Raw genomic sequence first — 288,358 nt, 5'->3', positions numbered from 1 at the left:
ACCACCGAAATAATGCATGTGTAACACTATGCAATCACGCTCACAATGCTTAAACACCCGAAAATAATGCAGTGCACAAACACTCAGTGCACGTTAAAAAACGCAACGTATCAGCAACTCGAATCCTGTTTCTACTGGATAGAAAGCCTAAGTTCCATGTGTTAACATGGAAACTAGCGAGATGCGGGAGAGGAATGTTAGGTTAGTGTCGTTTATTTTTTTTGGTCGGGAAACTGACGCAAATATCGATCCTACTTATGTAATTAATCACAAAGATCGGGCCTAATTACATAACTATATGCATAGCGCTATACAAGGACAGCAAAGTAGCACAATCCGCCGTAAAAACTGACGATACCATAGAACTGGCCTTATCCTGCTGGGAAAAAATTTCGCAACACCACTCGAAACCAGCGACAGGAACACTCAAACTCTACCCTGCACCTACAAGCTAGAGGGAAAAAAATTGAGGTGTAAGCTACTATCTTTATTCTTTTCGGCGGGAAATATGTTCAACTGACTAGATGCTGGTGTTGGACAGAGAGAAGTTTAAAAAGTATATGTGTGAGCATACAGCATCTATCGCAGTTTGATTTCAGAGTTCACTACACACACTACTAAAAATCACTCTGCAGCCCAGCTAACTGAAGCCAATACACACTATCGCAGCTGATGTAAAAAATGCGTTCTAGTTCTAACTACACATCGAAATTGTCGTGAAAAACAAGCACTCGTACTGAACGGCTCATAGTGCATCACATGTACTGGAGAAAATCATGGTCCTAAAAGACTATAGAGGAAGCGGTAGTTGAACGTGCGTTCTCCTCGATGTACACTCACAAAGTGCCGAAAATCGAGGTCATCCAACCACCTACGGGATGGATGGTCCGAGAGAGCTACTTCACCACCAAACTCGGGACAAATGCTGGCCGCTGGCCGCCTTGAGTGGTGGTGTTTCGTCAACACAAAAGCAGGTATAGTTAACTAAACAATAGGAGATAAAAGAACGGCTTCCCCAAATGCATCTTGGTCATCTAAGGTATAGTTTCGCGGCCGTCCCTAATGGTTAGGGTACGCAGCTGTGGCGACGAGACTAGACAGAATGCCTCCAATAGGCCTCACGTTCTGGGATGCAAAACACGCTTGTTTAATGTCACTTAGGATGCTCGAGCTGACACCGGGCAAGAGCTATGGTCTTGTAGAGAAGGCGACTGCTGGTCTGCTCTGGATTATTTAACATGAACTTGACTCTTATAATAAAGCAACTATTTAAAAAAAAAGAAAAATAGGGTAATAAATGTCCTCTTTCCACGAAAATAGATAAAATCCATTTTCATTTACTTTTATGAGCAAAATCGGTATGGTTTTTTACGTCTGATTGCACTCGCATCTTATAATTTTGTGATGTCCAGCAAAGTGAACTGCCATCGATCACAAATGATCAGCAGAGACATACCGACCCTGCGTAAAATCAGGAAAAAGAAATTTCGACTATTTTGATGCGAAAACTACCAATCACAACAGAATGTCTTCGTTATTTCGAAATTAAATTTATCGTGAGAGTCACATTGCAAAATAAGTAATTTTTGTTCTTGGTTTTTCTGTAGTCGGATTACATTCGCCAGGAAGGTAAAATGGGAATCCGAGGAGGGAACACGATGAACTTTTCGAGGAACACTATTGACAAATTACATCTGAAGCTTACCGCAGAGGGATTCTACAGCCCACAACATACATTTGGCGTAAGGATCGTGCTATGAAAAACACGATCGTCGTGACTACATTACCGTCGCCATGTGTAAAACAAAAACAGCCGTGAATCTACAGGTACACACACAAGCCGCTGATAGTGTTACGATTTCTGGTAGAAATACTGTCAGCGATTTGGAATCAAGTCTATTCGTTCAACCCGTTACTTGCGTTGGATCCTGTAGAGGCATCTTTTAATGATTACAGCCACTGGTGAATCATATTCGTGGCACTCTTATATATCCAAGTGATCATCCCAATTTAACTTTGGCCTGTACAGAATTCGGAGTGTGTTATATATAAGACTTTCGGCATCCTATAGGGAAACAGGACGAGCTGAGTTAATGCGAGAGGAGCGCGTTTTGACCGCTCGGTGGAAATGGGGACATGGTGTCATATGTCAGCCGGCCGTGTACAGTGCGTAACACCAGCGCCAAACGAAGCCTTCCCATGCCACACGAGGTAGTAGGAGAGATAGTACGAGCTATTATCATGGTGTTTCTTGTTAGGAAAATTGGGAGGACCACACATCATAAACGGCATGGAGGAAGGACGAGGATTTTACGACGCACCTCCAAACTACATACAGCTAGTCCATAGGAGATCTGTGTCTCTCAGTGTGCATTCATGTCTATCACCCAAACATACGTGGCGAACCTATTAAATATACAGGTATTGATTCATTGGAGCAGCTGATTTGTGATCGAAGTCGCTTCCACAGATCTATGTAAAGTTTTATCACCTGCACTGTAGAATGACCATATACTACACGCTATCAATCACATGAGAGGGTTTCTGTATTGTTCCTTCATAAGCAGTTTAAAACATTGTTTTTTCGGTTGTAACACACCCAATTAGTGTACACTGCCGTACACATTGTTTTTTCCTACCATGACTTATAGACCCGTGTTAGCTGCTGCTAAGCCGGCATTAACTCATTTCATTCCTTGGGCTCTCTCAGAAAACTGAATGTTGCATGGTATAAACTATACAGCTACCACACCACAGGCCGATAGAAACAAAACTCAGACACGATGTTTCTCGCTGACAAAAATGTGGAATACAGCGCAGTGGTTCCAACAGCTATGACCTATACAGTTAATTTCATCTTCCCATCGAAAGGGTCGCAGATCTCTCCGTGCTGTTTCTAAAAGCATTGGTCCCTCATTTTGAAGTCGTGTACATGATTACTGTTCCGGTGTTGGCCATCACGAGAAGGTGGTGTTCACAACACGCATGAGGTAGCACAAATAAAAAGAGGTACTGTTGTCTTATTGGTGAAAATAAATAAATAAAAGAAACACATCTGTAGGTTATCACAGAAGATGGAAATAGGATGGGTCTGCAGCAATGAGGAGCGCTTCCAAACAAATGTATTAAGGTGATGACCTTTATAATTAATTCCCTGTTCCACAACGACAAGTAGCAGACATCCAGCGTTCCGTCAAGATTCCATCCATCTCAACCGAGTGGTGTCAGTCAATCATTATGTGGTAATCAACAGCTTACCGAGTGGATGATAGGAATTGGAAAGGCGCCATTGATATGAAGCGATGTATTGTAATACACACTTAAGTTGATAGCGAGATCAATTTTAGCAAATTTACCCTGAAGTCAGAGAGAGCAATATCCACCACATTCTGCAACCTGTGTAGAAACAGTGAGCTGAGTTAATGCTATAGGAGCGTGTTTTGACCACTCGGTGGAAATGGGAACATGCTATTGTCTCTCAGGATTTATCACTCGAACATTCTATCATCGTTATTATGTACCATCCAGCACAAAAAAATTACGAACTGTAAAAGCACAGACAATTTCATCCTATAGGTTTTTAACGCATCTCTCTCTTCGGTTATATCGAAAATGGATACCGTGTACGTGCCAGTGTTGAGCATATGCTGCGATCCTATTAAATATACAGGTATTTATCCATTGGAGCAGGTGGCCAGTGATCGATGTCCCTTGCACAGACCGGTGCAAAGTTTCATCGACTGTACTGTACGTGAACCTTCTCCCACATGTTATCAGTCGCAGGAGGTGGACCCTGTTTCGTTGTTTGATAAACAGTTTTTTTTTCTGCTGTAACACACTCTGTAGACTGCCATACATTTGTTTTCCACCACGGCTTTGACGTCTGTGTCAGATTCTAAACTGACATTAACACGTTTCATCCATTGACTCCCCCACGAAACTAAACATAGCACAGCGTAAATCACATTATGTGGTAATCAACAGCATAAGTGGACTGTTGGGATGGAAAAGATAGCGTCGATATACAGTAATAATAAGTATCATAGTTGATAGTGCGAACAATTTTAGCAATTTTATCATAATTTCAACACCGACGAATGATGCAGCAGCATACTTACCTATTTCTGAATCATAGCTGAACAGCCCCTCCACTACTTTGTGAGTACCATCGTGAATGTAAGCAGATGACTGTGCAGTATGTTCATTCGTTGTTAATACTCGAACATATACACCAAAGTATACCAGGCAGCGACCTACTTATCTGTAACACTTCGATCATAGTGCATAACTTATGATTTTTCTCTATGTAGATGGGAGTCACAGGGCATTCTCGCATGCTTAGGATTAAATTAGAGACCGGAAGACCACCTCACATTGTCTTTGACCAACGCACCCTACAGCTGACCAGAAGTAGACTGCTACATTCCACGTTTCGTGTAGGAAGAGTGCGAACCGAGGCTGTAACCACTGTCCATCCAAGAGCACAAGAGTAGAGGAGGTTAGCTCTCCTTATCGGTGTAGAGTAGATATGAAACCGTTGTGATGGTATAACAGACGGTTAAGAACAAGAAACGGGCGGTTTTCATGCCTGATGGAGCTCCATACGGACGGAATTTGTCGCGTTTTACGGAAATCAACTGAGCTAGCAATTCTAAAGTATAGTTCTAGTGTCTGGAGTCATTACCAAGAAGGTATTGGTAAGTGTGAACATGAGCACAGGCACTCCTAACGCTACAACTTTCTGCACTTAAAACTCGCTATACTGTTAGATTGTTGAGGTTTTAGCCGTATGTAATGCAACACTGTTACTATGTAACACCCATCTACCCATCTAATCTCCAGCATTCTTCTGTAGCACCACATTTCGAAAGCTTCTATTCTCTTCTTGTCCAAACTAGTTATCGTCCATGTTTCACTTCCATACATGGCTATACTCCATACAAATACTTTCAGAAATGACTTCCTGACAGTTAAATCTATACTCGATGTTAACAAATTTCTCTTATTCAGAAACGCTTTCCTTGCCATTGCCAGTCTACATTTTATATCCTTTCTACTTCGACCATCATCAGTTATTTTGCTCCCCAAATAGCAAAACTCCTTTACTACTTTAAGTGTCTCATTTCCTAATCTAATTCCCTCACCATCAGCCGACTTAATTCGACTACATTCCATTATCCTCGTTTTGCTTTTGTTGATATTCATCTTATATCCTCCTTTCAAGACACTGTCCATTCCATTCAACTGCTCTTCCAAGTCCTTTGCTGTCTCTGACAGAATTACAATGTCATCGGCGAACCTCAAAGTTTTTATTTCTTCTCCATGGATTTTAATACCTACTCCGAATTTTTGTTTTGTTTCTTTTACTGCTTGCTCAATATACAGATTGAATAACATCGGGGAGAGGCTACAACCCTGGCTTACTCCCTTCCCAACCACTGCTTCCCTTTCATGTCCCTCGAGTCTTATAACTGCCATCTGGTTTCTGTACAAATTGTAAATTGCCTTTTGCTCCCTGTATTTTACCCCTGCCACCTTTAGAATTTGAAAGAGAGTATTCCAGTAAAACATTGTCAAAAGCTTTCTCTAATTCTACAAATGCTAGAAACGTAGGTTTGCCTTTCCTTAATATTTCTTCTAAGATAAATCGTAAGTTCAGTATTGCCTCACGTGTTCCAGCATTTCTACGGAATCCAAACTGATCTTCTCCGAGATCGGCTTCTACTAGTTTTTCCATTCGTCTGTGAAGAATTCGTGTTAGTATTTTGCAGCTGTGGCTTATTAAACTGATAGTTCGGTAATTTTCACATCTTTCAACACCTGCTTTCTTTGGGATTGGAATTATTATATTCTTCTTGAAGTCTGAGGGTATTTCGCATGTTTCATAAGCCTCTACATCCTTACATTTGTCCTCTAGCCGTCCCTGCTTAGCCATTTTGCACTTCCTGTCGATCTCATTTTTGAGACGTTTGTATTCCTCGTTGCCTTCTTCATTTACTGTATTTTTATATTTTCTCCTTTCATCAATTAAATTCAATATTTCTTATGTTACCCAAGGATTTCTACTAGCCCTCGTCTTTTTACCTAGTTGATCCTCTGCTGCCTTCACTACTTCATCCCTCAAAGCTACCCATTCTTCTTCTACTATATTTGTTTCCCCCATTCCTGTCATTTGTTCCCTTATGCTCTCCCTGAAACTCTGTACAACCTCTGGTTCTTTCAGTTTATCCAGGTCCCATCTTCTTAAATTCCCACCTTTTTGCAGTTTCTTCAGTTTTAATCTACAGGTCATAACCAATAGATTGTGGTCAGAGTCCACATCTGCCCCTGGAAATGTCTTACAATTTAAAACCTGGTTCCTAAATCTCTGTCTTACCATTATATAATCTATCTGATACCTTTTAGTATCTCCAGGGTTCATCCATGTATACAACCTTCTTTCATGATTCTTAAACCAAGTGTTAGCTATGATTAAGTTGTGCTCTGTGCAAAATTATACCAGGCAGCTTCCTCTCTCATTTCTTAGCCCCAATCCATATTCAACTACTACGTTTCCTTCTCTCCCTTTTCCTACACTCGAATTCCAGTCACCCATGGCTATTAAATTTTCGTCTCCCTTCACTATCTGAATATTTCTTTTATTTCATCATACATTTCTTCAATTTCTTCCTCATCTGCAGAACTAGTTGGCATATAACTTGTACTACTGTAGTAGGTGTGGGCTTCGTATCTATCTTGGTCACAATAATGCGTTCACTATGCTGTTTGTAGTAGCTTACCCGCATTCCTATTTTCCTATTCATTATTAAACCTACTCCTGCATTACCCCTGTTTGATTTTGTGTTTTTAGTCATACAGTAAAGCTGCATGCCCTCGGGAAAAATTACGGCTGTAGTTTCCCCTTGCTTTCAACCGTTTGCAGTACCAGGACAGCAAAGCCGTTTTGGTTATTGTTACAAGGCCAGATCAGTCAATCATCGAGACTGTTGCCCTTGCAACTACTGAAAAGGCTGCTGCCCCTCTTCATGAACCACACGTTTGTCTGGCCTCTCAACAGATACCCCTCCGTTGTGGTTGTACCTACGGTACGGCTATCTGTATTGCTGAGTCACGCAAGCCTCCGCACCACCGGCAAGGCCCATGGTTCATGGGGGGGGGGGGTGACCCATAGAAGCACATAATTCATATTTCCCTCCAAAATTCAATTTTCCTGCCCAGGTTGGGGGGGGGGGAGCATGGCACTTTCCTGCCAAATACCGTTATCTTGGATAATGGTACTCGCATCATCAGATGACGTGATGGCCGCCATCTTAGATACATCTGGCAACACTGGAGAGTGGGGTGGCGCCACTACTGAATACTGAATCCACTACTGACAGGAGTCTACATCTATATAGGTATTCCGGAAACCACTGCAAGGTGTGGGCTAGGTCCTCACAGCATTATCGATTTCTTCGTTACTTCTCCAATCACATTAGTAATGATCGATTTGAAATGAATGTCTGTGTACCTCTGTATATACCGTAAGCTCCTAAATAATTGCTGCGCCAGATATAGGTTGTTCAATGGCCAAGAAAGCCTTGCTGCTGCACCTCTACTGTACGAGCACTGCAGAAAGAAGATCTGATACATCTGCAATTAATTTGTATCTTATAGTTGTCTGTTAATATCCCCTGTACATGTCCCAATCTCCTTTGTTGTATTCTTATGGTTACTACACCAAGAAGTACAGGCGAGTCCAAATCAATGTCAGTGTTTCCTCCAGCAACATCAGTCATCCAAGTACCTCTTACACATGGATCCGAATTGTAGTGCAACAGTGTCTAGATGACATACCGACAGGATTTGCGGTCATTCCCCTCCCAAACAGTCACTTGCTAGTGGGCAGATCACACTCTCTTGAAAAATCTATGCAAATTGATTTGAGCATGACATATTCTTCTACTTTAGCTCTCCGACTTGTCAGTTCTTAGTGTTTCGAATGCGTCCCTTAAGATGCCTGTTAATGAATCCGAACCTGACAGCTCGCCCCAGATGGTTACTGCTGGGAAATTTACGGCAGTTAACACTTCCGATGATAATGTATGGGATTTCTGCTCCTATTAATGTGTAGTAGATTTAGCTACGTTCAGGTCTGCTTCCAGCTTCATCACAGGTCTTCCCATCTGCTTGCAGACAACTCCATCACCTATGAACATCTCACATCTAAAGCTAATACACTGCAAGCGGCTGCAAAGTGCATGACGAGGACACATCGCACCAGTATTATCGATTACCCTTCTATCCCTGTGTCACATGCGGATCCAGTAAAAAATTGTCTATATACTTCCATATATACCCCAGTGCACCCCTTCGTTTCTGGGAGAAATACATCGTCTTTCCCAGAGATTTTTTTCCTCTGTCACATATTCGAAAGGATTATGCGAACTAATATGATTCTAGCAGAATTCGCATGGTGCTTTTGCTTCACAAATCAATCACGTAACATGAACAGATTTGGGCTCACAGGATTGGTAGACAGAGACTATGCAGAGCCGAGCTGTAGAATCGATGTTACTCTTCACCAGTACATATCATGTTACCACAGACAGGTCTCTACGTATTGATGGTGGGATAGCAGTTGACAATGATCTTAAAGTTACAATGGACACTGAGAATGTATAATGAGATACGAAGGTGAGGTTCGTTCAAATAGAGTGGAGGAAGTTATGTGGCAAACTGACAGCTGACGGCTATGTCCAACACATTCTATCTCAGCGTTCACGTCTTAGTTTTCACCTTTCTTAGATCTCCTAAACGAGTTCGTATATCACAGTATTTAACTGGGGCGTAGATACAGGGGGGGCGGGGGCGGGGGAGGTCCAACCCTCCCCTCCCCCCAAGAGCCATGAAGTTTTCTTTTTCCTTTTTTTACGTGTCTTTACAATCGCGCACGTTAAAATGCGGCAATTATTACTTGTAATGAACATGAGATTAAATTTTGCCTGTTGAACGCTTACAGTGACTTCAATGATTGTTAGACTGCAAAGTTTGGCTACAGCGAGAAGTGCTACGATGTCTATGATGTCTATGTCTATGAAGAAGCTTCGGCTTTATACTTGTTGATACAGTTCGTGGCGACCGTCTGTTCCGACTGCCGCCAACTCTAGTGATCTAACAGTCAGTGACAGCACCTTACTAGTGTGGCGAACTCGTGTTGTGTGTCAACTGAAAAACAAATAGCACAACGCGTGTACTTGAAACGAACATCTCTGTTATGTGCTTTCATATAACTTTGTTACTTCCATGTGTAATTTATACAATAGCTGCTTATTAGCTGTGAAGAAGCATGCCTAAAGCAGCATCATTGTATCGCAGATAAACAACATTTCCCCCTCTTACTCCCCTCCTCAACATGGGGAAAATATTCTCCTTCCTGCTTTGTCCGCACTTCTTTCCATTGACGTCGAAGCTTAATTTAGCACTGACAACTTTTATCGACTTCTATCGCTATCTACAGAGCGGAATATGGCATCTGAGATCACTTGAAATAAAAAAAAAACTTGAAAAAAGAACATGATTTAAATATCATAACGACTACCATAAACTTGAATGTTTTTAATACTTTAGTGCATCTCTGAGTTTAAACTGTAGTGATGTAGTAACAGTATACCCATATGTTTACGAAAGGGGGGAGGGGGGGGGCAATATTGGGCACTTGTCCCCACCGCTTCTCCTGGAAAATGAGGTACAGAGTTTTTGTTCATATATTGAATGGATAACCATCAATGCTCTTTGATATAATATGTTTATTGTGCCACCTATTCAATTTAGCTATTATGGCATGATATGTCTCGAAACTGCCAACTCTTTTATATAAAAAATGAGGATTCTAGGTCTTTCCCCCATCTCACATGGAAAAATTTCTGTGAACACCCATGGATACACCTAATACATAACTTGGATCTATTTCCAGTGGTATAACAAGATATGGTGGCTGTGTCCTAGGGTCACTGACCAATCACTGCGTGTGTGTGTGTGTGTGTGAGTGTGTGTGTGTTTACTTGAGGGTTAAACGACAAATACGTGTATAATCTATGGAACTTTTAAAACATTTCGTCACAAGGATAACAAGAAGGAAGTTGCAGTACTTAGCATGACAGATGGTATTGTTTGGCCATTTCACATGAGGTGACGTTTCAAGGTCATTTTTTAATTTATTGCTTGGAAGAGTGAAGTGTTGTTAAATAATTGTGTTAATTTAATCATGATAACCTTACATGACAATACTTATAACTTCCGTATCACCTGGTCAGTATTAAAGTTAGGGGTTCCCACTTAAATAAACCATAAATAGTCTGTGTCAAGTGTCCTTTGAAGTGCATTATAAATAACGCTAATGTACCAGAAGATCCTTTGAAGAACCATACTTTAAGGGTGGAAATGTGACTTTATACGTACTGTAATGTATAGAATTATGTTCGTAAACGAATGGAAAATGTTTCATTACTCAGTTATAGGGATGTAATGACCATGCCTACAAGGCCTGCTGTTTGGACGAAGAGGGAAGCCACAAAAAAGCTATCATACCGTTAGGTATGCCTAAATATATAATTTTGCTTTTAATACATATTTCATTTCGGCAATACTTCTAAAGCACTGTCGATCCTTCATTGACATGTCACACATACAATTTATGCCTTAAAATACGCAATTTTTAGAGTATTCTCAAACTGTGTTCATCAGGAAAACAGCAAAAACTGATAACATCGTAATGGAAACTGAAAACTGTTGAATACTGTGAAATCACGTAAATCCAGCATAACAGGCCTGTATTTCTGTCATAAGCCACTAGCAGCATAGCTTGTCCAATGGAATGTTATGTGGTGAAATTTCCCACAATGTTGACATTTTAAGCTCACGTTTTGATCTGACCACTTAGTATGATGGAATGATACAAGGAAGTAACAAGATTTTGTGATAGCGTCTTAGGGCTATGTTCATGTTCCCACCTGGTACTTATTTGTAGTTATGAATTTGAAATTAAATTAAATTAATGAAACAGCCTAAGGTCAAGTAGTTCACTGCGGAATGGCTAGTGCAGTGCCACTTGCAATTATTGTCTGCAAGCACGGCGGCAAGTGTCACGAAAACTTTCGAATTCTATCGATGAATTCTTAGCTGTACTAGAGGACATGCGTCGAGATAAGTTGCACAAGCTGTATGGTAAGGTCACATTACACAAATGCAGTTGCCTTAGCATACAAAGTAAGAAGCTGCAAGGTTACTTGATGCTAACATTTAGGTACGATGCCTGTCAGTTGTTCGGATCGCTGGTATACGAGTGTGAAGGGAATGGGAATGGTGTGTTATACATCCACTATTTTCCCTTAGATAGAGAAGCTATTTGATTTTAAATGAAAAAAAAAACAACAGCTAATTACATGCGAACAGTGGCACAGCATTCACAGTTTTTCATTTAAAGCCAAAAAACTTTAAAATAGAAGTGTAAGTCATAGAAACAATACTCGCTACACCCCAATCACATTCTTCAATTTACACGATGGAGGTAACCAGTCAATGAAAAAATAATCTACTGACTGGCTGGCATACTAAAACGGTTTACGTTAATACTTTTCTCGTAATGAATATAATATTGGAGTGCTGTGTTTTTTTCAGCGAGTTTATCTTCTGGAGCAAGAGTTCCCAGACGATGGTATGCATACCACTGGTTATGTGCAGGGACATTTCAATGGTCCGTGAACAAGTAAACAAAACATATACTGCTATAAATAAAACTATTCCCTTATGTAAGTAGTATCTGTATAAAGTTAAAGAAAATGGATTTACTGTAGAATGTTTGTTTCAGACAGTACACAAAACACAGGAAGGTCGGACTGTACCCTCCTCGAGTAGTCGTCGCTATCTTGGCCGGGAATGCTTCATCTTGTTTTGACGTTGGCAATATTTTGATTGATCCTGGTTGGTGTAAGTACGAAAGTTTTTGTGCGCTTTGCAACTGTTGCCAACTTATGTGATGAACCAATATGTGGCGCTGCAGTATTCATTACACAGTTAGCAGTTTATTATTCTTATTTCGCTATTGTGGGGTCCTGCCCACTCGTCTCATATAGGGTGCCTAAGGGATGCTGCATTCTCGGGAAGCTATACAACAGTTCAAGCAAATCGCATTAATAATTTTTATTAAGATAAAGAAGACAGACAATACTTAAATTTGTATTACAAGAACGCGTCGCAAGCGATGGGCGACAGGCAAACAGTGTCTTTCTCCATATACACTCCTGGAAATGGAAAAAAGAACACATTGACACCGGTGTGTCAGACCCACCATACTTGCTCCGGACACTGCGAGAGGGCTGTACAAGCAATGATCACACGCACGGCACAGCGAACACACCAGGAACCGCGGTGGTGGCCGTCGAATGGCGCTAGCTGCGCAGCATTTGTGCACCGCCGCCGTCAGTGCCAGCCAGTTTGCCGTGGCATACGGAGCTCCATCGCAGTCTTTAACACTGGTAGCATGCCGCGACAGCGTGGACGTGAACCGTATGTGCAGTTGACGGACTTTGAGCGAGGGCGTATAGTGGGCATGCGGGAGGCCGGGTGGACGTACCGCCGAATTGCTCAACACGTGGGGCGTGAGGTCTCCACAGTACATCGATGTTGTCGCCAGTGGTCGGCGGAAGGTGCACGTGCCCGTCGACCTGGGACCGGACCGCAGCGACGCACGGATGCACGCCAAGACCGTAGGATCCTACGCAGTGCCGTAGGAGACCGCACCGCCACTTCCCAGCAAATTAGGGACACTGTTGCTCCTGGGGTATCGGCGAGGACCATTCGCAACCGTCTCCATGAAGCTGGGCTACGGTCCCGCACACCATTAGGCCGTCTTCCGCTCACGCCCCAACATCGTGCAGCCCGCCTCCAGTGGTGTCGCGACAGGCGTGAATGGAGGGACGAATGGAGACGTGTCGTCTTCAGCGATGAGAGTGGTTCTGCCTTGGTGCCAATGATGGTCGTATGCGTGTTTGGCGCCGTGTAGGTGAGCGCCACAATCAGGACTGCATACGACCGAGGCACACAGGGCCAACACCCGGCATCATGGTGTGGGGAGCGATCTCCTACACTGGCCGTACACCTCTGGTGATCGTCGAGGGGACACTGAATAGTGCACGGTACATCCAAACCGTCATCGAACCCATCGTTCTACCATTCCTAGACCGACAAGGGAACTTGCTGTTCCAACAGGACAATGCACGTCCGCATGTATCCCGTGCCACCCAACGTGCTCTAGAAGGTGTAAGTCAACTACCCTGGCCAGCAAGATCTCCGGATCTGTCCCCCATTGAGCATGTTTGGGACTGGATGAAGCGTCGTCTCACGCGGTCTGCACGTCCAGCACGAACGCTGGTCCAACTGAGGCGCCAGGTGGAAATGGCATGGCAAGCCGTTCCACAGGACTACATCCAGCATCTCTACGATCGTCTCCATGGGAGAATAGCAGCCCGCATTGCTGCGAAAGGTGGATATACACTGTACTAGTGCCGACATTGTGCATGCTCTGTTGCCTGTGTCTATGTGCCTGTGGTTCTGTCAGTGTGATCATGTGATGCATCTGACCCCAGGAATGTGTCAATAAAGTTTCCCCTTCGTGGGACAATGAATTCACGGTGTTCTTATTTCAATTTCCAGGAGTGTATTTACAATTTGGCATTACAGTAAAGGCTGGTACAGAAACCAGTCGTAACCCAATTCGACAGTGCATTGTACGCTTAGGGGCGCTTTCAAATCAAAGCATGATGCCTTCTTTATTAATTTTGAAAAATTAAGAAACTACAGGACAGCTGCTTAATCCACAATATTTTATAGTGTACATGACTAGTTTCTGAAGACTTTAAGTTCCATCATCTGGTGGAAAAAATAAAATCTCACCCCAGTGTCGTCATGGAACCAAAGATTTTTTTTTCTATTGGTGTTCCTGGTTGCACAGTACAGGCAGTGGTTGTTATACATTTTTATCCCTTTTAACCTTTTGATAGGGAAACTTTAGTTTTTAAGGGTCTATAGACTGAGCGCAGCAGTGCTGTACGTTAGCACGCGCTCACTAGCCGACCTGTCTGGAATGCTGACAATATGCTTGGTCAGTAGACGCGCGTCCGGCCGCACTGCGGCTGGGAGTACGCGACTCTCCAGCATCCGCAGTGGGCAGTATAAACTAGCGCGGCCTTGGGCGCGAATATGTCTCTTTTCTTAGCTCACTGTGGAGCCTTTCGATACCACCATAATTAGCTGGTGTTAGGATGTCAGTCACAGTGATGATGGGTGCGAGTAGCGTCCGTGTTTTATAATCCGCCTTTGTTAATAAAACTCTTTAAATTTACTTCTCGTGTTTGCATATTGCCGTACCGCTTACAAATCCTGACAAAATATTCATGTAATCATCATCCGGGGCAACAACACAAACTACCCCCTTATAGAAGAGGTGTCAGAAGTGGGATAATTATGGAAAATCTACGGTTCTGAAGAGGCGCAGTACAACGTGAACTTCGAGTAGCAGCAGTGTGAACACCTTCCGACTACGTGGGGACATCCAACGCTGGAATTCAGGTTGGTCTGCTCCAACGAAAGGCAGTGATGGATTTTTATTTTACATTTGAGTGACTCATTGGCGTTAAATTAGACAAAATATTGCTGTCCAGTCAGAGTAACGTTGTCGGTCTACAAACTGTTACTAATGAACTGCAAGCAGAAATTCGGCAGTTAAAAGCAGAAAGAAGCGAGAGACTTGTCAAATGATAGTTCATGCAGTACAGGTACAACTACAATAAAGAATTTTTCATTATTGCCATCAGTACCAGTGCTTATCGGGAAAACTGAAGATGATGTGAAAGTGTTTTTTTCGTAAACTTGAAGGTGCCGCCCTGCAAGGATCATGGACAGATTCCGATAACATAGTGGTTGCCAAATTAAGAATTCAGGGAGCAGCACAAGATTTCATTATACGGAGCCTACTTGCGTGAAAACAGAAGATTACAATGAGTTTAGAACGTTTGTTGTCCAGAGGTTTAAACGTAAAAACGAGATCAGATTTTACAGAGAGCAGCTTCACAGTTTGCGAATGCGACGAGACGAATCTATCAAGCAGTTTGCCGACAGAATTCGAAACTTCAACGCTCAAACGTACAGTGAGTAGAAGATGAATATGAAAATGCATTCAGATGTTCGAAGCCGACCAGAGAGTCTTGGACACATTAATTCATGGGTTGCATGGAGAGGAAGTAAGCAAAGCTGTTTGATTGGCACCCTGTAAAAAGTTTCAGGAAGCAGTAGAATCAGCCGTTGGTTTCCTTGAAGCACTAAGACGACCGAATGAGATGCAAAAACAAGAACGCAGAGTTTTCACAGCAGTACAATGCTACAGATGCAATTAGCTGGGTCACAAGTGTAAGGATTGTAAAGAGAATCGAATCTGCTATCATTGCGGGATGCAGGTTCATGTTTTGAGAAATTGTCGCAACAAGAAGAAAGGTAATACGAACAACAGACAATCTTCCAGATCTTTAAACGAGTATAGGGACATACGGCCACCACTCTGTCCACCCCTTGCCAGGGACAGTGATTCCTGTCAGAGACAGTGATTTCTGTTAGTTCCATCGAAAATCAGACCGAAAATGACCTCGTGGTAGGTGCTGTATATCATGGGAGAAACATCAAACTACTTATTGACACAGGAGCACAGACCTCATTAATGTGGTGTTGCATAGATAAACGGGATAAATTGAAACCGCCGCTATTAAAAGTGCAAGGGTTAAACGGAGGAAAGCTACATAACTATCGAGAAGTTGACGTAGAATTAATTCTTGGGCAAGGCCAAGATGAAGGTGAAAATAAAGATAAACACACAGCAAGGGTGCAAGTAGTTTCAAATAACGAAATGCGTTATTACGGTGTACTTGGATTTTATTTCTTGTCCGATAATGAGGCAAAGATATTTGTCGCAGAAAGAGAGATCAGACTAGGCCATAGTAAATACAATGTAGGAAATCGTTTTTCAGTTCGTACTCATAGGTGCAGCAATACTGATGTCATGGGAATGGGCTGCCCCAACGATGCATCAGTTCAAACTGCCTGAGTCGATGTTCAAATTGATCAGCCTCAGCAAATTCCGAGGGGAGCAAGAAAGACAATCTACGTTCAAGTTAAGTCACCCTGGTCCAAGGAAGGAACTTTGTTATTAATTCAGTGACCCGAGAAAAGCTGACGGATTACCTCAAAACTCATAACATCCATGACGAATATCAGTCAGGCTTTCGAAAGCACCATAGTACAGCAACTGCATTAATCAAAGTAACTGATGACATTAAACATGCTATGGACAGACGTGAAGCTACTATCCTAACACTGCTTTACTTTAGCAAGGCTTTTGACACAGTTGACTTCGATATATTACTAATTAAAATGAAACAGCTGAATTTCTCAATCAGCGCAATACACTGGTTCGACAGCTACTTCAAAAACAGAAGTCAACAAGTCGTTTGTGGGTCGGAAAAGTCATCATGGAAAAGCGTGCACTCTGGAGTTCCCCAAGGCTCCGTTCTTGGTCCACTACTCTTCTCACTGTACATTAATGATATTTCTTCAGTGATTCACTCCTGCAGATATCATCTATATGCTGACGACATCCAACTGTATATAAGTGCAAGCCCCAAAAACATTGCTGGCGCAGTAGCGAGTATGAACGCAGATCTTTGCTCTCTTTCTCGATGGGCACAGAACCTAGGTCTGAAACTAAACCCCAAGAAATCCCAGGTCACACTTATATCTCATCCAAAGTTAATCAGCCGGTACTTTCGCGAAACGGTCCCTAAAATACTCCTCAATGGTACCCAGCTACCATACCAAAAAACAGTAAAAGACCTTGGAATAATCTTGGATGAACACCTAAACTGAGAAGAACAAACAGTCACAGCTTGCCAGAAATCGCTCTCCTCCCTACATGCAATTCAAAAATTTAGAAAAATATTTCCAACCCATGTTAAACAAAAGTTAGTCCAAGCACTAGTCTTGCCTAATCTTTACTACTGCGATGTAGTTCAACACGGCACAAACAGTGAAAATTCTAGATGCCTCGAGCTAGTGATGAATGCTTGCGTTAGATGCGTGTGCAATATTCGGTTGTATGATCATATCAGTCCTTCATACTCCCAGCTAGGTTGGATACGCCCACATAAGGCACGCGATCTCCACACGATGTGCTTACTTCATCGATTTCTTAGCCACTGGTGCCCCCAATACTTATCTTCTCACATTAAACACCTATCATCATTCCACAATCGCAATACCAGATCGGATACGTCTGTCATCTTGGCTGTACCTTCACATAACACAAAATCTTTCTCCGTGTCATTCTCCACCTCAGCTATACGACTATGGAATGCACTCCCCTGTGATCTGCGTCTTATCCAGAACTACTCAACATTCAAGAGGGAACTCAAAACTTACATATTAGGGACGGTATAGCCACCATTGTTGTGCCCCTCCTATCTCATTCTTTCTCCTCTCCATCACAGCTTCGAATTTTACCAATCTTTTTCTCTTCCTCTAACCTATCTACCTCTTATATATCTCTTTTACCCCATTCTATCGTCTTATGCCTCTGCTCGATGAGAATAACTCACAAGCTGCAAGAATATAACGAGAAAATTCCCAACTAACAATGGGACTGACAGTCACAACAGAAAAGTATGTTTACTTTCATATACATAGTCACTATTATTATTATTATAATTTTTGTTATCATTATTATTATCATTATCATTCTTGATTGTTATAATTATTTTTATTGTTATAATTATCATTGTACTACTGTTATAATCTCAATTTTTTTGTTTAACATCAATACTGCATAATACGTTAAATGTCCTTAATGTTATTTAGAAACTGTAACTTGTTCAATCTGAGTATGCCTGGTTAGGTGTAAGAGAGGGCCTGAAGGCCCTAATCTTGCCAGGTAAAATAAATGCATAAATAAATAAATAAATAAATAAATAAAAGTGAGTTACTGGATACAATGCATTTTTATGTTGCTAGAAGTGTAAGTGTTGCTACAATGGTGAGACAGAATGTCACAAAAATCCTGGTTTCAATAACGAATATGAGCAATGAGGAAGTTGTTTTGCCATGAGGAACAAAAGTTGCTAAGTGTCGAACGTAAGTAAAAGTGACGTAATACAGCTTCCAGATGAGGTAACAAATGCTGCAATTATAAACACAGATTTTTGTAACAGTACCGCAAAATTGCAATGTGGAGAAGAAGTTAATAATGAACTGAATTAAAAGATTTGAAAGAAGATAGAACATTTGACAGCTGATGAACAGACGATTTTAGCGTCTGTTTTGTTAGAGTATGCAGATTTATACCGAGATCGTGCAAATTTACCTGTCACTCATTTAGTTCAGCATCGTATTCATACAGGGAATGCAGCCCCAATCACACACAAATCTTACCGAATACCATTTAGTCAAAGACAGTTGGTAGAAGACATGGTTAAAGCACAATTAGAAGCCGGAATTATAAAGCCAAGAGATCCTTCAGACCCACTGTGGTGTTCGCCTGTTGCAATTGCAAAGAAGAAATCAATTTCTAGAGAACCACAGTTCCGTTTTTGTGTTGACTACCGATCTTTGAACGCTGTGACCACACCCGAAATTTACCCCGTACCAAATTTAGTGGAAACCTAGAATTATTTGGGCAGATGTTTACTTTTTTTAGTATGTGATTTAACAAGTAATTATCACCAGTTAACAGTTCATCCAGATGATCAAGCAAAAGCTTTATTTGCAACAGCAACAGGAGTATACAAGTATCTTCGTACGCCAATTGGACTTCGTAATGCTCCAGCTACATTTCAACGCCTGATGGATTCAGTTTTATGAGCACTCACCCCAACACAAGCACTTGTTTACCATGATGATGTAATTTTTGGTGAAAACATGAAGCAGCATACTAAAAGACTACAAGCTATTTTTGGGTGTGTAAGAAGCACAAACCTGTCTTTATCAATAGATAAGTGTCATTTTGTACAAAGTAAAGTTAACTATCTTGGTCATGTTATAACCAGTGAAGGTGTTCAACCTGATCCAAAATTAATTGAAGATGTAAAGAATTTCCCCTAACCACAGAATTTAAAAGAACTACAATCACTCTTGGGATTGTCAAATTTCTACAGACTATTTATAGCTGGTTATGGGAATATAGCACGTCCATTGACACAGCTACTGAAGAAAGGAGCCACATTTAATTAGTCAGAAAAAGGCAAAAAGGCAATGGAGGAACTTAAAACTGCTCTAACCACAGCCCCAGTGTTAGCCTATCTAGATATCAGTAAACCTTTTATTCTTTCAACAGATACATCCAATTTTGCCATAGGTGCAATCTTGTCTCAAGACGTTGATGGTCATGAACATCCAATCTCATTTGCTTCCAGACAATTAAACAAAGTAGAATGCAATTATACTACTACTGAGAAGAAGCTTTGTGCTTTGGTTTTTCATATAACAGAGGTTTCTTAACGGGAAGATAATTTACGGTTATTACAGATCATGCCGCACTTAAATGGTTATTGATCTTAAAGGATCCAAGTTCCAGATTAACAAGATGGGCATTAAGACTGAGTGAGTACCAATTTAAGGCTATTCACTGACTTTGTAAACAACATATGAATGCTGATGCAATGAGTTAGAAAGTCAATGTTTGTGTTACTATAAGTCGAGAAGAAGAGTTAAAGGCAGCTCAAGAAGAAGATCCACAATGCAAACTATGGGAAAATGATCAACATTTTGTCGAAATAAATGGATTATTGTACAAAATCACTAGCATAAAAGCAGAAAGCATGAAAGAGCAAATCATGAGAGATCAACATGATGCTTTATTATCAGGACATTGCTGTAAAAAAGCAACAAACATTAAAATCGCTCAAATGTTTTCGAGTTTGTTTCACAAATTAATTCCTCTAACAGACAGAGTAAAGTCGGAAAAAGTAGGGCACCATTGCAAGAACTTAAAGAAACAAGTGAACCATTTGAACAAGTAGGACTAGATGTCATAGGACCGTTGCCTAAGACTAAATATGGAAACAAATACATATTGACAATGTTAGATCATTTTTCTAGATGCCTTCTCATGATACCAATACCTGATCAGAGTGTTGAGACTATAGCGAAAGTTTTTGTAAAACTTTTTTGGGTCACCATTAAGTATAATTAGTGATCAAGCAACGAATTTCATAAGTGAATTACTAAAACAGACTTGTAAGCTGATGCAAGTAACTCAGTTAAGGACTACACCAGCACACCCTGAAGGAAATTGAAGAGCTGAGTGAGTCCACAGAACAATTATTAAATTGGTTAGCCATTATGTGAACGGCAAACACAACAATTGGCATGTCTGTTCACCATACTTGGTAAGTTGTTACAATGCCAAAAAGCACAGCTCAACTGGCCTAAGTCCATATGAGATCGTCTACAGAAGAACAATGCATGCACCCTTGGACTTTGCATGATCGACTGCTGGAATCAGCAATGAACACGTAAAGGATCTAGCACTCAAGCTAAAGGAAGCACGGAGGGGAATGAAACAGCAGAATCATCAATCCTTTCTTCAGCAAGCAAGACAACACGACCGCCAAGCAGCAGTGCCACAGTATCGAGCTGGAGATCTTGTGTATCTGAGCAACATGATGTTAAAGAAGAGTCAAGTCAAAAAGTTTAAGAAGCTTTGGAAAGGATCATATCCAATCTTGGAAGTGTTGTCGCCAGTCACTCTTAAGCTACAACTGCCCTTTCATTCGATTGTCGTTCATGTCAGTCATGTAAAGCCATTTCTGGGTAGATTTCCTGTAGTATCGCAAGACGACGAGGACTGACCGAGGGGCAAACCTGCTGTTCTCAAACCCAGGAAGCGAGTATCGCGAGGTCGCAGTCCAGACTTTGATGCCAAGGCATCACCACGTTCCGAGCGATCCTGTTCCAGACACCCCTACAATCTGCGTAAGCGTGTGTAGTAGGTGAGAGTGCAATGTGTGTGTTTATTTCAGCCATGTGGTTATGTGAATGTGTTGTGAACAGTTAGTATTGAAGCTATTGCACAAGTGCACAAGTGAAACTAAACCTTTTATTCCACAGGTTACCACAAGAAACTCATTTATTTTATGTTCATTGTTAAGTCTAGTATTTAGAACTAATTAATGAGGTTCATTTTTATTCTAATGCTTGCTATGATAGCGTATTCTACTAATGCTGCAGTAATAGTACCACAGAGTACAGGTGTTTTGTTTGAACTATGATCAGACATGGTAGTTTCAACAAGTAATACAAAACTTGTCCTCAAGTACAATCTGAGTGAAATCCAGAAACAGTGGTATTCTGTAAAGAAGCAAATTGACCTAATTCGTTGTGTTAAGGGCAGTGATACAATTTTGGAAATGGTTACATCTTGGTATAATAACTGGATCACAGCCAAAATGCAGGTAGAGTCTACATTTGCTAATTATGAACAAGAGATTTATTGTTTCTTAAATCTTTTGTAACATAAAACTTTTATTAGGCATAAACGTGGCTGGTTTGATTTTGGAGGGAGTATTCTTCATACTGTATTTGGAACTTTAACTAGTCGAGATCTACTGGAAGTTAAAGGCAAAATATTAACTCTTGAACAACAGTCCTGTACAGATTCTACTAACCTCTTTAATGAAATTATTGTATTAAAGAATATGCAAAGAACCATTACTAACCACACAATTTCATTAAACACATTATGGAGCAATTTATCTCACATTTCCACGTAATTCGTAATGAAATGAACACAAATATCCAAGAACTATTCCAAGGATTTAATGCTGTGAGTGCACACTTAGATTTAAACACTCTTTTGTTAAGGATTACAGTTAGTTTGTCAAATGCTAGAATTGATGCCCTTAACTTAAGAACAGCCTTAGAAATTAGTTCAAATGATTGTTTGAGCAGTATTCTACTACATCCAGAACATTGTTTACAGATCCTACTATCAATTGAACGAAAGCTAGATGCAACATATAGTATGATTCACCCTGTTAACCCTTAAAATTTATATGCTTACTATAAGTTAACCACCACACACTCCTTAATGACTGAAGATGAATTAACTGTTATTGTTTCCTTTCCCATTGATAGATCAAAGCATAATTTTGAAATGTATAAGATTTATACTTACCCTGTGAAATAGAGACAGGCAGGTATTCATGTAAAGTACGTACTGAATGATTATCTACTGATCAGCAAGGATCGAATATATTTTGTGTCCCTAAATGAAAATGATTTGCATGTGTGTAAACGTAGTCATAAGTTAATTTGCCCTGAATGGACAGTATTCTAAGACAGCAGAGTGTACAGCTGTAAGAAAGAATTGTTTATGAATTATCCCCCAAGAGATAATTGCCCTACAATTTTAATGCATCTTTATCATCCATTTCGTAAACGATATTCTGAAGGTATAATTTTCTTATTTAAATCCACCCTTGATGTCACATTTACATGTAAAAACTATGATACACCTGAGCTACCCTTTACACTAAAATTGAACAACAGTGGATTAATCTTGAATGCCACACATTGTGATTTATCATGTGAACTATTTGATATGCCTAGTGTGTTGCCAACTACATTTCACGCAACTGGACATTTGCCATTAACTAGAATGTTATCTGTTTATTACAATGATTCATACATACTAACATATGGAAAGCATTCCTTATCAAGTTTTTCTGAAGACAACAATTTAATTAAGGACATTCATTGAAGCAGCAAATAGTACGAAGTCCTTCGATTCCTCCAGCAATGTTAATGCATACTTGATTGTCAGTATTGTGTTTTTATTGCTTTTGTTAATTTTTCTTTTGTCACCAGCAATTGTCATGTATGAAATTGTCGTCTTGAAGGCACGCTTCTCTGTACCGGACGTTACTGTGTCTGCAAATGAAATACATGTTTCAATCCCTTCTGATGCCACAAATGGCGAAATAGATTCATAACGCCCAGGAGGTCGTTTTGAGCCACCTATGGTTGCTCTTTTTCTCTGGGGAGAGTGATGTAAGGGTCTACGGATTGTGCGCAGCCGTGCGGTACGTTGACATGTGCTCGCCAGCCGACCTGTCTGGAATTCTGACAATTTGCTTGGTCAGTAGACGTGCGTCTGGCCGCACTGCAGCGGGGACTAGGTGACTGGCCGCCGTCCGCAGCAGGCAGTATTAACTAGCGTGGCCTCAGGCGCGAATATGTCTCTTTTCTTAGCTCACCGTGGAGTCTTTCGATACGACCATAATTAGCTGGTGTTTTAATGACACACACTGTGATGATGGGTGCGCGTAGCGTGCATGTTTTATAATCCGCCTTTGTTAATAAAACTGTTTAAACTTATTTCTCGTGTTCGCGTATTGCCATACCTCAAGGACCCACTGCTTACAAATCCTGACCAAATATTCGTGTAATCATCATCTGGGGCAACAGCACAAACTACCCCCTTACACGTTCTATGACAGCACTGGGGTGAGGATGATCTCAGATAATTATGTCTTTTTTTTTACACCAGGTGATGGAACTTTAAGTGTTCTGAAACCGATCATGTACACAATAAAAGATTATGGATTAAGCAGCTGTCCTGAGGTTTCTTCATTTTTCAAAATGGACTTGTACAGTTGCAGCTGCCCACAAGAAGAACTCTTCTTTCTTAAAATGTCTTCAGTTTCTAAGCACTCTGAGTTAATTGGTAAATCTATTGACTTTTAAAAAAAGAGAGATCTGAGTTTTATAAAAAAAAAAGGTTCAAAATGCATGGCAAACGTCATAAACACTGAGACTAAGTTGATAAAAACCTCATACCTAGGTAGTTTTGGAATTGAAAAGGAAGGAAAACTTCACACAGTTCGTGAGTGCCTCTTACTGCCCACGACTAGAGACATGCTCCAAGCATTTTTGGGGGAAAAAGCTGTCAAATAAATAAAAAAATCCGTTATCTAACAGTAAGGTAAAGTGAAGACTTGTCTTCCAGTATTGAATAAACGTTGTTATGACAACTGCAAGAGTGCACTTATTTCGCCCTTCAAATATACTATAGTACAAATGTCACAAATATGGCGCAGTTACTAGTTTTTGTACGTTTTGACCACCATGAAGATACAAGAGAAAAGTTTTATTTTCAAACTGCCTAAGGCAAATGTTAAACCAGTAACTAGTTTCAATGTGACTGACATTTATTTGTTTAAGATAAGTATTCCTTGGCGAAAATGTTTTTATATTTGTACAGAGGGGTCCAAGACAATGTATAGCCACTTAAAGAGAGCTGGCAGCAAAAGTGAAGAAATTTGTACCTGATTGTCAAGCACAGACTGTATAATAAGCCGAAAAGTATTATCTTCTAAGAATACCCGAAGCTCCAAAACTCTTTATATTGTTTTGACAGACGCTGTAAAGGTTACAAACTTCATCAAGGCAAGACTCTAAACTCAGGGCTATTCACACTTTTGTGCAAAAATATGGAAGAGAAATGTAAAAGTTTGCTTCTTCATAAGATGGCTCTCTCGAGGAAAGATTTCAACAGAATATTTGAACGAGGTCCGAGTTTTCTGTATTTCTTAGTGACAGAAACACTGGTATATTATATGAAGAATTTTTTATCTATATCTGCCTATTTTAATTATATCATCGACAGGCTTCATATTTTGAATATTGGTCTACAAGGAGGATGCACAATAGCTTTCTTAGAAGATAACAGAATATCATCCTTCAAAAGAAAGTTAACTCTTTTTAGTTCACAAGAGTTGAACAATAACTTCTTCACATTACCTAGTCTTACATTGTTTTTGAAGACAATGAACAAACTCTCATACACGATTCAGTTCGGGACATTATTACACATTTAGAGGTCCTTCAAAAAGTTATGAGAAGTTTTTTCCTGAAGTTTACACAAATTATGACAGGATATGAAATCCATTTTCAGGAAAAGTACCAGAAGAAATAATCATGAAAGACATTTTCATCGACGTGACTAACGACATTCCAATGGAAGATGCTTTCAAAAAGAAAACGCCGCTTTATTTTTGGATAGGTTCAAAAAGGGGTACGGTACCTTTCTTGATCACACATAATTCGATTTTTGGTACTGTTTCTCATCACCTACATGGGGGAAAGTGGGTTTTCCGTGCTGTACATTAAAATAAGATACAGAAACAGTGATAGTGCTGAAGAAAACTTAGGAATGAAGCTGAGCTCAGTCGAACCAGATTTTCAAGGATGCTTTCAACAAACATCTCGATGTATTTTCGTCAGAATCTAAATTTGAAGACTGTTCAGTTACTAATTTTGAAGTCTGACTCAGCGTCGAAGTTTGATTTAATCCTGAATTTTTTACTTTTTGGATTCTAATTAGTATTCTCGATGTTTAGTTTATTACTCTCTTCCACAACTGGTTTATATAATTTGTGATGTAAAAGTTTAATATATACTTTAAATGACATTCCTCTCTTACTCATTGAATATTTGTATCCGAGCCAGGCATGTGTTGACAGCACTAAGCAAGATGGCGAAAATTATTACCTCCCCCCTATCATTTCTCACCCCTGCAGCAACTGTCGCTCAATCTTTTGCATGGACCCTCCTACTTTCTCCACCAAGGGTTTGGTACAAAGTGAACAAGCTGTAATGATGCACCCAAATTTTTCAAAATGTCATTTGGTACACTGTGGTAAAAAGTCTGGGAACCCATGTTCTGGAGGATTACCGAAGTCAGTCTGTGGAATTTTTAAACAGTTCACTCTATATGATTTCTCACGTTTCAGATTATGCATTAGAAAACATGTGTTCTAGAAAATCACCTTATGTAGACTATTTTCATTCTTTTTCTTTAACACACAGCATTTACGATTCTTTTAGCCCTACAGTGCCACAACATTTCAACACTGAACATTTCATATGTTTATTGCCTCTTTTTAGGAAGTATCGTGGAACCAACTGCTTGGAATGAATCTTTGCAAGCACAAATGAAATCATTTTTACAAAGCAAAATAACAAAAGTGGTATCACCCAACAAAGACCTTAAAGAAAGTGGTGAAGACGTTCAAAATACAGGAAAATAATTCTACTTCTTTTACTCCATCCAATGTAGTCGGTTCAGAAGGCAGGTGCGATTGTGTTAATGTTTCTACATTTCCAACTCCACCTGCAAAAACTGACTGTTCTTTGTTTGTTGACAAAGGTAACTTATGCAGTATTCGCAGTTTTGAAATATTAACAATATATGTGTAACTATACTGAGAAAGAAATCGCTTGAATTTTCAGTAGATCCAACTTATATTCCAATTCTAAATGTCGAAATAGTTTATGACAGTTCAGCTGCAAATAGTTTTCGATATTGACCTGAATCAACATTTTGTGCTTGAAAAGTACTGAGACCTCCCTCACCCCCTACCCCCACCCTTACTTTCCAGAGGAAAAAATTATCTATACCTCTGGTATAGTATGCTAATGTGTGCTTCAACTTTATTTCTGTATGTTTTTGGCCTACCTGGAAGGTGTAGCTGGTTGAAGAACGTGTCGGCACCATCTTATTCCTCATGATGATTGTCCGTGAAATGTTCATAACCCTGGGAAGCGAATTCAATTTTTCCATGACACGATCTTATTACACCCTGTGACATCCACCTTTCACTCCCCACAATACACACAATTGTAATTCTGTATTGCTTCCTGCAAGCCGCATATTACAGCCACGTGTAATTCACAGTTCACTTCCTGCAAAATTTTAAACTTCAAAAAATTGCCACACTATTCATATTGTTTATCTGTAGCACAAGTATTCCAAAACTGGACCTCCTATCCAAAACACATATTTTTTTACAAATTATCCTCAGCATATAAATGCCATAGTGCAAGATGCCGCCGTGGTACTTCTAACAGCTTCCCTTGGATCGACTATTACGCTGAAGAACGAAAGAAACTGGTACACCTGCCTAATATCGTGAAGGGCCCCCGCGAGCACGCACAAGTGCCGCAACACGACGTGACATCGACTCGACTAATGTCTGAAGTAGTGCTGGAGGGAATTGACACCATAAATCCTCCAGGACTGCCCATAAATCCTCAAGAGTACGAGGAGGTGGAGATCTCTTCTGAACAGAACGTTACAAGACAGCCCAGATATGTTCAGTAATGTTCATGTCGGAGGAGTTTGGTGGCCAGCGGAAGTGTTTTAACTCAGAAGAGTGCTCCTGGAGCCACTCTATCGCAATTTTGGACGTGTGGGATATTGCACTGTCCTGATGAAATGGGGCAAGTCCGTCGGATGCACAATGGGCATGAATGGATGCAAGTGATCAGACAGGCTGCTTACGTACGTCGTCATCAAGGGTCGACGAGTGGACTCTCGGCTCCAAAAGCCCATATTGATTGTGCTTTGTTGAATGGTTCGCTCGCTGTCACTTTCTGATGGCCCAGCATTGAAATCTGCAGCAATTTTCGGAAGGGTTGCACTTCTGTCACGTTGAACGATTCTCTTCAGTCGTCGTTGGTCCCTCTTTTGCAGGATCTTTTCCGGCCACAGCGATGTCGGAATTTGATGTTTTACCGAATTCCTGATATTCACTATACACTCGTGAAATGGTAGTATGGGAAAATCCGCACTTCATCGCTACCTCGGAGATGCTGTGTCCCATCGCTCGTGCGCCGACTGTTAAGATCACTTAAATCTTGATAACCTGTCACTGTAGCAGCAGTAACCGAGCTAAGAACAGCGCCGGACACTTGTTGTCTTTTATACACGTTGCCGACGGCAGCGCCATATTCTGTCTGTTTACATATCTCTGCATTTGAAAACACATACCTATGCCAGTTTCTGTGGCGATTCAGCGTGTGTCAGACATGCATTTCTATTTTACAAAGAAACATGTTATATAGGTACTTATTTTGATTTTGTCATTAGAGTCTAGGTGATGGCATCCAAAAAACTCTCGACTATAATGCATTTCATCTGGGTATTGGGTTGTCTAAGGCTGAAGCATGTAGTTGACTTCTAGCTTTAACATTCTGTGTTTCGACGGTTTATCATCATGAGATTGTTAACTAGCAACGTGATCACATAGCAAATCAATCGTACAGTTTTAGAACAAGAGAGAAACATTTAGACACACAATTTCTCATAGAAACAAAGGACATTATGCATATTATATAAGTTGTTAGAGATAGCTGCGTGATTGACTCGCACTGTGTGCTAACTAGAAGTGTCTGAACTGAAGTGAATGCATTGGCGAGTATTTCGATGTACGCACATCAGAGAAAGTTTTGCATCACCCCAGTTCCCAGAACTCCTGAAGATAGAGGTTGACTGTGAATATTGTACCACAGACATAGTCTCTTTGTATGTTCAAAGGTATCACTAAACCCGCCCAAAGATGTAAACAACCATGCATGAGCAGCTCCTATTAGATGGAGGGGGTCCGACAGCCGATTAGTTCCAGTCATTCCAGCAGGAAAGAGGTACACGGCCCGTGTTGTATGTAGTTCAACCACGCCTAGCCGGTCAATACCTCGGTTCGATCACGTCCACATTGTTACTTTGTGCCAGGAGGGTCTCTCAACAAGGGAAGTGGCCAGGCGTCTCGGAGTAAACCAAAGCAATGTTGTTCGGACATGGAGGAGATGCAGAGAGACAGGAACTGTCGATGACATGCCTCGCTTTGGCCTCCCAAGGGCTACTACTACAGTGGATGACCGTTAACTACGGATTATGGCTTGGAGGAACCCTGACAGCAACACCACCATGTTTAATAATGCTCTTCGTGCAGCCACAGGACGTCGTGTTACGACTCAAACTGTGTGCAATAGGCTGCACAATGCGCAACTTCACTCCTGACATCCATGGCGAGGTCCATCTTTCCAACCACGACACCATGCAGTGTGGTACAGATGGGCCCAACAACATGACGAATGGACTGTTCAGGATTGGCATCACGTTCTCTTCACCGATGAGTGTCGCATATGCCTTCCACCAGACAATCGTCGGAGACGTGTTAGGAGGCAACCGGGTCAGGCTGAACGTCTTAGACACACTGTCCAGCGAGTGCAGCAAGGTGGAGGTTCCCTGCTATTTTGGGGTGGCATTATGTGGGGCCGACGTACGCCGCTGGTGGTCATGAAAGGCGCCATAACGGCTGTACGATACGTGAATGCCATCCTACGACCAGTAGTGCAACCATATCGGCAGCATATTGGCGAGGCATTCGTCTTCATGGACGACAATTCGCGCCCCCATCGTGCACATCTTGTGAATGCCTTCCTTCAGGATAACGACATCGCTCGAATAGAGTGTCCAACATCTTTCGGCATCATGCACCCATTTTCTGTCAAACGCAAGCAACTGATCTTCCATATTAGAGCCACACTGTATGCCTAAATTTCTCATTACTTCCAACCTTCTAATCACTTCATCATTGAAACATATAACTGTATCTAGTACACCTACTTTTAATGTATTTAGTCGTACAAACACATTCTTGGGTAGTCTTTCCCATATGCAACGGTTGAAAGTTTCATTTTATTGTGAGTGCCCCATGAAGGCATGTATTAATCATAATAGGGTCACTCAGGTCTCTAAAAATTGATTTTATTTCATTCATAACAGGCCCAGAAAGAGAATGCTTATTATGATATATTTGACCACTCTCTTTTGCATTTTGGTAACTACACCAAGAACCAGTTCCTTTAGGACAAAGTCTGTGAAGAGGGTGGTCATGTGTGGGCAACTTATAAAAGTGGGTTGCCCATACAGCTTTTCTCATTGCTGTAACATCATTCAGAGGTGCAGTTCGTCTAATGGCCAGTCCATAATAATTCTGAAGAAAGTCTGTTTCAATTCGTGTCAATCTGCCTCCGCCAGACAGAGATTTTCCATCAGATAGCAACTTTCTAGCTTCCTAAATCTAGCACCCATCCTCTTTTGCACATGTCCACAACACTCTAGTTTTGTTATCAAGGTATGACCATAAACATTGAACTCATTAATTTTATTGAAAGCTTTAGAGTGCCCATCGCCTAGGTACTTCGTATATCTAACGTTATAAATGGGCACCGACCTCTGAAATATTTGTAGAGCTCCATCACACTTCATACCTCCACCGTAACCATCATAATTCTTAGAACACTGATGTTCAATATGTCCTTCAGTGTTACCATGGCAGGTGTGACAGTACTTAGATAAGCACTCATCATCAACAACTTTTCCATTCTCCAGAGAAGTAGTACTTACAACACCATTCGAGGAACGATGTCCTCGACATTGTCATGTCCTATCAAGTGCAACAGCAATGTCCCTGGTTCCACTAATATTTACAGTTTCTTGTATTGCAAGTTTCATAGATGCTTTAGACACAACCGTCAAGGCAGCTAAAAGTATTTTTATGTACTTGCTGAAACTACTGGAAGGAGGAGGGAGGTCCATCAAACCACAAAACGTTTCAGCAGCCTTTTTTCCTTTTCCTATAGCATGCACTGCATATACTAAGTTCAAATTCACATCATATGAATTATGCACAATGTTCGAAGATATTTTACAGGTAGATTTATAGCAGGATCTACACAGAACAACTAATTTTGACGCTAAGCCCTTCCTGCTACTTTGGTGTTCAGTTATTTCCAGACAGCCTACACCATCACATTGTTTACATTCTGCCACTTCGTTTATCAAAGAAGATAAGATGCTCACGTCAACAACAACAAATCCACTACAAACAGCGTCGTTGTTAATGCAAAAATTTGAATCACCAGGAGGTGTACCATGTGGGAGTTTCTTCCCTGAAGAACTGATGCATAGGTTACTTTCAACAGTGTGGCTTGCTTTGTTTGTGAACTGGTTGCCAGGGAATTTCCTTTCATTGAATTTCTAGGTGCGTGGCATTGTTCGTATTTATTGCACACTAAAGTATATGTACTTCCACAAATATTGGTAGCACTTGGGCAGCAATCATTCAGTAACACATGAACAAACTGCTTCAACGAAACAAAAGTAAATACTAGCAAAGATAGTCATTTACAGGCACTAGGAACCTGCGCTGTTCCCAGCATATACTATGTATCATATGTATAATAGCAGGAAACAGAAAGTTCATAGTTCTTTTCGAAATAATACTGGTTTATATAGAGGAAATAAATGGGGCGAGGCACAATACATAACTTTAAAATTTGGTATATATAGGTCGTTTCTCATTTGAAACCCTATAATGTATTTATCAATGTAATCAGGAAATACTATAGAATTTAATAAAGTCATAAAAAATCGATTTTTCCACCAGTTATAAGTATCCTGTACCCTTAATCACTATTACCATTCCACTACGACGTTTAAATCATTAATACTTGTCTATTACAAGAACAGGGTGCTAGTCTTACCTTCTTTCACTTGCTTTGTGAATTCGTGCAATAACACACCACTAAGAAGGCGAATATTTTTTGCAACATGCAGTACACTGAATGACCTTTGGAATGTGCCTATGGTCAATATACAAAGAGAAATCGAACAAGGCCATCGATAGAGCTGGCTCATCAATAGCAACCTTACCCTACCTGCGACACATGGTTCTGTCATTGGCATTTCTTACAATGGCTCACATAGTGTCTAACGAATCAGTACAGACCTGGTGAGTGATACCTGCATCTGACCTGATGCTGTCTAGAGTTTTCACAACGCGCAGGTGTATCTAGAAAATACTTCAGGATAGTTGGCTGTAGATGAAGTGGGATGACGAACTACCATTTACACCACATCAGATCATAGTTATTCCTATACAATGTTCTGTTTATTAAGTAGAAATCTCCTTTGGCCGATTCCTCGTTGTTCAACGCTTCTATAATTCTCACCAGTGCTGGATCTTCCGTATATTCAGTAGAAATGTTATTTAGTTCTGCAATGACTAGGATTTCATTCACAATGCTGTACTCCACCAAATAATCCCTTGAAAGGCAGTCGTCATCCTTGTGTTTGCATCCATTTCTGTATACCACTGTGATGCACTCCGGCAGCCTTGGAGTTCATCTTGCCAGTCAATCCAACGAATCCTTCAGGCTAGTCAGCCAGTATAGAAAATGATGGTCCATCATAAGAGTGAATGATTTGCGCAACAAATATGGCCAAACCTTATTGATGGCCCAAACAACTTCAAGACACAGTTTCTCAGTTATAGATTAGTTCAGTTCGGACTTTGAGAGTACGCTGGAAGCATAAGCTATCACCTTTTCAGCAACTTCCTGAATTTTTACTAGAACGGAACGTGTCCCCTACCTACTGGTGTTGGTCTGAGGTTCTCTCTCGGCACTTCTGTTGTAAAATGCTACAACTGGAGAAGATGTTAGTGCTAAGGGCAAGGAAAGATCTTTCTTGCACCTCGTTTGGAGAAAATGTGGCGTCTCCTTGCAGTCGTTCTTGCAAGTGATGTTCCTTGCTGCAGAAGTGTTTTATGAATTGATTGCAGAATGAGCATATTTCGAGATTACTTCTCACATTATAAGGATGCCAAGAAGTTGGAAAATCTGTGGTTGCTCTTATTTTCTGTTGATTGGGATGTACTCCATCGCCAGTCACTAGATGCCCCAACATTTTTATTTCTTGGGGGCGAAGAGGCGTTTTCTCAGATTCAGATGGATGCCAGCAGTCTGAACACACTTCAACACAGTTGTCTGGTAGCTTAGATGTTCTTCAAATGTCTTTGAAAAGTCGACAGTGTCACCCAGATAGAGAAGACAAATAATTCTTTTAGGGGTCAAAACAGGTTGCCATCACGACTCTGCAGATGGTTGGAGCGTTGCACAATCCAAACAGCATAACTTTAATGGCATAGGGGCCATCAGGAATTATGAAGGCAGTCATTCCCCTGTCAGCCTCATCAATCTTGATTTGCCAGTAGCCTGTCTACATGTCCATAGTTGAGAAATACTTTGCTCCTTTGAAACATTCTAGGGTATCACGAATTCGTAGTAATTGATAGACATCTTTCTTTTTGCTTTTGTTCAGTCGTCAATAATCAATGCAAAAACGCCATGTGACATTCTTCTTCTTCACAAGGACGACAGGATAGGACCAAGGACTCCCCTAAGATTCAATGATGTCATCTTGCAGCATCTTCCCCACTTCCTCTCAGATTATCCATCACTCATCTTGCAAGACGTTAACAAATGTGAATATAAAATCTTACCATAAGCCAATTCGTCTGTGTTTTTCCACACCATATTTGCAATCATTTGAAAATTGCCTCAGAACCGTTATCAATTGCTGACATTGTCATTCAGTCACACCAGAAGATCCTGTTGTCAGTTTTATTTTATTTTCTTTTATTAATTTATTTCATCCAATGATCATCTTACAATGATATAAGAGTTTTTATGGTATCACTGTGATATTTAATAGCTCTAAACATACACTGATCAGTCAGAACATTGTGACATTATTGGCATTGGCACGGATAGCAGCAGCAATGCATCGTGTCTGGATGCAATGAGGCCTTGGTAGGTCGCTGGAGGGAGTTGGCACCACACATGCACACATGAGTATCCTAATTCCCGTACATTCCGGGAAGTTGGGCTATGAGCTCTGACACCACGTTCAATCACATCCCAGATGTGTTCACTTGGGTTAAAATCTAGCAAGTTTGGGGGCCAGCACATCAAGTGGAACTCGTCACTGTATTACTTGAACCACTCCATTACACTCCTGGCCTTGTGACATGGCGTATTATGTTGCTGAAAAATGCAACTACCATCAGGAAACGTGATAGTCATAGAGGTGTGTAAGTGGTCTGCCAAAAAGTGTACGAAACTCGTTGGTCGTAAAGCTGCCTTCAACGTGCTCCACTGGACTCATGGATGCTCATGTGAATGTTCCCCAACATCGAATGCAGCCGCCACCAGCGTGTCTCCACCCTGCAGTACAGATGTCAACGAGCTGTTCCTCTGGAAGACGACGGATTCGCGCCATACCATTGGCATGACGAAGAAGTTATTGGGATGCATGAGACTATTCAACACTCTGACACTGCGCCAACATCCAGTGTCCATAGTCACATGTCCATTTCAGTCGTAGTTGCTTATGTCGTGATGTTTACATGGGCTCATGCATGGGTCGTTGCCTGCAGAGGCCCATCCTTAGGAGTATTTGGTCCATTGACTGTTCAGACACACTTGTACTCTTTCCGTAATTAAAGTCAGATGTTAGTTCTGCCAAAGTTCCTGATTTGCCAGTCTCCCAACCTGTGACATCAGACATCCATTATGAGGGGTGGTTGTCCAACCCTGTGATGTCTGGACATGATTTCACCTTGGTTTCGTCATGTGTTGAAGACACTCATCAGTGCGCTCCTAGAACACATGACAAATCGTTCAGTTCCCTAAAAGCTCGTGCCCAGCCCCTGAGCCATCAGAATCTACCCTTGGTCAAACTCAGATAGATTGCTCACCTTCCCCATTCTACACGCAGACAGCATGTTCACCGATGTTACATGCACTGTGTGAGTGTCTGTCTAGCAGTCATTCCTCGCCAGGTGACGTTGCTATCGCCTGGACAGGTTTATATCGCTAGCAGGCCGGTGGTTATAATGTTCCTGCTGATCAGTTTAGACATACTTAAGTATGCTCTATAAGGATAGGACAGGTGGTTGGCTACGGCCTTGACGAAGGAATTACTGTGGCATTTGCGTGAAGTGATCTAGGAAAACCATGGAAACCCAAATCAGGATGGCTAGCTTGAGCAAACCCCATTTTCCTGGATAAGAAGTCAGTGCCCTAACAGCTGCACCATCTCATTCGGCCAGTCCTATTATACAATGTTCTTTGGGTTACTCACAAATAACTAAGTTTTGCTCTTCATCGCTGCACACACGAACGACACCTGCCGACGACTTCTAGGCCATGAAGAAACTGCTATGCCTAGCAGTAACTCCAGATCGCTTGGACAACTAGTTTCTGAGCTATCAATACTAAAATATGCTTCATGTTTCCTTCTTGGCTTCCCTCTCTCCACCTGAAAAAACTAAGTTAAAAACTAAGTTAGCAAGACGTTACTACCATGCAGCTTGGATCCTGAGCCATGACTTTCTACAAGCAGTAAACAATGATGATATATTAAAATGCGACAAGGTGTTGTAGTTACCCCTTTTTATTATTACCCATTGCTCTGAGTCCTCTGGGTAATCTTTAATTGTGTAGTATGCATTGGTTATGAAGAACGTTTTAGGTGCCTTTTTGAACAGAAGTGTTTCAGTAATGTTTTTTTTTTTTTCCTTGTACAGTCTACTATACAGTTTTATTCCCTCATAGGAAATACTGTTTTGAACTTTCTGTTTGTTTTTCCTTGGTAAAGGTAAGACCATACTGGCTCATGTTCCATGATTATGCATAGAACTGTCAGTTGTTTACTTAGCAGTGTTGATGGTGTTAGGACAGCAACCAGCCACAAATTTACTTTCAGTTCCTTTATTCAAAGGGTACCGTTACCGGTTTCGAATCGTTGTGATCCAAACTCTGAGGGTTTACACGCTTTCTTTATGACATGTGGTGCGTTTTTTATAGATTAATTGTCCTAAAATATAAATAATACATAATTATAAACACGCCACACACATATGGTTGCGTTACACATTTTCGTTGTATGTGACTTACGTGAAACGTCGGTTTGGAGTGTTTGTTTCCATCACATTCGTCCAACACATGTAAATGCATTCCCACTGCATTCTGATTGTTGCACACGTAAATTGTTCTCACTGAACACCTTAGATTTGTCACTGAGGAGATTTGTACCATGCACCACTTGTTTTGATACATACAAAGAACTTAAACATATTACTATCACAGATGCTGTGATATATCATAACATTTGACTATGATGTCCTATGTTTGGAAAGTATCATATGCTCATTTACGAAACTTTAATTAGAGATCGGGTAACTCGTTCATCCTTGGGAACTAGTTCACTGCTGATCGTTGTTTTTTGGGAACCGTTGATTTTTACTCGTTCACCGTTCATTTGTGCTTGGTATATGGCTCTCTCCACCTTCTATTGCCTGTTCTCCTTTTCCATCTCCTCCCCTCTCTCTTTGTCGATCTTCTCTGCTCACTCTGTGTCCATCTCCTTCTCCCTGTTCTCTCTGTCCAACGCCTCCAATCCCACTCTCTGTCCATCTCCTCCTGCCACTCACTCTGTCCATCTGCTACTGCCTGCTCTCTCTGTCCATCTCCTACTCTCTCTCTCTCTGTCCATTTTCTCCCGCCCTTCTCCATGTCCACATGCTACTGCCTGCTCTCTCTTTCCATCACCTCCTCTCAGTCTCTCTCCATCTTCTTTGCCCCCTCTCTGTCCATCTTCGTCTCTCTGTTGTCTCTGTCCACCTCTTCTAACCCCACTCTCTGTCCACTCTCTCTCTTTCTGTCCACCTTCTCTTTCCTTTCTATGAGAGACGTTTAATAAGTAATGCAACACATTTTCCTCTGAGAGCAGGCTGATTGTATTCAAGATTCCAATAAGCCATATTATTGCCCATTAATTTGTCTACAAAACCCTGTTTTTTAACATAATCTCCGTTCAATGTAATGACTTTACGACACCTTACTGGGAGGGCTTGTATGCCGACATTTTACCACTCCACTGCTCAACGTCGCAGCCAAGATCTTGCTGCATCAGTAACCTCCCAATCTTCCATGTATTGCTTCCCCTGGAGTGCATCCTTCGTTGGACCAGACAGATGGAAGTAGGAAGGCATGAGGTCTGTACAGGGCGGTAACCAGTCATGGAATATTTTAGGGAATTGGTTTAAAACATATATTTTAAAGGGCCCCTGCAGATCTTTACAAGTTTTGTCCCAGAGCAACTTCAGTTGTGCCTACGTGACACAAGTTGCCTGCCTTTCAGAACCGAGGCAGTTCTATCCAGTTAAAGCTGCTGACAAGAGACGCCTCGAACCATATACTGAAACTGCTAGCGAATTCATGCCATCGATTTTAGCCAACAGTGTGCGTGGGAAACACGTCACGTGTGTGGACTCTGGAGGATTCTGCAGTGCAGAACACAGTTACTTCACTCTCTTGTGATCCAGACCTCGAGAAAAACAGAAGTTCTTTTGGGAGGCACAGCCTCTGGCTCTGTGCACTGTGGCGGGCCACTGATATCAATTAATATGAACCGCCTCCCCTTCCGTTGCCCATTTCTATTAGTTGTTCGACCTCCTAGACTGGCCTAAACCTTTAACTTCCGACCCAAGGCGCGCCCTTTGTATTCCGCATACTGAAATATATTTTCCTTATTATACCTAATCTTCTGTACTGTCATTTAACGGCAGTCCTGGATGCCTACCCATAAGATCTGACCGCTCGACCTCCTGTATATTGTCGTCATAAGCAAAATCCAACAAACTTTTTCCCCTTCCCTGACCATGTTCAGGTCCGAGCTGTAGGGTGGGTGAGGAAGAAAAGTCCAATCAAGTATTGTAAACTCCTCTTGGGTGCGCAGACTTGTGTGAAGCCTTGCTTCGTCATGGAGAAGGAGAAATTCGTTTGCATTTTTGTGGCGACGAACATGCTGAAGTCGTTTCTTCTGTTTCCTGTAGGTAGCACAATGTGCTTCAGAGTTGATCGTAGCACTGTGGAAGAGGATATCAAACAGAATGTACCCCTTCAGAGACCCAGACGACCATCGCCGCTACTTTACTGGCTGAGGATGCGGCTTTGAAAATGTCCTATGGAGGAGAGATGTTGTCGCCACTTTATGGATTGCTGTTTTGTTTCCGGTTCGAAGCGATGAACCCATGTTTCATCGCCTGTGATGCGGTTCGACAAAAAATTGTGACCGTCAGCCTCGTAACACGCAAGCAATTCGGGACACATGATGCTTCGTTACTCTTTACGGTCTTCTGTTAGGTGACGAGGAACCCAGTGGACAAACACCTTTGAGTGCCCCAACTGGTAAACGAGTGTGTCAGCACTACCATCAGTGACGTCCAGTTAAGCACCGAGGTAAATGGAAATGAGCGTTTGGCGTAATTAGCCAGGAGGCCCCTTACGGAGCAGGTCCGGCCGTCTTGGTGCAGGTCTTATTACATTCGACGCAACGTCGGGCGACCTGCAAGCCGGATGGGGATGAAATGATGATGAAGACAACACAAAACCCAGTCCCTGAGAGGAGAAAATCCCCTACACAGCCGGAAATCGAATCTGGGCCCGTAGGACGGCAATCCGTCACGCTGACCACTCGGCTATCGAGGTGAACGACAGCAGCGAGGTGTTTGATTGTGATCCGTCGATCACCTCGAATGAGAATGTCTGCAAATCCCAGCACTGCAGCAGGCACAGCTGTGTGCGGCTGACCGGCACTCGGGAGATCCGACAGGTTTGCTCGACCTTGTTGCGATCATGATAGATGCATCCCCAACGACTCGCCGTGCCTTTCCAGTGCCATGTCTCCTTAGGCAGTCTGCAAGCGCCTATGAATATCTGCGATGCTCTGGTAGTCCGCCAAAAGAGATTAGTAACATCTTTGTGCTTGGAACATACGTCTTTTACAGACGCCTTTTTGAGGGTTATGTACGGAGTCACCACCTACTGAAACTTCATGAAACTATAAGGACTGAAGCGGGAATATTTCACAGTTTACCACAACAAATTCCGCTTTTTTTCAACCGAAATTGGCCGAGAAAAAAGTGTTGCATTACTTATTGAACGCCCCTCTTACGTTCATCTCCGACTCCCCCTCTCTCTGTGTGGTGCAATAATATAAACTTGTAGGTACATTCAGCGACATGTGTGGATACTGCCTGCTAAATACGTTGCGAATAGAGATAGTAGCAAACACAGAAGTTATAAATTTAAACGCCATGACGTCATGCCTGATGTGGTAGTTTTGCTGCATGAACAGCGAAGATGTAGTAAGTGATAAACTTTCTTCTTTTCATCGTTTTGTGGGAGTTATGAGAGAGAAACAGTTTCGTAAAGGTTTCAAATAATGTGTTAATTGTGTTGCAAACCACTAAGTACTCTCGCTCTCAAATAATGGATTAATCAAGTCTGGGTATTCGTATGTCCAGGCCTAAACTTCTTTTTCACACCCACTCCTTTTGACAGGTAGGTGGCTCTTACCCCCACAACGATTCATTCCAGACAATAAGTAGCACATATACCAAGTTTAGCTGAAATCAATCCAGTGGTTTTGGAGGAGGTGTGGAACATACGTATGCAAATTATTAGTACGTGTGGATATCTTTCTTCCTTACCCGATTTTGATGAAATAAAACCTACATGGTGCCCAAGGTGATATTCAGGTTGCCTTGCAAAAAAGTCATCAAAATTTGTCTAGCAGTTTTGCAGATTATCGTGTTCAAACAGATAGACAGACAAGGAAATTATAGTAAAACTTTAAATTAAGACATTTTTTCTGTAATCAGATTTTGATGAAATAGGTAGCAGGGCAAGGGCAGTGTGGCAACATGTTGCATTGTTGCCAAATTTATTCAAGATGGTGGTGATAGATGTGGCAATGTAGCACTGACATCATGGTGAATAGTTCAATTTTCGGCAGGAAAATCCAATAACCTAAGAAAATGGCAAGATAATTTTTGTAAGTATAAATGGCGAGAGAAAAGGTCACTTGGGCTGTCTCCACTCACCTCTCCCTTCTCTCAATCTGGAAATTGGCGGGAAAAGGACTCACTCTGTCCGGAGCTGCTGGATAGGACAGAGGTAAGTCTTTATTTTGCATGCATTGTTTATTTAAACAATTTGAGTTGTCACAGCCAAAGGCTCTATCCAGTATGTTCACTGTGAGGTCAGGAGTTCAACTGACCTAGTAGACAGTACTGCCACCAGAGGGCGCTGTCATCCCTCCCCTCTCCCCTCACATGACATAGTCCAAGATGGCGTCCCACAAAGGAAAGGGTGGCAACCAATAGGAACCCTGAATCTGGTGATGTGTTAGACTTCAGCCAGTATCAGGTAATGACATTGGAGGGGTATAGCGCAGACTCAGCAGCTCTGTGACCTCAGTCTCGCTCAGTCAGCCAGTAGCAGCAGAAGAAGGGAAACGAGAAGGAGGATTAGAAGAAGAAGAAGAAGAAGAAGAACAACCATGAAGTGTCAGCATCAGTTGTGATCCAGCACAAACCTGCAGAACAGGAAGAAATGGAAAGTAAGTATCCCATATGACATCTTTGTCTGCGGTTAGCATTATTATTATTTATTGTTTTCGAGTCTTGGACCATATGTAATGCTTCCTCCTCTTTGGTCAGCAGTAGCCCTTGACGTGTCCAAGCCTGCAGGGGCGAGCGTCAACACGACCTCTGCCACACCCAGAGCTGCAGAAACCTCACCGGCCATATTATCAAGACCTGAACTGACCTGTGAACCTGCAACAGCAACAACCTCCAGCTTGCCTGAACCTGTAGCGACTACATGGGATCCTGTAGCACACATAGCCGACTTTTGCTAGAACAGGACATGGATCTGTTGTTGTCTGTCCCACTCATCGATTTGTGTGATGAGAACATGTGGTCTGTTCCCAATGCATAGAAAGCTGATGGTGGTCCTAAACATCAGCAAGATGGAGGCCAGTACTGGTCACCAACATACTAGATTAGATTAGATTACATTAGTTTTCGTTCCATAGATCCGTATTGAGGAGATCCTGGTGGATGTGTAACATGTCACCTTTTTTTATTTTTTATTTTTTTAAGCTGAAATAACAATACTAATAGTATAAATATATACAACGCATCATTTGTTTCAATTAAAAAATTCGTCAATGGAGTAGAAGGAGTTGGCTACTAGTAAGTCTTTCAGGCTCCTTTTAAACTGATCTCTATTTGTAACTAAATTTTTTATGTTTGCTGGCAAATTATTGAAGATGAGTGTTCCTGAGTAGTGGACCCCTTTTTGAACGAAAGTAAGTGCTTTTAAGTCCTTGTGCAGATCATTTTTGTTCCTGGTATTGTATGTATGAACTGAGCTGTTTGTTGGAAAAAGAGATATATTATTTAGGACAAATTTCATTAAGGAGTAAATATACTGAGAGGCAGTAGTTAGTATACCCAGTTCTTTGAAGAGGTTTCTACAAGACGTCCGTGAGTTTACTCCACAAATAATACGTATTACACGCTTTTGGACTCTGAAAACGTTTGTTTGACTTGAAGAGTTACCCCAAAATATTATACCATATGATATTATGGAATGAAAGTAGGCAAAGTATGCAAGCTTTTTCGGTTTATGTCGCCTATGTCTGCTAACACTCAAATTGAAAATATAGATTTGTTAAGGCGTTTCTGCAGTTCTGTGGTGTGCTCCTCCCAGCTGAATTTATTATCAAGTTGTAATCCCAGGAATTTAAGACTGTCAACCTCTTCTATCTGCTCTTCTTCGTACTTTATGCATATTCTGGGTGGAAAGCTCTTACAGGTTCTGAATTGCATATAGTGAGTCTTTTCGAAGTTTAATTTCAGTGAGTTGGCTTTAAACCATTTATTAATACGAATTATCCCAACAGAACACCCTCGTGTTAGTGCAGGCACAGAGTGCAGATGCTGTGGATAAGAAGGTATCAAGAGTACCCATGTTTTTTTTCCACTTGTACATACAATTTAACACCCAGTGGAACAAAATGTGTAAACGTGGGTATAGAAGCACATCATGACTGTGGCTTCCATGTGAGAATAGAAACTGAAAATCTATCGAAGGTTGTAAAAGTACCTAATTCTGAGTTAGACTGAGGTGAAACATGTCTTGCAGAGCGCTACATTAATCAGCAGATGACATCAATTCGTCCCTACCTGGACAATCACCTTACTGGTGTGACACCATTACAACAGTGTGTGAGGACTCTGCACTGTGTGTGAAATCGGCTGACAAGTGTGTTTATCTATGGCACACCTCAGTTATGAACTTATACAGTCCGGATACTGCACTACAACTTACACTGGAGAGACTAAGTTGTTGGTTGCCGAACATAGACTCCGCATACAGTGATGTTGTAAACTTCCTAAATGTGCATAATGCACATGTTGATGACTTGGAGTAGTACCTTTGTTTTCACATGAACGCAGAACCAAAAGAAAAACAGGTTAAATGTGCATCTGAAAACGCTGAGTATTGTGGGATACCCATTGGCTTGAAGGAGATATGCACAGAATTTACTGCAAGTTAAAAAGCTTTGTTTAGGAAATACTGTACAGGTGCGAAGAAGAAGAAACAGAAAGGTTTTGACGCTTTTTTTTTAAACACTGCATCCGATGTGTGATATTTAAATAAATAATGTATGTATATATAATCTCAAACTGTGTTCGTGTTTTATTCCATACCTCTCTCATTATAGTATAAGTATTACACTTATTAATATTGTCACGTAGACGATGGTGTAATTAGATGAATGACGAACACTAACTGCACTTAACGAATGTTTATTCAGCACTTGCACATACAAGAGCACGGAGCAAACTGCCTCCGGCCAGAACACATACAGTATATATAAAGCTACAGAACATTCCAGTATAATGATGCTTGACATTTGTGGATACTTCTAGAATGTACTCGAACCGAATATAGAAATTAAAATTGTACAATCTAGTTGAGTTTTGAACTCACAATGGTCTATGTAACAGTTTAGTATCATAACCACTACACCACAGTGCTACTCAGCTTCTGCTGCAATACTGCTCAATCCGTAAGAGATCAGCATCTCGGTGTTACGTCCTCCCAGTCAGGGAACGAGTCATCAGTGGTGCATAGTCCAATTCCTGATGACTGATGCTCACTGCTGCCATGATCTTCTTAGATCTTCTTTTGCCGCTACGTTCTTCGTTACCTTTCCGCTTGTTGCCTGTCGCTAGAGCTTCGAATTTCCCTGGGTTGCAGGGTCCTTGTAGGGATTCATTCGAGGGACGTGGACCACATCTCTGATGTTTCATCATCTTATGTCAGGGTCGAAATCTTCAACTTCATAAGTAACATCAGAAAACTGTCTTACAACCTTATAAGGTCCAAAGTAGCGCCTGAGGAGCTTCTTAGAGAGACCAACCTTCCGAACAGGAGTGAAGATCTAGACCAGGTAACCAGGCTGGTAGACAACAAGGCGGTGGCTCGCGTCATATCTTCGGCGATCGTTTTCTTGAGCATGAAGTGTGCGGAGTCGAGCTAACTGCCAAGCTTCCGCAGCTCTAGTTAACACCTGGCCGATGTAGTCTTCATCCACGTCATCAGAATGTAAATGAAACAATCTGTCCATCGTCATAGTCGCTTCACGTCCATGCACCAGGAAAAAGGGCGCAAATCCCATTGTTTGGCGGTGTTGTCGCTATTTCCTGGAAGGGCTTGATGTGACCATTGGCTCTCTTTCCAAACAACAAGAATGCTTTTATGATTAATGATGTTTTCACAAGCATGCACACACATTATGAAGGTTTACCAGTGACAGCTAAAGCAACCATTTCCGACACATTTGTTGAAAGCAGGACGTCACGATTTCTGAGAAGGGTAACATGTGATGGATGGAGTGCCTCGTTAGGGCCATCAGGAAGAATGCATTCGGTCTTATGGGATACATTCGTAAACAGTTTCTGAAAGTAGTGCAAAGACTTCTATAGTATGCGTCTGTCCAAAGGGAGATTTGACTGTCAGCTACATTGACATGAGTCGTCTACATAACACTGACAACCTCTTAGCTGTGCCATGCTTTTGTTGGGTTGGGTTGTTTTGGGGAAGGAGACCAGACAGCGAGGTCGTCGGTCTCATCGGTTTAGGGAAGGATGGGGAAGGAAGTCGGCCGTGCCCTTTGAAAGAAATCATCCCAGCATTTGCCTGGAGTGATTTAAGGAAATCACGGAAAACCTAAATCAGGATGGCTGGACGCGGGATTGATCCGTCGTCCTCCCGAATGCGAGTCCAGTGTTTAACCACTGCGCCACCTCGCTCGGTCATGCTTTTGTTCCTCGAAGGCAGGTCGCTACAGACGTTAACTGTGTGTGCTGACCCATGTTTTGTACAGTCTATTCTGTTAGGACAAGAATTTACATGCAGACAAGCTGAGATATCACGAAAGCTCCTACAACAAAAGCGCTTATTAACTATCACTGTGGCACTTTACAGTTTCCGGGAAGGGGTGATACGTAATGCATGGACTGTCTCGTTAGGATCGCTAGGAAGAATGCATCCTGTGTTATTCTGGGATGTTTTCATAAACAGTTTCTGAAAGCAGCGCATAAGATTTCTATAGTGTGTCCAGAGTGACACTTGGCTGCCATTTACATAGATATGAGATGTCAGTATAACAGTGATAACGTTTTATCTCCGCCTGCGAGGGTGGGTCGCTAGGAAAACATCGCACTCAAAAATTAGGCCATGTCATGCAGCTGTCACATCTAGACGGTCTCTAAGAGTAGTCTTTCACATCATGGGCGCCAGTCAGACGTGTCTCGCCTGTGGGATAGGTTGGCATACGTAGCAATTTGAGAAGCGTGTCTCATAGTGTTAATGCTAATCCATACGGGACCCACAGGTGCAAAGGTGACATCAGCACGCCAGCCATGGTGGCCAGGTAAACACATTACCACCCTCTCCAAGCGTGCACGCCCAGATGCGTCTTGTCTATGGGACATGCTGGACTTGCGTCATTCTGCCTTGGACCTCTGTAGGGAACAGATCACTGATACGTCACAGTCGAATTTCTTAACGATAGTTTGAAAGCGTTTTTACATGCAATCATTGTTTGTGCCCTGCATTATTTCGCCTGTTTAAGCATTGTGAACGTGTTTGTAGAGCGTTTTACGTGTAATATTTTGACAATTTACGAGTTGTTTGCGTGTCCGTACATCAGTGTACTGCATTATTTCGACAATTTACAAGTAGTTTGCAGCTCTGTAGGCTACGTATTGTGACCCCAAGAACGTCAGGCCGCGTGTTTTGCATCAGTGTAATAAATAAAGTTAAATCAACCAAATAAATTGTTGCAGCTCCCTAACTGAAAGTAAATGAAGTGCACTTCTTCCTATCCTGCATCTGGGTCTGTAGGCTAAGTACTGTGATCCCGACACGTCAATGCGAGCGTTTTGTATTTGCATAGTAAATTATTTGAAATCCATCACTAAATCAATTATTGCAGCTTCTCACTGAAAATAAACACATTCCTTCCTCTCCAGCAGCTGGTTGGAGACTGACCATTGCCTGCCAATCCCAAGGAAGAGGTGGTGATTAGATGACTTAGGTTTGTGGAGGTAGCCAAGTCACCTTTCTTCCCCACCGTTTTTCCTTCCAAAATTTGAACTTCACGCAATGACATCATTGCGACATTGGCACATATCGCCGCCATCTTGGATCCACCATCTTGAATAAATTTGGCAACCCTTCTATGTGGGGCCACACTGCTCCTGCCCTGCTACTGAAATAAAGCCCGTATGTTGCCTTAAGCTACACAGAAATTACCAGTGAAAATCTCACAGAAATCTGTGTAGTAGTTTTGGAGATTAAGATGTTCAAAGAGGAACAGCCAGACACAGCAGTTTTATTGTTCTATTATAAGTATAGATTAGGCACTTATTTTTGTCTTTACTTTCCACCTGCGATGGTATACTTACAATGTCTGTGTTCTTGAATGCCTGCACTGTCCTGTAGTCGTCTACATAATCACTGCTGTAAGTCAAGTGAAAGTTTGTGGTGGCGAAGAAAATACGCCCCCAATATTGCCACTGACAGGTGCCTCATTCTACAATGATAAATAAGTGTGTAATTAATAGCACATAAACTCCTTGTCAGTTTGTTGTTTGAATGAGATTGTTGGCACAGTACAGTGCTACCTGCTGACTCTGGGTCTACTACGAAGCAGTGGCCTGATACCCGATCCATTATGAAATATCTGGGGTGCGTAGGCTAATAGAGTATCAGCTTGTTTCGGCAATCTGGACCTTGTAGCCTGCCCACATCTTTTCTTACTCCGTCCAGCTCTTCTGTAGTAAGCTGCTGTTACTGCTATTTGAAATTGGAAGGTCACATACAATTTCACGCCGTTGCGCCAAACTTCTGACGATACTTGCATATTTGTAGAAGAGGCGAGTCGCCGGTATGCGGTGTGTTGTCTCCCTTTGTGAGGCTGACGAACACAGGACAGCGTCCTTCAGTAGCGAGGGATCGGTTATGGGATAGAAGCGACTGACACCGTGCAACATCTGGATACGCGGCACTGCAGTTATAAGTAGCAGCATGGGTGATACTCTCGGGTGTCCCGCCTGCAAAAAATGAACTCAAGCTACCAGAGCGAGACATGTTTGTATATTGTTGTAGCTCAAAGGAAGTGCAACAAAATTATTTTATCTTAACCCTGTGCATGAAGTTTACAAAGGGAGGAATCTTCACAAAAAATTCTGTAATACATATGGTTGGTTGGTTGGTTGTTTGAGGAAGGAGACCAGACAGCGTGCTCATCGGTCTCATAGGTGTACGGAAGGATGGGGAAGGAAGTCGGCCGTGCCCTTTCAGAGGAACCATCCCGGCATTTGCCTGCAGTGATTTAGGGAAATCACGGAAAATCTAAATCAGGACGGCCGGACGCGGGACTGAACCGTCGTCCTCCCGAATGCGAGTCCAGTGCCTTACCACTGCGCCACCTCGCTCGTCTGTAATACATATGATGAACGGCAAAGATCACTGGACAAATTCTTCGAACTTATGGTGATGAGCAGGGATACATTCGACTATCTTATCAATGAATTAAAAATGGCTGTTTCTTATATGACCGCGAACTTTCAACAGCTGAGTCCTTGTGGCGTCTGTGGTGTTGTGGTAGCGTATTAGGTTAGTAATCTGAATTATCATGGGTCCTGGGTTTGACCAAAACAACTACTTGCCTTTTAACTGACTCATCTACACTGCTATAACTTGTTCTGTGTACCAAGTTTTATATACAACCTTTCCACTGCATTGCAGAGAGTATTTTTAAGGGCCTGGCAAAGCACCTGGTCTTTAAGTGTGTATGTACTTATTTCAGTATACTGGGTGTCTCAAACCGTTTGGGTCAAATTGAAACCTGTGGTAATTGGTCCAAAACCAATTATATTGAGATAGGGAACCAATGGTCATAAATACATATTTAACGTATTATGGACATACACAACATAGCAACATAAAGCTTATAGTAATTGTTCAAAGTGCTGATGCCAGTCTCCATGCACAAATTGCAATGGTACATGTAGTTGTGCTACAAACTCACAAAGATCCCTGATGTCTGTTGCATACTAGAACAGGCAGCAGGTGATAAACAGCGTACTTCCCTGACCTCCAAACAGACAGTGTTCACAACTTAGCTCTTAGTTCATGTGTAATGTGATGACTGCATGCATTATAATGGCACATTAATCCGTGTCTCAGGCACACCACTATCCCTGGTGTCAGTTGTCCATGCATTGGACAGCTTGTTATGTGTCCATGGTGAGATGTGATACTGTGTACAGTACACACCTGCCACCCATAGGCGAAGACAGAACATTACTTGTCATGAGAGTTGTCAGACATGCATGTAATGTGTGGTGTGGCAGGATGTAGTGCCACTGAAGCAGCACAAATGCACAGAGAAGGCTTTTCCAGCAAATGTCATCCTAACTGGAAGGAGTTTATCTCCATAGAGACCAGCTTACGTTAATGGGGTCGTTTATGCCATAGTGAGCTGGCCAAGGTTCCTGCCAAAGGCATGTCTGAACATTGTGTTGGATCATGTGCACTACCCAGCAATAAACACCTGCCAAATCGCTCACGAATCACACACTTCAAAGAGTGCAGTGTGCAGAGTACTGGTGGGACAGGTATTAAACCAATATCATAAAGACTGTGTGCAAGCATTGAGGCCAACGAATAAGACCCACAGTCATTTCTGTCAATGGATTATCTGGCACAGTGCTGTTGTGCCAAGCTTCACAGAATTTGTATTATTCACAGATGGCGCCTCGTTCACTCCATGATGGTGTTTCAACAGCTGCAATAGCCATGTCTGGAGTGAGGGCAAGCCCCAAACCACTCATATCGGTGGCCACCAGAAACGATTCTCTCTCCACGTATTTTCCGTCATTGTTCAATATCACTTAACAGGACAGTATTTGCTGCCTACTTATTTGACTGATCCAAATTATCTGGTGTTCCCGAGACGTGTTGCGAAAGTTAAGAGACAGTACCCCTTGTTGTCCGCAAAAGGATGTGGTTTCAACACTATCGTGCACCAGCTGATTATGTTAATGTCTACAAGCACCCGAATAACATGTACCCTCACCATTGGATTGAAAGGGGAGGCCCTATCCCGTGGTCAGTGTGATTTTCAGGTCTCACACCCTCAGCTTTTTCTCCTGGAGTTACATTGCAGCGGTACTTAATGCTTCTCTACTGCTTAGTTGTTTTCTAAACAGTAACCCATATGAGAAACCAACTGCGTCTATCTGTGTTACTGTACTTAATGCTTCTCTACTGCTTAGTTGTTTTCTAAACAGTAACCCATATGAGAAACCAACTGCGTCTATCTGTGTTACTCACACTTTTGGCTCGTGGGATATGCACGGTTTTCTTTAAAAATAACTATGAAGTCGTAGGGTTGAGCCATGCATGTCTGCTTTCATGTTCTGCAGCTAAATCTTAACAAATAATCTGTAGCCGTGATGCTGCAGTCAAATAGTCTATGCCTTGGCTAGAATTGCGAGTTAACAAAATACACATAAATACAAAAAAAATTAAATGAATAGTTCAAAAACAAGGTTTCGGTCTAACATTTGCAAGTTATGTAGAAGGCAGAGAATTATGTTGCATAATGTTTATTCAAGAAATAACACAAAAAAGGGAGCGGTCCTACGATGTTCAGTAAAATACAGAAAGGAAGTACCCCCACCTCACATCAAATGCGATAAAGTTACGATGAGAGAGTTAACAGGATGGCAGCAAAATCCCCATACTAAATAGTAATCAAAGATATGCGGAAAGTAAGTCCATTTTATAAACAATACAGGAAACATTATGATACGGGTTCAACTTGATTTACAGATTATTACATGCGATACGAAGATAGTAACTCATACTCTGGCTTACCTCAAATCCAGAATAAAAGTGGAAAAGTTAGACTCCTAAACCAGAGCACGATCAGACCTCTCGAATTAAAAGTCCCATCAGAGGGGAATGTATGGTAGCAGCCATTCACCGCCCAGAATCAATCACCTACATGATCGAATATCACTTGTTACCACAGACAGGTCTTCCTCCTTCCAGAACGAGCATCCTAGTGTCCAGAATCACGCCCTTAAGCTCTTCACTCGAAAAAATCTCTGTCTTTACTTGACTCCCGTAAGTGTTCTGTTCCTTTCTTCTTTTCCATTAAGGTGAAGACCGTATCCTCCCCAAAAATAAATTGTTCTTACATTCTACAAACATGTGGCTCAACCTGAACACTTCCCAACCAAACAAAAATGTTGCAACAATATTTAAATAAAGAATGGTACAAACATTCAGTCGCACTTAGATCATTCACACCAAGTGTAAATAAAGCATTGTCCATAAACAACTAAGCTAGTATTCTTGCTCAAGTACGCTCATGATGAATGACAATAGAGTGTCATTAAATATCGCTTAAATAATTATTTAAGCCTGCTTGTCACATGCATTATTTGTCACTCTTAAAAATATGATGTCAAACACATGCGACTGATCATTTCTTAAATTACTCTTATTGTAAGCTGTAGGTAATATTTAAATAAGATTACTGGAAAAAATAATAGTAAAGTGTTCATTAAATAAATACAAAAGTGTGACAAAATGTGAGGTATTGATGTTGTATTCATTTTCTGCGCAATTGTGGGGGATACAATGTTCTGATAGATTTTCTCTAGTGGAAATACATTAAAAAGGTAATAAATCAATAAATAAAATAGATTCAAGTATGTAGCTTTTCGAGATGATAGCTATAATGTAATGTTATCTTCCGAGACATTATATACAGAAATCACATGAAGCATTTAAAATTTGTTCATTCAGAGGTATAGTGGGAACTTATCTGCTGTGAAATATTAACTTAACTTTGTTCAAGTAGTACCATTACCCATTTCGAATTATTCCATTTCATCGCCAGGCAGCTGTCATGCTTTTAGTAGAACATGTACGTTTTTTGATTAGTTGTCCTAAAATATAAATACTTAATTGTAAGCATTGGACACAGATGGTTGTGTTACAGATTTGAATTGGGATGTGACTTACTTGGAATGTCGTCTATAGTTTTTGTTTTCATGGTTTTCATTCAACAAATTGTGTTTGTAGTTTTCAATATATTCTTATCGTTGCACACGTAAATTTTTATCTTTGAGCACTTTCGATTTGTCACAATAAATTTCTACTGTGCATAACATGTTTTGATGGATACAAAGTGTCTGAAAAGTACATGTGTGTTAAATATGCTATGATATATCGTCACAAATATGTCCCATGTCTGGAAAGGGACCATATATTCATTTATGCAACTGTAATGCATTTTACAATAGTACAGAGTGACAATGATCTTGTGAATTTTAGAGTGAATACTGTTATATTACAAAAATGTTCCAGGTCAAAGGTTTTTTATATATGAATAAGACAGTATATTATTTACATTTAGCATCATGAGCACTGTAGTAACAAATTTGCTACTTGATCTGCAGATAGGTGTAGGAATATTATTTGTTTTGCAGGATGTAAAATAATGTTTGGAAATTTTTCAGGAAAAGCTAACAGTTTGTTCATTAAGGATTGTGGGTGGGTGTTCCTTTTTCTGCTAGATGTAAACTTTTTATGTTCTTAATGTTTCTCAATGAATGGTTTTCTTCAGCAATATGAGCTACAAATGCAGATTGTTTTAAGTTGCCAAGCCTTAAAGCATCAGTGTGTTCTTTGTTTTTAACTTGAAAACTTCTGCTTGTCTGACCAATGTAGAATTTTGACCATGTATCACATTTGAGCTTTTATATTCCTGATTAACCATAGGGACTGAGGTATGTTCAGCATGGATTACATTTTGTTGTAATTTATTATTTGTGCAAACACTGATTGTGATATTTCTCTTTTTAAATAAGTTTTCTACTTGGTATGATAGCGGGAAGCATATTTAGGTTTGGCTTCTGTGGAACACAGATTTGTTTTTGAGTGCATGTTGTGTGGATCACTATTAAGTGGATCCGCGTTTCTTTTGTTTACATTTTGTTGAGTTTATATTATCACAGGTTTTAATCCATTATGAGCAACTGTCTTAATTATATTGATTTTGTTGGTCTGTGTCACGCATTGTTAAATTTCAGTGTACCATGGCTCTGAAATATATCATCATTTTTTGTTGTGTGTGTGTGTGGGGGGGGGGGGGGGTGACGGCGGTGGCAGTAAGCTGAGTTGCCAATACTGACGTCTGTTGTGGTAGGTTTTCTGTAAATATTACATTGTTGTTGGTAGTTATTATTAAAAATCGTCAGGTCAAGAAAGTTTATGTTCTTATTAGTTTCATGTTCAACTATGAATTTAATATTTTTGTACATGTTTGTAATTTAACAATATTCACTCTAAATTTCACAAAATCTTTGTCTCTCTGTACCAGTGTAAAATGCGTTTCAGTTGCATAAATGAATATATGATCCATTTCCAGACATGGGACATCTTTATAATCTTACAATACATCATAGCATCTTTAACACTTGCTTACTTGTGAAGACTTTGCGTCCATCAATATGTGATGCGTGTCAGGAGTGCATTCTGTGACATTTAAAGTGCTCACTGATACAAATTTGTGTGTGCAACGATAAGAATGTGTTGAAAACTACGAACATCATTTGTTGGACGAAAACCATGAAAAACTCCAGACCGACATTTCAGTTCATGTTAAGTCACATCCCAATGGAAATCTGTAATGCACCCTATGTTCTAATGAAAACATGGAAGCCGGCTGACAAATTATGTTGATTTGAAACAGGTAATGGTACCATTTGAATAAAGGAACTTAAATTGGTGACTGGTTGCTATCTCAGCATCACAAACATTTGTTTCCAAATAACAGCCACGTTCTGCAATCATGTTATCATATGACAAAATTGCATATTGAAATATTGTGTCATTGGATGTTCCTCTTTTTTCGGAGATCGCGGATGTATTCAGATTTGCTTTAATACTTTACTCGCTTCTTGAAGAGCTATAAGAAGCGATCTTTCAGCTTTTCTGACACTCCACCATGCTAGCAACAGCTGTAAAAATCCCGTTTTTTTTTTAACTTTGAACTCGCCCAAACTGGTCACCTAGCTGGAATTCCTGTGACGCGCCTTGACCCCTCAGCACGCTATTATTCTGGCATACAACGATTTCATTTTACGTCGTAACAGTACTGGTCGGCTGATTAGCTCGCATACACACATGATATTACACACCTCTACTTTATGTAACACATAAAGTCACTAACTTGAGTCGCACCAAATTTGACAGACTTAGGTGACAAAGAAATACATAACATTTATAAACAGAATACCCTACATGTGTGTAGACAATAGTGTAGTATCTTAGTGGTAGTGTGTGAAACAGCATGAAAGTCATGGGAAACGTCATAACATCATAATTTTACTAAGTCTGACACTAAAAATTCACGACATGTTACGTAAATGACCTAATAAACGTAACTTATAAATTTACCGAAAAGTTTGAGGCAACTCGCCTTTTTTTTTTTGCTCAAGTGACGTCACATTTTGATTTGAGCACTCATAACACAAACACAGCACATGATCGGTTTTCAGGCTCAAAATTCAGGTCGTTTGCGGTCCAGCCAGCTTTGCAGAATTTCATGGTCTCCTTAGCCACGTACTGCGCCGAATATAGCGTCAATCCGCTATCACCATCAGTGCTGAAGGACGATAACTGTGAAATATGATTGTGGTGTAGCTAGCCATAGTTGTTCTGCTTCCTAAATCCCCCCAGATGAGGCACTGAATGCCTTCCCCAGTGAAATCAATATATTCAGAAACAGGACAGCAAGCACAAATTTATTTATAGCTTAGGCAAAAGACATTTGAGGCAGCTCGATATTTTAAATACACTGCCCTTCTTCCCACTAGGAAACAAGTCTTTTCTGCTATGAAATTTGTTCGACACCATAAATCAAACATTTCTCTACAATTTTCCACCATCTAATTATAACTTAAAACCAATACTCCCTGTAAGGAAATTGCCCATTTAACTCTTTCTTATCAGCTGAACTGCACTATAAATTCAACTCCCTGCTTTCATAATAAAATGGTCGTCCTTTGAATTGTTTTCTTAAACATATTACGAAATTGTTCCCAACATTTTACCTAGAGATAAGACACATAGAATTAATCTACACAATATACCCCAAAAATTTAGCTCATACTTTGCACTACATGTTTTACTTCCACAAGCAATTAAATTTTAATGAGATCTGATATCTATTTAACGAAATTGTCAGAATAATAATTACGAAAAGCCGGCCAGTGTGGCCGAGCGGTTCTAGGCGCTTCAGTCTGGAACCGCGCCATCGCTAAGGTCGCAGGTTCGAATCCTGTTTTGGGCATGGATGTGTGTGATGTCCTTAGGTTAGTTAGGTTTAAGTAGTTCTAATTTCTCGGGGACTGATGACCTCAGATGTTAAGTCCCATAGTGCTCAGAGCCATTTTTAATTACAAATAAATTACACATACTACACGAGAAACGCCTCCAAAATACAGTTACACAACATTCTTTTCTTACATAAATAACGAAATTAATTTTGTTCTGCCGACTTTCTCGTAATCAAGATTTATGTAGCTAATTTTAGCCCACTTCTTGCATTGACTTGTGCCTCCAGACATTTTACAAACGTCTTCAATTCACCATTTTTACGTTGTACACAAACAATATAATCCCCAAAATTCTTGGGTCTCACACATGAAATTACAATTTGGGAGGAAAAAAAAAAGTGGTAAGGTCTTATGGGACCAAACTGCTGAAGTCATTGATCCCTAAGCTTACACACTATTTAATCTTAAACTAACTTACGCTAAATGCGAACACACACCCATGCCAGAGGGAGGACTCGACTCGAACCTCTGACGTGTGGGGAGGGGGGGAGCTGCTGCACTAACTGTGACAAGACGCCTAAGACCACACGACTACCCCACGTGGCCGAAATTACTGTTATGTAAACAGTTATACAGTCTCTGTTGTTCATTCACAAAGTGCAACGCTACCACCATTGCCTCTTATACCACTTTTTTCGCCAGTGGGAGAATCTTTTGAATCTCCTTTTTCCTCCACTTTTTCCACCTCTCTCACCAACAGACTCTTCTGTTTCCAGACAAAACTTATGACTACTGCTGGACTATCACTTTGTTTTGAAGGACAAACTCTTACTTCATTAACATAGATCATTTCACTTATATGAAGCACCCCTCACTCAATATTGCCCTCTCAGTGAATGAGTTTCAATGTCCCTTCCTTCTTCCCCATGTTTATGTGGTACGCATTACAAGACCAGACCAATTCCCAATCTCATCACCAAACAATTCATTAAACATTTCCTTTGCCGCAGTTTTGTCTTTCCTTCCTTAAAGACCTCTTTCTACTTTATACATCTGTGCTTACTAGTGAGGAAGTAGTGGCTCCAGTATTTTTCCAGTCACTTATAGATTAGTCACTTTCTTCCTCGCTGTATTATTCCGTATTAACATGATTTCTTAAATACTTCCCTTATTATCCACTTCTACATTCATTAAGTCCACTTCTAAATCATTGAAAGGCTTTATATCACCCTCATCCTTCATTTCATCATTCCCGTAAGCATTAAATATACTGTTCCTTTTCCTCTGAATTAATGCTATCAGTAGCTGCAACATTCTCATAATTAAGAAGACAACTTAAATCTTCGTCTCTCTTAAACAAATCCCCACTCGTTATCGCCAAAACATTATAAACCTTATCACAGTTAAGTCCATTAACATCCGCTGACAACTCACACTTCAATACTTAAAACATTCATTGCAGCTGTCAATACACACTAGAATTCATCATCAATAACTATCACTTTTTGCCTATACACAATATAAATTAGGAGTTTAGACAATATGATTATGGAGTAACAACGATTAGTATAAATTAACATTGTATTACGAGAACAGTCTTCATCGCATTTTTTATTTAATTAGTACTGACTAGTTTCAGCCCATCGCAGGGGCCATCTTCAGGGCAAGCATACTATAAAACTGCAATATATATCTTAGACAAGAATAGTAATAACTATCTTCAAAGAGTGGATTACGTAAATATGTTTTACCGACAGGTCGACTGCTGGTGGCGTCACATCTACCAAGGTGTGGTAGGAGATTGTAAGGAATTTACCATATGTCTGGGTTTATATAGCAAGCTATGAGCATGTGAGCATATGCAATGTCTCCAGCAGTGACCAATGGTAGACATCTAGGCTTAAAGATTGAAGTATAAATGCAATTTGTGTTAAAATTACAATGTAAAGAAACCATGTTCATTTAAAAAAACTCTGTTAGATAGATAAACATAAAAAATTATGAGGAAAAACTTTTCAACGTCAAACTTACAAAAGAACATTAATAAGTTACCTTATCTTCATTCTTAATGTATTATGGGAGAAGGATAACAATTTCCTGTCTGTATTCTATTTACTTTTTGCTTATTTATATGCTATTTATATTATTTAATAACGTAACAAGTTTATGTGTGCCTATCTGTAATTGTATATACAGAGCCCTCTAGTCCAGGTACTATGGACGCCGTTGCCATGGTGGCGGTGCAATGTGGCTGCCCCCTTTGCCACACTGCTGTCCGTCGTCTAGGCAACGACAGGATCGATACATACTTCGGAGGGAATCTATCGTCATAGTGCAAAGTATATTGGCAGCCTATACTGTGTATAAAGGCATCCGCCAAAAATACGAACATTTTTGCCTTAATATTTAGTATGATTGTATGAATGATATTTAGGGAGTGACGATGTATTGATTTTTATTTTAACAGATGTCAGTTGTCGTATTGCTGTTAGCTGCATAATAGAAAATATTTTCTAAGTAGTTTTGTAGTTGCCAAACTGTCCATTACTGATTTATGGTATTGACATCACCATTAGAGCATATTCGCGCTACATGTCACATAGGATTATCATAAAACTATGTAAAATTTAAAGTAAATGTCTTAAGGTCATAGTTAGATGTCATGTAATTAGAAAACTTATAGGCGTCAGTTACAAAGGAATACATAATGGTAATTGTCGTATATATAGGCTGCTTTTTTTAAGTAATTAAAATCACATTTACAAGAAAGGAAAAGTATCTTCCTTATATGCAAATAATACTTTAGAAAAGCTCAAAAAATGTTCTATCGTAAAACTCCACTTGCTCATTCAGTAGAGCTGTAGGTTCCTGTTTATGATGTATGATTATCTCCAAATTTTCTGAAATATCTATCATAGGCACTTTTTGGACTACATGTAGTATCTTTAAATCTTCATCAATATTTATTTCAGCGTGTTTTTCTGTATCTAGGTGCTGTCCAAAAACTGATTTACTGCGTGATAATCCTAAAGTATGTTCCTTAAACCTTGTCTTGAAGTTTCTGCCTGTCTGCCCGATATAAAGTTTCTTGCAATCCTTACATGTCAATTTGTAGACTCCAGATTTGATAAGTATCCTACTTTTGGAATCTTCTATACTATGACTTAAACTATTGCCGAGGGTGTTGCAGGAGAAGACTATTGTGATGTATGAGTTTCTATAAAGTCTATTCACTTTATCAGAAATCTTACCCATATATTGCATTTTCAATCTTCTTGGGTCGCTGAGGTTGACTTGCCTGTAGTAGTGATTCATATCCATTAGTTATCGCTATTTGCTTCAATATATTAATTTATTTCTGTCTTTGATCTGGTGCTAGCGGTATCCTGTTCAGTCTATTTCTACATCTACATTTACATCTACGTGATTACTGTGCTATTCACAATAAAGTGCCTGGCAGAGGGTTCAATGAATCACCTTCAAGCTGTCTCTCTACCGTTCCACTCTCGAAAGGCACGCGGGAAAACAAGCAATTAAATTTTTCTGTGTGAGCCCTGATTTCTCTCAATTTAACGTGATGGTCATTTCTCCCTATGTAGGTGGGTGGCAACAGAATGTTTCCGCAATCGGAGGAGAAAACTGGTGATTGAAATTTCATGAGAAGATCCCGTCGCAACCAAAAGCGACTTTGTTTTAATGACTGCCACTCTAATTCTCGTATCATGTCTGTGACACTATCTCCCCTATTTCACGATAATACAAAACGAGCTGCCCTTCTTTGTACTTTTTCAATGTCATCCGTCAGTCCCACTTGATGCGGATCCCACACTTCACAGCAGTACTCCAGAATAGAGCGGACGAGCGTGGTGTAAGCAGTCTCTTAAGTAGACCTGTTGCACCTTCTAAGTGTTCTACCAATGAGTCGCAGTCTTTGGTTTGCTCCACCCACAATGTTACCTATGTGATCGTTCCAATTTAGGTGAATTGTAATTGCAGTCCCTAAGTATTTAATTGAATTTACAGTCTTCAGATTTGTGTGACTTATCGCATAATCTAAATTTAGCTGATTTCTTTTAGTACTCCTGTGAAAATCTTCACACTTTTCTTTATTCAGGGTCAACTGCCACTTTTCGCACCATACAGATATCTTATCTAAAGCATTTTGCAAGTCGTTTTGATCATCTAATGGCTTTACAGGACGGTAAATGACAGCATCATCTGCAAACAATCTAAGATGGCTACTCAGATTGTCTCCTATGTCGTTAATATAGATCAGGAACAATAGAGGGCCTATAACACTTCTACGGGGGACGCCGGATATTACTTCTGTTTTACTCGATGACTTTCCGTCTATTTAAGATGGAAAGAAGAAAGCTCTTTTATATCTGTTAGGATGGAATGATCTAGAATGAATAATAGCATCCGTTGTGGTACGGTTTTGATAAATACTAAACATATGTTGCCTGTTAACATTGGAAATGGTAAGGTCCAAATTGCCGCTGCTGCATCGTTCTACCTTAGAATTCACAGTATACTCAAATTGCGCCAAACTCGGATCTACCTTTGACTCTGTTACATTTTCTCTACTCTCAGAGTGTTCTGACACTCTGCATTCTGATCTACTACCTAACACATTGGTTTCACATTCATCCTTCCACATCCACTCATAATTCATGCTTCCACAATGAGGGTTTGGTTCTGTTCCATAAAAAGAAATAACTGCACAAGTAATTCCCTAGCAAATATCTAGATTATTCTCTTCAACCTTCGAACTTCAGCACCTAAAGCATCTCCCTGTAACAGTAAATCACCATATCTACCGAAATATAACAAAATCAATCACCAGCTGATGAGACTATTGCTATGTCACCTTCACAAATACCTTCACATCCTTCTCAAAATTCTTCTCCAGCTGACTATACTAAAGTATAGCCGCTACATAGACAGCTTCATGTACTCCCTGCGATACAGAATCATCAACACTGCTTTTATCTAAATTACTATAATTGTTACAACAGACTAGTGCCTCATGAGAATTCATCATATAATCTACCTCCACCAAATTCCGATCCACCTCAGCCTTTCTTCTGATCACAGAATCATTAAAAAAAAACATTGATTCATTCCATCGTTTACTTGTGTTCCACAAAATAAGTATTTCAGCCACATATCCTCATCAAATATCTTTACACATTTCACAACCTTTCTTGTTCCCTCTCTATGGTTGCACTGCTTAAAATTAATTCTTCATTTTATTCTTGCTTCTCATAACTTCCATCTCCAACATTTGTTGTTTCTTTGCAGAATTTTTGACACCCACAGAATTTTTAAAATAAGGTGTCTTTTTCAACGGCGGTTTATTCCACCGCCTCTGGACCTCAGATGCAGCAATCTCTAATTTTCCCACCTCGTATACTGATGTAGCATTTCGTGAGGCTCCTGCCCCTCATATCTTCGTTCCTGGTTTTGATTTCCATTGTGAGAATTCCAATTTCCGTTTCCCCTTTGAAAATTACTATTATGGCGATAATTATTTTTGTTATTATTGTTATATTTATTGTCGATATTACTATTCTTCCCATTCTGGTAACCATTTGCCTGCCTACTGTTCCAATTACATAGTTTAAATTTTAGTGTCTGTTCAAGTTTCTCAGTAAAATCTAAATCCTTGTCAATGGAATTTGTCCGACAGTGGACAAGATCCCATTATTAAAATTCTAGTAGTCGTCTCTTGAGAGTAGTAATCTCCGTCAACACTTCCAGCAGACATTTTATGTGTGTCAAGTTTGGCCAGTTTACACACACAGAAATCCGAATCGACCTACTACCTTGTCTGAAACTTGGGCCATTGGGAACTCATTCTGAAGTCGCATTTGCTTCGCTTCACTCCAGCATTTGTTCAGGAAAAAGCTCTCAAACACTTCATATGCAGTAAATGAAGCTCTCATTGTATTTGCCCATGATTGTGCATTGCACTCAACGTGCTTTTAGCAAATTTAATTTTTGCCTCTTCCGACATTCCTCTCACAAACCATCTCTATATGCACCAATAAAATCAACTAGATGGTATTTTTCATTGTCTGCAACATATTTTGTCGGTCCTGAATTACCCCATAGAAAACCTGTCACAGTAGTAGCCTGATTTGCGGCAAAGGAATTTAATTCTGCCCTCTAGTCTTTGCACGACTTCTTCATGTCAAAAAGTGGTCTATTCTTACGCACCTTTTTCTCACATTCTACTACTCTTCCTGATAAATTGTTAACCAAGTTAGTGGTCACTTCCTCAAGCGTATTTTGCCTCAGCATACAATGCCTAATATCGTTACCCAGCTCTTCCTATAACTTTTCCAACTTTTCTCCGAAATCTGTTTCCACTGTATCGATTCTGATGTTTACTAGGCCAACATCCAGAGAAATAATGCCCACATTTGCCCTTATGCCTTTTAATTTTGAATTAATCATCCCTTCTACGCCAGATTTAGTTTTTTCCACCTCAGCTTTTACATTTTATGCTGCACTTGGCCCTATATTTTCAATCTTTGTGCCTATTTTTGTTTTCACAGTTTGTATCTCAGATTTTACAGAACCTACCTCAGTACACAACCCCCACATTCTAGATTACATTGCGCTCATACTAGATTGCATTTCTAGCAAAATTTGCATTAATTGTGAAGCTGTACTGTCTGAAAACTTGCTACCCATCTTTGATTTTGGATTATTTACCCCATCAGTAAGTTCCCTTTTGGAACACCCACATTCAGACTTAGGACTAAATGGTCCAATGATATTATCTGAACCACTCAGACTTGGTGTTTGCTCATTCATTAAAGGTTCAATTACAGAAAATGACTGTGAAGTTTCATGTGTCTTAATGCTATCAGCGCAAGTACTTAACTTATTGGTCATGCTGACTGCTACTGCTGTGCTGCTGCTGAAAGTGTAGATGCTGCCAATGCTGATGCTGATGACTTGAAGTCGCCTCTGGTAGCCTGTGTTGCCATGGCTGCCATCAGTCCCCGTCACTGCTGACTCGAACTGTGCATGCCTCTGCATAGCCTCCTTCTTCTTTCTTGAAGTTCTGTGTCTAACTTCCCACACTAACTCTTGCTACCAATCCTCACACTCGCAACTGCTGCAATATCTTATGCTCAGAGCCTTCATGAAAACTGCCTATCATGTGGTAGTCTGCATCACATGGTATTGTGAAATGTTAGAATTACAGTTGAAATTCTAAATGAATTAGATTCATATCCCACACGAGATAACACCAACTGCGATGGTACCTAATGGTTTCCTGCTAGTGTAGGTGCTCACCCAAACAGCATCTCACATGTGTAAACCAGTTGGCTATTTAGCTGTGTTACTCAAGTAGTAGGGCAAAGTTGGTTCTGGGACAATTTGTTTGTGTGGGTTGCATATATTCATCAGCAAATGTGATTGATTTATTACTCCCTGGGGATGGTCAGTCCTACTGAGAAACACTTACCTCTCTCCATGACCTTAACCTGTTGTTATATTAACTGGTTTATAATCCCAGGGGTGTAATCACTCCTTCTCAGAAACCCCAGCCTTCCCCCTCCCCCTCCCATCAACCTGTTGTTATGCTAATTGATTTATCACTTCCTGGGGATAATCTATCCTTCTGAGATACCACACACTGCATCCCCCTCTTCCTCCTCCTTCCCCCCTCTGTGAAATCCCCAAACCCTCTCCCCTCACCTCACTAATAACGAATTACTTGACTAATTAAATCGACAAATTAATCAAATGCTCTCCCTCTAGGAAATCCCTCAGCGTTCCTCTCCCTTCCTTAATTTTTCCCCCTCCCCTCCTCCACATGGGAATTGGCAGAGAATAGACTCTATACGTGCTGGAGATGAAGGATCTCACAACATGAAGTTCAAATCAGTGTCAATAAATTTTGATTTATATTCTTTATTTAAACCTTTGCAACTTTTTATAATGTACCATTTGTTGTATTCTTTTATATTGTGCTTTGTACCCCTTTTATCCTGCTGTAGGCCTTAAAGGACTGTAAATACAACAGATGATGATGATGATGATGATGATGACTATTTATTTAAACAGTTTGTGGGAGACAGACTTGAGTAGAGCTTAATCTGCCCCAACCTCTCATGACTGTAAGCACCGAGGAATGGAATGAAGTGTAGTATAGTAGCCACCATTTGAGGTTACCCATGCACCTTCTGTCATTCAGGGATGAAGCACAAACATCTGTATGCCACAGATGCCAGCAGGGGCTGGTATCACCAGATGCTGAGTCGAACACCGAGCTCTGATAGATCCGTTTTGCTGTGGCACCTGTTGGGTGCAGCACAGCCTGCTGCAAGTAAGTTATTGTCAGACGCCTCACAGCTAGCCTCCACATTCACTGCTACTAGTCTGACTTGATGCATATGCATCGCCCCCTCTCAAGTGGCTGCCTCCTGTCGAACAAAGGCAGTGGCGGCATTCCTTTATGGAATTTGGTACCACGGAAAACCATCTCCACTTTCCCTTAAGGGGCTACTTCTTGTTTGTGCATGAGCAAGCATTCCTATTATCTAATGATGAAGCCTACCCCCTCCTCTCTCGCCCTCATTCTGCTGTTGTCCACTATTGCATTAGTTTGATTGTCAGTTTGCCTGTGTCATTATTAATTTTCCTACAAGATGAAACATTTTCAAGCAACACCAGCAGCAGACCAGTGGCAGTGCCACATGCCCGAGGCACAGAGAATTACCAGCTCAGCACACATTTAATTTCATAGCACGAGAACAGATTTCATAGTGCATATTTTCGTAAAAAAGATTTGCAGTATCAAATCACATTGTGTTCAGATTTCAAAGTATATATTCAGAATAAAAATTTCGTAGTATCAGTTCACTGTGTTCAGATCTCGAAGAATATCCGCTGTTAGACATATTCTTTTTAAAAAATTTCGTTGTTTACATAATATGTTGCATATTCTTTGTTGTTGTAGATGATTTCGAGTAGCAGGAGCAGGATGGGATAGAGCTTGTGATGCCATCTACATCACAGCTATTGGGTAAGTAGATATTTGTTCACCAGTTTTTTCCTTAGTTTTGTGTGTATAACGGTTTTGGTTTTTTAATCAATACATTGCTGTTGGAGGTGATTTTGGAAGTCTTAATCGACTGCTATGTGGTGGTTTGGAGGAGGAGATGCCTGAATGGGTGAAGGAGATTGAGAGGAAGCTGCTCCTCTGTGAGGAGATGCTGGTTGGCCTCACAGATATGTTACAGAGACAAGTGATATACATAATTTATATATGTACTGATTCTGCTTGCAATTAACCAGTATTCTTTCTTTTGTTGCAGCAGCAGATGACGTCTAGAATGTTATACTTATTTGTCATTATTTTTCTTCCAAACTTGCACCTGTGGTACAACAGCTATACCCACAGTCCACTGTAGTGTGGGTACCGAGGACAGTGAAGGAAACACCAACAAGATGTGGTACTATGTGGTATGCTCCACGAATTAGGATGGACCCCTTTGTTGAATGGGAAGCCACTTCAGTGCAAGTAGCCACAGCAGTGGCCAGCCCACCTCTGCCCTCACACCAGCTCCACTCTGTAACCAAGATTAACTCTCCCTCAGGCAACTGAGGGTTGTGGCAAAAAGCATCTCTGCAACCTCAGCCACAGCCAGGTTGCTTACACATTGGCAATGCATGTTCTCCTTCTCCTCTACTTTCTTTCCCAAACCACAAGGTATGAGCAACCTCCCTGCTCCACACAGCAAGCAGCAGCATCATCGTCAACTAGTTGTAGTTATAGTATTAATAGTAGTAATCTTTTGGCTAGTGGCAGTTATCTCTCTCATCTTTTTAATGAAGGATATCGGATCAGTCACACCACACCGCAGTTAGAATACTTGCTGATTGCAGACGCCTTTGAGAAGCCAACCTCATTCACTAAAACTGTTTGGTATTATTACAATTAAAAAGGAAACAATAATTTGTCTAGAATAGAATATTCATTTATTTCTTCATAAGTTCTTGTTTGACTAAATTCGTATTTATCAAATGAATTAACTATGGAACATCATATTCTCCACAATAGTAAAATTGAAAACAAGCAAAATGAAGTACTTCATCTGTTAGAATTACTGGGCAAATTTTTTTAAAGATGTTCAAGAAATAATCTGAGAACTTGGAGTTCAAGTTCTTTAGATTCTGGTCTTAGATGGACAAGTAGTAATGATAATAGTACACTAGGAAGGTAAAATTGTTGTTAAAAGTATGGAAACATAGTTCCAGTTGTTAAATATGAATTAGAATATTCACATGAATTAGGACAAGAAAGAATCCGAAAATTCCATTTTTTTCTTTCAGCCACAAACTGTAGTGTTTGCAGGACTGAATGGAAATAGAAATTTTGAACTAGACATTACTAATTATTATAATTATGCAGAACTTGATATGCCTTACTTCAAACGAAAAAATAATCAGTTAATTGATTCTATTCAAACATGTTAAATTACAGAATATCTATATAACTAATGGAAGAAATGAAATGTTTCCTCAAGAATTATGGAATGAAATTAGTCAAATAACTTATTAAAAGCTTACGGCACTTTCAGGGATTTTAAAAGAATAACACGGTTAAATAATGATATTAATGTAAGACCATTCAATTTTATTCAACATTACTCTACCTATGTCATAATGTGACTAGACAAATGAATATTTTAACCACACAAAAAACAACACTGAAATTATGTGCAACTTTTAATGAAAAGTACCAAATGATACAACTGCATATGTAATTTTGTATGGTAAAGAGAATCTGACTTACGATTCACAACATAGAATTTTAACTGAAAATTTTTAAGCTGGGAAATTTAAATTTAAAAAATTTAGAATCTTAATTTTTTGTATGTAAATAAAAGCAAACAAAATGAACATGAAGGATAGCATTGAAAATGCAGGAATATTTCAAAAGTTGAAATTCTGGAAACTAAATATGCTAAGCAGTTTTATTACTTTTATATGATAAATTTAAAATTACTCATTTTAATTAAATGATAATTTCGTTCATGGGTAGAGATAAATTTTTTAAATGGTGGATATAGTAAAACTAAAATCGTAGTTTCATATCGAGGATTTTTTTAAAAAATGTGCTCTTTGGTCCAGAACTCTCATACATATACTACTGACATCTTTATCCCCCATTCCATGTCATATGTACCGTGGTGGGTTCTATTGCTTATTTTTGCCAGATCACTACTGGCGACTGACACATGTACTACTGTGTCCAATAATATCACCTCTGCATAGAATTTCGTAGGATCAAATCTCACTAGGAACGACTGTAGGTGGACCCAGGGTTGCCACTGACATTTAACACCTTATTCTTTCCCCGTCCTCTGTTTCTATGAGTGTTAGATGCTATTACTTTATTCACATCACTCTGAGGCTTGTAACACTGCCTGCTTACATGCCCTGTTCGTCCACACCTGAAAATCTGTATACTAACTGCAAACACTATCCATTTACCCTGCATTCTAGCCGACAAATCGATTTCCTCACACTTTATAGCCAAACACACTACTATGTGCAAATCCGTCAGGCACTCTGTCCTTACATCTTTTGACATTTCGACATGGAACCCTTTTAAAAAAAAAAGCATCAAGCGCCCTCTACTCATATTCTTGCAAAATAATTTGATTGACTACAGCATCCTGTCCTGATTCATAGGTACATCCATTAATTTTCCTCATTCTATCAGCAAATTGTTTTTCAGTTTCCGTATTTTTCTTAGTTATTGCCCCTAATTGTGTCCTATAGTGTCTAACATAATTTCATTGTATATACCTCTGAAATTTCTTGTCTTTAAATTTTCTGAATTTTGTGTATCACATAAGAGATTTTTTATACCATACATAAGTTTTAGCTTTCCCTGTAAGTCTCAGTTTGGCAACACTCAATAATTCGTTATCGGACCAACCTTCCATCTCGGCCAGAAAGCTCGCCTTTCTCTGATGGCAGATGCGACGTAAAAATAATGTTTGTTTTTAATTCGTTTTGTACGTAATTTAGAAAATAGTTAGTATATTTTTGCATCACAAGTGTTAGGAGAACAGCGAGAGACATAAATGACCGTGAAATATAAGTAAACAGAGCACAAACTATTGAATGAAGTGACATAAGCTGCAACATATTCTTGAAGAAATAAGTAAGAAGTAGCATACAATAGGACTTACTCCACTGAAAGTAAGATAATACACACTGTATATCCCACACATTAAGTATATAGATGTTTTTCGTTGTGTAAAAATGAAGCGACACATCACTTTTCATTACGTTCTGTTTTGCAGGAAGCCTGCTTCCAAAAATACATTTTCCATCTTATTCTTTGTGGTATCAGGTTTTCTCAATAAAAAGGGTGACTGTTTTAAGACATTATTATATCCCATTAATACATTTACCGAAAATAAAATTAAATAAATAAGTCAGTCCTAACACTTTAGCAACCCAAATGAGCCAAAGTCATCACTTTTTTATTTCTTCTCTTGCTCCTACAGACTACATCTTGATTCCTGAATTTAATAATGTCAAAGAGCCTCACTTTCACAGTCTTATTAACATCAGCTTGGTTTCAGGACAGCACCCAGGTGGAAAACTGGGGATGTCCATCAACATGTCCACAAACAAAGCACCACAGTTACTTATGTGAGCATATTCATCAAAAGTAGAAGTGATCTTAGTCTCGCAATGAGTTAAAAATTCTTTGACATCTTCTGTGCCGGCCGGAGTGGCAGAGCGGTTCTAGGTGCTACAGTCTGGAACCACGCAACCGCTACAGTCGCAGGTTCGAATCCTGCCTCGGGCATGGATGTGTGTGATGTCCTTAGGTTAGTTAGGTTTAAGTAGTTCTAAGCTCTAGGAGACTGATGACCTCAGAAGTTAAGTCCCATAGTACTCAGAGCCATTTGAACCATTTGAACATCTTCTGTACAAATAAATAGGCTTCCATAGTTGCCTTCATAACTTTTCAAATGACAGTAAACTTTGTCATTTGCATTTAAGTCTTGGCTGCCATCTACAAGTACTGTCCTGCATTTATAGCATTTATGAATTGTAAGCAGTTTCTTTAATACATACCCAAACACGTATCTCACGCTGTTTGCCTCTCCAAGGTATGTCTGGACTTCCACATTTGGTAGTCTGATAACTGAACTTGTGTCACTGATGTCCAACAATGGTGAAACAAGTAATTTGGGCGTTGCTTTCATATCCACTATTGTCTGAGCTCAGTTCATCCCCTCACAACTGGAGGTAGCTACACCATGTGTGTTCATTAATTTGCTTAAAGCACAATTATTGAATGCAGCACAAAACTGTTGTGGTGATCGGTTGCTACAAAAACCATCTTTATGCCTTATCAGTGAGAAAAAGTTTTGCAGTGGATCTTGATTAATTTTGCGTGTTAATAAATACATGGTTCCATCCAAAACATCATCAACAAACATGTTCAAAGAGCTTATTTTACCCATAAGTCCTATAACACACTTAATCCTAGATGAAAAACCTTTCCCATCAACATCTACAAATTTCCATGACTGTATTCGTTTCAGTGTCTTTAATGACTCAACACACGAACTGTAGTACTTACCTTCATTTTTGAAAATGCTGGCAGTTGGACAACTCTTTTAGTGAGCTTGGGGGCCAACTTGTGCTTTCTTTCACAACCACTTGCGTACAACTGACAAATGTCCTTCCATGAAGCAGTGCCAATCCATCCTTCATCTGTTGTGTGGATAATGTTATACCAGAATAAATTATTACGTAAACTTTTTATCAAGTATGGGGCGTAATAAAAAAGTAGATCTTACTCCCTTCGTGTACTAAGCATGGATTAACTGGTGTGATACCCAGTCTGTGCCTCCACTCCACAAAATTCGAGCCTTGGTCAGTCACACATGTTTTTTTCAACCAAACAAATCTCTGTGAGGTTTTTGACAACTTCAAAAAATATACACACCAGATGGTTGGCTCCTACTGGTCCTTTGTAGAAATAATATGCTAATGGCTGTTTAAAATTTGAGAATATGCCGTTAATCAGTATAACTAATGCACTATTGGCAACCACAGATGCACATACGAAACATCCAATAACACGATCCCTAGAGCTGTCACATATCAAAATTTCCATTAGTGACATCTCATCCACAGACAAATTAACAATTATATCAGTTTCTGGTAACTGCTGTACTTTCTGCTTTAAAATATGAATTATATTATTATTTATCCTACAATTTAATTGTATATCTTCCACATACCTTTGTAAGGTACATACTGATGGAAGGCTAAAACAGTGTGATAAAAAACTGTATACCTGAGTACTATAATACAACAAATTAAGTGCAAATAATTTAGTTTCATCTTTCCATCTTGCACCACGTTTTCCATTCATTGGTATACTGATTTGGCTTATCAATAAATCAAGAGCATATTTTTTCAAGTACTTGAACCAAAACTTTTTAGAATGAGTTTGTCCTTTTGTACTTGTGTCCTGTGACGTTGTGGTTGCAGTTTATTCTTACGATGGACACTTTCCTTGTCACGTAGTAATTTTGTACGAAGTCTAATGATTTGCACGTTTTCACATTAACACGATTTACCAACACGCGAATAATTACACGTAATCTAAGCATTTCATCTTCAAAAGATGTCTGTGTTGCAGATTCCGTTGTTAGTGATGTTATATATGTCTCTCGTGTAGGAATACTTATGGTAGCTGTTTCTTCTGTGTCACGTTTGTATGGCAACTTTCTCTCCGTCGTCACTAGTTGTGGCTTATTCGGCACGTCAAGTAACGTAGGAACTGCATTCCAATGTCTTCTTTTCCGCCTTCATGAACTGGTTTGACTCGAAATGTAACGCACAAAACTTTACGTTGTTGTGCAAATAAAGGACATGTTTTTGCAGCAGGCCCTGTCTTCTGCTATTTATTAACCATTTCTTGCTCCTAAAAAAGAAAAACAAATTCAGTAATTCAATACAGTATAGGAAAAAAATCGTAAATAAAGAGAGTTCTAATGTGATGTTTCATATCTCTCAGGGTGCTTAGGAAACCTGAAGAATGACAAATGTGGTGTCTTCTTCCTATTATTACTGCAATTGATTGCGCTACATGCGCTGCCTTTCGTAAAAACCAAGTTAAAAATTAATATAAACGATACTGTTTACATTTACTGAGTACCGTATTCAGCAGCATAGCTTCTTCACCGCTTGGGGCGCTATTGTCGAGGTGTATAACAAAAATCAGCGAGAGTGTCGCGACTGTATATATTAGACTGCGTTGCAACTGACAAATCAACACTCCGTTGTGACGATTCTGATTCTACCAACCTATGCAGTCCTGTATTATCCACTGCTAATTGTGCTACCTTTTCTAACAATATGCCTACAGCTTCCAGCTCTAACCAGTGGCGGATACAGAAAAACCTCAAGGAGGGACGCGCTAAAGATATCTTGAGTTACCTTTACTTTTACCATAATAAAAAATAATCCAATCACATGCAAAGTTTAGAAAAGTTTTATTTAAACTGATTATACACATTTACAAGACAATGACATCTTATGGTATAAAAAGGTTACTATTGTGATTCTCTTCCTTAAATGATGATTTGTATCCGCCTATTCTTCCTGGAAAAAAATGGTTAAATACGTCGTCAATAGGACAATCAATGTCAGGGTGAGTGTTCAACAGAGGTAAGCCATTAAGTCGATTCTCCTTCAATGTCGACCTCACCCATGTCTTTGCACGCCGCAGTGTTGAAAAACTTCTTTCTACTGTAGCAATAGATGTAAGTAGACAAGCAAATATTTTGTACAGCGTGTGCAAAGTAGGATAGTCAGATCTAGGACAAACAGACAACGCTTGTATAACAGAATCACGGTCATTAAGGGCGTTTATGCTCGTTGCTTGTATTGAAGAATCTCTCCCATTAGTCCCTTTTTAATCACAAAGTGTGATTCTTCTTTGAAGAACGGTCGTTCGGTTAAGCACTGATTCAATTTATGTGCCAGATCATTACCATCGTGTTTCAGTAGTTGTGAGAGGAAAAGTATGTTGCATTGTAAATGATAAATATTTTCTTCAGACAAACATTCTTTCATGTCAGTCGTAACATGGTCCAGTGTTGGAATAAAACAGTTCTTTTCCAATCTGTCATAACTACATAGGAAAGCAAAACTACTCTATAACTCGATACAGTCGAGTCGACTGACGAAAGAAACGAGTGAACAGCGGGTGGGGTGACGGGCGAGGGCGTCGTGTATGGTAATGTGGGTGGCCCCGCAAGGGACGCAGGGGAGGCGCCCCGCGTTCCCTCCATGTGTATCCGCCACTGGCTGTGACACATCTTGCATCTCAGGTTCTGTCGAAGCTCATTTTGAGAACTAACATTCACAAGACAAAAGAAAACAAAATACATTAACTTAACTGTCACGTGTAATTCTGAGCCTTCTCGACCCCCTGGATTGCCTAACCGTATGGCCCTAACGATTACATGTACCACATTTTACTGAAACTGACTCTGTACAAGGTGCTGAGTGATCCTCATGGTTACAGTGGTCACATCTAACAGGCACTAACCAATTGTGACTTCCATTACCTCTAAAACAAGATAAATCCACTGGTTCTCTACTAACAACAATACTACCCGATAAAATGCACGACTGTCAAACCTTTTCTCGATGAGTAATATATAATCAAAATTTTTGGACTCACCATACCACAGGCTGTAGGTTCATACATTGCTTTTAGAAGGTAATGTCAGTGTTGGGTCTTGCCCGCTCGTCTCGTATAGGGTGCCTAAGGGATGCTGTGTCCTCGGAATGCTATACAACAATTCAAGCAAATAAAATTATTAACTTTATTTCTATAAAGCAGATTGACAATCTTAATTGTAGTGTACAAAGGTTTCGCAAGCGATAGGCGACATGCAACATAAATCCGAGTCCTGGCTATACACTATGTTCAAACAAGCAATGGATATGGATCACTACAATCTGATATCGTAGCACTGTCTGCTGGGCCGCGCTAATACTATCTACAATGTCCGGCCGAGGCTGACAGGAGCGGAGCTTATATTCACTTCTTGCAGGCGTCGCTACTAATCACAAGCTTGCGGTCGTACCCTGCCATCTGGCCTGCGCTCTGGAGAAAACGTCCCCTGGGAAACGACCAGAAGGCTACGCGTCCACCTCCTGCTGCTGTGAACCGGGTAAAGAAGGTCGCGACTGCTGCGGTGTGGGTGGGTCCAGTTCCATCGGTAGGACGTGAGGAGGCGAAGGCTCCGTCTATATGAGGTCGTCCTGCTGTGTCGTGATGGCACCGTCTGGCGGCTGCTTTGACCGTGCTGTCTGCTGGACCCGTGAATCTGGGGGAAGAGAGATTGAGAGATCATCGTGGACATGGCAGAGACAAAATTGAATTTGATGGCGGCGCTGCAAGCCATCTGGACCTGAAAGAAGACACACGCAAGCGCCAAGTCGGCGGACGATCTCGCCTCGCACCCACCGTCTGCTGCCGCTAAAAACCCTGTAATAGACAATGTCATGCAGCGTGAAGTTATACTTGCCGCCTTCCTTTGGCACTGGATGCTGAGGAAGGTGGAGCAGTGTCCGATGGCGGCGACCGTGAAGAAATTCCGCCAGCGATGGGTCATCTCGTGGGTGCAAACGATATGGGGCTTGATCCCTGGTGTGTGAAAATCATAGTTTAGCCATCTGCTGCTTGAAGGTTCTGACAGAATGTTACGCTTTGTCGTTTGACTGTGGATGAAACGGTGCACTATTTAGATGCTGTATACCATTGCGTTCACAGAATGTATCAAATTCATTTGACGTGAACTGAGATCCATTGTCTGACACTATTACTTCAGGTAAACCTTCTAGGCAAAAAATCAGTGACAACACCTGAACTGTCCTACAAGAGGTCGTCTAGCTCATTAGCACAGCAAAAGGAAACTTGCTATTCTACTGATTTGTCAGGGTCAAAGTGAACTAAGCATCGATCACTGAGCAATGCATCTTTAAGATGCACTCATCTGTTCAAACAAAGCGTTGCAATGGAGCCACGATTCGCGCAGGCTTCGCTATGAACCGAATATAATCGTTCATTTTCCCTAAAACTGACTGCAATTCTGTGATATCGCGAGGAACTGGGATATATCGTATGGTTAACAAATGCGACTGCAAAGGATGTACACTTTGACTATTTATGAAATGACCAAGATACTGCAGCGCAGGATTAAAAAAATTGCACTTCTTGAGAATCTTCATCGAGCGGTATTTGAAGATATGTGTTGTGCCAGTCAATTTTTGAAAAATAGCGTCCAGCGCCTAATTTGTCCAAGAGATCCTCTTTGTTGGTTGACTGTAGACTTTAAGTCAACACAGAGGCGAATCTGACCAGAAGGTTCGGGGAGCCAGACCAGTGGACTTGCCCACTGACTAGCTGGCATGGGCGCAAAACTGTTATCTTGCAATTCTTCAAGTTCAGCCAGGACTTTGTCCTGTAATACAATGGCAACAGTTGCGGCCCAGCAAAATTTCTGCTGAGCGGCGACTTTCAATGTAATATGTGCAACAAAATTGTTAGCTGTGCCTAAACCTTCAGAAAAGAGTTCCGGGAATTCTTTTAGCAAGCTAATTACACTGTCTTTGGCATTGAAGGCTGACACCAATAACACATTGTCCTGAATGTTAAAGCAAACAAATCAAAAGAAGAAAGACCAAATACGTATGTTCCCACTTATAGCACTGTAAATGGCTCTGAGCACTATGCGACTTAACTTCTGAGGTCATCAGTCGCCTAGAACTTAGAACTAATTAAACCTAACTAACATAAGGACATCACACACATCCATGACCGAGGCAGGATTCGAACCTGCGACCGTAGTGGTCGCTCGGCTCCAGACTGTAGCGCCTAGAACCGCATGGCCACTCCGCCCGGCAGATATCAATTCTTTAATTGCAAAAAATGGCCAGAACACACTTATCCCGAGTGACCAACAGATTTGCAGGGTATGACAAAGAAACCTAAATTCAAATATGTCAGTGGTCCTTTATATTCAGATATTATGTTGTGTGATGCGACCGTGTACGATGTACCTGATGTCAAACTCAGAGAACAAACTTTGAAACTGTAAGAACAATCAGTTCAGCAGGTAGTGCCAATACTACACTACTGGACATTAAAATTGCTACGAAGATGACGTGCTACAGACCCGAAATTTAACCGACAGGAAGAAGATGCTGTGATATGCAAATGATTAGCTTTTCAGAGCATCCACACAAGTTTGGCGCCGGTGGTGACACCTACAACGTGCCGACATGAGGAAAGTTTCCAATCGATTTCCCATACACAAACAGCAGTTGACCGGCGTTGCCTGGTGAAACGTTGTTGTGATGCCTCGTGTAAGGAGGAGAAATGCGTACCGTCACGTTTCCGACTTCGATAAAGGCCGGATTGTAGCCTATCGCGATTGCGGTTTATAGTATCGCGACGTTTCTGCTCGCGTTGATATAGATCCAATGACTGTTAGCAGAATATGGCACCGGTGGGTTCAGGAGCGTAATACGGAACGCCAACGGCCTCGTATCACTAGCAGTCGAGATGACAGGCATCTTATCCGCATGACTGTAACGGATCGTGCAGCAACGTCTCGATTCCTGAGTCAGCAGATGGGGACGTTTGCAAGACAACAACCATCTGCACGAACAGTTCGACGACGTTTGCAGCAGCATGGACTATCATCTCGGAGACCGTGTCTGCTGTTACCCTTGACGCTGCGTCACAGACAGGAGCGCCTACGATGGTGTACTCAACGACGAACCTGGGTGCACGAATGGCAAAACGTCATTTTTTGGGATGAATCCAGGTTCTGTTTACAGCATCATGATGGTCGCATCCGTTTTTGGCGACATCGCGGTGAACGCACACTGGAAGCGTATATTCGTCATCGCCATACTCACGTATCACCCGGCGTGATGGTTTGGGGTGCCATTTGTTATGCGTCTCCGTCAGCTCTTGCTCGCATTGAGGGCACTTTGAACAGTGGACGTTACATTTCAGATGTGTTACGACCCGGGGCTCTACCCTTCATTCGATCCCTGTGAAACCCTACATTTCAGCAGGATAAAGCACGACCGTATGTTGTAGGTCCTGTACGGGTCTTTCTGCATACAGAAAATGTTCGACTGCTGCCCTGGTCAGCACATTCTCCAGATCTCTCACCAACTGACAACGTCTGCTCAATGGTGGCCGAGCAACTGGTTCGTCACAATACGCTACTCACTACTCTTGATGAACTGTGGTATCGTGCTGAAGATGCATGGGCAGCTGTACTTGACTCAATGCCCAGGCGTATCAGGGCCGTTATTACGGCCAGAGGTGGTTGTTCTGGGTATTGATTTCTCAGGATCTATGCATCCAAATTGCGTGAAAATGTAATCACATGTCAGTTCTAGTATAATATATTTGTCCAATGAATACCCGTTTATCATCTGCATTTCTTCTTGGTGTAGCAATTTTAATGGCCAGTAGTATATTTCTATAAAGCAGATTGACAGTACTTAACTCTAATGTACAAAGGTTTCGCAAGCGATGGGCGACATGCAACATAAATCCGAGTCCTGGCTATACACTATGTTCCAACAAGCAATGGATATGAATCACTACAGTTTGATATGGTAGCACACTCTCGGGTAGGCCGCGCTAATACTGTCCACCAATGTCCGGCCGAGGCTGGCAGGAGCGGCGCTAATATTTACTTCTTGCAGCCGTCGCTCCTGTCATGGCGCGGTCCAAATCAGCACACCTTTGGCCGACATCGTTTCACCACCTCTTGTCTAGCTTTCTTCGTCTTCCTTCCGGCGCTTGTGCTTACGCCAGAACAGTCAATGATCTGACACCAGTATTAGATGACCCATCGATTGTCACCCATGGAGAGTGAAATGAGACGTCAGGAGAGCACTCCTTTATTCCGGCCCTCAGCCACAGTACATCAGGAAAAGCACGGTGAAGGCGTCCAGTTGCCTCTCATGAGAAAAAATAGATGTCCTGCATCGTTGAAAGCGAAAAAATCAGGGCGGTGTGTGTCTTCGCTTGGCTGCCGCTGTCAGTTACGTCTCCAACTGTGAACCTGATGACAGCACAGCAGCGCAACTGACGATACTGCTTAGGTGGCTGAGCTCTCTCCAGCGAGCTGGAGGCTCTGTGCTCTGGCAGTAGCTTTCTCGTGTCTCAGGGCAGACTGCCCTATCCCACGGTCGAAGAGTGGACCCAGTACTGCATTCCAGGATCTCTCTCCAGGTGTCGCAGTTTCGTGTCGTAGGCTGTCATACTGAGACAAGAATATTTTAGTACACGAGCGGCTGAGTACTTACATGCTCCAGACTGTATTCGTTTAGGGCTTAAGGCACATACTCTAAACACATCTGTGGTGCCCAATGAGGAAAGGCTTCTGTCTTTCCACTAGCGTACTGCAGTGTATAACACTGTTTATGGGTCATCAGGAGCTTTATAATTTTTTTTTTGCTTTAAAATTTTCACAATTTGGTGTTATATTTTCTGTATATGTGAAGTAAAGTGTGCTATATCCGAGGTTGAAATTCTTTGCATTGTACTTGAGTAATGTACGTAAAATACTATGTAAATTGTTTATTACGTTAATTAATTTTCTGATGATTTTTTGTATTTAAAATTATTTGTGGGTATAAACTGTTCATGTTGATGTAAATTTGACAATTGTGAGAAACGGTTACGCCTAGAAACGATGTAAGAAATACACGTTATGTAAATGCCAGTGTGCTTTTGTTTGAAACGAAAGTGGAGATGGTGGCAAGGGCGAATTGGCGCGCTACCTAGGGAAAGCGCGGGAAGTAAAAAAAATATGGTTCAAATGGCTCTAAGTACTATGGGACTTAACATCTGAGGTCATCAGTCCCCTACACTTAGAACTACTTAAACCTAACTAACCTAAGGACACCACACACATCCATGCCCGAGACAGGATTCTAACCTGCGGCCGCACCAGCAGCGCGGTTCCCGACTGAAGCGCCTAGAACCGCTCGGACACAAAGGCTGGCGCGGGAAGTAAGTCACACAGTCTGTAGACAGCAGTGACTGAGGAAAAAAACCTTTGTGGAGCAGGAGAAGCTTTACCTGCTAATTGGCACAAAAATGCCTCGGATGAAGGCTGCAAACGGCTTATGGCATAGCTGCGAGTTGTTGGGCTACTGTACGTAAAACTCAACAACGGTAAGAAGAGAAATTGAGCTCAAACAACAAGAGTTGGCAGCCCTGCAGCCAGGCGACTAGCGCGAGTTTTGGTGTTCTCGTAAAAATAAGTCATTTTAGATTATAAAAACATATAGTTTATTTAGTACTGATTACGCGGTAAATAGGTGTATTACTGTGATTTATAAGCGTACCATTAAAAGTTTCATCTTTCTTTACGTAATATAGCAGAACACGCGAAAAAATCGTACAGTCGTATTTTCTGTTTACGTTTTGCCACAGCAAACCTATAAAATTTCGTTTAGTTTTTCGTTGCTCTCTCCAGAAATTTAACTGTAACGTACCTCTTTAACTCGCATTTCCGGAATGTAAGCGTAAAGTTTAAGTTGTTGTTTCAGAAAGTTCGCACTGTTGTTTTTGTTCACACACAGGTTCGTATAGGCCAAATTTGTGGAACCATATTTTCGTGTTTATCTGTAATTTAACTGACGTATTCTTAATATACTATTACGTTTGTCATGAGTGAAAAGTGCTTGACTTGCCGTAGAATTGTTAGGTCGGGGCTTTGGTGTGACGGGTGCTTTAGTTTTTTTCCATGTGGGTGACTGTAGTGGTGTGGGAATAGGGGAAGTAAATGGGACTCATCAATGGTTTTGTAGGATATGTAGTAGAGATAGGAAGATACCAAAACAGGAGGGTAAAATAGCCGCCCTTCAGGCTGAGTTAGACAAGGCCAGGCAAGATCTTGACAGGTTAAGGAGGGAGAAGGGTAAAGAGAGGTGGGAAGTGGCAACAGGCAACGGGAGGAACAGGCCTAGAACTTTATCTGACAGCTTCGTGGTGAATGTGGAAAATAGATTTGACCTGTTGCTTCAGTCAGAAGCTGGCGAGCCTCAAGCAGCTGCAGGTGTAGACAGTGAACAACAAACTTTCAGCAGCAAATTGAAAACTAAGAATGTAGGGAAATCAGTAAAGAGAAAGAAAATGTCGTTGTTAGGTAGTTCCCATGGAAGAGTTGTTGGGCACCTTTTGCAGGGTGAACTCGTATCAGAATATCAGGTCACCATTTTTTTAAACCCAGTGCTGGTCTGGAGCTTGTGACAGAGGATTTAGGATCACTTTGCAAAGGTTTCACTAAGGAAGACACCGTGGTTATAGTGGGTGGGCCAGGTAAAAGTATTGACAGAGATCCTGGGTACAGTGTAGAGTGTGACCTGGCAAAGATTGCATCAGCAATGAAGCATACTAGTATTGAGTTTATATCTCTTCTTGGGCGCCATGACCGATCTCATTTGAACTCTTCTGTCAAGAGAGTTAATTTGGAGTTGGAACTGCTGCTTATGTCGGGTGCAGCGTCGCACATTGGTGTGGTTCCTGTTAGTTCTCTCGACAGGAGGGACTATACCAGGCATGGCCTTCACCTCAACAGGAAAGGGAAGAGCAAACTGGCTGGGAAAATAGCAAGAAAGTTATAGAGGGGAGGCACTGTCATGAGTGATCAACTAGCAGTGGTTATAGGGTTAAGAAAAGACCCTTTTTTAAAGGTAGGGAGGACAGAAAGAAACCAAATTTTAAGAGAAAGAAACTAAGAAACATAATTCTACCTTATTACATCAGAATAAACAGCTACTGCTTAAGAATTTTCAACAATCAACAGATATTTCAACTCTACCCTATTTTAACTCAGTCAATGTGAAATGTCAGCATTCTTCATTGCATCAAAATATTCGAGGACTGAGAAATAAAATTAATGAATTAATTATCTGCATAGATGAATTAGAGTCCTCAAACCCAACTGACATAATCTGCCTCTCTGAACATCGTGTGACCACTGGTATAGAACTTTTAAGTGTTACAGTGTTAAGGTTAGTATCTTACTTTTGTAGAGCATAAATGGAGAAAGGAGGAGTTGCCACATTCATCAGGAACTGTCATTAGTTTAAGAACATAGACATTCCTGAATTTTGCCTAGATCAGCATATGGAAGCATGTGCAACAGAAGTAGAATTTCACAAAAATATCCTTCATAATATTAAGTGTATATCGTGCACCTGCAGGCAATCTTAATCTTTTCATAAACCACTTTGAAGCTGCACTGGTCCATTTAACAACCAAAAACAAAGTAATAGTGGTTGCTGGTGATTTCAATGTAGACTTCCTTAAAGACTCTTCCAAGAATAACTTATTTGAGTTAGTAACACTATCATTCAACTTAATTCCCACTGTAAAGTTCCCCACTAGGGTAGCCAATTGCTCACAAAAAGCCATTGATAATATCTTTATAGCAAAATCCAATGAAAAAAAAAATTATATTACAAAACCAACAGTCAATTACCTCTCAGATCATGACATGCAGTTACTTCTGTTAAATGTTAATACTGAACAGGATATAAAATCAGTTAAATCTGAGCTCAAGAGGGTAATCAATAAGCCAAAAATTGATTATTTTAGGACACTCCTCAGGGACATTCACTGGACTGATGTTTACAGTGGTCATGGCAAGTATGAACAATATAACACTTTTGATAATAGAGTGTTTACCTTATTTGTGCACTGTTTTCCCCCAAAACTAACCAAGGTTAGAGCAAAGTCTACAAAGAAATCATGGATTACTCAAGGAATAGGGATATTTGTAAAACAATAAAAAAACTGTATCTGTCAATCCGAAACAGTTCTGATTTTGGTGCTATAGCACATTACAAGAAATACTGCAAAATATTAAAGACTGTAATATGAACATCAAAGCAAATATATTGCAAGGAAAAGATAGTCATATCAGATAACAAAATAAAGACAATATCGAATATAGTGAAGGAGATCAGTAGAACCAGACATGAAGAGGGACAAATAACATTAAGAGTAAATGATACATTGGTGACAGATGTGTATGGTGTGGCAGAACATTTTAACAAACATTTTATAACTGTTACTGAAAGGATGGGGTTGTCAGGTTCTGTAGATGCTGCTATGGAATCCCTCATACCAGACACTTCAAGTAACTTCCATAATATGAATTTGACCCTCATTACCCCAGCAGAAATAATTTCCATCATAAAATCTTTAAAATCAAAAACATCCAGTCGGTATGATGAAATATGAACAAAGTTAATTAAAGAATGTGATTCTGAGCTAAGTAACATATTGAGCTATCTGAGTAAGCAGTCATTTATCAGTGGACTATTTCCTGAATGGTTGAAATATGCTGAAGTTAAGCCACTGTTTAAGAAGGGAGATAAAGAAATAGCAACAAATTTCCATCCAATCTCACTGTTGCCAGCATTCTCAAAAATTTTAGATAAAGTAATGTACAATCACCCTTATAACCGTCTTATCTGAAATAACATAATGTCAGAGTCACAGTTTGGATTTCTAGGGGGTTCTGATATTGAGAAGGTTATCTGCACTTACAGTAAAAATGTGCTTAATTTATTAGACAAAAAATTTTAGGCAACTGGTATATTTTATGACCTGTCAAAGGCATTGTACTGTGTAAATCACAATATCCTTTTAAGTAAATTAGAATATTATGGTGCAACAGGAAATGCTGCACAATGGTTCAAATGTTATATATCTGGCAGGAAACAAAGGGTGTTATCAGGAAAGATACATTATTAAGCTATTAGGTATCATGCAACTGGGAAATAATTACATGTGGGGTCCCACAAGGTTCCATTTTAGGCCCCTTACTTTTTTTTGTGTATTTCAATGACCTTCCATCAGTAACATTACCAGATGCCAAGTTCAGTTTGTTTGAGAATGATACAAACATTGCAATAAATAGCAAATCAAGTGTAGTCTTAGAAAGATCAGCTAATAAAATATTTGTGGGCATTAATCACTGGATCCTAGCCAATTCTTCGTCATGACATTTTGAAAAAACACACACTACATGCAGTTCAGAAATTGCAATGGGTGTCCCACGAGTATATGCCTAACATACGATGGCAAGCAGTTAGAAGAAGTGGACACTGTTAAATTCTTGGGATTACAGCTTGATAATAAATTCGACTGGGAGGAGCACACCATAGAACTGCTGAAGCGTCTTAACAAATCTCTATTTGTAATGCGAATTGTGTCAGACAAAGGGGACATAAAAATGAAAAAGCTGGCGTACTATGCTTACTTTCATTCCATAATGTCATATGGAATTTTTTTGGGGTAATTCATCAAGCCAATCTAAAGTTTTCTGGGCACAAAAACGTGCACTAAGAGTTATATGTGGTGTGAACTCAAGAACATCCTGCAGAAGCCTTTTTAGGGAACTAGGGATGCTGACTACTGCTTCCCAATATATTTATTCCTTAATGAATTTTGTCATTAAAAATATATCACTTTTTCAAACCAACAGCTCAATTCATGGAATCAATACTAGAAATAAGAATAATCTTCACAAGGATTTAAAGACACTTACTCTTGTACAAAAAGGTGAGCATTATTCAGGGACACCCATTTTCAATAACTTCCCACCAGCCATAAAAAGCTTAACAACCAATGAAATTTAGTTTCAGAGAAGCCTAAGGGATTTATTGGTGGCCAAATCCTTCTCCTCCATGGATGAATTTCTCAGTAGAACCAACTGATTGTGTGTGTGTGTGTGTGTGTGTGTGTGTGTGTGTGTGTGTGTGTGTGTGTGTGTGTGTGTGTGTGTAAGTACAATCTAACTTCTGTACCATTTCAGTGCAGTAATGTGTTCACTGTAAATAAGTATTGTAGTAGTTCTATTACATGTTTATTACCTCATACATAAATAAAAAATTATTTTAAATTCAGTGCATTAAATGTTTGTAAAATGATTCTTTCATATAGTGTTCATTAAAAAAAAAGGCGATCATTCCACTTGGGACCTGTGGAAGGTACATTAGCTTATTTGTTTCAGTTGTAAATATTTGTCATGTATTATTGTTTTTCTGACATGTTCTGCATCCTGGAGGACCTCCTCATTACAGATCAATTGGAATGAAAGTAAATCTAATCTCTAATCTAATACTTGCAGGCCACTCTGTGGGAGTGTAGCTGCTATAATTGTTCGCCATTCCCAAGCCTACGGCCACCAGATAAGATTTTTTTGTATAGCGTATAACATTAACTGAAACTGTGCATAATCATTCTTAAACTTTAAAGAAATTGGTTCACACTGTTATTTCATCCTAATCATACACCTACATATGGCTCCTTCCTGGTGTTTGATTAATCCGAGTATCCTGTTTTACAGACTTATGAAGTGCCAAATTAATATTAAGAGGCACCATTTAAATTGTTTTTGTGTAAATAGTAAGAAAGTTTTCTTAAGTACTGCAAAGTCTGCTTACATAAAATTCAATCAGAGTGAAGCCAAGTTACTAGAATGTGTTAAATGGCTATACAGAGTTAGTTCAAAGAATAATATGTTTTGAGAATAAATTCCAGTAAGAAAGCGGCTTTCTTGAAGTGAAATGTTCAGTATAAAAAGTGTGTGCTTTAGTACCTAAGTATTTTAGTATTTAAGTTTGTTGATTATGGAAAATGTTTTTCTAAAGGTCCCCCCTGGCCAAATTTGTTTAGCTTCCTTAAAGTTATCTACTGGGCTTTTCATCATTTAAAAATGTGATGTATAAGGGTGTAGTCCAACATTGGTTAAGTGGAATGATATTTATTTGAAGAACCAACTTAAACAGTTGCAAGAAAGTAGGCAAAATTCATACTTTACTGTTTCATTGCCTGGATAGTACACATTTTAAACCACTAAATGAACTTAGAATTTAGTTCTCCTAGCTTCAGTATAATACTGTTCATACTGCATTTCTTTCTAACAGCTGGGTAAGATCTTAGGAAAAAATTTGAATAATCTGATTTACCTATCCATTAGAAACAACACACGGTCAAATCCTATAAAAGGGGTAACTCTATTGATTAGCATTTTCTATTAACAGCAGTATCCTCCCATTTGGAAACTATACTAAATTTAGTAAGAGGTTTATATGTACCAACAAGGAGACAGGGTTTTATGTTCTTTAGGTAAAAGCATACTAAATTACAGTAGTCGTGGTAGCTGTTGCTGTACTGCATGCAACTGGCTCTGTTTCGCAATGCTTTTCGGCCTTGTCTTACTTCACAATGCATAACACACTAGCCTGCCTGTAGCTGTCTCTGTTGCCACTCACATCCCCTCTAGCGCTCTTTCAGACCAAATATGGTCGATATGCTACAGTAAAATACAGTTGATAATTTAATAGAAATAGCAGATTAATTATTAACATTACATTTTTATGTTACTGTTGATAAATATTTTATATCATAGAATGGGTTGTCTACTAACCAGTCATGCAGTGTTTTTTTGAATGCTTGTTATGGTACATCTTGTTCAATTTGTGGTAGCTCATTAAATAATCTGCGCCCCGTGAGTTCATAGCTGTTAAGTGATATTGACATTCTGTGGTATGAAGTATAAATACATCTATTGCTTCATGTGTTGTAACAATATGTATTTTCTCTGTGTTATGCTTCTGGTGCATTACTGTCAAGGCATTTTGTTCATAAAACAAAGGTTTACAGTGTGCTTTATATGAAGAACCAGTAATTACCCTAACAGCTTTCTACTTCAGTATTAAGATGTCATGCACAACACTACAGTTATCCCATAAGATAATACCATATGATATTATGTTTTGGAAACGAAAACTATATTGTTATGATGTATATTTCAGGTACTCAATCCCTAAGTCATCTTGAAAAATAAATTGCTCTTGTAAACTTACCACTAAAATACCATACATGTAGATGCCAAGACAATTTGTCATCTACATATATCCCCCAAAAATTAACATAACTTGTCTAGGGTAATGGAAGCTAGTCTTTTAGACTAAAAACTATGTGCTATGTTCTGCTTTATTCAGTAAGAATCCATTTACTTTAAACCAGTACGATGCTTGATCAATCAATTTTAAGACTTCATTACATTCAAATTCTTCACACATGTCTAGAACTATAGAAATTCGCTTGTAACTTGAAGATGAGTCTGTATTTCCATTTTTGTGTACTGGAATCAGCCTAGACACTTTAAGCTCATCAGGAAAATATCTACACTTGTTTATACAATATCTTATGGGGTACACAATACAATCAATTACTTTCTTTAGCCCATTACAAGATTTGTCATATACATCTACACTGTCTGATTTTTTCAACTGTTTTACTACTCTTAGAGAGAAATGAGGTGAGACCTTGGAGAAGGTAAATATATTTGTATTTGTTTATGACCTACAGTTTTTTTAAATTAGTCCTGATGGATTGATAACAGGTTTGGTAATAGCATTTCTTACTTCTTCAACTGATTTAATAAAAATATCTTTCGATTTTTGGGGACTGATATAAATTTATTTTGTTTTTTGCATTTTTGGCAACACTGTCTATTAGTTTCCATGCAGCCTTCCATTAACAGGGGGAATTCTCAATGCAATTCTGTGTTTTTTGGCTTCTACAACAGCTTTTTTATACTTATTCCTACATGCAACATAGGCTAATCTGGTACGCTCAGTCTTCAGAGTATGAAATCTATTTTGCAACAACAGAACTTTATTTTTCAAATTTGTAAGTTGATCAGTATATCATGGATTTTTTTCCTTGGGATCTTGATTTTACAGCCTTTGCCTGTTGAAACTTCCTGGCAGATTAAAACTGTGTGCCAGATCGAGACTCAAACTCTGGACTTTTGCCTGGCCGAACTAAAGTTGTGAGGACAGGCCGTGACTCATGCTTGAGTAGCTCAGTTGGTAGAGCACTTGCCCACAAAAGGCAAAAGTCCTGAATTCAAGTCTCGTCTGACACGCAGGTTTAATCTGCCAGCACACACTCCTCTGCAGTGTGAAAATTTCATTCTGCCTTTGTCAGTTACTTTGCATTTATTTATGGAGATGTTGTCATCAAACTGTATCAAATATGCTTTAAAACTTATCAAATGTTGTCACTGCTCACAAATCATTACTTGAAGTGTATTGTCTGCCACCATAACAATGGCCAAACCAGTCTCTCTCAGCAAGAGTCCCACAAAGCCTGATAATTTTTCGATCAATAATAGGTCTGATGATGACAACTTTTGGGGCAAGGCCTACTCATATTACTCTTTTCAAGAGGGAACCTATTTACATAAAGATACAGAATTATGATAAGGAAATACTATCATATCACATGATTCTTCAGTAATTTTAAAATTGACAAAAATATTGTCAAGGCAGGTTCGATCTCTTCTGGGTGCATTATTGATATAGTGTAAATTGTACTTGTAGACTTTTCAGTTCTGTGACACTAAGTTTATGTGCCGTTGCATCAAAAATCGGCATTCAGATCTCCACCTATTGTTGTTGTTTGTTGTTGTCTTCAGTCCTGAGACTAGTTTGACGCAGCTCTCCATGCTACTCTATCCTGTGCAAGCTGCTTTATCTCCCAGTACCTACTGCAACCCACATCCTTCTGAATCTGCTTAGTGTACTCATCTCTCGGTCTCCCTCTACAATTTTTACCCTCCACGCTGCCCTCCAATGCTAAATTTGTGATCCCTTGATGCCTCAAAACATGTCCTACCAACCGATCCCTTCTTCTAGTCAAGTTGTGCCACAAACTTCTCTTCTCTCCACTCCTATTCAATACCTCCTCATTAGTTATGTGATCTACCCATCTAATCTTCAGCATTCTTCTGTAGCACCACATTTCAAAAGCTTCTATTCTCTTCTTGTCCAAACTAGTTATCGTCCACGTTTCACTTCCATACATGGCTACACTCCATACAAATACTTTCAGATACGACTTCCTGATACATAAATCTATATTCGATGTTAACAAATTTCTCTTCTTCAGAAACGCTTTCCTTGCCGTTGCCAGTCTACATTTTATATCCTTCCTACTTCGACCATCATCAGTTATTTTACTTCCTAAATAGCAAAACTCCTTCACTACTTTAAGTGTCTCATTTCCTAATCTAATTCCCTCACCATCACCCGATTTAATTTGACTACATTCCATTATCCTAGTTTTGCTTTTGTTGATGTTCATCTTATATCCTCTTTTCAAGACACTGTCCATTCCGTTCAACTGGTCTTCCAAATCCTTTGCCGTCTCTGACAGAATTACAATGTCATCGGCGAACCTCAAAGTTTTTACTTCTTCTCCATGGATTTTAATACCTCCTCCAAATTTTTCTTTTGTTTCCTTTACTGCTTGCTCAATATACAGATTGAATAACATCGGGGAGAGGCTACAACCCTGTCTCACTCCTTTCCCAATCACTGCTTCCCTTTCATGCCCCTGCCATCTGGTTTCTGTACAAATTGTAAATAGCCTTTCGCTCCCTGTATTTTACCCCTGCCACCTTTAGAATTTGAAAAAGAGTATTCCAGTCAACATTGTCAAAAGCTTTCTCTAAGTCTACAAATGCTAGAAGCGTAGGTTTGTCTTTCCTTAATCTTTCTTCTAAGATAAGTCGTAGGGTCAGTATTGCCTCATGTGTTACAACATTTCTGCGGAATCCAAATTGATCTTCCCTGAGGTTGGCTTCTATCAGTTTTTCCATTTGTCTGTAAAGAATTCGCATTAGTATTTTGCAGCTGGGACTTATTAAACTGATAGTTCGGTAATTTTCACATCTGTCAACACCTGCTTTCTTTGGGATTGGAATTATTATATTCTTCTGGAAGTCTGAGGGTATTTCGCCTGTCTCATGCATCTTGCTCATCAGATGGTAGAGTTTTGTCAGGACTGGCTCTCCCAAGGCTATCAGTAGTTCTAATGGAATATTGTCTACTCCGGGGGCCTTGTTTCGACTCAGGTCTTTTAGTGCTCTGTCAAACTCTTCACGCAGTATCGTATCTCCCATTTCATCTTCATCTACATCTTCTTCCATTTCCATAATCTTGTCCTCAAGTACATCGCCCTTGTATAAACCTTCTATATACTCCTTCCACCTTTCTGCCTTCCTTCTTTGCTTAGAACTGGGCTGCCATTTGAGCTCTTGATATTCATACACATGGTTCTCTCCTCTCCAAAGGTCTCTTTAATTTTCCTGTAGGCAGTATCTATCTTACCCCTATTGAGATAAGCTTCTACATCCTTACATTTGTCCTCTAGCCATCCCTGTTTAGCCATTTTGCACTTCCTGTCGATCTCATTTTTGAGACGTTTGTATTCCTTTTTGCCTGCTTCATTTATTGCATTTTTATATTTTCTCCTTTCATCGATTAAATTCAATATTTCTTCTGTTACCCAAGGATTTCTAGCAGCCCTCGTCTTTGTACCTACTTTATCCTCTGCTGCCTTCACTACTTCATCCCTCAGAGCTTCCCATTCTTCTTCTACTGTATTTCTTTCCCCTATTCCTGTCAATTGTTCCCTTATGCTTTCCCTAAAACTCTGTACAACCTCTGGTTCTTTCAGTTTATCCAGGTCCCATCTCCTTAATTTCCCACATTTTTGCAGTTTCTTCAGTTTTAATCTACAGGTCATAACCAATAGATTGTGGTCAGAGTCCACATCTGCCCCTGGAAATGTCTTACAACTTAAAACCTGGTTCCTAAATCACTGTCTTACCATTATATAATCTATATGATACCTTTTAGTATCTCCAGGGTTCATCCATGTATACAACCTTCTTTCATGATTCTTAAACCAAGTGTTAGCTATGATTAAGTTGTGCTCTGTGCAAAATTCTACTAGGCAGCTTCCTCTTTCATTTCTTAGCCCCAATCCATACTCACCTACTATGTTTCCCTCTCCCTTTTCCTACACTCGAATTCCAGTCACCCATTACTATTAAATTTTCGTCTCCCTTCACTATATGAATAATTTCTTTTATTTCATCGTACATTTCTTCAATTTCTTCATCATCTGCAGAGCTAGTTGGCATATAAACTTGTACTACTGTAGTAGGTGTGGGCTTCGTATCTATCTTGGCCACAACAGTGCGTTCACTGTGCTGTTTGTAGTAGCTTACCCGCATTCCTATTTTCCTATTCATTATTAAACCTACTCCTGCATTACCCCTATTTGATCTTGTGTTTATAACCCTGCAGTCACCTGACCAGAAGTCCTGTTCCTCCTGCCACCAAACTTCACTAATTCCCACTATATCTAACTTTAACCTATCCATTTCCCTTTTTAAATTTTCTAACCACCTGCCCGATTAAGGGATCTGACATTCCACGCTCCGATCCATAGAATGCCAGTTTTCTTTCTCCTCCACATATTAGAATGTCATAATGCATCCATCTTGTCTCTCTAAATACATATAACAGCATGTCCAATTTTTCTAAAACTCTACTGATAATGCCCTTGGATGATCTGTACAAGGATATTATTACTAATTTAAAACTGTCAACAACTATATCAGAGCTTCAAAGTTCTCTTCTTCACACACAAAATTTAGATCCAGTTTAATGACAGAGCAACGACAGAGCAACGCAGTGATTGGTTAACACAGATTGTGAAATCACCTCTTACATGCACAGATTGTGAAATCACCTCTTAAATGCGTTTTTGCAGCAACTGTTTGCCATTTTATATTTGTGAAATTGAACAACTGTAAGTTCATTCTCAGTAGCCCCATATTCGCACAAACAAGAAACTCAAACTTATTCTCGAATCCAAAAGCATTTACAATAAACTGTTTATCATTTGCTCTTTGAATGTTCAGATAGCAAATTTTTACATCAAAACTGTGATTTCTTTTAAACCGAACGTTTTGTCAAGGGGCTATAAAATCGTTTACACTTACTGTTACTTATCTTATGGGTTTTTCCTCCCGCTGGCTTCGACTAAAAAATCATTTCAACAGAGAGGAGGCACGTATCCCACTTACCCACAACACTGGACAATATTTCTTCTATATTATCTTTCTTCCATCCTTTTGACAGTACTGTTGTTGCTGCTACTATTGGTGCACATCTGCTGTTGCTGGTGCTGCTTCTGTCACTGCTGTTTGTGCTGCCAATTTTGTTGATGTTTTTACTACAGTTGGCACAGATGCTCCCAGTTTTGTCAGTGTTGCAATTGTTTTTCATACAGATGTTGGTGTTGTAGCAACTAGTCTCTGTTGAATCCTCAGATGATTGCCCATATGTTCCTAATGTAGATGGCAATGTATCAGCTGCCAGATTATGAAAGTGATGTTTGTCATTTGGATCCAATGGTGAATCTTTTGCTGCTACAGGGGATTGTGATGTTGGTGATATAGTTGCTGCCATTAGTGTCCTTGGTACAACTGCTTTTACTGTTGTTGCAACAATATTGACCATTTGCTTGGCTATCCGTTGCATACCGAATCTGTTAAGATGCAAAACGTGTGCAGTATGAAACTTATGACCACTGGGGCTGGATGTTTCTAAAATGACTAACAATGCCTGAGCAACTTTTATTAGCCACTGAGATTTCTTGGTTTATAAAGGACCATTGTGTTAACTCATATCTGTGTGGTATGTTGCAGGAAACGACATTTTTGCATGTGAGTTGACTCATTCATTTTTTCAAATATCGTATGGCCACTTTAGAGTGATTTTTATATATGTCATTCGACCCTCCCTATGTAAACAACAAAATCATTTTGGTTTAGAGTGGCACAATCTGCAGATTTTAATGGCTACCCTATTTCAGATAATAGGGAACTCAGTTTCACAACACCGCCAGCTTTCCGCTGTGTTGTTTGATTACTAATTACAGCAAGTCCTCGCCTATGGCTGTCTCATAACATCAATATTTTACTTACATTATTGGCAATTTTAATCCAGCGTTGTATTGAAGTTTCTTAACGTTGCTTAACTAACAGATGTTTGTCACTGTGCACTTAGGTTCTTTTGAGGGGTGAAACTGAAAGAGTTTCCACATTATTTTGTTATGACTCTATGATTCACTGTTACAGTCACTGTTTGGGTGCTTTTGTTGGTAGTATTTATATTTCAAAATATATATCTCTTCCAAAGCACTGTAATAATTACTTCTTTATGATCTTTCTCCTCCAGTTTTTGGCCCCCTCATCACATTTAGTGCAATATCACACTTTTCCTTTTATATGTATATTAACACAGTTGAAGCGATATACTGTTCTACAATTTAAGCACATTATGCCCTTGATAGCATGCTTCTTACACAAGGAGGAATCTGTATTCAGAGTTTTCAGCAGTTCCTTGCAAAATGATGCACTGGATGTAGTTTGTGGGGCGGCGAAGAAGTTGTCGAATGAGTTGTTTGAATGTTCATTTCACGTAACAGACTATTGCCGATGCAACATATGTGGGACGGCGAAGAAGTCGTTGTTTAATGTTGAATGAAAGTTGAACATTGCCACCTTAAATCACGCGAGCCTGGCAACTAATTTGGTGGCCAGTCAGAAAGCGAAGGGAAACTTACTGACCTTAGTTCCCAGTCTGCACGGCCACATTCCTGTACAGCCCAGCTAAAATTAAAATATCCATAGTTCTTCACGGGATTAGGGCTGCTTCAATAAAATTTAAAGTTCCAAACAAGATTTTATTATCTTAAAGGCTCACACAAATTACTCGAAACTTCTGAAAATGCTAAAGACATTAAATATTGTTAATTCAGCCAATCGTTTAATAGTTCAGAGGCGACTTCTACAGCAAGTTCCTCCCGAATAGTTCATTACTCTAACTAACGGTGCTCTATTAATAGTTCGCAATAATGTTAAAAAAAAAAGATTAATGCTCGCCTTAAAAGTGGAGTTAGTCACCACTTGCCACGCGGAATTATACTTCACACGGACGGCACAATAACAGTTTGTTACCGAAGTCTAAACGATCCAGGACGGTGTACAGTCCTCGCGATTTTCAATGTCCGTTTACATTGCTAAGTACGCGCATGTCACAGCCCGCTATGACGTCACCCGAGGCGAGGCGCGATCGGACGTTAAGCTCGCGTGGACTAGGCGTTGGTCTAATGCGGAGTGAGCTTCCTACTGCCTCTGCCGCTCTTTTTATATAGCTCCGGCGCGTACCGCCAAGAGAGCATCTGTTCTTTCCGTTCCTATGCAGATGCCTGCAGTCTCCAAATGATCGCTATCTCAGGCACATAATCTTAAATATCACATTTAATAATAGCTTTACAAACTTCTCAATTTTTGTATACATACATCTGAGCAGTACAGAAGCACGTAGAAAATCTCAGCCCGCTAAAATTAAAACTTTACTCTCTAGAATTTTTACAATGGAACTAACGGTAGATTGTTACCTCTGAACCATAGCTTTATCAAGACTTGTATCAGCTGTTAATTATGCTACAAGACTAAAACTTGGTGTAGCTTTGTTAATTGTCCTATCTGATCATTGGTCTTAAAGAATTTGTTTTATCATTAAAATTTAAAGTACTTAATCTATAATGCTTATGTACATTTTACTCACAAAAGTAGTTTTTACTAAATTACTAAAAAACTAGAAGAGGTAACTGATTGTGGTATTTCCATTATTATTATTAGGGTGAACTGAAGCATCCTACCAATTTTCAATATTGTAGCTCTATTATTTCGCGCCTCTGATTTTTCCGAAAAACGCGGATTCTGGAGTCAATTTTAGTTTTATGGTTTTGGAAACCAGCACCACTCATTAATGACTTCTTACTGCACCTTCTCACCAAATTTTGGCTTCCTAGCGTCATTATTTAGCGCCTCCTATTTTTCTTTCAAAACGTGAATTTTACGTAAACTACTAATTTTATAACATTAAGATTTGTTACCTGAAACATTATTACATAGAACTATACTTTAACAAAGTTTTACACACAAATCTTAATTTTTACTTTTATGTTAAATGTGGTGCAATACTATATGCAGGCGCGTTACGATGACGTGACGCTACTAGCAGTGAACTAGGGTAAGTCCCGTGCACTCGCTCGCCTCTGTATCTTATACATGATACAGCGCTTGCTTTGCTTCATCACCCCCTTTTTAATTTTCGTGAAAATCTATTTTTGAACAAAATTAAATTTCTAAAAGAACAAACAAGCGATGGATTACTTTAGTATACCTCTTTCAACTTAAGTTGCTTCTTCTTAGGAAATTCCTTATTACTACATACACAAAATAACCATACTCATATACACATAGAAAACCTAGTACAGAAGACATTCACAAATTATTTACATACATTTACATGGAAATATAAATTTTTCAATGGTTACAAAATAGTTATTTTTTTTTTCTTTAAAATCAGTCTCTTCCTGAAAAAGAAAATACACACGACTTTTATCACTGCAACGCACTCACATTTTTCTTTTACTATAATACTCGGCACTGTGGTGGGTGTCCTATTGTAACACTCATTTAATTTCACTGATTGACAAAATTGTGGGAGGAAATTGTATTCACTGTGGTTTGCGTCTCTACTTCCAATCTCCCTACCGCTTGTTGTCAGTCATTCATGCAGCCTGCATGTCCCTGAGAAACAGACAATACAGTCTAAGTTTCTGTTTTCAACTTATATCTAAGGTAGGACAAAGTACATTTTATAGTTTATATTCTGGCACTATTTTACTAATTGTGAAGTTGTCAGAAAGACATTTAGCACTAAGTCGTATCTGATACAATAGCTCCTACTTTCTTCTTTCATAAATAATCTTTTAGGTTCCTAAATAGTGAAAATTCTTTTAGCAAATTAATATATTAAGATCTTGCTTCAACTTAGAAAATTGAGTAACCTTTTAGTTTTAATGTACTCTGGCTTAATTATCGTATGGATTAGTTCATCAAAGAAGTCATTTGCTGACCAGCACTTTGCTTTATTGTATGAATTACTAAAGAAATTAGTTATTTTCAGTATACCGATTCCAAATTTCTGCATTTTCCAATATTTGTGTGTTTCTGTTGTCTGTTTAACTATTTATTTGCCTCAAGCAAGATTTAGCGTTTTTCACCATTTCACGAGACGTGAGGGAATTATTCTTTAATCCTACATCATTTACTTCAATTTACTCACTTCACTTCTTCACCTTATTCATTTTCTCCCTTTTCTTCCAGATTCAAAATACTTCATTTCTCCACTTCTTTCTCCCTTTTCCTTTTGTCAGCCTATTGACGTCCTGTTTCTATATATTTGGTGCGATCCTCACACCACTTCCACACATCTCCATTTATTTAATTCTAAAACGCCATTGCTTGCCTCTATGAGCATTACCTTCTTACGCTGTTTTCCTTCAGACAACCTTATTTCTAGCAACATACTACCTTCTGCATAATCTCATGGATTATTCATATTCATACCGTACTTCGTATACTGCAAAGTGTCTCTCTTAGTTGTAGTTTCTAACCCTTTACAATTACATGAAATATTTTAATTTATTTATTTTAGCCATGTTTGCCTCTTATTGGTACTCAGACTTTTGTTTTGCCATTCACTAGGTAGATCCTTACTAAGAATACTTAAAACCTAATAGCATATATACAACATGAAGACATATGTGATTCTTACCTGTTATGATAGACCAGAAGAAGGGAATGAAACTTGAAAAGGAAATAAAGTTTCACCCAGCTGGGACTGCACGGTACGCCAAACCGTGTATCCGCCAAAGAGTGGCAGACTCCCTACAGTAATTAATTACTGTTAATTTTAAATTCCTTTAGATCCACAATATTTCTTAGACCTAGTTCTCTCTTACTCTTTGGATATTCCAAACGATAGGCATTTGCATGAGGTTTACTTACTATTCTAAATGGTCCATGATATACATGCATAAACTTTTTAGTTTCTGCAGAAATTTTCTTTGATTTTTCTTTTGTTTTGACCAGCACTAGCTCACCAATTTTAAAACTAGTGGGGGAAGCCCTTGCATCATGCCTCTTTTTCCTATCTAAAGCTCTTTTGCGTATATTTGCCCTGGCCTGTGCTTTCTTCTCATCCAATACTAATCTAACACTTCCATCACGCTTAGGCACTACAACAAGAGGACTATTGTATTCACTAATTGCTTGCTCTATGACACCCCATGCCAACATACGTTTAATTTCATTTCGCACTGCTTGTTTCCTTGCAACATGTATTGGATAAGGCTTCTTAAAAAATACCTTCCCAGGCTTGATATTCAAATGGCATTCATAACCTTTAACTTCACCAGGTGCGTTTGAGAATACATTACTATGCTTAGTTAACACACTATTTAACTCTGATCTTTGTTCGTCAGCAATTTGCTTTGTTGATTGTACCTTTTCCTCTATTTCCTTTAGGATGTGTCTCTCTTCAACCTTAGCACTTTCCTCATTCTCACTGAAAACCAAATTTTCCTGCAAGTATCCTTTATTCTTTATTACTCTAATAGGCAGTTCCCAAGTTTCATTACTACCGCCTATATGACTTCCTATAAAAGACTCTCTTATCACTTTAGAGTCAGGTAAAGTTAAAATTAAGTTGTTCTGATCAAAATTGATCTTTCCCTGGTACTTTGATAAGAAATCAGTACCAATCAACATATCAACACTTAAGCCTAGCACAATCAAACAAGGATGATCTATTACTACGTCATTTATACCAATGGGTATCAAAGCTTCGTGTTGAACTGGTCTAGAGACTTTTCCAGTAGCACCTATAATCTTTAAGCCACTTACTTTCATAACTGTTAACTTCTCTTTATTGGGTATGGTGTCAAAAAATGTTTGTGATAAAGCACTTGCTTCACTGCCACTGTCAAGCAGACAACGCACAGTGACTCCTGATATGTTTACTTTGATAACACGGTGAGTTATTTTACATTGAACAGGTTGCTCACACACCTCGTCTAATAAATCTCGTTCTATGTTCTTCCAGCTAAAGTAATTCTGATCAGTTGCAATTACATTTACATTTACATCCTGGGGCTCATCATGCTCTATAATCTTAGCTGCTTTCTCTAATCTGTCCACTAACTTTAAATCGAAGCATCTGACGACTTTTTCTACTTTTGTTTGCTGCACATCAGCCAAACTATCCTCTACCTCTGAGCAACTGCGTCCCTGCGCAATATTGCTGTTCATAAGAATGTCGTCACCTTCAACCATTTGTGGCACGTTTACACAGCTACTAGATTCTTTCACCTCGTTACTATTTCTACCCCCTTCATTCATCATTTCCTCCTCTCTAAAGTTTTGCAGTACTGATTCTACTTCTGCTACTTCTACTTCAGCTTTTAGATTGCCATTTTCATCGAAGATGTAAGCTTTTACTTCATCATTATTCCCATCAGACTCAAACCCATTATCTATTTCTTCCCCATTATCTACCTTGAGTTCCTGTTCTTCCTTGACCCATTTTTCTAGTGTATCCAAAATACTATCCACTATGTTGTGAGAGTGGCTTAACACATCACTGGTATTATCTGTATTTATTTCGTCATCCATGTTGTCTGTCTGTGTATGTTGGCTGATTGTCTGTGTTTCCGTTACTGGCTGTGTTACTGTTACCGCCTGGTGAGCGCCAGTTTCCTCATAGACGGGATTTAGTTTCCCACACGCGGCCTGTTGTGTTCATCTGTGACACCACTAGATATAGTAGCATCATGACTCCCTTCTTGTCTTAATGGCATAGTATTTACTTCTCCACTTTCGTCATAGTAGTTGTTACGAAAGCGTGGTGAGTATCTACCCCCTCTTCCTCTGCCACGGCTTTGGTTTCGATAGTTTGTTTTGGTGTGCCTAACTTCCATATTTCTAACGTTCACGTTTCCATTATTTTGTACGTGATTGTTAGAAGATTTGTTATTCTGCTGCACCTGCTCCTCAGCAGCAGCTACTCTTTCCACTCTTTCCAGATATTCAATAAATTTGTCTATATTATCTCTAGGGGCGGAAATGATCCTCTTCTGCCAGTACCACGGCAGCTTACCTTCTAAACCCATAATGATCATATCTGGCTTCATCTTTTCTGTCAAATGTGACAGTCTTGAAACCCACTTCCTAGCGAAATCCTTTACTGATTCACGCCCTGGGAAAAACTTCTTACCACTCCAGAATTCCCTTAACACATCATTTTGTTTGTTATGTGACCAGTATTCGTTGAGAAATGCAGACTTAAATTCAGATAAAGTTTTACATTTGATCATTACATCCGCTGACCATCGCAAAGCATCACCTGACAAATGACTTCTTATAAATGAAATTTTTTCTCTTTCTGACCAAGTGTTGGGGAGAACATCCTCAAAGTCATTCCAAAATTCAAGAGGGTGAATGTACTTATCAGGATCAAAGCGCAAAAACTGTCGACACCCTATAAAAGCGGCGTCAACTGAAGTCACATGCTGTACAGTAGAATGACTAGAATTAACAGAGGTTACTCTATTTTCTAGGTTAGCAATGTTAGTATTTAATTCCTCTACTTGTGACTCTACTGCTTTTATCCTGGCAGAACATCTTTGTTCCACTGCACCACGAATTTCGGTACAGGTTTCTTTTACTTTCTCAATGTTTTTCTGACAAGTATCTACTTTAATTTGTACCTCTTTAACTTTGTCAGAGCAAAGTTTGGACTCGTTGCTCAATCTTTCGGACAACCTCACTTCCAAAAGTTCATCTGCCTCTTGATAATTTTTTTGAATTTGATCTATTTCACATTTGAAAGTACTATGCATTTTAGTTAACTGTTGCCCTACTTTTACTTGAATGTCATGATGAATAGCATCTATCTTATAATTCAAACTATTCCATTTTGATTGCAGTTCTTTTTTTAGTTCTTTATTACTATCCTCAATTTTAGCCTCAATTTTATTTTCCAACTCTTTATTACTATTTTCAATTTTAGCCTCAATTTTATTTTGATTTGATTCGAGTTTGGCAAACAGTATTTGCATCCAATCCGGAGCTTCTACCTTGATACTTTGTATCTCTTGACTTGACTGAGTTGGAGATATATTGAGCTCAGTTTCACTACCTGACAAAGTTAGCAACTCTACTGGCTCCCTTTTGACTTCTATTTCACTTATTGATTGCATCCCTGCACTCTCACTTAAATTAAAGTCATAATTTACTGGTGACAAATTACGTTCTAGTTCAATATTTGAGGGATTAATGGAACCATCCTCATTAAACTCAATTCCTGATCCTGAGGATTCTTGGTCAGAGACCGGTTCCCTTCTGAAATGTACACTACTTTCCATATCTTTTAGTTTGTTAGCAGCAGTTAATAAATATTTTAAAAGTCTTTGACTTAACTTAAATGCTTGATTTCGACGAATGATGTCGTCGCGGTGTACCAGCAATCGTGATGCGACGCGTCGCGACGTATTGAAGGCAGCAGCAGCAGCTGTAGCGTCGAGTACCGCCACAGGAATCGCCTACTGCAATAGCTCCAGGGGGGGGGCAGCAAGGCACCGTTGACCGCTCGGCGCAGCCGGCAGCTGTCTCGCAGATCAGCGCAGCTCCGCGATGACGCACCGTCTTCCTTTAGTCTCAGCGCCGTCGGCAGCCGCGATCCAGCATCGTCGCCTTCCTCACCATCGTCACTAACCAACGTACAGCGGTAGACACTTATTGTTTATACACTACACCCGCCTTTACTGGTAACACTGTTCCCACACTAGTTCAATTCAGTGTCCTGTTATTGCCTACCGAGTTCGTTAATTTATACCAATCGCTTTCACACATCGAGCACTTTTATTTGCTTTTAATTCAGTTTTCCCGGCCGATAAGCACCATATGTGGGGCGGCGAAGAAGTTGTCGAATGAGTTGTTTGAATGTTCATTTCACGTAACAGACTATTGCCGATGCAACATATGTGGGACGGCGAAGAAGTCGTTGTTTAATGTTGAATGAAAGTTGAACATTGCCACCTTAAATCACGCGAGCCTGGCAACTAATTTGGTGGCCAGTCAGAAAGCGAAGGGAAACTTACTGACCTTAGTTCCCAGTCTGCACGGCCACATTCCTGTACAGCCCAGCTAAAATTAAAATATCCATAGTTCTTCACGGGATTAGGGCTGCTTCAATAAAATTTAAAGTTCCAAACAAGATTTTATTATCTTAAAGGCTCACACAAATTACTCGAAACTTCTGAAAATGCTAAAGACATTAAATATTGTTAATTCAGCCAATCGTTTAATAGTTCAGAGGCGACTTCTACAGCAAGTTCCTCCCGAATAGTTCATTACTCTAACTAACGGTGCTCTATTAATAGTTCGCAATAATGTTAAAAAAAAAAGATTAATGCTCGCCTTAAAAGTGGAGTTAGTCACCACTTGCCACGCGGAATTATACTTCACACGGACGGCACAATAACAGTTTGTTACCGAAGTCTAAACGATCCAGGACGGTGTACAGTCCTCGCGATTTTCAATGTCCGTTTACATTGCTAAGTACGCGCATGTCACAGCCCGCTATGACGTCACCCGAGGCGAGGCGCGATCGGACGTTAAGCTCGCGTGGACTAGGCGTTGGTCTAATGCGGAGTGAGCTTCCTACTGCCTCTGCCGCTCTTTTTATATAGCTCCGGCGCGTACCGCCAAGAGAGCATCTGTTCTTTCCGTTCCTATGCAGATGCCTGCAGCCTCCAAATGATCGCTATCTCAGGCACATAATCTTAAATATCACATTTAATAATAGCTTTACAAACTTCTCAATTTTTGTATACATACATCTGAGCAGTACAGAAGCACGTAGAAAATCTCAGCCCGCTAAAATTAAAACTTTACTCTCTAGAATTTTTACAATGGAACTAACGGTAGATTGTTACCTCTGAACCATAGCTTTATCAAGACTTGTATCAGCTGTTAATTATGCTACAAGACTAAAACTTGGTGTAGCTTTGTTAATTGTCCTATCTGATCATTGGTCTTAAAGAATTTGTTTTATCATTAAAATTTAAAGTACTTAATCTATAATGCTTATGTACATTTTACTCACAAAAGTAGTTTTTACTAAATTACTAAAAAACTAGAAGAGGTAACTGATTGTGGTATTTCCATTATTATTATTAGGGTGAACTGAAGCATCCTACCAATTTTCAATATTGTAGCTCTATTATTTCGCGCCTCTGATTTTTCCGAAAAACGCGGATTCTGGAGTCAATTTTAGTTTTATGGTTTTGGAAACCAGCACCACTCATTAATGACTTCTTACTGCACCTTCTCACCAAATTTTGGCTTCCTAGCGTCATTATTTAGCGCCTCCTATTTTTCTTTCAAAACGTGAATTTTACGTAAACTACTAATTTTATAACATTAAGATTTGTTACCTGAAACATTATTACATAGAACTATACTTTAACAAAGTTTTACACACAAATCTTAATTTTTACTTTTATGTTAAATGTGGTGCAATACTATATGCAGGCGCGTTACGATGACGTGACGCTACTAGCAGTGAACTAGGGTAAGTCCCGTGCACTCGCTCGCCTCTGTATCTTATACATGATACAGCGCTTGCTTTGCTTCAAGTTGTGTTTCTTTCTTCATCATTTCCAAGTGTACTACTGTTGCTGTCAGCTACTTTTTGATAATATAACATGTCATACAAACATTTTCACGTTACATGTCGTTGTTTTTGCAAGACGAACGCTTTTGCCTGTTTATCATACATTTATTTTCAGGACTTATGCAGTCCTGAACCACGGTTGGTACTCTGTTCAGTTTTTGGTTGAGCTATTTCCGAAGTAATACCATTTTTTCTGTTTCGTTGCGTTGCAGGATACAGATTATGCTGTTTTGAGCACCACATTCACACAGTTCTTTCTGCAGTTTGCTTATTTCATCACAAAACGTAGCTGTGATATATTGCAAACACAAAATATCTTCAATGATTTCTTCCTTTCTGTTTATTATAAGCTCATCACTGGATTTCATCAGTGAAACATCGCCCATATCTGCACTCGAAACTGCGGAATTTAATTGTTCAAGCCTTTCTCTCATTTTATGCTGTACTTTGCACTTAAGTCACAAAGAACACCGTATTTTGCGCCTTTTACACGAATGTTTTCACATATCAGCACATTTCTTTATCTTTATCATGTTTACATACATCACTTGAATAACTATTAACACAACCAGCCACCGTCTTGTCAACGTTTGTGCTGCCTACTAAGTTTGTTTGTGGCACGCAGACCTTTCCTCTCATTTAAGTTGACTAACTTAACAAAATATTGCCCTTTTATTTTATTTTCATTGTCTGAAGTGTTACCACCTAACAGAGAATTCTTTTGTGCAAGTAAATTACGTGCCAGCTTTAGGATGTGAGCTGTGTTAGGTATGTAAAATACTTTCATGTCATTATCTGAAGGGTAGGAAAACAAACACTGTGTTCCTGTTCATCACATTTGATCCCTAATTATGCCATTAAAACACCATTTACGACAGTACCATCACAAACCACAGCTTCCATAGCAATTCCAGTGTCTTCAGGTTTTCTGAGATATTTTTGAACCAAATTTACTTTCTACACTTCTTCAGTAGCACATTCTCTGCTTGAAATCTGTGATATTGTGCTTTCAACTTTTTAGGACTTGGAAGACAGTAACTGTGGTCATCATAAAGATATGTTGGTCCTCTAGGCAATGAAAGAATGCAATTAGTAAGATTATGACAGTTATCTTACTGTATAAAAATAGAAATTACCTAATTCAAAGCAATAAGATCATGAAGTTGAAAATGAGTGAGAATGAAACAAAATTTACTAATAACATTTATTTTATTAAACCAGACATAAATTACGCTAAACAAGTTGTTGATTGAATACTGTAAAAAACTAACAGGTGGTTTGAGTACACTGGACAAGAATACTGGGTGGCACAAGTGAGTCAAGTACTCTGACCCTAAAAAATGTGGATAACGCAATCTAAATTGATCTGACACTGAGCAGACTTTGATCAAATCTAATGTAGTTTCACGACATAGGTGCAGCTGAGAGCAAGCTGCGATTGAGATCTGTACACCATGACGATACCAGAGCGGCAGTACGTTACCCTGTTTGCTCCGTGCGGCAATGTAACTTGCAGCTGGCAGATGTGTGTGTTGGACGTGAGACGTGAGGCGGCACCTGTGAATCGATCGCGGCCATGAAAGAAATGCCGACAGGCAGACGGATCGCAATTTACCCTCTACCAGAGCCCTGAAATCATGGTAGATTGCAGTGTGTGACACACCCGTTCGCTTGTCGTACCAAGGACCAATTTGGCTCACTTATACGACAGAGCACGCAAGGATACAAAACGTCAAGACCAAAAATGAATATGTGTGCCCTCTGCAAACGAGTAGTGGATGACGTTTGAAGTCACACTGTCGGTACAGTATGAACTTCACTTCAGGCTCCCCAGTCTAAACTACTCGCAAGTCAAGTCAGTCTCAGGACAAGCCAGAGCATCGACCAGAAGTCCTTCCAGACTGAAGTCCCACACCTGAGTGCTTCGCACCTATTCAGAAAAAAAATTCCGTTTTCCCAGAAAGTACATGAACGACGGCAGATGCAGATGATTTTCTCCAAAATCGTGTTGCTTCCCACTGCAACACTCGAACAGATGCAATTTTAAAGATCTGTATCTAAGTACCCTGTGCCTTGGAGTTTGTTAATCCTAGGTATGAGGTGTAATAAAGGTTCTATCTCTAAATGTTTCTCAGACGCTGGAGTTTCTTATACAACCTAGGTGGGCGATGGAAGTGGTTCACAGGCCTAGTTTCAGTATCGGCAAACACGAAAACTTGTGAATTTTTATTACACGCGGCTCTGCACACAATGCCCACTGTGTAGATGCATTCCTTCAGTGCACTGCCCCCAGCCGAGGCTTCCCCTGACGCCCCGGCAGGTAGTATGACATTGTTCTGCTGGAGACCTGTCTTGATGAGCAGCTGCCCTGTACAGCTGTTTGGCTGTTTGTCAAGATTTACTGAGGGATGTGCTCACCATCAATTGCTTTCAACTCCCAATATGCCGTTTCTATGAACTATGAACCATAAAAATAGCTCAAGCTTTTAATGCCCTACCAGGCTCCATCAACGTCTGCTCAGACTGTTAACTTTACATGAAAACTTTACTGTGAGTAGTATGAATTAGATTAGACCCAGGGGTCATTGCTACATCACAGAGTTCCATTAAACATTTGATAGGCAATTAAATGCCTTGTAGCAAAGAAATATATGCATTCACACCATGTCATGAGGTCAGAGATATGTAATGTTGCTAATCATTTACAATGTTCTGGAGTAAGAACTGTTCTCTGCTCATTAATTTACCCTGCTCTGTCACTCACTTGGTCTCAATCATCAAGCACATAATTCTCAAATTCTCAGTGAACAAGGAAATCACATGTGCAATCTGTTTGTCTTAGTACCTAAGTTGTGTAAATTTGTATATTATTCTTTATGACATGAAAACAAATACAGGCACATAATCAGAGCATTAATAAATATGCAGAAAAATATATATCTCACGATCAAGAAAGTTCAATTGATACATACAAGAACACAAAAGGTATTACATAATAATATTAGAGAAAGATATCCTATCGCTCCCTCCACAAGGGCCCCTTGGGAGACAAATTTTTACAATTGAAAATGTCACAAGAATTGAGAACATTCCACTTATGCAGACGCATAAACCATGACTGGTAGGACTGAAGAACAGCAATTTGCGCCAGAGTGGAATGGCCTCTCAATCAGCGCATGACGTGGTGAAGCAAAGCAAGCGCTGTATCGTGTGTGAGATGCAGAGGCGAGCGAGTGCACCGGGACTTACCCCAGTACACTGCTAGTAGCGCCACGTCACCGAAACGCGTCTGTATATAGCGCACAAGTATTGCACCACAATTTAGTATGAAATTAAAAATCGAAATTTATGTTTAAAACTTTGTTAAATTATAGTTTAGTGTAATAATGTTCCAAATACCAAGGCATGATGTTCTAAACTTAATAGTTTACGGAAAAATGCCAATTTAAGAGAAAAATCAGAGGCGCTAAATAATGACGCTAGGAAGCCAGAATTTGGTCAGAAGGTCCAGTTAGAAGTTATAAATAAGTGATGCTGGTTTCCAAAACCATAAAACAAAAATTAACGACAAAATCCACGGTTTTGGAAAAATCAGAGGCGCTAAATAATGGACTTAGAAACGTGAAAATTTGTTTTATGCTTCAGTGCACCCCAAAAATAATAACAGCGAGTCCACGTTAATCTACCTTTTATAGTTTTTGAGTAATTAAATAAAAACTAATTTTGTAACTAAAATGTACCTAAGTGTTGTAGATTAAGTACTTGAAATTTTAATGACAGAGGATTTTGGTTAAACCAGATGATCAAATATATCAAATGATAGTGCTACACCAAGTTTAAGACTTGTAACATAAATAGCAACTGATATAAGTCTTAGCAAAGGTGTGGTGCAGGGGTAACAATCTACCATTAGTTCCACTAAATAAATTATATTAAGCAAAATTTTCATTCTAGCAAGCTAAAACTTTCTACGTGCTTTCAAAATGCTTGTCAGCATACCAGCAAAGGTTAAGAAGTTTCTGAAGTAATTGGTAACTATATTATTAAAGATTATGAGCCCGAGATAGCGGTCGTTTGTACACTGCCGCCATATGCAGATAGACAGAGACAACAGATGTTTTCTCGGCAGTCCGTACTGGCCCCTTATAAATACAGCCCCTGAAGCAGTAGAAAGGTTCACTTCGCTCTCAGACACTATGAGGTCCACGCCAGTTAAACGTCTGGTCGCGCTCTGCCTTGGATGACGTTAGAGACGAGCTGTGACAAGCGCGTATTTGGCAGTGAAAACGGATGGTGAACTGCGCATGGACAAGGATGATCCAACAAGAGCTATACTTTGGAAATGGGAACTGCACACTCATCTTTTGATTATGGCCATTTCAAAGCATGAGCAGGACCATAAGGTGTCATAAAGAAGATAGTTATATCTTGCAACTCATGACAGGCACTTACTACCAGTCCCACCTACCACTGACTGTCATACACACAAGAAATGAAGTGTCTCACTACAAAGTCACCTAATGTATACTGGGGTCTCTGCATTTCACACACAGTAACAGGCTGTATTTAGTGGAGAACCGTTCTTGCAATGTATGTGCCACTTTTGGATGCAACCCAGTAGTGACCTGATTTAATTCCTAGCACATGCTTCATAGCAGACCACTCTTCTGTCTTCTTTTTAAACAAAGTTTCCTTAATGTGCTTTCTTTTAGAACAAATAGTTTTTTATTTGTTACTAATGTTGATATGGTGTGTACAAATCCAATAGCACATCTTAAATCATCGACAGCCTCATGATGGAGATTAAATGTTGTTGCAAGATATTATGGAGACCTCCTACTTCATCGCATGCACTTTTTCCATTATGTGTTGCTGAAAATATCCATTTTTTGTCTTAATTCCTGCACTACAGTATTGACCAAGCTCATAAAACTGAAATTGGTTTTTAAAATGAGATGCTACACCATCTGTCACATACTCATGTTTAGGAAATGCATGGCCCCTAGATGTTATGTCATAAATTTTCATGCTGACAGTGTAGCATATATATGCATTATCATGAATGAAATCATCACTGACAATAGAAAAACAGTGTGATGTTGCAAGGAAGTGAACAACACATGTGAATATTGATACCTGTGGTGTGCCTTCTGCAACTTTGAATATAGTTCTGCAGTGTAACAGACCAGTTCTCAGCAAAGTTGCAATGAAGAACTAATGTGTGAGTATTCTGGGATGTGGCTGATTTTACTTCTCTATGGTCTGTCTCTGAATCTTCTGGCTATGGTGGTGAGCTATTCCTTTCATGACCCAATGCCTAACCTCTGTAGCAAACTTCTCTGGCTTTACTGTCTTCTTCACCAACTCTCTTCCCTCCCACTATGCATAGGTTACACCATTTTCAGTATCCTGAAGGTACCACTTCAGCATCAAGACACATTACACACTTCTGCAACCAACATTTATCTTGCGGCTATTGACATACACACAAAAACATCAGGCCCATCTCTGTGTACTTCTTTCTTGAGACACTGCTTATGGCGAAACAATCAAGTTTTAAATTGGAGCAGTAAATACATGTGCATATTTCTTTGCTGGCTGGCATTTTACCCATTTTGGTCGTAAGAAGTAGAATTTTGTGAAACCAGTTTTTAAATTCAGGTTCTGCTTTTTCATTAGGAGATACGCTTCTCATATATTTTTTAACCTTTTTAACTTTTTCACCATTTTCACTAACAGGGATAACATGAGCGTGGTTAGGACTTTGTCTGCTGCAGTCTTTGTTATCACTTAGGCCATATTCCACAGTAACAGTAAGCATATCATCTTGTACTGGATGTCTACAGTGAGAATCAAATAACTTTCTCATTCTTTGTTTTACAATTTCTTGAATTCAAATAATGTGGAGAAGTGGGTATTCATTTCTGTACCTGCTGCTTAAAGTAGCTATCTGAAATCATTGTCAGTAACTGTACCTTCCGAGTATAGGTGGATACTGAGATAGTAGTATTTTGTTTTTGAAACCACACATCATATTTTGTGCACATATCACTATCTTCAGGTTCTGCGCCATGTACATCTACATTAAACACTTAAAAAGTTTTGAAGATGTTGCTTGTATAAAACTAGTTCGAATTTCTTCCACATTTCTTTTTATGTACTGTTTTATACTTGTGCTTCTTACCTTTCCTGGCGTTGAAGGGGGATATAGTAGGGGCTACAGCAGAAATGCTGACATTCAGTGCATCAACAATTTCACACCCAGGAATATAAACATCTGTACTTTCATCTTCAGTTTCACATTTGTGTGATGGTGAACATTCAGGTGGGTTGTCACTAAATTTTTTCTTGTAGTGAGTGTAGCAATGCCTGCACAATGGATGTGATGCTAATACTGTTACTTGAGGACCAAGCTATTTCTGCAATACCCCTGAAATTTTCCAACAACTTTGATGTGTTTTTTACTTTTTTAAGCACCACCTTCTTGTGTCTTTTTTCATAGTCCACACACCTCACTCTTTCACTACTGTATTTCCTCACTGACATTGTATCTAACAAAAAGTTCAAACTAAATACAAAACTCGTTGTAGAATGGCTTATGTGCAAGTTCTCATTCATTTGTTATAAACAGAAAAGCGCTGTAAACAGTGTTACCAACATGCATGTTTTACACTAGAAAATCAATGATCGAAATATGCAGAATGTTGAAAAATTGTTAACACTTTACTCAGAAAAATACTCCTTGCTATGTTTTCACTGACTACTAAAATATTAACCATCAGAAGTTAGTGAGGCATTACTATTGTGGTCATATAGAGTTTAAAGGGAAAGTAGGGGAAGGAGCTTTTGTGCAGAACCCCAATGCCACCTTAAAAAGGGAGGCAGATTACACCAGTAAATTGGATCTGCAGTCTCTCTGTCCCTTTGAGATCTTGCAGAAATTAAGTCCTGTTAATCTTCTTTTGCACACTTTCCACAGGGGTAGATTGTTGCAGGCTCACATGAGCCAAGCAAGGAGAATTAGTTTGTTCTATCAAAGGAAAAAAAAGGGGGAGGGAGAGGGCCCTTCCGTTTTCTAGTTTCGGTGGGGCAGGTTGAGTCTTTTACAAATTGCCTGCACATGAGTTTGGTGTCACAGATAGAGTGCACTGTGACCTGGGGGCGTGGTGGTGGTGCTGTGATCGAGGAAGTGTGATGTTTCAGTGGCGAGTAGTAAGCTGGGACCAGTGGTGCTTGGGGCAGCGATGACCACTACTCTCAGTGTCAAGGGGGTTACATGGCTCGAATTTGTGGTGAGGCACACTGACTTTGGGCATGTTGACGTGTATGCACATGGAATATGTCACGTTACAAGACACAACGCGATCATGGAACTGGTTTTCGTCGTCTTGCATTCGCAAGCGGCAGTTGTCGGCTTATTTGGCTCTCAAACCATACAGTTGCCCGCCCAGTTAGCCATGTGGTCTAACACACTGCTTTCTGAGTGGGAAGGCTTACCAGTCCCTGGCACGAATCCTCCCGGTGGATTAGTGTCGAGGTCTAGTGTGCCGCTCAGTCTGGTTTTAAGGCGATTTTCCATCTGCCCCGGCGAATGTGGGCTGGTTCCCCTTATTCCGCCTCAGTTACACTATGTCGGCGATTGCTGCACAAACACTGTCTCCATGTATGCATACACAATAATTACTCTACCACGCAAGCATTTGGGCTTACCATTGTGTGGGTTCGGTGTGTGGTGGCAGTGGAGTGAGTGGACTGCTGTAGCCTGTTGTGGGGTTGTGAACCACTGAGGGCTATGGTGGAGAGGAAGCCTCTCCATCTTTTATAGGTCCCCAGTTCAATATAATACAATACAACCATACAGTTTGTTCACGAAAATGGATGCATGTAGAATTCCTATGTTAGCTCTATTAAAATGCACGTTTCCTTTCTTGACCAAATGTTAGTCATCCTGTTCTGTCTGTTGTATTCATTAATACAAACTTCAATATCTGTGAATATGTACATGTCCGCTCAGGAAGAACATCAGCTTAAAGTTCAAAAAATCGAACAAACTCATGCGTGACAGAGAGTGCGGTTGTATTTGAAATGACAGCTTTCAAGGGTGTGGCTTAACCAAAATCAAACATGTGGAAGGACTGGGTCAGGGTTTTAAGTACACATTATTCACCATTTGACAAACTGTATTACCATAAAAAACACTATATATCCGAACAGAAAAAAATCTGAGATCAGCAGCACTTACAATAAACAACAATTATAGAGTGAAAAACAGTTTGGATATGACACTGGTTATAAAATTAAATAAGACCTTTTATCAAATTATAATTCTTCATAGACAAACTCACAAACTGGAAAGTTTTAATTTCAAATCATGATGAAATGTTATCATCATTTAAGCCATAAGCTGTATATATTTTAACAAAGGACACAGTTGGGAGAACAGTAATGGGTACAAATAAGTTAAATTCAATTTTCCGTTGCCTTTGGCAAGAACATTACAAACTTTCCCCACTGGGTTGACTCAACATTTAAACAACCATGAAAGTAGGGTGACACAACCTGCACTTTAGAATTACAAAAAATAAGAAATATGAAATACCAGCACTAGGTGCTGCCTCTGTACCCCATGCAAGAGGTAGAGAGGTCACAGTTAACAATGCACAACCAGAATGTGTGGCAGGGATAAATCCCTTAAGCATGAGGTTTAAGCCATGCAGCACAAATTATATTCTTTTCCTCTTGCAAGATTTGACTGATAACACCAAACACAACAAAAAGACACAACATGGCGATGACCTGACAAAACAATGAATAACTAAAAACAATCTGTTGGTATATAGGTTCCTTGCATATGAAGTACAGTCAACTGTGGGCAAACCAAGTGCTAGATACACAAAGCTAGTGCCGTTACAGCCCCCAACATTAAAAAAGGGGAACTGCCACATTAAATTAACTACTAAACAAAATGAATGAGCAGTTTACAATGGGAGCAGCTTCCCATAGTAATTTAAAAAACCTTCGCCAGTTTAAAAACAAATGGTACCAAACTGACATAGAATAACTAAGAATGAGAAAAACATCAGTTACATAAAAGGGTTACTAAATTACGTTTACGTAAGTTAGCGAGTGCCGACCTCCACTGACTGCTTAGGACTTTAGAATGCAGTAAACAGCAGTTACATGAAACAGTTAACAGATTACAGGTACATAAATTGACGAGATGCGACTTCCTTAGTAAAGGTGGTATAAGCCGTGTGGCGCGTAGAAGCACAGCTGCAAAGGCACTATGGCCAAGAGTCCCATAAGATGGCATACCACGCTGTCCCTGACGCTGTAACAGACTAAAGGCGTGTCTAAGTCGCGACCACCACTACACACCAACACTCCCACAGTTATGACTCTCAGCGAGAAGACTAAAGACGAATAATCATTACAGTACAGACAAACTGTGGGTGTTACAAAAGATGATAGAATAGAAAAATAATCGCAGAAGTACTACCGAGAATGGACTACCAAGCCTAAACAGCAAGAAATTTTCTACTCAGTTCGACTCCTCTCCGATTTACAAAAGCGAGAAGGGTGCGTCAGTGAGTCTCTTACACGGCCGAAACAATCACGCTCACTGTTAAAGAGAAATGTATCCTTTCAGACAAGAAGTAGGTTTCTCAGAGCCAAAATTCACATTAGGTGGACAAGCAATGAGGGAGCTTAATTCCATGGACAGGAAACAGCTACCACGCACGACCAGATTACCACACGGCAAATTACTCAATTTCGGAAGACCTGAGTGGGCTCTACACTAAGAAAGCCACTGTACAATTCCCCTTAAGCAGGCGGCACACGGGACGATGATGGTTTTACGCGATCGACTTTCTAGTCTTAATTGACTCTTGAGACAGGCGTATATACTGGAGTGCCCCTGGTGTTTAATTCATGTACTTGATCTCGTCTGCTTACGAGTGGCCACTTTAGTTTACACATCAGCGCCAAAACTGAGTGTGTTGTGATAACTGTCTGCTATGCAGCTGAGCGTCTGAATGGTGAAAGTTTTTATGAAAAAAATCGAAATATAGTAACAAAATGCAGGAACAGGCAATGATAATAGTGTTTATTAATGACCAAAGCAGAACTGACAGTGGAAGTTCCTCTCAAAGGTCGTGTGGTAAATGCTTTACACGTCTAAGAACTGACAGAATAGGAAAAGTGACATCCTAATATATATACATATATGCTCGCGAAAATATGTACTTGCAAACACATTAATCAGTATCAATAACGCCGTAAATAGAGCCTTTTTGGTTATTCCTTTGTATTTTGTTTTCTTCCTAAATACCCAATAACATCGAACATTATTTTTCTCGTCAAATAATTCTGACTTTATCACTGTTGAAATAGTAGTAGTAGTAGTAGTAGTAGTAGTTTTATTCATCCGTAGATCTCTTTTTACAAGGATATAGGACGTGTCAAAGTATTTACAAGCTTCGATCAATTTACAATAAGCTAATTCGTATACACATATATTTACAGATTTCTAGTTAGAGACAATCATTAGATTTTACTCCTGGTATACAATAATTTATTTACAATTAACTCATTAAATAATGTAATGCCACACTATTCACTCATATTTCACTATCAGTCACTGCACACACTATACACACATTGTTTCATAACACTTCACTCACTACACACACACACACACACACACACACACACACACACACACACACACACACACACAGGTGATCCTTGGGCCATTTTCTGTACTGCAAGTTCCCATTTGCTATCCTGAAAAACTGAGTCAGCATTCCTTCATAATGAGTGAGATGTTGAGCTCAGAAAGAGGAAGAGGTGTTAGTATTGTGCTATGCATAGCTTGACGGGAGAGTGTCTCTAGAAAGGAAAAAAGAAGAAAAATAATAAAGTGAAGGTGTTATGTGGAATATTGGATGTTTCATAATCATCATTATTATTATTATTTGTTTGTATAACATTTTTTTATCAAACCCCTACTCTGCTTTATCTAAGTAATCCTTCAATGTATAAAATGTATTGCATAACAGGTACTTTTTAGCTGCCTTCTTAAATAAGTGTATTTTTGAAATTTCTTTAATCTCTTTTGGTAATTTATTGTACAGTTTTATTCCTTGGTAGAAAATGCTGTTTTGAGTTTTATGTTTATTTTTTCTTGGTAAATGTAAGTTGAGTCTATCTCTTGTTGCATGGTCATGGACAGAGCTGTTTGTGCAGTAATTGCCAATGTTACTTTTGATGTGTACAACTGACTGGTAAATGTGTTCACATGGAGCAGTTAAAATTCCCAGTGTTTTGAACAGATCTTTACAATGAGCTCGACTACTATTTCTGGTTATTATTCTTATGGCTCTTTTCTGGAGTTTGAAAATTGTGTTCATATTTTGTGGATTTGTTCCCCAAAAAAGAATGCCATAGCTAAGAATTGAGTGTACATATGAATAATATGTAACTAAAAGACACTGCATGTTACACACAGATGATAGAATTCTAAGGGCATAACATGCTGATGACATTCTGTTTGCAAGTACCTTTGTGTGTTCGCACCACTTCAGCTGAGAGTCAATATTCATTCCTAGAAATTTTGCATTTGTTACGCAGTCTATAGAGGTGCCATCTACATTTAATTTAACATTGTCATTTTTCCTCTTCAAACTGAAGTTCATGGCATTAGTTTTCTTTATGTTTAATGTCAATTTGTTGCTTATTGACCAATCGTAAACTTCCTTGAGAGTTTCATTTGCTTTCTCGGTAAGGAGTTCTCTTGTTCTCTCAGTGACTATAATATTGCTGTCATCAGCGAAGAGAATTTTCTCACCATGAGTAACACTACTGGGAAAGTCATTGATGTATATCAGGAATAGTATTGGTCCTAATATGCTACCTTGTGGAACCCCTATATTAATATGTTTTGGTTCTGATAAGTATTTTACTAAATGTTTAGATCTATTTGAAGTATGTGTTATCTCTACTCTTTGTACCCTATCTGTTAGGTATGATCGAAACCAGTCATTAGCTACCCCTCTTATTCCTAATGCTTCTAATTTATTTAATAGAATCTTGTGGTCGACTGTATCAAAAGCCTTAGAAAGATCCAAAAATATGCCTGTGACACACTCATCTTTATCAAGAGCATTAAGTACAACTTTTGTGAATTCTACTATGGCTGACTCCGTATTTTTGCCACTTCGAAAACCAAACTGTGATTTGCTTAAAAGATTGTATTTATTCAGATAATTCATTAATCTGTCTTTCATAATTGCTTCTATTATTTTTGAGAATGCTGACAGCAGGGAAATGGGCCGGTAATTTTCTATGTCTTCTGCATTACCTTTCTTAAGCAAAGGTACAACTCTTGCCTGTTTTAGCTGCTCTGGAAATGTCCCTGATGTGAAGGTTTCATTTATTATATTTGTTAATGGGCCTTGTATAATCCCTATGCATTGTTTCAGTACACACATTGGTACATCATCTAAGCCTTCTGACTTTTTATTTTTTAGCTTTTGAACAGTTTTATTGACTTCATTCTCTGTGGTTGGAAGTAACATCATTATATCTAGTGCAACAATTTTTGCAGGTGTTACATTTGTTTTGGGGAATTTTTGCTGTAACTTCTCTGCAATACTTGAAAAATGCTCGTTTACATAGTTTGCTAAGTGTTGTGGATCATTTATTACCTTATCCCCCTCCCTTAGCAGTATGTTATTCTGCGTTTGTTTGCCTCTCCCCGTTTCCTTTTTTATAACATCCCAGACTGCTTTGCTTTTATTCTCTGCATTATATATTATTTTGTCATTAAATGACTTTTTTGCAGCAATCAGCACCTTCCTATAAATTTTTTGTATCTATGATAGAAATTTAAGAATTCTGGATCATTGTGAATCTTTTTCATGGAACTGAGGTGTTTAAGTGTTTGGGAGGACTTCTTAATACCTGCTGTTATCCATCTGTTTTTGTGAGATGTTGATACAGTCATGCATACTTTTGGAAATGCTGTTTCAAAGTTCAATTTAAACAATGTGGAGAATTTGGAGAATTTCATATTCACATTGGTTTCCTTATACACTTCATCCCAGCTTTGTTTTTCTAGTTCTTTTGAAAAATCTTTTATTTTGATTTCTGATAGATGTCGTTTATAGGCTTGTAGTTTAGGGAATGATTCGATGCCTGATTTTACTGTTGTTATTTGACAGAGATGGTCTGATAGTCCGAGATCTTTTACAGCTACATCACATTTTTCCCTGTCTATATTTGTGGCCACATGGTCAATTACTGATGCAGTCATTGTAGTAACCCTTGTTGCACTATTGACCAATAGGGACATGCCAAAACTTTGAAGGATATTTATGAAGGTGCTGCTGGATTCATTTATGATATTAGTGTTGATGTTTATGCCCCCACACAGAATTATGTTGACCTTTGTACTTGAGACTTTATCTAGAACTTCTGTTAATTTATTGAAAAAAGTGTCCACACTACCACTGGGAGATCTATACACACACAAAATGATTAATTTCTTGGTGATATCGAGCCCTGATAATTCAATAGCTGATATTTCAATGTGTTTGTCTTCACTTACTGTACTCAGGTCATGTCTAGATTTGAACTGTGTTCCTTTTCTGATATAAATGCATGATCCTCCACCCCTTGAAGTAGTTCTGCAGTAAGAGTTTGCCCTTTCATACAATGATAATACTACATGTTGGATTTCTGTGCCTCTACACCAGTGCTCAGTAATACAAACTACTGTGCAGTTCAAAGATTGGAGCTCAACTTCTAATGCTTGTATTTTATTTTTTATTGATTGCATGTTTTGATGGAGGATTGTTAAGTCTGTGAAATGCCCCATGTTACTCTTTCCGATGATTTGTTTTTCTTTGTGACATCTGGTATGTGTGATTTTTGAAGTGTTATAATCTGTCTTGTGAGTGATTGTTTCAGTATTTTTTGAACTGCTAGAGATACTCTTTAGGCAGGGGAACCTGTTGTCTGGATTTATCCTAAAAAAGACCTACTTTTCCTACCTATGACAACAGGTATTTGACCATGTGTGGCCCGAGATCCACCCCCTATACTTTCATGAATCAGCTGTACCAATCTTCCCTTCCCAGTCCTGTTTAGGTGTAGGCCATGCCTAGTGAAACCCCATCTGTTGATAGTCCCGACGGGCACCAGAGAAACATGAGCAAAGTTGGCCGTCCTCAGAGCCATCCCCAGCCCCACATTGATTCGCCTCACAGCTCCATCAAGGCGTGGCTGATCATGACGCCGGAACAGCTCAACAAAGTGTACATTGGTGCCATGAGTCAGGGAAGCTATCTTGTCCAGGTCACCACCTATTTCATATGCCCCATCCCTGTCCAAACTGTTTCCCGCCCCACCCACTATCACTACATGGTCCTCTTTTGTAAAATCCTTACATAAAGACCCTAGGTCCTCTATCACATGACTTAGCCCTGCATTTGGTTTGAAGATACTGGTGGCCTGGTACGCTGCCCCTAAACTTTCCTGTAACTGAGGGCCTACACCTCGCCCATGGCTACTACCTAGCAGCAGCACTTTCTTCTTCCTAACACTTTGTACATTCCTAGGCTTCTTGGCCTCGGTTGAAGTGTGCTGCACATTTCCTGCTCCTCGTTCTACCTGAGGCTCTTCTCCACTTAACTCTGGCAGTGGCAGATACCTGTTTTTGGTGTTGATGATAAAACTATCAGATCGCGTTCTCTTTCTTCCTATCCTCCTACCAGCTGCCAGTTCCCAACCACCCTCCTCCCCCCTATTTCCCTTGATCCTTATCAGTTCCTTCCTTGCTTCCTCCAACTGTGCCTGAAGGGCACAGATTTTCCTTTCCTGCTCCCCAATCAAAATGTTCCTACTGCATACTCTGCAGTTCCAGGAGAGAGCCTCTTCTGTTCTCCCAACATTCTCCCCACTGCATCCCCCCCAGTGAAAATATTTCCTACAAGATTGGCAACAAATCCCTCTACTCACTACCCTATAACAGCTCCCACATTTCTCACTCATGGTCAGTTTCGAAAGAATAGTTAAGTTTAAAGAATGTTTTAAATTTGTCAAGGTCGCGAGATTGTATGTCTGCAAGCAAAAAAAAAAAAAAAACGACACAAAGATCTTATGTGCGGTGGTTGTTGTTTTTCTACTGATTTAGAGATGCAAAAACAGAAGAATGAATTTGTAATTACTTTGCTTTTAGAGAATTTAAGTTATCAGGCGTGTTTGGTCAGGTTTTTAAAGTTTATAACTCGGAAAATTTAGACCTAGATCGCGTCTATCTAACTAGTAAACAATACGAAATGTGTTAGTTAAATACGATTTAGAAATGTTTAATTACACTTTTATTGCGGCAATAGACACTGATGAAACTAGTAGCTGTCTTTTTTAAACGATTTTTGCACTATCAGGAAAACTTGAATAGAATTTGTTGTGTTTATGTCACGCAAAATTACGGGTTATTTCGCGATTATCGGGACCTCAGCTAAAGAACAAGTTTTTTCAAGAACAAGCTCTGCTTGGACGCTAATATTCAGTTGTGTGACAAGAACGGACACTACAGCAAGTAATAAAAACAAAGAATATTTAAACTTGGCACTATTTCCTCTTAAATAAGTTATTTTAGCGGACGAAGAAAATACCTGTGATCTCACTCGGCGGCCATCTTGAAATTTCCATTAAAATTTCCATTAAAGCACGTTTATCAATTTACGGTCTTATTTATGCGTGGTGTAGGCTTTCTCCCTGTAAAAAGAAAATACCTTTTTTGGTTTCAGATATTTCGTATGTCAAGAAGGAGAAGGAAGGAAATACCAGGAGCTTATTAACTTTGAAATGTGCCACAAAACAAAGCAAACAACGAAATAAGAATTAAGAAGACACGAAAGAACAAGATCAATTTCTATAACAGGAACCAGATGGACTACGATTGGTTAACTTCCGAGCTGAAGGCGCGTGTTGCCGTACGTACAGTCGTACTGTGGCGCCATTGAAGCTATCACATGCCGCACACTAAATCAATGAACGGAAGAGAGCTCGCTTAACACTTTAATAATAAGAAGAACGTCATGCCATATATTCAAGAGCGTTTTATAAAATAAAAAATGCTAATTTAAATGAAAGTAGGTAACTGCGTAACTCGCGTAAAAGATATTATACCACCATCTGGCGGCTTCTCTGTGTATATACTATGGAAGAGGGAATTTTGTCGTGTGCTACGGTTGTTACTTTGTTGTCAAATGTTGTATGTCAACAGTAATGTGACTGGGTGGCCTCGCGTTAGGTTATTTCTTGCAGGTTATTGCGTGTGAGGTGTGGTAACGTTGGTGTATTCCCGTTATTATATCATAACGGGACTGTGTCGTGTTGTAGCGTAGTGTTTGTCGCTTTGGTGTTAAACGAAATACTACGAGAGTACGTTATTTCTTTGATATGAATTGGGTTTTCATGCTGTATCTGCTATTTACCGCCCTTCATGTTGTTTCACTGGATAAAAATGGCTACTGTTCGTCTGACAGATTTGACGAGGATGACAAATGCACGAAATTACCATCCTCCAAGGTTAAAGGTACGGTATTTTAGTACTTTAAGGCTCTTTATTTTGAGCTGTTTGCCAGGATATGAGCATTATTGTAGAAGTTGTATGCTTCCAGTTCCACGCATTTTTAAGACATGTGTAGTAAATTTCGTCCGTAACATAAATTGATAAACCGCTTCAAAAGTTTCGGCGTTTTATTTAATCTTGGGTTGTTGCTGTGAGAGGGACGTCTCGGTACTTAACTTTGTACGTTTTAATAACTTTTGCGACGATAATAACAAGAAAATGCAATTTGTACACTTTTCTATCTTTATACCTCATTTTGTGCCTTAAATAAAAAAAAATGTTATTTGATCCAAATTGAGAAGAAAAAAAAGCGACTGCCGTTCAGGAGAAAAAGTATATTTATGTTCTCACTGTAAACCGTCGAAATATTTGTGATAATTCCGTTGTATATTCACTAGCAATGTTGTTGTCAACATGACTGCCAGTTTAGCCTTGCGACACACTCTTTTGTACTAGTGAGAAACTATAGCTACAACATCATAATATCTCAACTGTATTTTTACATTATTCTCAGTTAACCATAACGATACAAAGTACCTTTTACTTGCATCATTTCAACACATGTGTATTGTACTGTCATTTCACAAACAAGAGGAACAATTTTCTGCATTCGTCAATAAGTACCATAATTTTTCTTGTTTTGTATTCGAGGGAAAGCGGCAATGTGTAAGTTATGGAAGTGCACAAAATTGTGATCCTAGTGTTCACACTGAAGTTGTGCCACCTGTTTTGGTGTACCTCTACTTGATTCGCTTTAATACTCTTTTGCCAATTAGTCAAATCTTCCATTAATTGTAAAGTTGACATTCAGACCTCAGTCTCCTGCCCATATACGGTGGACATGTATTACTCAGATATAAGTGGCTCTTAAAAATAAACTACACAAAAATTTTTGTGTAATCTCCATCACAGGTTCAACATTATATCTGCTTTCCTCTACAAACAAACAAGTGCTGCATAGTGGAGGACACGTGGGGCTATTATACCTCATCACCATTTGTGCCATATTCCCTAAATTTTAATGGTACATAGTTCCTTTCTTTTAGTGTCTTGGAATTTGTTGCATTTCTATAATCCTGTGGAACTGACAAACTAAACCACCCATAGATTTTTGTCTAGTAAAAGACCTTGGTTAAATTCATGGTACTCCATGGGTATTTTCATTGATAGGTCTGTAAGGGTAGTGCACACAGTCTCGTAAGGCCTCTTAATGAACTACTTAGGCCTGAATAAGTAGGGGTAGCTCCATTGTTTGAAAAGCTGACATCTACATGTTGCCATTAGCACAGGATCCCCTTTTTCTGTTGAAACTCTACAGGTGCCTTTCCTTTGCTCATACTTGAATGGCATTAATAACAACATGTTTTTGTGATTCATTGTGAAATATACACGCTTTTTAAAGAAATATCTCAGTGCTTGTGCAGTTCTCTTTTTTAATGTAAAGACAGATCACCACAGGTTTTTATTTGTTTTTATTATTATGGGGGGATCTTCAGATATTCATGCAATAAAAAGCAGTATTACTTGTTTCGCTCTGCCAGCAAAAGAATGGCTTCAAAAGTTCTCCATCTGATTGTACCACACCACCAGGCTATGAGTATCTAAAGATGGTATTGTTGACAGATCAAAACTGGTAATAAAAAACAGACAATAAGCAATCTGTGGTGGTTTGCCTCTCCAATAATTCCTGACTCTTGCTGTGTTTCTTGCGGTTGGTGCTTCTGTTTGCTAAATTTCCTTATTATTGTTAGTTACTGTGTCATCTTCATTTTCAATGAAATGTGATGTGTATCAAACAAAAGTTTGTTTTGGCTTCATATTTATTTCTCACTTGTTTGAAAGACATTTCTGTAGGCTATAGTTTTGTCCATTTAAATATATATATTATCACTTTCTGGTTATCATTTGTTTTAAACACACATTTTTTTCTATAATACTTATATGAATATCATCATTTTAAGGGCTGGTAGCCTTTACTGCATTCAACTTAAAATTATCAATAACACACCAAATGAAAGAGTAACTGAAACAGTTTTCATTACCAGTGTTCAATGTGAGTACCATTCACCATACAGCACACATTTATTCACTAGCCAAGTTCTTCACTAACACTGATCAGTGTTGCAATAACTGCTTCAGTCCCGTTTGTTTAATTGGGTAGATCAGCAGGTAGTGGAAGCACATATGCATGATCCTTTATGAACAACCAAAGGTATCGCAGGATGTCAGATTGAATGAATGTGGAGGCCATGCAAAACAGACTGTGTCATCCAGCCCATTGCAGCCAATCCGGTGGTCGGGTACTATGCCATTTAACCAGTCGTGTACTCAGTTATGTGAATCAGGTGTGCACACCATCTTGCTGCCAAATAAGGTTCTGTGGTTCAGCTTCTACCAATTGAGAAAAGAGCCACCAACCACAGTTGCTTCAACCTTAAACTTTCTGTCAAGATATGGCACAAATAACATTCAATTTAGGGGTGTCTCGTTGCAACTGTACCATGTCCTTAGGCCCGACAAGACGCCTCCTGAGACGCGGCAAGGTAGGAGTAGGCAAAATGCAACAGGGAATAACAATATTAATCTGCTAATAGTAAAATTCAGGAGTGTATATAAAAAGGTCCCAGAACTTCTCTCATTAATAAACGGTACAGTGCCCACATAGTACTAGGGACAGAAAGTTAGCTGAAACCAGATGTGAACAGTAATGAAATTCTAAACTCAGATTGGAATGTATACCTCAGAGACAGGCTGGACATTGAAGGGGGAGGCGTGTATATAGCGATAAGAAGTGCAGTAGTATTGAAGGAAATTGATGAAGATCTGAAATGTGAAATAATTTGGGAGAAGGTTTTGGAAAATATTTTGAGTAGATTTCCCCACCATGTAATAGTTCTGGGTGGAGATTTTAATTTGCCAGATATAGACTGGGACACTGAAACGTTCATAATGGGTGACAGGGACAAAGAATCCAGTGAATTTTTTTTAAGTGCTTTATCTGAAAACTACCTTGAGCAGTTAAACAGAGAACCGACTCGTGGCGATAACACATTAGATCTTCTGGTGACAAACAGACCTGAACTATTTGAAACAGTTAACGCAGAACAGGGAATCAGCGATCATAAAGCAGTTACTGCATCAATGATTTCAGTTGTAAATAGGAATATTAAAAAAGGTAGGAAGATTTTTCTGTTCAGCAAAAGTGACAAAAAGCAGATTTTAGAGTACCTGATGGTTCAACACAAAATGTGCTGCGAATACATAGAGAGAAAGATCCCTTATCATTTAGCTACAATATAGCAGGTCAGCAACTGGAAGCAGTTAATTCCATAAATAATCTGGGAGTGCGCATTAGGAGTGATTTAAAATGGAATGATCATATAAAGTTTATCGTCGGTAAAGCAGATGCCAGACTGAGATTCATTGGAAAAAACCTAAGAAAATGCAATCCGAAAACAAAGGAAGTAGGTTACTGTACACTTGTCCGGCCACTGCTTGAATACTGCTCAGCAGTGTGGGATCCGTACCTGATAGGGTTGATAGAAGAGATAGAGAAGATCCAACGGAGAGCAGCGTGTTTCGTTACAGGATCATTTAGTAATCGCAAAAGCGTTACGGAGATGATAGATAAACTCCAGTGGAAGACTCTGCAGGAGAGACGCCCAATAGCTCGGTACGGGCTTTTGTTGAAGTTTCAAGAACGTACCTTCACCGAGGAGTCAAGCAGTATATTGCTCCCTCCTATATATATCTCGCGAAGAGACCATGAGGATAAAATCAGAGAGATTAGAGCCCACACAGAGGCATACCGACAATCCTTCTTTCCACGAACAATACGAGACTGGAATAGAAGGGAGAACCGATAAAGGTACTCGAGGTACCCTCCGCCACACACCGTCAGGTGGCTTGCGGCGTATGGATGTAGATGTAGATTTGTATTATGTGTGTTTACATTTCCACTTAGGTGAAGTGTCAATCACTGAAGATGACATGATTCAGATAATCTTCATCATCGTGTAGCAACATTTCATTTGCAAAATTGGCACACTAACCATAGTTAGAGCTTTAACAACTGTAAACAATAAGGTCATAGTTATAAGCGTCTCCATAAGTTTCCACACTCATGTCACCGGAATTGCAAATTCAGGACTAGCTTTCGTAACTGATTTCATAAGACTGACTCACTTGTTCAGCATGTCCTTTGGCCACTCTTGGTCATCCCACACTGTTTCCTTTGCAGAGGCAGTAGGTCTCTTCAAGCTCCGCTGTGCGGGTCTGAGGGTTAGAATAGGCCCGAGGTATTCCTGCCTGTCGTAAGAGGCAACTAAAAGGAGTTTCCCACTTTTGGGCCCGTAACGCTTTTTGGGACAGGTATTCAGTGCCCACTTAACTTGGCTTCCCCATCTTTGTAACCTTAAGGACAAGCAGTGGCGGCACCTTAATATTATTTGATGCCTGAGCCACACCAACTGGGGTGCTGATCTTCTTACACTACTGCAGCTGTACAATGCCCTCGTACAGTCTCATATTGACTGTGGGTCAGCATTGCCCTCCACACTGTGCTTGCTGGACCTTATCCACCACTGTGGAATTTGGCTCGCGACAGGAGCCTTCCGAATGAGCCTCGTGAATAACAGCCTTTTGGAAGCTGGCTTTCTTCCGTTGCGGCTCCGGTGGCAACTATTGCTTGCAAAGTATACCGCCGACATTCATAGTTTGCCCCGACATCTGAATTACCATTTCCTTTTTTCTGACACGGCAATCCGTCAACCGCAACAGTGGCCCAGAACTAGGAATCCCCTTGCCGTCCATGTATGTTTGCTTCTTAATGAACTTGACATTTTCCCCCTACCACCTTTCCTGTGTGTCCATTTCCGTACAGCTCCATGGTCCATACCTTGGCCATGACTTCAGCTAGACCTATCGCAAGGCCCAAAACACTCCGTTCCACGTTAGGCCCTCCACCGGCCATTACTCTCTCTTCTTGGCGAGTGCCAGGACTCAGAAATAGTCTACAATGAGGGATCAATGGTCGACAGTCTTGCTGGCTTTACTTATGATCACATTGTACGTACTGAACAGTGCTCCTTGCCAGATGGTTGCAGTGCTTTCACTACAGAGTTGATAGCCCTCTATCGTGCCCTTGAGCATATCCGCTCTTGCGCCAGTGAGTCCTTTTTCATCTGTAGTGACTCCTTTAGCAGCCTACAAGCTCTCAACCAGTGGTTCCCTCAACATACTTTGGTAATGACTATCCAGGAGTATCTTTATGCCCTCAGGGACAGTGGACATTCAGTGACCTGTATTTGGATCCCAGGAATCTCAACATACCAAGCAGTGAACTTGCTGACAGCCTGCCAAAAAAAGACTACCGATAAACCAACTCTGGAGATCGGCCTGCTGGAGACTCATCTCTGATTGGTCTTCTGCTGCAAAGTTTTTGCGATCTGGGATACTGAATGGCACACCCTCAGTACCCCAAACTAACTCCATGTTATCAAGGAGACAACAAATGTGTGACAGTCATCCATGCAATCCACTTTCCATGGACTTTGTTGTCCTTTGCCAGCTCCGCATCAGCCATACTTGGCTAACACATGGTCATCTCCTCCATCGCAAGGACCCACATTGCTGTCATCGTGACTCCTGTATAACTTTTCTCTGCCTCTTGTTGGATTGCCCAATTTTAGCCACTCTGCGGCGGACTTTTAACCTTCCCAGCACTCTACCTACAGTGTGTGCAACAATGCCTCAACAACTGATTTTGTTTTATGTTTTATTCATGAGGAGGGGTTTTTATCGTACCATGTAAGATTGGGTGCCTGGCCTACTCTCCGAGGCCTCCACCCTCCCTTCCTTTTATGTCTTTGTTGCTCTTATTTTGCATTTTGTTTGCCTTGTTGTTTGTCCTTTCCCTATGTGTGTTCTTCTTGCATTGTCTTTTATGCCGGTGATTTTAGTGTGTTGCAGAGTGACTGGCTCTTCGTTTTTTATCCTTGTGATCAGCCAGCCCAAGCCATCTTCTATGTCATTTTACTGCCTTCCTCTACCTTTCCTTTTAGTGTATGTTTCCCCCTTTTGTTTCGCTTCTTTCATTTTCTCTTTTGGTGTGGTTCCCTGTTGGTTTTACCTCCTTTTACTTCCCTCAACTCCTTTGGTTTTAATTGTTTTACCTTGAGACTTGTTTTCTTGAGGAACAAGGGACTGATGACCCTGTAGTTTGGTCCGCTTATACCCCAAACCAATCAATCTCTTCAAGCTGATGATATCATCTACAGATGTTATCACTTGGTGGATTACAGTGGAATGTAAAATGGAATGCATGTTGCACCATAACTACAGATTCAGACCTTACAAACTGTAAAACACAAAAAGCTTTCTTTTGACAAGTATCTGTTTTTGCTACTAGCACTTGCTAACAGAATACACAGGAAACAGTGCACACACTCCGGGACGATGATACAAACAAAACTATTTTAGTTGTTTTTTCATTTGAGCTCCCTGCCGCCATTGGATAAGCAACAGCCAGCAGCGAGTCATACTCTTAGCGCACTTATTTGTTTCATAGTTTATTTCTTAATTTCTTTGTGTGTTTTTGGGTACTTGTATAGTTTAATTCGCAAATTTCGGACGTATTATAGTAGTTGAGAGTTTTAATACCCGTATAGTGTAAATTTGCATAGTCATCAGTCATCTATTTGTTTTGAACGGCTTTTGAGATAAAAGAGAGGGAAAAAAATGTTAGGTATGGCTAGGGACTGTGCCTGTTGTGTACGGATTCAGGGGGAATTGGCCACTGTAAACAGCTGGAAGCTGTGTTGCTCATGGTCGACAGGCTCCAGGCTGTTGCCCTGGGCGGCGGTGACATTGGGACACCTGAGGCAAGCATTTTGGTGCCTCTCGAACCTGTAGCATCACCTGGGATCTCTGTTGCCAGTGCACCCTCGGATTCGGACGTCCCTGCCACTCGACACGTGGCGGAGTTGCAAATCCCTGGGCGGAAGGTGAAAGTTGGTGTTGGCTGCAGGGCTGTACCTTTACACCTCTGTAACAAGTTTGAGGTACTGCCCACTGCTGGAAGTACTTCTGAACCAGCAATAGTGGCAGTGGCCGGTCTTCCTGAGTAGTCCGGACAAGCACAGAGGGTGGGATTGCTTATCATTGGGAGCTCCAATGTTAGGAGGGTGATGGAGCCCCTTAGGGATATGGGAGCTAAGGGTGGGAAGAAAGCCAACGTGCATACCAGGGGAGTCATCCAAGATGTGGAAAGGATCCTTCTGGATGCCATGAAGGGTACAGGGTGCAGCCAACTGCAGGCGGCGCCTCATGTTGGCACTAATAACATGTGTTGCTACGGATCAGAAGAGATTCTCTCTGGTTTCCGGTGGCTATCTGAGTTGGTTAAGACTGGCAGTGTTGCTAGGAAGATGAAGGCAGAGCTCACCATCTGCAGCATCGTCGACAGGACCGACTGTAGACATGTGGTACAGAGCCAAGTGGAGAGCCTCAGAACTTCTGCGACCATGTAGGCTGCAGATTCCTCGACTTATGTCATAGGGTGGTGGGGTTTCGGATTCCGCAAAATTGGTCAAGTGTCCACTACACACAGGAGGTGGCTACATGGGTAGCAGGGGCTGTGTGGCGTGGACTGGGTGGTTTTTTAGGTTAGACAGTCTCGGGAAAGATCAAAAAGGGCTCCAGTCCAGATGGTATACCAATCAGGTTCCTTTCAGAGTATGCAGACACAATAGTGCCTTTCTTAGCAATCATATACAATCGCTCACTTGACAAAAGGTCTGTTCCTAAAGACTGAAAAGTAGCACAGGTCACACCAATATTCATGAAAGGAAATAGAAGTAACCATCTGAATTTCGGACCCATATCACTTACCTCAAGTTGCTGCAGGATTTTGGAGCATATACTGTACTCAAACATTATGAATCACCTTGAAGAAAATTACTTATTGATACATAACCAACATGGATTCAGAAAATATCATTCTTGTGCAACACAGTGAGCTCTTTATTCCCACGAAGTAATGAGTTCTGTTGACAAGGGATCTCAGATTGATTCCATATTCCTAGATTTCCAGAAGGCTTTTGATACTGTTCCCTCAAGCTACTATTAATCAAACTGTGTGCATATGGAGTATCGGCTCAGTTGTGTGACTGGATTCGTGATTTCCTCTCAGAGAGGTCACAGTTCGTAGTGATAGACGGTAAATCATCGAGTAGAACAGATGTGATATCTGGTGTTCCGCAAGGTAGTGTTATAGGCCATTTGCTGTTCCTGATATACATAAATGATCTAGGTGATAATCTGAGGAGCCCCCTTAGATTGTTTGCAGATGACACTGTAATTTACCGTCTAGTAAAATCATCAGACAATCTATTGCAATTACAAAATGATCTAGTGAGAATTTCTGTTTGGTGTGAAAAGTGGCCATTGACACTAAACAAAGAAAAGTGCGAGGCCATCCACATGGGTACTAAAAGAAATCTGATAAATTTTGGGTATACGATAAATTGCACAAATCTAAGGGCTGTCAATTTGACTAAATACTTAGGAATTACAATTACAAGCAACTTAAATTGGAAAGACCACATAGAAAATATTGTGGGGAAGGTGAAACAAAGACTGTGCCTTGGTGGCCGCACACTTAGAAGATGCGACAAATCCACTAAAGAGACAGCCTACATTACACTTTTCCATCCTCTGTCGGAATATTGCTGTGCAGTGTGGGATCCTTACCAGGTAGGATTGACTGAGGACATCAAAAAAGTGCAAACAAGGGCAGCTTGTTTCATGTTATCGCACAATAGAGGTGAGAGTGTCGCTGATATGATATGGGAGTTGGGGTGGCAGTCACTGAAACAAAGGCGGTTTTCTGTGCGGTGATATTTGTTTACGAAATTTCAATCAATAACTTTCTCTTCCGAATGTTAAAATATTTTGTTGACACCCACTTACCTAGGGAGAAATGATCATCATAATAGAAATCAGAGCTCGAACAGAAAGATTTAGGTGTTCCTTTTCCCCCCACACGCCATTCGAGAGCGGAATGGTAGAGTAGTAGTATGAAAATGGTTTGATGAACCCTCTGCCAGGCACTTAAGTGTGGATTGCAGAGTAACCATGTAGATGTAGATTATTTCTAATTTTAAGCTGAATGTAATAAGTGCTGCAAATCCTCCACACCCTGATAGTCATTTTGAAATGCCTGATATGTGTGGCCTATTTGTGTGCAACTGTATAATCCTCATTTTCTAAGCTGCTGAATTGATACCTTAATTAACCTTCATATTATTCCATATTCTTCCAACGTTTGATCTTACCAGTTCCTTTTCCTATTGCTCTTTTGTGGAAGAATGTGTGAAGGACAAACATTTTGCTCTTCATGGCAGTTGTACAGATATCTAATCTGTCATGTCCAGCATCATAGCTAAAGTTTTCCACTGAAGACTAGACCTTTAGCTTTATCTTACTTCTGTATTAAAACCTCCACTGACCAGGTAAGAACAGGATAGAAACTTCAAAAATGTGATGCCACAGAACAGTACTGAAAGGTAAGTGAATTATCTTATAGCTGAAGAACAGTTATTGAATCAAATCAAGGAGTAAAGAAATTAATCTTGCTATTTGGATTTATATAGTCTTGCTACCCAAATTTATGCCTCTTGATCTCTTTCCTCAGTTATGTCTATAGTTCCCTTATACTACAGCTACACAACCTGTGCACTTTAAGATCGTGTGTGTTCATTTTGTACTGATTTGCTACTATGTGGGGGACTTCAAAAGGTAAGTTACACAGGTCGCTCCACACTAAGACCAATGCGCAACATGAGTGGCACAGTTTTTTATTTTTTTTATTTACTTGTCAAGTTCCGTAGGACCAAATTGAGGAGAAAATCTCCAAGGTCGTGGAACGTGTCAGCACATGAAATTACAGCATAAACGTAATAACAGCTAAAAGTAAATGTTCATGAACCTTAAAAAAGTCAGTCCATAAGTTTAAGTAAACGCTATCAGCAATACAATAAAAATCAGCTTAATTTTTCAAGGAACTCCTCGACAGAATAGGAGGAGTGACCCATGAGGAAACTCTTCAATTTTGATTTGAAAACGTGTGGATTACTGCTAAGATTTTTGAATTCAAGTGGCAGCTTATTGAAAATGGATGTAACAGTATACTGCACACCTTCTTGCACAAGAGTTAAGGAAGTCTGATCCAAATGCAGGTTTGATTTCTGCGGAGTATTAACCGAATGAAAGCTGCTTATTCTTGGGAATAAACTAATATTGGTAACAAGAAACAGCAATAAGGAATATATGTATTGAGATGCCAATGTCAAAATACCCAGACTCGTGAACAGAGGTCGACAAGAGGTTCGTGAACTAACACCACTTATTGCCTGAGCCACCTGTTTCTGAGCCAAAAATATTCTTTTAGAATGAGAAGAGTTACCCCAAAATGTAATACCATTTGACAGTAGTGAATGAAAATAAGCAAAGTAGACTAATTTTCGTGTCGAACGATCACTCACTTTTGATACCGTTCGAATAGTAAAAATAGCAGTATTAAGTCCTTGAATAAGATCCTGAACGTTGGCTTTCCACAACAGCTTACTATCTATCTGAACACCTAGAAATTTGAACTGTTTAGTTTCACTAATCATATGCCCTTTCTGTGAAATTAAAATGTCAGGTTTTGTTGAATTGTGTGTTAGAAACTGTAAAAACTGAGTCTTACTGTAATTTAGTGTTAGTTTATTTTCTACAAGCGATGAACTGAGGTCATGTACTGCACTATTTGAATCCGAGCCAGTGTTGCACACAACATCCTTTACTACCAAGCCAGTGTCATCAGCAAACAGAAATATTTTAGAGTTGCCTGTAATAGTAGAGGGCATATCATTTATATAAATAAGGAACAGGAGTGGCCCCAACACTGATCCCTGGGGCACCCCCACTTGACAGTACCCCACTCAGACCCCACATCACAGCCATTATCAACATTGTGAATAATGACCTTTTGCTGTCTGTTGATAAAGTAAGAGGTGAACCAATTATGAGCTACTCCCCGTATTCTGTAATGGTCCAACTTCTGGAGCAATATTTTGTGATCAACACAATCAAATGCCTTAGTTAAATCAAAAAATATGCCGGCATTCGAAACCTTTTGTTTAACCCATCCATTACCTCACAGAGAAAAGAGAATATAGCATTTTCAGTTGTTAAATGACTTCTAAAGCCGAACTGTACATTTGATAGCAAATCGTGTGATATAAAATGATCAATTATCCATACATACATAGCCTTCTCAATAACTTTTGCAAATACTGATGGCATAGAAATAGGTATAAAATTATCCCTTTTTATATAGCGGCTTTACTATTGGGTACTTTAATTGCTCAGGAAACTGACCATTCCTAAAGGAAAAATTACAAATATGGCTAAATACAGGGCTAACATGTGCAGCACAGTACTTTAATATTCTACTAGACACTCCATCATAACCATGAGAGTCCTTAGTCTTCAGTGATTTAATTATTGACTCAATCTCCCTCTTGTCTGTATCACAGAGTATGTCAGACATAAATCTCGGAAAGGCCTTTGCCAAGAGAGTTATATGATTTCCTGTAGAAACTAAATTTTTATTTAATTCGCCAGCAATGCTCAGAAAATGATTGTTAAATACTGTACATATATCTGATTTATCAGTAACAGAAATATTTTTACTGCGAACTGACTTTATATTGTCGACCTTGTGGTGCTGACCAGACACTTCCTTCACAACTGAACATATGGTTTTAATTTTAGCCTGTGAATTAGCTATTCTATTTGCATACCACATACTCTTTGCCTTCATGATAACATTTTGAAGCTCTTACAATACTGCTTGTAATGGGCTACTGTAGCTTGATTGTGACTACTTCTAACATTTTGATGTAATTCCCTCTTTGTTCTACATGATATCCTTACCCCACTAGTCAGCCACCTGGGCTGCCCATTGCTGCTAGTACCCTGTTTAGAATGTTCTAATGGAAAGCAACTCTCAAAGAGCATGAGAAATGTGTTAAGGAAAGCATTGTATTTATCATCTATGTTATCGTCACTATAAACATCCTGCCATTCTTGTTCCTTGACAACGTTTAAAAAACTCTCTGTTGCTGTCGGATTAACTTTCCTACATAGTTTGTAATTAAATATGACATTGGTTTGAGTACGAAAGCCTTTTAGTGTTAAAATTTGTGCATTGTGGTCTGAAAGGCCATTCACGCTTTTATTAACAGAATGCCCATCTAGTAATGAAGAATGAATAAAAATATTGTCTGTGGCTGTGCTACTGTTCCCCTGCACCCTAGTTGGAAAAAAAAAAAGTTTGCATCAGATCATATGAATTTAAGAGATCTACAAACTTCTTTTTTTTTTTTTTTTTTTTTTTTGCACCATCATATACAAAATTTATATCGAAGTCACCAGATATAACTAGTTTCTGGTGCTTCCTACAAAGTGAATCAAGAACCCTCTGTAGCTTGAGCAGAAATGCTCTGAAGTCAGAGTTAGGGGACCTATAAACAACAACAATTAGAAGTTTAGTTTCACTAAATTCAACTACCACTGAACAACATTCAAATATCTGCTCGGTGCAGTGTCATGATACGTCTATGGACTCAAATGGAATACTGTTTTTTACGTACAGAGCCACTCCCCCACCCCACAAGGAACTCCTTGAGAAACAGCCAGCTAATCTGTAGCCTGGTAAAGGAAGCCTCTGAATTGTCAGATTATTTAAGTGGTGCTCTGATATACCAATAATTTCATGGTCAACATCTATAAGCAGTTCACTAACTTTATCTCTAATACCTCTTATATTTTGATGAAACATGCTAATTCCTTCTCTACTTGCAAACATTACATCCTCGGAAGGTGAGCCCTTAGAGGACGTTCCTTTTAGCAGGTATATCTATCAGCTGACTTCAATCTAAAAAAGGTGCACCTTTAACACCAACTACTACAGGAATTTTTCCATGAGTGACACCACCACCACCATCACCCACTACACTGTCACCTATAAGCTTAGCCAGCATCCCCTTCCTATACCTATTGAGGCGCAGGCCATGCCTAGGGAAACCCGATCTACTGATAGACCCAATTGACACCACTGAGATGTGCTGTCAGTGCCCTTCCCAGCCCCACGTTAATGCGCCTAACAGCTGCATTGAGGTGAGGTTGATCACGACGCTGAAACAGTTGCACAAAGTGCACATTAGTGCCACCAGTTTGAGTAGCTATCTTTACCAGGTCACCACCTACATCATATTCCCTGTCCCTATCGAGACTGTTCCCTGCTCCACCCACTATCACTACCTGATCCTTCTTTCTTAAAATTATTACATAACTCCCCTATGCTGTCAGTCACTTGAGCCAACCCTACACTAGGCTTCACAATGCTGGTGACCTGGTACTCACTCCCCAACACTTGCTGCAACTGCTGACCCACACCTCTACTGTGAGAACTACCTAGCAGCAGAACCTTCTTCTTTCTGCTACACTTTGCGACTAACCTAGGCCTCCTAATTGCTGAGGAGTGCTGCATGTTCCCTACATCTACAGCTACAGGAGGCTCATGTCCATTCAACTCTGACAGTTGGTCATACCTATTGCATGTACGCAAAGTAAAACTGTCTGAATACCTCCTCTTCCTAGCTGCCTTCTTGCCAACTGCCAGTTCCCATTCCTCACCACCCTTGCCCCTCCTCAACCTATCTAGTTCCTCCTTTGCGCATTGTAACTGCACCTGAAGGGCACAGATCTCATGCTCCTGCTCCTCTGTCAACTTATTTCTACTACAGATTCTGCATTCCCAGGAGAGGATCTCAGTAAAATGACCACTGGCTTCCCCACTACATTCCCCCCAATGAAAATACTTTGAACAAATCCCACACTGTAACCCGCTACTCACAAACCTATGACAGAGCCCACACTTCTCACTCATGGTAAAATTTTACAGTTACTGAAAAAACTATACGTCTACGTTACCAAAGTTCATTTACACCAGTAGAACTATTTAAGAACTAACAATAATGTTCTCGAAATTCTCTGCCTATTAAGAAAGCAACTACTCGTATTAATACTACTACACCACAGCTAATACCAGTACCAACAAAATTTCACAAAATTATTAGCTGAAACTAGCTACACAGTGTTAGTATAGAGTACATGTTTTGGGTTTCCTGCACACACAGGTCTGTTGCGATGCAGTTAACAGGTGCTTCACAGTGCGGGCTGAAATGGCACGGGAACTGGAAATGTACTCCAAAGTTGTAGTAGGTGGGACAGTGCAGTTCTTGTGGCACAAGTCTAAATTGTACACACATGCATCAGTGATGAGTATTTTCACGCAGTGATTCTCGAATGACTCCATGACCAAGGAGCAGATTTCTATCATCAAGGAACTGAATGCTCTCCAGAACTATGTGACTGTTGGTCACAGAGACTTGGTGGTGATGTTGAAAAATAGTGTCATATATTTGTGTCACTTTGAAATGTAGTGCAGCATTCAATAACAGTTGTATCATTTGTCATAATAATGTGCAAGTTACCTTTTGGAGTCCCCTCATATTTATGTAAACTGTTATTTAACACTTCATCTTTGTGCTGTCATTAGGTTACCATTGTCTTATGTAACACAGTGTTAGTATTATTAATTTATTTATCGAAGGATCAGTTTACAGCTACCATTGCTGCACGAGAGACATTCGCTAACGATATAGTGCTCAGGATTGATGACGGCGATACGCATGTGGGCAGCATTTGGTTTACTGACGAAGCTTATTTTTACCTGGATGGCTTCGTCAATAAACAGAGCTGGCGCATATGGGGAACCGAAAAGCCCCATGTTGCAGTCCCATCGTATCTGCATCCTCAAAAAGTACTGGTCTGGGCCGCCATTTCTTCCAAAGGAATTATTGGCCCATTTTTCAGATCCGAAACGATTACTGCATCACGCTATCTGGACATTCTTCGTGAATTTGTGGCGGTACAAACTGCCTTAGATGACACTGCGAACACCTTGTGGTTTATGCAAGATGGTGCCCGGCCACATCGCACGGCCGACGTCTTTCATTTCCTGAATGAATATTTTGATGATCGTGTGATTGCTTTGGGCTATCCGAAACATACAGGAGGTGGCGTAGATTGGCCTCTCTATTTGCCAGACATGAACCCCTGTGACTTCTTTCTGTGGGGACACTTGAAAGACCAGGTGTACCGCCAGAATCCAGAAACAATTGAACAGCTGAAGCAGTACATCTCATCTGCATGTGAAGCCATTCCGCCAGACACGTTGTCAAAGGTTTCGGGTAATTTCATTCAGAGACTACGCCATATTATTGCTACGCATGGTGGATATGTGGAAAATATCGTACTATAGAGTTTCCCAGACCGCAGCGCCATCTGTTGTTGACAATTGTAACTACTGTAATTTCGAAAGTTTGTCTGCCTGAAAATGTACTGTTGTCCCAAGCATATTGCAACAAATGGCGTATTTCTATCACTGCTCGTTTAGTTTGTATTGCCGTTTCAAATATACCAGTCATTTTTGAAACACCCTGTATCATCTTTAAACCAGACAGTAGAGCTGCATATTTCAGGAAGTCAGCATCTGTAGTTTCCTCTTGCTTTCAACTGTTTTGCAGTACTGGTAGAATAAAACCATGTTGTACAATATTATGGTGTGAAATCAGTTAATCATCCAGACTGTTGCTCTTATAGCAAATGAAAAGTCCACTGTCCCACTTCAGAAACCATAAAAAATAAGTGTGTTCTCTCCATACACAGTACAGCTATCTGTGTTGTTGAGGCATGCAAGCCAACACATGTTGAAATATTCGTGGTTCATGTGAGTATATATAACCTACACAATATTTCTGGGCTGAGACAAAAAGTCGAGAAAGAAAGTTATCTTTTTGCTATCCATATTTCAGAGTTATTATGTTAGTTCCACACAATTTTCTGTTTTGAGGATGGGAACCAGGTGATACGAATTTATTGTTTCAGAAATCACATAATGTTGGACACACTATCCAGTTTGATTCTTTGTCATGGCTATGACTCTATCCTATTGATATTATAGTAGAGGAAACTTCACATTGGAAACAACAAATAATTATGTTAATGTTCTCAATCCCGCTCTTTAGGCATAGCATCTACCTTGTAAATGTCAAAATATGAGATATGCTACAATGAAGTATTCCATCAAAACTAAAGAAATGTCTTCTTTGCTTTCAGATAACAGTGAAAGTTTCAGTCACTATAAGACACTGATAAGTGATGCAATAAAGAACTATGTTCCTTGTAAACAGGAAAACTGCAGTTGCTATTTAACAGTCATTGATGGTGATTTGAAGAATTTTGCTGGAGGTATTTCAAAGCAGATGATTGATTCTGTTGCAGATCGGTGAGTATTATTAACCACTTTCTGTTCTTTATGTGCAGGATTTTGCGTGTTACAGGTTTTTATGTTTGACAGCCACACTACCATTTTTCCATCAGACTTTGTCTCATATTTGGTGTATGAATTGGGTTACCACATTGTCTATCATTCTTGCACTGTGATGTGTCTAGTTACTTATAAGCTGCTGAGATAAGTTTGGCACCACTTGCATGTGTGCAAACATGTCTGAATTTAGGTTTGTGGAGAGCAACTAATGAAAGAATAAGCCCCATAAAACTAAAAAATAACTTTACTGTGAAATAAAAAGAAAACAGTAACTAAAATGAAGGCTATCTGTTTGAAAGAACACGTGTGAAATCAAAGCCTGATGCTTGGTAACAGCCCATTCTCTGTTTTTCTACTACACAGTTTCTAACGTGCTTTTAATTCTCCTCGTGTGCTGTCCAGAAGACACTGTTGCTCCAGCCCGACTTGCTATTTGATGGTAGCACTTTTGAGGTCATCCACTGTGTGGCGACTCTTGAATTCTGCAGGCGCTGTTCATACAATGCGTGTGGTGTGCACTCGAACAAGTGTCTCAAAAGACAAACAAATTAACTGAAATGTTGACTGTAAGGGTGAACAATAATTTGGAGGATCCTGTATTTATGTTCAACAGCCCTCAGTGTACCCTCAAGAGCGATGAGAAGCATTCAGCATCTATGCATATTACCGATCCAAAATGTGACTGACACACCGCTCTGTTGAACCAGTTAGACTGCATGCCTGAGATATGCATTAGTACTTTGCTGGCTCTTCTACCTTCAGTGGTGATCATGAAGCATCAGACAAGTCTTTCATTTGTCAGTGAAGAGAACCAAATGCTGAAGAACCAGGTTAAGTTACAGATACACCCTTGCCCAACTTTTTCCTACACTACAGTCCTTAGGGGGAGGAGGGGTGGCTTGTAATGGACATCTAAAGATCAAACTGATCATGCGGGAATGGCTGCATATTTTTTGGGCTGTTATAGCCCTCTCAGTTGCCTCCATACTGGTAGTGCACAATTGTGTTGCATGCTGTATTGCCCCATTCACAGTTAGAGTCTCAGCACAGTCTGGTGAATTACTCTGAGAATAGGTACGTAGTGATTTCTTGTGGCCAGATGACTACTGAAAAAGAGATTTCTGAGGCTGGGTTACTTTGTTTACTTCTGTGCCCTATGATCTCTAGCTAGTCACTCTCCTTAATAACTTCATAGTGGTAGTTCTAATAACATGTTCACATTTCCTAATGTTGCTGCCCCAGTCTAGTTGCCATGTATAAGTTTTGTTATTATTGACATCAGTTGCTGTTCAGAGTTATATATATGACCCACTGATGTAACTGAATGATTGTGGATTCTTTAAATTTATTCTTATTTTTTTAATTATGAGAAGCACTCATTAAGTAATGTGACAATTTTTTTCTGAAAGCGTTTTTTTTTTTTTTTTAAAGATACCAATATACCACATTTTTTCTCCATCTTTTGGCTACAAAATCGTAATTTTTCAGTGAAATCTCCATTCGATGCGATGGCCTTACACCACCTTACTAAGATGGCCTGTATGTCCACACAGTACCCTGTACGCCCACATAGTAGTCTGTATGCACGCACAGTACCCTGTATGCCTGCATAGTACCACTCTACTGGTCAACATTGGAGCTGACGTCTTGCTGCGTAAGTAACCTCCCCGTCGTCCACGTACTGCTCCCCGTGGAGTGCATCCTTTATTAGGCCAAACAGATGGCAGTCGGGAGGCGCACTTTTGTGGCGATGAACATGTTGAAGTTGTTCTGATATTGCAGGAGTCACAGCTGTGTGTGGCATGTAGGAGATTTGACAGGTTTGCACGACCTAGTTGTGATGATGACAGATACCTTGCCCAGTGATTCACCGTGTTTTCGTTCACTGCTAGGTCTCCGTAAACATTCTGGGAGGATCTACGAATATCTGTGATGCTGTAGATTTCTGCCAAAAGAAACTTGATGATAGCTCTCTGCTTGGAATGCACCTCCATGGAGTATTCCACAATGCCCCACAGCATATTATGCATTTTTTCAGCCAAAATTGGCTGAGAAAAAAATTTATTACATTACTTATTGAACACCCTTTGTATAATGTGACATAAATATTAGTACAAAACAGGAAACAGTTTAGAGTTTCTGTTGTATTATGTGTGCCAGTGTTCTTCATGCAGTTGAAATATTAAGATAATAGTGTATGCGACACCTATAGGCTACATGTAGAGTGTTTTAAAAGCTTACTAGCTATAAATAATTCTGTATACTTGAGGCACTGATGCTATGCATGAAGTGTGACACATTATTTGTTTAAGCACTGAATTAGTGTGTTTCAAGGGTGACTTTTAAAATTTGGAGAATTATTGGGTTCTGATCCATTGTTACACTGAAAGGAGAAGTATTTTCTGTAGTAAATTTGATTCTTTTTGGAATCGCATGCAATATTAAAATGGAAGGCGGGCCTCCATAGTCCAGCTTTGCAAGGTATTCATTTACTATCAGCTGAAGAGTTGAAAAGAGCATTTTTGCTTTGTGGCTTTTAAAGATTTCAGTGAGGAATTATTTGTGTGTGTGTTTTGGGCAGTTGCGTTATCCCCCCAAAACCTTGTGCACAATTTATTTGAAGAAACACACAGGTTTATCTGAGTGCCCAGTGACAGTTGAAGTAAATCTGTCCTGTGCTTGGAGTCTGATTGCGTTTTAGCCCCATTGTCATATATCAGTGCACTCCTTGGAGTCTATTGGAAGTGTCTAAGATCTTAAACAAGTTTTTGAGTCACTTGGGTCTTTTAACAGATGACTGCTATACAATCTAATTAATAGAAGACTTTTGGTTCAAGTTTTTGTCAATGACTCCTTGATACATTTAATATGGTATCGTCAAAACTAATATTCAACATCGTTACACGTGGCTATACAATTTGTCTCTTATGTGAAGTGGTCTGGTCTGGAATTTTTTTCCCCTGATGATGCTCATCCAATAAAACTGGTGAGCATTTGGGGGGGGGGGGGGGGGCTTGGGTGTGTCTCCCTAAGTGGTTTGGAAGAGTAGGGAAGTGGCCAAAGACTGGGCTCCATAGAATTTTGTTGTACCATGACATGTGTTAGCACAAAACAACCTAGTCACAAGCATTTCAGCAACCACCTCACAATCCATCTGGTTTTCCTCACTCCCCCTGCGGGTTCGGGGGCTAGAATAGGCTCGAGGCATTCTTGCCTGTCGTAAGAGGCGACTAAAAGGAGTCTCTCACTTTTCAGCCTTTGTGTGATGGTGCCTTGTAGGGTTTGACCTCCATTTTTCAAAATTTTCCTGAAGAGTGAGTCAATTGGGGAAGGACACCTTACATGGTGCATAGTGTCCATCATGCGCTAAGACAGCTCGCATCGTTCGTTGACGTGGATCTGCACTTCCGCTCATTCTCTAGCTGTTGGGTGAGATCACCCTCCTGGGTGTGTTTTTTTCATGTACCCTGTTGGTTGTAGCCCCGTGACCACACAGTGATCACTCTGCTGATGCCTGTGCAGTTAACTCCCCATGTATGCCAAGGAGTAGACGCCTCTCACCCTGGGGCATCGGGACTCCCAGCAATGGCCCTCCTGCTAGGTGGCCTTTACTGCGGCTGGTTGGCACCCGTGGGGACGGCGCCTAGTCAGAGTGGGTGGCATCAGGTGGATGACACGCCTTGAAGCGTAGTACGTCGTCTCCTGCTGGTGGTCAAACACCAGCAGTCTCTAAGCAGTCTCTAAGCAGTCAAGGCCTAACTACAGTGCTCAGAAATATGATGCCAGCCAAATCATCAACCTCCTCCCCCCGCACACCAGCCAAACCGTGGGAGGAACACCAGGCTGAGGACGGCAGCAAAGCTTATTCACCCCGGTACCTCGTATGTACGAGAGTTGATGGGAAATCTTTCTTGTCAATGAAACCTCAGTTTTTTTGTGGAACATTTAGAGGTCAAGTTTGGGGAGGTGAAGGACTTGTCCAAAATGCGGTCCGGGTTGGTCTTGATCAAAACAGCATCCTCTGCCCAGTCATGGGCACTACTTGCCTGTGACAAGCTGGGGGATGTTTCTGTTTCCATCATGCCCCATAAGAGCTTAAATATGGTCCAGTGTATTATATTTCATAGGGACCTTCGTTTGCAGTCTGCCGATGAGCTGCACTCCAATTTAGAGCAGCGAGGTGTCCATTTTATCCAGTGCATACACCGGGGTCCGAGGGATAATCAGGTTGCCATTGGTGCTTTCATCTTGGCCTTCGAGGGTGACACATTACCCGAGAAGGTCAAGGTGATGGTCTACCGCTGTGGCATAAAGCCATATATCCCTCCCCCGATGCGGTGCTTTAAGTGCTGGAAGTTCGACCATATGTCTTCCTGCTGAACTTCCAGCGTCACCTGTCAGGATTGTGGATGTCCTTCACATCCCAATAAACCATGTGCCCCACCTTCCATCTGTGTCAATTGTGGGGAGCACCACTTGCCTTGCTCGCCAGACTGCAAGATTCTCCAGAAAGAAAGAAAAATAATGGAATACAAGACCCTGGACTGACTGAGCTACACCGAGGCTAAGAGAAAATATGGGAGGCTTCATCTTGTGTATATGACGTAAACCTACACCACCATTACGACAATAGTTCTACCACCTCCCGTTCCGCCGATTACAGTTGGCTCTCAGAACCATCAGACTCCACCTGCCCCCTTGATGATGATGCTGGTGGGGGGGGGGGGGGGGGGGGGCACTTCCCTCCCTGTTGCTCCTGCACAACCTAATTCATGAGCAACTCCCCCCCCCCCCCCCCCCCTAACCATCTCAGTTGGAGAAGCTTAAGTCTTCTTTAGCTCCACTCACCAGGAAGGGATCCTGTGGGTCACTCCCTTCCCAGGTTCCTACCAGTGACAAAGCTGATACCCGCCAGTGGCTGAAGCAACCACAGTAGGGCTTCAGGTCCTCCTTAGTCCCTGAGACTGAATCAGTGAAGCCCTCCCAGCGGGACAAACCTAAGGAGCAGCAAGAGAAACCTAAAAAGAAAGACCCCCAAGAACAAAAGCATTGCGGTGGCACCCACACCACCCTTACAAGCTCTGTATCTGAGGATGAGGTGGAGATTCTGCCATCCAATGAGAACCTAGATCTTGCTGGGCCCTCAGAGATAATGGCTGTCGATCATACAGGTACTCATCCGGTGGCAGCAAGTGACCCCGAGATGTGGACTGCCTCATTGAGTGTTTCATGCCTTCCCAGTCTCATGATCATGTAATCCTCCAGTGGAATTGCGACAGTTTTTTCCACCACCTGGCTGAGCTACTGCAACTGTTAAGCTTTACACCTGCTTTCTGCATTGCCCTCTAGGAAACCTAGTTCCCGGCAGTGTGGACCCCTGCTCTCTGTGGCTATAAGAGATATTACAGGAACTGTAGCGACTATAATAAAGTGTCAGGTGGAGTTTGTGTCTATGTCCTGAACTCCGTATGTAGTGAACCTGTGCCCCTTCTCTCTTGAAGCTGTGGCTGTCAGGATCAGGACGACACAGGAAATCACTGTCTGCAATGTATATATTCCTCCAGATGGTGCAGTACCCCTGAACATATTGGCTGCACTGATTGATCAAGTCCCTTAACCTTTCCTACTTTTGGGAGATTTTAACGCGCGTAACCCCTTGTGGGGTGGCGTCATGCTTACTGACCGAGGTAGGGAGGTCGAAAATTTACTGTCACAACTCAACATCTGCCTCTTAAATACAGGTGCCCCCACACATTTCAGTGTGGGACATGGCACATATTCAGACATTGATCTCTTGATTTGCAGTCCTGGTCTTCTCCCATCTATCCACTGGAGAGCATATGATGACCTGTGTGGTAGTGACCACTTCCCCATCTTCCTGTTACTCCCCCGACGTCATGCCTACGGACGCCTACCCAGATGGGCTTTAAACAAGGCAGACTGGGTAGCCTTCACCTCTGCTGTCACCGCTGAATCCCCCCCACATGATGCAGGTCACTACAATGATTGTTTCTGCAGCGGAAAATACGATCCCTCATTCTTTATAGGGTGCCCCAGCAAAAGATAGTTCCTCGGTGGTCATCAGAAGTTGGTGAGGCAATTAAAGAGCATTGGCAGGCTCTACAGCGACATAAGTGACACCCTTTCCTAGAGCACCTAATAGCCTTTATGTGGCTCTGTGCTCGCTTTCGTCAGCTTATAAAACAACAGAAACAGGAGTGATGGGAGAGGTACGTGTCGACCATTGGGTGCGATACATCACCTTCCCAAGTCTGGACGAAGATCAGACATTTTTTGGGTACGAGATCCCAACAGGTGTCCCTGGAATTAACATCAATGGCATGTTATCTACTGACGCAATCGCAATTGCCGAGAACTTTGCTGAGCACTATGCTCCAGCCTCTGCATTGGAGAACTACTCCCCAGCCTTTCGCACCCTCAAAGGGTGGATGGAAAGGAAAGTCCTCTTGTTCACTACAGGCCACAGTGAACCCTATAACTCTCCATTTACAGAGTGGGAGCTCGTCCCGGTCAAAACCCACTTGACGCGGATAGCTATCGGCTCATAAGCCTCACCAACTTCCTTTGTGAGCTGCTGGGGCGTATGGTGTTGGTGGTTGGGTTGGGTCGTGGCATCGCATGGCCTACTGGCTCTATGTCAGGGCAGCTTCCGCCAGGGTTGCTGTACCACCGATAATCTTGTGTCCCTCGAGTCTTCCATCTGAACAGCATTTTCCAGATGCCAACATCTGGTTACCATCTTTTTTGACTTACATAAAGCATATGACACGACCTGGCAACACCATATCCTTGCCACATTGTATGAGTGGAGTCTCCAGGACGTGCTTCCAATTTTTATCCAAAACTTCCTGTCACTCTGTACTTTCTTTGTCCAAGTCAGTGCCTCCCCCCCCGTATTAAGGAGAATGGCATTCCGTAGGACTCCGTGCTGAGTGTGTCTTTATTTTTAGTGGCTATTAACTGTCTAGCAGCAGCTGTAGGGCCGGCAGTCTCACCTTCTCTGAATGCAGATGACTTCTGCATTTCGTACTGCTCCTTCAGTACTGGTGTTGCTGAGTGGTGCCTACAGTGAGCCATTCACCAGGCGCAGTCATGGGTTTTCTCCCAAGGCTTCCAGTTTTCAGCCGCAAAGTTGTGCGTCATGCATTTTTGTCGGTGTGGCGCCATTCATCCAGAACCAGAACTTTACCTTAATGACAATCCAGCCACTGTAGTGGAGACATATTGATTCTTAGGACTGGTTTTCGACGCCCAATTGACTTGGCTACCTCACCTTCGTCAGCTTAAGCGGAAGTGCTGGCAGCACCTCAACACCCTCCACTGCCTGAGTAACACCAACTGGGGTGCAGATCACTCTACGCTGCTGCAGCTTTACAGAGCCCTTGTTCAGCCCACCTTGACTACGGAAGTCTGGTTTATGGTTCGGCGACGCCTTCAGCATTGCATTTACTCGACCCAGTGTACCATTGTGGCATTCGCCTAGAGACGGGAGCTTTTATAACTAGTTCAGTGACCAGTGTGTTGGTGGAGGCCGGTGTCCCTCCATTGAACATTAGGCATGCACAACTGCTTGCCAGTTATATTGCACATGTTCGTTGTTCTCCTGCGCATTCGAATTAGTCTCCTTTTCCCAACCATGGCGGTTCATCTCGCGCATCGGCGGCCCAGGTCAGGGCTTATGACCAGTTCGAATCCTGTCCCTTCTGTCTGAACTGGAGTCCTTCCTGTTACCACCTCTCCTCGATATCCATTCACATACACCTCCATGGTGTACACCTAGGCCGCAAATTCTTGTGGACCTTTTGCATGGCCCTATGGATGCCGTTAACCCTGCAGCTCTCCGCCACCACTTCCTCTCGATTCTCAACTTGTACCGGTGCCATGAAGTGGTTTACACCGATGGCTCGATGGATGACGGTCACGTAGGCTTTGCGTATGTTCTTGGAGGACATATTGAACAGCACTCTTTGCCAGATGAGTGTAGTGTTTTGACTGCAGAGCTGGTGGCCATATCTCATGCTCTTGAGCACATCTGCTCATGCCCTGGGAAGTCATTTCTTCTGTGTACTGGCTCGTTGAGCAGCGTACAAGCTATTGACCAGTGCTACCCTCGTCATCCTTTGGTAGCAACCATTCAGGATTCCATATATGCCCTGGAATGGTCCCATCGTTCAGTGGTGTTACTGTGGACCCCAGAACATGTCGGAATCTCAGGCAATGAACTTGCTGACAGGCTGGCCAAATGGGCTACACAGAAACTGCTGTTGGAGATGGACATATTCAAAACTGACCTGTGTTCTGTCTTACTCCACAGGATTCTTCAACTTGGGGAGATGGAGTGGCTTAACAGTACGCACAACAAACTGCATGTCATTAAGGAGATTGCAAATGTGTGGAAGTCTCCCATGCAGTCCTCTCGCAGGGAATTAATTGTCCTCTGCCGGCTCTGCATTGGGCATATGTGGCTAACGCATGATTACCTCCTCTATCATGAGGTTCCACCTCGATGCCGCTGTGGTTCACAAATGACGGTCATCCATCTCTTACTGGACTGCTCACTTTTAGCCGCTCTGCGGCAGTCTTTTAACTTTCCCAGCACCCTACCTTCAATGTTGGGCGACAATGCCTCGACAGCAGCTTAAGCTTTGTTTTATTTGTGAGGGTGGGTTTTACGACATGATATAAGTTTTAACACTTGTCCTTTGTCCCTCTGTGTCCTCCACCCTATTGCTTTTAGGGTGGACAATTTAATGTGTTGCAGAATGGCTGGCTTCTCCTTTTTATTCTCATGGTCAGCCAGCCTTGCGTATCTCTGTGGTTTTCTTATCTGATTTTGTCAATTTTTGTGTTTGTTGCCCTTCTGTCATTCTTGTGGTTTTCTCCTTTCTTCCAGCTGTGTTTTGTACGTCTCGATAATTTTACTCCCATCCTTGTGGACTTATTTTAATCGGAATGAGGGATCGATGACCTAGCAGTTTGGTCCCTTCCCCCCTCTTTTAAACAAACCAACCAACCATTTTTCTCTATTCCCAAAATCAAAAGAAACAGTCAGTAACAGTCTGAACTCTTGGAAGCAACCACAATTTCACACAGAGCATTTATTAATATACCTCCCTCGGAGATGCATTGAGGGACTATTCACTTAGTGGTTTCAGAAAAGTAACATCTGCACAGAACTTCAAGCAAACTGTATTTGAAAATATCAAGGCAAGCACTCTGAAAAGCATTAATTTAGTCAGCTTTCAGGATTGGCTGTTGTTGATAGTACCTAAGCATTCACTTAATATGTTGACTGATATTTTGGACTAGATTATCCCCAGAAAAATAAAGTAAGTTATGTACTCTACCATATTGGCCAACTTTTGTAATTATAGTATACATGGTAATCGCTTTGATTTTTGGGAGAGTTTCTGAGATTGCGCTTTAAACATTCACTCAACAAATTTTATGAGCATGAAACAGAAACATAGCACCAGTTGCTATTTTTTCCTAGCTATACTAGGCCTTTCACTACATTTTCCTATCAAAATTGAGGTCTATGAACCTAATGCTGTAGTTAATAAATGATCAATGCCATACTAAATTAAAATAAGGTGTAGGCTCTCTCCCTGTCTGGTAGAAGTCATAAATGAACTCTACAAGGTTCAGTTCTCGTATATATATTAATGAGAATTTAAATAAAAAGAAAGCATCTTATTAAACTACACAGTTCAGCACTTTCTGCCACTGGTGCCATTAAACGTCTCAGAGAAATAAATTGGTAAAATAAATTATTTGCATTCAGTAATTCCCACTGTAATTATATTCTAGTGAAAACTCATCTCAAAAACAGAACATATTCTTTGCATAGAACTATGCAGAACTATATTATTGAGTGTCATTTTGTAGACAGTTTTTAAGTAGACCTTTTTGCTACTACTTCACATTTTTATACAGTAGAGAGAGAGAGGGAGGGGGGGGGGGGGGTCTGATGATTACAGTGGTAATGATGAAAACTACTGGATTTAAGTGTTCCGTTGACCAACTACATAAATATGTTGTGAAGCAACTGTCTTTTCATACCGTGAACCATACGATCAAGTAAAAACTCAATGGAAACTTTTTTGTCTCTTGTACCAATGACTTCCAACGACAGCAAAGAAACAATGAGAGAGTTTATTTTGCCTGTGGGGTTCCATACTAACAGGGATTGTAATATGCAAGTTGTGGAGTGCAGGGCATAATTGCCAGTGTAGACTTTTGCAACAAAGCAAAACAGCACAGTCAAAACAGTCAATAGTTTATACAAGGGGCACTCAATAATTAATGCAACACTTTTTTTTTCCGTCAGCCAATTTCTATTGAAAAAATGCAGAATTTACTGTAGGACCTCATGGAATATTCCCACTTCAGCCCCTATAATGTCATGAAGTTGTGGAAAGTGGTGACACTGTACATAGTCTTCAAAATTTCGTCTGTAATGGGGGTGTATTCCAGACAGAGAATTATAATTGAGTTTCTTTTGGCAGGAAACCAGAGCCTTGCAGATATTCATAGTCACATGCAGAATGTCTACAGAGACCTGGCAGTGAACAAAAGCATGGTGAGTCATTGGCCAAAGAGCCTGTCATTGTCACAACAAGGTTGTGCAAACTTGTCCGATCTCCCACGTGCTGGTCAGCTGCACACAGCTGTGACACCTGCAGTGTAGAAACCTGTGAACACTCTTATTCGAGGTGATCAACATATCACAATCCATCAACTTGCTGCACAACTGGATGTCTCTGTTGGTATTGCTGACATGCTCGTCCACCAGTTTGGGTACTGAAAGGTGTGTGCCCACTAAGTTCCTTGCCATCTAACAGCAGACCATAAAGAGCAACAAAGGACCATCTGTGGGGAAGTGCTTGCATGTTATGAGACCGATCGTGACAATTTTTTGTGAAACATTGTTGCTAGTGATGAAACGGGTTCATCACTTTGAACCGGAAACAAAACGGCAATTAATGGAGTGGTGCCTCACCACCACTCCTCTGAAGAAAAAGTTCAAATTCACACCCTCAGCTGGTAAAATAATGGTGACGGTCATCTGGAACTTTGAAGGGGTTATTCTCTTTGATGTATGGTGCAATGATCAACTCTGATGTATGTTGTGCTACACTGAGGGAATTGAAGAAATGACTTCAGCGTGTTCATCACCATCAAAATGAAAATGGACATCTCCTCCATGACAACACAAGGCCTCACACAAGTCTGCACATCCAATGTACTAAGTCCAAGGCTGCCCTTCATTGAGAGTGTCTCCCAAACTTCGTTGAGCCATCAGAACACTAATATACTCCCACACCTAGTTGGAACACCATCTGTTGTTCTGAATGTTACACCGTAAAATGAACTGAGGGTGATTGACTTTCCATCTTCTACAGACTGGAAAGTTTTATATTTATTTTTATACTGCCTAATCTTTAACCATTTACTCTTAATGCACATTTTATTTAATTTCGACTGAAGATGTTTCATATCCATGAATTACTTTGGAAGTTTCAGGGCATATATACCAGGTGTACCGGTATGAAATGATCGTTAAGATACAAATGTGTCGATAGGGAATATTTGTTGTGAATGAGCCTTAATTTTTTTTGTTTGGTTGGCATGACTTCTGTCAAAGATATTTAGTATACATCAAGTCATGGAACAAACAACATCATATGTTTTCATCGTGTTAACAATGTCGAATTTTGTACCAGAAAGTGATGATTTGCGGAAAGCATCAATTTTTTGTTTCCATTTGAAAAAAAAGTGCTGCAGAGTCGCATCGAATGATTGTTGAGGCATATGGTGATCATGCTCTATCAGAAGCAACATGCAAAAGATGGTTTCAACGGTTCAGAAATAATGATTTTTATGTAAGAAATGAGGAATGTGGAAGACCACCAAAAAAAGTTTGAAGATGCCGATTTGCAAGCAATATTGGATGAAGATGATACTTTGAGTCAGAAGCAAATGGCAGCAATGCTAGATCTTGCACAACAAACAATTTCTGACAATTTGAAAGCTATGGGAAAGATCCAAAAGTGTGGAAATGGGTGCCACATGAATTGAATGAAAGACAGATGGAAAACCAAAAACCATTTGTCAAATTTTGCTTCAAAGACATGAAAGAAAATCAATTTTGCATCAAATTGTTACTGGCGATGAAAAATGGATTTATTTTAAGAATCCTAAATGGGAAAAATCATGGGTTAATCCGGGACAACCATCAACATCGACTGCAAAACCAGATTGATTCGGCAAGAAGACAATGCTCTGTGTTTAGTGGGATCAGAAAGGTGTGGTGTATCATGAGCTTCTAAAACCCAGTGAAACTGTGAGTACTAATCGCCACAGACAACAAATGATCAATTTGAACTATGCATTGATAAAAAAAAAGACCAGAATGGGCCAGAAGACATGGCAAAGTAATTTTCCTTGCATGACAATGCACCTGCACACAAAGCAAAACTTGTTCAGGATACAATCAAAACACTTGGCTGGGAGCTGCTACCCCACCCGCCGTATTCACCAGAGTACCATTTGTTTTCATCAATGGGACACGCATTGGCTGAGGAACACTTTGATTCCTAAGAAGAAGTCGAAAATTGGGTGTCTGATTGGTTTGCTTCAAAAGACAAACATTTCTATTGGCATGGTGTCCACAAATTGCCAGAAAGGTGGTCAAAATGTGGTAAATCTAAACTCCAGAGTACGGTTATTGGTATTAATTTATGAGCAGCCTTGAAAATCCGTATAATTTCCAAACTCTTCAATATTAGCATTCGGCAGTTAGTGAAAAGAGGATGGAAATGTTGCAAGTTAGAGAAATGTATTAAAAATAAATCTAATGGAATGAATGATACAGAGGGTAATTCAACCTGCTGTGGCATGTTTTGGATGGACTGCTGCAAAGTTTTATTGCTCCATGTTAGTCTTCCCACTGTAGTTCACAGTGATCTTGTATCAGTTCATTTCTTTAGAATTCCTTGCAGTGAACTGAAATGAAATGTCTGGTCCAGATTTCATTTTCCGTTGTTTCCAAGCAACACTCACTATTAAATCACTTTAAGGAATTTAACATGTACTAATGAAGCACTCTTCCTCTTAGAGGAGGAGGAGGAGATTACTGTTTAACGTCGACAACGAGGTCATTAGAGACGGAGCACAAGCTCGGATTAGGGAAGGATGGGGAAGGAAATCGGCCGTGCCCTTTCTAAGGAACCATCCCGGCATTTGCCTAAAGCGATCTAGGGAAATCACGGAAAACCTAAATCAGGATGGCCGGATGCGGGATTGAACCGTCGTCCTCCCGAATGCGAGTCCAGTGCGCTAACCACTGCGCCACCTCGCTCGGTCCCTCTTAAAGCTTTTGTTGTTTATGGATTTGTATTTCAAAAGTCTGGAGTACCATTTGAGAAGAGCAGGGTTTAAATCCATGACCAGCCACACATATTTAGTTTTTTAGTAGTTTCATTAAATAGCATAAGGAAAATGTTGAGGATGTTTCCTCACTATCCTTTCATATACTCATGTTTTTCATCTCTAATGATCTTACTACAAAAGGGATATTACAATCTGTATGTCTTCTTTTTTCCCCCCTAAGCAGGCATAAAATGTCATCAGATCATCTGCTAGTGATTTGTCTGTATACACACACATTTAAAATTTAAAATAAGAGTATGAGGTAGAGTATCATCTTGTTTTGTCAAATCTGAATGATTAACTAAAGTCTTGTGTTCTTATTTAGTTTTCTTAATTATCTTAGGATTAGCATAGTTTTCTTAATTGTATTAGGGTTAGCAGCTCACCAGGAATGGGGATTCCTTATCTTGTGGGTACTTCTGAAGAATGTTGGCTCTATAACTATTACAAAAGTCCCATTGTCCTACTGATTCTCTCCCTTTCCTACATCATCAAATTTTTATTGCATCCATATTTCAATGCCCTTTAATCTATGCCACAAATTTAGCATATAAATGAGTTATTATTTCATCCTAATTTTTATAATTTTGCTTTTCAGGGGCACAAGGTACCAAGTGATAAACCATCATTTGTATCGTGAGGAAACGTGCATGTTTCCAGCTCGCTGTGCAGGTGTGGAACATTTTCTTCTGGAGCTACTTCCAAAAATCCCAGATGTTGAATTTGTTCTGAACACCCGAGATTGGCCACAAATAAGCAAGAATTTTGGTGTGCCGAAGCCAGTGTTTTCTTTTAGCAAGGTTTATTTATATTTAAAATTATAGTGGTTGATGGGAGTAAATGTGAAAAAGTTTATATTGGGTGTACTAATTGTAAGTAGAGTGCTCATATCTGTGCTCTTGACCCAGTATACTGAAATTTATTTATGAGTTTTCACAAAAAAATTACCTCTATTTTTACAACACTTTTGCTATGGTACACAATTTTGTTACTTTTTATTTTGGATATATCATAGTTCCTGAATATGAGCGTGTGAGTGTTTGTTGCAGTACTAGGAACAGTCATCACGGAGACCTCTTTTTCTCTCAGCTTTTTGTGTGGAGTTCTTCAGAATTCTACATCTATGTGACTACTCCGCAGTTCACACTTAAGTGCCTGGCAGAGGGTTCATTCAACCATTTTCACATTACTGCTCTACTGTTCCATTCTTGAACAGCACACAGAAAAAAATAGACACTTAAATCTTTCTGTCCAAGCTCTGATTTTTCTTATTTAATTAAAGTGATAATTTTCCCTATGGGGGGGGGGGATAAGCAAAATATTTTCACATTCAGAGGAGAAAGTTGTAGATTGAAATTTTGTGAATAGATCTTGCTGCAACAAAAACGCCTTTGTTTTAATGATTGCTATCCCAATTCACATATTGTACCCATGACACACTCTCCCCTATTTCGTGATAATGCAAAACTAGCAGCCTTCTAGTAAGAATCCCATACCACACAGTAGCACTCTATCAGAAGTCTACTCAGTGGATTTGTTACAGCTTCTAACTGTTCTGCCAATGAAATAGTCTTTGGTTCGCCTCCTCACAACATTATCTATGTGATCATTCCAGTTTCAGTTGTTCATAATCGTTATCCTTGGGTATTTAGTTGAATTAACAGCCTTTACATTTATGTGATTTATCATGTAACTGAAATTTAATGGATTCCTTCTAGTACTCACACATTTCAGTATTTAGGGTCAATTGACACTTTTTGCACCATACATATATTTTGTGTAAATCATTTTATGATTAGCTTTGCTCTTCTGATGACTTTACTCAATGGTAACTGACAGCATCACCACAAACACTCTAATAACTTGGCTACTCAATTTGTCTCCTGTCACTTATATAGCTTAGGAATATCAGAGGGCATAGAACACTTGGGGGAACACCAGATATCATTTATGTTTTAATTGATGACTTTACATCAGTTACTATGAACTGTGACCTATTTGACAGGAAATCACTAATCCAGTCGCACAATTAAGTTGATACTCCTTAGGCACACAATTTGATTGGAAGCTGCTTGTGAGGAACAGTATCAAAAGCGTTCGAAAATATAGAAATATCGAATTAATAAGAGATCCCCTCTCAATAGCACTCATTTCACTAGAATAAAGAACTAGCTGTGTTGCAAAAAAACAAAATTTTCTGAATCTGTGCTGACTATTTATCAATAGATAGTTTTCTTTGAGATATTTTTTTGTGGCTCTGAACACAATAAGAGACACGGTATTAAGAAATCCACTGTTCATTCAGTCATCGTGTGAAAGCGTAAACATAAGTAGACAATACAGATACTGGACACACATCATTACCAGTACACAGCAATATAAAGAGCATTTGCCCACCAGGGGCCACTAGCTATCAGCTGCAGGCAGTTAAAGTGCCAGACTGCATCAGCAGCCTCTGGTGGGGCTCTGGAGTGGCTGAATCCCACAGTGCTCAAATTGTGTGGCGTGCACTGTGATAGTGGCACTGAGGGTGTAGTAATGTGCAGGTTACTACACGCCCTCCTTCCTTGGGGTGCGGGAGGAGGGAAGAGCAACTAAATGCCTGTGCCTCCACAATGTGCTGATAGTTGACACATCCATAATGTCTGAAGCAGTTTTCCTGGGCTTGCACAGTTCTGGGTCCATGTTAACCAGTGAGCAATGACGGAAGTGGAGGTAGCATGAACCTGCACCTTCCTTCCCCTCCAGAAAAGCAGGCACACTACCCCAGCACCCTGTAGGCAGAGGCAGAACAGTTGCATACTCATCTCCAGGTGCCATGAGCTGGGGAGTCTCAGTGTCTGGAGGAAGGACAGGTGGTGCCGGCAGGAAGGCGGCAAGTAACAGCATCAGTGTGGATGGTGGCTGCATCAGTGTGGCAGCATTTGTGTTGATTCAGAAGATGCCTGTCAAGGTGGGAGGTGCTGCATTAGTGCAGAAGGTGCCTGGAGGTCCCTGTATCGGTGCAGGAGGTGCCTAAATTGGGATGGGAGATGCCTGTGTCAGCACAGGAGGCTCCTAGGTCTGGGTAGGAAGTGCCTGCATTGTTGCAGGAGCTACCTACGTCGGTGCAGGAGGTGCCTACACAGGTGTGTGTGTGTGTGTGTGTGTGTGTGTGTGTGTGTGTGTGTGTGTGTGTGTGCGCGCGCACCGTGACAATCACTTCTGCTGCTGTAGATCAGCAACAAACAACGTAGAAAACTTGAAAAAAGTGTCAACAACCAAAAAATGCCTAAGAAAGTTCCAGCAAAGTCAATATGGATTCTGTTCCACAGTAGTATGGATGTCAGCCATGGGGAAAAAACAGTGTGCATAAACACTTGTTGATTTGAACACTTGCAGAAGGCTGCAACAAGGCATTCCACGTCGCAGTCAGGTGTTTAAGTGCTGAGTCTGCAGCTACTGGAGATGCAGCTCTAGAGCTGGTGAACATCAGTATTCTGTTTTTCTTTTGCATCAAGGTGAAAACACAGTATTTTATCATGAGCAAACCACAGATCGGACAGCCTGGGTAGCCAAGACAATACGTTCGTTTTAGTGTGCCACAGTGTAGGGCAGAGAGACAAAGAATATGTTGCAATAACAGAAAATCTGAAAGTAATGGAAGTGTTAACCAAAACAAATTCTCACTATGAGGATCATTAACATCCAAACAAGTGCTAGGACATATAGGATAGGCTACAGTGTTGGAAGCCGTGGTGGCTCTTAAATTACCAAGAATAAGAATATGTTGTTTAGTGTAGCTTGTCAGGCAGTGTTGACAGGAGCCGACATTTGGGAGCACAGCCATGCATACAACTGAGAGTAGAGGGGCAGAATAGCTGCTGCATATACACAAGGACCTCTCTCGTGCTGCACAAAGCCAGTGGGGCATGACAGAAGTGCCGCACAGTGCCCTCGTTGCTGTTGACTGGGTTGTCCGTTGCGGCAAGGTTTTCTGGTGTGAACGGCAGCAACTTCCTCTTCAGCTGGCGGGCTTGTTGTTATGCGCTGACGTGGTTCATGATGACAACTGTGGCATTCCCTCCCACTTCGATTCGATGTCGAGCTCCATGGAAAATGGCATTGTAGGACAGATCCCGACAGTAAAGGGTGCGCTGATAAAATACTTCATAAAATGTGAGGCAGGGGATTGCATCCATGACCACAGAGTCTGCATAGAAGTCAGTGGAAACTGTAGGTAGAAAATGACACAGAGACTGATGTGGCTGCTTGTGGCACGGGCAAAAATTACAGTTGAGCAGCGGTGACATGCGTGCACACGCAATGATAAGAAGATGACAAACTACACATGACAACAAAGGAAAGTGAAGATTGTCCCTGCAAAGGGGCTAATCGACACAACAACAACGAGAGGGGTCCTGTTCCATTTCAGAAAAGGGGGCCGATTGGCACAAAAGCTAAGAAGGAAGGCTAGCTCATGAAAAGGGGACAAAACGACACATCTGCTAGTACATGCGAGGAGGAATCTATGATAGAAACAAAGCCTTAATCATATTTGTGACTGTTTCCTGAAATGCGAAGTGCTAGTGGAGCCATTAGTCAGAAGCTTGCCAATCTCCAGCAGAGTTGTCAGATGGCAGAAAACTGGAGATACACCAAGAGACGGTGGTGCCTGTGCTGTCAATATAGCCACGAGGTGGTCCAAGATGGCTGCAAGATGGCGCCATTGCTGTGGAAGTGATGGGAGTACAGCATCCGTAGAGAAGCACAAGAAAAAACATCACTGAAGTTGTGGACACAAAAGTTCTTCTTATCACCATGTTTGGTTCTGAACACAATAAAATACACAATTATAAAACATCCATTCTTTATTAGGTCACATTGTGAGAGCCGAAACATAAGTAGTATAATACAATGTAAGGACAAGTATTGGACAGGTATAGAATGTGAACATGCTGGGCTCGATCAGGATGGGAAAAGGAGTTGGACATGGGGCATCTGGTGGTGTTAGGAGAGTGAAAAGACTGTTTCCAGTCATCAGTGGAGGTTTTATTTCGCCAAAAGCATCTGCCTAAGGGGTACAGTAAACTCGAACTGAATACAGCAACAGGAGGCTGCCGCTGTTAAATTGAGAGGCATTACGCCTCCAAAGGGAGGAACTAGTGGACACATCCCGTCAGGGACCCAGCTGGCAGATGAGAGAGCATTCTCACCAACCCATCCAATGTGCCCCTCATGATCGGCCCCCAGTCCTCCTATGGGTGGGCAGAGAGTGTTTCAGTGGGCGCCCCTCTGTCAGCGGTACTCGACACAGTGTCCATAGTGGTGCTACTGTGGGTCGATGTTCGTGTGGACCGAATGTGGGTGTTACACTAAACATTCAATACTGTGTTGGCTCAGCCTCAGCCACTGTCTACCAGAGATGCAGTCCCTTATGTCACACGAAAGACAATTAAAATGAAAAATTTGAAAAACCAGTTTTCCTCTGAATAAAACTGCTCACCATGCACGTTTCTTCCTCCTTCTGAGAGAGCCATTTTATGGATTCAAAAAACAATTTACAAATTATAAAACTGAATGCAAATTTAAATGGCTCCCACAGAATGTCCTGCCTACATTTACGGTAAAATGGACCCTTAGAAATATGGGGAGGGGGGGGGGGGGGGGGGGGACGGGATTGAAGTATAGCAAATCGTTTAAAAGGGACATAGTTTACAAATCGTATAATTCATTAAACTGATTTGGTTTTGATATTTGTGAAAGTCATGTATAGAATGGCCACATAAACTTGTTACAAAATTTTAAAAAATTATAGAGAAATGCCCTTGAATTGGGTCTTGAAGTGGGCTCGATGGTGTGATGCAATCATTGTGAGGGTGGTGTCAGGAGGTCGACTATTGTCAGAGCCGGTGGATGGCATGAGAGCGTGGTCGAGGTGGTGAATGGGATAGTGGCTGAGCAGCACACGACAGGGTTCTGGGGCTGTGATGTAGGGCTGCAGTAGAAACCGGCAGGGCTTGTGCTGCTGCAGGGGGTCGGCAGGCTCTGTGAGTAGGCCTCAGATTATTTGCAATTGTAACACTCGAGGACAGGGCTCACTCAGTGAAAAGCCCACAGAAGAATTCATGGTACAGGGCCATTTAAAAAGTAACATTAGCATAGTTATTATTAACATAAATTCCATGGAATGATCTTTGTTCGACATAGGCAGACCATGTCTGTGACTTCAGTTTACAAAAATGTATAATCATCTACATTTCTTAACAAAAGTTGTCAGATAACCCTTGTGCCTGATATACATGACTTTTAATGTTCAAATACAAAATTCTTTGATACACAGTTATTCACTATAGTGACTCTGCATGACCCTGTGCCAAGACACAAAATTTTACCATTTAAAGTGACCGTCAGTATAATAACACAAACCACTATTTTGTAAATCCTAACATAAAGGAGGTCCATGCCTGATGTGTGCCAAAGGAGGGCCGTGCCTGAAGCGTGCGTAGGTATTAACCATGATATTCGCATGATGGCTACTGCTCGGGTACTGGTTGAGGTCATGGCATAAAACATTCATGATAGCCAGGTGTATATGAGATCTGTACAATGAGTCAAATAAGGATTAGAGGTAGAGAGACAGTTGTAGCACTGGGAATAATCCCTCGGTGTGTGTAATCTTTGTCGTTCCGTTCTGTGACGTGCACTATTACACGATCGAGAGTGATTTGTCCATGTTCTTTAGCTAATAATTTGTAACTGAATCTAAAAATCATGTCTTAGAATTGCTGGGTAACCCCGGCAAACTTTCTGGCCATGTTAACACAGTAGGTACTTCAGCTAGCAATACATAAACAGTTTATGACTAGCGTTGTGGGAGTAAGTTAAATGAGCAGAAAGCTTAACATTGGGCATAACTGCGCCACAAGAAGAAATGTTAAACATCCACTGTTAGCTATAGCAACCCGATAAGTCTCAGACATGAGACTAATACCAGATCTAAACTACTGAGATAGCCTGTGGCACAAAGTTCAAAAAACTATTTCAGACAGGGCGAACCAATGTTCGAGTAGTGTAAGGACAGTAAAATGGCAAATAGGGGTTTTAGTCTCTTCTAGTAATAGAGCGATTTCACAATTCCTTACCCCAGTAATTATGTCATATCATAGAACACGTGATAATTAGTGGTGTTACAAGACTGAAAGACATTAAGAGATATCACTGCATGTGTTTGATCATCTTTACTAATGACTAGGACATCCTGGGTTTGCCGGAGGATGTGTTTGCAAGAATACGAGGGCTATTCAGAAAGTAGGGAACTTATCCATCTGACGCCGCTAGGCGCACGACGATCGTATATATTTTGGTATATGCATGCTCGGCAGCTCAGTCGGCATCCATCCATGCCATTAATCAATTGGTAATTTGTTGTAGTGCTACTTCTTCATTTTTTTAAAACAGCCTAGTCCAAGCCAGCCTATATACTGACTTGGTGGGGGGTGTACAGCACATTATCCAACCACTCAAACATAAACCCGATGACAGTGGGTGGTTGTGGAAAGGTGAGGCACCCGCAATACTGTTAAGTAGGCCAAACATAATACAGCACCTCAGGGCAAGGATCAGCAGCAGTTGGCAATAGTGCGATGATATTGATCTGTCTCGGTGAATGTGGTTGTCAATTGCTTATAAGGCTTTAGTAGCAGCACTATCTGATACTAGCCCGGATGCCTACACTAATAAACACAGTGTTACATTAGAGCAAGTAAGTTCTGGCACTGTTTCAGTTAATCAGCTTATAACGCCAAAGATTTATTTTATGTAAGTGAACTGGCAGCAGGGGGAATGTTGGTAAGTAGTTACCTGTACGTCATTGAACGAAATGGTGAAGTATACTATGTGGAAAGTGACAGTGTGAAACACCTAATGTGTGCAACAGATCACGTGAGTTGCTCTTCATGTAGAAACAGGTTTAATCTGATGCCCAGAATTGTTTGTCTTACTGCCAGTGCATTCAGTCCGCAAAATCAATCAGACTGCAAGAAGTGCTGATCCAGAGTGGCAAGTAATGGAAAAATCCAAGCAGGCTCAGCTGCAAGCTTGGGTGTACCGTTAGACAATAGTGTGTATTTCCAGTGACTAGTAGAGAGGCAGGACGCTGATACAAGTAGTTCAGAAAAAATGGATACCAGGTGCAGCATGAGAATCCATTAGTAGTGGTGTTTTTAACCTTGAGGAGCAAGAAATTCAGTTTTCTGTACCCTTAGCAGTAGAATTATAGCAACAAAGCCAAATTGTTTTCTCTGAACAAAGTGAAATGACTTATTGGTGTAAAGTGTTGTGGTGTGTACAGTGTATTTGTAGTGTACTAAGGAGGTGCGCATTAATAAGACAGCCAAATAACACTACATGGTATATTAGAGCAAATCCAGATGACACTCTTGCTTCAGACTGCCACCAGTTTTGCAGAGGATCTAGCACAGGTGTACCTTATCGTATGGCAGCAATGTGCCTTTTACCATTCACAATACCTAAATAAGACAGAAAATACTTCGCACCACATTATCCTGTAAGTGTCTGAACATAGGGAAAGCATAAAAAGGAAGATGTGTATAGCTGTAAAACAATAGAGAAACCTAAGGGGCAAGACATTGAGATTGTGCGAATAAGTCACATGTTGCACTTGAATACAGGGCACTGATATGTGGCTGAAGACCACCTAGTGCATTCTATGTGTAGGTAAAGGACACAGCATGTGGCAACTTGGTCGTTGGTATGCTGACCATGTTTTCCTCTGTCTTTTATGCCCAGTAAATTGGTGAATTAACAAAGGGGTCGTTACCCTTGAGAAAAAGAGTGCTACTATGTTGGTAGGCTATGTCTACAGAGACAAGGGCTCAATCATTAGATTTTTGACAATAGAACTAGGTGTTCACCAAGATATGCAGCTAGCTGGAAGTATCAGCGAAACTGGGAATATTGTTGTGTGTGTGTGTGTGTGTGTGTGTGTGTGTGTGTGTGTGTGTGTGTGTGTAGTCACTATCTAGTGAAAGTGATACAGTATAAAGTTGAGAACAGTGTGTGAGGACTTAGACAAGAAGCAAGAAGAGAGATCACCTCAGGACAAACAGTGTTACCACAAAACAAATACAAATGCCCTTGTGGGGATATTTTCTGCAATGAGTAAATAAAGCAAATACTGCCTTCAGAGCAGATTATGCTCTTTATGGACATTTCCTCAATTGAGATCACCAGGCTAGTGCTTGCTGCATCTAGAACCAAAGGCTGCACACCTAACTAGGAAGCAACTGAAATAAGTCGGTGCAGAAGGTAATGTAGGCAGTGACTGGGGGGAATTCGTTCATTGCTTGTTAAACCAATGTATCATGTTAGTGGTCATGGGCAGCAGTGATGTCTAGAGGTGATGAGAGAGACCAGGGTCACAAAAACATGTATATAGTAACATTTCTAGTGGTCAGAAGTCAAATTTGGACACAAAAAAGATTGACCGATTGATAGGTCTTTCCAGTGTACAACGTGTCCCACTCAAACCTCCTTGGTTTGAAAGACCCAGGGGGGGAGGGGGTGGGGGTGGGGAAATTCCACAGTAGATACGCCATTGAAAAATGCACCACATTGTAGAGCACGTCAAAGGATTTATTTATTTATCATCAATACACCTCTACATGTGAACCATTTGTAGCATGAAGAATATCGATCCTATATTCAATTTCATGCCAGGTTCTTTCTAACATTTCCTCTGCTATTGCATTAGTGATATGATGTCGCAACGTAGGAATATCGTTCACTTTGGTTTCATACGCGCGGTCCTTCACGAATCCCCACATGAAGAAATGGAGCAGCATAATGTCAGGTGAATGTGGTGGCCAGGCAATGGGTCCTCTGTGTCTGATCCATCAATTGGGAAAATTCCTATCCAGGAACTTGCGAACAGTCGTTGACCAATGCAGCGGAGCTCCATCTTGTTGAAAAATGATGTTGGGTTGCAAGTTTTGTATCTGAGGGTACACAAACTGCTCCAACATGTCCAGATACACTGACCCATTCACTGTTTGTTCCGCTAAGAAAAACGCCCCAACAGTCCTGTCGTGCATTAGCCCACACCAGACGTTTACTTTAGGGCTATCACGAACATGTTCAATGACAATGTGCGAATTCTGTGAACCCCAAATCTGAACATTATACCTATTAGCCTTTCCTGATAGATGAAATGTTGCCTCATCTCTGAATAAACATCCTTCCAGGAAGCTGGCATTCATACCAATATGCAGCAGCATATCTGCAGCAAATTGTTGTTGGCGTGGTTTTTTGTTCGGCATCCGATGTTGCAGAATTTGCACTATGTAAGCATACATACGAGACACTGCTGAACTACATGATTCAGAGTTGATCAAGGTACATCAAGTTGCCTGGATGCTTCACGAATTGACTTACGTGGGCTTCTGAGAAACATTTGTCTGATGTCCTCTACTGTCTCTTTTGAAACCCCGTAACATGCACTGCCAGAATGTTTCAGAACACTTTCTGTGCCAGAAACTTCCTATACTATTCCTTAATTGTTGTCACATCAGGTGGATCACATTCTTACACATGACAATAATTTCTATGCACATTAATTGGCGATTTTGATTCTGCAAACCTCTCTACTGCTTGCACGCGCTACTGTGGAGTTGCCATTTTCACTTCATGCGACCAGGCTGCATTCTGGCAACGATACTTGGCACTTTTGATGCGGGAATATAAATTATTTGAGATGCACTACAATGTGGTGCATTTTTCATTGTCGTATCTACTGTAGTTTTTCTCTCCTGGGTCCTTGAAATCAGGGAGGTTTGAGTGGGACACCCTGTATAATGCTTGAGCGCTCTATGATGACAGTGTATCACACTGGTGAGGTGGAGTAGTTACCAAATTTTAGGTGATAACTGAAGGGCTGCAAATGGGACAGTGGTTGTTATGGCCATGCTAACAAGCATTAGCCAGCAGAGTGGTATACTATCTTTGCATGTTATTGATTACACAGATGTCAACTGTAGCCAAAAGGTTGCAACCAGTGAATACTGACTAATGAGACTGGAAGAGGTAGCAAACAAAACTTTTTTTTTTTTTTTTTTTTTTTTTTTAAGGTAGATGTGTTAGGGTTATGTTTGTGTTGAGTGCAAGTGGAGCCAGTACAGCCTGCTAGGTGTGGCATAGTGCACAGTGTGCGTGGAAGGCAAGTGAGCAGCAAGACAACAGAGGATAAATGGGTCATAATATGAAGACTAAACATAAGAAAATACTATGCCAGAACATGCCCCTGGAGGATGGGAGAGTAATCAGAAACCCCCTATTCATTTCGTGCGTAAGTGATTCAGTGAAAGTAATGGTGCTTATTATTCATTACTCAAACTAAGTTCTCCTTGAAATTAAAATGAGTGATGAGAAAAGTAGAGATGTATGACAAACATTCATGTGTAATTATGAAGGTTAGAAGATAGAGTAACAGGTGTAGTTTCAGCAGGAAGTAAGTGAAGATAGGAAAAGATGTGGGCCACAGTAAAAGGGCTATCTCACTAAGATTGCCCAAACTCATAGTGATGGATCATCGATACATTGTTTTGTGGTTCAAAACATTGGTCATCTGCTTCGCTGACAGACTGAGACATCACCTGTGCATTGTGCTAAACTATGGTGAAATTGATTATGAAATATTGCAACAAGAGAGGGGCAATACCTCATTGCTGTTGGATGGAAAAAGTGAGATAGATTAAGTACTGTCAGAGCAACTCAGTCCCGATTATCCTGGGATCGCCACTCCTCGACAGAAGAAGGAAGTATAGAATAGAGTTGGTAAAGTCATATTAGGATATGAAATACAGGGGGGGAACTCAAAAACTTAATGTGTCAGCATGCGATTATGGGTACCCACTGGGTTTTCACTGTCAGAATGGATACGTGCATACTGTGCCCTGTCAGTAGCTTAAGGAACCATATTTTCAAAAGTTCATTTCAGTTTACCCCCTAGACCGCAGGAGCAAATGAACGTTCCCTCACATGTCAGTCAGCAAACACCATGTCACCAAAATTGGCCATTCCCTGAATATTGTGCATCATTGTCACTCAGTTAAGTTACGGTAAGTTGGTATATCCTGTATGGTGCCTCTAGCGCAGTAATATTGTTAATGGCATCACCCATCATAGACATTCCTTGTCACAGTTAACTACTGCCAGTTCTTTTGGAAATAACGTATGCTACCTTTTAGAACTGCTGTTGTAACCCAGATCAGAGAACAATAAGGCAATTCACCTTAGTGTGTCCACGTTCCATTTCAGATCCAACACTCTTAACAAGGTATGTGCTCCCACAAGGGAAAATAGTAAATCACTGAATCAGTCACAGTAGTGGAAGTTACATTAACGTTAGAAGGAAACTTATCCCTGACAGTGTTATTTTTAAATGAACAAATAGGAATTGACACACACTACCTACTTTTATCAACACATGTTCGTTTGTATTGAGCTGCATTGAGGCAGTTTCTTTTGTTAGTTATCAGTATACACAACACAAAATGCACTTAGGTCTACGACTGAACTCAGAGGGAGGGGGAAACTCACTTTTTATATAACAAAATCATAAAATCTAACCGACACAAATTAAAAAACGACAAGGCAAAGCTCAATAACGGTATGCTAAACACTGCACTCATTATTAGTAGCTAGAGCAACAGTGGGCATAGTCAACACTTCCACTATTAATTCTAATGCAATTTCCTCCTATCTTTTATTTCTCAAAAACAAACTTGTGAAGATATTTTTAAAAGTCTGCCTCCAAGAGGGTAGTGATTGACATCTTCATATCTCATGTTATCATTGCTTCTTGAGTATTGTTAGTAAAGAAAAACTGTTTGCTTGGATCTGTTTAAACTGTTACTGGCTCTCTCTTATGCTTCGTTATGGAACCTCCTATCAGCATCATTGTTACTGACTCAGAATGCCTCTGTTATGTATGTGAATTCTCAGCACTTCAGTCACTTGTGCTCAACTTACCTGCGACTACATCAGTCGACTGTTCTAGATTGACGACTCTCATTGGCGGTGGCAACAACCCTTCCGTGACAAACTTAAGTGTGTAGATCAGAAGATTCATACTGATGCAATGAATAATAGAAGCTAGTAATAAACATAATATGCAGAATGTTCAGAGTGTATCGTAGTACTAACAGTAAAATAAAAATCACTACTGGGTTTATGTGTAGTGTTGCAACATGTGATTCATCCTCAGCATTTGTAGTAGCTATGTAAGTCTTCCCATTTCGTATTGTACAATGTAATAGGGCAGAATATATGAATACAAGGAGTATCTCCAGTGTGGTTGGATACAGTAATAATTATCAAACATTTATAACAGCTACGGTACTGTGTGGTGTTGGGGACTGGACTAGACCTGTGGCCCTTCCTTGCCTGTTGTAAGAGGCAGCTAATAGGAGCCTTCTTATTTGGTCGTAAGAAGGTGAAATTAGATGAATGACGAACACTAACTTCACTTAACAAAGGTTTATTCAGCACTTGCATATACAAGAGTGCGGAGCGAACTGCCTCTGGCCAGAAGACATACGGTATATATAGAGCTACAGAACATTCCAGTACAATGATTCTTGACATTTGTGGATACTTATGGAATGTACTCGAACCGAATATAGAAATTAAAATTTTACAGTTCAGGTGAGTTTCGAACTCACGGCTCTCCATGCAACAGTCTAGTATCATAACCCCTACACTACAGCTACTTAGCTTCTTCTGCAACATTGCTCCCTCCTTAAGAGAACAGTGTCGCGGTATTATGTCTTCCTAGTCTGAGAACTATTCATCGGTCCTGCGTACTCCAACTCCCGTTGAGTGATGTTTGCCCTGGCAGTGATCTTCTTAGAACTTCATTTGCCGTTACACTCTTCGTCACCTCTCCACTTGTTGCCTGTTGCTGGAGCTTCAAATTTACCGTGGGTTGCAGGATCCTTATAGGGCTTCATTAGAAAGGACATGGTCTGTATCTCTGATCTTTCGTCGGTCTGTGTCACGGTCGAAATCTTTAATTTCATAAGTAACATCAGACAACTGTTTTACTACCTTATAAGGTCCAAAGTAGCACCTGAGGAACTTCTCAGAAAGATCAATCTTTAGAACAGGATTAAAGATCCAGATGAGGTCACCAGGCTTGAGGATACCAGGCCGGAGGCTCACGTCGTACCTTCGGTTTTCTTGAGCCTGTAGTGTGCAGAGTTGAGGTAACTGCTGAGCTTCCTCAACTCTGGTTAACACCTGGCTGGTGTAGTCATCGTCCACGTCTTCAGGATGTAATGGAAACAAAGTGTCCATTGTCGTAGTCGCCTCACGCCCATGCACCAGGAAAAATGGCGTAAATCCTGTGGTGTCTTGTTTGGCGGTGTTGTAGGCAAACGTCATGAAAGGTAGCACCTCATCCCAGTTGCTCTGCTCAACATTGACGAACATTGATAGCATGTCAGCCAAGGTCTTATTAAGGTGTTCAGTAAGCCCGTCAGTTTGTGGATCGTAGGCAGTCGTCATGTGATGAGTAATGTTGCACCGACGGTTTATCTCTGTCACAAAGATTCGATTGAAAAACTTTCCTTCAATCCATAATTAATGACCTTGGGGCACTGTGTTTTAATACAATGTCTTCTACGATGAATTTGGCTACCTCTAATGCTACAGCTGTTTTCACGGCTTTTGTAATGGCATAGTGTGTCAGATAATCAGTGCAAACAATAATCCATCTATTGCCACTAGCAGCCATTGGAAATCATCCGAGGTGGTCAATCCCAACATGCTGGAAAGGTGTTTCGGCTGGTGGAATTGGTATGAGCCAGCCAGGTGGTTTCTGAGGAAGTGTCTTTCTCCTGCCTGGCACTCTTGGCAGTGCGACACATAGTGACGGACACTCCTAAATAAACCTTACCAGAAAAAACTCTTGTGGATCCTATTTTATGTCTTAATAAATCCTACATGTCCGGTCTCAGGTGCGTCATGGAATGTCTGTGGAACATCTAAGCGCATGTGTTTAGGAATCACTGGTATTCACATCTTTCCAAACAGATCTAAGTTTTTCTTGCAAAGTAATCCATTAACTACCTTAAATTGTCCTTTCACATCGTCTGACCAATTTAAGGCAAGCATAATTTGAGATATCTTGGCATCCTTCTTCTGCTCTGCAGAGAGATTCTGGAGTGCAGTGAGGCAGTCACTGTCTTCATCAAAGTCTTGATGGTCTTGCACAGGGTGTGTTGAAAGACAAATGGCATCTTGGTGTTTTCTTCCACTCTTGTACACTATGATAATGTCATACTCTCGAAGACGTAGTGCCCACCTGACGAGTCATCCTGTTGGATCCTTTAGACCCATCCACCAACAAAGTGAATGATAGTTTGTAACAACTGTGAATGACCTTCCATAGAGATACTGTCGAAATTTGCACATGGACCAGATCACAGCAAGACATTCTCTTTCTGTAGTTGAGTAGTTTCTCTCGGCTTTTGTAAGTGTCCTAAAAGCATATGGTATAACCTTCTCTTTTCCTTCCGAAATTTGAACCAGAACAACACCGATCCCATACCCACTGGCATCTGTGTGTAGTTCTGTAGGTGCTCTCTCATCATACAGACCAAGTACAGAGTCAGTCGTCAGAGCTTTTCGCAGCACATCGAAAGAATGTTGTTGAGCACCACCCCAGATAAATTTGGCATTGGCTTTTATCAACTCTTGGAGTGGCCTGGCTTTTATACAAAAAGTCTTTGATAAAACGACGGTAATAAGAACAGCATCCGAGGGTGCTTCTCACATCTCTAATACGTCAGGAAACTCCATTATAGATCTCACTTTTTCTGGGTCTGGCAGCACACCTTCGTTTGACACTATGTGTCCAATTATTTTGATTTCTTTTGCTCCAAAGAGACACTTTCTTGGATTAAGTTTCAGTCTGCCTTGTTGGAGACACTTAAGAACTGTCCTCAGTCTTTTTATGTGTTAATCAAATGTCTCTGAGAACACATTACACAAACCGAACGGTGTTACCTTAAACTCATACAGGCCCTCAGGGGTGATGAATGAAGTTTTCTCATGATCAGCCTCATCTACTTTGATTTGCCAGTATCTCGAGTACATATCCATGGTTGAGAAAAACTTAGCCCTCTTCAGAGAATCTAGTGTATCATCAATTTGTGGAAGAGAGTAAACTTCCTTTTTAGTTATCCTATTAAGCTTCCTGTAATCAACACAAAAGTGCCAACTGACATCCTTCTTCCTGACAAGAACCCCTGGGGATGACCATGGGCTCTGCGAAGGCTGAATGATGTCATTCTTCAGCATTTTCTCTTCCTCGTCATGAATTATTTGACGTTCCGTTGCTGACACACGGTATGTTCTCTGGCTTATTGGTTGATGGTATCTGGTGCTTCTCCATTGACTTGTCTAATTTGCTCTCCACTTTTGGATTGAAGCATTCAGAGAATTCTTGAAGAATGGCAAGTAGCTTCTTCTGTTGTTCCTTAGTAAGATCTGGTGATAGTCAAGCTTGAAGATCTTGTCTTGTGTTGGTAGCCCACAGACTCGGCATGGTAGGTTTCTATGATGCTCAGCTGTTCAGCAATTAATGGCTCAGCATTTGCTACGCATATGCACCTTGGAAGGATCTGCGATTCTTGGAGACAGTTAACTATCTACAATTCACCAAATCTGTTCTTAAACATGACGACAGAGGTTGGGATGACCAAGTTATTCTCCAGGAATCATCACTTCATCCAGCACACAGTCTCCACACACTCGGATGCGCATCTTCCTGTCCACAGTATCTCATCTTGTCTAGAATAATCTTTGAGCGACCACAATCGATAATTGCCTGAGAAGCTTTCAGAAAGTCCCATCCGAGAATGACGTCATGACTACAGTCTTGTAAGATGATGAATTCTAAGGGCTGTGTATGGCCACTTATACCAACACGAATGACAAATCTTTCTGTATGTTTTACATATTTCCCACTAGCTACCTTCAGCAGAGATGTTTTGTTGTCGACGAATACGGTTTTCTTCAACTGGAGAAAGTACTTCTCCGAAATGACTGAATATGATGCTCCAGTCCACAAGAGGTTGGGCTGGTCAGCCATCCATGAGGATATCAACCTATCATTTTTGTAGTGATCAATGGCGGAGGATTTTTCTTTTCGACGGCTTCACCTCCAAGGAAGGTCGCACCCTTTAGTTTTCCAGGTTGCAGTGGCTACGTTATCAGCTGGAGCTTCTAAACGGTGATGGAGACCTTGATTGGCGAATTCCACTTCCTCCCTTATGACCTCTTGGAGCATCTTGGTCGTTTGCTTGTCGTGCAATCCTAGTGCCTCCTTAACTTCCTTTCTCACTATCTGATGAACACTTGTGAAATCAGTTCCTTCCTCCATCACAGACATCGATACGGCGTTTGGAAGCCATTCAAACTTCTTACGTGTAATTAGTTTTTGATGCATTGTCTCGATATACTGGCACCTTTTTATGAATTCGTCTGCTGTCGAAACCTCCTTCAGGAGTAGGGCTTGATACATGTCCTCAGCAACACCCTTCAAGAGATGTTCAACCTTATCTTCCTCCTTCATTCTAGGATCCTCTATTTTACACAGCTCCAAGACGTCTTGAATGTAGGATGCTTTAGTTTCTCCTGGACACTGTGCCCTGTACTTTAATTTATCTTCAGCCTTGCACTTTTGTCATTGTGTGTCGCCGAAATACTTGCGCAGTTCCACCTGGAATACTTCCCAGCTTGTGAACGTCTCCTCGTTGTTCTCATACCATTCGTTGGCAGTGGCCTCCAAGTAGAAAAATACGTTAGCCAAACACATGGTGTCATCCCATTTGTTAAATTTGGCTATTCACTCATATACCTTCAGCCCCTTGTTTGGATCTTGGCCATCATCACCAGAGAACCTGGAAGGATGTCTCGTGTGGTGGCACACAGTTGCTGTTACCGTAACGTCGTCGTCTTCTTCTGTCTCTGGTAGATTGCGATCTGTTGAAGATGGCTCGAACTCGGGTTTCTCGCCATGTAAACAGCTGCTCTGTCATGGCCTGATGGGAGCCACTGTGTTGGCAATGTGTGCTATTACAAGTTCCAGTATCTAGCATCTCCTCTTGAATAACGTTATGTAGAAGAAGGTGTAATTAGATGATTGACGAACACTAACTTCACTTAATGAAGGTTTATTCAGCACTTGCACATACAAGAGCGCAGAGTAAATTGCCTCTGACCAGAACATATACAGTATACATATAATTACAGACCATTCCAGTACAACGATTCTTGACATTTGTGGATACTTCTAGAATGTACTCGAACCGATATAGAAATTAAAATTTTACAGTTCAGGTGAGTTTTGAATTCATGACAACAGTCTAGTATCCTAACCACTACACCACAGCTACTCAGCTTCTTCTGTGACAAAATCTTGACTGTTCTTTGGACTTCTCAAGGTTTTCACTTTTTTAACATTTTTCCTCTCATCTTTTTTGGATTTTTAAATTCTGGTCCCAATTTTGGGTTTGACTTCCACTTTCCAAATTTTACAGAAGTGCTGTTTGGGAAGGGACACCTTACTGTGGTACAGTAACTCTCCACTGCGTGCTATTATCTTTTGCACTTACCAATCAAGTGGATCTACCTCTGCACCAAAATCCACCCTCTCAGTGGTACCCCAGTGACTACGCACGGTTCGCACTTCAGATGCCTGAGCTGTAACCTCCCCATGTCAGCCAATGAGTAGGTGCCTGTCCACTTCGGGGTACCAGAACTCTGGGAAATGGCTACTGTGCCAGGTGGCCTTTGCCTTGGCAGGGTGGCATCCATGTGTAGAGCCTCTGATTGGAGTGTGTGGCATAGGGCCGGATGATCCACAATGAAACAGATCAAACTTAATGGTGGCTGTGCCAACACAGCCGTGATGGTCATGCCGACACAGCAGTCTCGTCAGTCAAGAATAGTGATTTTAATGCAGAAGTTTACAATCGTATGGCATTTCAGCACACTGGACTCACATTTGGGAGGACGACGGTTCAATCCCGCGTCCGGTCATCCTGATTTAGGTTTTCCATGATTTCTCCAAATCGCTTCAGGCAAATTTCTGGGATGGTTCCTTTGAAAGGGCACGGCCGACTTCCTTCCCCGCCCATTCCTAATCCGATGAGACTGATGACCTTGCTGTTTGGTCTCTTTTCCCCAAACAACCCAAACCCTATGGCATTTCCGTCTTTGCCTCAAGATGAGAGCCAGGTAAGCAGAATTGGAAGTGGACAGTTTGCCGAGTTCTTGGTTTGTTCCTAAAGTGACGGTGAATCTTTTGCAATGACAAAGCCACTGTTTCTCATTGAAAATACTGAAGAACAGTTTGCATAGCTTGCAGCAATAGAAAAAATGAGAAATGGATATTTATTGATCAAAACATTGCACGCCAACTGATCATGGGTACTTCGGGCCTGTGTGAAGTTGGGAGATATACCAGTCACTATCTCTTCTCATCACAAGCTCAATAAAATTTGAGGTCTTGTCTTACTTTGGGACCTAATGCTACAAACTGTTGAAGAGCTGCATACTAATCTGGCGTGGTGTAGAGCCCGTTTTGCTTGCCGCATCCAGAAGGGACCCAAGGATAATAAGAGTGGACAATAGAGCTTTTATCCTAGTCTTCGTCAGCAACATGAGAAATGGATATTTATTGATCAAAACATTGCACGCCAACTGATCATGGGTACTTCGGGCCTGTGTGAAGTTGGGAGATATACCAGTCACTATCTCTTCTCATCACAAGCTCAATAAAATTTGAGGTCTTGTCTTACTTTGGGACCTAATGCTACAAACTGTTGAAGAGCTGCATACTAATCTGGCGTGGTGTAGAGCCCGTTTTGCTTGCCGCATCCAGAAGGGACCCAAGGATAATAAGAGTGGACAATAGAGCTTTTATCCTAGTCTTCGTCAGCAACATTTTACCTAAGAAAGTTAAAGTCACAGTTTATAGGTGTTATGTTATGCCTTATTTTCCTCCTCCGATGAGATTTTTAAAGTGCCAAAGGTTTGGACACATGTCCTCCCACTGTTCTAATGAGGCTATCTGTAGGGCTTGTGAATGGGCATCTGATGTGGACAGCCTTTGCGGTCAATCCCCTAAATGTGTCAGCTGTCCAGAACTGCAATCTTTTCGTTCACCGCAATACTTAGTGTTCAAGAGGGAGAAGAAAATTTAAGAGTATAAAACACTTGACCGCCTGTCTTATCAAGGCAGAAATAAAAACTTTGAAAGACTTCATCTGACTGATATGGTCTCAAATTTTGTGACTGCTGTGTCACAGTCCATACCTCACAAGATTACAAGGTCTCACACAACACCACCTGGCCCTGGTCATATTCCAGGACATGCCGTACAGTTGGGAGAGGGAATGTTGGCTCCTTCTCCCCCTACACCTAACACTAGCAGTTCCACGACCATTGGTGCGGCCAGAGATGTCTGGTCATCCTCTGGCTTTGTCAGGGACAAGGACACTGGTCAAGGTGACCCCCATCCCCCTCTCCAGACAAGAACCAGCAGCAACAGGCTGTGGACCGAAGAAAACTATGGTCCTCTTCACTCCCGGAAGATAAAATGGGGAAATCCTTGCAGAAATCAAAGTCTCACAAGGATAAGAAGGATAAGCAGAGAGATAAAACTAATTTCTGAGGCTTCAGATGTTCCACTTCCCAACCCTGGAGAGTTAGAGCCTATGCACACTGATGATGGATCACGCAGTCAGGTGGACCACAACCTGGTAGTGAAGTAATCACTCCCATCTTTTCCATTTGCCACTTTCTCAGACCTGACTCCAATGCTCCTTCAATGGAACTGTAATAGCTACTGTTACCATCTGATGGAACTCTGTTATTTATGATACTTACTCTGTATTGGCATAGCACTTTAGGAAACACGGTTTACGGCAACCCAACTCCCTGCTCTGAACAACTGCAAACCATACTGTACCAATCCTGTCAATGTCGAGAGAGTATCCGGTGGTGTCTGTACTCTCATATGCTCTGATATTTTCAGTGAGTAGGTGCCCCTTACCACTGCGCTAGAGGCTGTGGCCATTAGTGTCTACTGTCAGTTGGGATGACAATATGTAATGTTTATTTACCCCCAGATGGACCTTTCAATTATCATGAGCTGCTAGTGCATTACATGCTGTCTATTGGACTTATTTACAACCATCTTGTGATACTTGGCTATTTTCTGGACATTAATTTGGACTTTATTCCTTTCAGTTTACGTTTGGGTTCCACACCGACACATCTATTTTGTTAATGCGATGCTGTCTATTCGAGTCGTGTTGTGACTTCTGGGAGGAAACCAAGAGTATGGTTTGTAGTCGTGTACCTCTCATTCAATACACTGTCAGTGTTCTGCAGCACTAACATTTGAATTATTAAGTAAATCTCCAGAGTGCATTAATGGCCAAGAGGCCTTCAGAAGTCTTTATTTCTGTTTAGGTCAAGAAGAGTCAGGCTCTGTTATATACTTTGATGTATTTGACCGTAATTGGTGTTGAATAATACATGTGTTGTTGATGAAGCAGACTTAAAACATGGACTCGTGCTTGCTGATGTGTCGAGAAATAGGTGTGTGATAAAATGCCTGTCTCTTACTGCATGTGAGGCAAGTGTAGGTGCACAGCAACTGGGTACGGAGGAACTAAGTGCACCTTCAGATGTGGGAATCAGACTAGGAGGGGGTTGTGGGAGTGAATTAAGTTGAACAATTCAGAACTGCACTAAAATAACAGTATATCAACCCCTTCACTTTGCACAGTGGAGCACCTGCGAATACATATCTGTATGTCCAGTGAACGTGAATCTCCTAACAAAATGAACTTGGTTTGCCAGAAAATGAACCAATGCAGTAGTTTGCAGTGCAAAAGTGTGATGTAGAGGGTCTGTACAAGGCCTGTTCAGAAAACAACCTGACTTTTAGTATTCAGCTTATAGATGTTTAAACCATGTCTCTTTCAGAACACTCCTGTTTTCTATTCCCACTCTTAGCCTAGTAGAATTTCTACTTTACCATGCACTCCTGGAAAGCTTACGCTGTCAAAACTGTATCTGTTCGGCACTGATTTTAATTTTTCAAACCGCAAAAAGTCACTTGGAGTGAGATTTTGTAAATTTGAGTGTCTAGGGGAAGACAGTCATCTGATTTCTGATACTGAACTCACATGTAAACAAAGCTGAGTGGGGAAGCACATTATGGTGAGTAAATATAATTGTTTTGCCAGAACTATGGACTCTTTTTGCTAATTTTGTCGAGCAACCTTTTAAAAATGCTTGCATAGTAATGATAGGTGACTGACCGTGGTAAAAAAACTTAAAATGCATAATTCAACTGCACCCACCCCCCTCCACCAAATTAAAAAAAAAAAAAACAGTAATAAACAGTATAAGCATCACTCAGTCATTATATTTAGGCTGTTGCGTTTTCTTTGATGTGGAGATCTTTCGCCATCCTGCAGTGATGACTGAACTTCTCTCTTGATGTTGTAGTAGCAACCCCACACTCATCTCCTTTGATGACCCTTTATAAAAATGTTTTACCATTGGCAGTCTGTTCGAGGCATTCCTTGAATACATATCACTCAATGTTTCCTCTGCTCTGCAGTCGTCAACTGCGAACCTTCGCTGCAACTCATCCACTGTTGACATACTTAAAATCTAATAACATAAACAGATTGAGATTTCAGGTTCTCTGACGGGTAGAAGATGGTATATGTTTGCCAGATCCTCGATTTTGCGAATGCAAGTGGCACCAGTTGAAGTCTTGGCTTTCCTGGTTGAGGGTCATCTTTGAGTTATTATTTGAGAGAACCATGCTTAAAGATTGTGGTCAACCTAGGTGATCATCACTGTAAGCATACTTCAGAAGTTCAAATGTTACTGAAAATGTTTGCTTCACTTTTTCACAAAATTTCTTGTTGCATTGCTAGATTTGTAAATGAAATATTACAAGAATAACAACAAACACTCTACCATATTTTACTCAAATAGCAATAGTTTGTAAACTCAAATAGCAACAATGTGGTTTCTTGGGATACTGCGATGGATGCTACCACCGGCAGATTTCTAGGATATGTAATTCCTCCACAAAAAAGTTTAGGTATTTTAACAAATCTTTTATGCTTATATAGTTACTAAAAACCATTGTCATTTTGATTTCATTGAATCATTTCACAGTCCAGTAGCCAAATTTTACTTATTTTCCACACATTAGTCATAGATGTGAAACTTCATTAGTGCCACTGATAATCTTATCCGTTAACTTGCCCAAAATAAATTATTGTGCCAGTTTGAGTACAAAATGGTAGTCGTTTTAAAGAAAATATCTTAGTTGGAAATAGATAACATAAACAGTCACTTAAAACTTGTTTGCAGACCAGCCAGTATTATGACATAATGTATCCTGCATGGGCGTTTTGGGAAGGTGGACCAGCAATACACTTGTATCCAAGAGGCCTAGGAAGATGGGATCTTCATCGGGAATCATTGGTGAAAGCTGCTGCTAAATGGCCTTGGGAAAAGAAGAAACCAACTGGCTTCTTTCGTGGTTCACGAACTAGCCACGAGAGAGATGAATTAATTATGTTATCACGTGAACATCCTGATTTAGTAGATGCACAGTATACAAAAAATCAAGCTTGGAAGTCAGAAGCTGTAAGTATTTTTCTTTATTTCTAACATATAATTTATGTTTTCAGTATCTTGCACGTGTTTCCCTTGGCTCCATTGTAAGAGTGAAGCGACAGGAAAGAAGAAAGTTCTGTTGAGGTACATTAACATATATGTATATTAGGCATTATGGTGCCTTGGGTTTCATATAATAATTTTTCCTCAGTGCTAAAAATGTCTGAAACACATTTGATTAAAACATTTCAGAAATGTGAACAAAAAAAATTGTAACATTACAGGCGGCAGTTTCACTTGAAGTTTTTACTGTGAAACTGCCACCATTAACATTACAGTATAGTAGCTATGAATGATAAATATAACATTATGTAGAGAAATTCAATGTAATGAATGTACAGGGTGATTATAATTTAAATTTCAGTTCCAAAACACTGTAAAAAATGAACACGGCTCAGACTGCCATCAAATTTGAACGGAATATTATCAAACTCATGTAGAAAACAAAAGTGTGGTGCCACAAGAAGCCCTTCAGCTTTAATTTGATAATCTGGGGATTACTGACTAAATATTTCAGTCCTCCTGAAACCTTACTGAAGATGGAACCTGCAGGATAGTACACACGATTCAGTACAGTGGCTAAGAAAAATTGGTTTTGTCTTGTGTTCCTTAAGTGGACACTATGGTTCCTTTTCAGTGAGTCTACAGTTTGTTTCTGTGAGCATGATGCAAACTTTTGAGAGTGATGGAAAAGGGCAAATATGTAAGGTCAAGATAAGACACCCTAGTCTGGAAATAAATAATCAAAAATTGTGGTTCTATGGGGTTGTAGAATAAGCAGAGGCACTTTACGTGTATATATGAACAAATAGAAGGGTAGGGAAGATGACATGTTGTATTGGGTCAAGTGCCTGTGTAGAAGAGTTCAAACTCTCACTGTGTCTCTGAGAGTGTTCAAAGTGTTCAGTGAATTGGAGGAAGTGGTATCACAGTATAATGACGAAAGATGACAACCAACTGTACAGACTTCTAACTTGTATAAAATGGCAGTGCTTGCTTGAATGGTAGAACGTTTGAATATAACACTCACTTCCCTGATCATTTGTCAGGAGACTGTCAAAAATATGTGAGTACATACAATAAACTGGAACTGCTATTTTTACAGAATTAACACGCTGTCAGAATGAAACATAGTTGTGCTCTTTTAATAATTTTATCACACACAAAGCATCTAATCTTGACTGTTGTGATGAAGTTCTGTCAAAACTGAAATCTAACAGACTTTTTACTTAAGTTGGTCAAACAATCCCTGTTAAAATATTCATCTGTAGAGTATAGGAAGCTGCCTATCAAAACGTTTTTCGAACTCTGTTTAAACTGTGCTTTATCTTGAGTGATTTGTTAGTTCAGATCATTTCTTTTGTTCATTTACTTAAATTTTTGTTGGAAATCTAGTTGTGTAGCAATGACAGACGCATTACAGCTTAACACTTTCACATACAGTTGTTTTTACATCATTCCAAAGAGTCTAAATTTCAAAACTAAACCAGTTTCAATTGGTAAGGCAGTAGTTTACATTGAAGATGCAACCTTGTCTGTCTAGATGTATTTATCGTATGGCACGTATTAGATAATATGATTATTTGGTAAAGGCAATTTTGTGTTGTTAAAGACAATATTTTCAACAAAATAAGCATTCAGCATGGGAAAGTTTTTGAAGAAATTGATATTGTTGGATTCTAGCTCAGGGTTTAGTACCATGTTACCATGTACAGTGCCATGAATGATAATTTGTAAATCTTTATATTAGGTTGCTGCATAAGTTTAGCTTTTTTGTTCAGCATGTTGGTATTCTGGTTGCCATGAATTTATTTATTGATTATCATTTTTTATTTGTAGTTCACTGTTATTATTTGAAGTGACATATTGTCATTTTGTCACTTGGAGATAATAAGTGCTGTAGATGCTAGAAAATGTAGTGGCAAGTGGAGAAATTGGAACATTTCTAACATATTCTTCTGTTTGAGTTCAATAGGAGGGTGACCATGCTTGCTCGTCATCAGTTGACTCATGACCAACACCGGCCATTCCTGTCCTGTTGACTATTCCTGTCTTGTATCATTACTGGTGATGACAAGTGGTGTCTTCATGCTAACACAAGGAAAAGAAAGGAATGATTCAGCTCAAACAAGTCAGCAATGCCCCGTACAAAGACCTGCTTGCATCCACAATTGATAATGTTATGGATTTGGCGGGACAGAGATGGCGCGGTGTACTGTGAATTGCTTCCTGAGGTGTAACTAACACTGCTGATGTTTATTGTCAACAAATGAGATGTCTTTCAGACACAGTCCAAGAACAGTGACCAGGAAGACTGCGTGAAGTGATGCTTCGCCTTGATAATGACCACTTGCATCTGCTAGACAGACAAAGAACGCCATACAAGAGTTAGGTGGGGAAGTCACTCTGCACCCACATTATTTACATGATGTTGTGCCCTGAGTTTTTTATGTTTTCGATTCTCTATCAAACAGCCTTCAAAGCACTTCCTTTTTCAGATGAAAATGGCTCGAGAAGTTCTTACCTTCAAAACCACGTGATTGCTACAGTCATGGAATTGAAATTTACCCCAGCATTGGCGGACTGTTGTAAATAGTGAAGGAGAATATATTATTGATGACTAAAGTCTCTCTTATGTGTATCTGTTGTGTTTATTAAACATATAGAAAAATGCTACAAACTTATGCACCAACCTAATATAAGTCCATTTGGTGTCTCTTCTCCATTTTATGTAACATGAAGATCTGATTAAGTTTGTTTGTTAATTCTGTAATCTGGACTGTTTCTTGAATTCACAGTCAGGCAAATTGGACAACCTCCTTCATATTTCTGGTTGCGATCTTAACTTTGATACCTGAGGATTCATAATCATGTTATATTTCTTCTCACTAGCCGAGACATGTACCATATTGATCCAATTATAAGACAAGGTTTTTTCCCAATTTGTCATTCCAAAAAATACAGTGTCATGTTATATTTGCAGATTAAACTATTGCTGTTGTGGTTAACATTTTTAATCTTGTTTAATAGAGTATACAGAGGTCATGTTACTTTTGCAGGTGAAGCTGTGGGTATTGAGATCACGTGCAGATTTATTTTGAAGAATTTGAAAGGATAGGGCTGGGCAGTTGGTCTTGTAACAGGCTCAAGATTTCCCAATATGCCAAAGCACTCAGTACAGTATCAATGTTGTTGGAACATTCACATGACATGTAACACACGCAATCACACAGCACTAGTGCAAGGGATACTATAAACTAGCCACTACAACAATGTATTGCTCTGCTTAAAATTTGACTATATTGTGAAACACAGGAGGAAGTAGCACTAAATTGTATGTTATCAGCTCTTGTTGAATTTTATCACGTTTGCAATAAAAGGTCTCATACATGTGTGGATACCCTGTATAAATATAATGCTGCTTTTTAAGTAAATGTAACATTCAAAAACAGAAATATTTCCCTTCAAAAACATTACTTGATTCTGAACCCTGATCAGTATTTTATTTGATTATGAGAGACTAGAATGATTTACTAAGTGAGTTGTAAACGACAAATTCAGTCGCTGTTCACATATCAGAATACTGGGTAAAAACATTACCAGTCTTTAATCAGCTTTAGAACATGATGCTGACATTCGGATGCAACAAGAAGGAAAATTTATCGAGAATGAAATGTCTAACATGCGAAATAGATCATATTAAACTGACTGTAATTGTTGTCGCGAGAATAAATTGCAGCAGCTAGACCTGTCACACAGATAGTACAACAGACATGAGTATATGGCGGGATGAGCACAATTTCAGGTATTGGACTGAATTGTGATTGCAATCTTTTATTTATGTATTAGTTGCTGTGGTGTTATGTATGATTTGCAGTCCGTGTTTCACAATTACTCAAGCAAAGCAGTGCAAAAGAGTTTGAGGGAGAACAGTGATACCAGCTTGGCTGTGAGAACTAGATGAGTGCAGGGAGGCGTGTAGTGAGGGATGTGTTGCCAACTATGGGAATCTATACAGCATACTTTGGGTTTTTAGGAACATCTATCATGTTTAAATTGCAGTTTGCCTGAATCCATTTGTAGATGGAATTGAATTATTTGTAAAATTGGATGAATGCTCAACAACAGTTTTCATTTCTGCAGGAGATGGTAAAAGTCTAGATTTGGGCCAGTGGCATACGTATGTGTTTCATGCTACAACATTGTCTACACTCACCATAATGTATGGCGGGAACAAAAGGGGGCATGTCAGCTGCTGGTTCTCGACAGCCAATGAGAGAGTGACGGGTAAATGATATTTTTGGAAGCAAGAGACAGTATAACATTATCTTTTCAGAACAGAAGTGAAATCCAATATGTATTTGGATCAAAAAATCTGTTATCAGGTCCCACCATAACCACAACCTCAGAAATGACAACATATTTGGATGAAACTTCCAAACATTTATGACAACAAAGATTTAAATTTAACAGCTGTTCTACGAGGGGTGATGATTGAAAATAGTTATACCTCAGATGACAGGATTAATAAGTGAACATATAGAAAAGAAAATGGTTTGCCAGCTATGTAAACCATTTCTTTTCATTTATTTTATTTCTCCTTATATTATCAGAATGTAGACAAGTCAATAAATGACATTAATTTAGAATAGACATTATGTTAACTTTTTAGGCAGATACCTTATGCCATTAAAACTGTTTCAGTTTTGATAGGTCAGAAAATGTTAAAAATAAATTTTTCACAAGAAGCCTCTTGAAGAAAAGGGGGCTTCATATAATCACGGTCATCTTATACAAGAGTAAATGTGGTACATTCGCTTAAAAAAAAAAAAAAAAAAAAAACCACAGTGAGCAGCTAGAGCCCAACTAGTATCATATGACATACACCTATACACAAACGTGCCCATTACACAATCACTCAAAAGTCATCAGGTGAAACATCATAAAACAACATAAACTATAATTGCCTAAAAGTGTTGAATTCATGGACACTCTTGACCTAGTACTAAACTACAACTATTTTACATTTAATAATAAAATGTACATGCAACATAAAGGTGTGTGTGTGTGTGTGTGTGTGTGTGTGTGTGTGTGTGTGTGTGTGTGGGCTGAAGCAAAAACTCTTGCAATAAAATCACACTGTGGATAAAATTATTAACTATGTTGATAATACATTGCTCCGGGTAGCTGGTACACAAATGATATTAACAACATTCTTGATATACCCAATAAACAGCACAGAAGTATGAAATTCAATTGTGAATATGAAGCAATCATAGCATCAGCTTCCTAGACTTAAACATCAGTAAAATAAAAATTTACACACCTTCTAATTCCACAAAAAACATCAGATGACACCAGCACAGACAGTTCATATTGCAACCTCACGACACATGTACATGGTGCAGACAGGGCACTAGTTAACAGAGCCAACAGGATACCATTTGATAAATATGTGAAGCTGAATGAACTCAGTACAATCAAACAAAAAAACTGCAGCAAACGGATATGGTGAAACTCTTTTTGAGAACCTCACATGGAAAAGAAGAAACAGTAATAAACCAACTGCTACAGGAGAAGAAACTGCTGCTTTCATATCATTCACAAGCAAAACTCTGCTACAAAATTGCAAACATTTTCAGACTGCTAAATTTAACATTGCCTTCACAACACAACACTGGGACACAACATAAACTCACAAAAACAGGCACCTATAAAATAATATATAATACATGCAAAGCCCTCTATGTAGGCTAAACTGAGACAGACTCCCAAAAAAGTTACAGTGAACAAATAAATGCATACCATATAAAACAGTTCAAATAAATCAGCAATAGCCACACACTTTAACGAAAGAGGCCTCCCATGATATTTTGAATGATATTAAAATTTTAGGTAAAAATGAAAAGGGACACCAAATGGACTTATTAGAAATAGTCATTCACGGTACTGCGGGAGTTGTTGCCGTCAGGAGGAAACTTCACAGTACATCGTGAAGTGTTGTGCTTTGGAGAGAACAGAGTTGATAGTGCAGATACTCTGTGGTTTAAATAAATTTCCTCATTTTAGTAGTAGTGATTTTTTTTTTTTGAGTTTGTTGGTTGATAACTAACAAAAAAGTTTATTGAAGTGTTCTAGCTGGTGTGCATCATTTGATTAAATGCTAAAGAACTGGAATTTCTATAAAGTGGTGACCATATAAGTGAGTAAAAACAGTAAAATGGACACACAGAACCAAACAGTATCATCAGCTTGAGACATGACTGCAGGGCAGTTGAGAAAGGAGTCGGCAGCCTACTGGGACAATTTTCAGAGACAAATCACAGACCTGCAGTTTGCAGTGTGGGTGTCTGATGGCCAGTCTGTGATCACCACACTTTGGCTTGCAATGCTGGCAGATTGAAATAACAGACAAACACGCGAAATGGTGAATGCCTTAGATGACAGGGTGGCTACACACTCTCTCTCTCTCTCTCTCTCTCTCTCTCTCTCTCTCCTCCACCAGAAGAGCAACAGTATGCATGTTTAAAGAAGTTATTGATAGACCGCATGTGTAAACCGTTGGCTCGGCACATTCAGCAAGTTTTGCATAACTGGCAAATGGGGGACAGGACTCCCTCCAAGTATTGGTGGCACTTACATGGCATTGTTGGAGATGCAGAATTACCAGATGGGATGCTGTGGCACATAAGGTTAGTATGGCTACTAGGCAGTAAAAACAGCAGTTGTCATTTGAGAAAACTATGGTTTTTACTGCACTGATAGCATTAGTGGACAAAGTTTGTGCAACATTAAATATCTCACATACAGCGAGTGTTGCATTAGTTGCTGATGAATTTGAAACATGAGAGGTGGCAGCTTTCCAGAGAGGCCAACAGTCAGGTGTAAGTAAGCACCTGCATGAACTGCAGAGACAGATGTCCTGTTTATTAGAGGACGATAGGAGCTCACCCAGGCGGTGCACAAGGAATGACAGTGGGATGAACTGGAGCAGTTTTCAGCAGCAGGTCTGTTGGTATCACAGTCAAAATGGCAACGGAGCTGTGAGAGGCATGGCATCACTCACCTACCCAAATGGCATTGGCAGCCAGCAGTGAGCACAGCGGGCTGCGAGACTTGGCAGAAGCGCTTATAGCAAGGAGGTGAGTAACTTATCTCACTTACCTAGCCTATCCCATGTGTAGTACATCAGAGACGTGAGGGCAACCACTACTGTCTCATAGATTGTGGGTTGGACCTTAGTGTACTGCCAGTAGGAAGCTGCATAGCAACGGGCAGGTCCCCTCAAGGCAGCAAATAAGTTACCAATAGCCACACAGGTTAAGTGTACAATAAAAAGAATTCTGATTGGATTTTTATTATAGCAGAAGTATCGGATGCCATACTATGTGTTGATTTTCTGTACCACATAGAAGTGGAGGTCAATATTAGTGGCACACAGGTTTGCAAAGGCAGTGAGGTGATCAAGAGCACGGTGAAGCACCATGCAGACCACAAACCATGCAAGTGAATTGGTATCTTCAGGGTGGAGCAGTGCCAAAGTGCCGGCTGCGGTGGTCTCGCAGTTCTAGACACGCAGTCCTGAACCGTGCGAGTGCTAGGGTCGCAGGTTCGAATCCTGGCTCGGGCATGGATGTGTGTGATGTCCTTAGGTTAGTTAGGTTTAAGTAGTTCTAAGTTCTAGGGGACTGATGACCACAGCAGTTGAGTCCCATAGTGCTCAGAGCCATTGGAACCAAGTGCCAAAGTGTCACCTGTACAACAAGTGTACACTGCACAGTGCACCATATTCAAACAACACTGAGTCAGCTGCTGTCACAGGACCATGGAAGTTAACAACAGACTGTTTTGTGATAGTGAAGGCAGAGTTCGAAGACTTGCTGCAAATGGGCGTGTTACACAGGTCTGACAACCGACGGACCTCACCATTGCATTTGGTGAAGAAAAAGTGCGGTATGTGGAGTACTAGTGGTAATTGTGGGGCATTTCAAACCAGTACAGTCCCAGATCGCTACCTGATGCCCAATATCAGTGATTCTCCCAACCTAATGGCAGAGATGACAACATTTGGTGTAATTGACTGCAAAAAGGCAGACCATCACATTCGGTTGCAAAAGATCACATACCAAAGACAGTGGTGATAAAACCTTTCAGTTTCTTTGAATACATGCAGATACCTTTTGACCTGAAGAATGCAGCGCAGATACGACAGTGGTTTATCGAGGTACTACAAGAATTACAGATGATATATTAGTATTCTTGAAGTTGGCACGATTGTATGAACACCACCTTAAGGCTGTAGTCAAGCGCATAAATAAACACTGAGTTGTGATTAATGACATAAAATTTATGCCCTGGTGGCACCAAGTAACATGTTTTGTCAGGATTATCTGTTCTGGAATAATGACTGCAGTATGCCAGGAAATATTTTATGTGTGCCGTTACACAGCTATGATCTATCTAATTCACTGGGATATGTTTTCCACAGTTAACTGTGACTGAAAGAACTTCATTTTTTTATATACAATAGTAAATTCGATCCCAGCTGATGTGTAATATACCAAGAAAATACTTATTGCAAACAAAATATTTTCCTCATTAAGGATTATAGTGGTAGGTGTAAGATTTTGATGTTCCACTGCCATCACTGCGATGGGATCTAATAGCTCTGTTTACTTTCACTAAACCCTAAAGATAAATGTTCTGTTTCAAATAATCCCCCAGTTTCCAAAATGGATAGCGTACAATTTTACTTCGTTCATTAGGAAATTTCTCAGGACACCATGTGGGGCAATGCCAATCACAATATTTTAGCAGGTACCTTCCATTCCAACTGATACTTTTCACCACTATTTTCCAAATGTTCGTAATATTCTTCTTTCGGTTATGTTTGTGCCTTCTCCACTTTCTTTCTCTTCCATCATTTTCAGTTAGCTGAGACTGTGAATATATGTTGGGATATTCTACAATTGGTGAAGATGCTCCTTCAGATACCAAAACAAAGTAAGCTTGGTACAGAACTCAATACCTGACAGTTATGATATTTATGAAGTAATAAAATGCAATTATTAGTTTATGAGAATTCAATGGAAGCAGATTATTATAATCATGCACATACCATCAGTAGAATCATGAGCAAAATCTCTACTTCTTGCACTGCAAAGTTTACGTTTACTACTACTGAGTTTGAAAAGAGTATCTGTAAAAAATATAAATTTTGTAAGGTTAATTTCAAGCCTCAGTTTTACAATCATTTTTTGAAGTGCTCTCCTAAACAACAGCAACAACCAAGTAAATAAGTGACAAGATACACTTTAAATCAGTTTGTTGGTGTATAAAACATAACCTCAAAATTAACAAAGTTATGTTTTCATTCTATGAATTAATAAAACTAGTAATAATTTTGATTGACTTACCTTGGACCGAAACAGATGATGTGTTAGTGAATTAGGAACATAATCTTCTTTAGTAGACATGCTATTGAACACACAAAATGCACAAAAAGAATGGGCTTCGTTCACTATGGCAATGAGAGTTTCTTATAGCCCGCTTCACATAGTACGGCGCTTCCACGCATAGAGGCAGAGCCACAGTAGGGTGTGGAGGGGATAAGGTTTGCGAATGCGTGGCAGTGGCAGAGTGTGGGCAAACAAAGTTTGTGTTGTCGAACTGTGTTGCAGCGGACAACAATCATGTTCATTTGCCTTGGTACATCATATTATATGTTCAAATCTCTGAGGGAGTAATACATTTTAAAACTGATTTTAATCATTCATCTACATGAGATAAATCTTACTTGTGAGTCTTGAGGTTGTGTACACTGCTCCACAGCAATTTACTGTGTGACGTCAGAAGGCGAGAACAGCTGATACAGCTTTCTGAAGCCGTCAGGAACAATTTTTCTCAAAACGACAATTGTCTAATGACAAGATCATTGAAAATACTTGCAATAATTGCCAGTTATTGTGATCTGGACTGTATTATAATGAAAAATGTAATATATAGCAAAATAAACTCAAACTGAAATCGTTATATCTGTTTGACAACTGGTTTGACTCATATAATTTTTTAAATCTATGTAACGCACATATGTAGGTGTGTTTCACTGCTGTTCAATGTAAATCACTATGCATGAAAAAGAATTACTGGTAGCAAACACTAGTGGAAAAGACTATCTTAAAAATTGTCAGTATGTTATCATATTTTTCAGTTTCAACAGGCATTATAGGTTTAAACTAACTCATTCCACATTACAGGGGGAGAACGCATTTGTGATCCATTTAACAAACTAACAATTAACCATCTTTTGTGAATAGCTCGATGGAATGCTGACCGATAATGTTGAGAACCACCAGTATTGCCACAGGTAACCCTCCCTTTCTTCTTCTTCTTCTTCTTCTTCTTCTTCTTCTTTCGTTTCACCCTCTTTGGGGTACGCTGGATCAATCATTTCTTTGTGCGTTGTTCTTTTTTTAGGGCCCAGTATTTCTTCATTCTTTCTGATCTTCTTCTCCTTTCTTCTTCCGAGATGAAGGGTTTGGACTTTTGTGTGGATTTGTCTTGGAACCTTATGTTTTCATCTTTAGTAATTAATTTAGCAGTTCGATCAATAAGTGAATTTTCTGAAATCTTTAATTCCACTAGGTCTTTCTCAGTTTCTTTAAACCAGTTGGGCTTCGTTTTTCGTTTATGGAAGAAGTCAAAGATTTGTTTAGTTAATCTGTTGGAATTCATTCTGAGAAGATGACCATAAAAATTTATTCTCCTTTTTTCACATAGAATCTGAAAGTTTTTCAATTTTCTTGTAGAGAGTTTCATTTTTTATGTATATAATCTTATTGTCTTGAAATTTTGGCCCAATGATTTTTCTTAAAATTTTTCTTTCCTTTACCTCAAGTTTCTCCATTTGGCCTTTGAAATTCATGTTAAGTGTTTCTGCTGCATACAGAGCTTCTGGCTTAATCACTATCTTGTAATGTGTAATTTTGGACCCCCATGAAAGGGATTTTTTGTTGTATGTACTTTTTGTTAGTTGGAAGGCCAATTCAAGTTTATTTTTTCTGGATTCCATTGCTTTGCTTTCCCCAGCATTCCAACTAATCCATTCTCGGAGATATTTGAATTCTTTTACTATTTCAATCTTCTGTTCTTGAACGTTGAGGTATTTACATGAGTGTTTGATGTTTGTCAATATCTTAGTTTTTTCAGAGGAGATGTGAAGACCAATTTTAGCTGCTTGTTTCTTTAGTTCAAGGATTTGCTCCCGTGCTTCTTCCATTGTTTGCTGAAACAGGGCCATATCATCTGCAAAAGCAATGCAATTTACTTTAAGGTTCTTCTTTTTGCAACCCAGTCTTATACCACTCTTAATATTTGTGTTCCATTCTCTGACTACTTTCTCAAGCGCACAATTGAACAGCAACGGCGAGAGTCCATCGCCCTGTCGCACTCCCGTTTTTATTTCAAAGGGTTCCGATAGATCGCCCATAAATTTAACTTTCGAAAATGTATTTGTAAGGGTCGCTTTTATAATATTAGTTGTTTTCTTATCCAAACCCATTTCTTCCAGGACTGGTAACAGAGATTCTCTATCAATCAAATCCTATGCTTTTTTGAAATCAATGAAGGAGATTACGTACGTCTTTTCCCTTGATTTTTGGTATGCCATAATGTTTTTGAGATTTAGTATTTGTTCCGAACATGATCTGCCCTTTCTAAAACCTCCCTGGTATTCCCCAATTTGCAGATCCAATTGCGGCTCTGCCCTGTTCAAAAGGACTTTAGAAAGAATCTTGTACGTTATATCCAGCAGTGATATTCCTCTGTAATTGTTGGGGTCTGTCTTCAAACCTTTCTTGTGGATAGGGTGGATGAGAGCTGTTTTCCATTCTGTGGGGATCTTTTCTTCTTTCCAGATTTGATCGAAAACACGCTTTAGGGTTGTAACTGCATTTTTGTCAGCTTTTTTCCATAGTTCGGCCACTATTTGATTTTCTCCGGACGCCTTGTTGTTTTTAAGTTCTGAAATGACCTTCTGTAGTTCTTCAGTCGTCGGTGGTTCCGAATCCAGCTTCTCACGGTTGTTTGGGATGGATTCAAATTTTTCAAGAATGGGTTCACAATTCAAGAGTTTCTCAAAGTAGCCTGCTAGTATTTTGCAGTTTTCCGTGTTGTTGTGAGCGATGGTCCCATTTACATCTCGAAATTGAAGGGTGGGTGCTTTGTATCTTGATAACCTTTGTTTGAAAGTTCTGTAAAAGCTTCTTGTGTTGTTTTTAGCAAATTCTTCATCAATTTGGAGGAGAGTTTTGTTTTCATGTGTCTTCTTAATCCTTTTTATATTTTTATCTACCAGTTTTCTAACTGTAATGAAATTCAGTCTACTTTCTTCTGTTTTCTGTGATTGCCAATTTTGCCATGCCTGTTTTCTTGTTTCAATGAGGGCATCACATTCCGGTGACCATCAGGCATGTTTTTTACTTTTTTTGTTAGGTGCTATCCGTTCAGCTGTAGTGATGAGGTTTTCTTTGATATCCCCCCAGCTTTGTGTTTGAATGGTTTCTGTTGCTTTTGTGAATTCATCTGATTTTAATATCTTTTCTGTGCTATACTTCCGACCCTTAATTTGTTTCATGCTGCGTTTCCTGTTTGGGATGACTTTGAACTTAATTTTAGAGAGGTAGTGGTCTGAATCCAAGTTTGCACCCCTGAGTACCCTAACATTCATGATTTCTTTGCTAGAAATCTTCTTGATTGCCACATGATCAAGTTGAAATTCCCCAAGGCTAGGATTTGGAGATACCCATGTCTTTTGTCTTCGTGGTAGTTTCTTGAAAGCTGTGGATTTAAGAATTAAATTGTGTGCTAGGCAAAGTTCTATTAGTCTCACACCATTTCTGTTTGTTCTCTTGTGTGCAGGATAGTTTCCAACTATTTTCTTATATCTTTTTTCTTTACCAATCTGTGCATTAAAATCTCCAAGAAGAATGATGATGTTTTTATCTGGTATTTTCTGAATAGTGTCATCTAGATGATTCCAAAAGGCCTCCACTTTTTCTTTGTTGTTCCTGTTATCCTCGTTTATAGGGGCATGTGCATTGATAATTGTGTAGATTTTGTTTGTGCTTGTGAATGTAAGACTTGACATTCTTTCTGATTGTGAATCAAAGCCAACTATTGAGTTCAAGATTTGTTTGTTGATTATAAAGGCTGTCCCAAGATGTGGTACATTTTTCATTACTCTCGGTCCCACTTTCCCTTTGTATATCCTAAAACCTTCAGAATCGAAGGTATCTGTATCCATGTATCGTGTTTCTTGAATGGCTGCTATGAGTACGTTGTGGTTCTTTAGCGTATCTGTTAGATGTTTTAGTTTTTCAGTTTTCAACAATGAGTTTGCATTGATAGTTGCTAGGTATGTTGACTGCCTATGTTGAAATTTGGATGAGATTCCAAGACACTCCGACTTGTCTTTGTGCAATGTTGCAGACTCCCCAGAATCCGAATGTCTGCTGACGTACTGGCGTACGGTGAATCGTCCACCTGGGGTAAAATAGTTTACATCACACACTTCCATGATTGATGAAAGTTATTTTGGGTGTGGCCCAAAGGCCACAAAATATACAACCAAGATTGTGAGTCCTGGAGGTAGTTCTTCCGCTCTCTCTGCCGTTGGGAATCAGAACTTCCTCTTCCGCCTTTGAGACCGTTGACCAGTTTTCACCTAGTAACCCTAGGCAGGGCCCCTTACAGGGTGCTACCATCCGGAGCCAGATGGACCCAGGTTTTTTAACGAGGTGTTACTCCTCCCCCTCCTCCTTCCTCATCTCTTGCAAAATGAGGCCCCGGACTTGGGACCGGCATTTTCCAATTCGTGCCATGAAAATGATAGGGGTTTACGTGTCGAAATATGGGAGCTTTTGACGAATTTGTCCAGCCGCCTTCTCACAAGTAATACAACAGGCTGGGAAAAGTTTAACTTCCCCTTGGACAATGTGTTGAACATTATGGTCTGAATGCTTCTCAGGCTACATATTCCTAATCAATAAAAGTTAGGAAGTTCTAATGTACAGTGTATGCAATTGATAAGTTGTCAAAAATGTTTTTAAACCATGAGTCTTTTAAAACCAAGATAGATCATTACTTTGCTTTGTTTCAAAGTTTAATCATAATACCATCTGCTATCTGAGTCCATGTCCAAACCATGTGATCCTAAATTTAGGATGATACGTTCAAGGCTTTTATGCATCTTAACCTCCATGTGAAAGTCTTATATTTGAAACTTTTCAGCATGACACACACAGTGTGCCCACACTGAAGTGGGATGTTGTGTGTTGCTTCATGCCCAAGCCTTTCAGTGTTTGTTATCTTGAATGTTTTGTTTTTTCACCCACGTAGCTCGTAACCTGTGCGCAAATTAATTCTGTCAGATTATTCTGACAGTAATGTGTGGGTAAACGCAAAACTGTGTGATCACATTCTCATGCAAGAAAGTCACGTGACTTTTATAAATTAATTAGCTACTGGAGTTCACCATGAGTCTGGAGTTCACTCTGAGTCTGGAGTTCACCATGAGTCTGGCTTATATTGTGCAGAATATTTTTATTTTTCTGCCAGAGCTCAATATCCCCTCTCCTGGTGCTCGTACTTGGTCATTTCTCTGTAACATCTGAATGATAACTGGCTCGGTAATTGTAATGACTGACTTCTAAACTAGATGAGGCAAGAATTGTTCAGTGAATCACTTCTTGAAAGTGACAGCGTTCATTTTCGAATGGTGGTCACTACTGTTTTTCTTACAACTAAATACAAGTTTACTCTCAGGAAACAAATCAGAAGAAGAGCCAGCATGCAGAATAAGTATCTGAGAACCTTTTCCTAAGAGAACTTTAAAACTGCCAGTACCATCACTCATTTTCCAGCAGGTATTCATGGAATGATTCAAATCCACCTATGTTTCATCAAGGTAATGCACTGTGGAACTAGCTCCTCCTCTTGTATTGTGCATCTTTGTAATGGACATGCTTTGTGCTGCTTCTATGTAACTTCTGTCAATTAAAAACTCTCTTCTTAACATGTTTAAAACCACTGTATTTTAAAATTATCTACATTGATGAAGCATTACCTTACTCAGGCATAATTGTAACAAGTTTTTGTGATGTTTGGTATTCCCTTCTTATATACATTTCAAAAATGGAGTACGTTAAAACATCATTGTAAAAACCATATATTTGTATTACAGGTTTCTTACAATTTTGATTATTTTCAGGTGACATGAAAACAAATTTTCCTGAGGTTTCTACAGCTCTGACACTTTTGTTTGCTATTCTCTGTACAGTTCTCTTGCCGATATGTGCTTCTGCAGTTCATTCTTGAGTCTCCAAAGTGTCATAAATAGAAGTATCACTTTCAGACTCACATTTTAGGTATTTTAGGTTAGAGAATTCCCTCCCTAGGCCCGACAAGACGCCTCCTGAGACGCGGCAAGGCAGGAGTAGGCAAAATGCAACAAGGAATAACAATATTAATGTGCTAATAGTAAACTGCAGAAGCGTCTATAGAAAGGTCCCAGAACTGCTCTCATTAATAAACGGTCACAACGCCCATATAGTACTAGGAACAGAAAGTTGGCTGAAACCAGACGTAAACAGTAATGAAATCCTAAACTCTGATTGGAATGTATACCGCAGAGATAGGCTGGACAGTGAAGGGGGAGGCGTGTTTATAGCGATAAGAAGTGCAATAGTATCGAAGGAAATTGACGGAGATTCGAATTGTGAAATGATTTGGGTGAAGGTCACGGTTAAAGCAGGCTCAGACATGGTAATTGGATGTCTCTATAGGCCCCCGGGCTCAGCAGCTGTTGTGGCTCAGCACCTGAAGAATAATTTGGAAAATATTTCGAGTAGATTTCCCCACCATGTTATAGTTCTGGGTGGAGATTTTAATTTGCCGGATATAGACTGGGAGACTCAAACGTTCATAACGGGTGGCAGGGACAAAGAATCCAGTGAAATATTTTTAAGTGCTTTATCTGAAAACTACCTTGAGCAGTTAAACAGAAAACCGACTCGTGGCGATAATATATTAGACCTTCTGGTGACAAACAGACCCGAACTATTTGAATCAGTTAATGCAGAACAGGGAATCAGCGATCATAAAGCGGTTACTGCGTCGATGATTTCAGCCGTAAATAGAAATATTAAAAAAGGTAGGAAGATTTTTCTGTTTAGCAAAAGTGACAAAAAGCAGATTACAGAGTACCTGACGGCTCAACACAAAAGTTTTGTCTCAAGTGCAGATAGTGTTGAGGATCAGTGGACAAAGTTCAAAACCATGGTACAATATGCGTTAGATGAGTATGTGCCAAGCAAGATCGTAAGAGATGGAAAAGAGCCACCGTGGTACAACAACCGAGTTAGAAAACTGCTGCGGAAGCAAAGGGAACTTCACAGCAAACATAAACATAGCCAAAGCCTTGCAGACAAACAAAAATTACGCGAAGCGAAATGTAGTGTGAGGAGGGCTATGCGAGAGGCTTTCAATGAATTCGAAAGTAACGTTCTATGTACTGACTTGGCAGAAAATCCTAAGAAATTTTGGTCCTATGTCAAAGCGGTAGGTGGATCAAAACAAAATGTCCAGACACTCTGTGACCAAAATGGTACTGAAACAGAGGATGACAGACTAAAGGCCGAATTACTAAATGTCTTCTTCCAAAGCTGTTTCACAGAGGAAGACTGCACTGTGCTTCCTTCTCTAGATTGTCGCACAGTTGACAAAATGGTAGATATCGAAGTAGACGACAGAGGGATAGAGAAACAATTAAAATCGCTCAAAAGAGGAAAGGCCGCTGGTCCTGATGGGATACCAGTTCGATTTTACACAGAGTACGCGAAGGAACTTGCCCCCCTTCTTGCAGCGGTGTACCGTAGGTCTCTAGAAGAGCGAAGCGTTCCAAAGGATTGGAAAAGGGCACAGGTCATCCCCGTTCTCAAGAAGGGACGTCGAACAGATGTGCAGAACTATAGACCTATATCTCTAACGTCGATCAGTTGTAGAATTTTGGAACACGTATTATGTTCGAGTATAATGTCTTTTCTGGAGACTAGAAATCTACTCTGTAGGAATCAGCATGGGTTTTGAAAAAGACGATCGTGTGAAACCCAGCTCGCGCTATTCGTCCACGAGACTCAGAGGGCCTTAGACACGGGTTCACAGGTAGATGCCGTGTTTCTTGACTTCCGCAAGGCGTTTGACACAGTTCCCCATAGTCGTTTAATGAACAAAGTAAGAGCATACGGACTATCAGATCAATTGTGTGATTGGATTGAGGAGTTCCTAGATAACAGAACGCAGCACGTCATTCTCAATGGAGAGAAGTCTTCCGAAGTAAGAGTGATTTCAGGTGTGCCGCAGGGGAGTGTCATAGGACCGTTGCTATTCACAATATACATAAATGACCTGGTGGATGACATCGGAAGTTCACTGAGGCTTTTTGCAGATGATGCTGTGGTGTATCGAGAGGTTGCAACAATGGAAAATTGTACTGAAATGCAGGAGGATCTGCAGCGAATTGACGCATGGTGCACGGAATGGCAATTGAATCTCAATGTAGCGAAGTGTAATGTGATGCGAATACATAGAAAGATAGGTCCCTTATCATTTAGCTACAAAATAGCAGGTCAGCAACTGGAAGCAGTTAATTCCATAAATTATCTGGGAGTACGCATTAGGAGTGATTTAAAATGGAATGATCATATAAAGTTGATCGTCGGTAAAGCAGATGCCAGACTGAGATTCATTGGAAGAATCCTAAGGAAATGCAATCCGACAACAAAGGAAGTAGGTTACAGTACACTTGTTCGCCCAATGCTTGAATACTGCTCAGCAGTGTGGGATCTGCACCAGGTAGGGTTGATAGAAGAGATAGAGAAGATTCAACGGAGAGCAGCGCGCTTCGTTACAGGATCATTTAGTAATTGCGAAAGCGTTACGGAGATGATAGATAAACTCCAGTGGAAGACTCTGCAGGAGAGACGCTCAGTAGCTCGGTACGGGCTTTTGTTGAAGTTTCGAGAACATACCTTCACCGAAGAGTCAAGCAGTATATTGCTCCCTCCTACGTATATCTCGCGAAGAGACCATGAGGATAAAATCAGAGAGATTAGAGCCCACACAGAAGCATACCGACAATCCTTCTTTCCACGTACAATACGAGACTGGAATAGAAGGGAGAACCGATAGAGGTACTCAGGGTACCCTCCGCCACACACCGTCAGGTGGCTTGCGGAGTACGGATGTAGATGTAGATGTAGATGAAGACGTTATAATGTGGTATATAAACCACCTGGACTGCTTGTGAAGCACTCCCTGTTCTGCACTCATAGGCAGCACACCACACCTGGTACACGTGGCGCTTGGGGACCACAGCACAGCTACGACACCTGAGGATGGACTTGTAAAAGTCCGAAACCGATCCTGTGAAAATAAAGTAATTTAAAACTGAAGCGGTGTTTTCAACCTCTGCTTGTGAAGCATCTACATCTACATGATTACTCTGCAATTCACAATTAAGTGCCTGGAAGAGCGTTCATAGAACCCATTCAAACTATTTCTGTACTGTTCCCCCGTAGAACAGCACCCAGGAAACAAATGCTTTTATCTTTCCTTGTGAGCTCTAATTTCTCTTATTTTATTATGATTAACATTCCTCCGTATGTAGGTGGGCGCCAACAAAGTATTTTCCCACTATGAGGAGAAAGTTGGCAACTGAAAGTTCATGAGAAAATCCTGCCACAACAAAAAAAGCTTTTGTTTTGATGATTTCCACCCCAATTCACGTGTCTTATCCATAACAGTCTCTCCCCTATTTTGCGAAAATACAAAACTAACTGCCCTTCTCTGAACTTTTTCGATCAATTCTATCTGCTGACAGCAATACTTGAGAAGAGGGCGAAAAGCATAGTGTAGGTAGTCTCTTATAGACCTGTTGCATTTTCTAAGTGTTCCACCAATAAATCACAGTATCCATATGATAGTTGCATTTTAAGTTCTTCGTAGTTGTAATCACTAAGTATTTAGTTGAATTTACAGCCTTAAGAATCGTCTGTTTTATCCTGTACAGCAGATTCCTTTTAGTATTCATGTGGATGACTTCAGACTTTTCATTTTTTAGAGTCAATTGCCACTCTTCTCACCACGCAGATATCTTGTCTTAGTCGTTTTCTAATTTGTTTTGATCTCTGTTGACTTTGTAAGATGGTAAATCACAGCATCATCTGCAAACAGTTTGAGAGGGCTGCTCAGATTTTCTCCTAAACCGTTTACTGGATTGAGTAGAGAGAAGCACCTATAACACTTCCTTGCAAACACAAGATATCACTTCTATCACATTCAATAATTTTCCGTCGATTACTACATACAGTGGTCTTTCTGACAGGAAATCGTGAAACCAGTCACACGACTAATACGATACTTCATAGGCATGCTATTTAATTAAAGTTGCTTGTGAGGAACTTCACGTTTATTGCTGTCACATGACATTTTCATTTAAAAATCACACCAAGATGTTTTGATACACATTCACAGCCATACTGTTACAAGAAAGTAACATTCACATATGAGTAAATAATTTGGTCGCTCTGTGAATGAAACTGCATTGTCGCAAAATGTGGCAACAGCGCACTATTCCCTGAACTTAGCTCACAAACAGATTTCCCACACTGTATCCTCTCTCACTCCTAACCTCTCACTACCCCCAAGAACACGCTACAAAGGAGCATGCCCCTATTCATGAAATACCATCCCCACTTTAGTGACTGAACTGTATCCTTCACCAGGTCTTTGACTATCTGTCATGCATGGAAATCATTCCCACTCCTCCTAGAGTGGTATTCTGCTGCCCACCTGACCTGCACGATATCTTGGTCAGTCCCTGTGCCACAACCACTCTTGTCCCTTTTTACACAGATTTTATCCTCATGGAAGACCCACGTGAGAGACCTGTCCAAATTGTCCACCTAGCACATCCTACTCTAGTTCCGTCATGGGCTTATCCTATCCCGTAAGAGGCAAGGCTTCCTACAAAAGTAGCCGTGTCATATACCAACTCTGCAGCAATTTTGTACAGCATTTTACATTGACTTGACTAAATACCAACTCCGCAGCAATTTTGCACAGCATTTTACATTTACTTGACTACCAACTGACAAGCCACTCGAACAAATGGCCGCACTAAATTGTGGCTGTGTGCAGAGTTGACCGCCCAATGGTGGAATACATTGTCGAGAACGACAAGCTCGATTCCGACAGCCACTTCACACCTCCTAGGCCATCTGGATTCTTTCCCCTGGCACCAACTTTTTGTAACTGCATATTTGGGAGCTATCTTTGGAACACATCTTTCATTCCTATAATCCTCTTGGCTTCAATCTCAGCTAACCTCCAGCACCTGCACTCTCTTCTCCGTGGTCTCCTCTTCCACAATTCTGTCACAACTTTCCAACCGTAGCTCCTGTACCATCGTCAGTATGCACTGCACAGACTTGCTGGTTCTGCTATGTGTGTGCGCACCACATTCCTATCCTGTGCACCTACTGCCTCCCACTGATCTTTCAGCCACTCTCCTCTAACTTTCCCTCTTGCTCCCTGCCTCCCTTTCCTTTCCTTGTCCTCTCAACTCAACATAACCCTACATCACCCAGTCTACGTGCCAAATCCCGGTATCGACTATTTTGTGTGTGTGTGTGTGTGTGTGTGTGTGTGTGTGTGTGTGTTTTCCCTAACTTGAAAAAGAATTCGTGTGAAAGCTAACGAAGTTTGCTTGCTGTTGCCTTTACTCCTAAATTATATACATAGTGCCAGAACTTTCCATACCATATTAAGCAAAGGTCATTTGATAGATCACTAATAACCCTTATTTCAGATTCTTTTCCCCAGCTGAAGTATCAGAAAACTACTTCTAGGGATGCTCAGACTAGTTTAGATGATACTGAATCTCCTGGGCTGTTTACTCCTTCAGTTCTGAATGCCCCACTGCCCTGATGAAAGCTAATGATAGCTGTAACTTTGACATATATATTTATTTTCTTTGACCTCTTCGAGATGACTAGAGCAGATGTCCACCCTTCTCAGCTAAGTTGAACATGAGGTCTGTATGTGTGCATTGTGCATATGCTTTTCAATAAACCAAGCTTTTCACTATTTTTGTATGATATTGTGGTCACAGTTCAGATGTACTGCAAACTCACGGATAAGCATGATATGCCTGCCTGTGGAAATTGACATATCTATTTGCTCATTGTTAGTGACCGGAAAATGTAGCATCTATCTTTGGCAAAATTCACATCTGCTTTTGCAAAATTCGCATTTATTTTCTTTGTTTGTAAATGATTTGATGCACAAATTAAAAATGTTGTCATGTTACGTGAGTGTAGACAAGCAAATTATTAGTTCTTTGAAACTGACCGTTTAAAAAAAGTGCTCATCGGAAACTTTTTGACTGGAATGTTTGCTTTTGCAAAAACTTCAACACATTTTTCTTCTGAAATGGCCTTTATTTTCTTCATTTGGCTGTATTCAAGCTTTCAAAAATAATTGTTCAGTTAAAAGGCAGCAGCATTTTCCCTCCAGTTAAGTGAAAGTGTCTCCAATATAAGTTTGGTCCGTATCACAGTTTTCCTCTTTCAGCTACTTAGTAACGTCTTCATCATCAATTCCTTCTCCTCCTGGAAGGTTGTGGAACATACAAAGTAATTGATAATTCCGAATTGACTGGCTCATTACTGCCGCTCACTACTGGATCCAACTTGACATCAATGGATGGCCCCAATTTTCTCCAGCTCTTCATCATGGTGGAGCTCTCCACTTTGTCCCATGTTTCAGCTGCTTGGGAAACAACATTACGTATGTTAGTTGCTTTCCGTGCTTTCAGCATTGCCTCGATAGTTTCGTTTTCACTTTTGTTCAGCAAGGAGACGAGAAGTGAATGTCGATAATGGTGTTTAATTGATTCCAAAATTCCCTGGTCCATGGGTTGAATTGGGCTGTCACATTGGGTGGGAGAAAGAGTGCTTGCATACCATGGGACTTCAGAGAAACATCTGAAGGATGACTGGGAGCATTGTCAGTTATAAGGATAGCTTTCAGTGGAAGCTTTTTCTTCTTTAGCTCTTTTCTCACTGCTGGCACAAATGTTTCATGGAACCACCAAGAGAATATTTGTCTGTCCACCCACTCTTTCTTCTGAGTGCAATACTGCACTGGTAGAGTTTGCCAGTGTGTTGGTAGTTTATAGCTCCCATTTGCATTACAACATGCCATAAATGTTATGCACTGTTTCTGTTGCTTGTAACCACGAGCTTCCTTCTCGTTCTTGGCATCTAATGTTTTTGAAGGAAGCATTACTTGTTTTTAGTTTTATTTTTCACTCGAGTTATTTGTGTATCACCTGTTCATACATTTGTTTATTCTTAACATTATTTTTATGTCTGTCTTGTTATAGTGCTTACCAGAGTTGTGACATCCACTGCTCTTTGGCCATTTGTATAATTATCAATAACTGTGTAAAACTGAATGATAATCCCTCACTCAAAATTAGCCATGGTTTTCCAAGTGTTCTTCAACATTCAAGTTATTGTCAGTGGTGATGTAAGCATGTAACACACAACCTATTTTCAGGATAAAATATTTCTCAAAAACAATAAAAAGTATAGTTGGGCTATTGCAACAAATGAGAGTTCAGGATGTGTAGACACCTGAACGCGTAACAGAGACTGGGGCGTAGCAGCATACTTGGGCTGCCATAGGACGAGGCATGTTTTCTGAAATGGAAGCCAAATTCACAGCTGTGGTGGTGGTGCTAGTAAAGCTTGCTGTCCCCGAGCAGGATATAGTTTCTGAGAAAAAGGTGACCAAATCTGTGTTTATCACATAGCAAATGTTGGTAAGCAGCATCACATTCTAAAGAGCAGCATGCCAGCACCCAAACTGAGATATAAGCTTGGCAGTAACCAGCATCAGCATTAGAGAGTTTGGGTAGTCCCACAGAATAGTCATGTGATTTCTTGTGATGGGTGAGTTGCTGTGTGCAGTGACTTCCCACCAGATAGGTTACAACTACACCAGGTGCTGTATCATTGGTGAATTTATAGGATACTACCAACAGCTATGCTCTTTACAAACATTCAGAATGGATTAAGTTTGTTCAGTGATTTTATATATGATGAGTGGTGTAATAGAATTCCAGAACTAGAAAGAGCTGGATTAAATTTTATTGTTTGTTCACGCATATAGAAAGAATCTTGTAACACAACTTACATGACAAAACTTCATTTCACTTCCATAGTGCATACAGGAGGTCTGTCGCATAACGTATGAAGCTTTGGAATGATCTGTCCAAGAGACGTTTTCTGCAGTTCCGTTGGAAGATAATATGTGAAAATTTCTAATGAACTTTCAGATTATTAGAAGTGTATCTTTCTTTCATTGTATTTGTGACTGGAATTAGTAACTAGTTTCTTTCAGTTCCTGTATTGTGCAACTACTGTCTAATGTGGAAGAAGCAGTTGCACAGTTTGTCATATTCACCTTGACTGCAAGCAGCAGTGACTAGTTTCCTATATGTCTTTCTAAAACCTATGCTCTGATTGTTTCTGTGTTATATTTAATTGGACATGACAATTCAGTTGATTAAAAAATTACCTAGAATGGAAATGACATACAAATGAAACAACAATCAGATCATTATTCACAGAAAAAGTGTCTACTTACTAACAGCAGCAGGGAGAGATACATAGGAAAATATCCCCTGCATGACTTCTTGTTTGTACTGTCTGTGCTGCTGTCTATTATGAATGTGATGCTATGTAGTTACTTTTATAAAGTGGGGCTGCTTCTTTTTCCTTCAGGACACCCTGTACGCACAGCCAGCTGAAGAAGTATCACTAGAAAGACATTGTGAATACAAGTATCTATTTAATTTCCGGGGAGTTGCAGCCAGTTTTCGATTGAAACATCTCTTCTTATGTAAGAGTTTAGTGTTTCATGTTGGTGACAACTGGATTGAGTTCTTTTACCCAGCTCTGAAGCCGTGGGTACATTATATACCAGTTAGTAGTACAGCGTCAAGAGAAGATATCAGGTGAGTGCTGTTTCATAGCTTTCCTTTTATTCAGTTTATTCACATTCAACACTTTCTGGATGTGTGCCACCTCTAATTGACATAAACAGAACATTAAATTTCAACATTGAATGCAAGCGTGTGTTCATGGCTGTGAAATGTGGATGCTGTCATTTTGCTCTTAGGGTGCTTAAGATTGTGTATTCATACGCATTTCTATCATGTCACTGTTCATATGGAAGCTGTTGTAGTCCTTGGCTGCATTAGATTGTTACAAAGTGTTGTAAAAACATTACTCAGATTATTTCTTTCACTAGAATGTTCTTCTGTTGAGCGAGTTATTGATGATTTTGTTGATAATGTTGAATAGTCAGTTGCAATGGGTGAGTTATTTTAGTCACAATGATGACCTCTGGTCTACACAGTATTGTGGCTAGACGTTACATTTTCATGGTGTTTGACACTGTCATCACGTTGTTTCATCATAGAAAATAACAGTTCCTCGTAATAGGCTATCTGATGAGAAAAGAAGCACTCAGAAAGGGAACAGGAAAAGAAATCAACTGAAATGAAACTCCACGGGTTGAGAGAATATGACAGTATGAGCCCACATATTGGTATGACGTTACACCCCCTTTGGCCTAGATGTGTGGACGGTTTTGGTTAGGATGTCATAAAACCATTGTATCATCTCCTGCTGCGAGTTGGCCCACAACTGTTGTAACTGATACTTGATATTCGGCACTGAGATGAAGTTTACATCTGAGGTCGTTACACATGTGTCCTATTTGGGTCAGATCTGGAGATCTTGCTGGCAATGGGACAACCTCAGCATCATGCAGACAGTTCATAGAGACATTTGACATGTGTAGATGAGCATTGTTGTGTTGAAAAAAGGTACCACTATACTGTCATACGCAGGACACCTTTGGTCTGCCATTGTGCCATTAGAGTTCCCTCAATAACTACCAATTGCGACCTGAAGTTGTACCTCACACTGTGATGCCAGGCGTAACATCACTGCGTCTGTCCAAAATGTTGGAAGAATGGGACCTCTCCCCAGGTTTCCGCCATACTCATTGACGGTGGTCGTCCGGGGTAGCGCAGAACTGTGATGTGTCGCTGAACAAAATGCAACTATGTGCGTCATCAGTCGTTACTTACTGGCCACAGCACCATACCAAAAACAGCAGTTTGTGTTGTAGTGTTAACAGCAGTCTACATACACTATGGTAATTCCCTAGTCCAGGTGCTGTTAGTCTGACAAATGATGGAGAATGACACAGTATGTTTCAGGGAGTCCGTTACTTGTTCTCAGAAGGCAGGTGAATTTATGAAGGGGTTACAAACATGGATATTGCATGATTTGACTAGACATCCAAATGGAGATCAACAATGAGGCTCATTTCAGACACTTTCCTGTGCTGATAAAGCTGTCTCTTTGTATGAGCATCTGCGTGTTCTTTGTAGTGATCACTCAACATCTGATGCTGTTTGGCATATCCCACGCCAGTGTCTTTTCACAACACAGCCCAGGTAAAAAATGCAGAATAAATTAATTAAAATGCACATAAACAAAAATTACTCCTTCCAGTAATTTTTTTACAAGAACTGTTGGTAGTAGCTCTTGGTAATCACTGATTTTACACAAGTTCATATGCAGGCAGATGGCCCTAATAATGCACAAAATTAAAGTCTGAGTTCTCTCTGAAGTGGAACAGCCACAGTGTAAGACAATGGCACCAGCTAATACCAATGTCTTTTGCAATCTCCAGGTGTAGAGACCACTTCATGGCAATGCCTGAGCTATCACTGGCAGCTCCACATTCAGCAGTGACCTTTTCCTTAGTGAAAGCTCTGAATGATGCACCGCTACTCTGGCCACTGCCTGGCCCAGAAAATTCAAAGGAAAAGAGTTGTTAGATAGCTGAGACTGCCATTCCATGGTTGTGTGCTGACATAAATACTGTTGTTGCATACGGATACGGCACAACCTGTTATTGGGCGTATGATGAGATGCAGAAAAATAGGGCCTTTAATCACAGCACTGTGGCTGTGGAAAGCGTGCTATGCTGGCAGTGGACCTGAGACCTCTCTTGGTGGCTGCCTGGTTCTTGGGGAACAGCAGGTTGGCACATTGCTGTTGTCCAGATCATTTACCAACATACGAAGCGACCACAAATTGGTGTTTGGCTTATTGGCACTTGCACTTGCTCACCTACACATGTCAAATTGCTGCAGACAATTGTGTGTGTGTGTGTGTGTGTGTGTGTGTGTGTGTGTGTGTGTGTGTGTGTGTGTGTGTGTGAGAGAGAGAGAGAGAGAGAGAGAGAGAGAGAGAGAGAGAGAGAGATTGGGGGGGGGGGGGGGGGTTGGCTGCAGGTTGTCGTCTCATACAAACGACACAGCACTGTTCACACCCCTCATACCCCTTACCATGGCTGGTAACAACTCTAATGCAATCTGGTGGGTGTTCTACCTGTCCTAGAGAATTGCAACTCTTAATAATTTACATGCATGTTAATGGCATGTTCAAGTACAAAGATAAACTTTCCAGCTGTAGTTTCAAACACAGGGATAATATACAGTGTAATATTGTTTGTTTGGACATGAAGTAAGTGCTTTGTTTTAATACTTTAATGTGTGATCTGTAATGTAACTAACATACAGTATAATGATTAATCGGGAAGTAAGTTTCCTTGTGCTGTAAATAGAAAGACAACGTTGTGGCCTGGAGACATTTATTTTGAGAGATGTTGACATACTTGTCAGTGCACTTACCACGGTAACAGAAAATGATCATACTACAGTAACGACTTGTGTATTTATGTGCCATATAAGTCTGTCACCTAGTCTTCACACTAGCTTTTCGTAGGAATAAGATTGTAACACATATTGCTGTGAATTTAATTCACATGGAACTAGAATGAATATAAATAGCCCCTTGCAAAAGCAATCTGGACTTCTTTTGCTACTGCCAGGAGAGACACATGTCCTGTATTTTAAAAATCACTAGAATTGTATTAATACCTTGAGCTGCTAACAGACGTTGATATATATCAATTGGGACATGTGAAAATGTGTGCCCCGACCGGGACTTGAACCCAGGATCTCCTTCTTACATGGCAGACGCTCTATCCATCTGAGCCACCGAGGGCACAGAGGATAGCATGACTGCAGGGACTATCTCGCGCACGCCTCCTGCGAGATCCACATTCTCACCTTGTATGTCCACACACTACATTCGTAGTTGATATATATCAATGCCTGTTAGCAGCTGAAAGTATTAATACAATTGTAATTTTGTTCTAGATGGTTGCAGGTCATCAATGGTGTCTGTTATTTTGGACATGTCTGAAAAAACAGACACCATATCCATGTAAGTATTAAAAATCATTTGTTAAAACTTATAAGCTGCTACTGGAATTATTTTATGGTTAAGCTTCAGAACCTTCCTGGCTTATTTGTAGCTTTCATCTTTGCTTTTTTAAAGGAGATCTTGGAGGGTTTGTTATTAAACTATGAAAGACCTTATAGCATTGTGGCAAATGAGAAAGTCCAGGCAGTCATTAATGTTGACGCATTTCAACTTTAAGATAGTCAACTTGTGCAGATTAATTAGTGTTGCACAGACTGGGGGCCTTCTGCATGTAGTCCAGGTCCAGATCCAGATCCATAGTGATGATGGATAATGTTGGAGAACAGGGATGCCAGGTATTGTGAATTACTTGGACTGACTGTTGGATAGAAAACCCAAAGGCTGTATATCCATCCAGGTCAAAATATTTTCCACTGAGAGTTCTGCTACTCCAGAAAAAGGGAGGGTGCAGTTACTTATCAATACTTCTAATTCCCGAACTACCTAGCATAGTATTGGAATTACATGATGACCGTAAGCCCATAGCATAGTTGATACTGAATTTAAGGTTGGAGGCCCCAGTTGGAGAGACATAGACTGATTAATAATTAAAAGGGATGGTGCAGTTACTTATCAATACTTCTAATTCCAGAACTACCTAGCATAGTATTGGAATTTCATGATGACCGTAAGCCCACAGCGTAGTTGATACTGAATTTAAGGTTGGAGGCTCCAGTTGGAGAGACATAGACTGATTAATAATTAAGACCCAGGTCCTTGTATCAAAAAGGAATAGGGTGGTAATACTATGAACCATTGCTCACAGCATAAGATGGCGTGATGCCATACTTGGCTCTGTGATGTCATTTATTTGCATCAGCGCATTCGATTGCAGCCATGTGCCCAGTGACCGTGGGAAGAATGCTGCTGACCATTTGAATGTGAATAACTACATATAACATGTATAGAAAAACAATTCAGACAACTGGGCAATCCATAAAATGATATTGAGGCCAGGCGGAAAAACAGTCATGATGGTGGATTTGACTCCCATTCACCTGAATGAATTGACTCCTGTTCAGTTGAATGCAGCCACTTCACTACCACTTGGACCGCTTGACATTTTTGCAGTTTCACCATCAGACAGCCTAGGTCACGCCGCAGTTGCTGATCAAAATGACAGTTCTGAAATCTCACATTTCATGGAAATGGAAGCCTGGGCTATTTGAGAAATTTTGAAAGCCCTAGCAATAAATAAAACTTTTCTAAAGAAGGAGCTGACAGCTGTAACACTTGAGCACATACTTCACTGACTAGTGCTAATGTAAGCACCATGTCATGTATTAATGAGTCTGCATATGGATAGTCCACAAGAACATGTAAACTTGCATTGCATTTTCTACTCAGCCCTTGTATGCCTGTGATGCTTGATGCATAATTGTCTTATGTTTCCATACAATGTTGAAGGAACTCTTTAAACTTTAAACGAGTGGCCATCACAAGTACTTTTGTAGCAAAATGTTCACTTAAAAGCAAACAAATAGTGCTGATGCACAATGCTGAAAGGTCAGATAAAGGGTGCAGTTTTGTCACAAGATGATAGAACTGGAGGATTGTAGATAATAGAAATGCTCAATGTTGCTCAGGGCACTTAATGTCACTCGCCTGGAAATGAAGTGCAAAACATTTTTTTGGTACTCTTTCCAGTCCTCTTGACTTAAATTAAATGACTGGAAAGCCAGGATTTCTGGAAGTGATCGTAGGTGTGATGGATCCATGAGCTTCTGTATGAGCTTGTGCTGCTGCTAAAGTTGTTATTTCCAGAACTCAAACCACAGCTTATCCATTGTGGTTGAATGACTCAGCAAAACAGGCCGACAGGTCATATTCTGGCATGCAATGCATCGCAGTTGAATAAAATTCTCGTCGCCACTGTTGTAAATCTGTTTATCCAAAAATATAGATTTTTATTAAGCACAAATTATTTACAAATAAACCACAGAAAATATTAGGTCTGACTGTTTTGTAAATACACAAAAATGAAAAACTTCTGGAGGTAGATACTTTGTAGGCAATACAGTACTCTGGAATGTGAAATAATTTATGGGAATGCAACCTGATGACATTGTCGACAACCACCAACATTTTGATAGGAGCACGCACTGCAATTTTAGAGGCCTAACTGCCACAAGTAAGGGTTGTGCAAGGGAATTTAAAACCTCAGTTTGCAAAGATGAGCGATGTCAGAAGTTATCAGTAGTGAAAAAATAATCTACAGGTGAAGTAACATTAATTCTATTCCTCTGTTTTGTGTCAAAGGGAGGGAGCAGAGTTTAAACAAAAACCATCATTTGTATTTAAAAGGTTACTTGTTAATTTTCATTTGAACTGCTTCCTTAATATCACTATCTCAGTAGCTGAAAGTGCATGCCAGAATCTCTGTGTTGTTATATTTCACAGGATGACCAGTGCCAAGTTCTGCAATAATAGATTTGCTCGGCTGTTGTAAGTGTAAGTGATGCTCAGTATACTGGTTCTCCACATTCCTGATAGTTTGACCAATATGTGATATGCCACACCTGCAAGGAATACAGTAGACACCAACCTTATGCAACCCAAGATCATACTTTATGGAACCTAAAGCAACCCTCTTCTTAGATGGTAATGAAAAATACATTTCACATAAAATTTCTGCAAAATACAAGCAGTTCTGTTCAAAATGCTCCTTGTGTAATGCAAATAGACCATAGAATTTGGTGCCACCTCAGTATTATCACCACTTGCCCAGTGCACAGTTGGTCAATAGCGCAATGCACGTGTCATCTGTCTTTCACTATAATCATTCTGATGAAAGGTGTCTTTAAGGTGGTTCAACACAGCTGACAAACTCTCAGGGTCCGAGAGGGTCACAAGCCCTGTGAACTGAGATTTGAAGTACTCCTTTACACTGAGCTGGACAACAATTAGCAGCCTGTATCTACTAGTCAGTGTGAGTAGACTTCCTATAAATGTTATGTCCCGATGTATCATCAGCCTCCCTCTTGACCAATGCATCAGGGAAGGGAAGACAGCCGTTCTTTTCCACCTCCATTGCGAAACAGATATTCTGGTTCAAATTCTCACTGCTGTGAGGCCAAACAATAAAAGTATAGTCTACATATGGGGGGGGGGGACATGCAGCTTTCGAAGCTGCCAACCCAATCTGTCTGCTTGTGCTAATGGTCATTCAATATAAATCAAATGGAAGTGAACACATGTCAAAATAGGTTTGTTAATTCAACACCAAACCTAACCTCAATCAACCATAATGAATCAGACAGGGGAACATGAGTGAAGACAAAGCCCACGAGAAAAGAGTCATTGAAACAAATGCCCAAATTTGTATGTCTTTGCAAGGTCTCATATCTGTCTTTGTATGACATTCGCTAATTCTCATACAATTGACATATTTAATCAGTTTATCTGACATAACTTCTGAGGTACTATATGTACATGAAGGCCTTACTATTCATAGGTGGCATAAAATTTTGTATTGAAAAGTGTCCGCAGACTTTTTTGTTTTGTAGGGCTATTGACTGTATGTATAACCCTTGTGTTCATAACAATATTATGAAAAGCATAGGTTGCTACTCACCATATAGAAGAGATGTGCACAACAACAAAAAATGCTATCCGTTTCCGCTTTTGACCAAAAGGCCTTCTTTCGAAAGAGAAAAACCACATACATTCACACAAGCACTACTCACACTCTCATGACCACTGCCTCAGATTGTGGCCAGACTGCAGACTGAAACTGTGCCTGATGGGAGCAGCAATCTGGCGTACGTCTTGGGGGTAAGTAGGAGGCATTGGCTAGGGAGTGGAAATGAGAGCAGGATAGGGGTTGGGGGGGGGGGGTGTATTGTTGCTTGTGGGAGCTTGTAGACACATGATGGGGACAGGGTAGAGCTGCTAGGTGCAGTAGGAAGGTATGGTGGCAGTGGTGGGGAGGGGAGGGGAGGGGAGAGTGGGAGCAAAAAAGAGAGAAGCATGGAAGAGGAATAAAACTAGTCGGGGAAGGGATAAGCAGGTGTAGGATTAGGGAATAACAAAGGTTGAGGCCTGTGGGTTATGGGAATGTAGGATATGTTATAGGGAGAGTTCCCACCTGTGTAAATGAGAAAGCTGCTGTTGGTAGGAAGCATCCAGATGTCGCAGGCTGTGAAGCAGTCACTGAAGTGCAGCTCATCATGTTTGGCGGCATTTGTGGCAACTGGGTGGTCCAGCTGTCTCTTGGCCACAGTTTGTTGATGACCATTCAAGCAGACAGACAGCTTGTTAGTTGTCATGCCAATGTAAATTGCAACACAGTGGTTGCAGCTAAGTGTGTAAATTACATGGCTGCTTTCACAAGCAGCCCTGCATTCGATGGGGTACAGGATGCCTGTTAACGAGCTGGAAAAGGTGGTGGTGGTGGTGGTGGTGGTGGTGGTGGTGGTGGTGGTACCATGTATGGGACAAGACTTGCAGGTAGTTCTGTTGCAGGGATATGAACCAAGAGGCAAGATGTGGGGAGCAGTATTTGAGTAAGGATGAACTACGAAGTTGTGTAGGGTCGGTGGCCAGGGGAGTACCTTTTTGACCAGGATAAGAAGGATAGTGGGCAGGATATTCCTCAGTTCATGACACAGTGACAGGTAGCTGAAACCCTGGCAGATAATGTGATTCAGTTGCTCCAGTCCTGGGTGGTACTGAGTCACGAGAGGAATGCTACTTTGTACACAGACAGTGGGAGGTGATAGGTGACTCGAGAGAGAAGGCACATCAGATCTGCTTCTGTACAAGGTTGGGACGGTAATTTTGGTCTGTGAAGGCCTCAGCGAGACCATTGGTATATTTGGAGGACAACTGCTCATCACTACAGAGGTGACGATCACAGGTGGCTAGGCTGTATGGAAGGGACTTCTTTGTATGGAATGGGTGCAGCTGCTGAAGTGGAGGTACTGCTGGTGGTTGGTATTCTTATATGGATGGAGGTACCTCTAGATGGAGGTCACCATCGAAGAAGGTGGCCTGTTGGGTTGAGGAGGACAAGGTGAAGTGAATGGGGGAGAATCTGTTCAAGTTCTGGAGGAATGTGGATGGTGTATGCTCACCCTCGCTCAAGATCAGAAAGATTTCATCAGTGAATCTCAATAAGGTGAGGGGTTTGGGTTTCTGTGGGGTTAGGAAGATTCCTTTATATTGTCCATAAATAGGTTGGCATAGGATGGTGCCGTGTGGTTTGCCATTGCTGTAACATGGATTGTTTTGTAGGTGATGTCTTCAAAGGAGAAGTAATTGTGGGCGAGGGTGTAGTTCGTCGTCTTCAAAGGAGAAGTAATTGTGGGCGAGGGTATAGTTCGTCATAATGACCAGCAAGGAGGTTCTACATTTGGAGGCAACCAGGCATTGGGAAAGATAGTGTTCTGTAGTGGCGAAGCCATGGGTGTTGAGGATGTTAGTATGGAACCAGGTAGCATCAAGAGTGACAAGCAGTGGGCATTGTGGTAAAGGAACAGAGGAACAGATACTGTGGAGAGTCAGGAGTCAGTTGAGGAAAGGATTGATGGTGTTTTATATAGGAGAGTAGATTATGGGTAATAGACAGAAGGTGTTGGTCTGTGGGAGCAGAGATTCTCTCTGTGGGAATACAGTAACTGGTGACAATGGGGCATCCTGGGTGGTTGGGTTTATCGACTTCAGGAAGCATGTAAAAGGTAGGAGTGCAGGGAGTGGTAGGTGGGGGGTGGGGAGGACATTTGGTAAAGTGAAGGTTCAACAAGTTTGTGTGGCACTTGAAGGCATGGATAATAACATGAGAAACTGTATGAGAGTGAGGGAAGAAGTTATTTAAACTGCCCTTGATTAGGGACAGGAGGCCCTCCCTTACACTGAACCACAGTTTCACACAAATAGCACGTTTTTATTTCATAGTACATAAGAAACAACAATTCTAATGCGACAAATAGTATTAAAATTATTTGAGTGTCTATAGTGACAATGTGAGTGAGTAATACTGACTATGGGCTAATAAAGTTAATACTGACAGTAATTCTACTACTATTACTCCTGCTCCTGCTCCTGCTGCTGCTGCTGCTGCTGCTGCTGCTGTTGCTGTTGCTGTTGCTGCCACCACAAATAGTGATAATTGTTGTAATTGTTGTAATCTGATCCAGTGAGTTCTGGGGAAAGGAAATTTAAGGAGACCACACCAGCTAAGAATAATAGGAAATGAGGGAGATCTGATGGGAAAGAAGGGTTTATAATGGGAGTGATTGCATACAGAAGCAATGGTAATTATTACTGTTGCTCTAGTAGATATGTGATAACTATCTTCTGATGCTGGAGATGTTACTCAGTTTTCTAATCATTAATTTGAAATGAAAGTGTTTGTACAGGTTTCTTAAAAGATCGAGAGGGAAGAGCTTCTTATATTTTTGTAGGCCCTAGAGAGATGCTAATGCCGTCTTGCACATTGCAGTTAAATGCTCAGTCCAATTTAAATTTTCATGTATTCTTACTCCTAGACTCTTTGCTGAAGGAAGTAAGTTGATATTTTTCCCATTTAGAGTTGAAGATGGTTGGGATTTACAATATTTTGGGCTAAGAGCTTAGAGTGACCAACCAGGCATGTGGATTTACCAAACTTGTGGAATACTGGGTTTGAGCCAGGTCTCTGACAGAACTGTTACACGGATGCCCATGTCTTGAAATATATGACAGAACTTGTTGAGATGAGCTTTCAGAGACTAGATATTTGCACGTGCAATGTGGAGCTTAAATAGCTGACTGGTGACATGAAAAGAAACTCACTAAATGGAGCTAGAGTAGCCTGTGCACCGCAGTATTGAAAGCAAGATTAATGGAATAAAACAGTGTTTTCTATTAATGTCACTAATGATGAGTAACAACAGCAACAATAATATGATTATAAATTGCGGATAAAAATTGAAGTAAGACTAAGTTCGTACAGTAATTGACAAATTGTAAAATATAAAATGTCATGCCCAGAATTGTCATAGTTAATGTGGCCTAAGGGATTTCACTTCAAAACCCGTCATTTTGTCCCCATCTGTAGAGGACATTTTCAAGGGGGATCGTAGAATTGTCGAATGTCCGATTCACACCCTGACTCACTACTGACTAAAAAGAGATTCTGCTTTGGTGAGCTTCTGCACATTGGCGTGACATCACATGTTTTGAATATGCGAGTGCAACTAGCCGTTGTCAACTGCCGTCGTATGCCCGTTACTATCATCCAATGGTGTAAGACTGGTACACATCTTCTTCAACACTGGAATCCAAATTTGATTTAACTTCACACCATCCTCCTTCCTATTAAAATTCCTGGGGTGTTTCATAATCTCTGTGGTCTCTCTGTGTAGCCTTTTGTGGTATCTGTTTGTGGCTGCCAGTACTTGAGTCTGGTCAAAATGAGTGTGGTGGTCTCCTGGCTGTAAAGCATGTTCTGCAACAATCGATCTGTCAATCTCCCCTCTCTGCACTTACCCTTGTACTCTTCAAGTCTTTTTTTTTGTCAGTTCTTTTTGTAGTACCCACGTACACCTCCCCACAACTACACGGAATCCTATAAATTCCAGCTTTTTCCAGTACCTGCTGAGCATCCTGGGCTGATTTTAGATTATCTTATATCTTCAATGTGGGTGTGTAAATTACCATGATGTTCTGCTTTCTCAAGATTTTTCCTATGCAGTCAGACACGTCCTTAATGAATGGCAGGAAAACTTCCAGTTTCACAGGCACTTGAACATCATTATGATTTCTACACAGTGGTCTTAACGCTCTTTTCACCTCAGCGATTGAATAACCATTCTTGAGCAATACATTGGTGAGATGTTTCAATTCTGCATCAATCAGCTCTGGTTCACAGATTTTCTTTGCTCTATCCGCCAACATTTTTATGATGCCTTGCTTTTGTTGTGGATGGTGGTTCGAATCCTCTTGTAGGTAAAGGTCTGTGTGTGTACATTTTCGGTAAACTGTGTGGCCCAGGCTACCATCTTCTTTCTTGAAAACTAGTACATAAAGTACCTGCACACAGTGAGAATTTTGTCTGCTTGTCTTCAAGCTTACCAAACACTACTTGGCAAGGAAGGTCACCAGATCTTTCCCCAACTGAGAACATTTGGAGCTTTATGGGCAAGGCCCTCCAACCAGCCCCAGATTTTGACAGTCTAACTTGCCAATTGGACAGAATTTAGCACAATATCCGTCAGGAGGACATTCGACAACTCTGTCAATCAATGCCAAGCTGAATAACTGCTTGTATAAGGGCCAGAGGTGGACCAACACGTTATTCACTTGCTCACGTGTTAAAAGTTATTTCTCTTGAATAAATTATCCAATTTTTCTGAAGTTGTAATCATTTGTTTGTCTGTAGACATACAACACATTATCCATTCTGATAATTCCTTCATGATGCGTTCTCCCCCCCCCCCCCTTTTTGCGCAAGCACACGTGTGTGTGTGTGTGTGTGTGTGTGTGTGTGTGTGTGTGTGTGTGTGTGTGTGTGTGCCCGTGCGCGCGCGCTCGTGTGTGTGTGTGTGTGTGTGTGTGTGTGTGTGTGTGTGTGTGCGCGCGCGCGCGCTAGTGTGTGCGTGTGTGCGTGTGTGTGTGTGTGTGTGCACGCACGGGCCTGGACTGCAGACTGAAACTGCACCTGACTGGAGTAGCAATCTGGTGTGGGTGCTATGGGCAGGGAGAAAGCACAGAATGGGGAGGGAGAGGGATAGCAGGATAGGGGTAAGGGAGTGTGTAGTGCTACTTACCAGTGAGAGCATGCAGGGCCATGGTAGGGCCACTAGATACAGTCCAGAGATTGGGATGGGGGGGGGGGGGGGGAGGAGAGGGCAGGAAAGTAGAGAAGGGGAGAAAGACTAGTTGGTGTGTTTGTGGAATAGAAGGCTATGTAGTGCTGGAGTGGGAGCAGGGAAGGGAACAAGTAGGTGGAGGACAAGGAATGGTGGAGGTTGAGGCCAGGAGGGTTAGGGGAATGTAGCATAAGTTGTCATCATATTACCAATCGCTGGTTGCAAACCCTCCTTTCACAGTGATTTAAAGCTGTTTAAATTCTCTCAGTCCATAGCCCTCACCAACCTAGCCCTGCAAAACTATGTAAATCAGTCTCAAATCAGCTTGCAATATCTCCTCTCCATTTGTAAAATTATCCTGCTCTGCACTCCCAAATTCCATCATCCCATCTCTTACAATGAAACTCTTGCACTCCAGGAACTGGAGCAGCAAGCAAAATGCCACCTCAAAAAACTCTCCAATCTGTTCACTTCCTCTTCCTGCCATGGACTACAACTATCTATCACCTATACAACAGACTTGAGACTTCCCTCCCATCCCATCATGCCTCACATTTACTACATGCTCGTGAACCTTTCCTCCAGGAACCTCAGTCCCCCAGAAGTATCAGTCCTTTCCAAAGGCCTTATCTTTTGACCCACTCCCAATGGAAATAATGCTGGACTTGTTATGCCCTTCTCTCCCTCTCCTGGTCTCTACAGTGAAAACACTTTCTGACTATCAACCCTACCAGTTAGACTCAACACAAAACCTATATTGAACCATGCCTGACTCAGAGCACTCTTCCATCTAACTGTGATCCCTGCCCCCCCCCCCTGCCCACCTGTGCCCCCCCCCCTGCCCACCTGTCGCCCCCCCTGCCCACCTGTCGCCCCCCCTGCCCACCTGTCGCCCCCCCTGCCCACCTGTCGCCCCCCCTGCCCACCTGTCGCCCCCCCCTGCCCACCTGTCGCCCCCCCTGCCCACCTGTCGCCCCCCCTGCCCACCTGTCGCCCCCCCCTGCCCACCTGTCGCCCCCCCCTGCCCACCTGTCGCCCCCCCTGCCCACCTGTCGCCCCCCCTGCCCACCTGTCGCCCCCCCTGCCCACCTGTCGCCCCCCCTGCCCACCTGTCGCCCCGCCTGCCCACCAGTCGCCCCCCTGCCCACCAGTCGCCCCCCTGCCCACCTGTCGCCCCCCTGCCCACCTGTCGCCCCCCCTGCCCACCTGTCGCCCCCCCTGCCCACCTGTCGCCCCCCCCTGCCCACCTGTCGCCCCCCCCTGCCCACCTGTCGCCCCCCCCTGCCCACCTGTCGCCCCCCCCTGCCCACCTGTCGCCCCCCCCTGCCCACCTGTCGCCCCCCCTGCCCACCTGTCGCCCCCCCTGCCCACCTGTCGCCCCCCCCTGCCCACCTGTCGCCCCCCCTGCCCACCTGTCGCCCCCCCTGCCCACCTGTCGCCTCCCCCGCCCACCTGTCGCCTCCCCCGCCCACCTGTCGCCCCCCCCCCGCCCACCTGTCCCCCCCCCGCCCACCTGTCGCCCCCCCTCTGCCCACCTGTCGCCCCCCCCCCTGCCCACCTGTCGCCCCCCCCCTGCCCACCTGTCGCCCCCCCCTGCCCACCTGTCGCCCCCCCTGCCCACCTGTCGCCCCCCCTGCCCACCTGTCGCCCCCCCTGCCCACCTGCCCCCTCCCCTGCCCACCTGCCCCCCCCCCTGCCCCCCCTGCATCACCATCTGTTAATATTCCGTAGTTTCTTAACATTGAAACATGCCTCACCAGCCCCCCCCCCCCCCCCTAACCTGTTCACCAATCCCCACTCTCCTACCTTCCTAAAGTCCATAAACCCAACCACCCAGAACACCTCATTGTTTGCCGGCTACTTTGTCCCCACAAACACAATCTCTGGTCTCGTGAACCAACACCTTCGGCCAATTGCCCATAACCTATTCTCCTATATAAAAGACATCAACCATTTCCCCCATTGACTCTGCACAGTTCTTTTTCCTTTACCACACAGCCCGCTGCTTGTCACTGTTGATGCCACTCCACGTGGATCTACACTAACATCCCCAATCCTTATGGCCTTGCCACTATTGACCATTCTTTTCCCAGTGCCTGATTGACTCCAAACCTAGAACCTCCTTGCTGGTCACCATGACAAACTGTATTCTCACTCACAATTACTTCTCCTCTGAAGGCAAACCAACAAACAGATCCATGGTACAGTAGTGGGAAATGGCATGGCACCACCCTACACCAACCTATTCCTGGACAGTCTTGAGAAATCCTTCCTAACCACTCAGAATCCAAAACCCCTCATCTTGTTGAGATTCATTGATGAAATCTTCGTGATCTGGACACACCCTATCCACATTCCACCAAAACCTCAACACCTTCTCCCCCATTCACTTCACCTTGTCCTCCTCGTGAAATATGGGAGAGAGCGTCACAGAAATGATACAGGATTTTGGCTGGAAATCATTAAAAGAAAGGCGTTTTTCATTGCGACAGAATCTTCTCACAAAATCCCAATCACCAGCTTTCTCCTCCAAATGTGAAAATATTTTGTTGACACCGACCTACATAGGAAGGAACGATCACTATGATAAAATAAGGGAAATCAGAACTCGTACAGAAAGATTTAGGTGTTCATTCTTTCCACGCGCTATACGAGATTGGAATAATAGAGAATTGTGAAGGTGGTTCGATGAACCCTCTGCCAGGCACTTTAATCTGATTTGCAGAGTATCCATGTAGATGTAGATATAGAACCCAACAAGCCACCACCTTTGATGTTGACCCCTATCTCAAGGATGGCTACATCAGTACCTCCCCCCATATGAAGCCTGCCAATCGCCAGCAGTACCTCCACTTCAACAGCTACCACCCATTCCATACCAAGAAGTCCTAGCCTTACAGCCTAGCCACTTGTGGTCATTGCTTCTTTAGTGATGAGCAGTCCCTCGCCAAATATGCTGAGGGTCTCTCTGAGGCCTTCACAAACCGAAATTACTCTCCCAACCTTTTACAGAAGCAGATCGGAAGTGCCCTCTCTCTCCAGCCACCTATCCCCTCCCACAGTCTGGCTATAAGGGAGCACTCCTCTCATGACCCAATACCACCCATAACTGGGGCAACTTAATCGCAATATCTGCCAGGGTTTCAACTACCTTTCATTGTGTCGTGAAATGAGAAATATCTTACCCACTATCTTTCTTATCCCAGTAACAAAGGTATTCCACTGGCCCCCAAACCTATGCAGTTTCCTAGTCCATCCTTACTTTGTCCTTGCTCCACATATCTTGCCTCTTGGCTCATATTCCTGCAACAGAAGTAGCCACAAACCTGCTCCATACAGCCTGCCACCACCACCACCACCACCACCACCACCACCACCACCACCTTTTCCAGTCTGTTAACAGGCATCCTGTAAGCCATTAAAGGCAGGGCTACTTGCAAAAACAGCCATGTAGTTTGAAAACTTAGCTGCAACACTGTGTTGCATTCTACATGGCATGACAGTCAACAAGCTGCCTCTCCACTCGAATAGCCACGAACAAACTGTTACCAAGAGACAGCTGGAGCTCCCAGTTGCTGCACAAGCCACCAAACATGACACGCGCGTGCGTGCGAGCATGTGTGCTCTCGCATGCAAGACCTTTTGACTGAAAGCTTAGCAATCTTTTCATCGATTCCTTCCTGGACTTTCCGTTGTGTGCTGTATGTTACTACATGTACATAGCAATATTTGAATATCTTTAGCTCACCAACTGAGTCAGTCATTATGGTCCCCCATCTGATAGTTAGGTGAGAAGTCCAGCAACTGTCTGTTAGACTCACTTGCATCCTTGCCACAGCTGAGAGGCTATTACTTGCTAGGACCCTCCAACAGGTACATCACCAGCTTACTGCGGGGCTTCATTTACATCATAGTTACTTGGAAAAATTAAAAAAAAAATATTTCCAATTCTTTGCACTGACAGTGTTGTTGCTCATATGTGCCCGAACAACTTGAATTGCATTCTGTTTGATTTGCATGGAGCCCACATAATGTAGCTGTCTTGCAGGTCCTCTGAACTCTTTGCTGTATACTTGTGTGACTGTACTAAATGGATACCACAAGAGACCATTAGAGAACACTGTTCTGTGTGGCAATCAGTGATGTAAAATAGCATCATGATGTTTCAAATACTGGGAAACATGTTATTAGAGTTGATACAGCCCTTAATGCTTGTAAATGCAACTTAATTATAATATGTGAAATTTAAAAAGTGTTACCAGACTCATTAGAATTTGAGACTACTCACTCTGTCACAAAAATCGTACAGTAAGCCATACGCAAAATTAAATATCATTACGAACAAGAGTTTTTGAGACAATATCTGGTCTCCTTAATTTCTATAACAACTTGAAGTATTTTTGCTCTCTGAAAGGCTTTTACACTCCTTCTAAATGTCATTCCTTTGGCAAGTGGTTTTGCATAAACTGGTTGTTGAACTAATACTTAAAACAAATGTGATTAACAGAGCAAGCGCTCTAAGGGAACCTCAACATTAACAAAGTATTGCCAGTAATTCACTATATTCATGATTCGTGAATAATTACTTGTAAACTTGTCTTAACTTTAACCACTTAACATATTCATTTCTTTCTTTCTTTTTTCAAATTATATTTCAAAAAAGATATATTTTTTATTAATGAAAAACATCCTATAATGAATGATATCATATATAGACATATAAAGATACGTTATAAAGCTCAAAATAATGAGTTACAAAATTTTAAAGATCACCAATAATAAAATCCTAAGTATAAACATGCACCGGACTTTGACTAAAATATCCTGAAACATGAAGTCATTCCTTAGTTTCTGTGTTGTTATGAAGTCTAACCATATAATTCATTATGGTTTCCTGTGAACATAAATGTTGTAGGCTCTGGCTGGAGCACAGTGGATGTAGGCCCTATGTACAGGGTGCGTTCCGAAAGTAATGCAATTATTTTTTTTTAAAAGTAATTTATTGAACAGATTTGCACAAACACTTAAAATTCTTCAAAGTACTGTCCTTGGGCCTCTACACATTTTTTCCAGCGACTCTGCCATGACCGGTACGCGCCCTGGAAGGCGTCTTCTGGGACCTCTCGCAAGGTCTTCGTCACGGCGGATTGGATCTCGTCTATGGACGAAAAACGGGTTCCTTTCAGGGCTGACTTAATCCTAGGAAACAAAAAGAAGTCAGCTGGGGCGAGGTCAGGACTATAGGGGGGGTGGGGCAGCGTTGGCACCTGGTCTTTGGCCAGGAACTCGCGGACTCGTAGCGCGTTGTGGCAAGGCGCGTTGTCGTGATGGAGTTGCCAGGTAGCGGAGATGTCCTTTCTCGTCCTGACGACCCTTTTGCGGAGTCTTTCCAGCACATCCACGTAGTAGGCAGCGTTAACTGTCTGTCCTTGAGGAACAAACTCCTTATGGACCACTCCTTTGCTGTCGAAAAAGACAATGAGCATTGTTTTCACTTTTGATTTGCTCATTCTTGCCTTTTTGGGCTTGGGGGACTGATCAGTGTGCCACTCAGAGCTTTGGCGTTTTGTTTCTGGGTCGTATTCAAAAACCCAGGTTTCATCACCAGTGATGACGTTGTCCAAATAATCAGGTTCAATTTCAACACGTTGCAAAAGTTCACTTGAAATTTCCGCTCGGTTGGTCTTTTCGTCGTCTGACAACACCTTGGGCACGAGCTTGGCGCACACTTTCCTCATCGCTAAATCTTCAGTAACAATGCGAAAAACAACAGTAGACGACAAGTTCAGTTCATTGGCAACCATCCTGATACTCAATCGACGGTCAGAGTCCAACAGTTGTTGCACACGAGCCACATTGTTGTCGGGTTTGCTATTTGACGGCCGCCCAGAGCGTTGTTCGTCGTGAACCTCTTCCCGGCCTTCCTTAAAGGCCTTTAACCACCTCGAAACTTGTGAGTAGGACAGAGCAGAGTCCCCGTAAGCCTCACGAATCATTTTGTTAGTCTCCTCAAAAGATTTGTTCAGTTTAGCACAAAAGTTAATCGCGTAACGTTGCTCGATCGTCGATTCCATTTTTTCCGTGACACGGTCGGCACGCAGAGGTTTACAATAACAGACGTCCTGCCGCATCCACAGCTCGGAGAGCACTGAAACCGGTTTCGCGGCAAAGCTTAGCATCCCCCCCCCCCCCCCCCCCCCCCCCCACCTACTCCATGTGGCCCGCTCCCACTCCGACTACTAGGAACGGCGCGGGAAATTCAATTGCATTACTTTCGGAACGTACCCTGTATCTTATGCCTCAGTTGGGTACTTTCACTCAACTGACAAACTGTCATCACTTTCAGTCTTTAATGAAGTAACATCACATTCTTCTTCACTTTCTGAGCTGCTAAATTCAATGTCAAAATCATGATCACTATAGCCATCCTTTTATGAAAGCATTGCCTAAACATGAATATAGGATAGAGGCTGAAAGTGCATATTTTGTTGTCAAGTATCCAAAGCTGCACACAGTAAAGATGATATCTAGTGGCAACCACCTCAACAAAAACATGACAGCCAGGCTACAAATGTAGGACCACATACTCTCTAGTGGCCAAACATTAAACTATCAGTGCTGTAATCGACATAAGCGGGGTTTTATATTTTAGAAGGTCTGCTCTTAAGTCGGCCGAGTATATTTGGGCTTTTAAGTTTCTGTCAGAATTTAAAAATGGGTTAACTTGGGGTTTTGTGTTAAAGGGTTAAATAACATGACGAACCTGTTTGTTCTGGATACGGACTGAGACCCAGCACCTATAGCCATTGCTAACTGAGCAAAGCTTTCATGACTGATGGGGTCTCAATCACAGCAATAATTGTCATTGCTGACTAGACATCAAGAGACGTGAAATATCAAAGTTTTTACTAGTATTAGTTAGCAAATCTGAACTTCGAAATAAGTGACAAAATTTTTTTTACTGAATCCTATTAACTAACCACGAAAGACATTTAATATACACTGCCGTTTGTGAAAAGTGCAACATCGAGAAGGAATTACCTGAATAGCACCACACTTGGTGGAAGTGGCAACAGGTGTGCAAGCAATACATGATAGGTTCTGCAGAGAGATGGGGTACACGCAGGCCGAGCAGAGCCCTCCTGTGTCGATCCGACAGTCTCATCAACATCAAAGGGAGCCATACCAGCATGTGAGTGAGTTCGAATGGGGCAGAATAATGATCGGTCTTCAGGAAACGGTGTCATACCTTGGCAATTCAGCTTGCACAGGGCATGCTGCTACGACATTGATGCATGTGTGGAAGCAGTGGATAGAAGTAAGCCGTACGCAGCGACGAGCAGGAACTGGACCATGGAACATGACCACAGCACAGGATGGCCGTCATCTTGCCCACATGGCCATTACAGACCATACAGTGTCATCCACAGTGTTGGCTCGTCGCTGGAGCACTGTAACAGATGTGAACTTGCTTGCATCGACGGTTCATCGCCGACTGCTGCAGGTTGGTTTGGTTGCACGCATGCCATTATGGTGGCTTCCATTGTCCAGAAACCATAAGCTCCTCTGATTGCAATGAGCACGTGAACACTATCACTGGGGTGCTGAGTGGCAACATGTAATCTTTTCGGATGAGTCCCGCTTCAATGTGTCCTACATTGATGGCGGCATACGTGTCTGGCAGTACTGTGGTAAGCGCAACCTGGAGTGCTGCATTGTGGAGCGGCATATCGGACAAACACTAGATGTGATGGTTTGGGGTGCCATTGGCTACAACAACCAGTACATAATGGAGGTTGTGGAGCCTGAGGTATTCCCCCTCCTTCAGTCATCTCCACAGACCACATTCCAACAGGACAATGCCCGACCACGTATTGCGAATAATGTACAGGCCTTCTTCGAAGAGTGGAGGGTACCATTGCTTCCCTGGTGTGCATGTTTGCCATACATGTCGCCCACCGAACATGTCTGGGATATGGTCGGTCGGCACCTCCTGTGTCACGGTCCTCCAGTAACTGTTGTCATGGATTTGTGGGCTTGGATACAAACTCTGTAGAGGGAAATCCCTCAGAACATATTCAGAACCTTATTGATTCAATGCCACAGCATATAGCAGCTATAATTGCAGTGCATGGTGGCCACATGACGTCCTGAACAGTAGGGCTCATAGGACATGTACAGATTTGAAAAGGTAATCATTTGTTACTTGTCATGTACCTAACCTGTGATATTAAATAAATTGAATTCATGTGTTTCCTTCTTGGTGTTGCAATTTCCACAAATGGTAGTGTACTTTCATTCACAAGTATCAAAGTGTGCACATGCTTAAATCTGAAATGCCATGATGTAAAGTTTTGTGATGGGGATTCATACCCAGCATGTAATTGGATTGTTATCTAAGTAAAATCGGATGTTAGATACCAATTTTTTTTTCACCGGCAGTGAGATGTTTGAATCTGAAAAGAGTATATAGTCCTGTTTACCTGACAGGGAATCAAACCTAGCACTTACCACTGTTGTTTTCTATCCATTAATAGACATTAAGTATCAACTGTTTGCTCACCACCAAGTGGCCTATTATTATTGTTGGCAAGCACATGAAGAGACATTAAAAAATGAAAATTATTTCTCACTAGTAGTCCAGTGTGCACATGCAAGGACTTGAAATGAAATTATGAATATTTTGTGCTGGACCAGAATTTGAACCCAGTTACATGCCTTGGTGGAGACATAGAGGAGTTTGCAGTGTAGGGGAAAACAAGGAAATGATAGAAGTAAGAAGGGCATTCAGTAAGTAATCCAACACTTTTTCTTCTTGGGCAATTTTGGTTGAAAAACTGTGGAATTTGTTGTGGGATGTCGTGGAATATTCCCAATTCAGCCCCTATAGTTTCATGAAGTTTCAGTTGGTGACAGCGTGGCACGCAGTCTTCAAAATGGCATCTGTAACAGAGCTACATTCCAAACAAAGGGCTGTCATTGAGTTTCTTTTGGTGCAAAACCGGAGCATCACAGATGTTCGTAGGCGCTTGCAAAATGTCTACAGTGACCTTGCAGTGAACTAAAGCATGGTGAGTCATTGGGTAAGCCATCTGTCACCATCGCAACAATGTCACACAAACTTGTCCGATCTTCCATATGCTGGCTGACCACAGACAACTGTAACTTCTACAATGTTCTCTTCTGAAGAAAAGTTCCTAGCTACACATTCAGTTGGTAAATTCATGGCAATCGTGTTGTGACTGTGAAGGGGTAATTCTATTTGTTGTCCCCTCTCATGGTGCAATGATCAACTCTGAACTGTGTTGTGCTACTCTCAGGAAATATTTGTCACCACAAAAATGAAAACTAACTTCTTCGCAACAAAGTAACGCCTCATGCAGCTCTGTCCACTTCATTGGACTGTTCTTCCTCATCCTCCCTACAGCCTGCATCTCACACCTTCTGACTTCCATCTGTTTGGTGCAATGAAGGATTCACTCCATGGGAAGCAATAGATGGATGACTGCAAGGTTTTTGATGGAGCAAGATGTTGGCACTGACAGCCGCCAGTAGAGTGGTACCATGTGTGCATACAGGCCCTCCCAGTAAGATGGCTTAAGGCCGTCATATTGAAAGGACATTATGTTGAAAAGTAGAATTTTGTAGCCAAAAGAGTGGTGCATTGGAATCCTGGATAAAAACAACGTGCTTTTGGGAAAAGAAAAGTGTTGCATTACTTATTGAGTGCCCCTCGTATATTCTTCTGAGAGGGTCAAATACTGCAAAAGTGAAAATCTGAATTTGAATCCTAGTCCATCACCATAATTTACAAAGTCTCATGTTCAGTCAAAAGAAGAGCCCTCTGACCTTAAATGCCCTTTGGTTAATGAAATTAAATAAAATTTCTAGAGTAAGTAAGGCTACTGGTGACAGCGTTTCTATTTTCTACGACTTTGTTATGGCCCAACTTAAACCAGCTCTATCCTAGTTGGTTGTGGATATGATGTTTAATATGGATTCTGAACTCTGGTGCAACCTGGCATTTTTCACTTGGCATTACAAGAGGTGAAGTAGATATGTTTGTGTCTGTTACAAATGGAGGACTTAGACCACAGTATCCCACAACTGACCAACTCATGATTGTGTTGTAATGAAATATGTGTTTGCCTTACAAATAGACATGGTGAAGAAAATCCAGCTCTCTGTTAACTGATTAACTATCAGCAAGCTTCTGACATGAAAATTTGCAAGTCTCGTTACAGCGGGATGTAAAGGTGCTGCTAGCAATCTAGCCCATACATAAAGCCATTTTGAAATATTCACTATTTCAACAAATTTCTTACTGTGAGAAATACCACTGCTGAGTATGAAGTTATCAGAAAATTAGTTTATTACTGTCATTGCTGTTATTTTCTTCACTCCAATGCTGCTACACTTGTGCTTGAAGGAAACAATTAATGCTTTTTGATCATTTTTAGAAGCAGTCGTGAGCATTAGAAGCGGTCGTGAGCATTAGTTACATGTGAGATTGGAAGACCAGGCTCTGGACGGCCATGTGGCACTACCTAGAGGGAAGACCATTATGTTCCGTGTATGCCTCTGGTGCTTTGTACTGCATCTGCTGGAACAATTTGAGCAGCAGTTGGCACCATAGTGAACAATCAACTATTGCAAATCAGTTAATTCCAGACAGATAGCCTGTAACATGCACTCTGCTGACCCCAAACCACTGCTATTTGTGACTTCAGTAGGGTCAAGCGAGAACTTCTTGAAGGGCTTGGTGGAGGTCTGATGTGTTTTCTGATTAAAGCTGGTTCTGCCTCAGTGCCAGTGATGGCTGTGTGTTGGTTACAAGGATGCCAGTTGAAGGCGCCACCAACCTATCGGCGTACTAGACATACTGGACTTACTCCTGGAGTTATGGCTGGGGTGCAATTTCATATAACAGCAGGGGCACTTCCACAGTTATCCCACACACTCTGACTGCAAATTTGTTCATCAGTCTTGTGGTTCCACCTGTTGTGCTGCCCTTAATGAACAGCATTCCAGGGGATGTTCTCCAACAGGATAACTCTAACGCACATACTGCTGTTGTAACCCAACATGCTCTACAGAATGTCAATATGTTGCCTTGGACTGCTTGATAATGACCCGTCTCCAATCGAGCACTTCTGGGACATAATTGGATGACAGCTCCAGCGTCATCCACAAACAGCATCAACCATCCCTGTATTGACCAACCAATTGCAACAGGCAGAGAACTCCATCCCACAAACTGACACCTGGCACCTATACAACACAATGCATACACATCTGCATGCTTTCATTCAGCACCCTAACAGTTACACCAGTGATAATGTACCAGCATTTTGCATTTGCAATGGCTTACCTCGTGCTTACATTAACCTGTGATCTTGCAATGTTAATGACTTAAGACAAATGTATTCCTGAAATTTCATTGCTCTACATCATTTATCTTTTGGTGTTGTGATTTTTTCCCATGACTGTAGTATCCACTTCTACGATATTGCACAGCTCCACAACTACACTGTAACAGTAATTTTGTGTGCAAGAAATGCATATGGCTTGCAGAATTTAATAGTAGCTGTGTATATGCCTGTCCTCAACTGGCCTTGCATCAGTTTAGACGCCCAGTAGTGCACCATCAAACTGACACCAGCAGTGTGCTCATAATGCCAACTGCATTGTTCATTTTACTTAATTTTGGAATCACTAAAATAAAACCCCATGACTTCCCAACATGGGAGGTTTCATTTCATTCCTCCTCTCCTTTGGGAGACTTCCTTAAAAAATCAGTTGGCTTTTTCCCTTCCAACTAGCAAAATGCGGCCAGTAATCAGTTCACAGATCACTATTTAGCAACAACTCACACAGATTTCCTAAACAAGAAAAGCTCATTGTCGAGTCCACACTGTCTGGGCCAGGTCGATCTTCTTCCTGTAGTTGTGAAATAATTAGCTGAAACAAAACAGTGTTACCACCCAAGGGTATGGTACTGCACAAAGTACGAAATAATCATCAACCGAGGACTGAGCTCATCCTCAAACTGAGGCAGTTTTATACTACAGAAGCTAGTGGAGACTGTTTGTCCTTGCCTTCCTCCAGTGAGCATTGGAAGCCATATACACAAATGTGTGGGCAAAGATGGAATAAATTGTTCGTTGTGGAAGGCTTGCACCAACAACCAAAGCAATGATGTTTGAAGCAGTTCATGATGCGTGGGAAGGGATGTCTCAGAAAACTGCTTCATTCAGTAACTTGTTGCCTCTGTTTGCCGGTTGCTAAATGTTGCTGTAGAGGAGGATGGAAACTCGAAACAGTACTGAATCTGTTGCATTATTAGGGAGAGACCTTTGTTTATGATACATGCACATTTTGTTTCCCTTTTGGTCACTTTTCTTGAGCATTTAAATTACTGAAGTAAAGGAGAATCATTTATCTTATCTTAAAAAAAAAAAAAGTGTAATGTAACTTAAGTCACAGTAATGTAACTTAAGTCACAAATGTATGAGTAACAATGACTAAGATATTTAATTTAAAGTGGAGGAGCAGAATATACATGTAAGTCAATCAGTCAACCCATTTCACTTTCTTTGATTTTTTGATAGACCGTCGATTTTAAATTATTTTATAACCATTGATCAAGAAGATAGTGACCAACATCAAAACAATTTTTTTCACATAGCACATGACATTAGTGCAGGTGAAGGGATAAAACAGAAACCATGCAGTTTTTTACACCAAGAAGAAGGCATCATATTAATTTGTGTTTTCTTTATTTACATGCCAGCAGGACATCAATACCAACAAAAGCATAAAAGATGTAACAATTTTTTAATGCCCAGCAGAAGACTACAAGACACAAAGACAGAGAGTGCTGAAAGGCCTGTGGTGTAGACACAAAGTAAAGTGAGTCCACTACCTCCTTAGTTACACAATCATGAATACATCAAATGCTACTGTTGTTGTTGCCCTCCGTAACTAATGACTCTTACCACGAATTGGAATTTATGAAAGTGAGAATTTGCTAACCCATTACCAGCAGAGCAGAAATTCACTGTCATAACCTCTACTCCGTTCTACCAGTCACATACACAGGTATTACCAAACAGTATGGTCTGTCCATTGCTTCGGGTTATATGGTCTGGTGGTAAACAATGTTAGGAAGGATTTTGAAGTTACAACTTTACCTGTGGTTCTTTGAATCTTGGTAATTGGGCTATGCACTGCTCTGGTTAAAAAGGATGGCTTGATGAAGTCATTGGATTGGGCTGCACATGTCTGCTTTTGTGCCCAGCAGCTCACTTGCTGCAAATAATAACATGCAGCTGTGATCTTGCAGTCAGCTGGTCTGTGCATTGCCTAGAATTGCAGATTAATAAAGTAATCAAAAATATTAAATAAAAGATAAGTGAATTTTGATAAAGGGTTCTATTATAATATACGAAATTGTTTGGGAATTATATTCAATAATGTTTTTGCAAGTAACTCATCTCAAATCAATAGAAAGTTGTCCTACGGTTACCAGTTATAATACAGACAGATAGATAATCTTAAAAAAATGCAGTGAAGTTGCATTAAGTGCATTACAAGAATGTTAGCAGAATCCCAAGCATAAAAGTCATCCAAGACACACAAAAAATTGGGTCCATCTTGTGAGGACAATACACAAATTATTTGGCAGCTCAAATTAATTCAGAGTTCATTATGATAATTTACACATTAGCATACGAGAGGTAAAGAGGAGGAACTCATACTCTGTCTAATCTCAATTCTGTGATACAAATGGAAAAGTTAAAGTTTTGCACTTGAACACAGTCAGATCTTGTAATAACTAAAGTTCCAACAAACTTTACATATTCACATACACCTTTTCCTTTAACCCAAATAAATACAGACTCATTTACAGATATTTTTCTCCTGTTACGAGTATATAAAGACAAAGCAGAAGGAGACACATATGCTGATTTACCAAAGTCCTTATTTGCTAGTTCAGATATATGGTACGTGCGAAAAGCAATAATGTCTCTGTCCACAAAACTTTCAAGTCCTGGAACATTAGGTACTCCTATACCTCCTCGAACAATGGCTACAGTAAGCCATCCGTTGCCATGACCAAATGAATCATTTATATCTAAACTAAAGTTCAGTCTGCAACTACAGAAAACAGCAGGACCATCCAGCAGGGCTTGAGCAGCGACAGACTTAACTGGAATACAATTCTTCTTGTCTCCAGTTGTTGTAGCAAACTCGATGTTCTCGATGGTCTTGTAGACTGTTTGTTTACTTTTGTAGAGGGTGTTCTGTCATTGTCTGCTTCTCCATTAGCTGAAAGTCTCCCCCACAAAAAAGTTATAATAATAATAATAATAATAATAATAATAATAATAATACATAATTATTATGTTCTACAGATATGATTTGACTCAACTTGACCGCTTTCCACAATGAACTAATATATTATACAAATAATTAAATAAAAGATTGTTATAAACATTGTCATACTTAGACCTTTTACAATAAATATGAATAATAATTTAGTCATAAATAAACCAGCATTCTTGAACATGTCTGCTTGATAGAATCATCTTTTGGCACCCTTTTCAATAGTGGTCTCAACTAACATATGCAAATGACCACTTTTAAACTACTATGGTTTTTAATATTGATTGTAATCATGTTTACATGAAGTTAATGACAAAAATAGTAACATATTCCTTAAATAACTACTTTTGTGTGTCAAGATAGGAGGTATTCATGCTATATTCAGTTGATGTGCTATTGTGGAGGATATAATGTTCTGACAAAAATTTGCATAATCAAAAAAATATAAATATATCACTAATCAATAAATAAATTAGACACAGGTGAGTATCTTCCATGGATGATAGCTATAGTGCTGAGCTATCTTTCAAGACATTGTTTGTTAAAATATCAAGAAACATTTAAAATTTGTTAATGTCAGTGTTTACAGTGACAGTATTTAGTCACTATAAAAATCTTAACTTTTGTAGATTTTAAGGTACGGCATTCAGATTTGATTTATTGTGGAACTGTGATTTATTATTGGATTTCTAATAGTTGTAAGTAGCTATATTTCAGACTGCCTTAAACTCCACTATTTCTGGTGCGTCTACTGCACACAGGCAGTGCGAGCCAGCTGCCATCCGAATTCCCTCCTCTGGGATTTAACCATTTCCAGCTATGTGCTGACCACATTTGTACCTGGGCTGACTCGCACTGGCTGCTCAGTTGGGCAAAACAAGTTGTTTCCTGGGTCCACCTGCTAGTGTTCAGCCGCACAAATTTACGTCATCTTGTACCAATTTTAGGTGGCAGGATCAATTGCCTAGATGTGTGTAATGTTACAAAGTCTACTCATTGTGTTGCATTTCATCTCTATACTAAAATTATATGTCCAATGGAAGTAGAATCATAATTTCCCCCTTTCCTTCACACCACTAATGGTAGTCAAATGCCAAAATACTTTTGTGATAAATTTTTAGGCTGGATATCCACTACTGAATGCTTTTGTGCCCCAGAGTCCACCCCAACATAGGGCACAGGTACTGGCTACAGCCACAGCCCCTCTAGCAGCAGGGACTGCTTGTGATCTATGGCTTATGTTGCTGCTCTCGTTTTGGACAGTATAATGCTCTTAATAGTAGCTGTGTGAGTTTCGAGGGGAAAATACTTAGCTGTACCGAGTGAAAGCAGTACAGTGCATCTTAGATGGAAACCCACACACACCATCTGACTTTCAATTCTGTGAGCAGAATTATGAAGAATAAAAGTTGACTGAAAGTGACACAGTAGGTATTCTGCTAGATTTTATCAGACCTGTTTGTTTTGGAGGTGGTAAGTGTGAGAACTTAATAGGTGCTAACTTAAGTGTCTTAAACTTTCAGCACTGGGGTGCAAAGTTTCTCACATACCATTTGTTCAGAGAGGATATGACATGATAATGATTGAATCATATAATTTACCACCACAATTGCAATGTGTCAGCAAATGCAGTTGAATTCTACACTTATCATGTCTATCTAAGTTTGTTGTAATGAAAGAACATGGTAAACTGTTTGTTTCAATGACAGTCATGAAATTATTCAAGTACATCACACAGCAATCGGATTTTGTATTCACAAGGAAAACGTCTCTCTTCTGATGCAGATGGAAAACATAAAGCTAGAAACAAGCATGCAATGTTGATATTCCACATGTTTGTATCTCCAGATTGACCTCAGTGTGTTCATTGCATCCATAAGTTTTGTCTGAGGTGACAATTCTCTAAATAACGAACAACTCACAGATTACTGTCATTAATGGTCCCTGTGAGTCTTTTCAGAATCTATCTCATGAAGTAAAACAGTATTTCAAAAAGATACATTTCTGGTTACACCTACAGTGTATTGAACCAAGGCTGTGAGATGGTTTATGATGCAGAACTTCTCTTAAGGTTTCATTAATATTGTAACATTCCACAAACATTGTGTCAAAATTCCAACCATTCAACTTTTATTTTCCTTCAACATGGAAGGATATGCTAAGACGCAGAGTAAAATGGTAATCACTACCAACACATGTAACCATAGAGTACCTTAAGTTACAGTCATACAGTGAAGCATATATTACTCACGTAAACAAGATTTTGCCCAAGGGCTGATACAACATGTGATCTCATTGTCAATACCTGGCCAAAACACGTACATTGGGCAAAAATGAATCTCATAGCTCTAACGGCAAAAAGGAGAGCCTGGCATTGCAAGCAGTAGGGCACTTCGTCCGATAAAGATGCAAAAGGATGGAAAAGAGAAACCAGATGTTTATGATCAGTAATCAAATGAAATTTAGAACCATAGAGGAAAACGTGAAATTTTTTGAGTGCATACATGACAGCAATAGCTTGTTTCTCTACGTGTTAGTTGTGCTGTTTTGCCCGATTCAGTGTTTTGGAAGTGTGCACAATAGGGCATTCAGAACTGTCCACATATTTGTGCGTGAGAACAGCCTCAAGGCCTTACTGGTAGGCATCCGGACAAAAACAAGATGTTGACCTAGTTGGAAGGTAACCGAGCTAGGTGCTGAGTGAAAATTTGACTTCGACATGGTAAAAGCACACACTCAGGTGGGCAACTAGTGACAAGGAACATCTTCAGATAAGAGAGCGTGAAGGAACTGAGCCACTGTGCTCGCATCAGGGAGAAATTTATGTTAGTAAGCAATCTTTCCAAGAAAGGCTTGCAACTCCTCGACGTTGGTAGATGCAGCGAAGTCACAATGACATTGACATGCTAATGTAAAGTCTTAATGCCAGCACACAAGACTTCATAACCAAGATAGACAATAGACTGCTGACAAAAATTTGATTTGACCAAGTTACATTTCAACCCTTTGGCCTGCAGCACTGTGAACAAGGAACGAAGGTTTCGCAAGTGTGGATCTGTTGAAGAACCAGAGACCCCAGTATCATGCAGGTAGTTAAAGCACCCTGGCATGGAGGCTGTGAGTCACTCCAAAAATTGTTGGAAAATTGCAGGGGCACTATTGGCACCAAATGACAGACACTGACATTGCTCTAACCCGAATGGGGTATTCAGTACGAGGATACGTTTGGAATCATCATCCAGAGACAGCTGCATGTAGACTTCTGACAAGTCTATTTTGGAAACACTGAAAACATATTGCCCCCTGGAAAGCCATGCTAAGATTTTATCCTGACAGCATAAGGGATAAATATCAATAATAGACTGTGAATTTATAGACTTATCATCACAGAGCAAAGGTTGCCTAACATTAGGTTCTGTGACAGTTACCAACGGAGTAGACCATTCATTCGAGGATACAGACTTGACAACACCCAAGGATGTAAATCGGTGTAGTTCTAATTTGATTTGCTCCCGTAAAGGTACTGAGATTGACGGGAGAGCACCATCGGTTTCATTGTGATTCGAGCCTGAAAATCGGTTGCACTCCCTAAACCTTCTGAAAACAGTGAGTGAAATTCCAAGCAGAATGCGTCCAGTTGTTGGTAAGGAAGTTGATCTCATACCATATGCACTTCATCAGAAACAGAGAATCCAAAAATTTTGAAGGCATCTAATCCAAATACATTTTTAGTGTTGGCATCATCCACCACTCGAAAGTTCAAAGGACAAACAACTGCTTTATACACTACAGGAATAAAGAACTGTCCCAAAATTGGTATCTGTTGTGTGTTATAACTTACCAACCTCTGAGAGACTGGTGTCAACACCACTGACCCAAGATCCACATAGGTTTGAGAATTTAACAACGTCACTGCCACACCCATATCTACTTGCATTTTTAACATCTTGTCTGTGGAATGTACTTCAGTATAAAGTTTGTTAGGGCTGCCATCACTTGTGAAACACTATTCACAATCATGTTCATGTCTGGTGAATGAGGTTGAGAGTTGCACACAGAAACAAAATGTCCCTTTTTTAAAAAAAAAAAAAAAAAAAGCGGTTGCATGTCACCCAGCGCTTTGGGTAAGCAGCCTACTGATGTTGAGCAAAACAGTAAGGGCAAGACAGGAGAGGAGCACGCAGGCACTGTTGTGATGCAACCCCCCTCCCATGTGGTATCCAATGTCAGATGACAAGGAGAAGTGATGGTGGTTGCTTCATACCGAGCTTCTATCTAATTTCCTGCTTCCTTAAATACCCTGATGAGTTTCAGTAACATACTGGCAACAATGACTAAGCCCATGAAGTTGTTGTGCCTGAGATCTGTACGGCTGTTGTGGCCACTTTTGACAGTGATAGAACTTGGCACAAGCCACAATAATTTGAGTATGTTTGCAGTGATACAGTGCAACTGACACATTTCTGTGCAGTACTTGCTGCCAATGTGCAGCGGCCTATTAGGCCGGTCATGGAGGCATGCACTGTTTAATTAAGCACACTCACTGTATAGGATTACAAAAGAGAGACTGGCAGGTTCCTGAAGAGGAGCTAGCTGACACAAAAGGTGATAAACACAAGGAGAAATCCATGACAGAAAGAAAGCCGTACTCATGTTGGGGTCGGAGACACAAAAAGCTCGCAAACATTGCTGAAAGTGTTTTACATATGCTTCCCAGTCTTTCACAATATCATCAGACAGAGGAATCTGTGGGGATTGCATCAGTGGTGGTGAACCATAGTGCGTTAACGGTGCTGCCTAATTGTTTAGTGCCATGGAGAGCACCTTCTGCCGGTTGGTGAGATCTCACTGCTGTTTGACAAGAAAATGAAGAATTTCTTCCAGTGACATGTTGGCCATAGTGAACCGCAAAACGAAACTTGCCGAGTAGAATACCTCACTTGCTGTCAAAATATTGTACTGTTGCCGAAACACAGTATCAGAAAGCCCACCAACCATCTTTTATTCCCCTACCACATGAAAGGATATACTGAGACATTGACTAAAATAGTAAGCACTACCAACACATTTAACCAAAAGTACATTCAGTCACAGTCATACAGTGAAGCATACATTAGTCACATAAACATGAGTCTGCCCAAGGGCCCGGCATGACAGCTTACGTCAGGCAGTTTTGCACAAGGTACAGCACTTGTTGCACCAATGTGCAGCGGCCTGTTCAGGCCAGCTGTGGAGGTATGCACTGTTTAATTAAGCAGACTCACTGTATAGGGTTACAACAGTTACTGAATTTCATTCTGGCCATTTGCAGATTGAAAAAATGAGAAAAGGGCATACAAACAGCAGCATTTCTCCCACGAGATCCGAACTGATGCGTAAATAGCCAGTGCATTAGAAGTCAAGTGTGTTACCGCTAAGATTTCAATCTACCATTAATATGTTGGTGAAAGTACATTTTTTAAGTCGGTGGTAGGTATAAAATGTTGTCTGAAATCGTACTGAATACCTTCTCAGAAAATTATTTTGAATAGCTAGTGCAGGAGCCCACTCAAAGTGTAAATTGTTGCCAAAACAAATTTAACCTCATAGCAATAAATAATCCTGACCAAATAAGGAGCATCATGACAGGTACAACGATTAGTGATCACGAGGTTGTTGCAGCTAAACTGAATATAATAATAAAATAAATGTGAAATACATCTATTTAGAAAAGGAGATAAAAATTCTCTTGGCGCCTTCCAATCTGACTGTTCAAGTGTGGACCAGATGTGGTTTAAATTCAAAGAAACAGTAGCAATGGCGATTGAGAGATATACCAAATAAATTAATAAGAGATGGTACTGATCCGCCATGGTACACAAAACAGGTCAGAAACTGGGAACCAGCACTGGCGGTACTAAGGCATCGTCGGCCGCAGACGAACGAATCCGAGTCGACCCAGATGTAGAATCAAAGTATTTGCGCCCGCACTTTACCCGTGTCGCCAATGAGAAGCCTGTGGCCCATTTGCACGGCAGGGGGCACTGGATGTCGCCATGTTCTATGATTCTTCTGCGATGATATTGTAGCCTCAACCCTTGGCGCCTTCGCTTTTCTAGCGAGTCAGCGTATGTTCGCGAGCCTTTGCAGCACCAAGTCAGTAAGCACATGAAGATGAGCAGCTGTCTCGTCGAAATATTGTGCAGCATCCACAACATAATCTGGCGCGACGCTCGTGAACCAATGAAGCAGGTCAAAACACAATTGCAGAAGTAATGAGAAAAGCATGCAAAATTTAAAAGAACGCAAGATCCCCATATATGGCCAAATTTTACAGAGGCTCGCAATTTAGCACAAACTTCAAGATGCTTTTAATAATTTCCACAATGAAACTGTGACTCAAAATGTGGCAGAAAACCCAGAGAAATTCTAGTCATTGTGTAAAATACACCAGTGGCAAGATGCTATCAATACCTTCACTGCGCGATGATGATGTTTTTGATGACAGCACCACTGGACCAGATTTCATTTACATAAGAACCTAAAGGCTGTAAACTCAACTAAGTACTTAGGAATTACAATTACGAATAACTTAAATTGGAATGATCCCATAGATAATGTTGTGAGTGTGGACAAACACATACGGTCTTTAAGAAATTTATTACACTGGAACTCAAAAGAAATCTGCAGCAAACCGATATTAGGAATATTGGTCTGTAATTTTGCTGGTCTGTTCTTTTATCCATCTTATTTACAGGATTCATCTGTGCTTTTTTCCATTTCCTTGGGACTTTGCCCTGAATGAGATATTCACAAAAAATGCAAGCTACATAAGGGGCCAATGCAGTAGAGTGCTCTTTGTAAAACAAAATTGGGATTCTTTGTTTCCAGCTCTTTCATTTGTTTCTCTATGCCAGGAATGCTTATTACTGTGTTGTCCATACAGGATTCTGTACAATGGGCAAACAACGGTATGTTTGTACAATTGTCCTGCACTAGTGATTTCTTAACTGCGAAATTTAAAACTTTGGCTTCCCTTTTATTATCTCCTAGTGACGCACTAGAATGGTCAACGAGTAACTGAGATGTCGTCTCCACACCCCAGATGTGGAGCTTCTGATAACTACCAAACCCCTTCCCACATGTGGTTGCTCGGACCCTGCTGAAGGAATTGCCACCTGTTCACTAACAGGGCGAATGGGCAAGGCCAGACGACAGTCTCCACATCAGCCCTCCACCTCGAGCGACACGAATATGTTATCACCTGTCACTCAGCCTGCTGTGAAGGCGGATCCACCACGTCGGGTACACTACGAGATGTCTCGGCAGTAGAGCCCGTGGCTGAAAGAAGTGACACCTGAGATGTCTCATGCGATGCACCAGATTCTCCACTGTCGCTACACCCCACGCCGCAGCCTTAAGGCGGCAGACCATAGCCAAAAGCCCATTCAGCTGTTCGCAAACTGTGACCAGCTATTCCTGCGTCTCCACACAGTGTGCACACATCGTACCCATCCTAGCAAGACTAACTGCAGAAGCAAACTATAGAAAGCAGACAGGAACCTAGATATGCAACTTCCTACCTTCCAGACATGTCACCAATGGGCACTGATACCTTAATGAGCTGTGTATCTGTCTGTTCGGAAGAAATGATAACTGTGCTACAGACTGCTTGATTTGCTCTTGTAGTTAAAAATGCGAGATTAAAACACCTCAATGGAAAAAAACCTGAGTGAAATTTAAGAAATACACTACTAAGAAACCACAGGAAAAACTAAATAAGTAACTTACTGCTCTGGCGATGTGAACGCACGACAGCTGAGGGTCTGACTAACTGCAGCAGATGAGGATCTGACTGACTGCAAACTTTAAACTGAGATGACAAAAGGCTTGGTATACCTGCAAATATCGTGTCGAACCTTCTTTTGCCTGGCGTAGTATAGCAGCTCGATGTGACATGGACTCAGTAAATCGATGGGAATCCCATGCAGAAATATTGAGCCATACCACCTCTGTAACTGTCCATAGTTGCGAAAGTGTTGCTGGTGCTGGATGTTGTGCACGAACTGACCTCTCGGCTATGTCCCATAAATGTTGGATGGGATTCGTGTTGGGCAACCTGGGTGGCCAAATCATTCGCTCGAATTGTCCAGAATGTTCTTCAGATTAGTTGCGAACAGTTGTGGCCAGGTGACACGTCATCATTGTTCGGGAGGATGAAGTCCGTGAATGGCTCCAAACAGTCTCCGAGCAGCCAAACATAACCATTTCCAGTCAGTGGTTGGTTCAGCTGGAACAGAGGACCCAGTCCATACCAAGTAAACACAAACCAAACCATTATGTAGCCACCGTCAGTTTACACAGTGCCGTAATGACAACTTGGGTCCGTGGCTTCGTGGGGTCTGCACCATACTCGTACCCTGCCATCATCTCTTACCAACTAAAATGACGACTCCTCTGACCAGGCCATGGTTTTCCAGTCATGTAGGGTTCAGCCGAAATGGTTGCAAGTCCAGGAGAGGCACTACAGGTGATGTCGTGTGAATAGCGAAGGCACTCATGTCAGTTGTTTGCTGTCATAGCTCATTAACGCCAAATTTCGTCACACTGTCTAAACGGATATGTTCGTCGTATGTCCCGCTGTGATTTCTGTGGTTATTTCATGCAGTGTTGCTTGTCTGTTAGCACTGACAGCTCTACACAAACACAACTGCTCTCGGTCATTAAGTGAAGGCTGTCGGCCACTGCCTTGTCCTTGGTGAGATGTGATGCCTGGTCTAGGCCATAATCACATTAGAAACCTTTTCACATGAATCCAAGAGTACAAATGATAACTTCGTGAATGCACTGCCCTTTTATACCTTGTGTGCCCAATATTATCGCCATCTGTGTTAGTGCATATCACTGTCCCATTTCTTTTGTAATCTCATCACTATCTCATGATTCTTTTCAACTCATCACTGTCCCATGACTTTTTTTTATTTCAGTGTACATTGTGAATTCTTTATCTTAACCATCACTAGTAGACAAGGGAGCACTGTGTGCTGCAGTGGGATGTTATCTTCGTGATAATGTGTTCGCCCTTCAAGCGGAAGATTGTGATATTTTTCAGCTCTAATCCCACTGGAGACAAAATTTTTACATCTTCTGTGAAAGAGCCACTAACAAGCAGATTGAGAAACAGTAAAGAAATCCTAAGATAAATTCTCTCCCGTAAGTTTTGTGACTACCAATTCTGTACCATGTAGATCTAAATGTGAAGTACTTGCTGACCTGTACAATTGTTAGTGCCTGCTTTTCTTACTTCTGTCAGTTGTATTGACTCAATTGTGGCATTGAATGATTTATTAACTGAGTGTTGTGCCGGCCGGAGTGGTCGAGCTGTTCTAAGTGCTTCAGTCTGGAACCACGCGACCACTGAAGCAATTTGGAATTCCTGTGTGATGGTCTGGGTAGACGTGTGTCTATTACCATTACGACCATCATCAACTGTCGACGGTCTCTTACAGTCAACAGACGAGGTCGGCCTGTACGCTTTTGTGTTGTTGAGCAATTCTTTCACAGGCTGTAATCAAGTCTGGGCTTTACCCTGACGTAGTGGTAGCTGGCGTTATGAATCAGCGACGTATGAATAGTCTCCACAAATTACAGAAATGTCTGTCCATCTGTACCATCACTTCTTATATGAACATTGTGATAGCCTACAAACGCCGTTCATATGAAACAACAGGGGCTACATTAGTAACAATCTACACTATGTAAACAAAGCCGGACACCCCACAAAAAATACATTTTTAATATTAGGTGCATTGTGCTGCCACCCACTGCCAGGTACTCCCTATCACCGACCTCAGTAGTCATTAGACATTGCAAGAGAACAGAACGGGGCGCTCCGCGGAACTCACAGACTTTGAACGTGGTCAGGCGATTGGGTGTCACTTGTATCAAACGTCTGTACACGAGACTTCCACACTCTTAAACATCGCTAATTCCACTGTTTCCGATGTGATAGTGAAATGGAAAAGAGAAGGGACATGTACAGCAGAAAAGTGTACAGGCCAACCTCGTCTGTTGACTGACAGAGACCGCTGACAGTTGAAGAGGGTGAAGAGGGAGACATCTATCCAGACCATGACAGAGGAATTCCGAATTGCATCAGGATCCACTGCAAGTACTACGACAGTTAGGCGGGAGGTGAGAAAACTTGGTTTTCATGGTCAAGCGGCTGCTCATAAGCCACGCCGGTAAATGCCAAACAACGCCTCGCTTGGTGTACGCAGCGTAAACATTGGTCGATTGAACAGTGGAAAAACGTTGTGTGGAGTGATGAATCACGGAAAACAATGTGTCGATCCAAGGGCAAGGTGTGGGTGTGGCGAATGCCTGGTGAATGTCATCTGCCAGGGTGTATAGTGCCAACAGTAAAATTCGGAAGCGGTGGTGTTATGGTGTGGTGTGGTTGTGTTTTGCATGTAGGGGGTTTGCATCCCTTGTTGTTTTGCGTGACACGATCATAGCACAGGCTTACACTGATATTTTAAGCACCTTCTTGCTTCCCACTGTTGAAGAGCAATTCGCAGATAGTGATAGCAAATTTCAACACGATCAAGCCCCTGCTCATAATGCACGGATTGTGGCAGAGGGGTTAACTGCACTTCTTTGGCCCTTGAGGGCCAACTTGTTCAAAAATGAATGTGCCAATGATGAACGCCCACTACACAAGATGGGGCATAAGAGCAAGCAGACAACTACACAGGAATCTCTCTCCTACACTGCACATACAAGGTTGTATCCAAGATTCTATATGGAAGAATCAAGTAACAACTAGAACAGAAATTAGGGGAGTACCAAGGAGGTTTCAGAACGTTAGAATGTTCAAAACGGGGTACTAGCACAAACAGGCAGCCTGGGTGGCTGACTAGAGGGATAAGAATATCCTGTAGAACAAAGTGGCAATTATATCAAAACGTTAGAAATAGACAAAATCTAAATGCAGCAGCGCATTACAAACAGTATTGTAAGGTGCTTAAAAAAGTTATTAGGAAGGCAAAAAGTATGTGGTATGCAGATAGAATAGCTAAGTTATTAGTAAGGCAAAAAGTATGTGGTATGCAGACAGAATAGCCAAGTCTCAGGATAAAATCAAAACAATATGGTCAGTTGTAAAGGAAGTGGCTGGTCTGCAGAGACAGGTTGAGGATATAGAATCAACACACAGTGGGAATGTCTGTGTTACTGATAAGTCGTATATATGTACAGTATTTAATAATCACTTTCTGAATATAGCAGGTGAACTAAATAAAAACCTAGTCCCAACAGAGAATCATATAGCGCTTGTAGAAAAAAGTGTTCCGAGACTGTTACCTGAAATGCTCCTCCATGATACTGACAAGAGGGAGATTGAGTTAATAATTAAATCACTAAAGACCAAGAACTCTCATGGATATCACGGGGTATCTAGCAGAATACTGAAATATTGTTCTATGTATGTTAGCCCAGTACTTAGCCATATCTGTAACTTTTCCTTTAGGAGTGGTCGGTTTCCTGACCGATTAAAGTACTCGGTAGTGAAGCCACTTTATAAAAAGGGAGACAGGGATAATGTTGACAATTATAGACCTATTTCTATGCCATCAGTGTTTGCTAAAGTTATCGAGAGGGTTGTATAAACAAGGTTACTGGAGCATTTAAAATCACATAATTTGCTGTCAAATGTACAGTTTGGTTTTAGAAATGGTTTAACAACTGAAAATGATATATTCTCTTTTCTCTGTGAGGTTTTGGATGGATTAAATGGCAGTTTTTTTTTATTTAACGAAGGCTTTTGACTGTGTTGACCACAAAATATGACTGCAGAAGTTGGACCATTATGGAGTAAGGGGAGTAGCTTACAATTGGTTTGTCTCTTACTTTAAGAACAGAAAGGAGAAGGTTATTCTCCACAATATTGAGAGTGGTAGTGATGTTCAGTCCCAATGGGACACTGTTAAGTGGGGCATTCCCCAAGGGCCGGTGCTGGGGCCACTGTTGTTTCTTATTTATATAAATGATACGCATTCTAGTATTACAGGTGATTCAAAAATATTTCTGTTTGCTGATGACACCAGCTTGGTAGTGAAGGATCTTGTGTGTAATATTGAAACAGTATCAAATAATGTAGTTCATGGAATAAGTTCATGGCTTGTGGAAAATAATTTGATGCTAAATCACAGTAAGACTCAGTTTTTACAGTTTCTAACTCGCAATTCAACAAGAACCGATATTTTGATCAGACAGAATGGGCATATTATAAGCGAGACGGAACAGTTCCCAAGTTCCTAGGTGTTAGGATAGATAGCAAGCTGTTGTGGAAAGCCCATGTTCAGGATCTTGTTCAGAAACTAAATGCTGCTTTATTTACCATTAGAACAGTATCTGAAATGAAAAGTGACAGTTCAACACGAAAAGTAGTCTACTTCACATATTTTCATAAGCTTATGTCATATGGTATTATTTTTTCGGGTAATTCTTCTGATTCAAAAAGGGTATTTTTGGCTCAAAAACGGGCTGTTCGAGCGATGCGTGGTGTAAGTTTGAGAACCCCTTGTCGACCCCTATTCGATAGTCTGGGAATTCTGACATTTCCCTCACAGTATATATTTCCTTTAATGTCATTTGTCATTAGCAATATTAGCTTATTCCCAAGAGTTAGCAGCTTTCACTCAGTTAATACTAGGCAGAACTCAAATCTGGATGTGGAATGCACTTCCTTGACTCTTGTGCAGAAAGGATTGCAGTATTCTGCTGCGTCCACTTTCAATAAGCTACCACAAGAACTCAAAAATCTTAGCAGTAGCCCAAACACTTAAGTCTAAACTGAAGAGTTTCCTCATGGCTCACTCCTCCTATTCTGTCGAGGAGCTCCTGGAAGAGCTGAAAAATTAAGCAAATTCCAGTGTTACATTGTTGATTTTCGTTATTTAAACTTACGAATTGTCGCCTGAATATGTTACTTATATTTCATTTTATCTGTTTCTACTATCGTGTTATAATTATGATTACTATTCTGGTGTTGACCAGCACTGGAAGGTGCTGTTCACAACATACGTGAGGTAGCACAAATAAAATGAGATACTGTTATCTTATTGGTGAAAAAAGAATAAAAATAAAAACAAGTGTAGGGTATCGCAGCATTTGGAAATAGGACGAGTCTGTAGCTGACCAGAAGTAGACCACTACACTCCATGTTGCATGTAGAAACAGTATGAACCAAAACGTGATCCCACACCGCGCAGCAATATTCTAACAGAGGATGAACGAGTGTAGTGTAAGCTGTCTCTTTAGTGGACTTGTTGCATCTTCTAAGTGTACTGCCAATGAAATGCAACCTTTGGCTTGCCTTCCCCACAATATTATCTATGTGGTCTTTCCAACTGAAGTTGTTCGTAATTTTAAAAACCCAGGTACTTAGATGAATTGACAGCCTTGAGAATTGTGCTATTTATCGAGTAATCGAATTCCATCGGATTTCTTTTGGAACTCATGTGGATCACCTCACACTTTTCGTTATTTAGCGTCAACTGCCACCTGCCCCACCATACAGCAATCTTTTCTAAATCGCTTTGCAACTGATACTGGTCTTCGGATGACCTTACTAGATGGTAAATTACAGCATCATCTGCGAACAACCTAAGAGAACTGCTCAGATTGTCACCCAGGTCATTTATATAGACCAGGAAGAGCAGAGGTCCCAGGACGCTTCCCTGGAGAACACCTGATATCACTTCAGTTTTACTCGATGATTTGCCGTCTATTACTACGATCTGCGACCTTCCTGACAGGAAATCACGAATCCAGTCGCACAACTGAGACGATACCCCATAGGCCCGCAGCTTGATTAGAAGTCGCTTGTGAGGAACGGTGTCAAAAGCTTTCCGGAAATCTAGAAATACGGAATCAACTTGAGATCCCCTCTCGATAGCGGCCATTACTTCGTGCAAATAAAGAGCTAGCTGCATTGCACAAGAGCGATGTTTTCTGAAGCCAAGCTGATTACGTATCAATAGATCGTTCCCTTCGAGGTGATTCATAATGTTTGAATATAGTATATGCTCCAAAACCCTACTGCAAACCGATGTCAATGATATAGGTCTGTAGTTAGATGGATTATTCATACTACCCTTCTTAAACACTGGTGCGACCTGCGCAATTTTCCAATCTGTAGGTACAGATCTATCGGTGAGCGAGCGGTTGTATATGAGTGCTAAGTAGGCAGTTATTGTATCAGCGTAATCTGAAAGGAACCTAATTAGTATACAATCTGGACCTGAAGACTTGCCCGTATCAAGCGATTTGAGTTGCTTCGCAACCCCTAAGGTATCTACTTCTAAGAAACTCATGCTAGCAGATGTTCGTGTTTCAAATTCTGGAATATTCCATTCGTCCTCCCTGGTGAAGGAATTTCAGAAAACTGCGTTCAATAACTCCGCTTTAGCGGCACAGTCGTCGGTAACAGTACCATCGGCACTGCGCAGCGAAGGTATTGACTGCGTCTTGCCGCTTGTGTACTTTACATACGACCAGAATTTCTTTGGATTTTCTACCAAATTTTGAGACAATGTTTCGTTGTGGAACCTATTAAAGGCATCTCACATCGAAGTCCGTGCCAAATTTTGCGCGTCTGTAAATTTTAGCCACTCTTCGGGATTTCGTGTTCTTCTGAACTTCGCATGCTTTTTCTGTTGCCTCTGCAACAGCGTTCGGACCTGTTTGGTGTACCACGGGGGATCCGTTCCATCTCTTACCAATTATGAGGTATGAATCTCTCAATTGCTGTTGCTACTATATCTTTGAATTTGAGCCACATCTCGTCTACATTTGCATAGTCAGTTTGGAAGGAATGGAGATTGTCTTTTAGGAAGGCTTCTAGTGACACTTTATCCACTTTTTTAATAAAATTATTTTGCGTTTGTTTCTGATGGATTTGGAAGAAACGGCATTGAACCTAGCTACAACGACCTTGTGATCACTAACCCCTGTATCAGTCATGATGCTCTCTATCAGCTCTCGATTGTTTGTGGCTAAGAGGTCAAGTGTGTTTTCGCAACCATTTACAATTCTCGTGGGTTCGTGGACTAATTGCTTGAAATAGCTTTTGGAGAAAGCATTTAGGACGATCTCGGAAGATGTTTTCTGCCTACCACTGGTTTTGAACAAGTATTTTTGCCAACATATCGAGGGAAGGTTGAAGTCCCCACCAACTATAACCGTATGAGTGGGGTATTTATTTGCTACGAGACTCAAACTTTCTCTGAACTGTTCCGCAACTGTATCATCGGAGTCTGGGGGTCGGTAGAAGGAGCCAATTATTAACTTAGTTCGGCTGTTAAGTATAACCTCCACCCATATCAATTCGCACGGAGTATCTACTTCGACTTCACTATAAGATAAACCACTACTGACAGACATAAACACCCCACCACCAATTCTGCCTAATCTATCTTTCCTGAACACTGTCTGAGACTTCGTAAAAATTTCTGCAGAACTTATTTCAGGCTTTAGCCAGTTTTCTTTACCCATTCTTTACAATTTTGTCAGCTAATTTTTGTTTGTTGGGTGTGATTACTGAAGTTGTATCATCAACAAAAAGAACTGGCTTCACATCTTTCTGAATATAGAGAGGCAAGCCATTAACATATATTAAGAACAATAAGGGACCCAAGATTGAACTTTATGGGGCCTCGTTCTTGATACTCCCCCAGTGTGAGGAATCTGTCAATTTTTGCACATTATGTGAATTGTTTATTCCAACTTCCTGTAATCTTCCAGTTAAACATGAATTAAACACTGTCCGCTTAAAAGGCTGTGTGAGAGCTAAGGCGGAGTTGAGGCATCCCAACCCCTGATAGGGAAGGATATGCCTATGTATGACTGGAATAAAATTATTAAAAGACTCTCAGTTTACTACTTGCATTAAATCTGGCTACTATCTTGAATTTTCAATGAAATCCTTCCTTGCCTTCATCATAAATGAACAGTAGTTGCAGCTGCTGTTGGGGTGAATATTTATAGCTCATAAATGGCTTTTGATTGGCCAGCATATATCATCATTCTATTATGCGGACAGAGATTATATCTGTGTCTGCACTGGTGGTGCCAGAAGTCTTGTAAGAACATAAACAATTCAGCACATTTCTCTGAATCTTATCAGTGCCGAGAGATCGCTTCTGTGTGTCTCTGAGAATGTAACCTCTGCCCGAGTGAAGATTATTCTTGCACATTCTAATTCTACTGCTTCTTTAGTAACAGAATCATAGCATGAGAAAGCGTGCGTCAAGATTTTGGTTTTATTAAACATTAAAGTGTGTTTATTTGCGGGACTGTGTTCAGAAACTGCTTATTTCTCAAGTCCTTCCTGTTTAATGTGCCTTTGTTTCTCTGCGCAGCTGTTGGTAGTGGTACAATTAGACTGACAAATGTAGTTACTTTTGCACACACAAGGAATCTTGTAACTTTCAGGGATCCCGAGATCGAGACTGTCACTAACCTTTTTCACAGGTGTTTGGGAAGTGACTTCTATGCTGCTTCTTCCCAGTAACTTACCTATTTTTCTAGATGTAGTGCAACAAAAAGAAAAAAGCACATAGGAAGATAGTCACATGACAGTTCAACATTTTCGCAATTTTCATTCCTTGGAGAGTGCTAAGTTTACATTTCAAACCCCACAGTGATTATTTCATAACGTGTGCTTCTGATGAATAATCTCAAAACTGAGATGGTCTGTGTCGCAAACTGTTGTAGTTGTATATTAATGTATTTAAAACATCTCTCTTCTGGACTTGGTGGTGAAAATTCTGTGCGCCAATATATAAATCGGTTAGCCCTGCAGTGTACAGAGTTGCTGAGATGTCCATCTTATATTCATTAAATGGAAAGATCCAAAAGTAGAAACTTTCCTTCTCTTTCTGTTTCAACAGTGAACTGGATGTTTAAATGCATGCTATTCACATGATTGACAAACTGCTCCAGAGCTTTGGTGCCATGTCATCAGACCATAAAATATCATTAACATATCGTTCACTCCAGTCGACTTTGTTATGTTTAACTATAGAAAACTTGAGCTAAATCTCTCTGTCTTGGCAGTGTTGCAGAAAATCCAAATTGCTCCACACGTCATCAAGGTGGTTAGGGAAAATCTTGCACTGGATATTTCATGGGGATAGGACCCCATTTAGAAAGGTGTGTAGGAGCTGGTCTGGCACAATGATAGTCTAGATATTGTTTGGATTAGGTGGGAGAAGCCCAGCTCTCCATGCCTGACAAATAATAAGAATAACAAGAAATAAATAAAAAGAGACTCTACATTGGGAAGGATTATCCTCATTTCAAAGCACCGTGAAAGGTAGTTGAAGTGCTAACAAAGGATGTGGTTCACTTCTGCACAATATAGGATTTAACTGTAGTAATAATAGAAAACTATGCAAAATTTATAGGTGTGTATGTTAAAACATACTTGGATTGTAAATCACAAGTTTATTTCATTTTACACACACAGATTTATCAACTTAAGCTTTGCATGTGATATTAATGTTTTAATCCGCTATGTTAGTTAACTTTGCTTACTCTTTCATTAATGCCATACAGAATAATGTTTTAAGGTGTTATTTACATCAAGTTGCAAAATAATAATTATTATTATTATTTTCATCTTTTTCCTGTCTCAGACGTTAATCTGGTTAAAAATGGAAAGTGAAGAGACCTTTATCAAGTGTGACTTCCTTTTAACTGTACGGTATTTGTTATATTGCATTTAGGAACTTTCGGGTAATTGAATATGTATCGATAATTACAGATTTCTGTAGTTGTATATATAATTTTGGATGTAGCTGTATTGTGTTGATGTACTGGTGGATATTGTGTGGTATGACTCCTGTAGTTGATAGTATAATTGGTATAATGTCAACTTAAACATGATGCCACAAGTCCTTGACTTCCTCAGCCAGTTGGATATATTTTTCAATTTGTTCTCCTGTTTTCTTTTGTATATTTGTTGTATTGGGTATGGATATTTCGATTAGTTGTGTTAATTTCTTCTTTTTATTGGTGAGTATGATGTCAGGTTTGTTATGTGGTGTTGTTTTATCTGTTATAATGGTTCTGTTCCAATATAATTTGTATTCATCATTCTCCAGTACATTTTTTGGTGCATACTTGTATGTGGGAACGTGTTGTATTATAAGTTTATGTTGTAAGGCAAGCTGTTGATGTATTATTTTTGCTACATTGTCATGTCTTCTGGGGTATTCTGTATTTGCTAGTATTGTACATCCGTTTGTGATGTGATCTACTGTTTCTATTTGTTGTTTGCAAAGTCCTCATTTATCTGTTGTTGTATTGGGATCTGCAATAATTTGCTTGCTGTAATATCTGGTGTTTATTGTTTGATCCTGTATTGCAATCATGAATCCTTCTGTCTCACTGTATATATTGCCTTTTCTTAGCCATGTGTTGGATGCGTCTTGATCGATGTGTGGCTGTGTCATATAATATGGGTGCTTGCTATGTAGTGTTTTCTTTTTCCAATTTACTTTCTTCGTATCTATTGATGTTATGTGATCTAAAGGGTTGTAGAAGTGGTTATGAAATTGCAGTGGTGTAGCTGATGTATTTATATGAGTGATTTCTTTGTGTATTTTGCTAGTTTCTGCTCGTTCTAGAAAGAATTTTCTTAAATTGTCTACCTGTCGATAATGTAGGTTTTTTATGTTGATAAATCCCCTTCCTCCTTCCTTTCTGCTTAATGTGAATCTTTCTGTTTGCTGAACGTATGTGGTGTGTTCTATATTTGTGGCATTGTGATCGTGTAAGTGTATTGAGTGCTTCTAGGTCCATGTTACTCCATTTCACTACTCCAGATGAGTAGGTCAATATTGGTATAGCGTAAGTATTTATAGCTTTTGTCTTGTTTCTTGCTGTCAATTCTGTTTTTAGTATTTTTTTTAGTCTTTGTCTATATTTTTCTTTTAGTTCTTCTTTAATATTTGTATTATCTATTCTTATTTTTTGTCTGTATCCTAGATATTTATAGGCATCTGTTTTTTCCATCGCTTCTATGCAGTCGCTGTGGTTATCCAATATGTAATCTTCTTGTGTAGTGTGTTTTCCCTTGATTATGCTGGATTACAAATGCTAGTGTACACACCCACAATACAAGAAAGAAGAATGAAGTACGGAGCATACCCCACCGACTGGCAATGCTAGAAAAAGGACCCCAGTACTTTGGTATCAGACTACTAAGAAGTCTGCCCAAAACCCTGCGAGATAGTGTACTTCACAAAGACTTTCCAAAGAAACTTAAAGACTATCTCATTGAAAAAGAGTTTTACAGTGTTGCAGAATACTTATGCCATTAAATTTGTATATATTGTTACTCATTATCAGTAATGTAAAAATGTTAGCTAAAGGTGTAGAAAAATAAGTGACAAGGAATGTTAACACTTTGACATGTCCTATATTACACATACATTTACTGTACACAATATAATCTTTCAGGATCAAATAAAATTCAATTCAAATCAAGCTTTAGATCATCCATGTATAGCAAATGTGTGATTTTGTGTGGGTATGTCCCAGTAATATTGTAGCCATAATTTGTATTATTTAGCATGTTGGATAGTGGGTTCAGAGCAAGGCAGAACCAGAAAGGACTTAATGAGTCTCCTTGGTATATTCCACGCTTAATCTGTATGGCTGTGATGTGATATTATTTGAATTTGTTTGGATATTAAGTGTGGTTTTCCAATTTTTCATTACTATGTTTAGGAACTGTATCAATTTAGGATCTGCTTTGTATATTTCCAATATTTGTAGTAACCATGAGTGGGGTACACTATCAAAAGCTTTTTGGTAATCAATGTATGCATAGTGTAGCGACCTTTGTTTAGTTTTAACTTTATATGTCACCTCTGCATCTATTATCAGTTGCTCTTTACATCCTCGTGCTCCTTTGCAACAGCCTTTTTTGTTCTTCATTTATAATTTTGTTCTGTGTTGTATGTGTCATTAATTTCTGTGTAATGACTGAAGTTAATATTTTGTATATTGTTGGTAGGCATGTTATGGGGTGAGTTTAGCTGGGTTTGCTGTGTCTGCTTGATCTTTAGGTTTCAGATAAGTTATTCCATGTGTAGGTGTATCAGGGAATGTGTATGGGTCTGCAATGTAACTCTTAAATAATTTAGTTAGATTTGAATGTGTTGAGGTGAACTTCTTTAGCCAGAAATTTGCTATTTTACCTTTTCCAGGGGTTTTCCAATTGTGAGTAGAATTAATTGCTTGGGTGACTTCATGTTGCAAAATTATCACTTCAGGCATTTGTGGTATCGTCTTGTATGTGTCTGTTTCTGCTTGTATCCACCATGCATGCCTGTTATGTTGTACCGGGTTTGACCATATGTTGCTCCAGAAGTGTTCCATGTCTGTTATGTTTGGTGGATTGTCTATTTTAATGTGTGTGTTATCTATTGTCTGGTAAAATTTCTTTTGGTTTGTGTTGAATGTTTGGTTTTGTTTCCTTCTATTTTCACTTTTTTTATATCTTCTAAGTCATTTGGCCAATTCTTGTAATTTCTGCTTCTTTTCATCTAATTGCTCTATCGCTTCTTGTTGTGAGATTTTACCTAACCTTTTTCATTTTTTTTCTGACATTTCATCTCTTATAAATTGTGTTAGCTGTCTGATGTCTTTTCTCAGTTTTTCTATTCTGATATGTAGCCTGTGTTGCCATGCTGGTTTTGTGGGTTTCTTCTGTGTGTTGGTTGGTTCTGATCTCTGCCTAGTGTGTGTATTTAGTGTAGTGAGTGGTCCTATATAAACCAGTAGTTGTAACTCTTCCATAGTTGTGCTTTCATTTATTTTGTTGTGTATGATTGTGTTGATAGTTTTTATTGTTGTTTCAACTTGTGGGTTATTTGGTGGTCTATGCAAGTTTGGTGTAATGTCTGTATTTGTGTCTTTGTATTCTATATATGTCAGCTGAAATTTTTCTTCTATATCTAACATGTGTGTCACTTCGTGTTCTATTTGTGCTTGTTCTGGTGGCTGTCGTAAGATTTTGTTTTCCTCTGATTGTTTAATTGATGCGTGTTGTTCTTTGTTTGTTTGCTTTGGGATGTTTGAGTCCATTACTGTATTTTCTTCTCCTTCTGATTGCATATTATTTTGTTCCAGTATTTGTTGTACTTGTTGTTTGATGTTTTCTAATTCTGACTGGTGTATCCTGTTGTTTTTGATTTTTACACGGATCTGATCAGCTAGTCGTTGTTCTGTTAAAAATTTTAATTCTGGGTATCTGGTAATAAATGTTGTGTATACTTGTGATCTGTATCCAGTTGTGTTGGTTCCTAGGTTTATTTGCTTGGTAATAACAGAACATGAGGTGTCGATTAACTTCAACTGACCATCTCATCCTCTGTCTTTGTTTTCCTTCTAGGGTGGTTGCAGGAAGCATATCCTGCAAAACACCTCTATTTGGATTTAAATCATTTTCCAGTTGGCTAGCAGTGTCGTTACCATTTTGGGCGGGCATAGGGTTCAAGCGTCGTCCCCGACCATGACCGTGCTTGTCCGAGGCTCCTTTAATTCTGTCCTGAGCCTACTAATCGAAGGGGGGTTGGCCCTATTAGTGGTTTGTTCTTTTCGTCACCTTTTACGTCTGGCAGAACATACCGGAGGCCTATTCTTTTCCCGGGCCTCCATGGGGTTTATTATTATTATTATTATTATTATTATTATTATTCATACTACTACTACTACTACTACTACTACTACTGGTGCATACAATCATAGTTCCTGTAAGCAAATGTTAAAGCATTTCAGTATATTAAGAACAGCCTCACAATGTATTTAAATCTTTATGGAGTTTATCATTAATAACTGCTGACAGTTCAAAAACAACAACAACAGCACACATAACACTGGGAATCAAAATTTCCCTTGTCTGTTACAGAAAGGGGGGAAATTATGTGGTTATGCAAGTATTTCAGTACATCCAAAGTGAATTAAGGATGCGGAGTACTTTTTAATGGTCAAAAAATCATTCTTGTAACATTATTAAATTCTATAGTGTTTCCTGATTACAATATACATTATTGGATTTAGAATGAAAACTAACCACTATATACCAAATTTTAGAGTTAATTTCAATTACAAAAGACTCGCAAGACAACCGTTAAGTTTTTGTTTCCAGCAATTCTGTGTGCGATATATTGTGTTTGTTGGTTTCAAGTATCTGTAAATGATCATCTTTACTCCTCTTTACTGCTGGAGTGGTTTGTTTACATCCTACTGGAATTTTGTTAAACAGATTTTTCTTTTTGTAAATATTCACTAGTATGCTGTAAATACTAACAGTGCCACACGTCAGTGAACTTGATAAAAGAAAATTAAGGGTAATCAGTTTACAAACAGAGCAGTCCATATTATTGAGATCAACCCTCGTATCAGTTATTCAGGAAACAAACACGCGCATGGCTTATCTCCCCTCTGTGTAGTTCAGAAAATCTGGTGGTGGAGAGAGGGATCCAGATGGCCCGGGTTGTGAAGGAGCCATTGAAATCGAGCATTTTATGCTTGGCTGCATGTTGTGCCAGTGGATGCTCAACTTTTTTCTTGGCCATAATTTGGCTGTGGCATTCATTCTGATGGACAGCTGGTTTGTTGTTCAGGGATTACATGCCAAATATTACCATGGACTGGAACAACTAATCCATATCTTACTCCAGGGTTTTGATTATCCATCATGGTGCGGAATGAAGGACATCTTATCAAAGATGCTTCCCACCTCTCCAAAAGTAGTATTCCCTCACCAACCCAACCTGCATGATATCCTGGCTTGTCACAATGGCACTCTCACTCCCATTTCTACTCCCAACCCCTTCCCACAGGGATATGCTCACTATAGAAGACCCAGGTTTAGTGATGTCCAGTCCACCCACCCAGCAGTTCCTACTCGAGTCACCTGCTGCCTTCTTCTGAGGTGCTAGCTACCCACCCTCAACCCCTCTTCCTGCCTCCCACCAATCTCTTACTCTACCCACCCCACACTAGTCCACGTGCCAAAATGCAATCCCAGCATTGCGTGTTCAGCCAGCACGATGTAAGACTCTGTGTGGGGGCTGTGGGTGTGGGGGAGGATGGTGGTGGCTAGGATGTGCATGCTCTTGTTAAAGTTCAACACAGGATTTATACTAAATGTTAGTAAGTTTTCTTTCTCTTTTCTCTGTAACTGTTGATGGCTTAATGCACCTGCTATTCGATGAGGGGTATCTTTTACTCCTAAATTATAAATATAAATTGTGTAATAGGTGAATACAAATTATAACAATACATACGAATGATCACTTGGAAAACAAGGTCTGGAGAACTTGCAAATAACTAAATCCTTAACTCAGTGGTACTATATTACAGTCACAAATATTATGCTAGACTTTGTTTTACATCTTTATTTAGCTAAATATAATTTTTGTTTGTTTTAAACAAGACAGACTTTTCTATCTTTCAGAAATCTTCTGGAATTTGCAGAGAGTGAGCCAGATTTAATGAAAAATATAGCAGAGACGGGTCACCAGTTCATAGTGAACAATCTAAGAATGAAAGATGTACGGTGTTACTGGAAAGCTTTAATGAAAAAGTATGCAAAATTATTGACATTTCAACCAAAGAGAAATAAGTCTCTGAAGGAAATAAAATGAATGTGTGTATTCTTGCTGATATCTTTGCAATTTTTAGAATATGTTCTCCAAATAGGGGAAGCCCTGAGCAGCAGACAAGCATGTAGAATATGCATTGCTTTTGGCACTTGTGTGTGTGTGTGTGGGGGGGGGGGGGGGGCACATAGGTGCAAACATTCATACATTTTTTTAGCTCCAGTGAAAGTCTTTGTCTGAAATCTAATAAGCATTGCCACCTATTTTTATTTGCCTATCCAATGCTCAGTGCATTCTCTATTTGGTGAGTGACAAGTACTTGATGAGTAGTCATCTATCCTGTTATACATTTGATCTTCCATCCTGGATGTATTTCTTTGCAATTTTTGCTCTTCCTGTCTTGCAGTTTTTGTAATGCAATGTTAAGTGTCTAGCATATTTTATTGCATTAGTAGCTTGTTACTTTTTGTGTAACAAGTTTAACATATCTACATGTTCCTATGTATAAGTTACTTTGATAGGTGTGTGACATTCAATTTGCAGTTTTACATAAACTAGTTTGAAAGATATACATATTGCTGTCCACTGTGTATCCTTTATATCTCATGCAATAGAGTTAAACTGTATCATTCCTATTAGTCTAGTTGTTGGCCAACTAATACATACTTAAAAAAATGAATTTTCTCACAATGAAGTGGATATAATAGTTTTCCACTGTGTCCATGAAATGAATTGTTCTCTTGGGGTAATTGCATAATTTTTTTCCACATTATACACTATTGTTCAGAGACACATACACATTCTTTCATGTCCATTTTTCTAAAAACAATCAAGAAATGAGTGATGAGAATAGAAAGTAGATTTATTATTGATTGAGGTCTGCAAGTTTTTAAAACTTAACTTAAACTCTGAATAAAATCTTAGAGGAATTAGTGTTTATATTCACTTGTCAGTAGGCTGAGTATTCAGTAACTGATGTTTCATACTGATAATTTATGTAAATGTGTTTATTGTTTCTTTAAACTGGACTAGAAGTTCTGCTCTCACTTAGTTATTCATTGACAGCACAGTTGCACACCACTACTCAGAAATGACATTTTCTAAATATATGTTACCATTCTCATGTATCAAATATAATGCATTATAAATACAAGGTGTTTAAAAAAGAATGGTGCAGTTTTAAAAATGAATAATAAGTAGATTTATTATTTTATGTGGTCAGACCTTGCAGCATGAGCAGTGGCAGCTGTCCAAGTTTTTGTTGCATTAATCACAATCCTTCAATATGTGCACACTTGGTCACATGACATACGTTTATTTAAAAAAAAAAAAATCTCAGAATAATACTTATGTTATGAAACTGCATAATTTCTCCAGGTCAATAAATCATCTTGTGGCAGGAAAAAAAAAAAAAAAAAAAAAAAAAGATTTTCCATGTTCACAGCCATGATAGTGTAGTTTGATGGACATGATATTTTGGTCTACAGACATGACTATAAATTAGATAATCACTTGCACTTCCTGTGTTAAATAAAAATGAGCTTAAACTTCAGTTACAAACTTATTAGTCTATATATAACCATAGCTGAGCTTTGATTTAAGCAATATTAGGCCATTACGTTATTTTCCATTTCATTTATACACAGCTTAATTCATTATACATTACATGAACTACATTTACATTTGTTTAAATAAATATTTTCCAGTTAAATCTGCTTTTAATGTAACATATTTTTTCCAATGCTTATAAATTTTTAGACCCAAGTAGTAACATAAACCTTATAAGAGTCACATAAAATTAAAATTAAATGGAAGAAGAAACATTATTCTAAATTGTACTTGTCAGTATTAACTAGCAAATATTGTTGCTTGTTATTCATAACAGGCAGTTCTAATTTTCTGACTATGTCTGCTCTATCCACAGTATAATAATGATCAGATTCTGGCACAAAATGATTGTTCTTTAGTCTACAAAGGTATTTAAAACTATACTCATTGTCACTAAATTTGGAATCAGTCATAGCTGCATATTGATTTATCATCATTTTCGCAGCCGATTTAACAATTACAAAATCGCTGACTTTAAATTGGGATTCCAGCGAACATATATCACCCTTGGGAGGGTCCCCATTTGTGTCTGAATAAGTGTCACCGTAGCCCAGTTTCTTTCTTGTTTTAGAATCGGAGACGCTTGGTTGAGGGAGATCAGTTTTATAAAATGTAAATTTGGCAAGTGTTTTAAAGTAATTACAGTAAATAGTATTAAAATTATTTTATTAGTCATGTGTTCCTATGCATATGTCACAATTTTAACATTACAATATCATCAGAGTAATAAATATATAAAATGGGATACTTCTTGTAGTTTTTAATTTAATTTGCCCTTTGGTATAATATGAACAGTGAATATTAACAGCACATTTTGCATAGCTGAGTTTTCTTGCCCAGATAGTTGACTTTTTTTTATGAACTTCAGGCTATTTTCTGTTTGCTCAAAGTTCCTTTTAACACAGGAAATTTATTGGGAAGCATCTTTTCAATCTGAGTTATATCATTATCTTCAATTCTGTAAAGGATAATTCCAGGACAAGATGTTTCAAGTTCTTGTAAATGTCAATATTTGTAATATTCGTACTGTAGGCAACCAAATTGTCGGCCATTCTTTTTAAACAACCTCCAACACCATCTGGGATTTCTTTATTGTGGTCTTTCTCATAATAATGCCAATGCAAACTTTCAGTATTGAGCTGTCTTACTAAATGTGTTGCAGTAAGATGAAACATATTTCTGTTTCAGTACTGAGTGCCTGCACTGTCACTTAAAAAATGTACATTTTTAATTGCTGGAACTATTTGTTGTTTCTTTAATATTGATGGTTGAAAATGAGCACGTATTGCAAGTGGGTCATGTTATAGATTACTACAGAAAGTACAGAATGACTGACACTGTTCTGAATTTTCAGTTTTAGAGTAGTAATACTGAACACAGGTGTGTAATGTAATCTGGTTTGTTGAACCTTCAAAGTGAACTGATTGTATTTCATTAGAATATTTACAGTTATAATTTTTAGAGAAATCACAGAGGAGTAAAATCTCATGCACAGACAAACTGTTTTTAATCACTCTATGTTATATTGCTGTTTTATATTATGTTCATGCTACATAAATGAGGGCAGTAAATATTATTTTTCTTTGTTACAAATTCTTTCTTTCCAGCAAATAACTCACTGTTGTTATCCTGTTCCTTAAATTCTATTACATCATTATGTGCATTACTCATTGTAGTAAACTGTGAAGTTGCTGAAGGCAGTTTATCATTTTTCATTACCTTAAGTGAAAAAAAACTTCCAACACCCTTCATTAGTAGAGGTAGTAGAGTCAGACTGGAGCATTGTACTCCATGGATCCGTCCTTGGTCCGTTGCTGTTTCTGATATATGCAAATGACCTACCTTTTTCATGCAATACATGCAAGTTAACCATGTTTGCTGACGACACCAGCATTTTGATTAGTAACAAACAGCTCACTGATATAGAGGTTGATGCCAACAAATTACTTACAGTACTATTAACATGGTTCCAAGTGAACTCGCTCATAGTAAACCTGAGCAAAACAAATTATATCCATTTCAGCCTTGACCACAAACTCCCCCAGGAGATTACTGTTTTAAATAACAATAATCAGATACAAAGGGTACACTGCACCAAATTCTTAGTCCTCCACATAGACAGTTGTCTCAACTGGGACCACCATGTCCTCAGGACTGTAAAAAGGCTGTCCTCAGCAATTTTTGCCATTAGGACAATCTCACAATTTGGAGACATAAATGTCACGAAGTCCACATCTTTGCATACTTCCACTCCATTATGTGTTATGGCATCATCTTCTGGGGAAATTCACCCTCATCTAAAAAATATCTTCCTCATGCAGAAAAAAGTAGTCCGTATAATGTGCAGAGTACCCCCGAGAACCTCCTGCCGTACGCTCTTTAAAAAACTTGGAATACTTTCCACAACCTGCCAGTATATTTTTTCCCTAATGAGTTTCTTGGTTGACAATCCTGCCCACTATGAAACCAATGAAAGCTTCCATTATCACAATACAAGAAAGAAGGCTGACCTCCACTTTGAACTAAAAAGTTTAACTCAGGTACAGAAAGGAGTGCATTACTCCAGTGTCAAAATATTTAACTTATTACCGAGCTATATAAAAAGTCTACGTAGTAACAGTGCATCAATCTAAAGACATATTTAATCGATAAAACGTTTTACTCACTTGATGAATACTTCAACAGAGAAAAGTAGTCTTTGTATGTATTTATATTTACTGTTGTTTGTTTATGTTCTTTTTGTTCCTATTTGTAGCCATATACTTACTGTGACAAGTAGGCTTTTGCAATGTGATAAACTTTGCATAATGTATTATTCCTACAACTTTATTTTAGTTCATTGTTATTTTTGCAAGTCTTATGTAATTTATGTCTAGTTCTGCTCTTGTAAACTAATTGATATCAAGGTCTGTGAACATATATTACTAAAGTCGTTCTACATACTATCGTCATACGCATAACAGGATCTATGGAATTTGTAGATAAAATAAATAAAAATAAAACTTATATTTTTGATAATTTTTCCACTAATTACTTTTATAAAGTTTAAAGGCATGGTTTTCTTAAAATCTTCCTGAACTTGATTCATTATAGCTTCACCTAATAATAATACTCTTGTAATGAACACTTTTTCCCCTTGTACAATTTTCTTTGGAGTATTTTCTTTCTTCTTGAGAAGCCTGTGATACCTCTTCTCAACCTCTCCATTTTCTTTTTATGTTTATTTTTCTCTGTCTTTGGCATTGTTATTTTACTTTTCAGACCATGTACATTTCTTCTTCTTACTTTCTTTCCCACATCTTTCATTACAAAAATTCCTTCTTTGCTTGAACCAGGAGAAGCTCAACTTTCACTTGGTCTAGGAAGATCATGCTCATATGGTTCTGGACTGTAAGGTGGGATTTATATATTCTTGAGCATCTCTAGACCCCCTCCCCGTTGTTTTATCGGGATTTTCTGGTCTTCTTTTCTCTCTATTTGTAATGTCAGATTTTTTTCTTAGCAGTATTTTACTTTCTGTGTCTTTTTCTTCCGTTCCTCGTGTTTTTATGGTCATTTTTAATCCTTTCCCTTGCTCTCCTCATACTAAAGTGCTTTCACTCTCTTGTTTTATTAGTTTTACTCTTATTTATTCCTGAAAGTAAAATGATTGTCTATTAAACTTTTGAGCTAAAATATTTTTTTTTCATTTAGTGAGTCTCATATCTCATTCAAGCAATATGTTTACACAATACCCTAAAGACTAAAATTATGAAAGTTTGTGAATTGTAACTATAAGTATCTTTTTACCCCTATGAATAACACCAAATAAAACAATCACAACAGCATACACTTTATTGTTTTGTGAGATACCTATCTAAAATATACACAAGCATACATTCCACTTGAATATTTTCTGTGACCTTTTTTATTTGGTCATATGTAATAAAATAATGCATTCCTACATCATATGGGAAGTTAAATAAAGCCTAGCAAAAAAAGTAGCTCATACAATGAATTGTTACAATTAGGCTTATTTAGTTATAGTATAGGCTTAAATCGTCTTAAACTCAGAAATTAGGATTTGTGAAATAAGAAAATGTGCAAAGTTTTATGACCTGACTTAAATGTTCATCATGTCCATGGATGTGACATCTACAGACATGACAGATTTTATAAAATGTTGAATTTAAATTGGTACATTAAATTTATAGCCAAAATATTATATAATTAATTTAAATTAATAAACATATACCTTTCACGGGTACGTAATTACAGGTTATTTTACATCTAAATGTAAAGTGGTAGTGGGCACGGATATAACACAATGAAGTTAACCATGCACAAAAATTTACCTTAACAGTAGCGTTTCCTTTCACAAGTAAGTCAGCAACTACATACAGTAATGTCTGCTTGCTAGTTTTCATCAATATTATGAAAAATACTACTGCTGCCCTTTGTTGTGATTTATAGCAATTGACATCTGTGTCTGTGGACATGACATAAAATTTGAGGACATGAGTTTAGAATACTTTAAAATGTAGTCCCTTCTGCAAACCTCTTTTAAAGCTATGTTAATGTCTAATGTTTATACTTTTAGAAAATATTATTTTAACACTTGTAAGATTTAAGAAATTTAATTTAAACTCATCGCAGCTGTGCAAACAGAAGCTGGGAACAGTCCATGGACATGACATGTCACATTATGTGGTCAGTTTTTAAAAGTAAATTAAAATTAAATCATGAATTTTTTGTCAATATAGTACCTTATGATATTTGTTTTAATAACTTTTATATATATTTAATAGCCAGTAAAGATTTCTATATCACATTTGTGCTGGGACAAGAAAGATCTGTTTTTGTGAGAATGACCCACATACATGGTGTGGCATGTCCTCTGTGATTGTCTTCAGGGCATTCTTTATCCAATCACACACTTTCTCAAGGAACAGGAGCATTGGCAATACATAAACTCAGTCTTTCACAAACCCCCACAGAGAGAAATCACAGGTAGTTAAATCCAGTGAATGGGTTTGTCAAGGGAGAAGCTTGTTGTCTGCTGTTGGAGCATGTTCAGTCAAGTGTTGGTGAAGAACACGATTAAGAAGCTCTTGTGCATTTGCGTGAAAACAGGGTGGAGCACTGTCCAGTTGCAAAATTTAATCATCATCAGGGTAACAACCAGGTTTCCAACATGTCTAGAAATGAGTTAACTGTCACAATTTGTTGTTCTGAGAAAAATGGGATGTGCACTTTTTCCGCATGACGCTGCACATTGGAAGAGGCACATTGATGCTCCATCAGCATTTTCTTGCTTCCCCAGATATGAATGTGTATGTTTACCTTGCCAATCATTTGAAAAGTGGCTAAATCACAGAAAGTGAGTCTTCCTACAAAATTAGTGTCCTCCATTTTTAACTGCAGCTCTTTACAAAAGTCACGTCTTTTCACTTTGTCTACTGGTATAAGCGCCTGCACTAATCCCACTTTGTACAGTGTAAAATATAGCCACTTACACAACAACTTCCACGCCGTAATCTCTGGCATGAACAGTTCCATGCTTGCTTTACTTAGTGACTTGCAAGGACTTCAGACAAATGCCTCGCACACTCTTTCACTGTTTGCATCAGATGCATTAGTTCAGCCAGGACCCTACCCCTTACAAAGGCATCTGGTTTCCCTGAACTGTCAATACCATATACCTATGTTCTTCTTGTGTGGTGGGTCTTTCATAAAACATGCAGGAAAGTCATACTTGACTATAATCACCGACAGGGACACCTCAAAATGGAGTGGCCATATAAAGTAATAAATCAATTTATACCAGAATGAGATTTGCACTCTGCAGCGGAGTGTGCACTGATATGAAACTTCCTGGCAGATTAAAACTATGTGCCGGACCGAGACTCGAACTCGGGACCTTCACCTTTTGCCTTTCACGGGCAAGTGCTCTACCAACTGAGCTACCCAAGCACGACTCATGCCCCGTCCTCACAGCTTTACTTCTGCCAGGTACTGCCAGAAGTAAAGCTGTGAGGACGGGACGTGAGTCATGCTTGGGTAGCTCAGTTGGTAGAGCACTTGCCTGCGAAAGGCAAAGGTCCCGAGTTCGAGTCTCGGTCTGGCACATAGTTTTAATCTGCCAGCAAGTTTCAATCAATTTATTATTAATTTTTAAAATTGTACCATTCATTTATAAACTCTCTTTATTTATATGCTTATTTAAAGCACTACGGCTCCTTCCCCTTCTCCCCCATATGCACGCACAGTAATAAAACTGATACATACGTACATTAATCCTTGTTCCATAGATCATGAATACAACATTTCGTAAGGATGTGGAACGTGTCACTTTAACATAAGTTTTCTTTACTAAAAATAATTAGTTAATTAATTTTTTGATAGAAGCTTCATTGGCAGAACACATCTCTGCCCAGTTGAAGAGTTCTAATTCTCTTCTGAATATTGTAAGTTCTCTGTCAAGGCACAGTGAGGAGTGCTTTAAAGTGAAACATCTTTAAAAATGTGGATTATGTTGCGTTGAAAAGCAGTGCTATATCTTTACATTATTAAAAAAAAGCATTTCTTATGTAGTCTCACTTTATGAAACCTACCTAAGAAGTAATAATGTTTATTCAAGACATGCACTGGAACAGTTTTTCTGAAGAAATCGAGCACATAATGTGTCCTTGAAGTTAACTATATAATTTTAATCCTTCATAGAATTAGAATATATTATGTTATTTATTTTTCCTCATGTGTTAGTTATGCCTGATATACATTAAAAAGTAATAATTTATTGAACTTCAAATAATCCCTTACACTGATAAAATTATACATTAGATGAAATCTATTTCAGTCTAACATATGGGTCATTCTTCTGAAATTGTTAAATAATATTAGTTTATAATTCAAAAATAAACATTACATCAATAAATACACAAATAATATTGAGGTTTCCAATATGTTTTACATCAATCAGTATAAAGTAACTTTTTCAGAGTTTGTGGTTTTGATGATCCTACCTAATTTTGTTGTGAATCATCTTGCATAATATTGCCGACAAATTTGTATGTATTTTTGTGATCACACAAAACTCTTCTGAGTGGGTTATATGGGTTTTGAGATGCCATAATGTTCATCAGATTGTAGACCAGCATGTGATAGATTTTTCATATGATGCTGTGCTGTGTATACTTGAATGGCACTTTCACTCTGGAGCTACTCCAAACATAAAATCAATAATTTTTTCTTTTTTATGGCTCAAGTTAGTTTTAATAAATGCATACTCCTATCCATACCATGTAAATTTGGCAATATTGACATTATCAAATGCTTACTTTAGTCAGCAATACAATTATATCATTCTCTCCCCCCCCCCCCCCCCCCCACCCCAGTTTTTGTCATTACCTGAACCAATTAATGCTACTACTGTTACAGGAGTTGATTGTATCATAGATGCATTCTGATTTGCAAAACTTGAATTATGTTATAAGTTAGAAACAATGATTTTACACTATATGTAACTCTCTCCGTGATCTTAGAAAAAAAAAGGCAGAATTATAATTGGAGTGCTGTTTTCAGTTGTAGATGTATCACCTTTCTTCAACATGAGAATTAGTTAAATCACTTTTAACTTATCTGGAAAGCTGATTAACATAACTACACAGGGTGGATTTCTTTTAAGTGTCTCCTATTCTTATAGAAGACAGCACTGGTCAAAATTAGAAAAAGTCCTATAATCAGACGTCATGTTACTTGTCAAAAATGGGCAATATTCAGTGATGTAGACAACCTTCCTGTTGACATTCATTGGTCGTTTGTTACTGGTTGTGTTTGTCTCTGTACTTACTACACTGACTGTGATGCTGTTGACAGACATAGCACTTATAATTGTCTTCTACAAGAGTTATTCAACATGTACTGTTTTGAAGTTGTATTAGCTTTAGAACAAAATTAGTGATTTTCGGGAATGTTAAAAACATGCACAATAAAATGGATTCTTGTTATTATGCAGGATGTGGCAGACGTGATATGCTGCAATGATTTAGCCAACAACATTAATAGATAGGCACATGTCATGTATAATGAATGACATCCACAAAACTGCATTCCATCCAAAAAAAAATATTCAGTAGGTTGTTCCTGTGACTTTCAGACATAATGTCATCACATGGTAAGGACGAAGAATAACAGCAGGCTTTGCATAATTTGCATGCCGTGTAGGCAGGAGAATGTGTTGCATTAAATGGATTATGATCCTCAAGCAAATGTGCAAAGAATTGGAGTTGCTGAAAGCATAAACCAGACCTGCGTGGTTAGTTTTCCATGTCACTTACTGTGTCTGCAAACACTTAGGCCACAATACCACCATTCCAAGTTATATTTCTGCTGGTGGATTGTAAGATGATGCACTGAAGGTCTGCAATCCACAGCTTGCATTTTAGTTCTGGATGAGATGGGTTTCACATAGAGCTTGCAGTTAATGCAGAGCAAATCCTTCAGCAGTTGTGGATGCTAGATATCAGATTCAGTGTCAATGTGTGAGCAGGAATTTTGGGTGACAGACTCATAGACATACAGATTTTATCAGACAAAGTAGCAGTCACTGCGTATTGCAAATTTCTATGTGACAAATTACCCCAACTATTGGAGAATGTTACTCTTGCAAAAGACAACCAGTGTAGTTTTTGTGCAACAGGGTACAAACCCATTTTTCGCACCTCATATCTCAGGACCTAACAAAGTGTAAAGAATGGCAGATTGGTTGAGGTGGTGCAGTAGCGTGGGCTCCTAATTTGCATGACCATCCCTTGGAATTTTAGCTCCCTTGGAATTTTAGCTGAGCGGACATTTAAAGGAACTGATGTATTCCACACCCTTCCGTTATGGGAGCTTGAGTCCTGGGCATTTGACCAAATTTGAGGGCAGTCAGGTATGTTTGAACATGTTTGTGATTCAGAGGGATGTGTAAGAATAGAAAACAATCACTAGATTGTGGACCTTTAGGTTAAAACTTAGTCTTTTCCTCGGTTCCTAGTTACGAATAAATTTGTTCTTGTGCTTTTCATGATTAATTAAACTTAAAACCATTAATTTTATAACTGAAAACAGCATATTTCAATGTCAACACATATTTTTACTAATTTTAGCTTTAGAATCCTAGATTTAATGTAACGTAAAATTCTTACATTTTCAAAAGATTAGAACAGCATACTAGAATCAAAAATTGGGAGGACTAAACGTGATTTTAAAAATCTGTAGCTCACAGAATCATGGTCAACTGCTTGTTTCCACAAAGAAAGATTTTTGTAGGCCCCTGACATAATCAGTACCATTAAATCACATAGGCTGCGATGTGTGGGTCACGTAGCTCAAATGGATGACGGCAGGGCAGCGCGCAGAGTACTGGTAGGGCACCTAGAGGGAAAACAGCCTGTGGGGAGACCGAGGCGTAAATGGGAGAACAATGTGAAGGCTGATTTGAGGAGCCTAGGTATTGAAGGTGAATGGAAGGAAATAGCCCAAGACAGGGACAGATAGCGAAAATACATTGCTTGAACTGACCACAGATGAAAAAACAAGAAAAACACACATACACAAAGGGAGAGCCATTGTAGTAAAAAAAAAAAAAAAAAAAAAAAAAAAAAAACAACAACACAACACAACACAACACACACACACCTCACCTCACCTCTTTCCCAGCTTATACACGGATTCTCAGTGTAGGAAAGCGAACCAACTGTCAAATTTTTTATCCACCTGCTAAACTAAACTAGTATATGGTGTATCGATAGATGTATAAAGTGTAACATTTCATTGTTCAAAATGTATTCTAGTTTCAGTGTGTGATAGTTCAACAGAAGAAAATGCTGAAAACAGCTAGTCCAAAGTCTAGTCATATAAGACTGTGTCTGCCAGAGTTTCTGCACTATACAACAAATCAAAAAGTTATATTTTACTAAGCATACAACAAAGACATTAGTTAGGATATGAAATTTTTCATGGTGGATCCTTGCATAAGTAGTTCTCTGTTGACTTGCTACATCAAATACGAATAAAATTCCAAGCTTTCAATGCTTGCCTCCATCATCACCGTCGTGGGCTAAAAATGACTGTTATGAAATGGAGAGGTTCGTACTTTTGTACCCACTGTGTGACATGTGATTGGCTGTATTGTGTCATGGTGCCAATGCAGAAATCCATAGATTTTGTTTGTGCTCTCTATCCAGTATTGCTTGCAGTGCCATCCCCCATATCAGGTGGTAAACTGTGGGAAGTCTTCCTCTGTGATTTTCTCTATCAAGTGCATGCTTCCATGCATTGCTACATGTGTAGCCAGTGTCTCTACTGAAGTTGTTTTCACAAAGTCTAATTTCAACTGCTTCCCTGATCACAGAGTTCCAGTAGGTCAATGCGTGAGCAAGTATTCTTGTTTGTTCAAACAAAATCCTGTGCTCATATAACAGGCTGTTCTCTGCCACTACTGATTTATCCAAATACCTGTATTTAAGGTGCCATGGATGCTCAACACAGTATCAGTCTGTATAGAGTCACCCACATGATTTTGCCAGACTCACAGGCCAAGCTTATCCTTGATTGGTAACAATTCTTCTGAACTTTGCTCCAGCTCCTCGTAAGCTACCAGTGGCCAAGATTACCAGTGGAGTGCAACAAGTGGTTCGGCACCTCCCTGAAGAAGTGCAGATGAGGTAAGGCTTGCTACCAGCTGGATTTTATTGACACACAAGCCCTGCTAATGAGTGGAGAAACATGGACTGAGATCATTGGAGGAGGACTAGGGGAATGTTAACAATTATCATACAAAAGTGGGTCCGTTACTGGAAGACAGCCCATACTGAATTCTTCATTGGGTTTCCACATCAGCACTTATCAGGAAGAGGGGTGAGATACTAAGAAGACTGGTTTCTCTGCTGAACATCAAAAATTTAAGACCAAGGCAATCCAGGCTGTACGGCTGCCTAAGATACACAAAGGTGGCATTCCACTGAGAGCCATTATTAAAGCTATCAGCTCTCCTTCATACAGGCTGGCAAAGTACTTAACTAAATAATTGACACCTATAGTTAGTCATTGTAAACACACATTAAAAACTCTCAAACGTTTGTTGATACCATAAAGCAGGTGAGGATACAGCTGAATGAAGTCATGGTCAGTCTTGATATGGTCTCCCAGTTTACGAAGTTGCCATGGAAAACACACTAAAATTGTTGGCTACTCATTTCTCCCCTGAAATTTTAAAATTATTTTGGCAGACTTTGACATCCACTTACTTCCTGTGTGGTGGAAATTATTACAAAATGACTGATGGAACAGCCATGACTTCACCAATGTCTCCAGATGTAGCTAACTTTTTCATGGAGGATTTTGTAAAACGGACATTTTACTGTGCTCCCTTTCGGCCTTCCAGCTTCTTCAGATACGTTAATGATACATTTTTAATTGGCCGCGTGGAAGTGAAGCAATGCAGCAGTTTATTTACCATTTGAATGTAATACAACCTAACATAAGATTTGCTGTGGAGATGGAGAAGGGCGGGAAGTTACCTTTGTTACGTGTGCTGGTCGAAGTGAAGTTAGATGGTTGAATTGACCATTCTTTGTACAGGAAACCAACACATACAGACCTGTGTCACAATGGGCATAGCTTTCACCATCCAGCTTAGATGAGAGCTATGCTGAACACCTTGGTACACAGATCCAGGTTTTTGGACAAGATCCACATCAACTGTGAGATTAATCATCTAGTGATGGTGTTCAGAAGCAATATTAGATCAACACTGTCAAGGAAACTGAGATGCGACGACATTCAAACGAGCCAAGAGAATCAACACACACTGTAAGTTTCCCTTCTGCAGCAAGATAGGTTGAGTTATAAACAGACAAGGAATCAGACAAGCCTTCTGGCCAACCAGAAAATTCAAAGAATGTTGCGACAGTCAAGGATAATCTTGGTTTGAGAGTGCTGGGAATTTACAGAATTCCTTGTAAGTGTGGCAAAAGTTATGTGGGTCAGTTTACATGGTCTGTTGCCAATTGCTACATCAAGCATCAGCATCACCTTAAATACAGCTCTATTTGGATAAATCAGCAGTAGCAGAGCACAGCCTGTTATATATGCACAATATTTTGTTTGAAGAAACGAGATTACTTGCTCACTCAGTGATCTATTGGGACTTTGTGATCAGGGAAGCAGTTGAAATTAGACTTTATGAAAACAGCTTCAATAGAGACAGTGGCTATAAACTTAGCAATGCATGGAAGCATGAACTTTATAAAGAAAATGCATAAAGGAAGAGTTTTTACAGCTTACTACCTGATGCGAGGAATAGTGCTGCAAGCAACACTGAATAGAGCTTGCAAACAAAATCTATGGATGTAGAGGATGACACTTCAGTACACATAATTTCTATGGATGTAGAGAGCAGAATCTCAGTATGTGCAATTTCCATGTTGACAGCCAATCACATGCTGTCCTGTGTGGACAAAAGTGCGAGCCTCTCCAGTTCACGATAGTTAGTTTTAGCCCACAATGCTGATGGAGTCAATCATTGAAAGCTTGGAATTTTATCTGAATTTGATGTGGCAAGAAACTGAGAACTTTTTATGCAAAGAGGGTAGCGGTTACATTTTGATTCTTATAAGTTTTTCTTGCTGTTTTGAATTGTGAATTTGTTCCCACATCTTTTAACACCAGCGACTTTCTGAAGCATATTGTTTTGTAAATATTGTTTAAAATTATACTAAATGGTACTGGGACTCTTATTGTTCACATGTGTTATAATTACTAAGTCGCTGAGTTTGTTTTTGATATAAAGGAAAATTATGAAATGTGAAACTGCCGCACCGATAGGACAAAGCATAAATGGTTGACTTTTTTTTTTAAGTTTTGAGTTGTAAGAAAAATATGTTCAGTGGTAGGATGGTTGGAAAAATAAAAATTGCTAAACTGTATTGTATGTTTTTATTTTACTAATATTAAGTACTTGTGTCCCCGAGCAATACCAAATACTTTTTATATGCACTTCTATGCAGCGTCTTGTTTCTTTCTCATATAATGTTTTGAGTGATGAAAAGCGGTACTTAACTCAGCATGCAAATAGAGCATTACATAAGATAAATGTTGAACGAAAATCAAATCTGAAGCAAATACTTTAACAAAGACGTCTGATGAATCCACCAAAAAGAACCAATACTGCAGTGACTTGCGTCATAGCAACAAACATCCCTTTTCTAAAACTAGAAAATCTGCTCTCAAAGATTTTCTTTAGAAATACAGCCATCAGTCTCTTCTTGCAGAGTCAACATGGAGTAAAAATTATGTGGATTCAACTTACACTGATACATTGCACGGAATTCAAGAGGATCCATCCAGGACTTATTTCATTTCTTCAAAGCAACTGCCGAAGACTAACCAGCAAATAATTGCACATTGTCAACAATGGGCTGTAGGTACTATATCCAAATGGCATGGATGAAAACAAGATGATTCTGGCCTTCACAGATGTCACTGCACATATTGTTGCAGTGTTTCAATTGCTTCAAGTATTGTACCTTTTGATGATATATCAGAGAAAGTAAGGCTAAAATTCCCTAAGGTAAGTAAATCAATCCAAACAGTAAAGTAAGTTTTGTTAAAGCACAATCAAGGATACAAGCATACAAATAAAAAGTCCCAGATGTCCCCTTGCCACATGAACCTGCAGCAAAACAACTGCTCAAAGTTCCCTCGATTCAAAGGGACTTGGATTGTATTAGAGCCAACTACAAATGTATGGCTATAATTATTTCAGAATTAGAAGGCTCAGGGAGACCAATCAATGAGAACATTTCTTAACTGGATAAAATGAAAAAGAAAATTAATGAAGTGGGAGAAAAAATATGGGAAAAATTCAAAGGGTTTTGCAGAAGAACACTGCTGTGAAGGATTTATGCACAGTAGCATGCATACTTAGCAGAAAAATCCAGCTATTCTGCTTGCAGCATTCTTGTCCAACATGTGCCGGAAGTGAAGTATGCCCCTGTCACATCCATTGCTGTAGGATGTTCTTTTTCAACATATAAAGAAATACTGACTGACAAATGCCATAGTTTTTCTCTGAAAAACTTGGAAAAGGTTTTAGTGATTTAAGGTTGAATAATAAGTACACTTGTTTTTGTTCTACTGATCTTTGTTTATTTAAAACTAGTTTTCGTCTTACTTGGCCATCTTCAGGAAACAACTGACTAGCCTCTGAAAGGGACACTAGTTCTTATGTAACCAAAGATTATAGACAAAGATACAATCGTTTGCATAGTGTGTTGTGCCTCAAACTTGTTTCTTAACATTGAAATTACACTTTATGCAATGGAAAATGTAAAGCACTATAAGTAATTGAATTACACAGTGTTACAGGTTAAATGGTTACAATGTTTTTTTTTTGTCTTTACTTCGGCTGAGAAACTGTTAAACTGAGTACACTTCATTTATGTTGTGCGACACACGTTTCTTAACATTGTAAACTAAACTTTAGGTAATGGACAGTGTTATACTCAGTAATTAGAATACATAATTGTACAGTATTACAGGTTGTGTGCTTATAGTGATATAATTTATGAAGTCATGACATTTGGTTAAGAACCATCTAACTGAGCACTAGTAACTTACGTTGAACAACAAAACATGTTTTACATTGTAAATGACATTTATATGCAACCGGCACTATTAAACATAGTACATGGTTAAAATATACAATATTAAAATGTTACAAGTTATATTGCTGAAGTTATTTCCAGGGAAGCCAACTATGGTCTGAATGTTTGAAACCACTGGTTTCTCTGGCATTTATTAAATTATGTAATACACGTATTTAAATATATGGCTATATTTGTTTTATACTGTATATTTATCTTGGAAAAACTAGAAAGGTTTGGGATCAGTTGGAACATTAAAGTAGTGTGTTTGCTGTGTTGTGCAACTGCATATTTTAATTTTCCTTGTTTTTAATGAATAAGAATGTGCTCATGTATCAACATAGTGTATTTGATGCTATTTTAGGCACTTAAAATGCACTTCTGACAACCTAAAACTTTGTGGTCTTGCAGTGTCAACAGACAGATGGCTATCATAGGACAGAATGGCGTATATCTCAACAAGCATTTGCTTCCTGGGATATGTTTATAGAACATTTTTCTCCTAGTTCTAACTAGTTCCCTCTTCTGTTTGAATATTACACTCTTGTTAACACCTTGTGTAAGATACATTTTGTTGGCTGTATTGTGGCCATTTCATTATCCAGTGTATGTTCAATATTGTGTAATTTAAAAGCACCACACACTTGTCATTTGAGCGTGTTTTTAAGCCTCAAGACATGATCTCAATATTAGTTGAGGACAAATTAATGTACCTTTCTTTCCATAATAAGCCATGGGTTTAATATTTGTTACTAGTTAATGTTCTGTTAAAGCTATGACAGTATGCAGACGACAGTGTATTTGTGACTTAAGTGTGTCGTAAGCCTGTGCCTCTTAAGCATTGTGGATTTCCTACGTCAATCTTCTTCCTGTTGCTATTGAAGGTGGATCATTGTTTTTAAATTATGTACACAACACTGTGGATTTTGTCACTTCTCGTTTATTATCACACGGTTCATTATAATGACCAGTTTAGTAAATTACTGAACATCCAAATCTTTGCGTAGGTCAATAAGCTACACAAACTCATAGACTGTTCAAGAACTTCACAAGTGGCAGTAATGAACAGAAGGGCTGTACACTTTGAAAACTTGCTGTGCCATTTTCCATACTGACACATTTCAATTGTACACATAACACAGTAGTGAACTTTTTTGCTGGTCGAATTTTAGCCACCGACTTTCATAGAGACGTTAACCAAGCACTAACTTGATGTGGAATATGGATGTGTGGTTGAGGCAGGTCATAGAAAGACTGGCATAGTGATATGTTTGAACTGGGTAATCATGTTTGTTTTGGTTTATAATGCTGCAAGGTGACTGCTTTACTAGTGTTGTTGTTCTCTTGATTCAAACCATAATTTGATTTAGCTTCATGATATGTGATTATGACACTGTAAAATTTTCAGGTTCATAATTTTGCTAATTTAGGATATTTCTTAATCAATGAATGACTAAAGGCACTAATCAATTCAGGAAAATCAGGGCAATGGAAGTATAATGTCAAATCTGGGAAATAAACAGGCTTAAGGGCTCAAATAACAAGTATTTTAGTGTGTGGCATGAATTTAATTACAGATAATTTCTTAATTAAGGAGTTTTCTGAAAAGTTGAAGTGGTTGCTGTAATTAATGAAATTATGGCTATCCAACTAACTACATCAGTGTCCTCAATATACTGATTAGCTCATGACTTTTTTCCAGCAGCATAACTTTTAGTTACTGAGTTATTTCAAATAAAAAGGTTTTATGTAAATAAGAATTTTGCATTTCTGTACAGCAAATACAAAGACCACAATTTGAGTATCACCAAGGTGGCACTGAATGTAATTAGCGAGTGTGTAAGTGAAGAAAAGTGTGTGTTCTGCTGGCATTGCAATCAATTATTCATGATGTGTTATCTCATATTAAAAATAACAGAGAAAAATGGTCATAAATTTACAAATTGTTGTGAAGAAACTGCCATACTGATGTGTGTACAAGAGAGAATCAACTCCACAAACAAAGGCAAAGTATCTGAAGAAATTTACATTAAATGTGAGATGTTTGACATATTTTGTGACAGGAAATGTATCTCATGTAATATAATTATGAAGGTTATGGAAAGAAACAAGGATCACAGTGTTTGTTGACCATCAACTTCATTATGCAGCCACAAAACTGCACATGAAGCAGCAGTGGACAGAACCGGGTAACATTTCCAGTCATCAGCAGTCCAATGTCAGTGTTGACAGGCCCAGGTGAAGCATAAACTTTTGTCTCATGCAGTCATCAAGGGTACACAAGTGGGCCTTCGGCTGCAAAAGCCCATATTGATGATGTTTTGTTGAACGGTTCGCATGCTGACACTTTATGACTGCCCAGCACTGAAACCTGCAGCAATTTGCAGAAGGGTTGCACTTGTGACACTGAATGATTCTTTTCAGTTGTCGTCGGTTCCGTCCTTGCAGGATCTTTTTCCGGCCGCAGTGATGTCGAAGATTTGATGTTTTACCGGATTCCTGTTGTTCATGGTACACTTGTGACATGGTCATACAGGAAATTCCCACCTTGGAGATGCCGTGTCCCATAGCTCGTGTGCCAACTATAACACCACATTCAAACTCGCTGTAAATCTTGATAACCTGCCATTGTAGCAGCAGTAACCAATCTAACAACTGCACCAGACACTTGTCTTATATAGGTGTTGCCGACGGCAGTGCTGTATTCTGCCTGTTTTAATATCTCTGTATTTGAATCTGCATGCCTGTACCAGTTTCTTTCGCATTTGAGTGTATTTTGCAACACCACATTACTATTTCTAAGACCTTTCTAATTTGATAATGTGCTGGCCATTAAAACTGCAGCACCACAAGGATAGCAAGTAACAAAATTTTAATTATTGTGATGGCAGAGGTCATGGCACACATTCAGTGGTGCCAGTTGAGTCTGTCAATAGATCGGGTTTCACTAGGCATTGCCTGCACCTCAGTATGTATGGGAAGGGGAGGCTGGCAAAGCTTATAGGTGACAGTGTAGTGGGGGAGGGGAGATCACTCACGGGAAAATTCCTGTAGTAGTTGGGTGTTAGAGCTGCACCTTTCTTTAGGCTGAAGTCAGCTGATAGGCATCCCTGCTTAAAGGAAGTCCCTCTGACAAAGGAATCACCTCCAAAGGAGGTTGGGTATCCAAGTTGTGAAGGAATTAGCGTATTTCATCAAAATATAAGAGGTATTAGAGATAAAATTGGTGAACACTGCTTATAGATGTTGACGCAGACATTACTGGTATATTGGAGCACCACTTAAATAATTTGACAATTCAGAGGCTTCATTTACCAGGAATACAGATTACCTGTCTGTTATTCAAGGAGTTCTTTGTGGAGTGACCATGTACTTAAAAAAAAAAAAAAAACAACACAGTAATCCATTTGAGTCCATTGACATACCGCAACACTGCACTGAACAGGTATTTGAATGTTGTGCAGGGCCAGTTCAATTTAGTGAAACTAAACTTCTAATTATTGTTGTTAATAGGTCCCCTTACTCAGACTTCAGACTATTTCTGCTCAAGGTAGAGTGTTCTTGGTTCACTTTATAGGAAGTACCAAAAATTAGTTATAGGTGGTGGCTTTGATATTAATTTTGTATGGGTTTGTGGAAGAAATGCATGCTGGAAGATCTTTTAAATTCATATTATCTGATGCAGGCTGTGTTTCTTGCAGCTAGGGTGAAGGGGAAAAATAGCACATCTATTGCTTAAAAAAGCCTGACTTTGATTTTCATCATGGATCCCATGTGTCAGTAAATGTTGTTCCAGCCATTCGACATAATTGGACCATGGTTCGACAGACCTATCAAAAGCCGAAAACGTCAGTGGAGCCACATGGAAAGTGTTCAATTTACCCACAATGGAATCAGCTCTGTGATCTACCTCGTGCAAAGCTGGGGAGTGATGGTAATGTTCTGACCTTGTGAATGCTGCCTGATCTGCTGTAGAGTTTCCGTCAAGGTCTCAAGAAATTCCTCAAAGGAGGCCATTTCATCTATAAATGAAAGTTTAATCCTCATCGCTGATAACTGCAGTGTCCTGCGGTTGGTGCGAAAGAACTAAGAATAAAGTCTGAACACAAGTTTTTTTTTTTAACTAAAACACCTTCTTGGTGTGCACTAATTTCCACACTCAAGAAGAACAAGAAACACAATAATTCTTGTGGTGGCAAAAGCCAGATAAGAGTACAAGACAATGAAAAGAAATAATAACCAAAATACTATGCCACCCAATTACAAAGTGGCATTACGCCCAATAAGATACAACTTTCTAATGAATGCTATGATGAGTGTCTACAAGACTACAGCTGGCATAGGTATGGGCCGAAGTTGTCCTAGCTGTAGCTACACACTGCCGGTCTGACGTTGCTGGCATGCTTATAACACTGATTCAGCGGAGTTCTACACGTGGTCCCATTAGTTCCAATTGGTGGATCTCTGTCACATGGCTTTTCACGAAGTAGTGCCATGTTTATGCGGAAAGTCTGTTGATGTTCAGATCCACTAGCAATGTTTTGAACAGAGCTCTTGAAGGGAGATTGGCAGTCCACCTCGCTTGTCTGTTGTGCAGCCCCTCTATCTGATAAGGGGCCACTATGACAGTTTTACTTCATGTAATTTGCTATCAAATGTACAGTTCAGTTTTAGAAGTGGTTTAACTACTGAAAATGCAATATTCTCTTTTCTCTTTGAGGTGCTGTATGAATTAAACAAAAGGTTTTCAACACTAGGCATCTTTTTTTATTTAACTCAGGCACTTGATTGTGTTGGTCATAAAATAGTGCTCCAGAAGTTGGACCATTATGGAATACGGGGAATAGCTCACAATTAGTTCACTTCTTACTTTAACAGCAGACAGCAAAAGGTCATTATCCACAGTGTTGAGAATGGCTATGATGTTACGTCTGAGTGGGCACGATCAAGTAGCAGGTGTCCTGATGTTCAGAACTGGAGCCACTCCTGTTCCTTACGTATATAAATGATATGCTCTCTACTATTGCAGGTGATTCTAAAATATTTCTGTTTGCTTATGATCCTAGCTTGGTAGTAAAGGATGTTGTTTGCAACATTGGCACCGTTCCAAATTGTGCAGTTCATGACATAAGTTTATAGCATGTAGAAAATAAATTAATGCTAAATAACAGTAAGACTCAGTTTTTACAGTTTCTAACACACGATTCAACAACACCTAGTGTTTTAATTTCATAGAAAGGGCATATGATTTGTGAAGTTGAACAGTTCAAATTTCTAGATGCTCATATAGATAGTAAACTGTCATGGAAAGCCCACATTCAGGAGCTTGTTCAAAGACTTAATGCTGCCATTTATACTATTGAAAAGGTATCTGAAGTGATAGCTTGACACAAAAAGTAGTCTTCTTTGCTTATTTTCATTCGCTTATGACTTATGGTATTATATTTTGGTGTAACTCTTCCCATTCTCAGAGGATATTTTTGGCTCAGAAACGGGCAGTCTCTTGACCCCTGTTCATTAGTCCGGGTACAGTATTCTGACATGTTGTTGTTGTTGTCTTCAGTCTTGAGACTGGTTTGATGCAGCTCTCCATGCTACTCTACCCTGTGCAAGATTCTTCACCTGCCAGTACCTACTGCAACCTACATCCTTCTGAATCTGTTTAGTGTATTCATCTCTTGGTCTCCCTCTACGATTTTTACCCTCCACGCTGCCCTCCAATACTAAATTGGTGATCCCTCGATGTCTCAGAACATATCCTACCAACCGATCCCTTCTTCTCGTCAAGTTGTGCCACAAGTTCCTCTTCTCCCCAATTCTATTCAATACCTCCTCATTAGTTAAGGGATCAACCCATCTAATCTTCAGCATTCTTCTGTAGCACCACATTTCGAAAGCTTCTATTCTCTTCTTGTTTAAGCTATTTATCGTACACGTTTCACTTCCATACATGGCTACACTCCACACAAATACTATCAGAAACGACTTCCTGACACTTAAATCTATACTCGATGTTAACAAATTTTTCTTAAGAAACACTTTCCTTCCCATTGCGTCTACATTTTATATCCTCTCTACTTCAACCATCATCAGTTATTTTGCTCCCCAAATAGCAAAACTCCTTTACTACTGTAAGTGTCTCATTTCCTAATCTGATTCTCTCAGCATCACCCGACTTAATTCGATTACATTCCATTATCCTCGTTTTGCTTTTGTTGATGTTCATCTTATACCCTCCTTTCAAGACACTGTCCATTCCGTTCAACTGCTCTTCCAAGTCCTTTGCTGTCTCTGACAGAATTACAATCTCATCGGCGAACCTCAAATTTTTTATTTCTTCTCCATGGATTTTAATACCTACTCCGAACTTTTCTTTTGTTTCCTTTATTGCTTGCTCAATATACAGATTGAATAACGTTGGGGATAGGCTACAACCCTGTCTCACTCCCTTCCCAACCACTGCTCCCCTCGACTCTTATAACTGCCATCTGGTTTCTGTACAAATTGTAAATAGCCTTTCACTCCCTGTATTTTACCCCTGCCACCTTCAGAATTTGGAAGAGAGTATTCCAATCAACATTGTCAAAAGCTTTCCCTAAGTCTACAAATGCTAGAAACGTAGGTTTGCCTTTCCTTAATCTTTCTTCTACGGTAAGTCATAGGGTCAGTATTGCCTCACGTGTTCCAACATTTCTACGGAATCCAAACTGATCTTCCCCGAGGTCGGCTTCTATCAGTTTTTCCATTCGTCTGTAAAGAATTCGCGTTAGTATTTTGCAGCTGTGACTTATTAAACTGATAGTTCGGTAATTTTCACATCTGTCAACACCTGCTTTCTTTGGGATTGGAATTATTATATTCTTCTTCAAGTCTGAGAGTATTTCGCCTGTCTCATACATCTTGCTCACCAGATGGTAGAGTTTTGTCAGGACTGGCTCTCCCAAGGTTGTCAGTAGTTCTAATGGAATGTTGTCTACTCCGGGGGCCTTGTTTCGACTCAGGTCTTTCAGTGCTCTGTCAAACTCTTCACGCAGTATCGTATCTCCCATTTCATCTTCATCTACATCCTCTTCCATTTCCATAATATTGTCCTCAAGTACATCGCCCTTGTATAGACCCTCTATATACTCCTTCCAACTTTCTGCTTTCCCTTCTTTGCTTAGAACTGGTTTTCCGTCAAAGCTCCTGATATTCATGCAAGTGGTTCTCCTTTCTCCAAAGGTCTCTTTAATTTCCATGTAGGCAGTATCTATCTTACCCCTCGTGAGATAAGCCTCTACATCCTTACATTTGTACTCTAGCCATCCCTGCTTAGCCATTTTGCACTTCCTGTCAATATCATTTTTGAGACGTTTGTATTCCTTTTTGCCTGCTTCATTTACTCTATTTTTATATTTTCTCCTTTCATCAATTAAATTCAATATTTCTTCTGTTACCCAAGGGTTTCTACCAGCCCTCGTCTTTTTACCTATTTGATCCTCCACTGTCTTCACTATTTCATCCCTCAAAGCTACCCATTCATCTTCTACTGTATTTCTTTCCCCCATTCCTGTCAATTGTTCCCATATATTCTTTACTGCCATTTCTTGTTAACAATATCAGCTTGTTGCCAATAATTAAAAGGTTTCACTCGCTTAATACCAGGCAGAAATCCAATTTTCATTTAGATCGCACTTCCTTGACTCTTGTGCAGAAAGGTGTGCAGTATACTGCTGAATCCGTTTTCAATAAGCTACCACACATATTCAGAAATCTAACAATAATGCACACACTTTCAAGTCGAAACTTAAGAGTTTCCTCACGGGTCGCTCCTATTCTGTCGATGAGTTCCTTGAAAAATTAAGCTGATTCCTGTGTTCACAAAACTCATTCCAAAACTGTTGGCAAGTGAAAAGAGACAATACCGACTTGAAGTGTGGCAAGAACTGATTAATCGGACTAAAAATGACACATATTTGTTAAATAGGGTAATTGCAGCTGACAAATATTGGGTATATGGATATGATACCGAAACCAAAGTGCAGTCTTCAGAGTGGAAGACTCAAGGTTCACAATGACCGAAAAAAAAGCACGGCAATGTTGCTTGAATGTAAAGACAATGTTGGTGCTTATTTTTTATTCTTCTGCTATTGGGCATCATGAATAAGTAAGAAGGTGCTTAAAACGTGTAGGCCTGTGCAAGGATAGTGCCATGCAAACAAGGGGTGCAAGCCCCCTCCATGAAAAACATAACACCACCGCCTCCGAATTTTTCTGTTGGCACTATACACACTGGCAGATGACGTTCATCAGGCATTCGCCATACCCGCAACCTGCCACCGGATGGCCACATAAATATTGTGATTTGTCACTCTACATAATGTTTTTCCACTGTTCAATCGTCCAATGTTTACACTCCTTACACCAAGCAAGGCATCGTTTGGCATTTACCAGCATGGTGTGTGGCCTATGGGCAGCCGCTTCACCACGAAATCCAAGTTCTCAAACCTCCCGCCTAACTGTCATAGAACTTGCAGTGGATCATGATGCAGTTTGGAATTCCTGTGTGATGGTATGGATAGATGTACGCCTATTACACATTACGACCCTCTTCAACTGTCGGCGATCTCTGTCAGTCAACAGACGAGGTCGACCTGTACATTTTTCTGCTGTACGTGTCCCTTCTCTTTCCCACTTCACTATCACATCAGAAACAGTGGACTTACAGATGTTTAGGAGCGTGGAAATCTCGCATACAGACGTATGACAATAGTGACACCCAATCACCTGACCACGTTCAAAGTCCGTGAGTTCCGCGGAGAACCACATTCTGCTGTCTCACGATGTCTAATGACTACTGATATTGCTGATATGGAGTACCTGGCAGTAGGTGGCAGCACAATACACCTAATATGTAAAACATATGTTTTGGGGGTATCTGGATACTTTTGATCACATAGTGTATGTGTAGTGTTCTGCAACGTATGTATGAAGATTTTTGTCCACCGTCATCACTTATGGCAACATTAGTTCATTTGCCAGCATCAGCAAGGCATAGAGAATACAATGTCGATTTTTGACGGCCCTCAAAACACATGAAAACACACTGGTGTGCAAAAAGAGAGGCACAGAAAGCATTCAATGTACTGTAATGTTGTCCATGTATGTATGACAGTAAATGTCAGTAAGTATCATTCCCATCAACCCTCTTCATGATATGTTGCACTTCAACTGTATCTGCTGCAGCCCACTCATATTGCAATTCCTCCTTGGGAAAGTCTACGAGATCCCTGTATGTGACAACACCTTTGGTATAATTCAAGGTATTTTACAGTTCAGTGCCTATTGCATACTCCCCAATGCATTTACTTCCCTCCAAACCCTTGAATGTACAAGGGCGAAACCTTCTCAAAACTACCCTCCTTCCATTTCACTATGAGAAACACGTACTGAGGACCAGCATGAATTCTGTCACTAGAGACTGTACTTTTTGAACAAACTCCGGAGTCAGGAGGACTGACTACACGAGCCCTCTTGTTAGACTGGGTGGTAGTGACTTCCAGCAGCCCATCCTACCCACTGGGAGGAGGAAAAGACTATTTCGGTCCCACGAACAACTAAGGAAATAACGAGTTCACTCAGACAGAGACCCACATGCCTGATTAAGCCTTATACAACTGAAGTGTGTAAGGTTACCCAAAAGTTGCCTGATAACGACTGTTCGTCTCAACAGCCATGCACCCCATCAGCGTGCAACACACTAAGATTTATTTCACCCTCACGATTTGGGCAGTCAACAATGTTTCACCACCACGCTGCACAGTGGCCGCTGAGGCATGCCCAGAGCTTATGGTGACAGAGGACTGGCAGTGTTCACCAGTCCCTAGCTCAGGAACCAGAGTTGCCAGACCCGTACAAAGCAGGACCATGCCAAACAGAATTGCTGATGTAATACATTTCCTGTTAAGCAGGTGGTCATAATGAGTAAGCTCACGAGTGTATGTTATAGTGATTATTTTCAATAATTTGCAGTGCTTGTACAGGTTGTTATTAAATGATACTGCACACCATTTTTATTATGCACATCAGCTGCTATAGACTTCCCATTCTAAGAGTTATTTTGATGATAATCTTTGCATGACAGGAAGATTAGAAAAAGAAGCATTACTGACGAAATATTAAATTCAAAATTAACAGCCTCAGTTGCGGAGTTACCTAGATTTACCAAGGTTTCAATTGGGATAACCCAACCTTCTTCAGAATTACACTTACAAATGTTTGTCCATAATGGACATTGTCAAACTAAAAATGCTGAAAGTATTGACTGATGAAATACCCTGAGTGAATGGTGTGCTTAATAATGCCAGTGAGTCAGTTGATTACACACATCGAAACTGCATCCCTTATCTGTAAACCTTGTATGGCATTCCTCAACACCACACAAGAAGCTGCAGTGAGGCAGGCCTTCTTTGAATATGGATGCCAATTTGAGTCTGACCTGACCTCTATGCACAGATTATTGTATTATATTTCTTCCGAGTCCTTTGACACTGAAGTTCCCATCACATTTACGTCTGTGGTGCAGTACTGATGGCCTGATGGAAAAGTCTGGTTCTCAGTATGAATCACATTCGACAGGAGAAATACAAAAAAATTATTACCATATTTGCCCAAGTAAGAGACGATCCTGATTATAAGATTACTCCCATTTTTTAAGAGGCTCCTTGAGAAAAAATTATTTTTAACATATTCTGATTAATCGAAATTACAAACTTTATTCATGTTAGGTGTCTGCGTAAACCGTGAACATTACATCTATTCTTAGCATTTTTATAGTACAATGAAGAATAAAATAAACAAAAACAATTTTTTAAAATTTTTATCTTCATTGCCTCTTTTTGTTTACTTAGCCTGTCTTATGTGGTATCACTATTTTGAATCATCACGTTCAGCATCCTAACAGGACTGCTGTGAAACTTATATCTTCGTTGTTACAAATATTTGGCTGTTTCTACCAACTATGTCACTACTTCTGAGAACGTGGTTCCAGTGGCAGATTTAGCTTCTATGCTGACATGAGACTTCTTGCTTCCAAACATATCATCTGCCTGTCTGTCTCTCACCGCCTGTGTAGATCCAGTAACTGACCCACCGCCTATCATTCCCGTGATACTTTACAGTCAGTATTAACAACATTGCTGAACAAAACATAAGTAATTTCGATTTAAGAGTCAAACGCATTCAGGCAAACTGCAGTTTGAACATGGTATACATTCATTAAGGTGTCAAATCAAATATTAAAAGAAACAGAGATGAAACAGGACTTAACTCTTAATTTCATTCAACATACAGTGGAAATTGGATTTTACATTTTCTGATTTTACGTTTTTCACAATTCTAACCCATAAGTTTGCAATCCTTGTGAAAAACCAATAAAAGCAATGCTAAAAATTCCTCTATTTTACATTTCTTCTTTGTAAAGTTTACCTCTATTCTAAATTCTTACTCCCATTTCCCTCTTATTGGCATTTGATGTGAATGAACGAGTTATAAGTGGCACAAAAAAACAGGTGGTTCAGACCGCAGATGATGGCAGAGTTAAGGGAATATTTTAGTCTGTTGTGGAGAGGTGAGATACGAGAGGAAGTACTGATGTAATCCACGATCGATGTTGTCAACCCAACTTGCAACGTGTAGCTTCACTGCACAATTATGATACAACTACTGTTATTTTGCAACAGTAATGGAAAAACAAGACAGTCGATGTGAAGTGTTCTGGACCAAATCAATATGTTATGAAGGGGCCCAGGCATCATGCTTCCCGCCGGCCGCGGTGGCCAAGTGGTTCTAAGCGTTTCAGTCTGGAACCGCGCAACTGCTACGGTCGCAGGTTCGAATCCTGCATCGGACATGGATGTGTGTGATGTCCTTAGGTTAGTTAGGTTTAAGTAGTTCTAAGTTCTAGGGGACTGATGACCTCAGATGTTAAGTCCCATAGTGCTCAGAGCCATTTGAACCATGCTTCCTTGTTCCACTTATAACTCGGTCTCATCTTTTTGCATGTATTTCAGATGCACTGTATTCAGCGACAATATAAACTGTCAATCTTTTAAATTCAAACACTGAATCTCAAAGAACATGCTCGGTCATAATCGAGGAAATGTTGCCCATTTCTGGCTACTGAACTCTTATTGGCTAGTGACTTGTAAAATCACCCAATAGCCAACACAGCCACCACACCCTACTAACACACACAAAATGAGCTCATCTACTGGATGTGGGGGAGAGGGAAGCCCTCCAGTGATGGGAATGCAGGTAGGTGTGAAAGCATTTTGTGCAGTGCTGAAAATATAATTTTCATGCAGATGATGTGCTATGACAGAGATGACACATGGAAATAGAACAAGGGTTTTGCGATAGCACATTTTAAGGACTTTTGTGTTCAAATCTGACATGATACAGGTGTAACAACTACATACACTACTCGTGTATAAATTTTACACCACACACTGTAGATCATAATGATTGGCAACAGTGATAGAGGGCATGAAGCAAAACTGTAGTACCTGGGCTTTCTTTCAGATTTACAATTCACACAGTATAGAGAAATTCACTGAGCCGACTTCTAGTGAGTTTATAATGACAATTGGGGAAGTAAACTCATTTCTCATGTCTTTGTTATAACAACAACATTGAACAATAACAGCAATTCTAATAAAGTACATCATTAAGCAGGTGACTGCATTTCTACTTACAGTTTAACCACTTAGTTGCTGTAATGTTTTTGGTTTAATTCAACATGTTCATTAATTTTTGCGTTTTTGTGGGTGAGCACGAAGGATGATCTCTCAAAAATATATGGTTTGAACGTATAATTTGTAGTCATGGGATGTAAGAAAACAGCTAGATTGTATTGCACTCAGACACCAATTTCAATTTTTTGATGAAGTTTTACTTGCTGTTACACATCTGCTACTTTTTAACAACTGATGAAATACATTACCACAAACTACTGTATAAACATTGTATTGTACATTTAATTTCCTTCACTTACAAGGGAACGATCAGACTTGTCATGCTGAAACAAGTATTGCTTTTTTTAGCACTGTTATTTAACTGTGCAAAAGGTCCGTATGCAAAATTGTAGCTGCTGACATGAACTGGAAGTCACCTAATAAAAATCACGAACATGGCTGTGTTTCCTGCTTGGCGCTTCCAGTGACGGCTGGCAACCCCTGGAATCGGCGAGTCACGAGCGTTGTGCACAGGGTCGGGAAGTGAAGCCGTCTTATTGCGGCGTTCACTAAAGAGGAATATCGCTGCACGGTTTTGGATTAGTCGCTTCAAAAGATCACATAAAATTGTGGCAAGAAAAATGACAGAATTTGTATCAAGAAACAGGTCGGAAAATGAAGTGACACAAATCTAAATGATAGAAGATCTTCTTACAAATGCAAAAAAATAAGATCGCTAGTTTTAGTGAATCATACATGTACAATGCAGATCAGTCAGGTTTTCAAAAAAAAATGCATGCAAAAAGAACACTGTCATTCAAAGGGGAAAAACATATTGAGGCGCTGTCTACGACTGCACTCCCCATTCATACACTATAATGCCCATAATTAGTCTGGATGGTTCATTGCTGCCTAAACTATATGTGTGTCTTCAAGAACCAACTGGACGTTTTGGACCATGTGTCAAAAGAACAATGTTCTACGCAAACACTCTTGTGGTAGACACATCATAGTCTGGAAAAATGGGAAATGAAAACGTTACACTTTTCATGTGTCATGCTTTTCTTCCGTTCTGCGGGAACAAGTCTCTTATCCTCCTAGATTCGTGGTCAGGTCATAAAAGGTCTGATTCATTAAAAATTGTATTTCAAGCCCACCCTGACAAAGTAGTAGAGATACTTCAGATTCCAACGAATGTAATTCAACCTTTAGACAGAGAATTTTTCCATCAGTGGAAGTCATTTTACAGAAAACTAACAGAGAAAATTATTGTGTGCAGATCACTACAATTTCCTGCCTATCACCGTGACAATATTCAAGCTGCAATCAGTAGTACATTATCAGGTTTCCTCCCCACGGTTTCAGAATTTGATTAAATATGCGTGGCACTCCTCGAAATATACTGATACTAGGCCTGATTCATTCCTAAAACCAGCCCAGTTTTGTCTACGGACATCTAACAACGTCTGTGATTCGCAGGGCTGCCGTATGTTGTCTTTGCTTGTATGTTCTTGGCGCACAAGAAACCTATGTTTTGAACATTGTATCAATATTTCACATTTTTGCAGTAATTACAAGAAATAAAATTTGGACGTGTTCCAAACCGTATATTTATTTGTGTCTATTTCATAGCTATTTGGAAAGAATGTTGTAGATAACAAGTCAGCCATATTTGTCAACAAATGTTTAATTATCATACGATTGCTATCACTGGGGGAATCAGCTCTCTCACTGCTGTGGCAAGAGAGCGGCGCGTAGCTAACGCCACCTTGTCCCTAGATGGCGTTGACATAACATAGCGAGAGAGGTCAGGGTTGTACAAGAGGCAGTTATAAGTGCGGAAACCATGCGACAATGTCTTACTTCAGAAAATTATATACAGACTTCCTGGTCATGTCAGCAGCTAAAATTCTGCATACAGACTTCTTGCAATGTTAACTCACAGTGGTAAAAAAACCAACACAGGTTTCGACATGACAAGTCTGACCATTTCCTTGTTAGAAAGATTTTATACAAAGTACTGGAGAGGATTGGGATTTATAATTGTATATGCCATTTACATGTGTGCTCATATTTTGGGGAGGAGGAGGCTGTTTAACATTTTCATTGAATCTACATTTTCCTCAGTTCTGCGTTTTTTAAGTCTGAACCACAAGAAAACATAGAATAGAGGTTCCACTGCATTCTTCTCGACTATAGAGTGCAATATTTAACTCAAGACTAGGCTGGACAGTCTAAAATTTGATAATATTAATACAATAATTGTTGCATCTGATAATAACCTAAACTATACGAAGCTCAAACAGAACCATTCCTGTAGTATTCTGCTCTTGTATTTTGAAAACAGGGACAAATTTGGAAATTAAAATAACACAGACAATCAATATTACACGAGTGTGTCATTTTTCAGTGGCTCAAATTTCCTTTGGTTCTTTCTTGGTGTAGAAATTCACGACACACATGTAGTATTCTCCAAGTGTCACTGTTTCAGACAAATTGCAAGGAGAAAGATGAACAAAAGTATATGGTAAATCACACTGAAAGACAAATACTGTATATAATTACCTAAAGCTGCAGAACCATACCGATATCATAAACTTAGAAACAGTATACCATAACTACAAAACGCTGCATTGTCTTCTTTGTTGTTGACACATTACTGGCATGTGTTGGGGTCTCCTAGACTGACCCTCATGAACTTTGCACCTAGTATCTTCAGTATAATATGAAATGAGTTTGCAGGAACATGGCATTTTCAACGCTGCTAAATTTGATGAAATTATTAGTTGGTGGGGGCATGAAGATTTCGGAGATCTTGATCAAGAAATATACAAAAAAAGAAGACAATTTTCCAATAGCAAGTAACCATAGTTCTGCTAGCAAATAAGACAATCACTCAGAGGAAGAACTTCAGGGCGATGGGGACCTTTCTCTTTCTCCAGAATGTATTAAAAGTGTTAGTTCAAATCAAATGTGTTCTAAGTGGTGGTAAAGAAAAATTTAGATCCCAACAATGAATGTCAATTTTGCAGACTTTCTTTTTGTGTCTATCAACGGTAGTTTTTATGTTCAAGTTTAAACCCTACAGTTTTGTTTTATGTGAACATTTACTTGCTACAGACATACTACAGTTTGTCAGAATGTAGATTCAGTTGTGCAACAATTCCTTTATGTGTACTACTTAAAAAAAAATGCACAAAATTACTTGATTCTGTGTGATAAAAAGTAAAAAACTGCAGGCATTATTTAATGCAATTAAATCAACAACAAGTATTTAAGTAACATAAGTATAAAAATAATTCTCATATAACTTAAATGAAAAATTTCAAATGATTTGCATCCTAATCTTGGGTTAAACATAGGATTCCCAGGGAGCCCACTTCATAGTATAAATTATAGAAAGTCACATTATGTGTTACGGTATACAAGAAATGAATATCCTGCACAATTTGATTTACAGCCATCAGAGAATATAAGCAACTGTGTTGTTTGGGCTATTTCTGGTTATTGACAGTCAACCAAATTTAGTTTCATTCTGCTGCCAGAAATAATTTGTGTGCGCTGTTAAATGCAAATAAAAGCGTTTCTTACATTTCCTTTCCCCCCTTTTGGATTCATACACAGAAACTACCAAACTCTAAAGCAATAACATCACAAAAGAAATAAAGTATATAAATCCTGATAGTACATGGATTACAAACACGAGAAAATTAATTTCTTTCAAGAAAGATTAGAGAAGTATCAAAAGGTGCATGTGTTTTATTGAAAGTAAAAATAAATGAACATTTTTCAAGTTTTTGTAAAAATATTCCTACAACATTGATATCTCTATTTATTTTCATAAATATTTTGCATGGATTAAAATGTTCTCACTTTGTACATTAAATAATACAATTTCCAAGCAATAAACAGAGATCAAATGTATGACCCCAACACTGTTATCAGTTCTTGTAATTACTAATTTAATTGAAAAAATGTATAAGAAACACATTTAAAATATTAACACACAATTATTTGCATCTGGGCACTCCAAAATCTAAACTTTTATTTATATATATATATACGTATATATATATATATATAAGTATATACATATGCACACAATTATACATACAAATATTACAGTCTGAGTAAAATAGTTTTATCACTCTGAAAAATGACTGGCAGGTAATAAATAAATACTATCTACAAATGCCCAGTTCCATAAATTAAAACACAGTTTCTACACTGTTCCCAATGTACAATGTGGATAAACACATTTAGCTTGGACTTGCAGTTACCCGAAATACAAAACACCGTACATTATCTAGGCTTCAAATTTGGCGAGGCATGTTCCACAAATCTTATATTTACAGAATTTTCATAGGAACCAATAATTATATCAATTACATTTATGCACACATGGAATTGCTGCAGTGTACAACAACATTCATACAATTATATCAGATTATTAAGTGTGAACCAGAAAAAAATATATTTCATTGTACAGCCAATTTCTCTAAGCACTTGAGTGAGCTTGCAAAATGATATCTGATGCAAGTGATCTCAGTCTTTTGCCAACAGAAAGGGGACTCGCTTACACTGAAGTAATTGAAAGAAGGCTGATGACTAATGATCAATTAAAAGTCTTAAACTTCTAGAAGTGGGATGGCTGTGCATTATACAGTACCAATTTCTAAATCACACTCGCCTATTTAAGGAGTGCATTTGTGTCCAGTTATCTGCTTTATATGCTGCCACAAACACTACGAAATGTTGCAGGGATAAATAATTTTAGAATCAACAGAGGTTTGGTTAGGAGGATGCACCATTTTCATTCTAGCTATACAGCCTGTTAATCAAGTTAGTTATGTGAAGTGGTCTCTACTACCACAATAAGTGTGTTAAAGCACTTATAAATATGAACTTATAAAATTAAATGATGGCATTACCAACAATGAATTAAATTAAATGATGGGATTACCAACAATGAATTTCAACTAAAAACTGAAAAACTTTGCAAAGTGAGAACACTCAGGAATTTCGTATTTATGATAAATATTTATGCACTACAGCGCATATTAAACAAACTATTTGGAGAAACACAACACTTTTACTACATAATGAGAGGCCAATGCCCTCCACTACTTACTACCCAGGAAGGGAAAAGTGTTCTATATATAAACAGGCTCATCTCCCATCATACTGACAAACTGAACTACCGCAGAATTATGAGCAGCAAATAATTAGTCAAAATACTATACAATGACCTGTCTTAAATATTTGTGATCACAAAATTTATAATAGAGACATAATATTTCACTATGAAACAACACAATAGTGCATTAAAAATGGTGCAACCTTCTCCTTACCACAGAAAATTAAGTGTGTCTCTCATTGAAAAATCATTAACTACATACAACAAATAATGTAAAAATGACCACATATTATATAACCTCATGGATTACTTCTTGTGCAGTATGTAACACTGGGTACTTAAACACATGTAGTAGCAGTTCTCTACATGATATACAAACAAATGTACAAGGTAAAAACAGTGTCATCAGTCTCCAAACATTTACCTCAGATTTTACATCGGTGGTCTGGTAATCCTGAATATCAATCACTTAACTGGCTACTACTGATTTCAATATGTGTAATCAGAAAATACATTTTCTTGAAAGCAAAGAAAGAATTTAATACATAAACTTAAGTAACAATATTACACAGCAAAAATCACAACACTTTTGCATCACATTATTATATAATAAATATTAGCTCCTGTTCAGAACCAGAGTACATAATTTCAGGAGTAGTAAGTGTTACATATAAATCATTCTGGCTCCTCTGCCAATGCCTCATATACTTTTGTACTTAAAAGATTCCAGACATTTTGCAGCATTTTCTTTTATTTAAGAAATAAAATAAGAAAGTATTCCAAGAATAATTACAACGAGAGGAGAATATAAGAAGCTAAATTTACTGGGGAAAGGGGGAGGGGGGAAGGGAGCTATAAAATCAACAACCACAGTAAATAAACAGACTAAAAAAAATGTGAACGGCATAAATTGTGATTGGCATTTGGATTACTCCATTACTCCACTTTCTTACAGAGTGAATGTGGTGTACTAATAGTATCTACATTCCTGCAAAAGACTGCTGAATACTGAGAAGAAGATGCTGTCAAGCCTGTTACACTGATGAAGTTTTACATTTACGTGAACTGAATGTTGCAGTGCTACAAATACAACTACAGAGGAATATCTAAAAATAAGTTAGGACATCAAATTTGTTCCCCATGACTGACACAGTATATCATAAGCACACAAAGGCAAAACCAGCAGGTTCTAAGCCAAACAATGCTATTAATTTTAAACTGGATAAATTCATCTCTTGTACACTTTCCCCTCATTTAAAATTATGTCACTATAGACGTTTTTAATATTTAGTGTGACTATACACTCTGGACATGAAACAGTGAAAGCAAAAATTCACCAGCTGTCTCTGGATTTAAGTAAGTTAGTGAAAATAAAATAAAATACATTTTTGACATATGAGTACAGGTACTAGTCATCCCTATGAAACGATGGCAAAACACTGTATGGTTAGTTTTAATGCAATAAAGGAGACAAATATTTAATGAGTATGGACAAAGGTTTGGGTCTAAATGTTTGACTGCCATAGTTAAATAACACAATGCAAGCCATCTTGATACCTTCAAAGTGCAACATGTTTTAAGGATGAACTTGAAACCTTTCTCCATAATATATTTAAACAATGCTGCAATAACTGTCAAAAAATTTTCAGTTACTAAGGTAACACCCAGTGGAGACAGAAGTAATATTTTTGAAACTTTTCCCTTGCCCATAATGAATATAATGTAACAGAACATGTCTGATGGTTTTGATATACAAAAGGAATGTTCAAATTTCATGTTCCATTGACATCTAGGCCTTTAGAAGTAGAGAAATAGCTCATATTGTGCAAGTGGAAAGAAATTGACCACAGTCACATTTTAAAAAACTACCTTGACATTTGTTTGAAAAGATTTAACGTAAAAAATACCAAACCTCAATGAGGATGAACAGAAAGGGATTTAAGCCTCACTTCTCCTGAGTACGTGTCTAGAGTCTTCACCAAAGGAACTGCAATAATTTGTTTTTGATTTGAGGGAATCATCTTCAAAAATAATCATTAAATATCTTAAAGATAAGAAACTATCATCACAGCAATGATCCAAAGAATTCGCCATCAGTTGCATAGCCACTTAGGAGAAAGGAACCACTATTATAAGTTCTTTTGAATGTTTTCACTACTTTAACTATGTTTGACATGACCAAGAATGTGGAACACGTACCTTAATTTTTTATATAACTTTTATTTGTCTAGATCACAAGTTTATAAAATGATATTACTGATCTCGGTTGTGATAGTAATCATATTAGATACAAGGTTGAAATTTGGGCAGTGTACATCTCTGATCTATTGAGTAAGATCAAATTTTAGTGAAAACTTTTTGCCAGTCTCCACAAACCAAAGTCTAGCTCTCTGTTTTGTCTGACACACTTAATCCATACGAGTTATGTTTACCATAGGGCTTCCTCTCACAATCTTGTGAGTCAAACATATTTTCTCTTTAACATGTGAAGTATTTCTATCACAATGTTTGTGTGCTTGTGGTTCAGGATTACATACAGCATTTGCTGTGTGACCTCACTGATTTTTGCATAACCCTACACTTAACGCTAGTGGATGATTAATTATTCTATCAAATCATAACATCCCACCATAAAACGTAACCATGGTTATTTACATTTTACAGTGTGCTGGTTTATGTTGACAAAGCAATTTAATATCTACCAGCATTAAATCAAGCAGTATAAAAGATCAATGAGGTCGTGCAGAATAAACAAGGGCACAGCTAAAGCTATGCTTTGCATGATCTTATTGATCTTTGCATAATGCTTGATTTAACACTGGTAGATATTTAATTACTCTGTCAAAGCACACCATCACACTGTAAATTGTAAACAACCATGATTATGTTTTACAGTGTGGTGATATGAACTGATAAAGTAATTAAACATCCACTGGTGTTAAACTTAGGGTTATACAAAATTTGATGATGTCACAGTATAAACCAGGGCACAGTAAAGGTAGCATGTAACCCCTAACCTGGAGCATATGAACAATATGACAAACACTTCACAAGAGAACAGATGTGTGTGACACAAGATTGTGAGAGTAAGCCCTGTGGTGAACATAACTCATCTGGACCTGGGTTAAGTCAACCAGAAGAAACTTAAAACACCATCTTACTCGACACATCAGAGAAGTGCACGGCCCAAATTTGAACACTGTATGTAAGATCCGATGATGACTGCTCTGCATAATCAAAACCACTAATACTTTATAAATTGTGATCTAGACAAATAAAAGATATATTTATTTTCTCTACTCTGCATTACAAAAAAGAACAATATTCAGTACTTTACAATATTAATTATATTGCAGTTGAGATAAATAATCTATGCCTTTGAAAGCATAGAAAAACGTATACATGTTCAATTTATTTAATAAAAGATGGGTTCTTCTTAGCTTGGGCTATAATGTTTTTTTTCCTTTGAATAGCCACTTTTGCATGATAGAACAGGCTGACTATGCTGTACAGTGATCTAACGAATATGGACAAATAACTGATATATGCATAGAGTTAGTTTTTTTTTTTTTTACCTTAATGACAATCTGTTTAATTCTCTTGTGTATCATTTGACACCATATTATTCCTTCTGTGATAAAGCAACAAAATGATTTTTTATAACTGATATGAATGTATGAGTATTCATTTTAAAGAAAATATCTGAGTGGCTTTATTTGAAAACAACATATAGGTCACAAATAACAGTATGCTGAAGGGGAGGGGTAGAGTACTGCACTGCACCACCACCCTCATGTTGTATGTCCAAAATGTGACTATTGGATGGCACATGTATGTACTCCTCATTATAACTGTCAAACTCTGAGCAAAAACCAAGGAATGTGATGACACACAGCTTCCAGCTCTATATTCCATCTGCTGTTCAAACAATATTTGTAACCTGCAGGCAAACTTTCTCTAGATACAGAAACTATTCTCTATCGCATGCAATATGGACATTTTGTATGAATCTCATAAAACCTCAGCACTACTATTCTGCCTAAGAACAAAGAAGACAAAAACTGATCCAGAAGTGTCATCTACATCTACCTACACAGTCATTTGTATCTGTACTAGCACTGCAACAAAACAGTTATGGTAACAGTGTCTTAATGGAAGTTCAGGAATCACTCCACATGAAACTATTGATAATGACTAGATTACATTCTGAAAACAAATATAAAACATGTTTCTCACCCACTGCAAGAACACCGGTAATACTTAAGTTTTAAAACCAACTTATTATTAACTGCCATTCACATAAGAAATAACAATGCTACAAAATGCCAAACAGTGAGCAGATTCGCAAACATGGGTTCCAGCATTAATGTGTGCAGTTTAATGTTCACCCATGTGATTACCTCTCTCTCTTCTCTCTCTCTCTCTCTCTCTCTCTCTCTCTCTCTCTCTCTCTCTCTCTCTCTCTCAAACACACAAACTTCCCTGTTGAATCAAACAAATCTAAGTAAACAGTGTAATACCACACTTTCTACACAAATATGGCCAGCATAGATGACATCATTATTTGAAATGTTAGCCATAATATGTTTTCAGAAATTAAATATTGTTCAGTAATGTACAAATTGCCAATAAAATAAAAACAACAAAACCAGCAGGTTTTCATTGCTGGAGCATAATATTTATGCAAAAGATTGGTTTTACACTTTAGAGCTGTTAAACGAAGCTTGACTGACTGCCTGTCACAGACTTCCTCACAGATCATAGGTGGTCAATTTTCACTAATAAAATAAATACTGATTTATGTTTTAGAATAGTGAAGAATTTGTGCTTAAATGACATTTTTATAGAAGAACGTACATTATAATGAATTTATTCTAAAATAATGACTCAACTTAGCAAAAAGTTGACCAATTTGAGCTGAGAATGGAAGTCAGTGGTGCATTTGCAAAGGTCAGCAAAGGCTGTGTCATGCTTTGCAAAGGTCAGGATGTCAATATACTTCTTACAGCCTCATCTAAAGCAGCATCACCATTTCCACTGCTGTCTTCTTCGATACCACCACCATTAGTAATAACAATGGTAGAGTTCCTATTTATGAAAGGATCTGTTTCACCACTATACTCAATGGACACTGGAGAATTAACACAAGAATTCACAACTGATGCTGTAGTCCTTTTTTGACACTTAAGAAGCTTTGTACTTCTCTCATCCGAAAATAATTTATCTTCAGCAACTTTCCTAGAGTATTTGTGATCTATTTCTTCAGAGTTTACATCTACCGGCAGGTTGAGTACACTCACATCACTCACGGCACCAACACTCGCAGATGGTAATTCGTAGCCGTCTTCTGAGCGTTGCAGATTCAGTATGCTATCGATAGCACTTTGTACTTGAGCATTTAAAGCATCATTTTCTTCCTCCTCCTCCTCCTCTTCCTCCTCCTCCTCCTCCTCCTCATCATCATCTTCGTCATCGTCATCATCATCATCGTCGTCATCATCATCATCGTCGTCATCATCGTCCTCGTCATCGTTTTCCTGTTCACTTTCACAAAAACTCCTATTTCCACGTATCACATTAGACAGTCCTTTAATACGTTCACTGACAAAATGAGTATCATGTTTGTGGCGTTTTCTTTTGTGCACAAAAGTTGTGGTACTGTCAGTGGTATCACAGATATCTCGCCTGTCTTTCTTTTGCACTTCAACATCACTACTTAAATTGTTCACAACACACTGGCTCAAATACTTCAATGGCTCACTCTCCCCAGCCACTCTTTCTCTAGAGCACCTACTTTTGAGACCCCCCGACACCACTCCTAACTTTTTCTCCCAGTTTGGATCTTCTGGAATTTCAGTATCTGAAGTAACAGATTTAGGAATATTGTGGTTATAGAGATCACAGAGTTCACCATTTGATGCACTATCACAGGACTTTTGCACTGTGTCCATATTTTCAGAGTTAGGTTCACATTTTAACGCATCTGTAGAAATGTTCTGAACACTATCGTGAGTCCTGTTGTACTCAGGAGTCCTACAATTCAACGGATCTAAATTTTTTAATCCGTGTGACATGTCATCATCAGCTTCCATTTTAATGTGGCGGCAGCAACTGTCGACATTCTCATTTTCTTCAGATTTTACAACAACAGTGGTCTCCTGAAGTGTACACGCAGATTGAGAGGTGGGACAAAATACTCCTAGCTCCTTTTGTATTTCTTCCCATTCATCATAATTCTGATCTACCTTCGGAACAAGTGCTGATGTAGACTGCTCCACTGGCATCGCTTCATCACTGTCTATATCGAAGTCCAACTTTTCCTTCTTTATAACAGTGAATTTGTCTTCTTCCAACTCTCTCTTTATTGATTCATTTTTCATGACATCCTGGATGACTACTCGCACATCTCTAATGTCAGCTAAATCGGAATTCAGATACCTGCAGCTCTGGCTATCAACTGCAGGCTCAGTTTTCAAAGCTGTTACATCTGCTGTCACTGGTTCTTCTGAAAAGAAGTAAAATTTTATTATCTACCCAGAATTTTTTTGAACAAACATAATATTTTCATTTGTACTATCATGTACACAAAATGTGAATACAAGACGAAAGTTTGTATTAGCAGCTGCCTATGGGATTTGTGGAACAAACACACGCTTCAGTTACAGTCAGTGTAAAAAATTACATTTTTTATTAATAATGGAACTGCGATTTAACATGGATAGTGAAAAGGGTTTTTTGGACCAATTTCTGTTGTAACTGGGCTTCTGGAAGAAACACTGACACAAAAAATTGGTTTATTCTGTTCAAAATTACTTTAGGATTGACAGCAACACTCACGAGACCAATACCCACGCAGCAACCGTGTAGTGTTGCCAAACTCCCACCCCCACCATTACAATATTGCATTTTGCACTATGCTTCAAGCTTTAGGTAGTTTGATGCCTTACGGGATAGTTTGTTGTGTGCTAAGATTGTTTTGTTTGTTTTCATTTCTTACAGTTGCGGAGCCATTAGCATTGTATGCTGTGATCACTGAATGATGTCAGAGGCAAGTCTGTAAAATGTTGTTAGGAGAAAATCTCAACGCTGCTTTCCTGGACAGGGGATTGCTGCACAAGGTCAGCCGAGAGAGATTTTTTGTGCATTATGTTCCTGCACTGGCAGCAATTATTCTTAATGATGTTCCTAGCTAATCTGTTGCTGACAAGATGCTGACATGTAGTGATGTCAAAGTAAATGATAATCTTAAAATGGTGGAGCTTACAGAACTAATCTCTCTCCACAAGCAATGGTTCACAAGATATGAAACTGACAAGCTGACAAACACACATGGACACACAGTCACTAGGCCAGGGCCTAAATTGTGAGAAGAGGAGAAGGCTAGAAGAAAGGTTCTGCTTGAGCAGGGATAAAACATAAGTGCGAAGCTTCAGCCCGCTTTTCCTGGAGGAGGAAGGGAGCTGGATAGATGGCTGATACCGATGCCGTCACAAAATGGGCCGCAAGGTACTGCGCAAGAACTGATGGACCCTATAAAGGCCATCCAGAAAGACAAACCCTTGGATGGAAGACTGCCACTGGAACTATGGAGGGTACATAGTGTCGTCCACAACTGTGATGAAGGGACAGAAGAACCCGAGGAGGAAACAAAGCGTTGACAATACACCAACTTGTTCTGTTTGGTTAAGTAATGGGCACTGACACAAAGACATTTAAAGGTAAGAAGATTGGTGGAGGACAGATGCCACTTAAGGCATTGCAAGGCCCAACGTTAATCACAGATGGTGATGGTTATGGCAGTGTTCCACCACAGGATCAGCCGGCAGCAGAAGGAGCCCACTAAGAAGTGGCAAATAATTGTATTTGAAATGCCATGGATGACTTCATCAATACAATGTGGCAAAGAGGAGGGAAACATAATCTGGGCGATACAGAGAGGCCAATCAGCATGATGGAAAGCCCAGTAAGGTAACCTGGACATAAAAGGTCAGGAAGGGGATAAGAGAATCAACAGGAAGTGGTCACCATGGCAGAGGTCGTCATGCGGCAACCACTGTAATGAAGAAAGAACAGGAAAGGAAATGCGTGAAAGGTCTATTGGCGCAGAGAAAGTGCCTTATGCCACACTGAAATGGGTAGGAAACCATCATTAAAAAGGTACAGGTCATGGTCTGCAAGAAACTGGTCTATGAGGAGACCCCAACTAGACTAGAAAGCACTGGCCCACAAGGGGTGACGGGCATTAAAATCTCTTGGGAGGAGGAGGTGGAGGTGGAGGAGGAGGAGTAAGAGGGGCAGTGCTCCACCACAGGATCAGCTGGAAGTGAAAGGAGCCACTGAGAGGGGGGAAGGATGTTAGGGCAGTGGGTGTAGGTGGTCTGTCAGGAAGGAGACAGAGACTGTAAACAATGACCACTGAAACTTCCTAACAGATTAAAACCGTGTGCACGACCGAGACTCAAACTCGCCAGGAAGTTTCATATCAGCGCACACTCCGCTGCAGAGTGAAAATTTCATTCTGGAATAACCTGGACAACAATTGCTTCCAATTTTATATGAAGGGGGAGCCATGTACTAACAACGTCTGTATAGGCCAACATGCAGACACCACCCGAAGACCTAAAATGGCCAACATGCTTCTGACAGAAAGTGCAGATCCCATGAACAGTTGGAGAGTGAGCATCAGCAAAAACATGTGATGTACTCTGCCAATAGCAACTTCACTTTGGTATTGTGAACACACAACTAGAAAAAATTAATGGTTTAAATTTATATACATATGTACAATATAGCTAAAAGAAAAGCTAAGCTTTTTGCATTAAATATTGGTCATCAAAATTTGTTTGCTGTTTTTTCTGAGAATGCAATCAGGCAGGATCCTAACAGCACATCTTAAATTGGATCATCAGCTGAATATCTCTGACAAACACGATTACAAATTTCACTACTGTGCACCGAACATTTTGTGGGTTACCTGGTCGAGTAAATGTTCCAGCAAGCATTTTTCTGTAGAAAAGTCAATTACATGTGAAAGTGCACAGCCGACTTCCTTCCCCATCCTTCCCTAATCCGATGGGATCAATGACCTCACAGTTTGGTTTCCTCCCTTTAATCAACCAACCAACCATGTAAAATTTCTCAAGAACTGAACTCAAACCTTTTTTTTTTTAAGGATAATTTTTGCATCATTACTGCATAATTTGTAATCTATGAAAGAACTAAAATAAACATGAAAAACTGACCTCGAAGCTTGGTATTTTATAGCATGTGTTGCCGTTTAAGATGTATCATATAGCAATACACTAGAAAAGTTTTAAATAATAGCATAAATGGTTCGTGTTCTGCGCCCAAAATTGTTTCTAAGTGGCTGGTCCTCAAGGTGTTTAAGTTTTGAATGAGATTCAAACACACTGTGATTTAAGATACTCACCGCACATTCTCACGCAGTGTAATTCATCTTGCCTAAATAGAAATTTACTTTGAAAGTAACACTTCTCAAACCACCATTCGCAACATTTTCCCATGACATATAAGGACGGTAAACATTTTTGACACCATACTCACTGAAAACAGTTTGCTGTTATGAAGTATTGCAGTCTTCGTTCTAAAGCCTTTGACACTTGTGTGTGCACTGTTTTTTGTTCACGGTGTATACGTGGAAAAGGAAAAAACATTCCCGGGTTTTTCCTGATTTCCCGGTTAAAAAATACACTTTCTCCCGGGTCAAAATACGCTTTTTCCGTGTTAAGTGACAATATACCTTCCCTCGGGATCGTAAAACTGATCAATCCTTTGATTGGTTTTATACACCGGTGTAGAACCTACCACCACTTTAGGAAACGAACCCCAGAAAAAAATGTGTTTTGGAAAGATCTCTGATGTGCAGCAACATGTATGCTGCATATTTTTGTATTACGAAAGTATATAGTTGAATTCCAATAAACACAGAACGTTAGTTTCCGAAGCATTGAAATCATGAGGTGCTTTTGTTAGCCAATCATAGCTCATGTCATTTGATCTCGCCAGCCAATGATAGCAGATATTTATTGCATTTACATGGGGCTCTGAAAACTGTATTTAGTAAACTGATCTCCAAGTACCACTTTTGCGTGGTCATGTAAACAATTCAAAACCAATTTGGAAATCCACTTCTGGTTGTCTGTTCTCCAATCCTGCAGTCGATTTTTGCTCCCATGTAAACACAACTGGTTTTTAAATATGCTTGGGCTGTCGGGTTTCATTTTATTTTTAAAAATGTTTATGTAATATGGACAAAGTTGCTTTTTGTAGAGTGAACAATAAGCAGAAATGTTAGATTCACTATTTACAACTAGTCTAATTGAAGAGAAAAAGCGATTGTGCTGACTAAATAGCTGTTTTCCAGGTGCCGTAGTTAACTGCTCGAGCAAATCCACTTCAGACCTTAACGTGCAAACACGACAGTGAAAAAAAGGTTCTGGAATTCAGTTTTCGACTTTTGGAAGATGAGTCGCATGTAAAAATAGTGATTCAGAGCACAGGACACATGATGTAGTCAGCCTATAGCAACATCACTGTTAAGTTGTTCGAACACACAAATAGGAAAAGTTGATGGTTTAAATTAATGTACATAGTGTAGCAACAAGAAAAGCTAAGCTTTTACATATAACATTTGTCTTTTTTTGCATGTGTTGCAGTTTGATACATCACACCAATGTGGCAGTAAAATTTAAAGTAATGACATAAATGTCCGGTCTTCTGGGTTCGAAATTCTTCAAAGTGGCTGGCCCTCAAAGTGTTAAGCTTTAAATTAAAATCAAACACTCTGTGAGTTAAGAAATTCAAAGCATGTTCGCACACATAACGTAACTCAAAATGCATATAATAAAATGTTCTTTGAAAGTAACGCTTTTAAAATGACCAGTCGCAATGATGCCATACGTCCTAAAAGATAATAACGTGCACTTGAAATTCCACAAATAGTAAAATAAATTGACTGCCTGTGTGGAAAAGATTAATTAATACTCGACTGCCAAAAACCCGGAAATAAAATAAAATCAGAAACGAAATTAATAACATATTGTCGCAGAAAAAAGCTGAGTAGCTCTGTGATGTAGTGGTTATGGTACTAAACTGTAGCATGGAGGGTCACGAGTTCAAAACTCACCTAGATTGTACA

At 40.0% G+C, this 288,358-nt stretch overlaps 2 protein-coding genes across 7 annotated transcripts in view; one reads left to right on the top strand and one right to left on the bottom strand.

Annotated features, from left to right (window-relative positions):
* Window positions 1–114,307: 114,307 nt before the first annotated feature.
* LOC126299250 (O-glucosyltransferase rumi homolog) lies at window positions 114,308–247,696 on the top strand. The gene is made up of 6 exons (XM_049991045.1): window positions 114,308–114,906; window positions 131,236–131,404; window positions 145,500–145,701; window positions 168,380–168,658; window positions 192,598–192,830; window positions 242,926–247,696. Exons 1-6 carry the CDS (start codon window positions 114,771–114,773, stop codon window positions 243,113–243,115), a joined length of 1,209 nt encoding a protein of 402 aa, XP_049847002.1. The 5' UTR covers window positions 114,308–114,770; the 3' UTR covers window positions 243,116–247,696.
* Window positions 247,697–275,802: 28,106 nt separating this feature from the next.
* Window positions 275,803–288,358, bottom strand: part of LOC126299248 (serine-rich adhesin for platelets-like) — a 423,889-nt gene continuing 411,333 nt past the window's right edge. For all 6 annotated transcript variants that reach the window (XM_049991040.1, XM_049991044.1, XM_049991043.1 and 3 more), the window contains one exon: window positions 275,803–283,705. In XM_049991040.1, the coding sequence (XP_049846997.1) occupies window positions 282,183–283,705 (1,523 nt within the window). In that variant the 3' untranslated portion in view covers window positions 275,803–282,182. The remainder of the gene's footprint in view (window positions 283,706–288,358) is intronic.

Source organism: Schistocerca gregaria, chromosome X, assembly GCF_023897955.1.
Source record: "Schistocerca gregaria isolate iqSchGreg1 chromosome X, iqSchGreg1.2, whole genome shotgun sequence".
NCBI lineage: Eukaryota > Metazoa > Arthropoda > Insecta > Orthoptera > Acrididae > Schistocerca > Schistocerca gregaria.
The sequence above is the reverse complement of the archived record's forward strand: the minus strand, read 5'-3'. Positions and strand labels throughout refer to the sequence as shown.

Coding starts and splice junctions, on each gene's coding strand:
- LOC126299250 (XM_049991045.1), top strand. CDS start 114,771: ATGAATTGGGTTTTCATGCTGTATCTGCTATTTACCGCCCTTCATGTT. Junction 114,907..131,235: donor ACCATCCTCCAAGGTTAAAG/GTACGGTATTTT, acceptor CTTTGCTTTCAG/ATAACAGTGAAAGTTTCAGT. Junction 131,405..145,499: donor ATTGATTCTGTTGCAGATCG/GTGAGTATTATT, acceptor TTTGCTTTTCAG/GGGCACAAGGTACCAAGTGA.